Source organism: Podarcis raffonei, chromosome 3 (assembly GCF_027172205.1).
Source record: "Podarcis raffonei isolate rPodRaf1 chromosome 3, rPodRaf1.pri, whole genome shotgun sequence".
Classification (NCBI taxonomy): domain Eukaryota; kingdom Metazoa; phylum Chordata; class Lepidosauria; order Squamata; family Lacertidae; genus Podarcis; species Podarcis raffonei.
In genome coordinates this window covers 52,351,799-52,605,097 of record NC_070604.1, presented here as the reverse complement: position 1 = coordinate 52,605,097, position 253,299 = coordinate 52,351,799, and the positions used below count along the sequence as shown (strand labels likewise).

Below are 253,299 nucleotides of genomic sequence, written 5' to 3'. Positions count from 1 at the left end.
GTATAAAATAAGCACTTCTGTAGTTGTATCTTTAAGCTTGCGAGGGGCAGGGTGGGGGTGGGGCAGCCTTTGTACTGAGAAGCAATGAGGGAGCATTTCTTTATATTGTGTAAAAAGAAAACAGATTTGTATACTAAGAACATTTGTCTAAAAGTTGTTTTGAAATAAAAAGTAAAAATGCACTTAGCATGTCCTTCCTGCTATGATGGGAAAAATAGTCCTCCTCTCTATACCTTGGGCTGGCTTATCTCCCTGGATAAATGTCCCACTGCACTGTGTTTTATGCTGGCTGTACCTTCCACTTAAGTAAATGGTTCTTACTTACTTGACTTCATTCAGCTTGAAATACTAAAACTCCCATTGTAAGTTACAGTCCTATGTGTTATTGCTTCGGGGCAAGTCCTACATAAATCTTTGGGACTCCCCAGTTAACAGGGATAGGATTGTTGGTTTCCTCCATATGGTCGTGAAGTTACAGTTTATGGAGTACTGAATCGGAATTATAGTACTCCTTCCTCTTACTGTGGGTAACAATATTCAGGGTAAGCTAGAATCATCATTCTATAGCTCTGAAGTCTATGTGATTTTTCTGCATCTGAACGATTAATTGCATCCATTAGTATGTCGATGATTTCCTTGAAGTTAACATAGCTATCCCTTTGCAACACTCCCATGTCCTAGGATCTAACAGCATAAGGAACCAATCTGTAGGTTCTGTCAACATGGTGAACCAAATTTTAATAGCTCAGATGTGTGTGTTTTAACAGCTATCAAGTGTTCCATGGAGAAAGGCAACCCATGTAGGGTTGGAATCAGGAGTAACCCTTCACATTTTTTTTAAAAAAGCAGCAATACCTGGCCATTCCTTTAATTCTGATGAAAAAGCAACAGCAGAGCTTCACTCCAGAACATGTGCCATTCCAGATGAGGACCAACACTGGTTTACCGCTAAAACTTTCTCCATTCCTTGAGGGCATTTGCCCCCAAAGGTTCTGTTTGCTGTAGACAATAGGACAGCTCAAGAGGAGTATAAAGTCAATGCAGGGCCCCACAAGGGGTTTTTCTCTAAAGCTGACAGAATAAGTACACTTTTAAAAAAAGCATGACTTACCATGAATAGCTTTGCCTTCCAGGTTCATTAAACTATGTATATAATACTGTCTTGCATGCCAGTTTATTTCAGCAGTATGAGCTAAGATGGTTTTTCTAGATAGTTTTAAATCTTCTCTTGTACATACTCCTCTGCAGCTCTAGCTGAGACCCAACTAACTTTCATCACAGTTACATATTTACTATTTTCTATGTGAAATGCTCAAGTAATGCTTATTGGTGGGTAGCTATAGAAATTAGTGGAGCAGAAGAACTACTTCTGAAGGAACTATTCCAGTGGTGTTAGAATGATGCTGTAGGCATCTTTTTGAAATATACTTGAGAAACTTAGACAGTAGCTGCTTGTTCACCTTCTAAGGCGACATTTGTGTCCAGGCGCACTTAGCATGGAGGGGCAGCATTAAGCACCGAGGTGCTGCTGTGAGCCTCCTGTACTATCTACAACCTTGTGTGATAAGGTCCTAAATTGTACTGGGAGCCTACTCTTCTGTAGCAGGCTGCGCACAGTTGCCATGAGCATGTGGGATGGAGCTGTGTGACTGGGGAATAGGACTAAAGGCAGAGCTCCTTGGGACTTGTGTTGCCCCTTCGTGCAAGCAATTGCTCAGTAGGGCTACTGCAACTGCAGGTAGCCTTTGGCCCTCTATATGTTGCTGAACTGCAACTCCCATCATCCCTGACAGTTGCTAATGGGGACTGATGGGATCTGTGGTTCAGCAACATCAGAGAGCCAAAGTACTCCACACCTGTTCACTTTTAAATAAAACATAGCAGTATACTCACCCCATTATATTTTTTTACCTGTTTCTTGGAAATTGCACCATCAGTGGGGAGTAATGTTTAATCAAAAGCTGTACCATTTTAAACTTAATATATTTTTTATTCTTTGTAAATACAATGAGTACAACCTTAACTTCACAAATCAGTTAATCCATTTTTGTACAAGAGAAGTTTTACTCATTCTATGATACTTCAAGTGCTGGTTCTCCTTTCTCAGTGCTAGTTCCTAAAACAAATAAAAACTTGAAAAGTACAGCAGTTATCTTTTAATTCCCCCCTACATTTCCATAAGTGTATTCTCATCAAATTAAGCAGCTCATAATATGTGTGTTGTGTGAGGAGTGGTGAGAGAGAGAGAGGCTTTTATTAGAACCTGGACTTTTCTAAAAAGCCGCTAGAGTATTAGGTTTGTATTGATCAACCATCCTTTTCTTTCATTGTAAGATGGTTCAAAACTGTTTTTATTATAAGTCAGGTACCTTTTTTGCACATCTCATTGACAAAGAGTTTGACCACCGTTGCCTTTGGTTTCAGCACTATGCCAGTGGGACAGCTATTAGTTCGCTGTATCAATCCTCTCCTTTTTCTTTTATTTGGTTTTGCTGTTTAGTCTTCGCTTAACATGCATTTTTTTAAAAAGAAAAGAAAAACAACTTTTTATTTAAAGCTCTTTTGTCTGAGATGGTAATCTGAACTGATATGTTGGCCAGACTTAGGCGTGAAGTCCACCCCTTCGTGTGTTTTTTTTAACAAGAAGGCATAGCCTATTGAATTCAAAAGGTATTTGCTGGCGTACTTCTTAAAAATCCATGATGAAGGCCACTTTTATTATTACATTACAGATGAAGCAAATGTTTCTATAACCTGGTATTCAGTGTTGCCTCTCATATAAAAAGCATTCACTTAAACAAGCTACTTTTAAAAAAAACAAAACCATTTTTGAAGGCCACCTCATGACACATGACGACAACAATGTTTGGTTACCCCATTTTTCAAAGTATGAAGAAACAACAACCCTAAAGGACCTTCTTTACCTTGTCACATCTGCCAACTAAATGGCAGACTAGCACAGCCTTTGTTAACTATGAATGACAACTGAATTGGCTCCACCGGGAGAAGCAGCAGCCAAGTTCATTCTACAGCAGGTTTTTCCGCGGAGCACAGTATTTCCCCACCCACATCCCCAAGGACTCAAAGTTGCTCTGTTCAAGGCTGCAAAACCATATCTATTGGGTGTATTTTGTCACTAGGTTAAAACGTTTCCAGGCTCCAGCTTCTTGTAGAGTTTGTTAGCTGAGGCTTGCTCTCCATTGATCAAGAAGTTCTTCAGAAATGGTGACCCTGGTCATTCTCATTTGCTCCCCCCCAGGTCAGTCTAGATGTCACTGGATTTGTACATATCTGAAAGCAGTCTTGTGATTGGCACATTGCCAATGGTTTTTTTGAAAAATACTTCTTCTATTGTGGAGGGACTAATCGAACGTAAAGCTGGCAAAAGCAACAAGAGTTTCCCGAAGCGACAGGGCTGTGTGGGGTACCTGGAAGGCAAGCATGAGAGTTATTGCTATGGATATAAATAACACTCATAATATTTTTTATGCTGTTGATTGCCTTTGTGAAAGCCAACAATCAAAATGCCAACAAAATAGTATACTTTAAGAAATCTGAATGTGGTAAAGTGCAAAGGTGGACAGACTTCAGGCTTGTAGAATCTTTTTTTTTTTTATTACTAGAAATCAATCAAACTAATGTACACAATAGTAACTCATGGGATAGATACACATTAGAATTACAAGTTATGGGCACCTCTGAACACACGATCAGCTCAGAAATTTGCAGTACCAGAACTGCTCCCCAGTCTTTTCTGCCCACAATGCCATTCCAGTATTCTGTCCCCCTTCTTTGTTTCAGCAGCCTAATGAGAGGGAGGGCTTTTTGCTGTTGATATCAGGAAATCAGGAAATGGAAACCCGTGCCAACCTACTACAAATCCCAGAGAACTTCCTGTAGATTTCAATTTATCTGCTGCCCACTGCCAGTATAGTGGATGGAGTGAATGCTGGACTGGCTCAGATATCTGCGCAGCCATGAGGTCCTCCCATTTGAAATCAGTGGGATTGGTTACTTTCAGAACTGTAGCTTGATTCTACACTTTGATGATGTAACATGCTCCCCCCCCCACCACAAAAAACCAGTCAAAATTCTAAAAATATAAATTTTCACCCACGAAAGCATTCCAAAACTCAACAAGATTGAAATTCCAGGCTAAAGCCAGCTCTCATTTACACAACAGATTAAAAGCCACTTCACAGAAGCAAAGTGTCTTAAAAATGCTAATACAGTTGTACCTTGCAAGTCGAACGGAATCCGTTCTGGAAGTCTGTTCGACTTCGGAAACCAAAGCGTGGCTTTGGATTGGCTGCAGGAAGCTCTTGCAGCCAATCAGAAGCCGCGGAAGCCCCATTGGACATTCGGCTTCCAAAAATAGTTCGCAGACCGGAACAGTCACTTCTGGGTTTGTGGCATTTGGGAGCCAAAACGTTTGACTTGCAAGACGTTCGGGATCCAAGGTACGACTGTAATCTGATTGTGAAGAGAGAGAAGCTTTCTGTGCTGTTGTTGTTTTAAATTCGTTTTGTTGCTCATCAGGTATTAAACATTACGCCCTTTATTTCTCTTCCCCCTTTCATCTGAATTATTTGCCTGGGATGAATAAACTTACTGCAGGTACAGCAAAGTAAGAGCTTGGAAAAAAAATGTATTCAAATCTAGTGTCCTCACCTAGTATGAATGTAGCTGTTCAGGGTGAGCTGAGCTTCATCTTGAAGAGCTGCAATGGCCGCAGCATTTCTAAAACTTCTGAGTTCAGAACCGCTATGCGTAGGTACTGAAAAGCAGATTGACCACTCTTCACTTATTAATCAGAACAGTCAATATTAACTCGATGCCAACTAATGTTACACTTCACCACTTAACTCCATAGCACCACCTACAAGCATGAAGGCACATCTTGGTGATTCCATTTCACTGCTTATGACATTCTACAATTTCAGTTTGTCAACATGTCTCCCACCCTGAAAGCACCTCCAAATTTTAATAAGTGTAAAGCGGTGTCACATTTTCAATTAGCAGCATTAAACAGATGAGACCAACACTGTTATTTGTTTTCATTTCAACCTCCAATGGCCAACCAAATAAAAACCTTGCGGACTTCCTTTGACAAGATACACAGGCTTGGGCCTTGGTGAACATTAAAGGGCTGAGAATATACTGGAATCCATCTTCAAATGCTTATGCTCACCAAATATGGTGTGTGGAAGGCAGCATTTAGATGGCCAGTCTTAGTCAATCATAAAGTTCACAATAGGATGAAAAGGGGGACATGACTCTTAAGTATGAAGGACCCAAGCTATTGAAGGGTTTATAGGTCTGCCCCCAGTAGTCTCTGCAATACACAATTGCTCAGACTCATCAAAATACCAATATGCTAAATTCTTCAGCAACTGAGAACACAATTGCTTTCCTGAAAAAGCCCCCTGTATTCCAAGGAATTTTAAAAGATCCCATCTCAAGGAACAAGGATTGGTACTCATTTTATATTGGAATTTTCTGGGTGTCCCAACTGAGAAGTGGCTCTGCCCTTCAGCCCACAGCATTAATTTATGATGTTCGTTGTAATCTGCTATTGGAGGTAGGATACTTGGCCACTGCACAGCCTACTGATAGATGCCCAAAAGGCTATTTTTATATTCCCCTTACCAGCTTTAAAAGTGACGATGCATTTGAGACAGGCAAATTCTGTAGCATCTAACCGAAGCTGTCTAAATCTAGCCACAACCTCTTGTAAAGCCTGTATTTCTGAGATAATCTTATTCAGCTTTTGAGAATCTGTGTTGTCTCCATTCATTCCTGGAACACAAACATGTGAAATAAATACACTAATAGGTCATCTGAATGTATTTTATGGATTGATTTCTGCAAAAAATAAAAATAAAAATCACATGTATCAATAGCTATTCCATTGTTACATTGAGATCCGCTTCAACACAAAACTAACTATAATGTAGGAAAGTTAGTATGAAATCTTCTGTTGGATGATAACAAACACAGTAATTTGCATTTAAATGACAATGCAAGCAGTCGTGAATGCAACAAAACAACATTATTTGCATTTAAATATAGATTTATAAATGACAGGTATACTCTATTGTTCGGAAGGGATTTGTTATTCTTTACATGTTGTCCTTTTTTTCAGTAATGTATTTTTATGGTAATTTCTATAACAAAGTCATTAAATTGTGCAATTCTTACCAGATACAGCCAGTAGAGTGTTAGCATCAACTGGAATGGCCCATTGTGCTATTCCTAGAACAAACAGTTCCCTCCAAGCATCTTCCAAAAGCATCAGCTGTCATACAATAGAGGTACGATATAACATGGTGTATAATTTATAGATTGATAAACAATTTCACTATGTAAATTTCTGTTGTTTTAGAAATGGCTTTAAAATGCCTGCGCTGTTTTCTCCCATCCCCACTCCTGCCGGGGACATTTTAGTTCTCGCTTTCTCATCTTGATTAAGAGCATCCATGGATATTATAAAACGCCACCTATTTAATGCTGGGGTGCTGCTTGAAAGGTATGGCTTCAGCTGTAAGGTACTGCATAAAACCAAAAATACATGAAGCTCTTCTTGCACTCCACATGTGAAAGTTGCACAAAAGCGCTACTCTTTATATAAAATGAACATTGTCCATCCAGGCTATTTTCTTTCTTCCATCACTGAAAATATTGGGGGGTGGGGAGGAGACACACCTATTTTTCAGACTGAATTTGACTTCCACAATCAAGCATCCTCTTGGTTTTTGCAACCTTCTTATAGTCATTTGTCCCAATGTAATATAATAAATTGATCTGGTTAGGAAAGCAAATGACTACCATACAAGTTTTATTATAATTTGTATAGAGTTTGCAGATAATCATTTCTCCTTGGGTTTGTTTAGGTAGCCGCATGTGGTTCCAGGTACCTTCTTCTCTCTCCAGGACAGGCCTGGCCCCATTGGGCTAAAGCAGTTGCGTGGATTGCACAGGTAGTGCTGGTGTTACACAAGTCTTTTGTCAGGATAGATCCACACAAAGCTTGTCAAATACTGGACAAAAGGGACCAGAAGACATTGTAATTAATTGGGCCTCCTGCATCCCTTGGTGCTGTTCTCCCTACTATACAATAGGGCTGTCTGGAATTTCCTGGACATAAGCCCCCCTTAAGCAGCATCCAGTCAGGAAACCGCTGAAATTTCCAGGAAAATCCAGACGTATGGCAGCCCATGCCGGCACACAACAACTTTTGTGTAAGGTTACCAGATGTCCCCGTTTCCCAGGGACAGTCCCCGGATTTAGAAATCAGTCCCCTGACCAAATCCATCTACTTAGTAGGAAGTTGAAAAGTGTCCCCAGATTCATTAAAAATAATCTGGTAACTTTACTTTTGTGTCCACATTTTCACTTTCTGAAATATGGCAACCCTACTATGGTTTCACTGACAACCACTTCTATGGATAATGATGGTATTCAGCCACCAGGTGGTGGTAATGTTGGCTAACCTGCTACAAAGCTGCTTGGCTGTGTATGAAGCCCCACCCCATTCTCCACTGGTCAGGAGAAGGCCAAAACTCACAAGTTTCCCAGCCTTGGGGAGGCAAGATTATCTAATGATGACCTTCCTATCCGACTTGGAGATTCCTGATAGCCCCTTGGGACTCAACATTTGACAACCTTCTCATATTGACAAAGTTGATCTCCAGTGTTTTGAGGACCAGTCACTCTGCTGGCCCAAAATGTTTTGCCGTCTGGGGCAAAGGAGAAGACAGACACTGCATTCCTGTATGTAGATACAGAATCCAATTGGACAGGCAGCTGAATCTTACTTTGGCACTGAAGATGCCACAACATCTTCCCCCATAGCTGAGTGCAGCATCTACGATAATAGGAGGTGTGCAGTAGGCAAGTAGAGTCTTTGCTGTTCCCAAGTTAAGGTGCAAATGACTAAGTTATAAACAACAGAATAATTTAAGTATAAGGAACAGCTTCTTTGTTTTCTGTCTCCATTACTGACTGTGATTATTGGAACTATGACTTGCATTTGATGTAAGTGGGAGGACAGCAGAAGAAAAATGTCTAAACAAAAATCCACTGTTCCGAATTTTGGGTAAGCCGAAACTTTGCAACTCACAGTCTGGTCTATAAAGCCCAGAGAGGATAATGATGCAGTTAGTGAAATCCTTGGGCTTTAAAAAAGGGATTAATTTCATGTAACAATTCATGCAACTTGCCTTTAATTTTGAATGTTAGATATGCAGCCAGTTCATTTAAAATGACAGGATAATCTGATTCCTGACATGGATAATAGGCCTATTTTACAGAGATCTGTTCAGTGATCACTTTAATCTGCACTAAGCCATTCCTTGTATATTGATGGGACTCTCATTTCTGAGAAAGTTTCTTCCCCCTTTACTTTTCTAGGTCTCAGTTCCTCAATTAGTATGTTATTTGGAGAAAGTTCTGTGGTAAAGCAAACGAAGCCTTGCCTTAATTAGAAGTCACCCATGCTGGTGGCAGGGCATTTGCACTGGAAGGAAGAATGTGGAGGATGGGGCATTGCAACTAATTTAATTAGGGGAATATGTAATCTTTTCCATAAGGCAGGAAGAAACAGAGAGATGATTGCTTGCTTTAAGGTAAGCACCATTTTAATTCAACGGGAGTTAGGATTGCTAATGCTCTTATTGCTCACATTCAATTTAAGTTGACATAGTTTAAAACAAGTCAGGTTTTGGGGGGTTTAGGGAGGGGGAATATGGCTATCAAAAAAAAATAAATTAGCTAAGTACCGTGGACCCCCTGTTTTTCAAAAGCCAAGCCATGGACCCCCTACTTTTGAAATCTCTGGTAGTGTTTGTTATGTGAATGGTGCCATGGACCCCCCTGGGTGGGTTACATGGGCCCCCTTGGCTCCTTGGACCACCAACTGGGAACCACTGGCTTTGAGAAACATAGTCCACTCCTATACCAATCTGAATCAATGTAGCTGAAGCCCTGATGCAAGCCTAAGTTCTGTTGACATCAGTGGGATAAGGGAGGCACATGACTAACTAGAGTCTCACTGATTTCAACAGTGCATGAGTGTAACACCACCACAGTTCAGATGCTTAGGGGCTCCAACACATATAGTCTGCCTTGAGTGCACAGGGCACCACTGAACTCTTGCTCCAACAGATCACACGGAAAAGTCAGTTGTATTAAATGTTAGCTCCATGTGGAGGCATATATGTTGCTAACATGGTTTCTGCATTTCCAGGTGCTCTTTTTGGAGCCACCTTTAGTATGCAAATCTCAGCAGTCCTGCATACCCCCACCTGGAGGAATCATCTCAAAGAAATAAATAAAAAAATGACACCTTCATGCAATCCCCATTGAGTTGGCAGTCTGCTAGAGGCCCCACACCTTCCTGCAAGGGATCATGTGCAAGTTTCTGCCAGCCCAGTTGGTTTTGGGGTGGCGATGGAATGTGCTAACATCAATAAACTGCAAGCATTACCCAAACAATCAGTTTGATTAACTCTTATGGGCTTCTTGAAGATTTTAAAAAGCAACACGTCTGCCGTCTGCCTGAACACCCCTGAACTAAGACATGAAGCAAGACTAGGGTTGCCATATTTCAGTGAATATCTGGACAGAAAAGTTGTTGACCTTTTTTTTATAGTTTTGGCAAAACTGCAAAAAATAAAATGCCATTTTTGAGCTGCCAACATGGGCTGCTGAACGTCCAGATTTTCCTGGACATTTGACCGATTTTCGCCCAGACACTGCTGCTGATTCTGTATATGTCCGGGAAGTTCCAGACATCTGGCAACCCTAAGCGAGGCTTTCTCTTTGATGGTCCCCACCATTGTGGATCTCTTTCACCTTCCATGGAGGCTTGCCAAGACTTGCCCCCCACATAAAACTGTAGAGAATATGCAAGTGACATTGGCAGGGACTTATAACTGTGTTTGGTAACCTTTCGTGATAATGATTGCCTTTGTTTTCAGTTATGCTATGACTTTGACTATTCCCCCCTCCATTGTTCTGAATGTTGTACCCACCTAACCCTTTACAAATAAATCCAGTCTAATTCCCTACTAAAAGCCAGGAATATTAACCACAAACTCCAACCAAGCAACTCACTGCAGTACATGGTGTGCTACAAAGAAAGAGTTTTTGCAGAAGGGGTTTTGCTCTGCAATCAGCTGCAGGTGACTCAAGCAAGTCATGAAGGTGAAGCTACTAACCACAATGGTTTTGCTCGGCCTCCACTGTCAGAGGCATTATGCTTCTGAATACTGGTTGCTGTAGACAGCAGCAGCAGCGGGTGGTGCTATTCTGCTTAGGTTCTGCTTGCCGGTGTCTCACAGGCATCCGGTTGGCCACTGTGAGAACAGGATGGTGGACTAGATGGGCTGTAGGGCTGATCCAGCAGGCTCATCTTATGTAATTAAGTAAGCCAAGACCAGAAGGCAACTGAAAAGGGGCCTTTTAAATTATACTGGATATATACTGGATGAAGTATATGTTTTAATCCATCACTTGGCTAAAAACAGCACTGATAATCACATGGCCTAAATCAATACTGAGCAATCTGCTTAAGAGAAATGTTGTCATTTCCTCCCCCGCTCCCCAGTTCTATATAAATCTTACCTGATCTTGTAATGATAGAGTAGAAAAAGCAGGGACACTTTTAGCCCATTTGATGCTCATGAAGAGAAGCCTTGCCGCAGACTCACAAACAGATTCAGTAGCCACTTCGTAGAGATACATGGGAGTGCCACTGACTTCATGTGGGTACTAAAATTAAAAGGTTGCATGGAAAATATTTCAGAGGGTAATAGGCAGGAGCTTATGTTTGACAAAGAGCTGCTTATTTAATTAAGTACTTGATTATTGAATCTGGGTCTTACAAAGGAGGGTATCAGCAAAACAAAAGAAAGAAGAAAAATGGTAGGGGGAGATTTTAGGAACCACTGGCTTAACCAACTACCTTAAGATATGCCCCCCCAAGCTGATTTACATAGATACTCAGTTTTGGTAAGGTGAGTGGTAAATATTTGGCTTGGTTTGGACAAGTATCAAGGCAATACATAATTAAAAGTCAAACTGAAGAACTGAATATGTGCTTAAATGGCACCACATCCTGCCTTTCACACTTCATGCATAGTAAGTGGATCCTGTATTTAGGAAGGTTGATGCTCAGACTAAATCTACACGTGCAACAGAATGAAGTTTTAGTAGAATATACTTTACCATTCCAGACTATAGGTGAAGGGTGTTTTAAAATGCTTCCTGACATAACATTCTCCCTGTAAGTAAAAAACTAGCACAGTCAGAGGAAGGACCATGCTGGATTTTCTGTCCCTGATGTGCTCATTTTCCTCTTGCAAGGGGATTTATTTTTTCTTATGTGGTGAAGCATTCAAAAATGCACCCCTTCTCTTATTCTGCTGCATATGTAGTCCAGACCTCAGAGATGAATTTGGGCCAAAATGGGCAGTTATGGATTACAGGGGGAAAACATTACGGTGTTTGAGGGAAATGTCCGTAACCATCACTAAGCTTATACTTCAGCAATAAGTATTATGTGAGTACTTCCAATATTTGGATTCCACTGTCAATACTGCAACAGTTTAAAACTGGTCAGAATAAAACTGGGACATCCTGACGTATTTGTAAAACTCCGTTTCTCAAAGCAAGCTAATTCAGGTTTGCCGGGTGTCTTATAAGGCTTCCCATGAAGGCACACGGGGCCACCATCTTGGTGAAGCTGAGCAGATCTGGGTCTCATGGGTGCCTGGATTGGGGAGCACCTGACAACCGCTTGCATCCCATGACAAGAAGAGAGGTGGAATATAAATGCAAGAGAATAAATGTCTCCCTCAGAAATAAGGCACTCACTGACTGAAACATTTTTACAGCAAGGTAAAACGTTTTTGTTCATCACGGCCTTTGCTATCTGATGAATGTTAAGCATTCCACTAACAGCTTGATTGAACTTGATTCTAAATGTAATTGTATATGTTATGATATACAGCATCTTGAAATGTTTTCTGATATGTAGCACCTTGAAATGTTCACATGGCAGGCAGCAAATAATTTTTTTAAATCCCAGCCAATAGTGTTGGGGACTGATTCAGATTGGGACCACAGCAAGAGGCAAAAGATTTAAGCCCTTGGTCCCATTACAGATTGTCCCCCCTTTTATGTCCCCCCCAAAAAAAACACCTAATTGGCATCTCATCTATCCTGGTTCTCAGTCCTGACTCAGTTTGTGAGGGATGTTGATTTAACTTGGCAAGAAGGTGGAACTTTCCCCCTCTCCTCCTCCAGGTGCCCCAGGAAATTGGTTCCCGCAGGGTCAGGAAAACCCCCAGAATAGCACACAGGGGGGTAGTGGTGGGATTCTATTTTGCAAGCTGATATGCTTGCACAGATGGAACGTTTGTAATAGTGGTACCTTGAATTCCACGCCCTATGCTTGGGCTGGAGCCTCTAGCAACAAGTTTGCAGCAGTGCCATCATGTGAAACTATTCCTCCATACATTAATGGGTGGAAACTGAGCATGACAATCGTATGGTTCAACAATTTTAATTATGGGTTCATATTGCTTTTAAAGGTTTTTACATTGCTGTACACCACCCTGATCTTTTGTGAGAGGATGATGTATAAACACTTTAATTAAATACAGTCAATGAATAAGTAGTAAGAATGAAGATCATGCATCTGTGCTCCATCCTAAAGGTATTCTGGTGACTTTGGAACTATCTGGCAATTTGGAACACCTACCAGGATAACTGCTAGCATTGAAAAGGAACCAATATGCAGTATGGTTCATATGGCTTGACCAATTTACTCCCACATGGTACATCAGACATGTCAATCATTTAACTTTGCAATATGCATAATATTTAAAGACATATGGTAAATAATTTACTATTGATTTAGGCTGCCATCCTGAAGAGGCTTCCGAGGAAGTAAACACCACTGAGACTTCCTTCATTTTTACTCCAATGCATTGTGCAAAAGTCTTGCTTTCACAAATATAGCATCATTAATTTATCAGGAAGTAATTGCTGCACAAGCCAAATGAAGAGGAGTCAGATTGAGGAGGCCTCATTCCATACCAATATCACAAGGTCTGGTTTCTTTTTCTAAAGTCTCTCAGGATAATGATGCATTTCCCCTGAATCAAGAAGAAGGAGGAGCTGACCTTTGGAGTTGGTTGAGCTAGACCCACCAAGGTCTGCCTTTCAGATGTTGTAGAAACTGCAGCCAGTTCTAGATTGTGAGGTTCCAGCTGAGTAACAGCAGTGAAGAAAGCTGGGGCAGGTAGAGCTGCAGAGGGGAAATGTGGCGTGGCTCCATTATCCTCCTTGTGTCCTCTGAAATACAGAGCGACTTGTTTCCTTATTGTGGAAGTTCTTGGTCCCCTTTCATGTTGAACAGCTGGGAATAAAAACCTGCATTAGCATGCTACGTGGAATTTGAACAAAACAAAAAATTTCGAAGCCCACTGAAAACTTCTAATGGGATTAAGTTGCTGTGCGATACATCTCTAATCATATATAAAGACGCTAAACTCTGGTGGTTGTTTGCTATATTCAAGCACCACTTTACTAATTGTTGACTTGCTGTGATGTCATGACATGCTCATATATGTTCTAATTCTTGAGAGTGAAGAGCAATTGAATACATGGTATAACTTCTGTGAGGAAAGTGAAACATTAATTTGGCCAGGAAGGAAACTCATACAGCAATTCTATGTTGAGGGAAAATAATAATGTGTTAGGCAAGGGATCTTTAGAGAATTAAAGATGTGGAATGAGGGGGCAGCAGGAATAAAGAGTTTGTTTTAGGATAGGAGCTAAATTTCATTTAGTAATGTGAACTAACTGATCAAATATTCAGCGTCAAATCCCCAATGATATGGAACTGTTTTAAATTATGACTAAGGGAGGATTCAAATATTCAGTGATCACATGAAACATAAAAAGCATAAAGAGACAAACACTTGCTGCTTACAAAACTGAATAACTGACAAATTAAGCAGCCTCACTAGTATTCAAAGTAAATGAACATAATTCCAATATAGACAACCACAACAGGAATATCACCAAAAAATTGACAGCTTTTCTTTTCGCGTAGTCAGTATTCAAATATATATTTATTATTGTAACTTTGATGTGAGCAGCAGAGAATCTCTTATTTTTGTAGCTCTAATTCAAATTAATTGCCTGACACAGGGAAAAGTAAAGCATCCTAGCCTCATTTTAGAGCGTGGAGAAAAGAAGTGTTTGATTACCAGGACAACTTCATGGAAATGAAGATATGTACTTTCATCTACCAGCAGTGGGGAACATTTGGCCGTCCACAGCTTGCTGAACTGCAACTTGCATCAGCCCCAGGAAGCATGGCCAATGGCCAGGGATGATGGGAGCTGTAATTCAGCAACATCTAGAAGGCCAAAGGTAACCCAAACCTGATCAACACTAATGCAGCAATAATGTAATATCAGTTAGATGATGCTCCTCTAGATGCACAGGTGCATATTGTCCCTGCCAACCTACACCCACTCACTCTCATCAGGCATGGGAAACCCGGGACCTTCCAAATATCTTTGGGCTTCAGTTCCCAGTAGAATGGCCAGCTGTCAGGGCTGATAGGATTTCTAGTCCAATAACATCTGGAGATCCAAAGGCTCCCTATCACTGATTAAGATGTTGGCTCTCCTATGTGCAGTGGCATCTATAACCAATATGCGCATCAGAAAGGCAGATCTTTGGACTGCAGGTAGAAGCATCCAAGGCAAACCTGCACTTGCACATACACACCCTGTGAGCTGCAATCACTTGCTTGATGGGGTAGCTGGATTTGCTTTATCAGCCAGGATAAGTTGAAATTGTGCCCTGCTGGAAGGATGACTGATCAGAATTCTGGGACCCTGTCAGGGTAGACATTTAACAGCTTTTGTTTGAGGTTCTTGGGTCCATTTCCTGATATACAGTCCTACTGACATACGTGGGAGCTCTTCATTTTTTATTTGTATGCAGTCTTTCCATGTATGTCTGCTTGGAAATAAGTCTCACTGAGTTCAGTGATTCTCACTCCCAGGCAAGATTGCATAGGATTGCAGCCTTTAAAGTGTCATTTAAGATAGCAATCATTTTCCTCATCAGTAGTTGTATTTCAAAAGGGTCTGATTGTGGACAGTTACTTGCAAGCCAAAAATATAGGCAGATTAAGAGGTTTAGCTTTGTAAAGTGAAAAGATAATTACTTAGAAGGGGTCACAGGAAGAGAATTTTGGGAGACTGTCAATATTGATAGGAACCCTAAGGACAGATCCATTCTATGGACAATAGTTTTCACAAGCCTGTGATATGTTGCTATCCATTTCTCTCTGGGTTTTTTTTTTTTTTTGAGGGGGGAGGTGGTGGAGGAAGGATGCACAAGTACCGTCTTTGTTCATGTTGACTTCCAAGCATTTCTTCAGCCGACATGCCCTGCATTGATTCCTATGTGTCTTGTCCACTGGACAGCCTCCCTAAAAAACAGAGACATATTTCTGAAAAGGGGGACAAAACGTGAGTCTCAGTAAGGAAATTCTGAAACAGGAAGGTGTCTGGGGATCCTACTAAGATGTGTAGACCCTTTCTCCCTTCTGCCACTCTCACTTCTTTTAGAACCTGTGCTGGATGATTGCCAGAAAAAGAAGAATGATGCCCTCCCAGGGCTCTATGAAAATTCCCTGGGGAAGAGTAAGCATTAAAGGGGCGTTCTAAAATCTCTATATGGACTTCAGCACCTGGGACAGCTCCCTGGCACTTGTTGCCTTTGACTGATCACGATCCTCCAGCTACCCTATAAAGTATCTTCTTCCTCTCGCGTGTTCCTCGGTTTCTTGCCCCTTGCTTTTCCCGCAGAGTCATAAATAAATGGTCCCACTGATTTCCACCTAACCGCCAAAGGTAAAGAGCAGGACTTCTGTGTCAAACAACGTGGCTGCCAGTAAAACAAAATAAAAATCCCGGACCTCTTTCTTTCGAGAAATTTCCCTAGAGATTTGGTTTCAGTTGAGCCCTAGGCGTCCAGATCTCAACTGAACCTGACTACTAAATAGACTTTACAGACTGAGGGTGCAGTCCTATAGGATTGCGTGGACACTATGATTAGGATTTGGTGTGCAGAATACATCACCTGCTGAGCTGTGGGTGGGTGTTTGAAATCTGAGGGTTCAGGCTCGGAGGGAGCTGGTATGAACTTGGGGCAGGATCCAACCAAAGCTAAGTGCCGCTAAGTCTCCTTTCAGTAGGAGAGATGGAAGCTGCAATCATTATACCTACTTAGTTAGGAGAAAGACCAAGGGTACTCAGTGGGACTTACTTCTCAGTAGACATGCGCTTTACTCCCCCATTGAAATCAATGGCGCTTCACTTTCGCTAGATTGTGCCCTCTGATTTCTCAGTCCCCCATTGCCTTTCAAAATCGAGCAAAGGACCAGAAAGGCGAAGCTGCCCGCTGTATTATTTCACTGTAATATCAGATGTATTAGCCTGGGAACATTAATCCAAGCAATCAAAGCTGATCCCACTTTCGTGCATCCCTCAGCTTATTTGAGCAAGGCAGTTGGAGACGATGATGTTCTCGTTAACGATCACCAAAAGAAATTGTTTTCCTTTATTAAATGCCCTCCAAAGCATCACTCCCCCTACTGCACTCTGTTTCAGGGATGGGGAACCTGTGGCCATCCAGATGTTCCTGGACCATAATGCCCACCATCCCCGAGTAATGGCTATCCTGGCTGAGGCTGAACAACATCTGGAGCGCCCCAGCTGAGCTTCCCCACCCCTGCTATACTGGAATCCCTGCATTACTTGGCTCAAAACAAGGCTCACTCCTATTGCAACCCAAGAGAACAGCCATAGGAACAGAGGCAGTTGCATTAGACTGTGCCAGACCACAGGTTCGTCTAGCTTTGTCCAGAGTGCCTGGCAGCTGCTCTCCAGTTTCAGGCAGGACCTTCCTGAAGACACCAGGGATTGCGCCTGGGATTTTCTATGGGCGAGGCAGACGCTCTGCCGCTCCCTCCAATCCTCTGGCCAAGCAAGGTCCGGTGGATTTTGGCCGGAGTTCATCTATACATGCAACCGCTGCGCCACAATTCGAAGCGAGCTGCACCTATTTAAACCTCCATTTGCCACACCTCGGTTAAAGGCAGGGGAGAGCCGCCTGCCAGGGTGTGAACATTGAGCATTGCTTTAGCTTTGCACCGAGAGGGTGGTGGCTTGCAGCCCAATGTTAGGCACCTTTCTACTCGGAAGCAAATCTGACTCTGTTCTGAGGGCTTCTCCCCGCACCCCGTAGCCAAAGCATGCAGAGCAAAAGAGTTGTTTTGCAAAAGATCTGCGCCCGGATCCCATGCATGTCTACTCAGAAGCAAGTCCCCTTCTTTTCCAGCAGGGCTCCTTTTCTGGTACACATGCTGCTGTCCAACAGCAGTAATCGGTTACTTTGAAATCAATCACTGGTTCTGCTCCGTTTTCTCAGGGAATAATGGGCATGTGAGTATGGCTGTTAGAAGCTGAAATGATCACTGGCCTGTGAGTGGAGGCAATGAAGAAATGCTCAGTATTTAAAGTAGCTTGTTTTACAATGAGTTTTGGATTGTTCTCGAGCCCCCGAGCTCCCTTCTAATCCTTCCATTCATTTTGTAAGAATCCTTCTCCTTTGTTCGAGGGCTGTTTAACTTTTGTGGAGGGGGGAAAGGCGCGGGTGGAGAGAGAGAAAGAGAGATCAAAATATGGATGTTTTTGAGATTTTCTTTTTAAAAACACCCCACACACACCAAAAAACACCCCACCAAAGTTGCAACTATGCCATTTAAATGCTCAAAAAATCCTCTTTGGTTTCTTGCAAAGGGAGTTTTAATTAAATTTGGTTCCAACTGAGTTTGGCAGCCCCACCCTAAACTTGGTGGTTGGAAATCCCATGGTTTACTAGGAATCTTCCAAGCACACTCAGGAACAAGGGACTCGGCGGCAGCGATGGAAAACACCCAACGCAACGTTCCGGGAGAGCAAAGTCTCTCTCTCTGGCCTGGTCTGCAGTAGCAGCAGAACTAGATGGTGGAAACGGGGTCCTAAAGTTGGTCGAATATTCTGCAGGCTGGATGCCCTGCTTTGAAAAGCCCCTCTGAAAAAAAGCAAAATTTCCTGCAAGTAGGAAACGGGGAGAAATATTCCAGTCCAGCCTGCTATACTAGATTTCTATTTGCAGGGAGTTCTTTTCTTTTTCTATTGGGGAGCGTTCCGACCTGTGCCTGGATTCTGAAGTGGTCTAATATTTGCACGCCGCCTTTTCCCCTGACAGGAACTCCAGGCGGTTTACAGAGAAACTCCTTCTTTCCTCAGCCGACCTCCCGACCCCCTTCTGCTTAAGTCTCCTCCACGTGATGGTGCCTTCGCTGTAACTCTTCCAGCCACCCGAGACTCCTCGGCCTCAGTAGCCGGCTTCACTCCGCCCCCTCGACATCCCGCCCCACTGGACGGGGGGGGGGTGGAGATCGCGAGCTCCTCCCCTGGTTGCGCCCGCCCAGAAAAGCGAGGAACAGCTTTGGCCCCGAACGGAGGGCAAGTGGGCGGAAGGAGGCTGGGGCTGAATACCTGGTTCCCAGATTTGCAGACGTAAGTGCGGTTCCTTCGGATGCTTCGCTTGAAAAACCCGGAGCAGCCGTCGCAGGCATAGACGCCGTAGTGCTTGCCGGAGCTGCGGTCCCCACACACTTTGCACGGGATGTCTAAAATCCGGCCTGAGGGCGAAGGCGAGAGAAAGAGAAAGAAAAGAAGGTCAGCCCTCTGGCATGGTTAAGTCCGCGATGGGCATCACAGCCAGGATAACGGGGGCATCTTCAGTAGTAACCAGTGACGCAGCGCGACCTCAGGCCCAAGTCCAGGCAAGTCCTCTGATGATGGCAAGGGTGATGAGAAGGACATTCATACCCCACCTAACATCCAAAGAGCTCAAGGAGGCTTATGTGGTTCTCCCCCTCCCCGTTTCATCCTCACAACCGCCCTGCGAGGGAGGGTTAGACTCAGGGACAGTGGCTAACCTGAAGTCACCCAGATTAGCTTTGTAGCTGGGTGAAGATTTCATAGAACTGTTGAGTTGGAAGGGACCACGAGAGTCATCTAACGCAGCTGCCTGCAATGCAGGAATCTTTTGCCCAATGTGGGGCTCCAACCCATGATCCTGAGCTGTCTCCCTGGACCTTGGCTGACACTCTTACCAGGCTTCCTCAACCTCGGCCCTCCAGATGTTTTGGCCTACAACTCCCATGATCCCTAGCTAGCAGGACCAGGGGTCAGGGATGATGGGAATTGTAGTCTCAAAACATCTGGAGGGCAGAAGTTGAGGAAGCCTGCTCTAACCACTTCACCAAACTGGCTCTCTACTCAGGGATTGACAGATGAACAGGAACAGAGGACAGATGACAGATTGACAGATGAACAGGAACAGGACACATCAAACAGGACTGGCATCAGTATTCCTTCTTCTTTTTTAAACTTATAGTCAGGGAGTTGCAGGGTGCATGGGCATGGTTACTGATTCCAATTTCATTTAAAAATATACAGTACTGCCCTTTTCTGCAAGTGAATGAGCTTAGCATCAGGGCAGCAGACACATTTTATCCCAGTGGTTATGGTGGTGCTGTGATTTAAAGTGAGTTTAAATGCACACGCTTTTATTTTTTTATTTTCCATTTTTAAAATCGTAATGGACTGGATGAGAGCCAATAAACTGGATCCAGATAAGACTGAGGCACTGGTTGTGAATGGTTCCCCAGACTGGAAGGATGGGATGAGGTTACACTCCCTCTGAAGGAGCAGGCAGTAGCTTGGGGTTACTTTGGGTTCCATCATTGTCACTTGAGGCTCAAGTGGCTTCAGGGTCACAGAACGCCTTCCATCAGCTTTGGTTGATGGCCCAGCAAACTTCTGATTTCTGTTGACTACGCTCTGGTAACTTCTCAGTTAGTTTATTGCAATGCATATACATGGAGCTGCCTCTGAAGACAGTTTAGAAACCGCAGCTGGTGCAGAATTCAGCAGCCGGGTTGCTCACTGTGGCAAGATAGCCTGAGCGCATGATTTAATAATAATAATAATAATAATAATAATAATAATAATAATAATATTTCTTCCCCACCCATCTGGCTGGGTTTCCCCAGCCACTCTGGGCAGCTTCCAACAAAATATTAAAAATACATTAAAACATCAGTCATTAAAAACTTCCCTAAACAGGGCTGCCTTCAGATGTCTTCTAAAAGTCAGATAGTTGTTTATTTCCTTGCACCAATCCTGGCTCGACTGCACTGGTTACCAGTTAAGTTTCTGATCCCAATTCAAAGCACTGGTTCCAATGTATAAAGCTCAGGAGCCCCAAATCTCAAGGACCACCTCTCCCCACATGAACTGACCCAGACCCTGTGATCATCATGTGAGGCTCTTCTTTGTAGGTCTGGAGGGTGGCAACACAAGAGCAGGACTCTTCAGTGATGGCTCCCTGTATATAGATATCTCTTCCCAGGGAAGCATGCCTGGCTCCATCATTGCATGGCTTTTAGGCACCCGGGGGCTTTTCATTATCATGGCTTCCATGATTGAGTGGGATGTTTAAATCCACCTATTTAAAAATAGAATTGTCTTTTAGAATTTTTTTGTTTCATTTTAACCTGACTTTAATGTATTTGTTTGTTTTGTATTGTAAGTAACTTAGAGTTACTTTGGTAAAAAAGAAAGTGACCAGTAAATAAAATAAATAAATAAAGCCGTCCTACATATTAGGATTGTAGAAGCAATTGTAAAACATGGAATGGCCAGGAGGTGATGGTAGTGGTGAGAAAATCACTGTTAATTGTGGGCTTCACAACTAAAGTAACACACATGCTCCTTTTTAAAAAACAACAACATTAAGCCCAGAGTATAAAATCAACTTGTTGCACCACTGTCTGCACCCAGCTTTTCAGGGACTTCTTTCTGGCTGCATTTGCTTTGATCAGGAGGCCAGCATCTGCCAGTCCTCTCCTGCCATGTTACAGGAGTAGCAGCAGAAATTCTGGCTGGAGGAGGTGGGAATTAGACGGTGGTACACTCAGGCAGGACTTTGGGGCAGAAGTCCAGAGTCTCATTCAGCAGGAGAAGGACCCTCAAACGCAGCAGGGTTGGCATATCACATTGTGGAGGACGTGAAGTAAGAAGCCTTTGCCTGTCTAAAGACAGCCACCCTCTCCAAGACCATGAAGTCCTCACTTCCCCTCTGGAAACAGAAGCTTGTATTTCCTTAGTGTTGCTAGCCTAAGCGCTCCTGCACCCCCAGCCTCTGCACGTTCGCTGGGAATGGAGCAATAGTGTTTTCAGCAGGGCAAATGTGTACAGGATCCCCAAGTGACTAGGAAATAGTTCCACTGGCTTACTCCTTGTTCAAACAAGCATGGATTTGATTTATGTCTTACATTTCTCTGCTGCCTTAACTTCCAGGAGCTCAGTGTGCATAGTTTCTTTTTCCCACTCCATTTTTCTAACAACAACCCTGCGAGGTGGGTGAATCTGAAAGATAGCCATTAGCAGAAGGTCGCTCATGAGGTTTCATGGCTATGTGGAGATTTGAATTGGTGCCTCCCCAGCCCTTAATCCAACACGCCGCTGCTACACTAAACAAATTTATAGTTCAGTCTATCCATGTTTACTCAGAAGCAAGATTGAAGCCCAGGGGATTTTATTCCAAGTAAACTTGCTTGCTTGGGAGTGCAACCTTCTTCTTTTAGCTCTGGTTGGAAGTAATGATATATAATCCTGAGCTGGCGGGAACCCGAAAGAGCATCGAGTGTCCAATCCGCTCTTACTGAAACCTGGTAAAGGAGGAGAATCTACCACCTTCTCGGAGGCAGTCACTGTGGAACAGCTCTTAAAATCAACCAGGTTTTATTTCGATTAAGGGTACATTCCTAAAGGCATGAGGCTCAGACCTAAACCTGTCAGGTGTTAAGTCCTAAGGGAACGAATGGGGTTTGCTTACGAGAAAGCAGGCAGAGGCTTGTCCGATGACTAGGGCAAAGCCCAGTCCTACTCTGTGGGAAACTGCTAAGGAAACACCTTTAGGATTGCGCTGCGCCATCCTGTGGTGCGCAGCCGGTGCTTTACAAACCCAGACTAAAGAAACGGGAACTTTGCATTAGGTGGGTTATGCCTTAATGTTCTGTGTCGCAGAAGAACCGCTCACCTAATAATACAGCCCAGTTCTCTTCTCGCCCCACTTTCTCAGCCAGAAAGTCCTATTGATGCCAACGGTCCTTACTCTCAAGTAACCGCGTCCTCACCTGACTAAAAGGAACAGGCTCAAAGCTGATACCCGCAAGCACCAGCATCTACTGGTCGATCATCTCAGCCCACCATCGTTTCATCCCGGGCGTTTCTGAGGACCCCCAAGCCCTCCTTGCAAATGCCTTTGGGATAAAGTTTAGCTGTTAGCCTGCGATTGTGGGCAAAGCTACGTTACAGCCTCTGGAACTTCAAGGCGCTTAGGATCGGGCTATTCAAAAGTGAGAGCAGTATTTCAAAGGTCAACGGGTAGTTCTCGAGGAAAAGTTTGGGAACGTCCCAGCGGCAGTTTCATCTCTGAAGCTGCAGCCCCTTCCAGCCCCGCCACAACGGGAGGCTGCAATCCTACCTACTGCGGGCTAATACAACTCTGCAAACAGCAAAGGCATTCGAAGGATTGCGTTGCGCCTAAGAGGGTTGCATGGGCGTAGCCTGGACTTATTTTAGAGGGGGCAGGTTTTTTTGGGGGGGCAGAACCGAATTATTTACGACGCAATTGGTCCGTTAGTTAAGTATTTTTTATTTATTTACTTGATTTGGTGGGGGCAGCTGTCCCCCCTTCACTCCACGCTCTGGAGCAAATGTATTTGTTAGAATAAAATAATAACGGCATTGTAAAAAGTGAGGAGGACTTGGGATCGAATTCGTGCCGGGTCCCATACATTTGCAACCCAGAGGAAAGACCTGCTCTGTTCAAGGTGGCTTACTTCCCAGGTGTAGAGCAGAGGTGTGCGGCCTTCGTACTGCAGCAGAGGGCTTGCTGCCAAGTTAGGCTGCAATCCAATCCTCACTTACTTGGCAGTAAGTCCCACTGAACTCAGTGGGGCTCCCTTGTGAGTGGGCAGGCATATGTTTGCAGGGAGGGCAGCCTGAAAGCTGTAAACCTCTTAGGATGGGGCGCAATGAAGTCGAAGGGACTTGGAAGATTTAGGTGCAAGACACCATCTTTTTGCAGCTGAGCGGGCAGAGAGCAAGAGGAATATTCGGAAAAGGAGACGGGGCTTCCAGCCTCTACCTGTGTGTGTTTGTGTGTGTGTGTGTGTCTGGGATGGCTGGTTGCCCGAATGGCGTCGTCGGGGGGGGGGGGCACGGAATTCCGAGCAGATTCTTCCGCTTTCTGGAGCAGCGAGGCCGGCGAGAGCGCTGCTCCGAGACCTGGCTTCTGGGCTTGGGGCGGGGCCCTGAAACAATGCCTCCCCGGCAGACAATAGGGACATTAGATAACGTGTTAACTTAATGATTTCCCCCTATGGAGAACTCGTTTGACTGCCTCCAATCAGCGCAAGCTGCCAGCCGCGGCCCGCTTCTCCTCCAAATGAAACCCGACAGCTGCTATATGCGGGGCCGGCGGGAGGAAGGGGGATTAGGTGGTGGGGCGCGCTGGGAAGCGGAGAGAGGGGGGCGCGAGGGAGGGAGGGAGGAGGGATCCTTCCAAGGAGGAGGAGGAGGAGGGAAAGAGAGAGGGGGGGGGAATCAGTCACAACAGGTCCGGGGAAAGGACAACGCTCAGGAATCTTCAGCCCTCCCCCTTGAGATGAAAAGTGAAGTTTGGCTGCTGTGTGAATGTGGGTGGTGGTTTGCGGGGGGGGGGGGGAGCGGGAAGGTAAGCGATCTCCAGGAGAGCCGGGCGAGCCAAGCTTGGCTTCTGGAGCTGTGTAATTACACGCCCTCCTTGCCACCTGCCTATTGGGTCACCAGTGACCCGTCAAAAAGAGTAGCATGGGAATTCGCATTGCAGACAATGGCCACAGGGGAGAGCACTCGACTCCCCCCCCCCGCCTCCTCCCGCCCCTCCCCTGCCTCTCACACCGCTCTTGGCCGGCTCTCTCTCTCTGCCCCCCCCCCCCCCGCACGTCCTTCAGGCAGCCACTGCTGGACTTTCCACTCTCAAAGAGGGGAAAAGGCAAGGAAATCGGACATGCCACGGTACCATCCCCCGGCGTTGGATTTCACCACTCCTTAATCGGACAAAACGCGCGCAACTCCTTATGGAAATCCAAAACTCGCCTTCTGGGCTTCTGCCCCCGCTCCTCGCTTTTTTTTTTTTTTGCACTTGCACAGAGGACGCGCATCTCAGCCTCGCTCTTTCCCATCTCTCTCTGTCTCTGCCCCACAGACCGATTTCAAAGGCCCGAGCGATAGGACTTCACGTCGAAGTGCAGGCGGGAGGTGCCGCGCCACCGAGGAGGAGATCCCCCTGCAGTGTGGGGGGGGGGAGGATCCTTGAGCTCACTTCCAAATAAAAAACCTCAGAGGATCGAGTTTGAGGGCGCGACATTTCTCCAGAACGGGGGGCGTCCTTTTGGTGGCTCTGTCCCCCAAGGCGTCCGACCCAAAGCCGTCCCTGTAACTGCGAGCCGCTGGCTTGAAATAGTCTAACCTGGCTTCCAGTCGCGATGAAATCCATCGGATTTCCTTCTGAGCCAACAGAGGATCTAGTCGCAAATATATTCAGAGGGCGGTAAACATCATATTAAGTGTAAAGTAAATAACCAGTTTACTTCCTAGTATTTCTGGAGATATCATTCCCCAAATCGTAGCCCCTTGGTTCTAGGGGTTTGCTTAAAAAAATAAGAAAAAGAAAAAGGGAAATAAAATAGGGAAATAGTTACGACCCTGAGAGTCATAATTATTTTAGAAAATCTGAAATAGCTCTTTTAGGAGTACCTGAGGTATAACTATTAAAGCCCCTAGTTGTATATCTAGAATAAATAAAAAAACGTTTAAATTCCTAAATTTAAATATTTTAAAAATGTATAGCTCTTACTTCGGAGCAGCCCAATTTACTCCTCAGGGGCTGAATGCAGGATAAGTGCAATTACATACTTGTAGCCGGTTTCTAATAATATTTCCTCTGAGCAGAAAGTTATTCTAAGTTCAAAGGGATTTATTTCCACGTGTATTTTTACACACACGCGCGCGCACACAGGGTTAAGATGGTAAAACTTTGCTCGTTTACTTGGGAGTAAGCCGCTCTGCTATCCTAATCCAGAGTAAAAGTGCCTAGGAAAATTGAGGGCGGCAAAATATTCCAGCGGCGAATACAGAATAACGGAACACGCACAACTGTTTTAGCGTCCCCGAAAAGGCATGCAATTTTGACAAGCCAATTCAGCCACAGTTTAACTTTTAATTTCACTGGGACCCCCACGTATTCCACCACATTGTATATTCCTTATTTGCATTAAGTTTGTTTATATTAAACACACGCCCACGGAATTTCTTCCCGCGGCCTGCGGAAAAACTAATGGCCTTAATTAATGCCCGGGAGGATTCCTCTAAACACCTCCGGATCCGCTCGCCCTCTCCAGATTCTGGATCGATTCTGCTCTGTTCTTGTATTGTTTCTCCTCTCTGCGACGCCCAACGTAGCTAGCTATATCTGACCTCTTGTTTCTGCTCTATTTTAAGTGCTTATATTGTATTGGTGCCCGTGGGTGCCCACTTCAAACAGGAGATAGGATAAGCTGGATATTAGATTCGCTGTCTCTTTAATTCCCTTATTCTCCTTCCATTGCTAGCTTAAACCTTGCACACCGAAATAGGCATCAGAATAGCCTACTATAATTGCGGGGGGGGGGGCAATCCAGCCACAATCCAGCGCGTTTAAATCCTACGAATTCCAAAAGGAGAAGCTTAAAAACTCTCGCCATTGAAACCCTGCGGGTCTCAACTTCGGCAGCGCCTCTTTTCTCGCCTTCGCCACCGTCCTCTTCTGCTGCAAACTTTGGCTCCCTGCCCTCCGCTTACCCCCTCCACCATTTTAATGGCATTTGGAGAGGGTGGGTGTCAGTCTCTCAGCCCATTAATGTGTCCTCCCCCCACCTCCAGCAACCATGGCTCCTGTGCTGAGAATAAAATTCCGAAGGATGCCAGGCGAACGAGGGACCCCGTTAACTTGACACGAGGTCACCAGATAACTGATTAACCCCTGTTTAAAGGCCCCAGAAGTCTAACGGGAAAGACAAACGCGGCTCGGGCGGCGCTGGGAAACCGTTTGGAACATCCCTCGACGGGGCGTCCGGGGCGGGGGCACTTTTTTTGTGTGTGTGTGCGCGCCTCGTAATTGCTTAAAGATATATGGCAGCTTCGATTACTGTAATTACCATCAGAGGCTGTTGAAAGAAGTTAGGCTGCTTTGCGAGGACTCCTCGACGGGGTCTTGTTACCACCCAAGCAGAGAGATCACATCTGACATCACTCCAGCCTGGCGGAAGGGAAAGCGGAGCCAGCGCCAAAGGCCGGAGGAGACGCGGCCGCTTCTGCGCCACGGCTCGGGACTAGACGGGCTGCCCAAGGCCTGGCGAGGGGCGCCCTCCCTCCAAGGGGCGCAGGAGATCGCCCCAGTCCTCCTCAAGGCAGGGCCGAGGTCCTGCGGGGGAGTAAAGGCCAGAGGGATCAGTGGGGAGGGGTCCGCCAGGGGGGAAATGGCGTGAGAAGCCAGAGCTTCTATCCTGCAGAATAAATAACCAAGTTTGCGCATACCCCGAATTAGAAAATATTCCCCAACTCATAAAGAGGGGACGATCCAAACAGAGCCGAGCAGCTTAAAGTCTCTGGGTTGATTATTATTTTTTAATCCATTTGAATCCCCCCCCCCAAACCGCAGATTGAGACCAATCACCTAAAATCAAGGCTGTCGTGCCAGAGAGCAACCCAATGTTATTCAAACCAACGGCGCTTGGTTTTTGTTTATTGATCTCAGTTAGGATTGTGAGCAGAGTCCGGTTTTGCTTTTTTGTTTTTTTTGTTTGGAGGAAAGAACTCGCTGACCACGTAATAAAACTCTCCTAGCTGCAAAAACGTTGCGATTGGACCATTTCTGGAGCCTTAAGGCGGATCAATGGCAAGTTAAGATGCCAGCAAAGGGAAACTGGCCGGGACGGAGTTCCTCCCGAGCTAATCTTCCAGCGGCGTTTATTCCGTTATGCCAAGTTAATTTTGTTTTTAAGCTATCCCGGGCGGGCTGCAGCCGCGGGAGACGGGGCAGGAGAAGTCCCTCTCGCCTCCGTGAAATGAAGGAAACTTACTTCCAAGTAACATCCCGACCCCACTCTAGGGATCTCATTCCCAGGTCACAGAAATCGCAATTAGTTAAAAAGAAAAGAAAGAAAGAAAGAAAGAAAGAAAGAAAGAAAGAAAGAAAGAAAGAAAAAAAGTGTGTCCTAACACATTTCTCTCTCACACACATACCTTCCCGGTTTACACCACATTCTTTATTTCTCCTTAGGGATAAAGTTATCTGAAACAACCTGTGATGGCCCTCAGTGTAAGAGGCGACAGAGTCCCAAGGAGGGGAGGTAACGGGGACACTTAGGGAGCCCATCTACCCGAGGCAGTTTGGTTCAACCCCAGGGGCTAGCGGAACAACAAGGCCAAACTCAGGGGGCTGCGGCAAAAAGGTGCACCAACTTTGAACACACGCCCACTGGATCCTGGCGACCAAATTCTAAGATATAAAGAATCGAGCTGTAAGGCGGCAGTTCCATGCACGGTGACCTGGAGTAAACTCCACTGAAAGTAGAACTACTCTCGTGCAAATTATCCATAGCCACCATAATTTCACAAAGTTGGCCCGAGAATAATTTCCACCTCACTTTAGATAACAGTCTGCACGTCCCCTGGCAAGAGCAACGCGGATGTCCCGTCCCCTGACCCTTCCAAAGATTGCGGGAAAACAGACGGGAGAGGTTTGCTCTAGATGGATCCAAAGGGATTTTGCTACCAGATGCATCCCGCTAACCTCCCCGCTCCCAGCCCAAAACTATATTTTGGTGATCCTCAAATACAGAAAAAAACTTTACTTTCTCTTTTTGCCGTGATGTACCGTGATGGTGGTACACACACACACACACACACACACACACACACACAGAGAGAGAGAGAGAGGGGTCCTCTTTTATATACTTTGCTCTCTGGGGAAAAGTTTCAATATTGAGCGATGCCAGATAATTCGGAATAAAGTTGGTCTGCAGTTACAGCAAGCAACACACGCGCTAGAAGAGGAGGAAGAAGAGGGTGGAGAGGAAATAAAGGGAGACGATTCGTGAGCTCAAATGCGCCCTTTTGGGGGGGGCATTTCTACACGCACGTGCTTCTCTTTCTCCAAAGGCATTTTTGATGTTGCTAAAAAAAGTCACCGTGGCCCCACGCTCTCGCCCTAAAATGACCTGGTCCACCAGTCTCTTTACATCAAACTAGATCGCATACGTTACTGACCCTATTATGCATATTACGACCAAAAAGAGGGGGGGACACCCACCCCCAAAGTCCCTTCTTGGATTTCTGGAGTCTGAAGCCAACTCCTAGCCCGAGCGGTCAATCAGACTTAAAGAAAGAAATCCCTCCGTTATGAGGTGTACCCGGATTTAGGATTAAGGGAAATGTGACTTTTAAGTTGTTTCTGCTTCTCCCTTTCGCAGGATTATTCGGTAAGGCTGGAAATGGTGTGCAAAGTATTCCCGTCAAATCCTCTTTCCAGAGAACGGCTCCCTCCCTCCTCCTCCTTGGCATTCAACTCCGAAGTTTCGGGCTGCTCTCCCTTCTCTTTCTAAAACGGATTAAGAGCAGCAGAAGGAAGCTGCGCAGGTCGATCGGCATCGCGATCTCCGCCGTGGGAAAGCGACCCGCGTGCGCAACTGTTTGACTCGATCGCGACCTACCAGCGCCCCATCCTTGCCCCCCCTCCCCGCGATCAGAAAGGGGAACTCTGAAGTTCATTACAGGCCCGGAAAAAACAACAACCTCCAAAATCCCAAAGCCACGCAGCGCGATCCTCCGCAGACTCCCTTGCGAGGAAAGCCCCTCCGCGTGGGTTTGCTCCCGGGAAGCGCGCTTTGCGGAAGATCCAGACTCGGAGCGAGAGGACACCCCCCGCCCCAGAGGGACCCAGCCTGGCTGCGAAGCCACTCGCCCCCCCCCGCGGGCGCCCCCCGCCGCGCGTTACCCACTTGTGGATCCCGCCGGCTTGCTCATCGCGGAGTCCCTCGGGACGGCGGCGGCTCCGGCTGGGGCTTCTTTTCCGGAGGCGGCGAGCGGGCGCTTCGGCTTCTCCTCCGGCTCCCTCGGGGCAGCTGCCTCAGGGTTCCTCCCGCGGGCGAAAGCGACGCATCTCCTCCTCCTCCTCCTCCTCGCCCGCCTCCCGCCTCCCGCAATCACTTTCTCCGCTTCCTCAGAGGACGGTCCCGCCGGGCAGAGAGAGGGGAAACTTTTCTTTTTTTGGCGGGAGGAGCTGACGGGGCGCGGGGCTGGGGGGGGGGGTAGAGAGAGTTTGGCTTTGCTCGCTCGCTGCTTCTTTTCCAAGGGGAAGGAGACGCCGGTGGCTCCTCCCGAGGAGGAGAAGGAAGAGAAGTTGGTCGTCGTCCCTCCGGAGGGTTCGAGGAAGGGGGCGGCGGCGGCGGCGCGGTGGGGCTGGCGAGAAGAAGGGGGGCTCGGCACGAAGAGCCCCGCGGCGAGAGGAGGACGCCGGAGCTGTGCTGCGCGGCTCAGGGCGCCGAGGCAGAGATCAGAGGCGGGCAAATCATAAAAAGGAACCGGGGGTGGCGGTGATGGGGCGGGGGGGGGGCAACGTCAGAAGAGGCAGGGTCTGGTTCTCAGAAAGTGAATGGCACCGAGCGGAGAGAGGAAAAAAAGTGAAAGGTTTCCAGAAGTTCACCACACGGGCTGACTTTGTGCTTTGAGCCTCCAGCCTGAAGCGCCTATCATATCCCCCGGGAGCGCTGACAGGCAGCCCGCCGGGAGGGGGAGGGGGCTCCTCTCGCCTCCGTCCCTCCTCTTCCTCCGTCTCGCCCCCCCTCCCTCCAACCACCTTCGCAGCAAGCCAGTTCTGGGCGATGTGCGTGACGTCAGCTGGAGGGAGGGAGGGAGGGAGGGAGGGAGGGGGTGTTAAAATCTAATACTATTAATGAACCTCCCAGCGGCTTCTGCTCAGGAGTTTGGAAAAGGCGAGTCCGGAGCGTTTCTCTCTCTCTCTCTCTCTCTCTCTCTCTCTCTCTCTCTCTCTCTCTCTCTCTCGCTTCTTACCAGCCTTGGATGCAAAAACAAACAAACAAATAATAAATACATATTTTTTAAAAAGTTGTTTTTTTTAACAGGGATCTCTTCTCCTACAATCCGATTTCCCTCCTCAGCGGCGTGGCTGACTTGTTAATGGAGAGCCTGGTCCACCAGCCTCCCTCGGGACTTTCTCCAAGTAAAGCGTCCCTCCCGGCCAGGCGGGGGCGCGCTCCAGAGTCCAGGGGGCGAGAGATGGCCTGTACGCGAGCCTCTTCGCCCAGGTTGGGGGGGAGCAAGGGAAGCGGCGATGGGGGGGGGAATTGCTTCTAACTCCCCCTCCCATTCCATTTTGCTCCCGATCCCGAGAGTTCTTCCAGGCTTCCATTCTACGCGCACTCCCTTGAAGAAAGCCACTGTAGGAAACAGAAGTGGCTCTCTTTATTTTGCTGCTGCAGAAACGTGCATGGTGGATCGGGCCCCACCATCTTCTGAAGCCTGGATGATGATGCTCAGGTGGTGGTGGTCCTGCTGTTCCTCCTCGTCCTGAGTTTTGGGGCGGGAAAGTCCCCTCCCGGTGGGGCCTGCAATTGGCCCTGGGCCCCAGCGCCAAGGCAGCTCCTGCTCGGGCTTCAGCGTTTGCTGCGCAGCCACGTGGGTGCTGCTGGTGCTGTCGGCCTACAGGTTAAGGCTGTTGTAAGGACTGGCGAGTGATGGGAACACTCGAAAAATAATGGTCTCCCTTTAGTCAGGGCTGTGATTGGATCATCTGCCCGTCCTCGAAGTACTTCGCTAGGTTACGCAGGATTCCTAAGGAACATGGAAAACTGAACCAGACCATTTGCAGGGGACCTTTCCTGTGCCAAAAGGAAGTGCGCCCCCCCCCAGTCAATGGCTGTTCTTCAGAGGCAGGCGTTCAAAGCAGAAGTGCATGCAGGTGTGTCTGGGCATCTGTCTACAGTATATATTTATGTGTGCATAGCTGTTTCCCAAGACTGAAGCACGATTATGTGAGCACGACTGTCATCTGGTTTGCCCAGCACAGCATCCTCCTAGCTGGTGCTCTCCGGATGTTGCTCGACAACTCCCGTAAGATCTCTGACCATTGGCCGTGCTGGCTGGGGCTTATGGGAGTTGGAGTCCGGATCATCTGGGCTGAGGGGCAACAGGTTGAAGGAGGCTGGCTTAGAATGATAGCGATGCTGCATGTCCAAAGATCTTCCAGTCTACACATGTCCTCTTAGAGAAATTACGCACCGCAAGCAATGCTCTCCCCCCGCCCCCCCCCCCACTTTACGACTATCAGGTCACCGCAGTAGCCGAAGAAAGGATTCTCCCACCCGCTAGAAATGCTTCTTTCGTTCAAGCGACTTACCCAGTAAATGGTGAACTGAGCCATCAGGACACAGCAGCAGGCAAAATCTCCCCAAGTGACTAGTCCAGACATAGGCAAACTCCGGCCCTCCAGATGTTTGGGACTACAATTCCCATCATCCCTAGCTAACAGGACCAGTGGTCGGGATGATGGGAATTGTAGTCCGAAACATCTGGAGGGCCGAGGTTTGCCTACGCCTGGACTAGTCCGTATGATCTGATGAAAGTTCCCAATCTGGAACAAGCAGCCATTCCGAAACGCGGAGTCTTCGCTCGTCCCACCCCGAGCCCACATCTCCTGCTATGGTAGCCATCTCTGATATCCCAGGGGGAAGAGTTTATTCATCAAGACTGGACATCCCCACAGAACTGAACACTAACGGGCAACAGATCTGGTCCCATTTCCACAAACCACTGTACTTGAGATTTATTTCATTTGGATGAGAAAGTTTTTTTAATGTACTTTATGCAAACTTGGATATTTAGCCCCCGTCTTTTATCTTTTGAACCCCAAAGGCTTATTATAATGCAGCCAAAGCGAATGGTTAAAACAGTAGATTTAACAATCCATCGTAAGATACACAATGAATTCTTATTCCAGAACACAAACCTTTCCTAGCAGGTAACCCCAGCGCCACCACGATTTCAGAAACATTGAACTAACACCAGCCTCTTAAAGGAAGCTCCTTATTTGGGACCCCGGGATCAAGCAATTCTGCAGGATGCCCTCAGACAGTCAGTAAGTGGAAGCTGTGGTCTCAATTCTGCCTCTTGATTCCACAGGGGACCAAAGTAGACCCTTCTGCTCAGAGGATGGGGGGCTCTTACCCAGATCTACAGCAGTCCCTCTTTTACACACACACACACACACACACAGGCTCGTCCTAAGTTGCCCCCCCATCTTCTCAGCCCCCAAACGATAAAAAGGACCTAGTCAAAGAGAGCCATTATCCGAGCCCCTGATCTTTAAGAGATTACTAAACTCGAACTTTAAACCCAATCAGAGGCTCTGTCAGTAGAACAAGAGCTTATTAACCTCTCCCAGGGAAGGGGGCTGCTTTGGGGGGCTTTACATCGCTTCGATAGGGGGGTGTCCGCGCGGAAAGGAGGAGGGGAGTCTGGAGAGAGACCCTCCCGTTCAATCCCATCAGTCGATGGGGGGATGTAAAGGGTTGGCGGCATTGTTTCGCGTGCATGTCAAGGGGATGTTTTTACCCCAGGCGCCGCAGATCTTGCTGCGGATCAGCAGTCAGCACGTTTAATTAAATCGGCTACAGTTCTCTAACGACATAACGAGGAGGGGAGATCCTTTGGCTGTGAGCCTCTTTGCGGAATTGGTCATGGTGTATTTATTGCTTTCGGATTTGCAGTAAATAATCCCTTTGCTTAAAAGAGGAAATGATTTCTTTCTTTCTTTTAAAGAAGAGGGGGAAAGAAGAGATCAACTGCATAGGTGAGACGGCAGGTTATGTTTTGTTTCAGGCGCTTGCAGCAGCAAGCTTCTCCAGACTGCATGGCCTTGTTGTGGTCACCTCTGCTATGGGGCCACCAGAATCAACCCCCTAACAAAGCAAAAGGTTATTGGGAGGGATTCTGATTCAGGTGTATGAAGCCTTATGGAACCGCCCTGTGTCACCCGAGTCCACAAACCAACAGTCTGATGCGTAGGTAGAGGAACACCACTTCTTGGGCTGGACCTTGCAATATGCAGGTAGAAATATGCCCTCTGCCAGCTATCTGGCAAATCCCTGTCTGCAGAGTTGAGGCCACCCTGACATGCAACAACATTCATCTATCAAACATCCACGGGGTGGACTCCATGCACACTGAGTCATCATTGGACTGTTTTGACACCCCCTACCCCTTTCCACAATTATGGTTCTTTCCTACAGATTTTTTGGTACTTATGTGGAGTTTGGGTTTACTCTTTTGTGTGTGTGTGTGTGTGTGGTTCCATATTGGCTACATTTGCACAAGCAAATAAAGACTTGAACCAAAAACAGAGGGAATGAGAAACAAGCAATTCAGGATTATAATTGATGATTAAAGTTTTGGTTGATTAGAATCCATCAGAATGATTAGAATGGATCCGCAGACCTAAGCTTATGTGCTCTTTGAGCTGCATGGAATTAAGACCAAACCAAATATTACTCCCCAATCCATGGTGCTATTGAAAATGGTAACTGCAGGTCCATGTTCCCTTTCAGCAGCATATGTAGAATTTCCCTCGAGTTCACAATTCCTTGCTTGGATCAGCAGTAGCTGTGAGATATTTACAATGCAGTCAAATACCAACCATGCATGTTTGCTGGATAGGCACATGAGAGGAGCCGAAGCTCAGAGTGCTGTAAATTTCCTAGAGAGGACTCAGAGAGACACTCCCACAGTGCCTTGTTAGGGGGAGGGACTATACATACATACATAAAATCTCTTCACCTGGCTGGGCACTTCCTCTTTGCACTTCATCTCACCAATGTAAAACATCTGGATGTCTAAGCCCCATTACTCAGACACCACTTTAAACTAGACTAAAGTATGTCTTTGTAACCTGATGATCATTTTAAGCCTGCCTGAACGAGGCTGCAGTATCTGTTACTCTTCAACAAGTATTCTGAGTGAGTAAATGTTATATTTACTGTTTACAAGACTGTGTGATGATTGCGTTAAGGGGAGAAAAAGGGAAAGACCAGGAGAATCCAGTCTGCATTAAAGCATCCTGGATTACTTAAACTAAAAGACTAAAACTAGACTATCAAAACTTCCTTATTTTAAGCTGCAAATGGATGCACTTTGCTGAACTCACAAACGTGAGGAAGGATAATATTGAATAAACATATCCTCTCCAAGTTTCTATACACATCTCTACAGCAGCTGCATTAGAACAAGGACAGAGAAGTGAAAAATGTCCTGATGTCAAGAGACAGGGAAAGTTCTGTGAGATATTATGGAGGGGAAAGGACGGGCCATTTTTGTGGCAGGATAACTTCTACTTTGGCCTCAAATTTTCATTGTAAGTACAGAATCCTTTTGGAAATGAACCCTACACCCATCCATCCATCCATTCTGTCGGAGCAGACAGAAGCTTCTTGGGAAGTCGAGTCCAAAGAATCCAAAGTGTGCAGAAGTGACTCCCAGGTGAGCTCAGCTGCTTGACAGCAGAGCAAGCATGAGGACCGATTGCAAAGCACTCGCTCTCTGTGAATGCATCTTCAAGGAGAGGCAAGGGGAGGAGTAATACCAGAGTCCAGGCTGCCTGCGCTAACAAAAGCTATCAGTCACCAAGCATTCTCCTGCTCCCTCCATTCAGAGATGAAGCAGTGCAGGCAATTCAGCCACAGTTCACTTGCAGCAATGAAACGCCCCATTAATCACATATATGCCTTCAGAAAAGGGAATGCCAGCCCTGGACTGGCTTGTCTGCCTCCATTGGTATCTGACCTGCCAGAACATCGGGAGACAAATTCCCTTCTAACAGGGGTCTGGACTGACTGGTTAATTCACTTCTTTGAGGAGTATATTTATTGATTCAATGGGTGACTTCAGCCAAGGTTACTTCCAGAGAAAATGGACCTAGTGTGGGTAACAGCCTCACAGTGTTTGCTAAAAGAGGGGGAAGCCGTGCTTCACTTAGGCTGCTATCACCTTTTATTTCTTCTTTGTCCTGGCCCTGGCTCTCCGCCTTTGACAGCACAACAGGCTGACACACAGATATTATGCAGGTGAAGCGCTCCCTGCTCCCTGCTCCCTGCTCCCTGCACTGGCACAGGGACAAGGGCTGGGGGGGGGGGAGCAACTAAAATCCTGCATGTCAGGCTGGCAAAGGCATGGCAAAAGACTCTGGGGGTAATTTTAGCTTCACTCAGTGGCACCTGCAGGCTAAGCAATATTTCTTAAACCTTTAAAATTTGGGCAAATTAACATTTGGGAGCATCCTTCAGCAACCCAGCTTTCAGCCAATTAATTGGTTGCAATATTACAGCATCTCCCTACACATCAGGTTTCAAAGTTATTTAATAAATGCAATTTTAAATTGCTTCTGTTTGGCGCAATAACCCACATGGCTAATACTCACTTATCAGGTCTGTGCAACTTTATTTAAAATATTTTCCTCTGTTCTTTCCATTATCAGTGGTCAATAATGCTCGCAGTACTTACAATTGCCATCTGAAACAACAGCCAATAATCAATTAAAACTTAGCTAATAGACCTACAACAATCAAATCAGAAAAACACCTACAGCTTGTATGTATGGTCATATACCAAAGAGCCAATGAATCAGCAGCCTTTGTCCTCATGATATCACAGCTACTGTTAGATCAATGTTCCATCTTCATGGCACTGTTCTTTTACTGTGGTGTTGAAATTCATGACCAATAATATTTAAAACATTTTCTAATTCCTAAAAGTCATGTTATATGCTGACATTATGGGATCTACTAGAAGGGAACGAGGTCCACTAACAAATATTTGTCTGTGATTGTTATCACCTGAATTCTTATTAACTCCCTCCAGGAAGACTGTTACATAAACAACAGCTTCAGTATGTTTGTGATCACAGAGGAGATCCATATGTATCAAGTTCCAGAAGACGATGCATGATGTGAAAACACTCTAAGCATACTAGGCAGGTATGACCCAAAATTCTATAAGGCAGTGATGTGCTTATAGAGTGCTCTGTATTTGTGATGCGACAGAACTCTGCATGCACACCTGCTCAGCTTTCAGAAATGGAGAATATACTCTGTGGAAGATGAAAGATTCTACATCCTATCTGCTGCACAGCATCTTTCCAGGGAAAAGAAGTCCTTGTTGCATATAGAAAGTACCATTTATTTGTTGAAGCCCTCACATATTCATCAATGTCTGAAATTATGTAGAAATTCCTTTTAAATCCATATTCAGGATGAGGAATGACGTGTACAATATTTCTCACTACTTAAAAAACTGGTGTACGTATGTGAGAGAGAATGACAGAGGGAGACTACAAGAGTTCTGACCATGATCTATGGTGGCATGCATAATTTTACATTGTATGTTTAGCATACTCATTCAAAGAACCATAGAATTGTAGAGTTGGAAGGAACCCCAAGAGGCATCTAGTCCAACCCCTTGCAATGCAGGAATCCTGCCCACAGCCTTCCTTGGGTGGGCTTGAACCACCAACCTTCTGGTTAATGGCCAGAGGCACTGATTCATTGCAGCACAGGTATATGAGCAGAGGTTGTACTGGTATTACAACAGATCATAGCACAATTTGACACGGTAAACACATGGGTAAAGCACACATGAGATTCTAATTTATTTGCTTTAACAAGAATGCCAATGAACCAGAGTTATGGGAGGAGCATGGTGTGAAGTCATAATATCTATTAAGCAACTGCAAGGCGTCACAGCAAAGAGGTATGTGTTGTCATAAGCACTTTTCATTCTAGGTACAGTGGTACCTCGGGTTACATACGCTTCAGGTTACAGACTCTGCTAACCCAGAAATAGTGCTTCAGGTTAAGAACTTTGCTTCAGGATGAAATTGTGCTCTGGCGGCACGGCAGCAGCAGGAGCCCCATTAGCGAAAGTGGTGCTTCAGGTTAAGAACAGTTTCAGGTTAAGAACAGACCTCTGGAACAAATTAAGTACTTAACCCGAGGTACCACTGTATAATGGTTCATTTGTGAAGGATTATCATCATGCAGTGAAACAATATTTTGAAAGCAAAATATGATTGCAAATGCACCAAGAAGATTAGTGTGGAATCCCACTAGTACTTAACCATTTCCCCCTGTTTGTTTAAATACAGTATTGTTGCATTTAAGGCTGTTAACAGCAAGTGGTTTGAACTAGTGAATACTTGTTAAAGGCCACCTGGGGTTTTGCTCTGTATGAGAGTAAAGGAACAAATCACCTCATGGATAAACAACAGGTCCTTCCCTTTCTGTTTTGTCTTTTCTGCATACGTGAAAGAAATATGCTCAACAATATGTAACCAAGGTGCCTACTTCTTCACTAGAGGGAGGAAATGAGCTGAGCTAACACAGTCAGCAGCAAGGACCTCAACAGAGAAGGCACCACGAGCTCAAACACCACAGTGGATTTCATTTAGGAATAAAAAAATCCAAAACGAAAACTACCATCTAAAACACTCTTCTGGCTAGTGTAACAAACCAGGTAAAACAACTTAAGACAGATAAAGTGAGATGTCAAACAATTAAAGCCACAAAGCCCAGCATCATAACTAAAAGCAGATCAAAATTAAAAGATCTCTAAATCCAATTTAAAAACTAGTATAGGAGGAGACAGATGGATATCTCTCAGGAGAGAGTTTGCAAACACAAATTTACCCCCACTTGCTATTCACACATTGTACACAGTGTGCACATGTTGAAACTGAGTAACCCCTAACTTATTCACAGCCCACCTTTCCTGCACACTCAACTATCCTGACAGCCTGACTCTCTGAAACCAGGTTATAGGAGGCATCAGAATTTTGAAGCTTGACATCTTTCAATTTTTTATATGACAGATCAAAAGCTTTCCATTAAATTCCAGTAGCTACAAGTTTGTGAAAAGTTGTGATACTTGCTATGTAAGTGATTTACGTCTTGACCACATTTTGTGGTCTTAAAAGTTTGCTTCTCATAAAGATGACATAGACTTTATATGAACGCTAAGAGTCAGGAAATGCTCAACGTACAAACGGGACCAACCAGTAAAACATCTGCTTCATTTAGATGGGAAATCTGTGCACTGGGGTCTTGGAATAAGTCTTTCTGTTGGCCAGTGGTGGTGAGGACTCATGTAAAGGCATACTTTTATATTTGGGGTGGGTGGTGAGAAACAATTTTTGTAGTGGGGCACAAGATTCACTGTAATGCCCAAAAGCATTGCTAGACTAAATTGCAGTCAATCAATCAATGTTCTTAATGAATTTTAAGAACATTTGTTGTAGTCACTACTTATACTTCACAATAACCACAGATACACGTGAGAAGGAATCACATGTATCCATAATGCAGGAAGTATCAAGCAGTACAGCACTCTTTGAGATCTGCAGTTGGGAAATATTTTTATTAGGACCAACCAAGCAACCTTCAGAGAGCACCAGGAAGCCATTCAAGCCAATGCCACTTCTCCGCTGATCATCTGAAACCTTTCACGCCTTTATCTGGTTTTGGAGACTGTCTTAATCTGTTCCCTTCAAATGTGAGATCTCAGAGACTTGAGTCTTTGAGGCACAAAGTACAATCGCTCCCAGTTCCTCCTTTGTGGGTGGGGGAAGAGATTTGTAAAATATATTTTCGTTCTGAAAGGAAAGAACCAGAAGTCACCCTAAAACAATTGATCTCTCTCTGTGGCCTATTCTCACAATAATAAACCTGTGTATAATTTCAGGTTGCAGTTGGAATTTCACTGAACTGAATGTTCCTCTGTATAATTATAAAAACATTCTTGCACATAGAGAGCAACTAGGTCAGGGAGAAGGCTGGGAGAAGCACCTTCTCTCTGAAATTTAGCTTTTCTGTATGAAAATGATTTGTTTGTTTGTTTTTGTGTTGAAGAGCATTTGAGCACCTGAGTCCCTATTTGCCATTTCAAGTACTAGGTATCTACCATGCCCTTCTGTTGCATCTTACTTGAAGTGACTTATAGCTCACAGATCTCAATATCTTTCTGCTAGCCTATGTGAATGTGTTCAGGCACGTGCTGTTCTGTATGAGTTACAAAGCTTACCAAATGGATGCTCCCACTTTCACTCCACTGTTGTTGTTGTTTAGTCGTGTCCGACTCTTCGTGACCTCATGGACCAGAGCACGCCAGGCACTCCTGTCTTCCACTGCCTCCCGCAGTTTGGTAAAACTCATGCTGGTAGCTTTGAGAACACTGTTCAGCCATCTTATCCTCTGTTGTCCCCTTCTCCACTGTAGCGAGTTATATATTTTGCAAGTTTTGCTCCGTAATTCCTGCTGAGAACAAACAAGTTGCTGTATTCAGTGGCAATAGTAAAACAACAAGTCTCAAAAACATAGCAAAGGTCTATTTTCAGTTTTTCTTGTGCTGGGCACACTCTCCTTAGCTGCATCAAGTTATGCCAAAATGCCACCACCATGTCTGGTGTACAGTGTTGGAGGAACCTGTTTGGATCATTCTTATTGACCTCTTAGGGAAGCATTTGGAGGCTGCCAAATCTGCCTGGCCTAATGCAATGCTATGTAGTAATCATGACAATGACATGTAAAAGACTCTAAACCACCCCCCCCCCGGCTTTAAGAAGTCAAAGCAGCTGTACAAAGAAGCTTGCTTGCTACATCTGTCTTGAGATGAACAGAGCCGCCTCATCTATCCCACCAATCCCATTTTTAACACTACCTCAGACCATGGGCTTTTCTTAGCCTACTGCACCTGCCCAGACTAGGCCTACAAAGAGATAGAGAGAGAGATGCATCTTATAAAAATAATAATTATGTGGCATTTCTTTCCTTCTTCTTTCCTTTTAAAGGTTGCTTCTGACAAATCTATCTATTTGGGGCAAATTGTCAGTGAGAAACTTCCGCTCGAACTCTTTGGGACAAAACTGGCTCTTTGAAAGGATAAATCCCATTGCATGAAGGCCCGAACAATGGCCAAATGTGTTGCTGTTGCCTTTGCTGCCACTGCTACTGCTGGGGCTGGGCCTCTGACAAAGGGCGGATTAATTGGTGCCGTGGCTGACTGGTTCGAGATGGCTCCACTCAGAGTGCGCTGCGGGGAGCCCCATTGACTGGGCCCCGAGTCCCACTTTTCACAAACTCCAAACAAAAGTCAATTTCTTTCTTATAAGGCAGGGGAGAAAGAGAGAGAGGGAGAGGGAGAGAGAGAGAAAATCACTTGGTGTTTGAGCTGGGGAAGGTGACTTGTTGGATTAGAGGACGTCATGCTCTCCCTGGCTGTCTCTCTCATGCTTTAATGTTATGTCTCCAAGAACACAAAAGTTAAAAGAGTGAGAGAGAGAGAGAGAGAGAGCAAAAGCAACTCATCTATTTCGATGAATATGTGACTTTCTCTCTGTTGTGCAAGTTAAACCTGGCATCCCATCTGAAGACTACTAAAGTGAAAACAACAGCATGAAGCTGGTAGTGTGTGTGCAATCCTATACATGGATACTCAGAAGTAAGTCCTAATGAGGTTGGTGGGTTGCTCCCAAGTAAGTGTCATAGGACTGGAGCGCAAAACTTATACTAGCTATTTCTATGGTGTTTTGATGGGCACTGAATGCTTCATTTATTTTAATAAGATCTTGAGAGAGGGTCCTGCTGCTTGTGGGATTACTGGAAATGTCTGCTATTTTAAAGACTTTTCCATAAGAGTTGTATCTTATTGCTGAACATCACAGCTGCATAAAACAGAATAGAAGTGTTTTTCTCAGAATGTAGTAACTCTACATAACTCAATGATACAGGCACCACCATCCTGCTTACAATGCCCTGTACTTTGAAAAATTGGATCTTGTATATTTTTTATTTTGCGAGGTAAACTGGGAAGCAGAAGTCAGCCAGCATGGATGCAAGTTTTACACAAACACCCCTTTGTCTTGGCACATCAGTGTAACATCAGGCACAGGGAAGACTGTTGGAGATGAAATTTCATAACTGGCACATTTTATATGCAGAGGAGAAATTTATGACTTAAACAGGAGTCAAATGGGAAGAAAGACGAAATCAAATGTGCCCAGCTCCCTGCAGATTTTGGTTTCCTGCAGTTTTTCAAGAGGCAGAGTTTAGAATAGATTTTTTTGTGTACTACTTAATTACCTCAGTCATTATGATGATTGCATAATAGTTGATTCCTCATGTCATCATCATATTCAGATTTTTTCTTTTCTTTTAAAAAACACCCTGTGATTCCCTGCATAACACCACACAAGAGGAAAGGACAAAAACACAGCCCATGCCGGCAGGATTTCTCGTTTCATTAGTGTAGTATAGTAATAGCTGTGGTCAACCTCCTTAGCATATGACAGTATCAAACATTGCAGGAGTTACCTGGGATGCACTCTCTTGGTGGTATTTTAAAAAGGGGAAATACGATTTTTCCATCATCCTTACAGGAATTTTCATGGTTTTTTTCATCTGTTTTGGCTGAATTTGTGTGGTATCAAGGGTTGGGTGGAAGCAGTAATTCAGTTCTTCTTCACTTATGCTAAAAGTCCTTAAAATATTGCTTTAGTTGCAATTATTTTGGATCTGAACTATGTTGTTATTTAAAAGAAAGAAACAAAAACAGCTGGAAACTCAAACCGATTAAGCTAGAGGATTCCCTCTACCAGTGATCTCAGGTGGTGAGTACTGAGCCAATAACTTTGCAGCCCAAACATGTCCACTGAGAAACAAGAAGCTGGCATCAACATCTTATAGATAACCTTGTGGTTTGCAGAAGTATACAAAATATTTTTTTAAAGCCCTAAAGGGACAACACTATGAGAGCAGAACACATTCAGTGACCACAAAGGTTAAGTGTCTGCTGGAAAAGAAAACTTGAAGCTGAGGGGATGGGATGGAATATCTTGAAGGAGCACATGGCTGGTGAGCTGGTTACCTAAAACCCTCAACAGGAATTCTCCTCTAAGGAGGAGCAGATGCACTGCAACACTTTGCTGAAGGTCATACTTGTAAGAACATAAAAGAGAACCTGCTGGATCAGGCCAATGGCCTATCTAGTCTAGCATCCAGTTCTCACAGTGACCAAACAGAAGCCTGTGAGAAGCCTGCAAGCAGGATCTGAGCACAAGAGCACTCTTCCCACTTGTGAATCCCAGCAACCGGCACTCAGAGGCTTCCTTTCTCAGACAGTGGAGGTATAACACTGACATCATGGCTAGCAACCATCAATAGCCTTGTCCTCCATGAATTTGTCTAATCCTCTTTTAAAGCCATCCAAGTTGGTGGCCATCGCCGCCTCCTGTGGGAGCAAACTTACTATGCACCATGTTCTTTCTTTTGTCTGTTCTGAACCCTCCAACATTCAGCTTCGTTTGGTATCAATGACTTGTAGTGTTATGAGAAGGGAGAAAAACTTTCCCCTTTCTACTTTCTCTATGCCCTGCATAATTTTCATGCACTCTTATCATGATGCCTCTTCCTCACCTTTTCTCTATACTAAAGAGGCCCAAATGCTACAACCTTTCCTCGTAGGGGAGTTGCTCCAGCCCCATAATTATTTTGCCAGAACTGTATGCAGTATTCCAAATGCAGCTGCAAAATAGATTTGTTATAATGGCATTCCGATATCAATCCCTTTTTCTAATGATCCTTAGCATGGAATTTGCCCTTCTCACAGCTGCCACACACTGGGCTAAATCATCTACCATGACCCCAAGGTCTCGTACCTGGTCAGTGACCAGCAGTTCAGACCCATTGAGCATATATGTGAAATTAAGATTTTTGTTTGCCCTCCACACATCACTTTACACTTGCTTACATTGCATTGTATTTGGCATTTTACTATCCATTCTCTCAGGTGCTTTTGGAGCTCTTCACAATCACTTCTTAACCACCCTGAGCAATTCAGTATTGTAAAAAACTTGGTCACCTCACTCCTAACTATAGATTATTTATGAATGTTAAAAGTACAGGTCTCATTACTGACCCTTGAGGGACCTCCACTTTCTACATCCTTCCACTGGGAGAACTGCCTCATTTATTCCTACTCTCTGCATCTTGTTATATAACCAGTTCCTGATCCACAAGATGACCTTCCCTCTTATGACTGCTAACATTACGTTCGAGAACCAAGGTACCACTGTACTAAAAAACAGACTAGGGCTGAGTGATATCTGGTTTTCAACATCATGATATATCAGCAGTTAAACATCATGATATTCTGATATATCCTGATGTCTGAAATTGGAGACCAGGTGTGGGGATGAAGGAAGGAGCAGCCGTGGAGATCGGATGGGTGGGAGAAGGAGACAAAGTGAAGTCACCTCCACTGCATGGTTTGAGTGGGAGGGGATGGCGATAGGGGGACAGCGGACAGGCAGTGGTGGTAGCCAGTGAAAATGTACTGGACACTGGACACTGTGGCTGCTGCTGCTGTCCTGCTAACTGAGAAAAGCTGCTCTGCCTCAGTGCCAGGGGAAGGTAGTGCCATGGTGCCTTGAAGTGAGGGCAACCAGCTGCCTTGTTCTCCATCAGCATGAGGGGAAGGCAGCACCTCCCAATTGGCTACCTTGTTTTCCCTCAGAGTGAGGGAAGGCAGCTCAGATCAGCAGTGCTATCGGCTGGTATCATCATGCAATATCGGAGGATCCTTGAAATCCGCTGCCCTGCTCTCCCTTGCATGAGGAGTGATATGCTGCTGCGCATTGCCGGGTCAAAATCATTATCGCGGTGTGATTTTTACCAACATATTGAAGAGTCACACAGCGCTAAAACAGACAATAAAATTTGTGATATTACCATTCAAAAATGACAAAAAATTAGTTGGGGGGAGGCAAGGGATGGGGTCGTGGGCTCTCTGGGTGCATTGTGTGGACCCCCAGGGTCCCTGGACCCCTAACTGGGAACCACTGCTTTAGTAGGTTACTGAGACAGGACTTATCCTTACAGCAGCCATGCATGTTCAGCTTCAGCAAAGCTTGTTCTTCTATATGGTTGGTTATTTTATATTTAATGATTCTTTCCTCCAGTTTTCCCAGGACAGAAATTAAGCTAACCAGCCTACAATTGACACTTTCCAGTCCTAAGCTGTTTGAATACTCTACCTATTTTTTAATTTATAAAACTCTCTCTGTTTATAGAATATTAAATGTCAGGAAGGAGGGTCGTAGCCTTCCTGCTAGGCTAGTTTTCTATGTGTGGGTATCTTATTCATACCTGCACACCATGTGCTGTAAACAATTGGCTAGTTACGTTGTCATATTCTGGACTCAGGGTATAACTTCAGGGATGATTTTCATCGGTGTAGTCTAAGCTGTTAACTAATTAAATAACCTTAGTTGCCTTTTGACTAATCCTGTAACAGTGCAATCCTATACAAGTCTGTGCAAAGGCAGACCCCACTGAATTTAATGGAATTTACTCCCAGGTAAGTAAATATAGGATTGCAGCCTAAATATATTTTCAGCTTCCCTAAACTTCAACGTGAGGATCTTTAGGTATTGAAGGAAGGATATTCGCTGGAGCTGGGTGGTGGCATTCAAATAGAATCCTTGCCTGACATGCTTCTGGTCTCTTAACACTCACTGTGTGCTCACGTCTAGATATCCTGTCCATCCATTGGTTTCTGAGCTCTCACTCCTTCCCCACCTGCCTAAGCAATCAAGACTGAACTCCTGGTTGGGATTCCATTCTTCTTTCTACACTAGCCTTCCCCAAGCTGTTGTTCTTCATATGTTTTGGACTACAACTCCCATCAGCCCTGGGCAGTATGGCTGATAATCAGGAACAATGGGAATTGTAGTTCACAATATCTGGGAAGGCTGCGCCAGCCCAAAGAATTAAAACAGTGTTTAGAAAGAGAGAAAGGCGGAAATACCTGCAACAAAGGGATGTGACAGACACTGCCTTCCTCCTTGGGCTGTGGATTTCAGCAGCTCTCTTTCACTTGTCTCCATGATTGGGCCCTTAGAGGACAGATGACAGTACAATGATTAACACCATTGACTCTGTCCCAACATTAATACGATTACCATTATCATTCTTCAACTAGCATAATCTATGGCTGAAGAAGGGCATGATAGCTCTGAGAACAGGCCTTATCATTTGTATCAAAGGTGGAGGAAAGATCAAGGAGAAAGAGGATGGAGAAGGAGCTGTTTGACCTCCCTGAAAGAAGGTCATTAATGATTTCTGTGAGAGCAGCTCCACTGGAGTGAAGTGTCTGAAACCAAACTGGAGAGCATCAGAGAGGAATAGAAATGAGTTCAAGAGACTGGGAGGAAATTCATCATGGAAAGACAAGAATGGCAAATCGGATGAGAAGATGAATGCAATGGCATTGGGAGAGATGGGAAAGGTTGAGAGGGTAAAACACAACAGCAGTGGCAGAAGATGTATAATGTAGTGGAGGTGGGGATATTTACTGAAAAGTGATAGACACTGTGAAATGCTTTAAATGCTTAAGTGCCAATATCATATTTATGTCGGCTCCTCATGAGCATGTCAGAAAGCACCATTATCCAGAGACTCCCACATTACCTTTTAGGGGATCCAAAGAAGCTAGCATAACCAAAGAAGCCACAATCTGAGGGCTATATGTGCCGAATTCCTCCTACTTTCTAAAATGTCCTTTACCAAGTATGAATTTGATTAGTTAACAGAATGATTGTTTAGAGAATGAAACCACTGACAACGGTAAGATAATAAAAGAGGACCATTGAGGCCAAGATTTCTAAATAAAAATAAACTGCATTTAAAGCCCAGAGTAGTGCTCTAATAGAATAAGTCTCTCCTTAACTACCAAATGCAGAATACTGGGTCTATGTGTTGCTTAACGGTGCTGGTGGTGGGATATAATATCACGTACAAGGCACTGTTGATTTCAAGGTTCATAAGATCATGTTGGTATTGCTTTGCTTCTGTATACTACGTTTAAGCACAGCGATGACTGTGAAAGGTTAATTTGTGTGACCAATTGGTTCATTAACTGCCATTAAAAAGTCTTTTTGAAAACAAAACAAAACAAAATGGCTTCCGTGAAACAATGTATGGAGTGAATAAGGCATATCCTGTTGTCAGGATACATGTTTGAGGCGATTATCTAGATAACGGATTTTTTGAAATTTTTTTAGCTGAAAGCAGCAGCTATATCCATGAGATATAATGCGGTAACAGATGAGGAATTCAGAGGTCTGGGGAAGACAGAGAGGTTTTGTCTGCTCTGCTTTCCCGCTGACTTCTTCACCCACTAGATAATGGGGAGACCTACTACCAAAATGCTCTTGGGATGTGGCACTGGGCTTCCTCAGAGTTCCCTCACCTGGTTACTGTACGAACCTTTGTGGGAAAGGGGATCCAGCGGAGGTAGAGATGTTCCCTGGGACTTTCAAGGCTGAGCCATGGACTGCTCTTCACTGAGAAGCTATAGCAACATGGATCGTCTGATGGGGGTAATGTTAAGCATTGCAGTTCCTGACAGAGACACAGTGCTGGACCTCTTCAAAGTTTCTTCAACTCGCCCCTGTAAACTGAAGACTGGGGTGAGTTTGCTTCTTCTTTTCCTCATCCTGAAGGGCCATCATGAGTAATTATATCAAGCTCAGGTGATTGAAACAGCAAACAAGGTCCAAAGAGCACTAGCCCCACTATGGGATTGGGACTGGATGAGTGAGCACTTTATGTGGAGTGGGAATGAGCAAGCATATTATGAGTAATTTACTTGGCACCTTGAAGCAACCCATATTTCACAGCTCTGCTGACCACAAGCAGCAGAACAATCTTTTGGCCACTGGCAATCTGAGAGTTGTGTGGTAGCAGGGAGGCAATTGTAACTTGTCCAAAGTCTCTGCCTGGGATAGAAACTCACCAGCCCCACTGAAGCTGTTTTCCCCCCTTCAATTGTTTACATATTGGAAATGGGCTTACAAATAGATGGGTAAATAAAAATACAGCATGCAGCTCTTCTATACTATAAAGATGGTCTTTTCAGTGCGAGTTAGATGTGAGTAACTAGAGAGAGGGTGGCACTGTGGTCTAAACCACTGAGCCTCTTGGGCATGCCGATCAGAAGGTTGGCAGTTCGAATCCCTGCGACGGTGTGAACTCCCATTGCTCTGTCCCAGCTTCTGGCAACCTAGCAGTTTGAAAATATAACAGCGCAAGTAGATAAATAGGTACCGCTGTGGCAGGAAGGTAAAGGTCGTTTCCGTGTGCTCTGGCTTTCATGTTCCGTTGTGCCCGAAGCGGTTTAGTCATGCTGGCCACATGACCTGGAAAGCTGTCTGCAGACAAACACCAACTCCCTCAGCCTGAAAAGTGAGATGAGCGCAGCAAACCCATAGCCGCCTTTGATTGGACTTAACTGTTCGGGGTCCTTTACCTTTACCTTTTAACTATAAAGACTATTATATAACAGAGCAGAATTCATCTATAAGCTTCATATTCTACTTATTAAATCAGCCTTTCTCAACCCTGGGTTCCCAGAAGTTGCTAGACTACAACTTCCAACATCCCTGACCACTGGTCCAAGCTTGGGATGATGGGAGTTGTAGTCCAACAACATCTGGGGACTCAAGGTTGGGAAATGTTGTATTAGACACTTCCTCCTAGGAGCCTAGGATAGCATACAAGGTTCATCCCAAGGTTCTATGATGTAGGTTAGCCTGAGAGGGAATGACTAGCCAAGATCATCCAGCAAGCTCCATGGCTGAGTAGGGATTTGAGACTGAAATTCTCTGGTTCTGTTTCAATGCTCAAATCACCTATACCACATGGGCTCTATTAGTCCATTAATCAACCAGGCACAAGGTAAATGCAACACTACAAACTCCTGGGCCATATTTCAGCCTAATTGGTTCATTTCAAGTACGTTAAGTCCTGTAATGGTATGACAGACCTTATATTACCGGTATTTAATGATTTATAATATTATTGTGGATGATTCAAGGGGGGCAACTGAAATGCAGATGCCAGCAACGTACAGTTAATACATTTTACATACAGAAATTAGTCATGTAGGTCAATATCTTTATACTTTTGCATTTTGGTTGGATCATAATTTTTGAAGGAAAAATATTTGCCCTTTCTACTTTCACTTCAAAAAACCAGAATCAGTTGAGATTCCATCAAAGGCAATGGAACAAATTTAACTTCGTGGTATAATTCCACCATGATATTTCATAAACATTAAATTATATCCATAATTTGTAACTCGTGTGTGTGTGTGTGTGTGTGTGTGTGTGTGTGCTGTTAACTCAGACTCTGCTTAACATGCCACACCACAACTGTTATACAACTGATAGCTGTTGCAGTAGCAATTTGTTCACTAAGCTGAAACCCTTTCATTGACTAACTGGAGTTCACATTCCCTCAAAGTAATTGGAAAAATGCATCTGGAGTTAGATGGACTTTGCTAATTTGTTTTATTATGCATGGAAATATTGGTATAAAAAGGTGTTTCAATTATTTTCTATGGCAGGGACCTATGTATTCTCTGTACTCACAAAGACTTTAAATGGAGTTATTTTTCCCTGCCTGTAATCATCCCCCCCACTTTTAAGTACCCAGGCAGAAAAAAGTAAGTTTACTGCTCCTAGCACAATGGCCCTCTTCACTTTTAGGTTTGGGAGACCTGGGTGACCTACGAAAGTTAATTAGAAGGCTAACAAAGACTAAGACAGAGTAGAATACATCGCCTCTCCTCCAGCCAAAGATGTCATCCATTAATTAGGGAAATCGTTAAGGTGGCCTTTATTGAATCCATTGAAAATCGGCAGTTGGCGGTCGACAGTTTTGATCAGATTTTCTTCTCCCCAATAAAGCTGGCCTTAATGGTACGAAAAGTAGAAGGGATGAGTGTGGTGAACTAGCAAGGAGAAGGGAAGCAAGGGGGGGAGAACAGGGGAGGGGTGGGAAGTATGTGTTTCAGTGACATTACAGTTAAACAGCCACCAATTGTGATGGCTTTGATTCTCAGGCTACATGGCATAGTTTTTCCATGATGTAATCTTTATTGAACCTGGAATCTGAGGGGGAAGCTAGCTGTTGCCAGTCTCGCCTCTCTTGGACTTAGGGGACTCTGGATGTTGACAGCACAGCGATAAGAGGCGAAACTCACTTGCATTTTGCCATCTGAACATCATTTCTCTTAATACTGAACTTGTTGCTGGTTAGTTAAAACATCTCTCTACAGTTACAAATATATACACATATGTTATAAATATATACACATGCTTAGCTTGATCCGGTGACACTTGTTTTCAAGAATGGGTTGAAGCACACATTAATTTTGTTCCTTTTTTTCTGTTTGGGTTTCTCTCTCCTCCCTTTTCACTCTTTGAACTGCAACACTTCCAAACTGCATCTTCATGATACGAGAGTATCCATGTGACACACTATCGCCCCATGCAATCGTTTTCACATAATAATTTTAACTTGTTTTTATTTGATGGTTGAGATGAGGCTCTCAAATAGGAAAATTGCATGGGGCTTGGTTTATAATTTTATGTTCTTTGGGAAGGAGTTGCCCCCCTCCTTCTCTCACACACATACCACCCCTTTCCCTGTTAAACAAGCTGTATCTCTTACAGCAATTCACGCACTTGAGAATTTGATGTCTCTTCTTGAAATGCAGTAGTACTGCACCACTATCTGTCCATCTGTGCAAGCTTCTTGTATCTAAGCAACTTTTCATTTGGGGTGTATGCGGGGGGGGGGGAGAGGCAAAATGCAAGGGTGTCACTTTGCAGAGAGTGTAACACAGAAAACAGCTATTCCAGAGTGGCATGTTTACCTTCTCAGAATTGCAGCCCTAATCCTGTATTCATTGTACTGATCTAGTGAGAGCTTTAAGTACTTAAAGAATGACAGATCAGGCTCCCTTTGAGTGTTTGGATAAGTGCACATCTTTAGTCCGGAAAACTGTGTAAAAATGTTTTAGAAACTCCATTTTGTGTTGGGTTTTTTTTAGTAAGAAAAGTATGAGGATCAATGGTACTACGTATTTAAAATTATTTCCCCATATTAACAGTGAAATCCTAGGCATGTCTTCTCAGAAGTTCTACTGAATTCAGTGAAACTTAGTCCCAGGTACATGTGTGGAGGACTGCATACTTACCTGGGAGTAAGTCCTATTGACTTCAGTAGCACTGGAGTAGACATGCATATGACTGCACTGGACATTGTTGTCTTAAATAAAGCTCAGGTTCTGTAGGCAAACCAAATTGTACAAATTAGCAGATTGTATTGTTTTATGTAACAGAACTAGCAGATCATTTTTCTCTTTTTTTCCATAAGCATGTTTCATTGGTATGTTTTATGTTGAATCTAATGAATCACATTTTGTAGAATCTGAAAACTTTTGGGGCAGGACACACAAGCTAGATCATAAAGCCTTTTACAGATGCTTGTTAAAAGTATTTTCACAATCATTAGGGCTTCCTTAAAGTAAAAAAATAAAAAAATAAAATACATTTTCTAAAAATATTAATTGCTGGGGAAAGGATAAGTAACACTGCAGTCATATACATACTGAACTAGGAGTATGTCATGCTGAACACATGTTTGCATTGCACTGGAAGTCTACCTCTCCAGTCATTTTAGGGGGAAAGGCAATGGAGTCTGTCATTATATATTGATACAATATATATATATATTTATTTCCTTTGGAAATAAAACCATAAATTATCCTGATTTAATACTAGATAAGGCTGCTCTTTTTTGTTAAAACTAGCAGTTCAACACTTCAAATTTAAATCCTATACTCGCTTACCTGGGAGTAAACCTCACATAGCTCAATGGGTCTTCTTACTTCTGTGTGGACATGTATAGGATTACACTGTAAGTGGCTTACTTCAATCTTATATTGGTTCAGCCTTTCACTAACTTTGTCTCTTGCCATTCTAAGCATTTGTATGATCATCCTTACTCCCTGTCAACAAGTTGGGTAAGTCATTCATTTCTATTTAAAGAGAAGACTCCACTTTCCTGTGAGTTGTGCTTGAACTGCAGTTGCAAATAGAGATTCAGATGTCACCTGGAACTTTCTTCGGAGAAGAATATGCTATCACAGAATAAAATTCCTGGTTTGTGGCTCTGTGCCCTGCCCCCCAGTTAATATATGCTGAGGATCATGGAGGTTGCAGGTCTTCCCTATAACTTGTAGAGACAATGTTAATAACTTCACAGCTTAAACTGGTATGTACCCTGCTTCTAAGTGGGGAGAGAGCTTTTTAGACTGCTTTATGTTTGGAATGCCAAGTGACCAGATTTCCCAATAAACTTACTTTTATTAATAGTTTATTAACTTCAGCCTCTGTGCCTGGCCTATTCAAATAACCAATATATATTAAATTTATTTCTATCCTGCCCTTCCACTGCATTTGCAATACTATAGGCTGCATACAACATACAATAAAATCCAACAAAAATAAATAATCAGCAAAAACAATAATCAGCAGTAAAACAGAAATGGGCATGCAGGTGGCAAAACCAAAAACAGAGGGGCATCCATAGCAGAATTCTGAATGTAGCTGGTCAGATGCCTGCTATATATGCATATATTTAAGCAGCAAGAAGCAAGGAGGAAGAGGGCCAAACTGACCTTCTGTAATCCAGGCATAACCACAGGAGAAAGTCCTCTCCCACATCTCAACCTGCCATGCCTGTGTGTTGTACTGTACACTACTGCTGAACTGCTGTTTTTGTTTTATATGAGGAATTGAGACACTCACTTCACCCACCCAATGACAAGTGGTCCAAAGGCAAAGTAGGAAGGCTGATTTGTGGTAGTGACAAGCACTGACTACTGGTTTTGTGTGTGTGGCTATGACCCAAGAAAATGGTTGGGGGTGCAAGGTTAGGAGATTGGCGAAAATGTTTACTTGTCTTCCATTTTTCTACAGAGAGCTGCATACCTTGGACTATTCTTCTCTCTTCTTGCTGTGCAAACAGAAGGAAAAAGTGGAAAGTGGATAAAGTTCTTCAGTGCTATGAAGAAGATACAGGAAGTAGAATGTGGAAGTACATGTACCGTAATTTGTATGTGCATATGTGCTACCTATAGCACATTTTCCCTTGAGATTTTCCTAACAGTTTTGTGCAATGTTCCATGAGGATAAAAAGGAGAAATAGGGACAGTGGTAAGCCAGCAATGTGGTTTGTTTGTTTTTTATGAAAGCAGAAGACCATTAAGTCTAGAGAGAACATTTTAGTAAGAGTTAGCACAGCACTTCTTAAATATACAGTTACGTACATCAGTTGTAACTGTAATCCCATAATAGTTCAACAATGACTCAGATATGAAGGAGTCTGGAAAGGGCTGTCCCAGGTCTTGTGGCATTCCAAAGCCCAATGTTATCAGAGTTGGAGGGGGAACAATGCCTGTATACTTTCCTGGAGGGAACCAAACACCCAAGTTCCATTATTCCAATGACAAAGGTGGAAACCATGACTCCTACCTACCAGGAAATTTATCACTTACCTAAATTCTCCAATGAAACCCATTCTATGGTGGCAGGAATGGTTCTCCGGAATGGTTAAAACAGTCTTCACCAATCTGGTGCCCTCCAGATATTTTGGACTACAACAGTTCAACATTAACCGGCTGGGGTTGACGGAAGATGAAGTCTTAAGTATCAGTCAGGTTTTGGACTGACTCGGGTTTATGGGAGTTGTAGTCCAAAGCATCAGAAGTACAAGGGTGACAAAGGCTGGATTAGTGTTTGGGGCTTGGACTGGGGAGACCCAGATTGAAATCCCCACTCATTTATGAAGCTCTCTATCCTTGTAGTCAGTCACTATAGCTCTTACATAATCTACCTCACTTGATTGCTGTGAGAATTAAGATGGGGTGATGGAAACAAATCAAGAACAACAAAATCATAAATACAAATACAAATGACAGCAAGAATAAAAAGAACAGTTGCCAATTGCTCAGAAGTAGTACAATTTGACCTCTGGAGCAATGCATGAACTTCAGAATATGCTTTTGGCTACTTGCTGTCTGCTCCATCATTGCTTACTCAGCTAAACACTTAAAAACCCAGTAGTAGGGCATTGGTTCTGAACTGATGGGTTAGGAACCACTACCAGGTCATGGCCTAATCCAAGGTGGGTCACAACAGAGGAACTACTACGATGCAAATGTATGGTGAAAAATTGAGAAGTGGGTCCCCAAATGCATATTGTGTAAAAGATGGGTCCCAGGTCTGAAAAGGTTAAAGACTTCTGCAGTAGGGCATCTCCCAAGTACATAACTCCAGCTCTGAACATAACATATATAAAATTGGCACAACTATCTCAATGAAGTTTGGGCTGCTGTAATGTATAGATTGAGACTGAGAATCATTTTCTACTCCAGTATAGAAAATGGATGTGCACTGGTTCACTGTGAAAATTAGAATAAGGAAATGTACTCTAATGGTAAGTTCTGTTTGGGAGGCTCTAACTTTACTGACCGTTTACAAGTCCTAGCTGAATCTGGACTTCACCTCCACCCAAGTACTCCATTCATCTGGACTGCACATATAACTAATGGATGACAACTATATATTTATTATACTAAAAAAAAAACAAAAAACCATTACCCACACAGGTCACAAGTAACTAAATTGGAGGTATCCTTTTCTATGAAACTGGCATGTTTGGTATATAAAGTGTGGTTCTGTAGATATGCTGAAACATAACTGGGATAAAAATATTAATAAACTGACACAGTGTCATAGTATATGAAACATATTTAAATAAAATATAATACAAATTAAAACCAATGTATGTCTCTAATAAAGTCTGAAGCAGCAAAAGGGTTCCAAGTTAGAATCATATGGAATGACCAAGTGTCCACAAACTGCTTAGTATGGCTCATAACTGTCATAAATAAAAATGAACTGAACAAGTAAAGATATCCAGATGTGTTTCAACCAAGGTCTTCCTTAGTGGTCAGAACAAAGTGATTTACCAGGCATTTTTTTCAACTTAAATGAGAAGCCAGAACCTTTAATACTTCAAGATGCTAGGACTTTCCATTAAAGGGGCCTAAATGGCTTGGGCTTGAGATGTGGAAAGGAGCACATCTTCCATATCAACCTGCCAAGAGTGACTTGAGACCTTCAGTGGAAGCCTTTCTCCAAGTCCTTTCCTTATGGAGAAGTCTGTTATGTAGCTACAAAAGCCTTCTCAGGACATACCCTGACTTTGGTATGTGCCCCACCAATTATTAGCTCCAACATTACTGTCAGCTTGGAAACATTTATATTTGCAGAGGCATTTTTAACGGTCATGTTTAGTCTGCTTTATTGGCTTACTCAAGTTGTCATTGTGGCCTCTTATTTTGCTAATCTGTTGTGAGGTTTCTAATGTTTTATTACTCTAATATATGGGTATTTAATAGGAATAGTTCTTTTAACCGTGCCCTGTCGCACCACGCTGTCAAATATGACAGGATGAAGTGGGGTATAGCATTATTTAAAATAAACAAATAAATAATTCTCCCTCATTCCCTGCCATTTATTTTCCATCGATGTTCCTTCTCCTCTTAGGAGAGAGAGAGAGAGAGAGAGAGAGAGAGAGAGAGAGAGAGAGAGAGAATGTGGGGATGGGGGTGGGGAGACAGGGAGAAGGAAGGGAGAGAGAGAGAGACATTTTCTTTCACACGAGCCCTCAGAATTACAGTTCATGAACTATTCAGTAAACTGACCGGCCTGAACCTCCCCTTCAACGGCCTAATCTAAGGGGTGGATCTATGTGTTTTGTTGCTTGTCAAAAACAATCACTCCTCGGCCCATTACATTTACAGCACGTCGTCCTTTAATTGGTGTAACACACTGAGGGCTGAAAGGAAGAAAGTCCTACAAAAGAGCCCGAGTGAATGAACCCTGACTCACACAAAAATACTCTTCAGAAGTTCAGAGCCGGGCACTAACAAGGAGGTAGAGAGTTAGCTGGAAAAGAGGTTAAGTTCAGAAATGTGCCACCTTGAAGATCCTCCCTTCAAAGCCATGATAACATTGACAAGATGAAGGGCAAGGGGGGGGGGAGTTAATCATTCCTGGACTGGGGAGAGTTTAACAAAATAGGGGATCGAGAGGATCCTTTTGCCCCCTCCTTTCCTCTCCGCCTTTTCATTTTGAAGGATTTTTAAATTTTTTATTCTTTTTTTTTTAAGGCAGCGATATGTGCGCTTTTCTTTTCCTCGGCAATCTTCTTTCCATTAACATCTTCCCTCGATCTCTCGGCCTTCCTCTATTTAATCGAATCGACGAGAAGCATCTTTTTAAATCTGTGTTTTTATATTTTGAGAGGTGGGAAGAAAAGTGTCTGGAGCGGGCATAAGAAGGAGGCAAATCAAAGGAGGATTTAAAGATTGGGACTTTAAAATGATGGGTCAGGAGGAGGCGGAGGGAGAAAACAGCTAAACTTGACGGGAGAGGGGAAAGGAAGACTAAATAGCAGGGGGTGGGTGGGGTTGGGAGGCGGGGGGGGGGGAGAGGGGGGGAACCCGAGTCCTTTCTCTGACAACTTTGATTACTGTGATCTGCATGGAATAATTACAACATATCTTCTGTGTCACAAAGTTCCAGGGAGACTTTTCTTTCTCTGAACTCCCAGCCATTTCTTTGCTTAGTAGCTGTCAGGGAATTGGTGAAAAGGAGGAAGGGGGGGAGGGAGTGGGGAGGGGGGAGACGGGGCGGGGAAAGACTTGCTTTTGTTTTGTTTTTTTTAAGGCTTCAGTTCAACGGAGCCGAAAAAGTCAGATTCCTCCGTTCTCTTCATTTGTCGCTAATGTTCAAGGGTAGACGTTCCTGGAGTTCCCTATCAAACAACACAGGAATTGTTTTGTTTTGTTTTTTGATTTGGAAAGGGTTCTTTGTTTGTTTGTTTTTAGAGGATAGGGACGGATCCGAGGTTTGGGACGTGAGACTCTGTGATGAGGCGAAGAAAAAGTTCGAACTATTATTATTCTTGTCTCTTCTTCGCATTCTATCATCAAAAGCAACAACAAGATGAGTGAACTCCAGGTTGACCAAAGTTCAGTGATTGCAGGTCTCCTATCCACTCAAGTCAGGCCTGGAGAAGGACCTCAGTGTCATGCATATAAAAGACAGAAATATGATGGAAGAGGGAACTTTCTTTTAAGGGCGGATCCCTGTCTTCTGCCGAAACTGTGCTCTTGCTGGGGATAAAGTCAGCTTTCTCCACCTCCCCCCTCCTCCAAATTCCCAGCTTTAATGAACTTTGTCCAGCACTTCATTCCCTGCCCAGATCTCTCTCTCTCTCTCCTATTTCTTCTTCTTCTTCTTCCTATTTTAATGTAAATGCCATCTTTTGGGTGGGTGCCTGGAGTTGGGAGTTAATGATCCCCCCCACTCCTTGCACCCTGTTAATAAATTAATGCACCTTTCATTGCTCCTACACGCATCTGAACCTCGAGCTTTGTGTTTTGCTGACTGACCCTTCGTCCTTTTACTTTTGTGGGCGAGTTCCCCCATGCTAAAGCTGGGGGCTCTTCTCTTCTCCCCACCTCGCCCCCCTCCTTAAATCAGCTCCCTACAGTCCTACCCGAGTTTGTAATCCGTCAAAAAGCCGTTGATTGCTGCAAGCGTTACTTTTTCATGAGGGAAACTTCGAAGCAATTTGAGAGAGAGCCCGGCTCAATGAATACATTTGCCCCCAGATACTCCCCCCTCGCTCCCCTCCATTCTTCGCCTGCACTTGATGAGTTTCTCTGGCACAAATCAGCCCTTACAGGCACAGAATGGGCAATCCCTTGATCCCCATCAATTGTCATCCCGAGTTTGGGCCACTTTGACCGCCAATAGTGGGGAAGTCAGAGCTAATCCTCAGAAGGAATCACGGGAAAAGAAAGGCAACAATAACCAAGTCAAGCGTAAAAAATGAAAGAGAAATCTCTATTATCACCCACTACATTTCCCAGCGATGTAGTGAAAAAATCAGCTCGTTTGTCATTCGAGTCAGACACCCGGAGAAGAATATGGGGTCGTGGTGGGTTGGTAGACTCACACGACGTAAAGGAGCAATATTTGAGAGCAAAAGGCCTCTCCCTTTGCCAAATCCTCCTCACATCCGCCATAACCATTAAATACAGACTGACTTTATTCTGTATGGGAAGGGCGAGGAGGTGGGGGGGGGGAGGACAAAAAAGCCGAAAGAGCTCGGAGGAAGAAATGGAAGCGCCCGCAGCCTCAGCCTCCTCCTTCTCCTCCTCGCTTATAATGGCATAAACGGCTCTGCATGGGTGTCAAAGGCGCTCTCTCTCGCGCTCTCTCTCTCTCTCTCTCTCTCTCTCTCTCTCTCTCTCTCTCTCTCTCTCTCTCGTGTGTGTGTGTGTGTGTGTGTGTGTGTGTGTGTGTGTGTGTGTGTGTAATGAAGGAGAGAGAGGAGAGAGTTGTATGTCGGTGTGTCAGGACGTGTACGATTGATACTGTTCTCTAGTTCAGAGAGAAGCCGAGGGTCTCCTCAGAATGTCAGTGTTTGTGTGACAGGAAGAAAACTGTGATACCAAGCTCGGGAACTCGGTGTGTATGTGTGTTGTTTGTACCGGCGACCAATTGTGCTGGTATTGGCGACCAATGTTCTACTACTCCACTGTTGGGTTGAGTGCCACCTCAGAAACCACGTGCTTTTAGAATGGAAAGAAGGGAACCTGCAAGGAAAAGCGCGGGAAAGTCCTGCGCGCGCGAGCGAAAATTATATTCCTCTGCGAGAGGAGACGACTGTGAGAGAGAATGTTTCATTAGAATGAGTGTATGCTGAAAGAGTGTGATGCAAAAGCGAGAGAGTTCAGTGTGCGCGAGAGAGGAAAAGGGAGCATATATATATAGTACGCTTGTGTGGCTAGAATATATGGAACGAAACGAAATAAAATGAATGTGCGCGCGCGCGCGCATTATTCAGAGGAATTGCATTGGCATAATTGAACAGTTGAAAGGCGGAAGACCCTGTGCTGTTTGTGTGTGTGAGAGAGAGAAAGAGTGAAAAGAAAAGGCACCTTTACACAGAAAATGTTAGGGGTGATGGACCGAAGGGTAGCAAGAGAGGAAAAGTGAGATATGCTTAGAATGAGGGGAAGGGGGATCATAAGAATCCATATGAACGAGTGCATGCAAATGGTGTGAAAGTGTGTACCAATGAATTCAGAGAAAAGTGGGTAATCATAGTGTGAACGTCACAAGGAGGAAGATCACGCCTATGTGTGCGCCCCCCCCCTTATATGCTTCTGTATGTCTTGTTCTTCACCCATATTGAAGTATGGGAAATGGGGAGAATACGCTGGAATGAGGGGAAGTGTTTAGTTGAGATACCACTTCTGAGCGGGATGTTGCATGTCACCTCAAAAGTGCCTGGACAACAACAGCAGCAGCAGCAGCAGCAGCAGCAGAAGAAGAAGAAGAAGAAGAAGAAGAAGAAGAAGAAGAAGAAGAAGAAGAAGAAGAATTGGCAGTGTGTGAGAGGGACTGTGTTTCCCTCAGACATTTCCATGCACCGCCACACAACACGCGTGATTTTGCCTCAAGTGCAGCACACCCCTCAGCTGTCTCCTAGGTTGCCACCATCCCTGTGAGGGGTGTGCCTCTGTTATTATTTTTATTCATTAAATTTGTATACCGCCCTATACCCGCAGGTCTCACAACACAAAACCACGATATAAAAGACGCGCGTAAAGGAGCGCACGGGACTGCAAGAGGCGGTCGGTTACGCCTGCATCGTAAGTCAAGGGAAGCCCCGGGTGCAACTTGGTCAGTTATATCTGCGTGGCTTCTTCGGACACGGACAGCCGTGACAGAAAAGGAACGGCGAGGAAGTGCGTAGAGAAGGCGGCGAGAAGTCTGAACTGCGCGTGCGCGAGGTGCGCGGATGGCAAACGGAGGCCAGCCTCTGAGGCTGGAATAGAGAAGGAAGCCTCTGGGCTCATCCTGCCTGTCTCTGCGCTGGTGTGGAGTGGTCATTGGAGGCTGCGATCCTCGACGCCCCTAGGTGGGAATAAGCCCCCTGAATAGGCTTCGTGCAGGTTGTGTAAGCAGGTGCCTGCCCAGGGCTGCGAGCTTGGCTCCCAGGACCCCAACCAAGCTGCCATTTCGGGTGACCTCCAGAGCCCGGTGCTGCCGCGGGGGATGATGGTGGTGCAGGGATGGGGGGGGAGGTTGTGTGGGAGGAGGAGATGGAGGCAGAGCAGACAGAAAGAGGGTCGCCGGGAGGGAGCTATGGAGGGGAAGAAGCAGCTCGGAGACTTGGGAGAGGGAGAGAGACGGCAAACATTGCCACTTTCCACGCTGACACCTACAATTAACCAATCTAAGGGTGTGATTCCTTTACTCCGCGGCCAAGCAAGGGGCGAAGTGAGCACTAAAGAGCCGGCTGCCAAGCGCTGGGCTGAATGATGGAGGGCTTGGTGGAGACAAGTAAACAACTTCATAGGTCCGAGAGAGAGAGGGAGCTGCGGGCAGATGATCAGGTCCCCCCTCCTATTCTTTTGGAATTATCTCGGAGAGAAGGGTTTTCCTTGTGGTCCCCATAAAATCCAGGGGTTTCGCTCCTTTTGAGGCTGTCCAAGTGGACTGCGCTTTCAGAAAGCGAGGAGATCAAGGGCTTTGAGGAGCAATCCTTTGCATCTCTGCTCAGAAGTAAGCCGCGTTTAGTCCAATGGGCCTTACCCCCACCGAAGTGCGTATAGGATTGCAGGCTAGACGTGTTATTTACACGGGGGAAATGCCATTATGAAAAGACCATGGATCTTTTTCTTTTCTTAATAAGAAACTTTTGCTTGTTAAACGGTGCAGCACATTTGGTTTATCAGAAACGCCTATTTACATTAAATTCATTAAATTAAAAAAGGACAATGTTTTAATAGCGATTTAAAAAATAACTGAATTGAACCACCCACATAGATGATAACTTTGTATTAAAGGGGAATAACTTAACAATTAACATACTTGGGTGCCCTATGTTAGGCAAGCATCCCCAAGTGGCGTGCAATAATCACGTGCGTTAAAAGAGTAATGGAGACATCTCAAATGTTTTCTTTCTTAAACATGTTGATCGTTTTCTTGGGGGTGGAGTGAGTGAGTGAGTCTTGTTTACCATCTACTATCAGAAAAGAATTTAAACTTCCCATAGGAAATACATGTACTCAGAAGACAGCCCCACAAACTTCAGATAAAAGTGCTTACAGTCCTAGTAGAGGCCAAGACCTGTGAAGTTTGTCCCACGCCTACAATTCCCATACGTGTAGTTTGTGAGACAGCGATTTCTCCTACTGTCTGCACTTTACAGTACACAGAAAATACTACTGCTTCCTTTCCTAGCAGAAAGGATGGCTTTAACTTTTATCCCGTGGTTTGGACTTTGGCTGAGAGAGGGAGGCTAACTCGAATGACCCATATTTGATGGTCGTCTTTCTTATGCCGGAGAAGGTAGAGAGAATGGGATATGGATGAACAACTACTTTTATTGTTATCCCTATTGTTGCTATTCTTATTCTATCGAAGCGTTTTCGAGGTGTAGGGCTAAATGCTGTCTTGCATCGAAGTACCTTGCTGTTAGCGCAGGGCTGCATCTCACATTTTTATCTGAGGTAGAGTTCGATAACATCACTTTCCAATATACACGGAAATGTTTGGGCAGCTTCTAACGCCTGTTGGAGTTTGGGCTCCCGCGTGTGTGCGCTAGGTGTCCATCTTTACTGAAAGGATCCGTTGGCATGACATAGAGAGAGTTTATCGAATACATCTCTTTCAGATATAACTGGCTTGGTGGGATTGTTTGTTTGTTTGCAGTGGATCCAGTTCTCTTCTCTCCTTACCAGACAAAGATGAACAAAGTTCGCCTGGAGTGAGTCACCCAGACCTCTTTGCAGAAGCGGTCCAGCAGCAAATGTTTGGAGCGAGTAGGTGGATGCAAACGAGACTTCTGGAGGCTGCGGGATTCCACCGTGCTCCGAGCCTCGCTAAACTGAACGTCCTGGTGCTTCATCCGTAGAATAGACAGAAACTATTTTGTAATTCACACTTTTTTTAAGTGTGAAAGGATGGCTGAGGGCCAGATTTCAAAACAACGGAGACAATTGGGTAGCTCGGTAGACCTTTAAAAACCACACACCCCAAAAACAAAACAAAAAAGCCGCAAGGCGAGGAAGGTGGAGCTTTTAGGAAGGCAAAACCCCCCTCCACACGCGTGGTAGGTGTTCTCTCTTATCTTTGGGCTGCTGCTCGTCCTTGTTAGACTGAACCGCTGCTTATAGGCAACCTTTCGACTGCGGTGTCTTGGCCCGGATTTACATAAAAGTGCGATCTTTGCATCATCGCAGCTCTCCGAAGGGTGCTTGACGAGCGCGGGAGGCACTCTGCAATCCCTAATTAGTGATTTTTGTCCTCTTGTTACTGGGCTCAGCATCTCATGCAAATGAACTCTTCAGCGCAGGCACCATCCACCCTCTCCTGGCTCCAGAATTAACTGACTCTTATCTTTAATGATATGCTACTGAACTTCGCCGAGCCCGGCTAGCTTTTTATCTTGATTACTCTAATCAATAAGAAATGATAGAGTAGAATTATAAACTCTATTGGCTTTTTAAATGTTGCCGACAAGCCCTCTAGATAGAAGCGCTTCCCTTTCATTGTTATTTATTAACACGATCTTCAGTTAACTGGGGATGCAAATAGGAAAATGAACCGGGAAGGGTGGGGAGAGAGAGAGTTATTACACGCAAGAGGGCCTCGTTGCCTCTTCCCCCATTCGTTTCTCGTGCACACGTTAGAATATCCTGCTAGTTTGTTAGCGTCAGGCTGGGTGAGAACAATCCAAGAAAACTTTTGTTGGGTGGTGGTGCAGAGTAGAAACAGCAGCAACTAAGCAAGCCCCCAATCTTTCCTCTTTTCCACCCTGCGCCCAACGCCCACCGACATATGGTCCCTCCCTCTCTCTCTCTGGCTTGTAGATCAACGCAAAATCGCCTTTTATTAATCAGCAGCCTGACTCCTTCAAAACTCTCAAGTCATATAACGGGACCTCCCTTTTAAAGGTTCATAAGATCAATTAACAACAAAAACCAAGCGAGTGAATTTGGCAAGGCACGAACAAGAAAATGCGTTTCACAGAGGACAATGGGTATATAAATCGACCCATCAGTGTCAGACACTAATTAAATTTATTGGCTTCGTCGAAGCCTCACATCCTTGACTACTACTTCTTGACACAAGTTCTGGAATTTTGCCTCCTAAAGATGAGCATATACCCCTATTTTCTCGAATTCTGGCATTTGTGATTGTGTCAGAGAGTACCCATACCCCTGGTGTGTCCAACAGCAAAAATACCCCAACCGCACAATACGTGTATTAGTCATGAGGCAAAATCAATTTGTGGTCAAAGTTGGTGGGGGAAAGAACTCTTTCTAACTGGCACCTGTGCGGCCAATTAAAACCACTAATGGTTAAATAAACGAAACCAAACACACACATACACACACACAAAAAAAGCCCCTGCATATTTACGTCATAGCTGTCAACTTTCCCCCTTTTTTAAGGGAAATTTCCTTATTCCGAATAGGATTCCTCGCAAGAAAAGGGAAAAGTTGACAGCTGTGATTTAAGTAGATGCATATAGTCTTCTGACATTCCTCATGAAAAACATTGGACGACTGTGTACTGTACTTCCACCCTTCCATTTTAAGCACCTCTATTGTCTCTTACAGCTCTCTCTCTGAGAATGTGAAGGACCTAGCAGTACGATCATGGACATGTTTCAGCGGGACTTCCTTCCTAAGAAAGTAAGTAAGTAAGTAAGTTTAGGATTGCAGCCAAGAAATGAAAATGCTTCAAATGATCGGAACAGCAACAAGTTAAAGACATCCAGCCGAAGTCAAGCAATTGCACAATACGCACCATATTAATGGGCTGTGAAGTTCCTTTTTGCTAATCGACCCTTGGCATTTTGTGCAGACGAGATCTCACACAGAACGATTCGCATAATCATAGAATTGTAGCGTTGGAAGGGGTCACAAGGGTCATCTAGTCCAACCCCCTGAAACGCAAGAATATTTCACCCAATGTGGGGCTCAAACCCACAACCTTGAGATTAAGAGTCTTCATGCTCTAGAAGGTTAATGCTAGGCAGAGAGTCCAATCATCTAAGGACGAGGGTGGCAATCCTGTGCATGCTTACTCAGGTAAGCAAACTGAAGGCTGTTGGATTTACTTCTGAGTAAGCATGTATAAGATGGGGCTTGGCCAATTTTATGACGATCCAGGCTTCCTTTGGCCAGAACCTGCTTCATCGTATGCATCTCATAGGCTGCCACCCGCTATAGGGACTCTGCTGTTGTCGCTGCCACAATGCCCAGCAGGGCGACTCTTCCGTCATTTGACAGAAGCACAACTCAGCCTGCCTGGTTAACAATATGCAGAAAGTTGTGTACTTGAGCGTGGCACTCTTGGATGTAGGGGGAGGAGGGGCAGGGAAGGCTTAATGCAGCCAAATCATGTAGAAATCTCTCGTCCTAGCAACATCCTCGTTATTAGGAATGATGACTAAACTGCCAGGATTATTCTGGACTGTAAGTTATCAAGAGCCCACTAATTTCACATTAAAACCCATTGACTGCAACAGCGTGATTGAAGGGTTTTTAACAATTAACATAATCAGAAAATGAGCGGAGATAATTTTTATTCAACTCATTACTTTTTAATCATGTATTTCTTTTAATTAATATAGTCTCGGTGAAAATAACAGGGGGGGGGGGGGAATCTCCACTGCTGGCTGTGGCGGCGAAAGTGAAATTGACGAATAAACGTGACAGCCAAATCCCAAGTCAGGAGGCTGGAGAGAGAGAGAGAGAGAGAGAGAGAGAGAGAGAGAGAGAGAGAGAGAAGGATTTGGGGCAAAGCAGGGGCCCGGAAGCGGGCAGACTATGCCTTTAAAGGAATATTGGTAAATCTTAACAATCTTAGCGTGTTTCTCTCCCCCTCCCCCCCTCCCCTAAAGTCCATGAATGAAATCGAACTTTTCTAGTATAATGAGCTGGCTCTCAGGCAGAGAATGAGAGGACACTTAATGGAAGCTTCTTTGCCAAACAGGTGCTGAGATGATGATGAGGATGATATATGATTTGGACACTGAGGATGCAATCCAATGCCCACTTACCTTGGAGTAAGCCTCATTGAGAAGCAATATGGTGCACTATTAGAGAGGGGGAAATGTGAGGAGCTATTTAGGCGTCACGCGGACGGCATGACCTGATGGCTAAACAGATTTCAGGGTAGATTTTTTCATTTTATCTTGCTGCACTGTTGGCAAAATATCATTTTAAGCTAAAACTCTCTGAGGTTGCAAGAAACGAGCTCCGTTTTAGGCGGCCGTAAGGCTCACGATCCTAGCAGCAGAGTGAACAACCGAGGCGTCTGTTTGCTTTCTTCTGAAACCGATGTCGGAAGATTTTCGAAAGCCCAGGGGCCTGGGAGAGGATCATTCTATCCTAAAGGACAGTTTTGAATAACGAGAGTCCTTCAGTTTTAAACCAAGCGGCTATCGGATCAGATTTCTACCACCCACCCCCGCTGGCCTCTCCCACACAAGGCTTTTTCACGTATGAATTTTGCTTATGCATTTTGTAAAGAAAAAATGAAACATGAGTTTTGAAATACATGTACAGCTAATCAGATTCTTCTTTTTCTTCTTCACTTTCGATAAATATCAAGCCCTCCTTGGGCGCCAGAGGATCAGGAAGTTATATTGCAAGTCTGGTATACAAAAAAACAGGAGACCGAAAGCCAAGTTGCAACTTTACAACGGTTGGCTTCTAGTGACGAGGACTGAAGAAGTAATGGTTTCAGTAACTTAGATGTTTATTTTATTTTTCTTAGAATGTGGGAAGAGGAGGGTGCGTGGGATGAAGACGTAAAAATGAATAAATCCGCGAAGCTCATTGGGGAAAACAAGAACCAAAGTCGACCCCTCGTGGAAGAAATTGGAAACGCGCTCTCGTTATCTCGATCGGTGGTAACTGATTATGCATTCCGCTCATGGACTTTTCATATTCAGACGAGAAAACGCAAGGGGATAGAAAGTGGATCAAAGTTGAAAAGGGAAGGGGACGAAGTCCTTCTGGGAACTTAATTTTTTGTGTGTGATTAAATGTGAATTAGAATGGTCTCTTCTTTGGCCAGTATCGTGTTTGTTAACAATATTTTCCGCGTGCGCACTTGATTTTATGTATTTTCCTCTCTCGCATATCACTCAGATGAATCAGATATACAGTTTTCTAAGTTTAATATTCCCTCTTCCCAGGGAATCCTGTGAACTTTGGTTCCATGAAGAGGGTGTAAAAAGGAGATCTAAGAGTCCCAAGGCCACTTGCAATTCTCAAGATGGGTGGAGTGGAGCCACGAACTGCTCAAAGACTGATACACGTCTGAATTGTGGTTCATTAAGGATTTCTGTTTGTGGGGAAATAGCAGCTTCACTTAACCTTGACACGGAAAAAGGTGTGGCGGATGGAAAGCTCCCCTCACCCCTCAGTTCTGTGGGAGGTACAACATGGTCATTCTTTGTTAGTAAAGCAGCATATTCGGTAAATTCCAATACAAACCATCTCTATTTTCAGAGTGGGCAGTTAATGTGGAATAGTCACTTTGCTTACTCATTTCTTGGGAGGCACCTGCATGACAATGTGAGCAGGGGACTGATGCAGATGGTCTGCACCTGGACACTAGTGGAACCAGATAGGTTCCTGAATGCTCTGGGGGGGAGGGATTTTCTGGTGGCTTCGAGTGGTTCATCCTGTTGAGGTCCTGGTCTTGCTACAGGATAATGAGGGTCATCTCTTTGGTTTGTAGAGTCCTCACTGCTCTTTCATTTACTGAAGAGCTGTGGGGAATAGAGGCTGGGAGATGACTGAAAAGCTGACCAAACGTATTCATATTTTTCCTTTTTATGCTAATGTAGAAAGTTAGCAAACTCAAACAGGGAGTGAAAAATCATAAACCCATTATTGTGGGCAAAGTGCTGTATTCTCTTTCCAATCCTGGATTAAGAGAAGCTGTAGTGCACATGATCATGTTCATGGCCTGGAGGTAGGTTCCAAAGAGTAGGACTATAGTAAAATGAAACATCATGCACATCTTTAAAATGCAATGAGGTTTCCATTTATCAAATTTGTAGTTACCAAACTTCACCCAAAAGGGATCTTATAACTGGGCAGCTCTACATTATATGAATCAGAAGGGGATAATAATTTGCGATGAAACCTCTGTGGCATTCAATACTTCTGGAATATTAACTTTTGTTGGATGAGATTCAACCTCAGGTCAAGTAAGGACCTGTTGATAGAACAGTGGATCATTGCTTAGGCTGAATGAGCTACATGCTCCAGTTTTCTATTCCACTCTTCATGGAGCTAAGATGTGTCTAGTCTACAAACAGGCTGGCAGTCTGGTTTGAACCAGTAAGCCATCTAAGTCATCCAGGAGATATGGGGGCACAGATGCTGCACAAGCAGGTGATCCAAACCAAGTTCCCTTTGTAGATCATGAATTTACCTTCCCAATAGTCAGAGGTCATAATCTGGAAAGCTGGCCAGTCCTTCCACATGAAGGTTCTCTAGCCAGGGTTATGCCCCAAAGTTAAGTTGGCATGTGCGTATGGATCACTTCAAATTCTGACTATGAGGACCTTCCAGGCCAATCCGTTGGCTGTAATAGCAGGCAATTTAGAAAGAGGGAGACTGAGATAGGAGGACCCAAGTACTTACCATCCTTATAATGGGTTCAGTACAGGTGGGAGAGAGAGATAAAAGTGCTTGCCAATGGACTGAGGGGCTCCAAATGTATGCACTGTGAGAAAGTAATAGACTGTGGAAATTGACTAGCTTTAACTAGTAGTTGTAATTTGCTTAGGGAAAAACATGGCTTGGCCCTCACCCAGAGAAATTCCTTCCTTCTTTCTTGCCCTTTCCAACTGTTCCTAGGGCAGGAGTACAAGAGTATAAAATAACAAGTCAATAAATAAAATTAATATATCACAAATCATCTTTAAAAATGAAAGATCAAGTAGCAGCAAAATCCTCATACTGAGTTCTCAGATTTCACCCTACCCTGCAAAGCCTGGGCAAAGATGTGAATCTTCAACTAACTAAAAGTCTGCAAGGTTGTTAGTACAGTAGATGCATCTCTGAGGGAAGGTTATTCCTCAGGTGGCACACTGCTGTAGATGATGTCCTTTCATGTGCTATTAGTCCCCAAATTTCATTTAGCAGTGGGACTATGAGAGTAGGGCCTTCCCTGCAGATCTTAATGCCTGGGCAGGAATAGAATGGGTGATCAATAGGTATAAAATAAATTTTATGAATGTGGCAGCAGTGGTGGTGGAGGGCAACATGCAGATTAATGAGAGAACATTAATTTTATCACATTTATTTTACCACAGAGGCTGAATGGAAGTCCATCTGTTTAGATTTACCCTCATAATGAATAAATCCTGTTTATGCGAAAGTATGTTTTAATTGGTAGCGTGTAATGTATTCTGTCATTTGTATTGTAAGGTACATTGCAATGTATTTGATGGGGAAAGACTTCTGTCTGGTCAGGTGAAAGTTGGCTCAACTTTCTAATGGACTACTGCATTCTGATTTGAATGTGGAAGAAGTGGATTTAACAGCTAAATAATACTCAAATGTGGACAAAATTTCAGACACTGGCATGCATACTTGTCAAACGATCCTTGAGCAAGTAAGTTTCTTATTAATCACCTTGTTCCCATTTTGCCTGTTCCCTCTGTTTTGTTGTCCTTTGCTGGTGATTCTTCCTCTAGTTCCGCTATAATTTTGTATTTCAAAAATAAATTCTTCCTTTTCTTTACTAACTCATACTCCCATTGCTAAGAGTTCCCCTTTACTCCCTGCCCCCACTGATGGTTCTTTAGTTAATTCTTTCATTAATAGCTTGACTGGGCCATATCATTCTTGCTTGTTGGCTTGCCCTTATCTCATTTTACAGTTATTTTTGCCTTTTAATTCTTTGGCTTACCACATTTTTTCACCCTATAAATTTGAACATGCCAAATGAAGAGAAACGTCTTTCTCTTCCTTAGTTGCACAGTATCCCCTCCATATTTAAGATGTTGTTATTTGTTTTAAAGTTTTAATCCACTCTCTCCTTCTTTCTTCTTTGCTGTCATGATACAGTTGGTATACATATCATGGCACCGCTAAGGGTGTGTCTGCTGAGCAACAAACCTACAGTGGAAGAATGCTGACAGATATTTCTTCCAAGGTTCGAGCTCAGAGGAAACCTGTTTTCCTAGTTTAGAGCAGAGATCAGATTTGCACAACACTCATTTGCGAGTGTTGTATCAGTTTTGTGGTAACTTATCTCAAAACATAGAGGACTCAACATTTGATCCTGGTGCTGTAAATACTCTAGTTGAGGAACCAAGGTGAGTTGTGTTGAGGAGCAGACCTTATCCTGCTACTGAGGAATCTGAAACAATTCCTCTTTGAAGGGGCATATGAATGCAAATGAATTCTCATAGTTCCTTTATTCTTTGGGTTCTTTTATTCCTTCTAAATCATTTTTGGTTCTCTGTTTTGTTTGGCATGCTCTTCCTGTTGAGATACGACCCCCCTCATCCATTTTTCTTGTTCTTGTTGCATTATTCTTTTGATTGTAACTTTCAGGTAGGGCCATTTTCTATACAAAAAAACCATGTAGAGCACAACAATGGCAATAATAAAGTGTACAGAAAGCAAAATGTATCACATTGAAGACAAATTTCACATGATCATTACTTTTCCAAGCAGTCTTGTTTTGTAAGCAGCAAGTACTGTAATTCTTGTAAGTTGCACATACTGAAGAAAAAAAATCCCTTTCTGTCGTACTGTGCCTGTTCAAGTAATTACTGAAAGATAGTGGACAAGCCAGTACAAACTGCTTTTGAAAAAGAGTTCATAAGTGTATATGATTTTTGAGCATACATTATTGTCATTTAAAATTGTGCATCTTGAACTTATGCCAGTCAAAGAGTGGTATCCCGTACTATAATGTTTGCTTTGAATATGCTTTTATTCCTTTTTTCAATACTGTTTTGTTCTTTTCAGAAGGATCATCCTGTTCTCTTGTCATAAAAGATATCCAGTTTAACAGCTTTTCTTTCATTTTATAACGCATGGCACAATTATGGTTTAATTAAAAGCACATGAGTAAATGCAACTGGGAGCTTGTCAGAATCCTTAGAAATGACATACCACTAAATTGCTCAGACATAAAATCTTTTTCCTTCAAAATTGTGTAAACTTGTTACAAGAGGGTTCTTTTCAAAATAGTATGATTGCTTATTAAAACTGAACTCATTCCTTGTTATGCTTTCACCAACATACCCCCCCACCCTTGTTATTTTTTCAAGGGGGGAGCCAACAGGTGCATTAAAATAGCATTTTTATTGTGTTCAGCTTACAAAGAACATTATAAGTAAAATTTTCAAGGCAAAAAGCAGCTTCTACAGATGCCTTTTCCATTAGAATGTGCTAAAAAACCCAAAAAAAACCCAACCCAACCCCACCAAAACACACACACCAGCTACTGCTTCCTTCCCAAAATTAAAACTTGAGTCAAATATTACTATTCAATAATATCTGAATTCTGTTCCAAAAACTCATATCAAAAGTTAGCCACGTCATGTTCATTCTGGAACATATGTTTTCATTATTGTCAAACTTAAACCTGCATCACAAGGAATTAAATATTTTGCATTATTATCATCATATTTTTGATATTTTAAAGCATTCACTTTATAACATACAAGTGTCTCTGCACATTCTCATGAATTCAGTGATAATAGCTGAGACCTAGAGAGAAGCACATAGGTAGGAGAATGGTGGCACAATTATTTACAGAACTTTGCAGTGGCCAATGGCTAAAGAACAGAGCTTCACACTGGGCCAACTTAGTTATGTCTAAGACCATATATTTTGCATGCCACCTTTCCACAGTTCAAACCATGCTCAAGGCAGCTTACAACATGAAAACACACATAATTACAACATGAAAAAATACATAACTACAACATAACAAAAGCAGCCATAAACAATAATTAAAAGCATAAAAATACACAACAAAACTGAACAATGTCCACCTAAACCACAACAAGATCTAAAATAAAGATACAACCAACCAACATTAACAACTCCCCACCACCAACAAAACCCTCAAAATAACACCCAAGCCCAAGATAGATACTTGGGAGCAAACCACTGAACTAAGCAGGACTCGCTTATTTATTATAAACTTCATATTATGCTTAATGCTGCAATGCAAATACAAGCGGGCTACTTCTGAGTAAACAACACAATAGACCTGGTTTGCATGTAATGCTAAGCCAAACCATGGTTTAGCACAGATGCATGAGAGTGTGTAGGTTTCTAGGACTATCATGGCCACTTTGCTTTTTCTCTGGTCCTGCTGCTGTAAGCTAAGCCATGGTTTGGCTTGGTATGTCATCCAAACCTGAGCTTGTGGTTTGTCTTACTCCAGACAAACCATGAAGTACAACCAAGGCTTGTCCTTGGTTTACAATTCATGGTTTGTCTGAAAGAGGTAAACCATGAAACTAGATTAAAATTCATGCAAAGTCAAACCATGGCTTAGCTTACAGCAACTGGAGTAGAGGAAAAGTAGCCGTAATCTCTCTGGGAGCCTGCACACTCACATATTTGTGCTAAGCCATTATTTGACTTAGCGTTACATGCAAATTGAGCATTAAACTGGACTGGAAATTCCATTTTAAATAATGGATCAAGACGGTCATGCAACTCAAGTCCCATTTGCTCCATGAGACTTAGGTCACAATTCTGTGCAAACCTACATGGGAATATACTGGGACTTATTTCTGAGTCAATATGCATAAGTTTGTGGTGTTAGTTGTAACTAACTTTAGCAGGATCAGGGCCTAAAGTTCCACAAATTTATCACACTTTTAATACTTCAGAACTCAGGAAACATTGTGACCTAGCATACAATACTAACGGTTTATGCAGCTTTAAGACTACAACTTCTGTGAAGCTTTATGTCTGCAGAAAAACATCCACAAAAACACCTGGAGTGTTTAATTAAAGCGAGCAATTGACAATACTGAATGAATTAAGTGCAAACTGCAGATGGATATTGCGTGAAAATCTGCTTCTTGGCAATGGGGATAATGGATCTGGAATTCTTCCTGCAGATTTACAGGTTTTCGTTTTATTATCTGTTGACATTTTGAATCAAACTGAGAGGATGAATGAGGATCAAACACAGGTGACTCTGCATTATTTCGTCTCGCATCAAGGCAAGGCTGGCAGAAGGATGAAGCAACATTAAATACTGTGGTATCCCATAGTCCTTTTAAAATAAGCCTTTGTAGAGAGTTTTGCCATAAGTACAGAATGGGGCATGTCCTGATGTGGAACAGAGTTTGGCAGTGCAGTTTGTGATTTTATTTATTTCTACTATCATGGTAGGCTCACCAGAGGGAAGGGGCTCCATATTTTTGTGATGGTGGATACCTGCCCCCAAGAAAAAGATTTCCATGTGATCAAACCCATCACCGTCACACAGCCCAGGATCATTCTTTGAAAGGAAATGCAAAGATGCAAGGATAAACAAACAAACAACAATTAAAGTTTAAAAGCTTTATTTCCTAACTGAACTTTTTCACAGCTAGGGTGTCTTCTCCCTTATGGAGAGGAATCCTGGAAAAAGAAGAATATAAATAGGATGGACATATCCTGCCCAACCAGACTAGCCCTCAGTCACTCACATACCAAGGATGGGGTGATTCACAAAGAAAAGATCCTGGCCAGGGCTCCTTGTAGTAAGCAAAAATAAGAAGAGGAGAGGCATGAGACATGTTGCTTCTTTGGGTTTTAATGTGTAGACTTCTCCAAACTGGCACTGAGGGAGAACTGTTTTTATTGAGACATGGGATGAAGAGAAAAGTCCTAGCCCAGAGGACCCAGAATGTCATAAGGTTGCAAAAATGGCAAAATCCACTGCCAAAATACAAGTTTGTCTCAATATTGTCTTCCTCGCATACATGGGAACATCAATTACGCAGGCCTAGAGTTAAGTAGAAATGTCCAGGTTAATAGTCACATCTTGCATCTACAGCCTCTCCCCTGCTTTTTTGATCTCAGCCTCTGGAAGCAAATACCATTCCACATACACACCAACAAATGTATCCTTTCCGGTATGCAGTCACTAAGCAGCTGCTAACTACAGTACATTTTGGCTTGGTATCAACGTTACTGCTAGATGAACAACTGCAAAGCTTCATCTATTACGGTAAATTTTCAGCCTGTCTGGGTTACAGACACTTAACTTTAAAATGAAAGGATATGACAGATTTAAGAGATTTAATATATGTTTTAAAATATTAGATGTACCACAGAATGAATATATCATAAACACAAATGTTCTAAACAAGCATTGACTTACTATGTTGCCAAATGCACAAGTTGACCCCGTTGCCTCTGCTTTCTTGGGGGTTGCCAACTTTCTAGAACCATTTTTTAAACAATACAAGATGCATTTTAATTGTGATGCCAATTCTATTTATGTTTACTCAGAGGTAAGGGCTGTTACCAGTGGTAGCCCACAGTGCTAAGTAGACCCGTTGAAATTGATTGACATGACTAACTTAGGTCCATTAATTTCAGTAGGTCTAATTTAAGTAGTGATGTATGGAAGTGATAGCTGGACCATAAAGAAGGCTGATAGCCAAAGAAGTAATGCTTTTGAATTATGGTGCTGGAGGATACTCTTGAGAGTTCCATGGACTGCAAGAAGATCAAACCTATTCATTCTTAAGGAAATCAGCCCTGAATGCTCACTGGAAGGACAGATTGTGAAGCTGAGGCTCCAATACTTTGGCCACATCATGAGAAGAGAAGACTCCCTGGAAAAGACCCTGATGCTGGAAAAGATGGAGGGCACAAGGAGAAGGGGATGACAGAGGATGAGATGGTTGGACAGTGTTTTCGAAGCAACCAGCATGAGTTTGACCAAATAGTGGGAGGCAGTGGAAGACAGGAGTGCCTGGCGTGCTCTGGTCCATGGGGTCACGAAGAGTCGGACACGACTAAACGACTGAACAATAACAAATTTAAGTAGAACTTTGTTGGCTACAACTCAGTTTCCTGAGTTCCACAGGATTTACTGATGGATGTGTTCTTTTTTATTTTTAAATAATTTTCAAAAGAAGCACCAAACGAATCCATACACCACACAATATTAAAATACATAGCAATTTCCACCATTCATCGTCAGATCAATATATTACAAGAAAAAGCCATAACCACAACAACAAAATTCCCAAACACTAAACAGTCTATGATTCTAGGAAAGATAAACCAAGATGCCCCACAGGAAAAGCCCTAGCCCTTGCGACTGCCAGTTGTGTCTCACAGGGGCAGGGATAAGGGGCAGAGCCTCAGGAGGATGACTGGAGCAGGTGTGGAGGAATATACAGAAAGAGATCCATTTCAAGGTGGGGAAGATCCCATATATTATAGACACAGATAGCACAGGGACACCCCTTATACCAAAGAATGGCAAACCTGCCACAGCCAAGAGCACAGATTCCTCACTTCTACAGTTTCCCCCCTGGAGATCAGCGAGATGTTCCATTATCCCAAGAGGGCTTCAGAGGAAAACATGAAGGAACCTCGAGTTTCTGTTTTAACCATAAGATCCAACTCCTAGGGACTAAGGTCCCTGTGCCCACCCCATAAAATATTTGAGGGAGCTGCCCCACAAGTTAATGTGCATTGCCATTCAAATGGTGTGCGCGCGGCATGCATTGTGATCAATTATGCAGGGGGAGGCTTACTTCGGCCCCTCAATATTTTATTCAAGTTGGCACTCTGCTTGTAATTGAACGGAAAGAAAGTGCTCCAGAAAAACCCCATCACTTTTTCTCCAACGCGTATGCACTCCAACGCGTACGCAAGGGGGGGCACGGAGGGGCAGCTGCCCCCCATCAATAAAAATCAATATACTAAGGTTCGCCCCCCCGCCCACAAAAGGCCTGCCCCCCCCCAGCAAAAATCCTGGCTACGCCCATGATGCTATGCTATGATTTTAGTCCCAGGCAACTAAGGATGTTGTAGTTCATCTTTTCCATTCCACGCACGTTTACTAGCATTGAGGTGCCGACATACCGGTAGCTTTTGCTCCTATCGCCTTTCAGCGCAGCAAACCCCTCCGCAATCGAACAAGCCGCCAGCCCTCAAACCCCGCCTCCGGATCTGCCAGCGCATTCTCGCTGTACCCGCTGCGCCCTTCGGCCCCTCCCCTTCTCGCGGCCGACGCTCCTACCTTATGACGCGTCGAATGCCCGGCACCCAATGAGACGCCGCGCCGGGCCTCGTTCCCGAATGTTGACAGCGCTTCCTCTCCCCACCCCCCGCCAGCCCTGCGCGCGCTCACTTCCCTGTTGCACGTGACCTGGTTTCGCTTCTGCAAGCGGCGGCGGCGTTCGGCAGGCAGGAACCAAGGGCGGCTTTCCTTCTGCCTCCCGCTTCTCCCCGAGCGCGGCGCGGGTGGCGGCGATGGGCCCGGCCGCACTCTTGCTGCTGCTGCTGCTTCCCGGCGCTCTGCTGGGCCTGTGCTCCGCAGGGAGCGGCTGGGAGGAAAGTGCCTGGGGAGGCCGGCGCCGCCCTCTGTCCTGGGAGCTGCTGGAGGCGGCGGACCTGGCGTCGCTGGGCTCGGGGCTCGCGGGGGACCTGCTGGACGCGCAGCTGGAGCCGGAGTGCCGGGAGCTCTTGGCCGCCTTCGCCAACAGTAGCGCCACGCTGACGGGCTGCCTTGCGCGGAGCGCCCGGCCTGTAAGGCTCTGCCAGAACTGCTACCGCCAGTTCCGGGACGCCACGGAGCAGTACGAGAACATCGCCCGGGTCGTCGGGGTGCGTTTTCCTTCGCGTGCCTTTGGCTAGCGTCTGCTGCAGAAAGACGGGGCAGGGCTGGGGCAGGTGGGCGCGGGGACGTAGCTTCCAGGGTCTTCTAGTGTGTCTTGCGCTTCTGATAAACCGACTAACAATCCTCTGTGGCGTCTCAAAAAGAGCCCGTAGGAGCTTTTGCCATAAAAACGCTTTAGCTTTTTTGTTTTTGCTGTTACGACAAACGTGGTTTCCCCTCTGGGAAAGAGTGTTTCTGATGGGTTGCAACAAGGAGTTCCTGTTGCTTTCTGTGAAGCTGTAGGCGTATTGGAAACTTATTTGTCTTTGGCCAAACAACCAACAGCAACCCATACTGTAGTTCCCAGAATGAAAGTTCTCCCAAACGGTAACAGTGGGGAAGTATTCTGGCAGTGGGACCCTAAGCATGTCTTTCTGGAGTAAGTTTTAACTGAATTCGGTGGCACTTATTCCCATACAAGTTGATTTAAGATTGAAGGCTTAGCTGGGGCCTTCTCCCTGGTTGCTGTGGGATGAAACCAGAGGCCTGCTTTTTACCGGGAACTATGAAGAGAGGAGAATAGTACCAGCTTGTTCTTCTCCTACCTTGAAAGGTTAAAAGTTGAGGAGGGAAGGTCTCCGGGTTGCAAACTGATATGTTTACCTATATCCTTACACTCATTTTTGCTCCTGCTGATACACAGTGCCTGATGGAATTAAAAGGTATACCAGTTGCAGCCTAGTGGACTAGCTGGATTTGACAACTAGCTTGGCAAGGCAGACTGAATACAAACACAAAATTAAGGCACACATGAGCAAGCTGTGGGTTTCCAGCTTTCCTTTTTCACATAAAATCTGAGGCAGGCCTGCGCAACTTGTGTCCCACCTAAGCTAAGTACTGCTCCTCAGCCATATATTGTGGCCTGTTGAATGCGTCACATTCTCTGTTTTAGCAGCCCCAGGCAAGCACAAAAACAAGAGAGTGATTGAATCCTTGGTGGGGCATAATAGATGACCATTGAGCTATATTCAGTTTGGTGGGACACATGTTTTGCAGGATCTGAAATAAGAGTCAAGAACAATCTACTGAAAACTTGTCTGTATCTGGAAAATGTTTGTAGTTTCGTTAGCCTCTTCTATATATTGTCTATGAAGAGACCAGTCACTACTTTGGCTCAGCAGGCACTTGAAAGGAAACAAGAAGTGGCCTTTAACAGCTGGAAAAGAAGTATAGGTCTGACTAATTCTATCATTGAATTTCAGTCGGTCACATGCGGGAAAAATCACTTCACTGGGGAGAATAACACATGGAAAATATTGATTTGGGATTGAGTACTTGCGTGTGCATTCTGCAACTTCTGCTGTTGGATATCTGCCTTAGACGGTATGACCTCTTCCACAGTGGAAGGGCAGCTCTTCCTGGTCAAAGTAAATATAGGTTCTTCCTCTTGACTTGTGGATGAGGCAAGATTGGATCACAGCTGACTGTAAGGCCACATTTTACATATACCTTACAGTAGGAAAAAATGTAATTCTTGGAGGACTTTACCTCTGCAGGATGTTTGCTTTTGTTTTATTTACTAAATATATACCTCATTCATCAACTATAAGAATTCTTAGAGCAGCTAACAAGTTAACATCATAAGTATTTATGTACAGTGGTACCTTGCTACTCGAATGGCTTGGCTCCCAAACAAATCAGCTTCCGAACGCCGCAAACCTGGAAGGAAGTGTTCCGGTTTGCAAGTGTTTTTTGGAAGCCGAACGTCCCCCACTGCTTCAGATTGAGCGCAGAAAGCTTCTGCAGCCAATCGGAAGCCGCACTTGGTTTTTGAATGGTTTCGAGAGTCGAACGGACTCCCAGAATGGATTAAGTTTGAGGACCAAGGTACCACTGTATGTTGATCAACATACAGTGGTACCTTGGGTTACAAACACCTCGGGTTACAGACTCCGCTAACCCGGAAGTAGTACCTCGGGTTAAGAACTTCACCTCAGGATGAGAACAGAAATCGTGCGGCGGCAGCAGGAGGCCCCATTAGCTAAAGTGGTACCTCAGGTTAAGAACAGTTTCAGGTTAAGAACAGACCTCCGGAACGAATTAAGTTCGTAACCAGAGGTACCACTGTACTTTGGCTTTAAGTTTGTATGGTTTTAAAAGAGGATTAGACAAATTGATGGGGGATAAGACTATCAGTTACTATACCTCCAAATGCCAGTTGCTGGGAATCACCAGTGTGGAGAGTAGTGTGCTCAGGTCCTGCTTTGGGGCTTCCCATGAGCATCTGGTTGGCTGCTGTGAGAACAGGATGCTGGACCAGATGGGTCATTGGCCTGATCCGGCAAGCCCTTCTAATGTTTTTGTAAAAAGAAATTAAAATTTGCAAAAAGAACAATAAAAAAAATTAATAGCAAAAGTTCCCTCAGAATAGCCATAAAAGCTCATTTAGCTGCTTAACGAGAAATAACTTCCTCTTTATTAGCTATGATTATTTTATCATTATCAACAGTCATCTACAGTAAGATGTCCCACCAAGGATTCAGTCACTCATTTGTTTTTGGTGCTGCCTTGTACTGCCAGACCAGAATGTCAAGTACCTGGCAGGCCACAGTTTATGGTTGATGAACTGTATTCAGCTTGGGTGGACCACAAGTTGTGCAGGCCTGCCTCAGCCTGAAAAAATAAAAATGTTTTCATTTGCCATCTAAATTACAGTAGGTGCCTCATGAGTTTTCTTGGGGAGGACACTGAAGCAGTCATTGAAAAGGTGCTCTCTCTGGTTCCTAGGTGCTTATTATAACAGTGTCCAGGCAGACCATTGTGGGAGAATGTTGTCTAGCTAATGCAGATGGTAGTAGGGGGTTCACCCTTTTGATTATTGCCCTGATCAAGAAAACTCAGCCTATGGAAATTTCAGGTTTAGCCACCTGAAAGAATCTTTGCATCTTTTCCACTCTGAGCAATTTGAACCTGGAAAGTTGTAAATAAAATTAACTTATGCCCTGCCTTTTGGCAAGTTCCCTCAATGTCACTTACAAAGCAAATCCATATAAAACATAATAATTAACATATAAAATGAAAGTACCCGTACAAACAACAACAAAATGGCAAATGAATAGCATGATTAAGAATATTAAGCAGGAACAACCAAAGATGGGAAATGGAATTGCTTTGAGTGACAGATCACAAATATGAGCTGATACGGACAGACCCTTAAGCTGTGGTCCTCAAACTTTTTAAACTGCTGCCAAGTAGATGTAACGGACCAAAACTAACAAGATTAAATCAGTCTAAGCCTAGCACTCCAATTTTGCTGGTTTCTGGATTGTAATGTAAGCTACAGTCAGTGGTTTAAGTTTCCCTTTTTCCGCTTGTGCACTGTTTGTAGGGCCTTTGTGGAGGGCCTGTCTCTCAGTGGTGGAGCGTAGGTACTGGGTTTAGAAGATCCCAGGTTCAGTTTGTAGTTGAAAGAATCTCAAGCAACAGGTTTGGGGAAAATCTTTGCCTGAGACAGTGGGGAGGTGGTGCCAGCAAAGGCAACATGGGGCTAGACAGATCTGGGTTGGTATAAGGCAGATTCCAGAGTTCTCCTTAGAATATACTTAAGACTGATTTGGGCAGCTTATAGTCAAAACAGCATTCTAGCTCAGTCTCCCCCATCCCAGTACTCTACAGATGTTTTGGACTATAAATCCCATCAGTCCCAGCCCAGCGGTCAAGAATGGGGGGAATTGTGATCCAGAACATCTGGGGAGCACCAACTTGGGGTAAGCTGTTCTTGTTTCTTCCTTTCTTTTGCTGTCCTGTTTTTCTTGTCCCATAATTAAAGCATTATATGGAGTATTTCTCCTTGCCTGCAAGAGGCAGGTTGGCTTGCTTTTTTGAGTCATTTTCAATTATTTCCTCTGTGTACACTTTGGAGGAGTTGCTTGTTAAGATACCATGGTCTGAATGACACACACACACACACACACACACACACACGTGTGTGTGTGTGTGTGTGTATATATATATATATATGTATACGTATATATGAATGTATAACAATCTCTCTCTGTCCCTTCTTTCAGAATGCTACCAAGAGTAACCCTTGTGCCAAAAGTCTCTTGATGTCGGATAGACTGCAGATAGTTGTGGTCCTGGATAAGTTTTTTAATGACACATGGCAAAAAGCAAACTGTGCAAGTATGTACTCTGTCTACTTCATTGCTGAATATCTGTGTTGTGTATATTTACCTGATTTCTTACTTTCAAGCTACTTGTCCTGGGAGTAACCAAGTCCTTAATAATACGCAATGAAGGGAGAGTAACTCCCTATCCATATAATGGTCCCACTCCAAATTGCCCCCAGTCCAACATTTTGGGCTAGGGAAAGGGAGGACCACCTGCTTGGCAACGGTGTTAGAAATCTGCAAGCAGAGATGCTATTCGTCTTGTAACTTAAAGGAGAACAGTGATGATTGGGTGTTCCTAAATCATCTACATCTGAGAGCATCCTTAGACTACCTGTGAATTTGAGCATCGGTATGAAAATAAAATGTATGGATAAGAAAAGAAAAGAAAAGCATAAATGAGCAAGATCTTAAATGTGAATATCCCTTAGCCAAAAACAACCCTCTGGAAGCAGTTGCTGGGGTATATTGACATTTGTCTTCTTTCACAGGTTGTTTAAAGAACAACAGTGAAGGCTTATCGAATAGTACAGAGATGTTCCTGGCCTTATTCAATGAATCATTGGCATGCTTTGAACACAACCTCCAGGTATCAGTACCTGTTTATGTAAGGGTACAGTTGAGCCCTCTAATTGTGTAGTGAAAATGTTTTTGGTGGGCTTTTTTTTCCAGAGAAAAATGCGGCGAATGTAATTCTCAAACTCTTATGCAGTTTAGGCAGGTAGAACAATTATCTATAAAACGCAGGTGTTCACAACTGGGAGAACAAAATGCATTCTAATTAATGTTCACCTCCATTTCATATGCAATTATGGCGCTGTTTTGGTCTCACAATAGTTGGTAATTATATAGGAAGAGTCGTGTAATCTCTGCATATAGTAAATCACTTTCTTTCCTTATTCTGGGCCTTGTCACCTCTTGATTTAACTATATGGGTTTTCTGTTGTTTTGTTATAGTATGAGTTTAGCCATAGCTGAATACATTTAACTGAATGCATTTTTGAAAGTTGGGTTTTAACATGTCTGCAAATGAGTCGTGAAATATTTCTAATCTGGTATCATAGGGATGTTGCAATGGCTGCCTTCTAAAAAATGATCCACCTTAAGTTCAGTGCAATTGTGCAGCCAGGTTTAGGGTTTTATATTGGTTTTCCACCCTAAGCTTAATTTAGATCAGCACAAAATAAATAAATAGAGTAATTGATAGCAATGGAGCTGTTTACATGATAGTAAAATTAAAGCCACAAGACTAAAATGGTTTAATTGGCTTTCATTAGGTGTTGTTCAACACTAGTCATACTCAAGAACAGACCCATTGAAATTGGTTAACTTAAGTCCATTGATTTCAGTAGGTCTGTTTTGAGTATGGCTAACATTGGATAGCATTCTAGGCAATTAATGTGGAATTGCCATGGTTCCTCCACTCATGGGGCATCCACACAATGCCATTATCCTATCATTTCCCTGTATTTTCCATGTGGTCCTCTTATTTTTTTTTACCCTTTGAAGAGCTGACCTCCAAGTCATGCAACAGTGCTTTGCAAAGGCCGTTCCATTTCAAAAGTATTTTACCATGCACCTTGTGGAGGAGAGATGTTGGAGAATTGCTTACCCAAAATCTCTTTAGGTGTGCAGAGCATAGTACTTTAGACATTTGGCCTGAAAGAATGTATACCTGGAGTATGGCTGCTTTAGGATTGAGTGATTAGCAAAGCTCTAATTTAAAATTTCAGGTACGTGTCATTATTTCAACTGACAGCTACATCTTACTGCCACACTATTGTTTGAAATAAGTTCCCTTTGCTTTCTTTAGAAAGCACTGCCAGATAAGTGTGCTTAGTGCCCCATGCCTTCATAATGTTGGTTGCCTGCTCAAGATTGTGCGTGTTTATAAGATCCTGGTAGCTACTCTTTGTCTACAATCACATTCTCACTGATGGAAAATGTAGAGAGTTTCCAGTACATGCCTGTCTGTCTCTTCTCCTTTTTTTATCGATGATCCAAGTATCAAATGTTAAAATGTGCTGTTGTGATGGGTTCTGCGATACCAAAACAAGCCACCTATTGTTGATGTACAGTCATTAGCGTAACTGCTTTGCATTTATGTTGGAATAGTCAGTAGCTATTGAATAATGAGCGTTGTCAGCGGGTGGTAAATGAAAGTAATAGCACAAGTTGGACAAAAATGGATAAACTGACAGCTTGAAAACATACAAATGAAGTTCACCCAGAGCCCTGCAAATAAGCCTCTATTTAGTGCATTTTGAAGTACAACATGTCTCCTTCGTCTGCCTTTTCTGCCTAGCTGTGTCTTAACTTAGCTGCTTCCCTCATTTAAGCTGACTCATCATTTTCTCTTTGGACACCATCATATGACAAATGTTTTTGTTTTGTGAGCCGCCCAGACAGCTTATATACAGTAGCCACCACAAAACATACATTCACTTAATGAATAAAACAATATTGGAAGGATTTGGCTTTCACAGATCCTTGCCTTTGATATTAATGGGATCTGGTTGGCCTTGCTGGATCGCCAAATTAAAGAGTTAAACAAACCCACTCAGAGAGCTAAAGCTTTATTTTCATATCTCCCTTCTAGTTTTATGAATGGATATGGCAGAGAAAGATTGGTTTTGGTGCAGTCTGGGAAGCCTTTATCTGAAAACCTGAGCCAGTTTTCATTTATTTTTTTCTGATTTGTGTGATGCTTAAGAATCTGCTGGATTCCATATCCATCTTTTGTAACACTTAATTTCCTGGTTGAATCTATAGCGGCAGGAGGACAATGCACCACCAGGTAACTACACAGAAGTTTGCAAGAAGTGCAATGTCACATATGAAAAGTTAAATGCCATGTACAACACGATGCAGGAGAGTGAGAAGAAAGGTGAATCTGAAGAGCAGGCCCATTTGTGCATTGATGTGGAAGATGCAGTAAGTTTTCCTTCCCTTCATTTCATGTTGCGCGCCCCGTACTCCTTCATATTACCCACTGTCCTTTCTGTAATGTTTTAAAATGTAAAAAATTAAGGTTTTATTGCCTTTCAAACTCAATGTGGTTTGTTAATAACTGCAATAGAGCATTCCTAGCCTCCGATCAGCACTGCTGGAAGGGGATGGGATGAGGCAGAGCACATGCTGCCGCTCGTGGCTGCATCCACACAAATGCGGATGATTCTCCCTGAAGACTTAAGACCTGGAGTTTCCTTCTTTCTAGATGAATATTACGCGAAGGCTTTGGAGCATGACTTTCAACTGCTCCGTCCCCTGCAGCGATACAGTGCCAGTGATTGCAGTTTCGTCCTTCATTCTCTTTTTGCCAGTTGTTTTCTACCTCAGCAGCTTCCTTCACTCGAAGCAGAAAAAACGTATCCTGTTTCTGCGTAAGTAAAATCAGTTCATTAATTTATTTATTTTTAAAGGAATCGGTGGTGATGAAAAGATCGCCTGCAAGTTGCATTTTTGTAACAAGGCTGCACCCACAGCACATGCAGTGCAGCCATTCCAGCCAGATGTGAATAATTAGGACCTGAAGTTGTAGCCAACTAACTATTGTTTTGAGTAGACTCGTTGAAATTAACATTCACGACTAGCACAAGTCCATTAATTTCAATGGATCTACTCTTGAGTAATACTTAGTTGAAAACAAACCAGTGTCTCTGCCCTTCTGGCACCCTAGTGTGCCCCTGGGTGACTTAGAAAACCAACCAAGACACCAGTGAAGGAGTGTGGGTGGAAGTGGAGGTGCATTGAACCAAGCAAGCTCCTTAGGATCTGGCTGCCTTTCTTTCTTGCCAGAAGGCTGGTGTGAGAAGTGAGAGTTTGCATTGACCCCTCTGAGCCAAAGCACCGGGGTGGAACTCAGCATAACACTAAGTGTGTGCACAGAATGAGGTCCATGGTGCATTGAGATTGTTCAGCTTTCTTCTTCCCACATGCATACCCCCTAAATAATAATAATAATAATTTATTTTTTATACCCCACCCATCTGGCTGGGTCCCCCCAGCCACTCTGGGCGACTGCCAACAAAACACTAAAATACAATAAACCTATTCTGCATTTCTCCCGTTCTTCAGAGCAGATTTAGGGGGGCATGCATGGGTTTGCAGGGTGGGGGTTGGAGTCCTGTTGCACAAGCAGACATCCTTCCATGCAGGCAACAACTTAGTTGAATCCCACCCTTGGACTTCAGTGGCTGGCCAGATGGTAGTAACCAATGGCTGATAATGAAGCAAGCCCCTCTTGTTTTTTATAAGGCAGCGGATGGTATGGTTCAGGAGCTTAATGCCTGCAGGTCATGGTTGCACCAGGGGATATGCCGTCTGAGGCCATAGTAGGTGGCTTTGGCTAGGTTGACTACACACTAACAAAATTTGCTGCAGCCTTTTCATTGAGTCATTAGGCACAGTGACCTAATTTTCATAAATGTCAGCAGACTGGAATCTTGTCTAGTTGGGTTAACTTGTTTCCCAAAATCAGATCCAGTCAACTGATCAGCATGTAGAAGGTGTATTTTGTCTAGTTGGGTTAACTTGTTTCCCAAAATCAGATCCAGTCAACTGATCAGCATGTAGAAGGTGTATTTTGAAAACCCGTTGCATAAATGCACCCCAGTACTGTTCTACTTAACTCCATGACCTCAGAGTCAAAGCAGATCCCAATGTAGATCTTTATTCCTCTCATGTTCTAGATCTTCACCCATCCCGTCTTCCCTGTGGGGGAGTGGGGCGCCATTTTGTGGTTTGCCTCAGGTGCTGAAATGTCTTAGGCCAGCCCTGCTTAGAAGGATCTTGCTTGTGGGAACTGTTTGGTTGTGTCTTCTGGCTTGGATCTCGTATGTGAATATTTTATGTTGAGATGTGGGATTTTAAACACTCTCCTTCGTTTTCTAGCCAAGCGGATCCAGTCAAATGCCAATTTTGTGAACATACAAGACAAATGCAACTGAACCTGCAGAATGCAGACTTGGATGAATATTTATATACTGATCTGAAAGCGATTCATTCTGGTTTAGGCTTGTGCTGTGAGGTAACAAAGAAAACAACATGCAACACTCGGATGGGTCCATTAATTGAAAACGTTGGCGTAACACTGTATGATCTTCCTGCTAGAAACAGATGCATTTCCAGCTCCATCTGCACTTGTGCTTTTGAGTCATTTGCTTTCTGATGGCTAGCTTTGGAACACATTCCTGTCCTTCACATTGGATTGATAGCAATCCAGTTTTAATTTCCACATATGATGACTTTACAGGTTCACAACCTTTGCTATTATTTAGTAACATTCTTGCTTGTCACCAGTGTGTTTATTTTTTTTTAAAAGAAAGATGTTGTCAGAAAATGAAATTAGATCTACTGCCTTAACTGATTATGATACTTTGCAACTTTCAGTTCTCATATGTCTTAGGTATGACCCCCTCATACCAAATCGTTTTTTGAAATGCTGCTTAGCTCATTGACATAGTTTATACACTTTGAAATACTAAGCTGTTGGCAACATATATGTCAAAACTACTGATCATCTGAATTATGTAATCTTTGTGGAATTTCGCTACGGCAGAAACCTTATGTCTCAATTACTGCTATGGATGAGGTTCCAAGCCATTGAATGCTATACTTCAGAGAATTGTATTTACATGAATCGGGGTTGTTTGAGAGTAGTAATGGTAGAAATTGCACTAGCTGAGGCATTAATGCTAAACAGGGTTCATTGCTTTGCTCACCACCAAACCCAGTGTTTCTAAAAAAAGTGGCTGTATATTTAAAAGTACATAGTATAAATATATTTCTTGGTACTACAGAGGTATTTTTGCTATTTTTGTATATATTGCCATGGGGTAGTCAGAGTAAAGAAAAATGAATGGAGATAATGAGTGCTAGGCAACAAATTAGTTGCCCTAGTGCAGGGATTAGCCCTAGCACTGTGGGTTTTACCCTTTCCCCCCATGCAGTTCCTAAATCTGCTCCAGAGGGTTGGGGGAACTCCTGGAACCTATCTAAGGGATGTGCTAGAGGATGACGGGGACAACATTCTGCTGCACAGGGAGAAATCCTCGCAGGAGTAGAACAGTCACCTTACAACTGTGTTGCATACAACCGTCTGAATTGCTTGGCCTAGAACTTATACGGGCTTACAGCAGAGGTTTCCAAACTGTGTGTCGTGACAAGTTAGTGTGTCAGCGGCAGTGTGTAGTTGTGTCGCACAGACGCTCCCGCATTCCTCCCAGGGCTGGAAAGGGAGTGGGCAGCCCGCCGGTTTGCTAGTAAAAGTGAATTACAATGTTGCGAAACTGTGCAACTGTCTAAAAAGTATGTCACCAACATGAAAAGTTTGGAAAGCTCTGGCTTATAGCCTCAACAAGTTCATGTATATTTATGGGAAGTATTGGGTTTTTTACACAGATATTTTATGAAGATTTCTGAAGTTGATAGTATTTTGTAGCAAATGAGGCACCAATTTTTCTGTCATTTTAACAAGGTATAAGCAAACTAGGACCTCTGATTTTCAGGGTCTTATATTAAGGCAGAGCTTAGTGCACCTCGTTTCCCCCCCCTTGAAACCACTATCGGACTAAACATAAAAGTGTGGTGCTCAGCAGCTTCTCTTCTCTCATCCTCCACTCCCCACCCCATGGTTTTCTGTGGCTTCAAATACATTTAGAGCAGAAGTATGTTATGAGGTATTGCACTGTTTTTACAGATATATGTAATTCAGCCTTTTGGTGCAATTTGAAGACTGGTGTGGGGGTGGGAATTTCCCCTTTCCTCCCTACTCCCCATTAAAAATGCTGCTTGTGTTATTTACCTTTTCCATAGTGGGAGTCAAGGTGGTTTTCCTCAAGGGGGGGGGAAGGGTTGATGCTGTTCTCTACTCCAGAATTCCACTTCAGAGGGCATCCTGAGTGGCTGAATTGTGTGAAAAGAAAGGAAGAATAATGAAGCTGCACATGACATGTAGTTCTATCCTTGGATTCAAATGCTAATGACACGAGGGAGTAAGTGGGACTGGCTTCCCACTGCTTGTGTTTGGAGTTTATATGAATATCACTGAAATCTGGGCCATCCTGGATGTTATATGTGTGTGTGAACTGGAATAATTAGTGCTTATTGTTGGGACACAAGGTTGAAGACACTGATACTTGGCAATCAAAAAGTGCCACCCTGCAGCCAACATGGAATAAAGTAGTAGAAATCTGGACTCTGTCGCAGTTGTCTTTTTAAGAAAAATGTCACAAGTAAAGCAACCGTGAGGCTTCTTTCTAACCCCCTAACATATTTTTGGATTTCACTGTAGCTGTTACTAGATTGGAGATTTAGGAGCAGGTGAGATTAAAACGTTAAGTTCTGACAGGGGTCCAATGGTCCAGAAGGCAGTTTCTGCACATCCTGTGTGGAGGGACAGAGGGGCAGATGGGGCTTCTCAACCTGGTAAGGTAGCCCATCTAGGAGAAGGAAAACTGATCCTAAACCTTCACTGCCTTGTGGCTATACTCGCTCGTGAAAAAGGCTTTAGAAGTGACCCCCGAGGAAAAATCCCTTGTGGGACACCTTCAGGAAATGAAAAGTCTAAGGGGTAAACGGCTCACAAATCCGGAGTAGAGCTCCTAAGACAGTTGGATGGCACCTTGTATACCACCTCCTGACAACTCCTGCAGCCAAGCTGGTGCCACATGTATCGCTCGGCTTTCCTTTGGACCACATAAGCCAGGCTAGGGGGGGTGTTGTTGTCTGGGCAGTCCAGGACCTCAATACACACTGCCCAGGCTTGCGCCCCAGTGCAGCACCTTCAGTGCTGCTAATGCTGCAAAAGCAATTTGGGGGGCAGAGCAGTTATGAGTTTCCAGTCTTTGCAACCACAGCAGGCACTGATTCTCCAATGGTTTGACTTCACCCCCAGGCAGGCCCGTGCAGAAGGCGGTGGGCAGTTGGGCACACTTGCCCTGGGCCTTGGAGGGCTAAGCCAGCCAGCGGACCCCACCATGGACCGACTGCTTTTTTGTTTGAGTTTTAACTTTTTTCTAACAAGACTCCCACCCTGGGTGTCAGAAAAGCTCTACATGGGCCTGGCCCCAGAGACACACTCCATTGTCTCCCGAGACAGAGGGATGCCACCAACAACTTATTTGGGGGGCGTGGTGTGTGTGTGCATGAACTTGAGATTACTTCAGAAGCCCAGCCTCGCACCCGTGTGGACTGGCACACAAACAGGTGATAGGAAAACATTTTGCCTTGTTATAGTTTCAAGGTACACCTTACAATTGCAGTAATTGGAAATGTAATGACACTATTGTAGCTCTGAGCATTTGACAGCACTGCACTATTTTTTCCTGTGGAGTTAATTAGTCTCTTCTTTGATTAAAAAGACCCTATGAGACATTACCGGGGCTTGGAATTCTTAGGTTTATTTCTGCCCAGGGCTGTGTGCATGTAGCTGTTTGATGGATTTCCCCCTCCCCAGTGGCAATTCTCATGTGTACCTTACAACAGGGCTTAATTGGAGCTTAGACACACATTTGCACTTTGTCAGTTCTGTCAGCACAAGCATTTCAGTTTGCCTGAAAGAACGACCCCATTCAACCTCCTGCGTGCTGTTCTGGGGGTTGTCCAGTCCTGATTTGGGGTGGGGGTGCAGGGGAAGGGGGCAAAGTCTCACTGTGTTCTGGCACCTGCTAGCACACCTACGTAGTTTAACCCAGCCCAGGGTTTCCTATACATTGAAAACCCAACCTGATGATACGCTGGATTCATTTGCACCAAGCTTTTTCAAGCTGCAGGCTTTTGCTTCCAGTTGGACTTCAGTAGTAAAGTATTCTCTGCCACCCACACTGGCATGTTTGTTAATTATTACTGTTTCTCTCAGCCATAGGCCCAGAAAGAGAGCTGGGGCTGTCCTATTGTACAGCATAAGGGAGTATAGGCAATGCTCTTTCAGAATAGCAGCAGAAGGCCTGGATGGGAAGCATTTCAAGTGGGTTGTACTATAAATCATATGGAAGCACAATGTGCCTGCTAAGCGTATAAAGCTAAACTATCCCACTATGCATATACCTCTAATTGTCTTTTGTAAGCTGCCTTGGGAGGTCTCTGAACTGAAAGGCAGCATATTAGTACTTTAAATAAACAACCATGGTATTCTAAATAATTATATCTGCCTAACAGCACGGAAGTTAGTAACACCCTGTTCCTAAATACCTTTCAAGCAACCCAGGCAAATGAAAACTTCAATAAGCTACTCTGGGGAAACCCCACAATAATTTAACAACAAACTAATTTTGATGAAATAAAAAAAATCTACCCAAGTGGAAGTGCATCCAGTTGTGAAATGCCACCATACATGCATCCACCCTGAAACATTTTGATATGTTTGTCAATTCTAAGTCAAAACTGTCTTGGTACTTGGTGCAGAATTATAATAAAGGCATTGGTGCATACTTCCTCAATCAAGTAAATTGCCCTTTCTGATTTTGAGTTTCTCCAATCTCCTTAAGAGATCCACAAATCACTTAAGTTTACCTGCTGTTAAGATTAGTTTTGTGGGATCAGCAGCACTAAGCTACTTTAAAATAGAAGTATGCTGAATTTCAGCCAGAATAAAGTAGGATTTCATGTTGCAGAATATGCCCTTCATGTAGGCAGGATGGAATAATTGAGAATAATATTTTTTGGTTTCAAGTTATGTAATGTTACCTGTATGTTACTGAGCGAGAGAGGGCAAACCACTTCTTACTGTTTTTTAAGAGCTGACTACTTTTGTACCTATTGCATTCAGATTTCAAGATGCTTGGATTTAGCCAACTACTGCCCTTAATAGCATTACATTGATCTGAGGCATCATATGATGAGGAGCGGCTCAATGCAATCTTTCATTCATGCTGAGAGCCCGTGTGTGCGTATAAATCTTCGGAATGACAGCTTTGCTCTCATAAGCAGTGGCTTTTTGAGCGCATTCACACTAAGTAGGTCTCAAAGTCATTACTCTTGGGGATGGGGGTTAAGCACTTAAAAAGAAAAAGCTGCTTTATGATTTTCCTAGTTGCTAAGCCAAATGAAAGTCCTCATGTGATTTTTGTTGTTCTTGTTTCAACTTAAGAGAATGAAAGACAACTTGTTTCTAAACTTACAAGGTTATTCTTTTGTGGTATAATGTTGTTTCTCCCCACATGATTTAAAACTTTACATTGTGCATTCAAATATTTTTTTTATTAGACTTTACCCATTTTATTTTTGTACCTACTTTCCATGAAAAATTCAGCAAATAAGCAGCAAGAACTATGCAGAAATTTTTTTTTTTTGTAATGCTATCGGGTATAATAATTCTTTCTTTGAAATAGCTTTGTGTAATTGGGTTACAAGAATTGCCAGCTTTTGGGGGCCCATGGTCACATTTTGGAATCAATATTTTGCTGAAGGTGCTGTCACAAAATGGTAGCTGTTGTGGGCATGGCCAGTCACAAATGCACCCAAACTTTATCCCTCTCCCTCTCTCCCAAGACACACAAACCAGCCTCAGAGAGAAGAGGAACAAATCCCCAATCCCAGAGGGGACATGCTCCACTTCTTTCCTTGCATTGGGTCTGGCTGCCTCTGCTTCCCACAAATTTATGTTTTCCTCTCTGTCCTTTTGAAAACATTTTCTACAAGTCACTCTCCCTCCTTCCAGCTTGGGTGCAGAAGTTAGCCTAGGGGAAAACGCATAGAGAGAGGAAGTGGGAATTATGCAAATCCTACTCCTTTGCTCAGTTCTATGTGCTGTTTACGGAGTAGCTGCTCCCTTCTGCATCTGATGGAGGGGAGAAAAAAACGTTGGGGAAGCACAAGAAGCTTTGGAGTTGCTGGGGGAAGTCAGCATAGGTGCAATTACTCCCACTGGCATCAGGTTGGTGATTCCTGAGTTAACAGTTATCTACCTCATTGGTAAGAAAAGCAACTGATGAAGAATGTCACAGATGAGTATTGGTCTTGGAAAAAACATAGTCAAAATATTGGTGTCTTATCACACAAAGTTCCCTTGTGTTTAATCTTGTGATTAACGGTGATGAAAATATGGTTTTCCCACTGTGTGTACACAAAGTGGGTACATGCATTGATTGGGTACACTCCAGTCATTGCGTGGAACAGGGATGGGAACACTCTGGCAGATGGGTGTTGTAGTTCCATATCATTGGCCATGCTAGCTGGGGCTTTATTAGTCATTTATATCCTTCTTTTCAGGATACAGATCTTCCCAGCTGATGGGAGCTGAAGTCCAACATCTCCTGGTGTAAGAGAGAAGGGGTGGTACGATGCGGCTCTCAGCTGTACTAACTTCATTTACAGTTTATTTTATGTGCTTATTTGGGAGCCTGAATGGGTTTATACTTAGGTCCTGGTATCGTTAAAAGTTTTCCACATACATAAAGGTTTGATTTGCAGAGTGGCAAAACATGCTTATTGACGTATTTATGCAAAATATCAATGGAGAAGAATGATATGTTCTGTCGACAGTGTCAGAGACAGTGTCCCTCTGAATACCAGTCTAGGATTTGCAAGAGGGAAGAGCGCTATTTCACTTGGCTCTTGCTTGAGGATTTCCCATGGGCATCTTGTTGGCTACTGTGAGGACAGGATGTGGGCCTAGATAGGCCTTTGGTCTAATCCAGCAGGGCTCTTCTTTCGCTTCTAGTCCAAACTAGTCCAAGTTCTCTTGTGCACAGATGTCTGACATGTGCCCAGGCTACTGCCTTACTGGCGTAGATAAAAGGTTGAGTGTAGTTGTAAATTTGAAACTCACTGTGGGAAGTGACCGTAGCACAGAGCAGGGAATCCTGGTGATGGAGAGTCACCTGCACTTCATAATTTACAACTGCATTACTGTTTGGTGGGTATGGTAAGAGGACATGCATGTTCTGCCACAGCTGCCTCTGTTATATGCAGCAGATAATGCATACAGGAGTGCATACAGAAAACGGGTTCGCTGTGGCCTTGGCGCAGATGCACACAATCATGTCCTGTGCTTATTGGATGGGTATTGGATCTCAGAAAAAAAATGAAACCATACAAACAAATCGGAGAGGAATAGCCCAGAATTGTTAAGCCAAAACCACACCCCTCCCCTACAAAACATTATGCTGTAAACTAGATAGAAAATAGAAGAATTGATTTGTAAAACTCATATATTTGTTGGTTGCAACCAGACGAACCATTTCTCAGGGAGGCAGAAATACGTTGGACTTTTCCCTTATCATCTGGTTTAATAAGGCCCTGCATATTGCAATTTCATAAAAATTGACTCGTTTTACACGTGTTTCACGATACACTACTAAGCCAATGGAGTAAGCCAATGATGTCCAGTATAGTAAAAAACAAATTCATGGCTGGTGTGTTCCCACTAAATTTGATTTTAATTGGCGTTAGCCTTTTCTGCTTCCATGAAAATAATATTCCAATTTTCTTGCTTGGATGAAGACTTTCTATGTTATGGTGCATCACAGATCTGTAGTGGCCAGTCACCACTTGGTTCTTTGTTTTGTTATATTGTAGAATGTTTTGATTACGTAATAAAGTCTTTAAAGAAAAGAGACTTGTCTGTCATATGTTCTTTCTATGGTTACAGCAATCTCGTTTTAATTTTTATTGCTTTCTGAAGAAAAGGATGAGGGGAAAAAATGAACAGGCACAATTTGCTGCTAATTTTGCCTTTTAGTTGTGTTTCTTCCTTTCTTTTAAAGAATTGCTTCCTTTCATCAAGCTATTTTGTCTGAGAGGATATGGACCAGTAATGGAGCAAGTGTTGTTTAACAAGGTTTATAATTGGCATTCCTCCTTAGCATTAAGGGCCCTGCAACCTTGTGAACAATGGAGGATTTAAAAGAAACTGCTTACAGTAAAGGACACTCCTTAAAAATATATTATGCTTTAAAAAAATGTTACTGAATTGACACTTCTTGTATAGGGGAACTTATTTTGTTCTTCACATTTGATGACTAATTTATGACAGAATGGCTTTGGAACAGCGTGTTAATGGTATTATGTCTGGCTCTTATAGTCTGCTTAATCAAGTGCTCTGGTCTGTCTCTCCTCTTCCCCATCCCACTTCCTAAAGGAAAAAAGTGCCATTTTCATTTTGTAGCAATTATGTTCTTCACACTGAGTATTGTGTTTTTATGGAAATTTTAAGGAGATTATTGCAGATAAATGTGGAGATTTTAGTGTGTGTCTTTTTTTTTATAAAAAAAACTATCTGAAATAGCTGACTTACTTAACACTCGTGCTAGAAGTTTAGCTATAAATTGACTTCCGTAACCTTTGCTTCTTTCTGCCTCTAGTTTAGATTTCATATGGACCATGTTTTCAATCCTGATAATTCAGTCATCCATCATCTCAAGGCAGAGATAGATGATACGTTTTATCAGTGATACGACGTTCATGGTATGTTCACTCGTTTTCTGATCTTGTAAACAGGTTTGTCATGTTTTTGTTATGTTCAGAAATCTCTGCTTGATTCTAGCCTCATTCTGATCTTTGTAATGTTATCAGGTAATTTGTGACAACCATTTGGATGTTCACATAGGGCTGGTGCTTCTGACTGGCATACTTGTAATGTGTCAGTCAGCACCTGTCATTCTGAGGCAGCTGCAAGGCCTCAGTGCAGGGCCAACAGCACTGGCAACTGCTCTGAAGCCTCCAAGCTGGGTGCAGGAGCTGCCATTTTAATTTTCCACCATGCCCCTGATATAGCATCTAGGGCATTGTGGGAAATTTGCTACTCCTGCTCCTGCATTAAGCCTGAAAGGGCCAACAAGAGGCCACTCCTGAGGTAGTTTATGGAAGAACTACAGCTCAGTGGTACAATTCGTGGCATCGCCAGTAAAAACAATCAGCTAAGGTAGCAGGTGATTTATTTTATATTTATTTGCAAAACACACACACACATTTTACCCAGCTTCTGAACCATCACAAGAGCCTTCAAAGTGGCACACATAAAGAATCCCAAGTACAGTGGTACCTTGGGTTAAATACTTAATTTGTTCCGGAGGTCTCTTCTTAACTTGAAACTGTTCTTAACCTGAAGCACTTTAGCTAATGGGGCCTCCTGTTGCTGCCGCGCCGCCAGAGCACGATTTCTGTTCTCATCCTGAAGCAAAGTTCTTAACCCGAGGTACTATTTCTGGGTTAGCGGAGTCTGTAACCTGAAGCGTCTGTAACCTGAAGCGTATGTAACCCGAGGTACCACTGTAATAAAAACAAAAACTAAAATGTTAAAATCAAAAGGAGCAAAGTTAAAGAACAACTTTCCAGTCATATTTTAACAATGATTAAATATCACGTGGAATAAGAATTGTTTTCACTGCTCACCTAAATATCACCAGGGATGAGCCTAGTCTCACCTTCAAAATGTCCTCACTCATGTTGCCACCCATGGAACTTCTTTTGGTGATAGGATGCATAGCAGGGCCTCCTATTGTCAAAGACCTCTTCATGGATCCTTCGAGCCACTGCCTGTCAGAATAGGTAATACTGGGTCAGATAGTATTCAAACAGCTCTCCTCTTGCTGAATGAATCATTTGAGGTGGCATACAACTTTGGGACCAAGTTAGTATGTTGCAAAAACAAATCCATGGAAAGTTTGGAGGTGAGGAAGAGGTAGCTTGATCACTTTCCCATGTGTCTAGCTCACAGCTCAACCACTTTCTAGCATCATGTTGTATTAGGGGACAGTAAACATAGATCTATGTTCCTCTCCCAGCCTGGAGCTCACTGACAGAGGCATGCCTACAACTGGACAGATCAAGTGCTGAAGTTCCTCACTTAATTTGTGTTCATTTCCTCCTTGTGTGACACAGGTGCTTACAAGCCAAATCTGTATATTAGTGATATTTTATGGATTTCTACACGCTGTTGGCATACTATTTCATTTAATCTTAAACCCTGACATTCCTTCATCAGTAACGAAGCTCTAATCAGCCAATTCAGGATTTTCTCCAAACCTTCTCCAGTTTTCTTCTGTTAGCTGGGCATTCTTTTAGAGAGTGTCAAATCTGTTTACACTTTTTACTAATCTGTATATTTGGCTTCCTGCCCAGAATACTGAGTTTCTTTGGAGAGGTGGGGGAAGCAGCACGATCAGCAAAATCATGCTGTGCCTCATCTGAATCTCTGATTTATGTCACCAGTATAGTGCTGCTTGCCATTTTTGGGATATCTTGAAGATCAAGCTCATCTGCACAATAATATATATTATAATGTTATCTTCACAGATACCCCCTCCATTTTAAATACTTTATGAGAATTAGATATTAGAAGCAAATTTTCCTTTTCTGCAAAAAGTCCAGGACCATCACCCCACTTGAGGCTCTCAGGCTTTTCTCCACTGCTCTGGACCTAGCAATTCTATGCTCCTCGGCTCCTGTGCCGTTCCTTTCTCCAAGTTCTCAGTTCTTCAAATTTCCCTTGTTTCCTATTATTAGTTTCCTCTACTTCCTCTTGATGTTTCCCAGCACTCCTTTCTGACCACCCATGAGGCAAGGTGAGGCGACTGCATCGGGCGGCAGGATCCACAGAGGCAGCAGATCCAGAATGCATCACTCAGCAGTGGCAGTGACAACTGCAACATGCTCCTTGGAGACTGAATTTGTTGCCTCCTCAGCATCCTCCCCCCATGGCACCTCTTGCATAGTAGGAAACACTGCTGGTCTTCTCCTATCCTAGAGAGGAAATGATGGGAGCTGCTCTCTGGGGTCTGCACCCACTGTCTGATTCAGGGAGGCCTGACCCCCCCCCCCCGGTAGAGATAGCTTTTGCTTCCCACTTCAACCTTGGGGTAACGTTGAGTTTATTCCCACCCTTGTTCCCGGTGTAAATCACTCACTCCTTCCCTGGTGGCAGAGGGTGCCATACTGTGGTTTGTCTCAAGTGCCAAAATCTCTTGGGCAGGCCCTGCTCCCATCGTAGCAGATAGCCCTTCCAGACCTTCTGCTATCAAGGTTTTTTTTTAAGAGACCCCTCTCTTTAGCTCTCTTTTGCCCCACTTCCATGCCTCCTTTGCCTTTTTACATGCTTCCACCTACTCTTCTTTATATTGAATATATTTATATTGAAGCCATTGTCACCTCTGAACCCTTGCTCCTTGCCTATTCCTTAGATTTCCTGTATCTTGGGACCTACCATTCCCAGTTTTAAGCCTGCTTCTGGGCAAAGTTTCAATCTTGGCCAAACTGAACATTTTCCTTTCCCACACAGTGTTCCCTGAAGCCTTGAAAACTCAATCCTGCCATTACCAGGATACCAGCCATCAGTGCTGATGGCTTCGCTGCCACAAGAGAATACAAGATGGATAGCTAGCTTTCTAATATATATTTCTCTTGGGGTCTGCAGTTTTTCTAGAAAAGCAACTTATGATTCCCTTTGTCTACCTACATAAGATGAACCAGGACATCTTTCAGGAAATCATTTAAAATATTTAATTAAAGTGACTCTTGTTAATCACCCAATCATGCTTCAAGTTAAATACTGAAAATTCCACTAAGGGGCCAGCACCATAAGTATCACAGATTGCTGCAATTAAATCCAATATCTTAAGTTATTCTTAATACTCTTTCTGGGCAACTTTTCCACCCACTTAAGCTTCACTCCACAAACATTTATTAGACCTGGCTGTTGAAAAATGTCAGGACAGCCATTCAACAGAAATCAATACAATGCCCTAAACAGCTTTAATGTGTCTTTCTACTTCAATAATCCCATAGATCTCTGTTTTATTTGCCATAATGAACACGTCTTTCAACTGGAATAACATTACCTTTGTAAAATCAAGCATTAAACAGGGAGAAACTTTAATAGTGCTGTTGTTTGTTAGTTTGTTCAGTAGTTGAATTATATAGCAGTGGCTATTTTATTTTTCTGTAGAGATTGAAGCTTTCCAGCAGCTCTTAAATTACCGTATTTTTTGCTCTATAAGACGCACCAGACCACAAGACGCACCTAGTTTTTGGAGGAGGAAAACAAGAAAAAAAATATTCTGAATCTCAGAAGCCAGAACAGCAAGGGATCACTGCACAGTGAAAGCAGCAATCCCTCTTGCTGTTCTGGCTTCTGGGATAGCTGCGCAGCCTGCATTCGCTCCATAAGACACACACACATTTCCCCTTACTTTTTAGGAGGGAAAAAGTGAGTCTTATAGAGCAAAAAATACGGTATTCTGAATGTTAGATCCTGCTGTTATAGCTTTATGAGTATTTCATGTTCTCATCCAAAGTCAACTGGTACTAGCTGCAGAGTGTTCTTGAGACACCACTTGTATACACTGCAACAGTTTTCGAGTTTCCCTTACCCAATTTCTCCTACTCAGAAGGGGCTGAGATCCAGAGGAGGCTCTCGCTGGAGGAAAGGAGGCGGTTAATTGTCTCCAATTACCCCTTCCCTCCCCCATCACCTCCCATACCATTCTGGAGGGGCCTCTAGCCCTTAGGAGCAGCTTTCCAGGGGAGTCACAGGGGCCTGCAGGGAAGATGGAGAATCATAAAAAACGGTCCCTCTTTCCTGCAATGAGGGCATCCCATGAGTGGAGTTCCACTGCCTTGACCCAACCCATAAACAAGAATACACAGTTCAAAATAGAAGATATGACGCTAGCATGTCCAAGTATCCACTGTCATTTCACATGAATTGGCAATCACATAGGCAGAGGGAAATTTCTCTTTGGAAAAGGGATTATTGTTTTTTTGTTTTACAAGTAGGGATGTGGAAACTGCAAGCAGGTTACAGTCTAGCTTTGTCAGTTTTAAAAAAGCTCTCTGTGTGAAGGCACACACATGTATGAATCTTCAGTTCTGACAGATCTACTGAAGGTTGAGCAAAGGTATTTAATTGTTGATCTGTGGTGCGAGTTGCACTGTACATTTTTGGTGCCTATTTTGTGATGTTACAAGAATACCCCTTTCTACCATCTTAAGTATGGTGGAATTCCCCCCCCCCGAGGAAAACTCTTTTATTAGGGAAAGGAAATTTTGAATCTCCCCACACTGAAGATGCTATTCCAGTTCTAGGGTTGGGACTTTGTAGGTGAATCTGAGCCCTGGCATCTCTCCTCTTAGAAATTAAGCACTAGGTGAGACATTTGAGCAGAGCTGGCAGTAAATGAACGTGGGGAGAATGACTCTGGAATGAGCTGAGCATGAAAGAATATGTAGAAAAAAAAGTTGTGCCCTGCTTAAGCTATTTGCAGCCAACGCTTATACAATAGGTAACCCAAACTGACCCTGACCTCGCCAGCATTCACAGAGTTGTGTTTAAGCAAAGATTAAACATGTTTCTTTGCTGAACAGTTTAGCCATGCTTGTTAATGCTGGCAATACGCACATTCCCTCCCAGTATTTCTATTGCAGCATCACTTTCAAAGCAGTGCACAGGTTGACCTATGCAGATAAATTTTCTTTGCCTAGCATAATATCTGCCTAATTGCCTTCATTTCTAAGCATGCAGAAAACTTTGACATTTCCAGTCTTTCCATTGCCAGTTTATTAATGCACAGTTTTTTCCAGGAAGATTTGTTATCTTGTTTGAAGCAGAACAGGGTCCTGATAAACACACAGCCATATAGATGGTTAAGGTATTCCAGCTGAAACGGATCACCCTGTTACCCTTCTGTATTCAGTATTTGGCACCCCTGAAATCTCTCATTGCTTGGAAATTGGAGTGCACATAATCCTGCAATCACTTGTGGGAAGACTGTTGGAATAGATTATTGAGGAGAAAAAAAGATACTATAGTTGGCCTGACTGGCATTATCTTAGATGAGGCATTCCACCCTATAGGAGAGAAAGGGGCAGGGACTCCTCTTTCAAAATGATGCTTGCCGTTTGGAGTTTTTGTTGTTACTTTTAAAAACTATGCTGTCCATTTCATCAGTGGTATGTTTTAAATGGATTAAAACATATAAAATAGGTAAATCATGCCAATTAATTACGGTTAGGCTGAAATGATGCTGTAATATAGTGGTTCTTCTGGAGCAATTTTGGGAAAGCAAATGTCAGCTTTATACAAATTTAATTAAAAACTTCAGCTCTTTAATATTAATCCAGTCATTATTGGTTCCCCACCTCCTGAAATGAGTAAGAGTTTTGCCACCCTCTCTTGCCTCAAAGTTCATGTGAAAGTCAGGCCAAACTTTAGAATTTTGAACACTTGTCCCAGGACTGCACTGGGACTCAACCAGGCCTTGGAAGCTTACCAGAACCCCATTGAGCCTTCTTTCTGGTAGTCTTCTTTCTGTTTGTAAATAGCATGCTCTGACTTTAATTGTGACATTTCACGATGGGAATATAAACGGATGAAGCAAAAGGCTCATGTTGGAGCGGGGAGAAGCAAAGTATACACACAACAATTAGTTATTTTTCAGACTGCTATGCTTGAACACCTGCAGGGTTATTTTTAAAAGTGTTTATTCCATACAATGGAAAACATGGAAGGGATTAACTGTAAAGGGAACCTTTGGAGCTCATCCACTAAATAACCATATCAATGGCTCTTTTCAGTGCCTTCTCTGAAAGACATAAAAGTCATGAACTGTGAAGAACATGCATCACAGGACCAAATTGTCCCATTTATAATGAGCAGGTGCTGTTACATTTATGTCAAGGAAGTATAAGCTAGACCTGAATTTGCCTTTCAAATTCTAGGAGAGGCTTCTGCTAACATTGTAAATATGGGCACTAACATGAAAATAGATGGACATGCTGGAAAAAAACTCGGAAGGTAAACTACATTACAGCCTAGCTTAGTAACTCTCCCTTGCAAAGCATCTCTTGGAAGGATTTGCATCAGTGCTTAACCTTTCCTTTGTCTGTTGCTTCTTGCCCAGCTGCTTGTACTACCACAATGTTTCTATGTTTTTGAGGAAGACATAGATTTGGAATACTGGTGGTGCAGGAAGTTTCAAGAGGGAAGGAAATGGCAGGGGAAGGGTTAAGGGGAACCTCATTCCCTTCCGTCACTTAACCCAGTGCAAGTCAGCACTCTCAAAGGACTTCCTGGCATACAGCAGCAGTGCAATGTGTAGTTTGCTCCTACCTAACAAACAGAATTTGGAATGCATATAATGCAATATATGGACTGGAAAGGAGATTGTTGTGGGGCTACTGAAATGAGCTGCTAAACAGTGAGGCATGGATAATACTTACCCACGTATTTAATTACAAGGGCTCAGGAAAAAAATACACCCCAAATACACATTATTATTATTATTATTATTATTATTATTATTATTATTAAGCCTAAAGAAATAAATTGTGTAAGAGGTGCTGAAGCTGGGTGTGCAATTTTTAAAATGCATCTTGAAGATCTGTGCACTATATGAGGAGACCCACACTTTTCGCCAGAGGATGTATTTGCCAGTTCATAAAATGTGGAATAATTTCCACAGAAGATATGTAAACTTAGATTATATAGTTGTGCACATTGGTCCTCAGGTGCTAAAACACAGAAGGTGATCGTGGCAGCTGCTGTTTGTCGCTTTTTCTCTTGAGCAATTTGCTTTATGATAGAGCTCAGATGCAGCATAAGTTCACTCTGCTTCTCTCTCCCCCCCCTTCATTAACTTGTCTATGGGTTTCACACTGGCTCCAGCTTTTTAAGAATATGGCTCTACTACAAGTAGCACTTGAGGACTGTTGGGGAAGATGGTTCTCAATATCAAATGCATCAGCTGCACACTGAAAGGTTCTGACATGTGATCTGACTGGGATGATGATGCCACCAACAGCTGACCTATCACAAGACCTTAGAGGGAAAAGAGTCAAAGGGAGCCTTATTTGTTAGTTTCTAGTGCACAGCTTCCTGCTAGTTGATGCTTGGAAACAGATTGACTAACATAATAGAATGATTTTGTAATCTGCTGTAATACCATAAGCTACAGCCCCATAGACTTTGACCCCTCACAGGTATAATAATAAGCTCTTTTATTCAGTTGCACATGTTCCCTTGATGGGGAACTCTTTTTTTCTAATTATACATCCACAGCATATGTTTTGCCCAGAAACAAAGCATTATATTCATTAGGGAAATCCTATAAGCCGGTTTCTTTTTAGCAGCCAGTTAACTAATTGTCGGTTAAGAAGTTGTATTAATATCATGCTGTAACCACCTAATCTGACAGCTTTGTTAAAATCATAGCAGTGGCCCCTTGACGTTGCTCACATTAAGGGTATTGTCAACATTTCCATCAGATACCAGTATTTTGAACAGGGTCTTTAGAAATTGGCTGCAAGAATTCACTATTTAATATATGCCTGTCTTACGTCTTGGATCCTGTGTCAGTTATTTAATCTTTTGAGGAAAGAAAAGAGGGAGACTGCTTTTTGCCTCCTTAGCAAATCCGTCATCTTCAGTGATTACTTTGGAATTTGACGTGTAGTTAGTTACACCTCGATAAATCAAATCTGACAAAAAATCCAAGTATTATAAATCTGCTGGAATGATTTAAACTATTCAGGATAGCCACAAGCAATATATATATATATTGTGGAGACCTCGGTACACACCTCTGCTTTGTGCATGGTTTAAAACAACACAGCAGTCATTGAAGAATGGCTTAAAACAATAATATTGACTGTTTCTGTAAATTTGGATCCTTTTCAAATGCATTAAATAAACTAGTTTAAATAAACTAGTTATCAAGATTTAGAGATGGTGTGAGTGTGTCAATTTATTTTCTCTCAGCTTCTCACCCCCCCACGTTTCCCCAGTTTTCTTCAGTTTGACCCATTTTTACAATGGAAAGCGTAATGCTGGTGGTCAACAAAAGAGGTTTAAAGACTGTCTCAAGGCAAATCTTAAAAAATGTAGTATAAACACTGACAACTGGGAAACACTGGCCTGCGAGCGCTCCAGTTGGAGAATAGCCTTTACCAAAGGTGTCATGGGCTTTGAAGACACTGAAACTCAGGATGCAAGGGAGAATGTGCTAAGAGAAAGCATGCTTGGCAAATCCACACTGTGATCAACTCCTGCCTGGAAACCAATGCTCCCACTGTGGAAGGACATGTGGATCCAGAATTGGCCTCCACAGTCACTTACGGACTCATTGTTAAAACCGTGTTTATAGAAGACAATCTTACTCGGTTATGAGTGATTGCCAAAGAAGAAAATTTTTTCAAAAAACGTAATCATGAAAATATGCATTTAGTGCATATTTCTTCAAATATACACATTTTTGCAACCAATTTCCTCCAATAAAATGCATATTTGCATATTATTTTCTCAAAAATGTATATTTTGTGTTTGTGAGCACTTTTTCCTAACAGACATTTTGGAATGTAGTTTTTCTGGTTGGAGAACTGCATCACAGCTCCGCGTATATTTCAATAAACTATCTCCAGGGCTTTTTTCACCTGGAACTCGCTGAAACTCATGTTCCAGCACTTTTCAGGTGGGCACCATTGCCACTATAAGAGAACCAGGGAGGCTTTCAAGGTGAGTTCCTCTTTTTTAAAAAATTAAAGATTTTCTAGATTTACAAAAGTACGTGAATTGTATTTTTTTCAGGTTTTAGAGTATTTTCTAAAATAGCACTGATTTTCAATGTGCTAGAAAGTTTCTTTTTTAAAAAAAATCCCCATTTTTATGTGGTTCTGTTCATTCTGAGTTTCAGGTTTTTTCATACTCTATACAAGCGACACTGCCGTATCTTTATTTCTTACTGGCTCTTTTCCTCATTCCTTTATTTCTAATATTACTAGGCACCATACATAACATTTAAAAAACAAGCTGCCTTGCAGGTCCCACTATTTTTCATCATTTTGGAAGTATCAGCAACTGGTGTGAGGTCTCTGTATCTTACAAACTTCTACTTCACATGCTTCCTACTTCCATTTACCTTTTAGATTAAGGGTGGACCTCCAGAAGTTATTGGACTCAACCATCAGCCCCAGCCAGCATGCCCAATGATCAGGGATGGTGGGAGGTGCAAGCAGTTTATTGCAGTGGGTGGAGTGTTGGACAAGGGCCTGGAAGCCCAGGGTTCAGATCCCCTATCAGCCAAGAAACTCATTGGCTGTTCCTGGGCAAATCGCTGTCTCTCTCAGCCTAAGTGAATGAAGGAGTAAGTCCTGCGCTTAGATGTTTCCTGCCCCACTCCCAAACACTGGGAATGGTGCTGAGCTGTGCTTTCAAGTTGCTGTTTTTATTTCTTCAGATTCAGCACATTTTGCAAAAGCTGCCCCCCTTTAAAAATACAGAACAAGATATAACATCATCATTATGCAAGAGAGAAATTAATTTGTGAAGTGGCCCTTAGTATGGTGTCCCCTACTGCAAAGGTTGTGTTCTGAAGCTACCAATTTCCTTAAAAACAACTGTACGTAATGTGTCCTGCTGCCATCTGCTGGCTGGCTTCTCTTAATATTTAAGAGTTAATAGGCTTCAGGGCTGTTAAATGGAAGGCCCAGGAGACGTATCAGGCTTCTTGGAGTCCCCAATGCCATACCCTCCAAACATTTCTCCGATGAAAATAGGGACATCCTTTGCCATAATGATAATTTTACTATTTATACCCCACACATCTTACTAGGTTGCCCCAGTCACTCTGGGCAGCCATATATAAAACATTAAACATTAAAAAACTTCCCTTTACAGGATTGCCTTCAGATGGTTCAGGGGTCGGATATCTCCATACTCTCCAACATTTATCTAGTGAATATAAGGACATCCTAAGGAAAAGCAGGGCATTCCGGGATCAAATCAGAAACTGGGACGGCTTCTCTAAATCAGGGACGTCCCTGGAAAACAGGGTCACTTGGAGGGTCTGCGATGCAGCATGTGGATTTCCTGCTTCAACCCACAGAAGTATTTACACCATTTTCAGGACTAGGAAGTGAGGGCAGTTAGCCAAGCAAAAAGGGTTACAGAGCAATGGTTGGTGCCACATACCTCAGCCTCTCCCTATAAAGCAGCTGTGGAAATGCCATGGAGGAGTACAGAAAGTTTAGTAGGGCGGATTGAAGTCTGCTGGGGCGAAGCAGAGCAGAATTTGGACCTTCCACTGTGGCCGTGTTTTCAGGAAGGGGATGGGACGGTGGTAGTATGACCAGTAAAGAAGGAAATGTGGATGGCAGGGTATGATTAGTGTAGTTGGAAGGAGATGAATAGCCAAGTTGATTTGGGAAATGAGAGGATTTTGGATGCACGCAGGGTCAGGGCTTAGATACTGGGCAGTTGAGTCGGGAAGTGCTGAAGTCCAAGAAGGGCTGGCGGGTGGGGCAGGCTATCAGGGCAGCAGCACTGCTAATGTTGGGGTTTGGGGAAGCCGAACTCCACTCTGATTGGTAGGGTACCTTAGACATAAACCAGTAGTTCTATTGCAGACCTCGCAAAATAGTCACTTTTGTGGCATGAGACTGAATGGGGATGCCTGCACCTGACATGCCATGATCTTTTTGGTTTCCTCACCCCTGCCCACCACCCCATCATGCTGAGGGAAGGTGTGGTTCCACTTCGATCTTGCAGGATCTGTTTGGGGTGTTGTCATTACTACAAACCTGAGGTCCACCAACCAGAGCCAGGTGCAAATTACTGGTTCAGTGTTTGATAAAGCCAGCAAGTTGGTGGCTCAGGGAGTGGAACTGATGTATCCAGTGTTACTTTTCTAAAAAAATATTTAGGGGTACTCTCATTTTGACTCAAGAAAACCACCATTTTATAGTTCAAATCAGGAAAAATAAATACAGTAAATGGACAAAAGTACAAAAATTCACAAAATGTTTAGGGGTATGCGTCCCCCTGTGTCGCCCCAGAAAAAAAGCACCGGATGTATCTATCAGTGCTTTTCTTCTAGGAAAAAAGGTGCTGGTACTGCATACCCCTGAGTACCCCCAGAAAAAAAGCATGGACCATACTTCACGAACCATACACAGGCTTTGCAATACAAGTTTAAAGGAATCCATATCTGAATTAGTGTTCCCATTTTTGTGTGGGGTGTGTGTGGGATGAAGGCTTTTTCCTGCTGCTATTGGGACTTAGAAACCCTGGCTGAGCTACTGTAAATTACGCAGCGGTGTACCAAACAGACCCCATCTACTTTTTGCCCATCCCAGGTGCAGGACGAATAACATGGGATGACTCAGCCATCTTGAACAGCCAGTGGGGGAGGGTGGTGGCATGTTGTGTAGCAGAAGGATAGTTGTGATGTGAGAACAGAAGACCAGGTCTGTGAGAATCAGTTTGCTTGCTCTTTTCCTCCAGTATGAATTTTAATGTTTTTTTCTGCTTTGCAAAAAAGCACTTGCTCTTTCCCACACAAAGTTCACTCTTTTGCAGCAGGAGTTTTATTTTTAGTCGCCCCCCACCCTCCAATTACTGGTAATGGTTATATGCAGAGAAGAACGAAAAAAAGAGGTTGTGCGAGGCAGGAGTCACAATCCCTTCTACCACTTCATAGCTGCTGTTCCTGTAACCAGCCCTCAACCGCCACCCACCTACCAAAATTACTTCCCTAGCTAGCGAAAGCAATATTGGCATCTAGCCCAGAAGAATGAGCAGTAGTAAGATGTAGAAAAGGCTATTGATTCTTCGCACATATGGAAAATCCTACTGATCAATATAAATAGCAGTAAGAATAACAACAACATACACAAAGGTACTGGTAAATCATGTGACTTTATATCCCAACTCTGGATCCCTTATTAAAAATGGAATCGGTTGTCTTTTGTCTACCTTGATTCAAGACTGAATTATTAGCCACATTAAATGACAAATCTCACAGGGGAAAGTAAACTTTGATATTTATTTATTTATAAAACCTGAGAATCAAATATGCAAATGGTATGCCATTACAATATTTAAAATCACAATAGTGATTCCAAATGATCAGAATGAGAAAGAACCACCTTTTTTTTGGGAAAATGTTAAATCAAGAGGGAAAGGCAAGATTGAGCCAAGATAATTTATGCTGCTAGCTTAGAATCAGCTTGGGAAACATCTGACCAATTGGGATATGCTAGTGAACCATTCTCTTCTGTCTTCCCCAATGTAAAAGGTCAAATTTCAAAATCCACACTGTAAAAGGCTTCTGAATGCCCATTGTTTGACTTGCAGCATCACTCCATTTTGAAATATACTTCTTTACCCTCCCCTGGCCCCAAATAATAATAAAAGGCTAGGCCACGTTTAAGATGCTAGCTTAAAATTTCTAATTTAAATAAACAAGGGGAACTGAGAAAAAAAGGCTTTTCAGATAATCTACTTCTGCATCTTTGTTGTGCCTGTCCTCATAATTCCTAGGGCCCCAGTTGCTAGAATTAATCACAACCCTCGTTAATTTCCAAAGATGCAGCAGTGACCTCTCCAGCTTTCATTGTGCTTGTTTACAATATTGCTGCTCTGTTCTAATTCCTTTGAAACGCAGCAGTAAATCCCACACTTCTCAAAGTGCACAACCTTCCCCCTCCCTCTTCTTGAATAAGTCTCACAAAGGTAGAGAGAGACATCTCTTGGATGGTGGAACAATATGAGGCAGAAATGCATTGTAAGTTCCTGGAGGTATCTACAAAGCTCCAGGCTTGCTGAACCAATACCAGGGGAAGATTAGCTTACTTAAGAAAACCAATGTGTTGTTATCTGACAAAGCTCTTCCATTTGCGCAAGGGCTCTTGCTCTTCCTCTTCCTGCACTCTACCTCCTCCGAATCTGCTCCAGATGGTTGGAGTAACTTCAAGGACAGATTTGGGATGTGTGTGTGCAGGCAAAGAAGGAGTGGACATTCTGCTGTATAAGTGGCAATCCTTGCATAAATATGGGGCAACTACTTTGGATACAAACTGATATACCTTATCTTTGAGGAGTTGGAGATGGCATTTATAAGTGGTCCATGTTTCACAAGCATATAGTAAGGTTGGTAGTATAATAGCTTTGTAAATAAGCATTTTGGTTTCCCTGTGAATGTCCCAGTCCTCAAACACTCTGCACTTCAATCAGGAGAAAGTCGCACATTGTTAAAACCGTGTTTATGGAAGACAATCTTACTTGGCTACGTGTGATCGCCAAAGAAGAAGAAAGAAGAAGACCTTATCTTCCCATTTCACCGTGGAAGTTGCTGAAGCAAATGAAAGTGGCCAGGCCAACAAACTGACCAACTCAAAACAACTGATTCTTAGAAAGCTGTAGTTAAAGGTAAAGGTAAAGGGACCCCTGACCATTAGGTCCAGTCGTGACCGACTCTGGGGTTGCGGCACTCATCTCGCTTTATTGGCCGAGGGAGCCGGCGTACAGCTTCTGGGTCATGTGGCCAGCATGACTAAACCGCTTCTGGTGAACCAGAGAAGCGCACGGAAACGCCGTTTAGCTTCCCGCCGGAGCTAAACGGAGCTAAACGGAGCTATTTATCTACTTTCACTTTGACGTGCTTTCGAACTGCTAGGTTGGCAGGAGCAGGGACCGAGCAACGGGAGCTCACCCCGTCGCGGGCAATCGAACTGCCGACCTTCTGATCGGCAAGTCCTAGGCTCTGTGGTAGTTAAGTGGCCTCTAAAAACGATACCCTATTTGTGGGAAGACAAATTGGGGGGCAGGCAGAATTTCACTAACTTTCTCACAGGGGAAGATAAATTCTTCCATAGTTTCTTGAGGGTGGTGTGACTCACCATTAGCAGTTGAGAGTAGCATGTGGTATGTGCAGCCAAAGCAGCAGAATTTAACCCCTACTCGCCAGCTGAGTGCTGGTCAAATCCAGCTCACTTTGGCTATATGCCCCAGTTCCCCTGCTTGGGAACAGGCATGGAGGTTCAGGTGTGTGGAGCTGTTTGCAAAAGGGTTATCAAAGAGCCCTGTGCTGCGCTTTCCCACCCACTTGTCAAATTTGGTCTACTGGGGTGTGGGGGATAAGGGTTTGAGCCATCGGCCAGTGAATGTTCTCCACTCCTGCTCTCCATAGACATGTAGCATGTCAAGGGTTCATTCTTGTTTTCTCCAAGATAGGTCCGTTTTATATTTGCTAAAGCCCCCAATCTAGTAGCATTAAAATGCACCCACTAACACTCAGCAGCCTGAAGGGGTAAAGTCCCAGGAAAGCTTCCTTACTGCATAGATTGGCCCTCATATGAGATCATGTACATATGGCAAAGTTAAACAGATCTGCTTGTTACTGTATTTTGGAAATGGGATAAGGTAAGGTAAAGGTAAAGGTATGGATACTCCTAAACATTTTGTGAATCTTTGTACTTTTGTCCATTTACTGTATTTCCCCCGATTTGAACTATAAAATGGTGATTTTCTTGAGTCAAAATAAGAGTACCCCTAAACAATTTTTTTTAGAAAAAAGCACTGTTTAAGGGTATATGAATGAAAGCTGATTTTACAAATTGTTTTATCAGGGATGAAAAAACCACTGCTCACCTATGCCAAAAAGAGTGGTGTTTCCATTGACTCTGTTTCACCTAGTTACAGGTGTTTCTAGAGGGCTCACAAAGAGCTACTCTGTCTTTTCTTTCTATACTATTGTATTTTAAAATTTTGTTGGAAGCCGCCCAGAGTGGCTGGGTAAACCCAGCCAGATGGGTGGGGTATAAATAATATTTTTTTATTATTATTATAGTGAAGCGTGTGTCATCCAAACCTGTCTAGGTGGAACCGTTTGCTCTTTTCCTAAATCTATTGGAAACGATAATATTCTTCCCTGTACAACCTAGATGCACCATACTTGGGCAACATGCAATTTGACCTAGCTGACAAGAGCTACGACAAAGGAAGCTTTAGGTTTAGTGTAGTTAGAGTGCCACCTGCTGATCACATGCAACTCCGGAGAACTCTGCACAACTTCTAGCAGCTTTGGAGCTGTTGTTTAGTGAGGGCCCTGAAACCAAAGCAGCCGACTTAGGTAGAAGTTACACACAGATTTTCATTCACTTCAATGAGCGCTCAAATGTTCTTCCTCCACTTCAGGTAATTGCAGCTCATGAGTTCTTCTCGCTTTCACTGCTACAACCTCCCCTCTAGCTATGTGGGAGAAAGCATTCATGACTTACCCACCTCGGATACTGCCTCAGCGGCCATGGATGCAATTCCATCATGCTGTGGTTGGAGACAGCTTGAACAATGCCTCCCTCGCTTTTCTTCTGCACTGCATGCCCCACTGCCATTTCCGTCATCCCCTCCTGCTGGGAAGGTGACAAGGTCAAGGGAAAGTCTTGTCAATTTCATTGATGCCAATTTCCTCCTCTCTCTCACTCTCTCTGTACTTTGGAGAAATTGGGGGAAAAAAGGTCAGGCAAATCAATTGTCAATTTCAGTGGAGCAAATTAAATGATACGGAATGTCTTTTCATAGATAACCCACATTTTCTCCCTGGACTATTATTCATGCCACCTGTCTATCCTTTTCACACTCACTCTCTGGTTTTTATTAGAAGAAGACTAAGAGAAGAATCCCAAGTCGGTGAACATGCAGAATCTACGGCCACATCTCAAGCCCTGTTTGTTTGGCTGAGAAGGGCACAACATTGTGGTTGGTGTGATTTCTCTTGGATTTTTAGCAGAACACCCCATTTGGGGCCCTAAACGTTCTTGTGGGTGCAGCAGGGACCTCTGCAGAGGTATAGGTTTCCCTACCAACAGAGGTGATGGAGGAGCACCTCTTCCAAACCTTATTCCTTTCCAGCAAGCAACATCAGGGAGTCCCTTCCCCTATTTTGTTAGCAAGCCTCCTCAGCAGGCACAGGTGCAGATTCAAAGAGTTTTGTGAATTAGGCTCTTAAGGCTCCCTACCCACTTTGGTGTCTGAATTTTCACATGGCTGCTGTCAAGATAAAAGTGGGAAGAGGAGGACAATGCACACAGCCTTGAGCTCATGGGAGAAATATTAAGATACAAATATACAACAGCAAATAACATTTATGTACAATGTCACAACTCTCAGCAAAACATGCACACAATATGTTTTGCTAACCTTAATAAACAAAAAAAGCTATCTGTGTTCTAGTCTATAGGAATTCTAACTTGCTGCGGGTATAAGGCATTTCATGATTCATTTTGGATTTTATACTTTTGTTTATGGCAACTACACAGTATTAAAATAACAGCCCAGTGATGATGAACAGCTTAGTAGTGGTTGGGTGGGAGACATGGAAAACCTGAGTGTGCAGGTGTGCAATAGCATCGTTTTTTCTAAGCAGGGATGAAGTCTCATTTATTTCAAGGAATTACTTTTCAATAAAACATACTAAAGCCAGCCAACTGTGTTTCATTTTGTAACAAACTCACTCAGTATCCTCTTCCATCTAGCTTGTCCTCTTTCTGCTGTTCTGGGAGGGCCGCCTCCTGAGTGGTCAACATTTCTGATTGCTTAGAAACAGTGAATAAACATCCTTAGCAATGTTGCAGGCTGCCAAGTATTGAAGTCTTGGAGCTGCTTCCACATTTTGTGCTCTTTACTTTCTTCACAATTTTCTGATTGAACTTTTTATTCTATTTTAAAGAAAGCTAAGAGTTGACGGCCCTGGGAGGCAGCATGCTTTCTTCCTTTTTACCTCACCATATATTATTTTAGCAAGGTGACAGTGATGCATTCTGAAATCAGGACTACAATCACGTACCTTTTGTCCATGGAAGACCTCCTGCTCCAGATTTGGTTCTGAAAACCTATTCTGATTGTTCACAGAAGTTCCCTTTCAAGGACATTGTTTGGACAGAAGACTCACCTTTATCATTGCAAAAATGAGCCTACCCCCTTGTTGAGCTTGTGCACTCTCCTCTTCCTCCCCCAGTATGGCTGTAACGGAGGGACTTTTAAATTGACAGCAGTTTAGCAAGTCATCTGATCCCTAAATTGGAGTTAATATTCACTATGGTTAGTGAAAACCAACCAACTTCATAATCTATTGTTAGAAACTGGCTTGTTTCCACTAACAATGGTTAAATTAGCCAGTTTGACCAGCTCTGGATGACATGGCATTTTGCGGTTAATTGGAAATGGAAGTGAGTATTTATGGACTCCTCCTTGTGGCCACAGGAGATAAAGAGTGGGAGGTGGAGAAACACAGGAACCTGGAGGGTGTCTAGGCTCATTGTTGTGATGTTATGCTATGGTACAGCGCTATTCTTGAATAAATATTCCTGTTTACGCAACACCCTTAAAAGGAGGAATAAAATTATCTGTGTAAAACAATTGCTATGCAGTCTGGCTTGAGCTTTGCTTGTTTCAGTCTATGCTTCCTGTTCCTACCTGTTCTTCTAGCTCCAGATTTTGCTGTAAGCTAGACAGGTTTGACCTGGATTTGGTAGTCCTGACAATCTGGCCTCCCGTTTTCCATCTTTTCCTTTTGACTTCTGCACAATGGGAGGTTGGCAAATACAGATACTCATTTTATATGATCCTTTGTAAATGTCTTTGTGGTTAGATAATCCTTTTGTGCTACATTTGGTGGTGAATCTCATCTGTTTATCAAAACACTTTGCTTGCTCACCTTTCATTGTTCTGTTGGCAGCTTTGCTTTCCAATGGCTGTAAGCAAATGTCACCAGCTAGGCCTCTCAAATGTCCAACAAGATGCAATTTACTTTTCTGCAGATCCCTGGCCAAATTCACCGCATTGTTAAATTCCAGTTCAGAAATATTAAACAATGCTAGCTATAGAAACACCCCCAGTTGGTTTGATATTTAATTTTTTGAATACAGACCATGGCTGGGGAACCAGGGGTCCTCCATAAGTTGCTGCACTACAACTCCTGGCATTCCTGACCATGCCGGCTGGGGCTGCAGGATTTCATAGGAGTGATTGTACATAGTAGCTAAGAGACAAGAATAAGAAAAGTACCAGGTTTAAATTTCACCTTTCCCATGAACACAATAAGTAGCCATAAGACTGGAGTGAGCTTTATTTGATAGTCAAATGCACTCACTATTGTAACACTCAAATTGCCCCATGTGGTTCAGTAACATTCTTTATGCTTGCAGCACATTATAATGTTGAGGACTGTAGCTGACTTACTACAGGTGTTTCACACGTCTTAATCTGTAGTCTGTTCCGCTGAGATACCAGAAAAAGCTGCAATGCCTAACATACTTGGTCACTCCACACAGTAAAAATGCACGGGATTGCACTGCACAGTATGGAATTTGTCCTTAATGAAGGTTGTTATTGAAGTGTGTTGGGCAGTATACGGACAATAGATGAGTACTATTTGGAGTTCTGGTTTTGATATCAGCCTTCTGTTTTTTGTTGATTCTTTGTGCTAACCCTCTTTTGCTGTTAGGGCTTGTCCACACTTGCGCTTGCCCCATGCTTTCTAGGCACAAGTCCAAGTTTTTTGTTTGTCCCACCATTTCCCCTGGAAAAACCTACTGTTTACCGCTGAATTAGAACAAATGTCAATCTGCAGAAAAACTGTTTAATGTTGTTCCAATTAAGTGGTAAACAGCAGGTTTCCGGGGGAGGGGGAGCAGTGGATGATACTTTATATTCTTTTGTTAATTACCTGCACGTGGGTTACAGATCTCATTTTCCTCCCACACTTTTAACACTGTAAATGCTGTTGTAGCTATATTAAAGTATACAAGGACAAACAAATGCTTTAAAAAAATCCAGCTCTATATTCTGTTTCCATCTGTGGTCAAAGAGGTCAAACAGCCAATGAAGCTTGCTGCATTGCAACTTGAAAGCAGTGTGAACTCCCCAACAAACAGATGAAGAAACACTAGTATCACCTCAGTTCCTTTTAAGGATCAGTACTAAATCATCTCCCTCCCACTCTCAATGGAGCCATACTTAAAAATATATACAGTGGTACCTCAGGTTACATACGCTTCAGGTTACATACGCTTCAGGTTACAGACTCCGCTAACCCAGAAATTGTGCTTCAGGATAAGAACAGAAATCAGGCTCCGGCGGTGCGGCAGCAGCAGGAGGCCCCATTAGCTAAAGTGGTGCTTCAGGTTAAGAACGGTTTCAGGTTAAGAATGGACCTCCAGAACGAATTAAGTACTTAACCCGAGGTACCACTGTACAATCACAAAGCTAATATTACATATATGCTATTAGGGTCTAAATTGGTGGTTACTGATTAGAAATGAAACCTTGGGTTTGAAAGAACATAAGAAGAGTCTGCTGAACAGGCCAGTGTCCCATCTAGTCCAGCATCCTGTTCTCACAGTGGCCAGGATGGAACTTGCTCCCACAGCAGGCAGTGATGGCCCCCAGCTTGGATGGCTTCAAAAGAGGATTGGACAAATTCATGGAGTATATAAGGCTACCAATGGCTACTAGCCTCCATTGCTATGCTCTCCTTCCATGGAGAGCAGCAGTATGCCTCTGAATACTGGAAATCACAAATAGGGAAAACGCTTTTGTACCCAGGTCCTGCTTGCAGGTTTCCCACGGGCATCTGGTTGGCCATTGAGAGAAATTTGATGCATGTTATCTACTCCAGAAAGGCTAATATGCCTGCAAATTTCATCTAGACCTGTGAAAGTTACGGATGTTTTCAATTTCCCCCCATTATATTGAATTGTACTTTCCCTACTGAAATAAGATTTGGCTGCTGAGCAGAATTGGAAGCACACTGGACTGAGGTTTTCTTGTTTCAGAAGTGCTGCAGCGGGGTCCCAAGCAAATCTTGATGTACTGTAGGTGCACACTTTTTTTGCTTTTGTAAAGGTAAAGGTAAAGGGACCCCTGACCATTAGGTTCAGTCGTGACCGACTCTGGGGTTGCGGCGCTCATCTCGCTTTATTGGCCGAGGGAGCCAGCGTACAGCTTCCGGATTATGTGGCCAGCATGACTAAGCCGCTTCTAGCAAACCAGAACAGCACACGGAAACAACATTTACCTTCCCACCGGAGCGGTACCTATTTATCTACTTGCACTTTGACATGCTTTCAAACTGCTAGGTTGGCAGGAGCACGGACCGAGCAACGGGAGCTCACCGTCACGGGGATTCAAACCGCCGACCTTCTGATTGGCAAGTCCTAGGCTCTGTGGTTTAACCCACAGCATCACCCATGTCCCTTTTTTCCTTTTGTACAGGTACAAAAATACATGTGTGCTTGCTCAAAAATGTAATGGAAGGTGGGGAGTACTAATTAGGGGCAGATACCTTCTATCAAAGTTTGCCCACTGATGAAGGCTGCAAGCAGTAGAATAGAATAGCCATTACTGGGGGAAAAGGGGTGTTTAGAAGCCATTGTGACAAACCCACACTCATAGTAAAAGGGGCTAGATTGGGGGAAAACCAGGAGATACAGCTGTTATCATCTGGTCCACTAAAATAATTCAAAATACACTGTTGCATTTTTTATATGCTTTCTGAACGGATAAGTATGATCAGAAACGTCTTCTCCATTTTTTAAAAAGTTCCTAATAAGAGTTCTCTGGAGTCAAAGAGCGATAGAAGGAGGCAAAGTTCGCCAGCTGCCAGCGCAGACTTGAAAGAGACCCTCATTGCATTCCCACCCGCCCCATTTCATTTTTAATTTGTATGCCGCCTTCCTATATTGCCCCCAAGGCGGTTTACAAGCCGCAGGAACAACAAAACACACAAACCAAGATCACACATCCGTTGCAAATAAGTCGTAGCAAAGAGGGGAAAAAAGACTGAAAAACAAAAGAAAAACGTTCGCACACCCTCTCCCTCCTTCGAGCGCCACCCCCTCCACCCGAATGTTTCTGGTAGTTCAGGCTTCCTCTCTCCTCCTCCCCGCAACCCGCTGGGGGGGGGAAGGACTCCCCGCTCAGCCAATCCGGGGCGACCGGGGCCCAGGAACCGGAAGCGCGTGCCCGACGTCACAACGGTGGCGATGGCGCCTGCGCAGCGACACGTCTCCCTCCTCTGCTAGCGCTGGCGCTGCTGGGGGCCGAAGTGGGAGAGCGAGAGGAAGAGGTGGTGGGGGGCGGGGGGGCCAAGCGGGCGGACGCGCTCCAGAGGCCAGTGGGTGGGGCAGGCAGGCAGGCGGGCGCTGCTCCTGTTCTCGCGGGATCCCCGGAGCGGCCGCTTCTTCGCCTGGCGCTGGCTGGAGGCGAGCGGCGAGCGCCGGGAGAGGAGAGCCGAGGGGGGCGGGGCGTGTGAGCGGCCATGGCGGGGCAGCAGTTCCAGTACGATGACAGCGGCAACACCTTCTTCTACTTCCTCACCAGCTTCGTGGCCCTCATCGTCATCCCCGCCACCTACTACCTGTGGCCTCGGGACCAGCACTCGGGTGAGTAGTAGGCGAGGGCGAAGCCGCTCCAGCTCCTCCGGCCGCGGTGGGCCTGGCGCCACCGCGTGTGGGTGGCGAGCCCCGTCCCTCTTCTCTGGCGGGTCCCGGGAAGCCCGCCTCCCGCCCCGCAGCGTCCCCTCGAGGGGCTTCGCGCTCTCCCTCCCCGAGCTCCTTCAGCTGAGCTGCTGGGAAGACGCTGCCGGTCTCACGCCGCTGCCACACTCCTGAAAGGGCTGCCAGTCGAGGCTCTCTTTTCCTCCAGCTGTTTGGGACGAGCCTCTGGAAGTGGGCAGAGGAATCCTAGAAGAAGAGTGGGGTATTTATTTTAAAAAGGAACATATCAGTGTAGGTGTTTTTGGCTTGCAGGTTTTCATGTTGCAGGACCTGCAAATGCACATCAGGTGCGTTTGGGGTGTCACGTGTGAAAGGAAGCCAATATTAACGCGTGGAATGAAAGCCTAAGGCTTACGTAAACGTGGAGCAGGCAGCCCTCGTTGACTTCGCTGGATGCACTCACTGACTATATACTCCAGATCAGAGTCCTATATTCAGTGCTTGATCTATCTGGGGAAGATATCACGGACTGCTCTGTTTAAGTGGGTTAGGAGCTTTCATGTTGAAAGGGAAGACTTTTTTCTTCCTGATTGTGAGCATGAGAGATATAAGGGCCAAGCAATCTTCATTACATGGCTTCTTTGCCTGTGCACTGTGAAGCTGCCTTGGGAGGAAGTTGTAGTAGCTTGTAGCGTGATAAAGATGTGAAGTAACGATCCCTATCGTTTCAGTGAGTGCTTCAGAATAAATAGGTTTGTATCAAGCTCTGTTTCGGTGTAGCTTTTAGCCTAAAACGAATCTTCACTTGAGAACTTGGTAGTTAGTACACTGTACTCCACACCCCATTCGACTTTGTAGTTTTAATTTCCAGGCTCCTAGACAACTATTGGGGAATGTTTGCTGCTTCTCAGTATTTAGAACATATGTCATTATGGACAAGGATGCAAACATTGTTGGAAAGTTTGAGAGGCTGTGAGTTTTTCTGAAGCTAGATAGGAGGAGAAACCTGCTCCTGACCTTTGCAGCAAACCAGCCAGCAAATAATAGTATCTCATAGATACTGAGCATCCCTTGTTGCACCCCTTGTTACAGAGGTTGTGAAGTCATGGAGGTTTAAAAGACTAACCAGCCAAAAAACCAACTTTGTTACTTGGTTCTATTAATAAATAGGCAGAAATAAGTAGGGAATCATTTTGTAACATCTTACACTTCAGAAGCCTCTTTGCTCAGCTGAATTTTTTTGTTAAGGTGCTGCAACAAGTATTAGTTTATGTCAGTATCTAAAGTAGCTGTTTACAGATGTCAGCAATGGCTGATCCTAAAGCCAATAACACGTATTTTGATCTTCATGTCATTTGTGCACACATTTTGAAAGTTAATTAACCTGATATTCTAATAGAATATCTGTTAGGACACAGAACACCTAAAATAATAAGTGTTTCCTTCAGGATACAAGTTGATAAAAGAACTGATAGCAGAACTGGGCAGACAGTTTTCATTCGACCCAATGATTTATTGCAAAAGTCCCAAAATGAGGGAAACTGTATTTGCAACCATCCCTGTTTTATGTGGCATTCTTCCATACAATACACCATTGTACTATGTTAAGTAATACAATACACTCTAAGAAGGACACGTCCTAAGTTTTGAATCTGTCTTCCTGGATTTTATGGCTATTTTTTTCTTCATCCCTTAGCATCATCTGAAATCATTAGTCTAATGGGATCCTGAAGCTAGATTGAAGCTGTCTAGTTTCCTGATATGTGGCTGGTGATGCATATATCTAAAGCATCTTTGCCGGATTCCTAGCCAACCTTTTCTTGAAAAGAAAGAGATACTGCCAAGGAATTCTGAATAATTTTCTGTTTCTGACTGGCTCTGAATTAGAACCTGCTTTAACATCCTCTTTTCATTTAGTTTCATAGTCCTTTACTGGGGAAAAGTAACCATTGTTGTCCCACATGCAACAGTGAATTGTGGTTTGTTAGGGCTGTACTGGGCAATAGTTCTCTCTCTTTTAAAGTAGGTCTGGAGGTTGAGGCAGAGTTCATTTTTGAAAAACAGAATGTTGCCCTGAGTGTTCACGCCAACTTTTTAATTCTGATACCTGAGTCTTCAAGGTAAACGGTATGTTTGAAAGCTAGTGCAGGGCTTGAGTTGATGTTTGAGTTACCAGATTGTGCCATGAACTTTATTCTGAATTCCTAGTGGAGTACCGTACTTTTCGCCCCATAGGACGCAGCTAGTTTTTTGGGGGGGAAATAAAGAAAAAAATATTATTCCCCCCCAGGTGCGGGGCTGGGGTGGGGGAAGCCCAAGCTTCCCCCGACCCCAGCCCCCAGAACAGACTGCTATCCGCTAGCCGTGGGAGAGCCGCGCGACTTTGGGCGGCTCTCCCACGGCTAGCGGAGCACTGCGCGAAGCCCCAAGCTTGGGGCGTGCTGAGCTCAGCGCGCCCCAAGCTTCTGGGTGCAGACAAGCTCTCCGCTAGCCGTGGGAGAGCTGCGTCTCCCACGGCTAGCGGATAGCCTCCTGAAGCCTGGAGAGCGAGAGGGGTCGGTGCGCACCGACCCCCCTCGCTCTCCAGGCTTCAGTGAAAGGCTGCACTCGCCCCATAGGACGCACACACATTTCCCCTTCATTTTTGGAGGGGAAAAAGTGCGTCCTATAGGGCGAAAAATACGGTAATTATTGTGTTACAAACAAACTGACAGACTTTCAACTCATTGGCAAACAGGTAAGTTAAACCAAAAGCCTGCCTTCGGTCATCCATATATCACAATAAAACATTTGCTTTATAAGATAGGACTTAATCTATGGCAGGCATAGGCAAATTCGGCCCTCCAGATGTTTTGAGACTACAGTTCCCATCATCCCTGACCACTGGTCCTGTTAGCTAGGGATGATGGGAGCTGTAGTCCCAAAAACATCTGGAGGTCCTAGTTTGCCTATGCCTAGTCTATGGCCTTGGTCAGACATAACACCAAATTACATTACAGTCATACCTCTTCTTGCAAACGCTTCATGTTGCATTTTTTTGGGTTAAGAACGCGGCAGACACGAAGTGTTTACTTCTGGGTTTCACCACATGCGCAGAAGCATTCTGTGCAGTTTGCACATGCGCAGAAGTGCTCTCTTGCAGTTCACGCATGTGCAGAAGCACCACTCTGGTTGCGGACTTTTCAGGGTGTGAACGGCACCCCAGAACGGATGGTGTCTACAACCAGAGGTACCACAGTACTTGGACTTGTGAGTTTCTCACTCTCCCCTTTTCTTGCACATCTGCAAGGAGAAGATTGGAAGTTTTGGTTCCACTTTCAATGAACCACTATTTAATTTTGTGTGTGAACCCTAAACTTTGGCTTAATGCTAGTTTATTTGAAACAAGCCAGCTTCATAAACCATGGTTTGAAGTTGACATAAACCACGGTTAAGAATAATTACAGTGTGTCTGGTTCAGATGTAGCGCTATACTGTGGTTAAAAAGTAAAGTGAGTGATTTTGGTCTTTTCCTTTGGGCCAAGCTCGTGGACATGCAAGTAGTAGTGCATGAACCAGGGGCTTTTTCACATGACATATAAGCACAGCCTAGCGTTGCATCAAAATCAGACCTCTGTCTAAAATCTTATTTAGCTACTTAAAATTCTGTATGTGGAAGCAGCTGTTGAACAACGTTGCTGCTTGTAAATTAAAAGTGGCAATTGGAAGAAGAAATACACGTCGTTCTGCCAAACATGGTGTTCCAGAGTTAGGCACTTTCTGGGGACTTGGCATGCCATCTGGTATTGCTGCTTGTTTCCACCTCTGCCATGCCATGCTGGTGTCAGGGTTTTCTTCGCTTTGTCACACAATGCTTGTAAAGCCTGTGTGTGTTTGTGTGTTGTGGAAACACTTCACATTGCTCAGTGGTGTATACTGTTTAGCATAGCTGCAGCCAGCCTAATTTTCCAAATATTAGGAACAGGCTACATTGCACATTTGAAGGTTGAAAGGGTCATTAAATAAGCCAGCATGTATAATTTACGCCGTTTTGAATAGTATATGCAAATGGGCTTTAGGGACAAAATTTTCAAAAATGTGATGGGGAAAGAGGTTATACAACCGATGGGGTAAAACTTCCTGGCGCCCTCTGGTTTTAGGAAAATGTTACAATTTGTGCCGTTGCCGGAACTTGCTTTGCAGGTGGTGCACCTTGTGCTTCAGCCGTTGGCCACAAGCTGCGCAATCATGTGGCTGTCTAAAATGTTTCCTTTAGATTGTTTTCACCATTGCACAGAGGATGCACTTCTATCCATCATGTAATAAAGATAAAGAGCAGTGTTGCTGATGCTCTCTTTATTCTTGTTTTGTATATATGTGTGTTTATAGATCTGTTAACATTTCGTTTTTCTCAGATTGCAGTTCAGAATGATGAAATGTGACATAGGTTGGTGGTGTGAATTGCATGACTGGCCCTTGGAAGACTATGAACAGCAAGAATACTGGGCTCTTGCAGCAGCAGGGTTGAACAGACTTGGAGAGTGCAAGTTACAGGAGGGAGGAAAGAGTGAGAAGTTCCAGTTTTAGGAGAGGAAATCTTACTGCACACCACTGTCTTAAGTTGTTTATTTTGGTGCTTTACAGTGCAGTCTTGGCCGTCTTAACTCTGAAGTAAGTTCTATTGAATTCAATAGAGCTTACTCCCAGTTGGTGGGGTTAGGATCACAGCCTTCCTGCTTCTAATGTTGCAGATGCACAACATGGATGCATTTGATTAATGGTTGCAGACAGCTTCTAAATAGCTTCTCATCTGTGGTGGGTGAATTACCCCACCCCCGTGACAATCAAAGTTTAATTTTGGGGGACAGAGAGAAACACAAATTAAGGCAGATACATTGCTGGTAGGTAGGCAGGCAAACATTATGTATCAGTGTCTTTTGGTATACCTTTACTGCAATCCAATTTTGTAGAGTTATTTTAACTTCTAATGTGTATTAGACCTAGTCATATATCACAGGGTTTCAGTTTAATAGGGAACAATGTCTTAAGGTGTCCAAAAATGAGGTGCTGCATTTTTAACAATCTTTAAATGTTATAACTTTTGCACTATGATATGTGCACACAGAAGAATGTGAAATGGTACTCCTTGTTTCTTTTTTTTAATAGGTGTTGTCAAAATGGCTGTGGCGTTAAGCCTGTTGAATTCAGCACCCTTCAGGTGGTGGTTCACTTCAAATTCTTACATCGCTTCTAATGATGGAAAATTAACATGCAGTTCAACTTGCCATCCATCTATATCAGGAGCAGAATGTATAATTACTTATTTTGCTGTTTTGGTTTAAGTTCCATAGAATATTGCACTGCTTAGGGAATGATAATGGGGCCTTGTTGGGCTGAGTTTACAGTATTTCTAGAGAACCAAGCTATCTTGGCACTGAGCAGTAAATGTTCATTTGATAGCTCGGTGCCTGTCTGATTATTTAGATCTCAGAGTTTTAACATATTGTGTAGGACTATTCTAAAAATATTCATGTTATCATTTGAGTATAAATCATTACATCCACCGCAGTAAAAATCCTTACTGTGTAGAGTTGCTGGAAAACCATTTGATCATGAAAAATAGTAAATTCTGATTAACCTTGACGTAAGGTGGTTATGAACGTCAGTGTGTGTGTGTGTAAGAGGTGTATTGAGAAGCAGGTGTTCAGATGACAAAAGTACAAACAAGCTGACTTCTGGCTGCTCCTTAGTATGCAAACTTGCACATCTATATTCATGCTGGTGGGGGATGGCTGCAGACAATAAATCTTAATGTTTTATTTTATGTGTTTATATTGGGTGGTATCCAGTATTGTCTGTTTGGTGGAATGAATGAATAGTGGAATGTCCCCTAACTCATCAAAGCATATTTCGAGGAACTAGTGGTGAGGGGGAATTTTGGGTAAATATATAAAACATCATTATTACGCAAAGCAAAATTTTATCACATTCAAGTTTTATCCAAGGCCCTATCTCTCTGCCAATCACCTTACTTAAGACTCATTGAACATAGTGTGTCTCATTTCTGCATAAGCATGCATAGGATTATGTTGTAAGACAAGGTTGGTTGGTTTATGAGCAGTTATTTAGCTGATATGGTTTTGCGTTTTCTATGAAGCAAGACTGAATAGTTGCACCATAATATTTATGTAAATTACCATGGGTTAGTTTGTCTTCCTGCTTTTGCTAGGTGTATGTAGGTGCTTGTGGTATGACAGAACCTTAGTTTAGTACTCTTAAACCAGTGATGGCCAAACTTGGCCCTTCAGCTGTTTTGGGACTACAATTCCCATTATCCCTGACCACTGGTCCTGTTAGATAGGGATGATGGGAGTTGTAGTCCCAAAGCAGCTGGAGGGCCAAGTTTGGCCATCACTGTCTTAAACAATGGGGCTTTAGTATGGATCTGAATTACTTTTTTAAAACAGTAATACTGCATTTGTTTACTTGGAAGTAACTCTAATTTCAATGGGACTTGCTTCTCTGTATGCATATTTAAAATTGCATCCTTAAAAGTCCTGTAAACATGCAGCTTCATTTTTACACACTTCTTGAGAAATCATAAGCCCTGAGCTTTCTTGCCAGTTAATTTGACCTTGTATTTGAAATAAAAGTGTAAATTGTGTCAAGTTTTTATGTGTGTTAACTAAAATAAGAGAGCTCTTAAACATACTGGAACAGATCCACTGAGCATGTCACAAAAATATCTGTTCTTGGTTGGTATGGTGTGATTATGTTGGTGCTTTCTTCAAGAACATGTACTTGATAATTGCAAGAAGCAGCTGCTACAGTTAGCAACGAATTCTAAGAGTGTACACATTTGCCTTGTGAAAAATCTAGGATGATCTCAGTGGATCTGCTTTCTGTTTCTTTAAACTGTAGCGTCTTCTATACTTGAACCAAATCATAGGTTCAAGCTACAATTTTGGTTCAGCTCGATGAGTGTTCCAAGGAAGCTTACATACTTCCTATGAATTTGACTGATTTACTAGTTGTATATATGGATGGGGGAGAAACTGGATTCAGTTTGCATTTAAATCCACCTAATCCATACATTCCAAAAGAAGACACAAACCATAACCTAGCCATCCTTTGAAATTTGCACTTCTTTGAATTTTGCAATGCAGTTCTCCAGTCAAGGTAAAATATGCACAAAACTGCACTTATTGCTGAAAATAACATATATAAATTCATCATATTGGGGAACATTGCTTTTCAAAAATGTCTGTATTGGGCAGAATTGAATACAAATGTATATATCAGTAGAAGTGCACACGAAAAATGCTCATGAATTTCCATGAGGCTTAACAAAATTTAAAATGTGGAGAACTGAACTTGAGATTGGAAAAATGACGACCTGGGAGCAACCAAAATCGACAGTTTCATCTATCCCTAGTTGCATATCACATCCCACCTTTTGTCTCGAATCTGAAAGCTACTCACAGTGTTTGGAGAACATCAACTGTTCAATTAACATTTCAACCCATGCAACATAAAAATGTAGAGCTTTTTGTTGGATTCCAGTGTTTCCCAAAGCTTTGGTCCATGCTTGTATGAAGGCATTTATGTCTTTGCAGATTACTTAAATAAATTGTTTAGCACATTCCTTACAGAAAATAGACTTAAAATTCAAAGTTCTAATGTCAAGTATCATTAAGTGCTTTAAAAAAACTGCATATGCTTCTTGGTTTGTTTGTATTACTTACTACAATTTAGCCCACTGTGTAATGGAAGAGTGAAAACAAGCCATCATGTTTTTAACCAGTGACGCACAACGGTAATAAATGAGTTGGAAAGATAAACTTTTTTTTTAGTTTCAAGAACCTATTTGCATCTTGAAACAGTGGTAAAGAATAGTATGTTATCTCTTTCAAAATAATTAAAGAGGAATGTGCAATTTAAGTAGAGAGACTGCACTTGTTCCACTCCCAAGAGTTACCAAGAACACACATGTATGATTGTGACCAAATGATTGGGAATGGTACCTCTTAACCTCTCTTAAAAGCAAAGCTAATATTTTGATTAATTCTATTTCCATGGCCAGGAGAGTGCGGGAAGTGTAGAAACTGGGATCCCAAGAGACTGCGATCTACTCACAGAGTTAAAAACTGGCAGTGATTTGCCTCCTTTTTGGGGGTTCGGGTCAAAGTTGTTAAGTTTTTTCAGGGAGGAGGTAAAATGTTGAGCTTTTTTTAGGGGAGCCACAGTTGTTCAGCTTCTTTGGGGGGAGCCAGTGATCTATCGCAGATGTCCAGTGATCTACCGGTACATCACGATCTACCTGTCGGACCTGCCTGCCTTAGATAAAGAGAGAACTTGCTCCCTTACTCCTAAAGGAAAGGAGTGTGGCTGCAGGCAGAATGCCTATCAAATACATGTGTTAAATGTCAGGTTGCATAAAAGTCAAGACTAAAGCAGACTTAACTTTACCTAAGTACCATTTATAACTACCTGCTGGATCAAAGAGATAGTGGGAATTATCAACATAATGATAGCAGCGCCACTAGTTAGAGCTAAAAGGGACCAGGCTTGAAGACTGCCCTTTACATGTAATGCCAAACCAGAATAAAAGGGGGCGACTTAGGATGGAAAGAAACACGCCTTAGCTCAGTTCTTTTACCTGTAGTATTATCAAGATGGCATTACAACTATAAAGTTCTTTGGTTCTAAGGCTCTTTGAAATGTCTATTTAAATGCTTGGATGTTGCACATGCATGTAGAATTGCAGTGCCAGAATTAATGTTGAAAGTTGGATCTACAACACTTCTATTGCAGAGGGTTGGAAAATATTTAAGCATAGTCCTTAACATGCATAGTTAAAATTTCACTTTAATAAGGGTATTTATCTTGCATTCTGCATTTTACAAATATTTCTGCATTTTAAGATAAGAAACAAGTTACCTTGACTTTACAATGCTTTCTGTAAATTAATTCAGTTTGATATTTAAAAGCCTATTTAAATTTTGCTTATTCAAGCATTTCTATTGTGATAGCCAGGCAAAACCTCTTTAAAACATAACTGCAAGACAACTGAGTTGATTTACATAATGGAGGACATAGGTTTGCATAATATATAAGCATGAACAACCTTTTCACCTCTGAGGTTCATACTGTATCTATAAAATATCTGGTTCATTATATCAAATTGCATATTTTGCTTTAATTTATATGTTTAATATCACTCAAGGAGAAGACTTCAGGTTGTGCTTCTCCTTTTGATAAGTAAATGGATAATTTATTTAGACTGTTGCAGTATGCATATGCAATATGGACACATTGTAGTTGTCTATTGTATCTTCTTTTGTGTGAACCTGTAATTGAAGATGATACTATGGCCCAGTTTATATACAAGCAATAGCTATTGGTTTACTGTGAATGTAGAGATCACTCTCGCTTCACTCCTCCACCAGCAAAAATGGGTGTTTGTCTTAGTCTTATGTCCAAATGGGCAATTGCAGTCTGTTTTGCCCAACAGCAAACCCTTGTCTTCATGTAATGGCTTGTTTGAGGAAACCTTAACCCGCATTCTGGAAGTAATGCTAAGCTGAGGATCTTGGTTTGGTAATCCCCACTCATTCTAGAAGAAAGGTGAAGCAGGAGCTATTTGCACATTCATGGTAAACTCTTAATTAATATTTATATGGTGTGCAAATAAGTGCCTATGAAAGAGTTGAAATCTTAGTCTTTATAGTTAAATTATAATTTATTTATTTTTATTTTAAGGTTTGAGCAGATTCAAGAAATCCAAGTCACTACTTGTTTTGCTACTACCCAAATTTAAAACGATCTTTTTCCTTCACAGAGCAAATTCGCTTAAAGAATTTAAGAAAAGTGTATGGAAGATGCCTGTGGTATCGATTACGGTTGTTAAAACCCCAGCAGAATATAATTCCCACCATAAAGTAAGTATCGTTTATTATCTAGAATTTCTGTTCTGTTACTGTAGTTAATGCAATGTTACTTTTCAGCTGAAAATGTAATGTGGCTTCCTGTAGTATGATGCCGGACGATCATTCGTATTACACCTGTAGGTCTTGGTAGACTTGTGGGTGGACTGGCGGGATCATAACTATAAAGAAGCTATAAAGAAACTATAAAGAAGATCAAAGGTTGAACAACACATCATGGAAGGATTCCACTGGGAATCCAAAGTGAATGGTTTGGATCTGCAACTTTACTAAGGAATTATGCTCCTGATTTTAAACTGTGTTCTGGGGTTCTTAAGAAGTTTATTGGGGGTTCTTCAATGTGAACATAAGTAGCAGACAAACTTCACTGAAGGATGAGTTACCCATCACTATTGATATTATCTTTAGAAGTCTAGACACAGGGAGGTGTTGGGTGTATTTTAGGTGAAATTAATTATGTGAAATTATGGAGGCCTGATACTTTACATGGATTTGGAATGTGATGCAGAACAATACTACAGTCTTTTGTGTTTCATGGGGTTCCATGGACACCATAGATTTCTTGGCAGATGAGTGTGTGTGGAGAGGGTTTCCTTAAGAAGTATGAATTAACTGGTTTGAATGAATTTACTTCACTGTTCTATTAAGGCAGGTGTGCGGAGCCTTTGACCTCCAGATGTTGCTGAACTACAACTCTTATCCTTGACTATTGGCTCTGCTTGCTGGGGCTGGTGGGAGTTGTAGTTCAGCAACATCTGGAGTGCTAAAGGTTCCCCACACCTATATGAAGGCATGTATTGAGAAATCCACATTGGTTTCGCCTTCTTGGCAAGACAGCTTATATAGATGCTTCTACTTGGTCATCTGCTTCAGTGCACCACACACAAAACCCTTCCATGTTTGTGTTCCCTTTTTATAGAGTGCTACAGAGAGGAATCACATGCCCCATGATGGGCATTCCTCCACAATGAAAGGAATAGGAGTTAATAACTTAGAAATGAAGAGAGATGCATAAAATTCTGGGGAATGCTTATTCAGTTTGCATTGGTGATATTATTCTGTTCCCATGAGAGGGAATAGCTATGGGTTTTTGGCCATTGGGATTTTTGTCTGTGATACTGTCTTTTCCCAACATATTCATACAAACTGGTTGCATACATGTCTGAAATTCTTACTTTAATCTTTCAAATTCAACAGGAAAATAGTTCTGCTTGCTGGATGGGCACTGTTTTTGTTTCTTGCTTACAAAGTTTCCAAAACAGACAGAGAATATCAAGAATACAATCCATATGAAGTATTAAATTTAGACCCAGTAAGTAATATCCTTTACTATTTAATTTAGTTTTAATTCAGTTTGACATAAATGTACATGTACAGAATAGAATAATGGGAAGGTTAAAGTAGATCTGAACATGCTCAACTGCCTAAATGTAATAATACCCATATACACCGTAGTTATTTTTTCTGATTAAGCAGTTTATAAAATTTTATAAATAAAAAAATACGGGGCACAACTTTCACATTTAAACCCCCCTGTAATTACGCATATATGCTTTCAAACAAGATTCACTATTCAAAGTGCTCTGTAAGTTATACTTATCAATAAGCAATAAAATGAAGATGGTAATGGTAGCAATGGCAGAAATTTGATAAGGGCATATCATTCAGTCCTTTACAGTCTGGGTTGGCAGTTTTGGACTGACATGACTTTGGTGGGCAATCCGTGCTTGGGTCTGGACAGGGAGGTTGTATCCTCATTGATTCTTATGGGCTTCTCAGAATTCTTTGGTTCCACTGAACCTATTGGGACGAACTGAACATGATACTAAGGTGATCATATCATCAGGTCAAGTATTTGGGTTGGGGGAATCCCCTTTTCCTCCCCCACTGCATACTGATCTGGGGTGGTCAATTTGGTTCATAGAATCATAGAATCATAGAATCATAGAGTTGGAAGAGACCACAAGGGCCATCGAGTCCAACCCCCTGCCAAGCAGGAAACACCATCAGAGCACTCCTGACATATGGTTGTCAAGCCTCTGCTTAAAGACCTCCAAAGAAGGAGACTCCACCACACTCCTTGGCAGCAAATTCCACTGTCGAACAGCTCTTACTGTCAGGAAGTTCTTCCTAATGTTTAGGTGGAATCTTCGTTCTTGTAGTTTGGATCCATTGCTCCGTGTCCGCTTCTCTGGAGCAGCAGAAAACAACCTTTCTCCCTCCTCTATGTGACATCCTTTTATATATTTGAACATGGCTATCATATCACCCCTTAACCTCCTCTTCTCCAGGCTAAACATGCCCAGCTCCCTTAGCCGTTCCTCATAAGGCATCGTTTCCAGGCCTTTGACCATTTTGGTTGCCCTCCTCTGGACACGTTCCAGTTTGTCAATGTCCTTCTTGAACTGTGGTGCCCAGAACTGGACACAGTACTCCAGGTGAGGTCTGACCAGAGCAGAATACAGTGGCACTATTACTTCCCTTGATCTAGATGCTATACTCCTATTGATGCAGCCCAGAATTGCATTGGCTTTTTTAGCTGCCGCGTCACACTGTTGGCTCATGTCAAGTTTGTGGTCAACCAAGACTCCTAGATCCTTTTCACATGTAGTGCTCTCAAGCCAGGTGTCACCCATCTTGTATTTGTGCCTCTCATTTTTTTTGCCCAAGTGCAATACTTTACATTTCTCCCTGTTAAAATTCATCTTGTTTGTTTTGGCCCAGTTCTCTAATCTGTCAAGGTCGTTTTGAAGTGTGATCCTGTCCTCTGGGGTGTTAGCCACCCCTCCCAGTTTGGTGTCATCTGCAAATTTGATCAGGATCAAATTTATTATTCAGGTTCTAACTGAATAAGAGTCCTTTCAGCATATAGCTGTGGACATGAACCCTTTGTGATACATCTTTGCCTTCACTTTGATTGTCTATTGAGTGGAGCTGAGAAATTAGAGCAGGTGTCTTAAGCAGTAGAAGTTCTCATTAATAGGTTTTATATAACTAACTTGAAACTTTTTCCTTCATAGGGAGCAACTGTGTCAGAAATTAAAAAGCAGTACCGTTTGCTATCACTGAAATACCATCCAGATAAAGGAGGCGATGAAGTTATGTTTATGAGGATTGCAAAGGCTTATGCAGCGTAAGTTTCTTAATAAGTTCTGTGTATAGGATGGGAGGTTGATAATGCAGGTTAATACTTGTTGATGCTTAACATCATGATCTAAATTTGAGACACTTCATGTGACATCAGCAATTGCTGCAGTAACAGCCTAATATTACTTGTACTGATTCTTGTCTTGCCCTAACTAATTGGTATATCTCCTCCTAAATGAGTAAGTTGAAGTTGCAAAAAACCCAGCTTGCAAAGTAGATTAATATCTTCTAGCACTCAGGTCTATTGGTTTAGGAAATCTCATCTGATTGGTTTAGGAAATCTCATTTTGCCCCACCTTTACCCTCTAGCACTGCAGTCTCTGCTAAAATACTTTGTAAAACTCCAGAGACATGGTGCAAATTTGCATGATTTCCATAAAGTTGGTGGTAAATTTGGAACTCTGTGTAGCCCTTTGCTGATAAACTTCCCTTTTGTTTGTTTGGAATGAACATCTGGGTGGTCAAATAAGTTGTAGTCACTGAACAGCAGAGGTCACTGTTCCCTTAAGGAACAGTCAAGGAAGTATTGAGGGGTTTTCTAACATGCTTTCTGCCTTCATTTGCTAGTTTAACTGATGAAGAATCTCGAAAGAATTGGGAAGAATTTGGCAATCCTGATGGGCCACAAGGTAGACCTATAACAACTTCTCCTCCTCCTCCTCCTCCTCCTCCTGTCTCCCTTCTGATTGGGTTGCCCAAGCCACTCTATATATCTATATCTATATCTATATCTATATCTATATCTATATCTATATCTATATCTATATCTATATCTATATCTATATATCTGAGTTTATTTAGTACTCCAACTTTTGTCCTTTCTGGTGGTGGTTGGAGTTTTATTCATTTTGTTCACTGTTACACATCTTTGCACCAACTGCACTTTCCCATACACCCAAATCTAGCATTTTTTACTGAGCCCCCCCCCCAACTTAATTATCCAAATAACCAGCCTGGAAAATTTCTACATGTTTTGCTTTGTGAATTGATTTTGATGGGTAAGAACCTCAAATGCAGTGTTGTCCAGCACTTAATTATATTAAAATACATGTAAATGAGTAACACTGACATAAATGATTGCTTTTGTGCAGGCAGAGATTGCAGCCATAATATGCAATACTTTGTATGTGCAGTTCCCTTATTACTCTAGTACAGTCACACATGGGGTTCTCTGCCTGCAAAGAACCAACTCGCTGTGAAGCTGTAGCCAGGGAGCTGGCAGTTGTATGGTGAATTCCAATTGCCATGGCATCAGCAGCACTGGGAGCTTGCTCTGTAGGCATAGCTCTTCAGTAAGCTATTCAGCTGGTCTGAAACCAGATTGAAATGGTTCTGATAATGAGTATCATTCAGATGAGCTTGCATGGCAGCCACCTGATCACACTTTGGCCAAGAAGGCGATATTTGCAACTAGCCAATAGTTGTTACAATTTTCCACATCTAAGGAAAAGTTCTTTTAGGATCAATCTCACAACCTCCTGTTTCAAGGCAGCTGGGACTTGATTAGTTTCATAAAGGAGCATTCACCACTTCCTGGACCCAGCTGGGATTCTTTCCCTATACATAATTCTTTTTCAAGTGGTTTTCTGTGCTTTTTTTTTTTTTTTTACACAAATCTGCTCACCCTTCCTCCTCCAAGTGCCTTTTGTTTCTTGGTGGATGTGAGGGAGTTGAATGGAAAGGGCTAACCTAATCTCTCAGGCCATGCATCAGTAGCAAAGGATTCCCATGAGGGTTAAGAACCTGAGCATCAGCTCCCTGACTAGAGCTCTAGAATATCCCAATAGTTTGTTCTGCACAAATGTGAAACTCTATATGTGACTGCACAGACGGTCGTTTCAAGAACTTTAGTTCCTGTTTTCCCAACATACAGGAAGTACTGGGATATTTTTTTTAAAATCCACAATACATACAGCTTACACAAATGCATGAATTCATTTGAGTTTACTGTCTTACTATTTCATAACCTGTTTTCTTGTTCTTTGCAGCTACAAGCTTTGGGATTGCGTTGCCAGCTTGGATTGTGGATCAGAAGAATTCTATTTTGGTATGGTAACATTATGTTCTCTGCCAGTTTAACTGTTCAAGCTGAAAACCACAGTGCAGATTACTTATGCGTATTCACAGGTTCTGTAGTAGTTTTCAGAAAGGTGACGATCCATGCTTGCAGGATATTTATAAGCCTTGGCTTTTCTGTAACCAGCTGTGAGGAAGTGCTTATGCACTTGCCCATTCAGAGTTGTGGACTAGTTTTGTAAAGAGTTAAAATGCATCTAAAATGCTTCAGCCCTGGAATGGTGCACCCCTTGGAGTATTTAAAATGGTCTAGCAAGAAAAACTTAAGGTGGGCTTTCAGTACAAATCTTAACTTACAAGGATTGCTTGTAAGTTTCTGAAACTTTTACTTTAAGTGCTCAGTGGTTTAGTCCTTCAAACACCTTAACATATGGCTGTAATGGTGAAGACTGATTGCTCTATCTGTAATTACTTATGGCTTGGTCAGAATGTCTGATTTTCTCCCATTATATTCTTCTAGGTCCTGCTTGTTTATGGATTGGCATTTATGGTTATTCTTCCAGTGGTTGTGGTAAGTATTTAGGAAAGGGAAAAGGTGCATTTTGGTAAAAGCTGGGGCTGCAGGCTCACTGGGCTTACAACCATATTCCACCTGCTCATTTATTGGCCCTGCAAGCACACTTTTACAATGCAGAGTGTCAGAACTGGAGGCTATATTATTTTGACATATTTCAATGAAATTAATAGCTGTCACTTTTTCCTGTCTTGAATGTTTTAGGGTTCCTGGTGGTATCGATCAATACGCTACAGTGGAGACCAGATTCTCATCCGCACCACCCAGATTTATACCTATTTTGTTTATAAAACAAGAAACATGGATATGAAAAGTAAGTTTCAAAGCACCAGTTAAAAGGATGAATTGTTGAATTCTGCACTCATTTGACTGTTCTTCAGCGTTTAAAAATGTAACTCTCTTTGTGGATTGCCTAAGCATTCAATGGATCAATGTTTCAGTATGCTTAGGGGTTTCCTTTAGAATGCTGCTCAGTTCCTTCAGGGAGACATGGGAACTTAGGATGGTAAGTAAAGTGGTGCTGCCACTTTAGACTCAGGTGGAGATTTGCATGACTTAATGTTCTTCCTCCTATAACCCTCTCTCGCCACATATAAAGAATTAACACATCTGAGTGAAAGCTAGGCTAAAACAGGTTTCTGTGAAATACAGTTTTTAATGCAGATTTTTTTTTAGCAGTTATTTGAGCTTCTCCTTGCAGTGGTACAGTTCAGATATATGCCTGCCTACCTCAGTGAGAACTAGGCCCATTGTGGTGGCTGAGAAAACAGCTCCCGCCAGCTTTTATTGTATCCTGATTTCCTTGTCTGGAAGCAGACATGCGGGCAGTGGGAAGGCATGCTAACACTTTTTTTTGGAGCTGGGCAACTGTAGTAAAAGGGTATTTCCAAATGCTTGCTTTGTATTTATATTCTGGTTTTCTTTGCAGGGCTTATAATGGTTTTAGCAGGTGCTTCCGAATTTGACCCGCAGTATAATAAAGATGCAACAAGCAGACCTGTAGACAACATTCAAATACCACAGGTTTGCTATTGCTGAGAAACGTTAAACTACGTGTGTTGGTGCCAAAATATTATTTAGTTAACCCCCTTTCATTTGTCGTTTCAGCTAATCAGGGAAATTGGCAGCATTAATCTGAAGAAAAACGAACCTCCTCTTACCTGTCCTTACAGCCTGAAGGCCAGAGTGCTCTTACTGGCTCACCTTGCCAGAATGAAAATTCCTGAGACACTTGAACAAGGTACCTTGCTTGAGAAACCACAACATCATAAGGCTAGAACTAAGCCTTGAAGTGGAGCATGTCAAATCATAAGTTCTGGTCTTATCATTTTCTTGGTTTTTATGTGTGCACTTTTCTTTTTAAAAAAGGAAAACCACAAAGGGATCCATATTTCATGCTAAGAAAAGTGGAATTATGCAGCCTGATAAATACACTGAATAACTTACTTTCATTAGGCATCATTTGTAGCTTTTAGTCCTGGAAACTATATTGCACATTTGAAATCTTGCCTCTACCCCTGGGCGTATCAAAACCTCTCTGGCTTCTGAGGTCTGAGGCTGCACCAAGCAAAATTGGCTTCCCCACTCAGATGTCAAAGAGAGAAATAATTATATGACCTTCCGTAATATCTGAAGGCACCCCTGTATCGGGAAGCTTTTCATGTGCTGTTTTCATTCTGTTGTGTTTTTGTATATCCCAGAGTGGCTGGGGCAACCCAGTCAGAGGGGCAAAATCAGACACAAACCAATTTGGAAGTTTCAGGCTCTCCTGTGTATGAAAGTGTCACAAACTGTGAATCTTTCTTTTTACCTCTTCAATTGGACTTCTTTGGGTTTTAGGGTTTTTTTGGGGGGGTTATTATGGGGTTGAGAAGAGATAAGTGTTGCAAATATATCACCTCTCACAACCCTGCTCCCCCCCTTTTTTTTGTAGAAGGGAAAGGAAAAACACTTTCTCACCCACCTATGGAGTTCATGTTGATTAGGCCTCAGTGTCACTGCAGTATTATTTTGAAGTGCAGCATTTTACCTTTCTGCTTCTATCCATTTACTTAGGATCACTTAAAGGGGCACACTCAGACACTACTGGGTTGGGGAGCTAAAATATTCCTCTGCACTTGATAACTCCAGCCATTAAAAAAAAAAAATCAAAACCTGCTCCTATCTTGTCTAATTCATTTGGACGCAATGGTCACAGAGGAGGACGGCGCTCCAAGGAAGGGGCTTAGTTCAGTGTTAGCTCATCTGTTGGTTGCATGTTGAAGGTTTCAGGTTCAATCTCTGGTGCCTCCCTAGAGAGCTGCTGCCAGTTGGTGTAAGCAATACTAAACTAGATGGACCAATGGTCTGAATTGGTATGAGGTAGCTCCCTGTGTTGCTGTTGCTTGAAAGAGGCCATTTCAGCACTTGTTTGACAAGTTGCGCCTTCTACAATTCCCTCCCTTTTTATTACCCTACACAGCAAAGGTGACTGACTTGTGGCCCTCCAGATGTTTTTGGACTACAGTCCCAGCCACAAACACTGGTGATCAGGGATATTGTAGACCATCATCTTCTGGAGGGAGGAGAGAGATGTACATACAGTAAAGCAGTTGAAAGTGATCATGCTTTAGTTTTAGGTAAATTTTAAGTATAAGACTGTTCCAAAGGGTGACACAATTTCGAAAGAGTGGGATGGGCCACACATTATGACACTTCTCTCTGTATAAGCATAAGGAACATATGGCAAGGAGATATTAATAGCAGTATAACATAAGCAAAAAATGAGACAAAAGCTATAGTGTGTGGCAAGATTTACCTTATATACAGGACTGTTGAATGTCTTTATGTCTTGCAGATCAGCAGTTTATCTTGAAAAAGTGTCCTGCTTTGCTTCAAGAAATGGTTAATGTAATCTGCCAACTAATCATAATGGCACGTAGCCGTGAAGGTAAGAATAAGCTTTATTATATGCCAGCTTGTAAAATATACCTTCACATCCTCATGAATTCTACAAGATATCGATAATTTCCCCCTCAGAATAATTTGTTTCTAGGAGATACAGGCAATTTATTAGGGAAATAGTTATAGAAAGAAGTGGCCAATTTTCTGTAAAGAAAGAGAAATTTTCTTATGTGAAGTTGGCATTTCATGTATTGTTTTTTTAAAAAAGGCTTTTACTGACTTATGTCAAATCAATATCTAAGGGAGGTCTCCAACAAAGTAGTTACATTAGCCCAAAGATTTCCATTTGCACAACTGACCTTAACCCCCCTCTCCTCCCCTTGCCCTTCAGAACAGATTTATGGGGTACAGAGAGTGAGGAGGGGGAAAATTCTCTTCCACTATTAGAAGTCCTTGTGCTAATGGAGCTACTTCATACCACCCTAAATAAGATGCTGAAGTGGCTATTAAACTGTGTTGCAATAATACACAAAACTTTGAAACAAAACAGTATTTTTTTTAATTAAAAAACCAGTCTTTCTCCTTTTAATGTTCTCTCCAGTTTCACTGAATTATACAGTACAACCTTAGAGAATTGATGTATTTAGTAAAAACTTTTGTTGTATTAATTCCTGAGTTACTGAAATGTCTCACTAACAGTTTAGTATACATTATTTTTCTCCTTCTCTCCCATTCCTCCAGAAAGAGAGTTTCGTGCTCCATCATTGGGTTCTCTGGAAAACTGCATGAAGCTTTCACAGATGACTGTTCAAGGGCTTCAGCAGTTTAAATCTCCACTCCTCCAACTCCCACACATTGAAGAGGACAATCTCAGACGGGTTTCTAATCATAAAAAGGTAAGGTGCTGTAGGTCATCAGGAGCCATCTTCAAACTAACTTGCTCTATCTATGATGTGGAAAAAGTTAATTCCACAATCCCTTGACTCCGTTACTTAATTTTCCAGAGAGTGCCACTGTTCATACTTTCTGTTTCCACTGTGATAGATGTTAGCAATATCAATAAATTATGTGGTAGTGGGTTTTATTTTTGGAAAATAAAATTTTTGCTCTTTTATTTTACCCAGTACAAAATCAAAACCATCCAAGATTTGGTGAGTTTAAAAGCATCGGATCGCCACAATTTACTGCACTTCCTTGAAGATGAAAAATATGAAGATGTTATGGCTGTCCTTGGCAGTTTTCCACATATCACCATGGATATAAAACCCCAGGGTAGGTGGTGTTCTAAATGTCCGCTCTTCATTATTTGGTATGCATTCATGGTGCACTTAATGGTGTCTGTAGAATTTACATTGTTTAGCCTTAAGGAATTGCAGATTTCCTGCATTCTGTAGTCTTAGATTTAGAGTTTGAGAAAGGTCCAGCTTGCAAGCCAATCTTGGATTGTCAGTGGGTCCAATTTGGCCTACAAAGTCGTTTCTCCTTTGCCATGCCCACTTACCAATCAGCAGACATCACCAGGTAACATCAGTTGATGGGCAGAGAGTCCAATCCTGTGCCTCAGCAGCACATTTCCTGTGAGGAACACTCTGGTGAACCAAACACCTCTCCACACTCCTTGTGCCACATTCAGAAAGTCCCTTGAGTCTTAACTTTCAATTGGATGGGTGGTTAAAGATGCCATTGAGGGCTTTAAGTTGCATTTTCAAACTTCTTTTAAGATATTCTCAAGTAGGATTGCAGTCATAAATTTGACAGCTGAGTGAAGCTTATTTACAAGGAAGCTATTAAATTGGGGAAAAATCCAGTGCAAATTGATGTATCCTTTCACCCCTTCCTCTTCCCTCCCAAGTTTTGGATGACGAGGACAGCAACAACATCACAGTAGGATCGCTTGTTACAGTTTTGGTCACCCTAACAAGACAGACAATGGCAGTGAGTATTCTTATTTGCACACATTATTTTTGGGTTCAAACTTTCAAAAATGTATGTTGAGCAAAAAAAAACTTACTTCCATCTAACTGCACATCTGGTTCATAAATTGAACAGCAGTAGTCAATGATATGCCCTGAGTCATCATTGATGGCCAAGGACCATATTTCAGTGGTAGAGCCCCTGCTTTGCCTACAGAAGGTCCCACGTTCAATCCCTGGCCTCTCCAAGTAGGCCTGGGAAAGGCACCCTATCTGAAGACCTCAGGACTGTCTGAAACTCAACAGTACTGAGCTAGGTGGGATCAGTAGTCTATCTATACAAGGCAGGTTCCAATGTTCTCATGTATTAAGGGTCACTGAAGATAAAACACCAGAGATAAGAAAATTTCAGATCTCACGTCCACATACTTTTCTGTGCAGTCAGCCTCACATACTCACCTGTCAATCATTTGAAAAGCAAGTAATTTCATGTTGGTTAACCAGTTTTGTAGACTGGATGTAGGATAATAATAATAATAATAATAATAATAATAATAATAATAATAATAATAATATTTATTTATACCCTGCCGCTCTGGGCGGTTCCCAACAGAATATTAAAAACACAACAAAACATCAAACTTTAAAAACTTCCCTAAACAGGGCTGCCTTCAGATGTCTTCTAAAAGTCAGATAGTTGTTTATTTCCTTGACACCTGATGGGAGGGCGTTCTACAGGGTGGGTGCCACTACCGAGAAGCCTCTCTGTTAATAACTAGAATCTTCATATGTTTGAGGAGTGAGCTAGTGCCTTGCCCTAATATTCATTCGGAACACTGAGTCGATCATGAATTCATGTCGCTGGCATTGTGAGACTAATAGACTTTGCTTGCCTCCCTATTCAGGAAGTATTCGAAAAAGAGCAGTCAACCTGTTCAGCTGAAGAGCAGCCTGCGGAGGATGGCGTAAGTTCAGAACTAGTGGTTTTGGGTGACTATGTTGCATCTCAATGAGCTCCTTATGTTAGAAATAAATGGAAATACAGCTACATTAAAAGCATGCTCCTCTGCTGTTTGCATAAGTATCCCACTTAACCCTGTCTCACTTAACCATGGCTGTCAAGAGCAGTGTGATCGATGTTGGAAACTAGAGCAGATCTGCGCCTGCTAAATCTCGCGTGCAGCCACCATTTCTGATGATAGTTATTCAGTGTCTTGTCTCATCTTGGCTTGCCTTTCTCATTGCCTTGGCTTTTCCCTTCACCAGCTGACATGTAGCATGTGTTATCCATTGGCACTGGGGAGGCTGGCTATCAAACGGAACGCTCTGAGATCCAGAGGTGTTCTGGCAGATACTGTTGCCCGCAGGCTTGCTACTTTGCTACAAACTTAAAAGGCTCTGAGGTTATCGGTTGTAACCTTTAAAACACTTGAAAGCAGCTTGAGGTGGAAGCGTCCACTCTTGACGTTAAACCCTTGTTTACTTTGCAGCAAGGCGATGCGAACAAAACGAAGAGCAAAGGATGGCAGCAGAAGAACAAAGGGACAAAGAAGGCTTCAAAATCAAAGAAGAAGAAAGTAGTGAAAAAGAAGCCTGCACCAGCCCCTCTTCAGCAAACGAAGCAGCAGAAGCAAAAGCAAGCAAATGGAGTAGCAGGGAGTGTATGTATCAGCACAGATGGGAGTGGGGAGGAGCGGCTAAGCTATGGGACCTAACAGAGAGCACTGACTAAAATCCTAGGGAAAAGTGGAGCAGTGTTTAAGGCAGCCCTTTTAGAAGTCAAAATCAAGCCAACAAGCTGCATATTGTAGGCAGTGTAAAATCACCTTACTCAGGTTAGAAAAAACTCAGGTTAGAAAAAGCAATGCTGTTATTCAGGATTCGAAGGCAGGCCCCTATATCAGTTGACAGAAATTAATGTTGCTGTCCATCCTTATCTAGGACTCACCGAGCGGAGACAGGGGTGTGTATATATATTACATTACACACACACATATGTTTATCTATGAATAAAAACTGCAGTATACCAGACTTTGATTTTAGATAGAATTTGATAACATGGCTTCATTTGTTTCATTAGGAAATATTAGTTGTCAGCCTTTTCATAAGATTTTTCTAACCGTTCTTTGAAGAGATGGACATGGCTACAGCAGAGACCAGGAACCTTTCACCTGCGGGCCACTTTTGGTCTGTAAAGCCGTTTTCCCCAAACCATGACTGCCTGTCCCACACAAGACATCATCTGTGACATCATGTGTAGGGCAGGTAGAGACATGGCTGCCCGTGCAATTGGGAGTATTGAAGTGTGCTCCTGATTTTACATTGGCAAGAGAAAGCAGGTTTTGTCTTTACTGCCCATCAGCCGTTGGGTGATAGAGCTAAAGCCTACTGCATCGACTGCATGTGGCACTTTGAAGTCCCAAATCACTTGGCATAATTGTGACATCGGGTGATTGACAGGTGGCAATCCTGCCCGCCTATCAAATTTGTCCTGCAGTGCTGAAAAGCCATCCACGAAATGGAAGGATTCAGTGCAGTATTTGAACAAATCTTCTGTTCCATCTTATGCCATCAGTGTCAGAGCTCTTGAGTACTGTTATTAAAGTAATCACAGGATTGTCCTTTTTCTGTAGGAAGTTGTAAAGGAAGACGAAGATGAAGTTTCTGATAAAGGGAGTGAATCTGATGAAGATGACACTAATAGAGACTCTTTAAGTGACAAAGATGATGGAAGCGACAGAGACTCCGACAGAGAACAAGACGAGAAGCAAAGCAAGGATGATGAAGCTGTAAGGCTCACTTCTCATTGTGTGATGTCATTGCCATGTAACATCAATAATGGGATGGTGATTGGCTGATTAGAACCATGTGTACTGGGAAAACTTTTTTGTCGTTAAGAGGGCCCTCCATCAGAGTTCTTGCATCCGTGAAAAGGGGGAAATGCTGTTTCTCAGCTAAGAGCATCGTTGAAGGGAATAAATCAAAGACTGCTAGTCATGATGAGCACTCCAGTATCAGAAGCAGTCTGCTTCTGAATACCAGTTGCTAGGAATCACAAGTGGAAAGACTGCTGCTGTGCTTGGGTCCTGCTTGTGGGCTCCCAATAGATACCTGGCTGGCCACTGTTGAGTATAAAATGCTGGATTAGATGGGCCTTTGGTCTTCACCAGGACTGTTCTTATGCTGGAAAACACACACACACATTTGTATGCACGTCTCGATAATGGATGAGCTTCCGGTATAATTCCCCATATAAAATCTCCACTCTGCATTAGAAGCTATGATAGTACTGTATAGTAATTATTGCATTGCATAAGTTTGTGCACACTTGGTTCTAGAACTAGAATTCTGGAAGACTGTGTCTCAGCAACGTATAAGCTACTGCTTATAATATTTTAAGTGTAGGGAGGACTGATGGGTGAGGAAAATAATTGGGATATTGTTGACATGGGAGAAAATCCATGCCTTGGTTGCAGAATATAAAGCTCTGAAGCTGGTTATTTCTGTAATAAGGAAGTATGTTGGGGGATTTATTGAAAGATGGCAATGATAACTGGTAAGATCTGATTTCAAAAAACTTTGTCCTATCATCATTGTCAGTAACATTAAGATGTTTGTATTCCTGTTTTCATTCACCTACACTTCCTACCACGTTGTGAAATTACTTTCTAAAATATGCTGAATACCTCTTCTCTCTCCCTTAGGAGTGGCAGGAATTACAGCAGAGTATACAGCGCAAGGAACGGGCTCTCTTGGAAACCAAATCAAAAATAACCCATCCTGTGTACAGTCTCTACTTTCCTGAGGTCAGCAGATGGAGAGCTAAATAATGTTGCATTGAAATCATTCTCCTTTTGACAAGTTATAAAGCCAATTTAAGTATAAAACTTGATTCTGAAATTAATATTGTAAAGCTTTTTAAAAAAGCTTTCATGACACTTGTTCACAAAGTAAGGGAGTACCTGACTATCTTTCTGCACAGCCATACTCTTATACTTCCCCCATTTGTTCAGGAGCAGTTCCCAATGTGTTGTTCTTGTAAAATGGTATAGGAAACTGCAGTCTCTTGAGTTTTGCTGCGGATCTTGGCAATAACTTCTTTAGATATTCCATGCTGTACTCTCTGCAGAATGTTGAGCTGGGATTTGCTGAGGTTGTATCTTCCTTCTCATTATACTACTAAATAAGCTATTTCTTGATAAGTGGAGCTAAGAACTGCACAGGTTGCCGTGGAACCTTGCCCTCATATTCAGTTCCACAAACATACTGATTTCCTGGCATGCTTGTGTTTACCACCCATCTGCTTGAAAAGAGCATTGCCCACTCCACAGGTAGTGTGCCAGCTTAATCCAGACATGCACTCTATTCTAATGGTGATCTGCTTAAAAAGGAAACCTTTAGAACAGAAATCTAAATCTTGTCAAGCAGTGCCAAATATTGGGCAACATGCTTCGTTTTGTCTGACACTTAAGACTGCTCTGTTTCTTCAAAATTGTGCCAATCTCATTAATATTGGCTTGCCATATGAACAGTTTATTCTTTGTTCATCTGCCATGCTAGAGTGCAGAACTAGCCATTGTGATTAATATTTTAATAACACAACAGCCTTTATTTTTTTGAAAACAATTGCTCTCTTTTTAATCCCTATTTAGAGAGTGTTTTGTACCATTGGGAGTGCAAATTAAGACATGTCAGTTAGATCTGTTTTGTGGAAATTGGAAACACTGGAATTCTGTTTACACAAAATTAAGCACCACAAAACTGAAACAAGCAGACCCTTTTATGAAAGGTAGAAATATTGACCCCTAACAGAGTGCTCATGGTCAGGATGCCAGCTGCGTCCTCTTTGAGGTCACTATAACTTGTGGTGGGCTCAAGCAGGCCAGCTTAACTCCCTCCCCTCTCATTTCCAGTTTTTCAACCTACTAAAACTCCTGGAAGTCACAGAGCACCCCATCCCTATTTGGATATTGGGGGGGGGGGGCTTTGTGCGTGTAAAAATGGACACTTCATGATTCACGTGAGCATGTGATACCTGTCTGTTCCTGTTGTGACCCAATTTTGGCTCAGTCATGTTGGCACTCAAACACCTGAGTCCACTATTAAAGGAGCAAATAGATACCAAAGGCGGCCAGGACAGGCAGTACTGGCGTGGTCATGGAGACGACCCTGCTATGGACTCTGTAGATCTCTCTTCTTAACTAGTGTTTAATCTAGGCAATTTAGGCCAAGTTATCTCAAGCAGTTGGTAAGGCGATAAATCGGTGTGCCAAGTATATTATTTTGTCTACTTACGCAACACTTACTAGATCTAAAATATCGAAATGGTTTATAATAAGGAGTCTTGTCTCTGAAGAGTCAAGGGATCTATATCCCTTTGTAATGCAGGTGGCAGCTCTCATACGATTGGGCAGAAGATTCTGACGCAGAAGACAAGCATGTAAAGGAGAAAGCTAGGCATAGAACCCTCCTTCCCAACATCTAACTTTCTGTATTCATAAAGGGGCAATCCATATTGACAGCTTCTACCCTCAATCTAAACCAGGCTTCCTTAACCTCGACCCTCCAGATGTTTTGAAACTACAATTCCCATCATCCCTGACCACTGGTACTGCTAGCTGCGGATCATGGGAGTTGTAGGCCAAAAACATCTGGAGGGCCGAGGCTGAGGAAGCCTGATCTAAATGAAGTAGTATAGTTGAGACCCAAACTTAGCACTTTATCTGTGCTTTCCAAAAACCTCACTGCCTAAAATGGCAATATTTTGACTCCCTGGTCTATATTAAGGGCAGTGAGGTGCAGCGAGGAATAAGCTAAGAAAGCTTTCTTGGGATGAGCCAATTCAACCAAAGTGCTTGCAGCTTCTGCTGAATGTACAAAAATGCACAAGTTTTCAAATTGAAAATTCAGTTTCACTGATCTAGGGTAAGGCTTGCTTTCTTTTTTTTCTAACGTCCTCCCTATTTTTCTCCTGAACAGGAAAAGCAAGAATGGTGGTGGCTATATATAGCAGATAGGAAGGAACAAACACTAATATCTATGCCATATCATGTCTGTACACTAAAAGATCGGGAAGAGGTAAAGTATCATGTTACTTTCCAACATTTATTTGAACCACTGGTGTAGCAGTAAAATACTGATTTCCATTGACACTCTTATTCTTAAGAAAACACCCCCAAACCCATCAAGTATAAGTCTCTCCTCTCTTCCAAGGGAAAGGATCTACACCTCTCAAAAGTAGATACAAATCATTAATAAAAGAGAACTAATAATGGCTGCTGTTTAACTTGTTGAGGGATCATGGGGCACCCATTATGGCTGTTACTGTTGCTATTGGTTTTTATTGATTTATTAGTTTGTTTCTTGCTTGTACAGTATAGGATATTTTGTTTTTTAATATTTGATGCTTTGTTGTGTTTTATATATGTTGTAAGCCACCCAGAGTGGCTGGGGAAACCCAGCAAGATGGGCAGGATACGAATTTTAAAAATATTGCTATAATTTTATTATTATTCTGGGCTTTTCTGTTCATTTTATCAAAACTGTTTCACAGCTCTGCTTGTAAATGTCTGCTTATAACTTGATGTTGTTGTGGATTGATTTTGTCTCTAGGTAGAACTAAAGTTTCCTGCACCTGGCAAACCTGGAAACTACCAATATACGGTTTATTTAAGATCAGATTCCTACATGGGCTTGGACCAGATTAAACCATTGAAGGTATGCTCTCTTAACACTTGCGGGTTTGGGAGGGGAGTTTTTGCAAATTCACTGCAGAGATTGAAGGTGACTGTTGCTATATAGAATTTAATGTACACAGTCTTGTGCTATTCCACAATTGTGATTTCTTCATCAATGCTGGGTTTTTCATTTAACCAAAGGCTCGTTTCTCTTTGGAACAAAGTTCTGCTTAAGCACAAGCAGCAAGATCCAAAGATTGCGACTTCATTTACAACTGCAAGTTTAAAAAATCTCTAACTTGGCTTACCACCCAAATACATGCATATCAATGCAATCACACACAGATCAGTGATAGAGCCATTTACAATGCAAAACTAAGATAAAACTGCCTTTGAGATACCAAAAACAGATCTAGAAGTTTTGGTGTGTGCATTTCCCTGTGTAAATGCATTCCATACCCTTGGGACCAGCGATTCTGCATCTGCTCGCCAGTGATAGCACTTCTGTTAGAAGAAGGAGATGGAAGTAGTGCCTTCCCAGGAAGTGTGTGGTGTAGTTTCTTGCCTGGAAGAAGAGCTTTTCCCAGAGATTTTGTTCCACAAATGAGCTCTGCTTGATCAAAAGGCTTCCCCTCTTATCTCATTCTTGTGGCAGTGCACATCTGTGTGCATATCTACAAGAGCAGTTATTTCTGTTCCTCCTTGGCTGGGACCTAAAGGATCACAATCTGCATGCATTAAGATACTGGTAGGAAACATCTCTCAAGAGAGAGAGAGAGAGAGAGATATTCAGATATATCAGATGGAGTGGGGTCAGGGGTCCCTCACAAGGGGCTATTTAAGAGTGCTGGGGAACATAGCGGGGAAGACAGTGCCAGTAATTCCCTTTTGCAAGTGGCCCTTCCATTTATCCAGCGTTGGATACAATCCAGGATAGCAGGTCTACTTGCAGAGCCACTTCAGTGCGACATCCGGGGATGTAAAAATGAACTAGTTAGGAGTCTACTTTCCTTTTTAAAAAAATAATTGTAGTCTGTAAATGAGCCATTTATATGAGCTAAAGCTGATTGACTCCTGCTGACGGAGCCCCTTAATAATAATTTTATTATTTATACCCTGCCGATCTGGTTGGGTTTCCCCAGCCACTCTGGGTGGCTTACAGCATATCTAAAAACATAAAACACCAAGCCTTAAAAACCTCCTGATACAGGGCTGACTTCCAGACATCTTCTTAAAGTTGTGTGATTCTTTATCTCCTTGACATCTTTGTTGGGAGGGCGTTTTACAGGGAGGGCACCCCTGCCGAGAAGGCCCTCTGCCTGGTTCCCTGTAACTTCGCTTCTTGCGGTGAGGGAATCAGTAGAAGACCCTCGGAGGAGGACCTCAGTGTCCGGGCAGAACGATGGGGGTGGAGACGCTCCTTCAGGTATACTGGGCCGAGACCATTTAGGGCTTTAAAGGTCAGCACCAACACTTTGAAATGTGCTCGGAAATGTACTGGGAGCCAATATGGTCTTTCAGGACCGGTGTTATATGGTCTCAGCGGCCACTCCCAGTCACTAGTCTAGCTGCCGCATTCTGGATTAGTTGTAGTTTCTGGGTCACCTTCAAAGGTAGCCCCACATAGAGCACATTGCAGTAGTCCAAGCGGGAGATAACCAGAGCATGCACCACTCTGGCAAGACAGTCCGCGGGCAGACAGGGTCTCAGCCGGTGTACCAGATGGAGCTGGTAGACAGCTGCCCTGGAGACAGAATTATTGTGGTCATTGGGCTGTCACTGAGCTTCGTCTTTTGGCTTCTCTGCTTCTGCACTTTCCCTTGAAGTTTATTGTTTATCATTAGGCTTGCTGTGTGTGTACAAAGTACTTTATTGAAGTATTATTATTATTATTATTATTATTATTATTATTATTATTAGCCTTGTAACATAATTCATAATTCTGTAAGCCCCAACAACTTACATAAAATAATTCATCTCTGTGTTCTAACTCGCTTCCATCCTTTTCTGGACTATCTCTCAAACTCTATTTGCAGCTGGAAGTTCATGAAGCTAAACCAGTGCCAGAAAACCATCCACAATGGGATACAGCAATAGAGGGAGATGAGGACCAGGAAGACAGTGAAGGTTTTGAAGACAGTTTTGAGGAAGAGGAGGAAGAGGAAGAGGAGGATGACTAAAACAGTACCATGAACTAACTTGTGTTACACGGGATATCTCTACAAACTTTTGACCTGGGAAGGGATAAAACAAAAACAGTGCAGAAGTACTGAAGATGGATTTTTTTTTTTAAAGTTTCTCTTTACCAATTATGAGTGCTTTATGTAACTTCCCAGTGGAGGTCTTTTGATCAGTTGGTATAACCTGGAAGATGCATAGGGCTCTTTTACAGCCTTTAAGTACAGGACGGTGCATTTATTTCAACTGAAAATAAAAGCTTTTTTATTCTAAATGTCCAGATGTGTGGGCTATGTTGTCTGATCAACTTTTGGTCCAATATATTAAGAGGTACTATTATTAAATAGAAGCAATCTTTAAATCAACTTTTCACACTAGAAAGTTTATTTTATACGTTGAAGCCTCCTTTTGAAATTAACACCCCCTTGAGTTTCTGTTTTGGTGAAATCCAAAAGCAGTTTTGCAGTGATACATGAACATTACTGAAGCTGAGATTTATAGCTTTAAACTTTCTGTTTTGTTTTGGACTTCAGAATTTGCATCCTACCATTAGTTGGGGACATTCCATATTGTCATGAGGGCTGATTTTTTTAAAAAAGACGTAATCTACCTTAAGCAGAGGGGAACTTTTGCCCCATACTCTCATGCAGGTTATAAATGTTTCTGAATCTTTCAATGGCTTAAGCATATTTAAGAAACTAATATCAGCAAATCATACAGAATTTATTTATTTTGATAAAACTGTATGTATCAAATGACTGTGGGACCATATGTTACTCAATGTGGTGGCTTAATACATAACACCTTTTACAAAAGGCAACAATTATCAAAGCTGACATTCTTGGCTTTTAATCTACCTTAACCCTGTCAGAAGCCTTTTAGGACAGACACATAAGGCACGCTAAGATGGTATGTTTTTGTATTTATTGAGAACAATTCAAAATAAACTGGACTAAATTTGAGAAAACGGCATTACAACAGTGCATTTTCCCCCTCTACTGAGGGCTGAACAGGGATGCTAGCATGGAGAACCAGGCTTCATTCTCAACATAAATAATTGTTTTCAATTTTTAAGTGTATTTCTGGAGCGTTCTGTGAAGGATAAGCAAAAACTTACTACGAATTTCACTTTCTGCCCACATGTAAAGGTAATAACTATTGATGTGGTTAGAAGCTATAGAAATACATCTGAATGTCAATCATGTAGTAAGATTTTTATAGCTATATATTGAGGAACCGCAAGACTGAAATACTGTAAAACATTTGTGACAAATGAGTTTGTCATAACAGGAACATTTCCATATAATGGAAGCTGCCCAAAAGCCAAATGAGCTGCTCACTAATTTGTGACCTTGTTTATGAAATAGAGGATTGTCACTTTAAATGCAAACTTACATTGATAATATTTCTTTGTAATTGCAATAGTTGCAAATAAAATTTGAAAAATGTCCTAAATGCGAAAATGGTTTCATTAAAAAAAAAGCAAAAACCCTGTGCTAAGATGTTTTCCAATTTAAATTGTAGTGAATGGATGCAGTCCATAAGTATGTGTGTGCACAAGATAGAAACGTGTGTTCAAGATTTGGGCTCAGTTTTCTGTTCCAGCTGCACACCACACCTAAAGTGTCAGACCACTAAGTGTCAGAGCACAACAAAAAATGTGTGATACAAAATGGCTTGGGGCAGAAAAAACCATCATTGGCTTCAGAATTAAACAAGCCTTGACTTAAACTATAGGTTAGAACAGTATTCCCCAACGTGGTGCCTTTCATATGTTTTGGAAGATCTCTTTCATTTCCTTGCTTTTTCTTTCTGTTTATGCTTCCAGAACATTGGGAAATTAGTTTTCACAGGGGTCCCTTGTGTCATGCTGTGCCCAGGCCTTATTCTTACTGACAATGTGTTGTTATGGGATAGGATGCAGTAACCTAGCAGGCTTGTTCAACTCTTGTGTCTTAAGTATTTTTGCTCGACTTGCTTCTCTAAGGACAGAGTGTAGCCTTTACAGTGAGCTACGGCCAACCCTAGCTCTGTCATAAGTACACCTGCATGCTACCAGTGTGCTTAAAACACCTGTTTGTTATATTTACACTTAACCTTGCATAGGTGTGGACTCTTCAAGAGTGCCCTTAAAGGGTAGCCAACATGGTTCTCTTTAATATTGTGGGACTACAAGCCATGAGAATTGGCGATGCTGGCTGGCATCTGGCTGGCATCATGTTGGTGTTTCCTGCTGTCGGTGAAGCTTTACAACTTAAAGAAAACACATTTTAACCCATCCCAGAGCACATAGCTGCTATCCTACCCTGGTTTCTCATCTGCATTTTTCCTCTTTGCTGTTTCCTCTGCATCTCCAACTCTTACACATTTCACAACAGCATGCATTTGGGTACAGCTCAATGCCTACTCACTTTATTCATGCCCATCTTGGATTCAAAGTATTTTTTGAGTAACATGTTACTGTTCCAACTTCTGGCTGATAGCAGGTAAGGAAACTTCAAAACAAAACACGAGATTCTCTAAAAACCTCATTAGCCGCAACATCAGTCAAATACTCAAAAAACAGCGCAGCTCAAACATCTCCGCTGAAAGCTTTTATTGCAGCACCTCATTCCAGTAGGGGGAGACAAGCACATAATTTTATAATAAGGAAAACAAAAAGGTTGCTTGCTCGGAATAATGGTGAGATTTTTAAAAAGGCTCTCTGCTCTTAAAAGAACGAAATAGCCAGTCTTTGACTACTGTCAACACTGAGTACAATAAATCGAAAGTAATTTTGTCTGGATTTTGATCATTCTGTGTAGCCATAATCCTACTTAATAGCTGTTTCTGTCCCATCAGTCTCCACGGTACTTTACACAAGGGCAGGTCCATGCTCCAAAGAGGGTAAAATCTAAAATTCAGCATAGGAAATAGGAAGGGGAGGGAAATGGATGAAAGAATAAATGATAAGAGTGTTTCAATTACACCACATAAGACTTAGGAACAGAAGGTATTTGAACAAGAGAGTTGTGCCAAAGACTTCATGGGGAAAGGGGGGTTTAAAACTTGGATTCTACATAATCACTTGTGTTGGCTAAACTCGTGCAGTGAAGTTTCATGCAAGATCCTGGAAACATGCAATAGTTGTCACTATAAATCTAGAAAAAAGCATTAGGGAAGATTTAAGGAAGAAATCATGGGTTGGCTCTTGCCTTGCCTTTCAGCTTGTTTGAACTTTTTTGAAATTTTGTATTTCATTGTCTGACAACAACATGTAGGTGGTTCTAATGTAACTAGAAAGTCCCTTATCAAAAGACTTGGACCATTGAATATGACCCAACAATAAGCTCAACCCATATGTTTTTAACAAGCCTCTGGACTTTTTATCCTGTGCATGTCTGATTTCCTCCTACTTTCAGGTTTCTGTTGCTTGAAGTTGGCAAAAACCAAACAGCCCTACCCCCACCACATGATTTCTCTGTGAGTCTCCATGTGCTGTGTTTGACATCTCCTTGTATTTCCCTCTGCAGTTTGTTGTAAAACAACTGATGTTATATGACTGAGGTGCAGAAGGTTCAAAGGCTTCCAATGATAGCCTGCCATCGAAGCAGATGCAAGATGACATCATGACAACCGAAGAGGCAGAATGCAGTAAAATTGCAATGTTGCTCTTTTCTCATGTAGCATTTCAGACATGAAATGCTGTGGCTTTGGTTGTAAGACTGGTTTTGAATAGCATGCTGGAGTTACACCAGGAAGGAGATGTTGGCATTGTTTATTTAAAATACCTATATTTTGCCTTTTCCATAATAATCTGGCAGCTAATCTAGCAATTATAAGCATGCAATATAAAATAAAACCCACTATGAAAAAAATACATTGCAATCTAAAGAGGGGTGGGGAGAGAGAAAGGCAAAAATCTTTTGGCTTCCCAAAAGTTTGCATAAACAAACAAGTGTCTTTTTTATGGTGCCACAGGACTGTTTTTGCTGCAAAAGACTAGGGTGGTTGCTCCTCTAAAAATTGTTACTAAAATTATTGCCTAAAAGAGAGGAGTATGAGAATCTGTATGCAGCATCACGGAGCCTTGCTGGATAATTTAGTCCTGCAATCGTGTTTCCTACATTGGCCGACCAAATGCTGCTTGGGAAGCCCACTAACAGGATGCGAGTATCATGGTTCTTTCTCACTGTTGTTGCCCAATAATTAGTATTCAGAGGCATGCTGCTTCTAATCTAGGGGTTAGAACATAGTCTAAGGGTCATAACATACTATTAACAGACTCACTAGTAGCCACTGAAAGCCCTTTGCTCTGTGATTTTGTTTAACTCCTGTTTTAAGCCAGTGGTTATCACATTTGGTGGCAGGAAATTCCATAGATCAATGATCCAGTGTATGAAGTTTAGGGCTGAGTAATGTCTGGTTTTCAACATTGTGATATAACACCAGCTAAACATTGCAAAATTCCAATATATCACATATCACCGTATATTATAATATGTTGTTGTTGTTGTTGTTGTTGTTGTTGTTGTTGTTATTATTTCTGAAATAAGGATGGAATTATGTAAAGGGAAACTACTACTACTTGGCAACTGCTACCACTTAGGGAGTCTAAATCTGACACTTTTTTACTTAACTTTAACATACAGTGGTACCTTGGGTTGTAAACACCTTGGGTTACAAACACTTTGGGTTACAGATTCTGCTAACCCAGAAATAGTACCTCGGGTTAAGAACTTTGCCCCAGGATGAGAACAGAAATTTCGCGGTGGCGGTGCGGTGGCAGCGGGAAGCCCCATTAGCTAAAGTGGTACCTCAGGTTAAGAACGGTTTCAGATTAAGAACAGATCTCAGGAATGAATTAAGTTCATAACCAGAGGTACCACTGTATTGTTACCACTGTTATTTTAAAGTACAGAATAATAGGGGCAACAGGAATCATGAGAGAAGCGATGACTGGCTTCACAGTTTTTCCCACATTGTGATTTTTTACACACACACACACTGTGATTCATGGTATATTACGATGTCGGATATTATGAAACCACTATCATGATGTTGACTTCAAACTGATTTTGGACGATGTATCAAAACATCACCCTGCTCTAATGGAGTTGTTATCTTGCTTGCTTGAGCTGCAAACCTCTCTATCCATGTCTGCAAACAACTTATTGGTGTCCAGGGGATAAACCTTTCTGGAGCAAAACAAGACTTGAACTGAACTCAAATGCCTAGGGAAACAGTTTTCCTATGCAACTTTAGCTCTGTTCTGGGCTGTCCCATAAAACTCTCCCAGAAACTAGCACCTTTTCAAAATAAGCAGAAGCACGCCAAGCTTCACATTGTTTCATCAAGGTAGCACAGTGGCCTTGTAGAATACTCTGGGAAGAGCAGCAGAGATAAGAGCAGAGCTTCTTCCAAAAGGGTGCTTTTCTAGAGAAAGCAATGAAATAGTAATTAGGCTGTACCAGAGAGACGAGAGGAGGATAAGAAGCGAAGTTACACAGTGCTGAGGGACAGAGTCAAACCTTTTGTCTTACTCTCTCTTAAACACTGAGATGGTCTCACTTTTATGTCTGTAGCGCCTTTCCAGTTTTGTGGTAATTTTTTCTGGGAATCTTCTCATCAGATAGGAATGGAATTGCTACAGTTCAGTATTTCCAATTCCCAAACTGAACAGGCAATCTAGAAAGATACAACTGTGTGTTGTACTGAAAGGTCTAGATGGATAACTGAGCCTGAGTCACATTGGTAGGCACTGACAACTGTAAAACCCTAACCCTCACCCATGCTGTGCTGCTTAAAAAAAATAAAAATTCACCACCTCCAGCATAACCTGCTTTTAATGTGAACTAATCTGCTGCCATACTAACCTGGTTTCTGCAATTCAGTTAAATGCTTAAGCAACTGGATTTAATTTAATTACTCCTCCTTGGTGGTTTAGCTATTTGCAACAATGAGGTTTAATATGAAGTATAATTTTATGTAATTAGCATCAGTGGGCTCAAAGCTGGTATTAGGCATCTTCTCTTGTCAAACTGCATGCACTGGCTTTGGCTATAATTTATTCTTTCAAAAGTGTGTGGTAAATGCTTTCTTCTTCTTCCTCTTTTGCAGAAGGTAAAGGGTGCCAGTAACCAAATCTCAAAGTCTGAGTCATCCACTTGCATTATTCCCCTATTTTGAATAGAATCCCTATTTGCCTTTTTAAAGTGTACATGAAACCAAGCGTGTTCCATACAACATTTTGTAATTCAGGGGAAAAAATTGTTTGCTATGACTTTGAAAATAACAATGCTGTCTGTTCTTTGTAAAATCTGAAGATACTCCTTCGCATTTATGTTGATTTATTCCCAGTAAAGTTGAGGAATAATTTTGCAATAGATCACTGTATCTTTTTGATAAACCATTCCAACTTCTTGGCTAGTTGCTGTAGTGGGACAAGGAGAGGAAGCAAGTTATTCCCATTTTCCATTCCCATTTTAGCTGAGTATCTGCTGCCTTAACACTTCCAGAAGGAGTCATTGGCCTGAACTTTTATGATTGCCCTTGAATTTTACAAGTGATGGGGGAGACTGGCATAAAAAGACCAATCAATGAATTTAGTAGGAGATAAAGCAGCTGCCCACATTTACAGTATTTGCCTGCCTGAATTCCACCAGGGAGGCTCTACCTTTGCTTCCCCACATGCAAACCACCTCACTGAGGTATGGGGCACTCTCACGGTTCTAATAGACCAATGGTTTTCAGACTATATTCCATGTTGAGTTTTATAACACATGAACGGAATACAGTACAGAAGGAAAGAAACCATGTTCTCTGTGTTTATGGAAGGAGACATCCTGGCCCCTACAATGAGATCATTGCAACCAAATGATTACAAAAATTGTGGGAAGAAAATGACCATGTTCTGCCATATTTCAGTGAGGCGGCGCACTTGTATCACCATTGCTTTCCCGGTTTCGCATTCTGAGAGGAAGAGTGGAGGGATGAGGTGCAGGGAGCTTGGCCTGGTGCTGTGGCAGGAGCATTGGATTGGTTTCATCACCGCATGTTGGGAAGCTTGGGAAGCCATGGTGCCTCATCCTCACCACCTCACCAACTGCTGCTGCCTTATCTGTAGATGAAATGAAGTCAAACCATACTGCAGTGAAATTGTCACGTATGCTTTTCCCTCTGACAACACATAACTTCTGAGAAATCGTTTCTAGTAGAGCAGCTTGCCACACTTAGCCGTACTAATAATCTAGATTATTTCAACGTTTCCCCAAATTTAGCAGTTGTGGCACAGATGGATAATGAATTATTTATTTTAATACCTCTATCCTTGTCAATAGAAAGATTTAAAAGTGCAAGAGATGGAGAAGGTGAAACTGGTTGCTTAATTCTTAGGACAATTTCAGGAAATACTTTCCTCCCCTCCAAGTGCTGAATGTTTGGGCAGTCCCACCACATATGTTTATTTGTACTTAGTGACTGACATCCTCTCCAACACTGGGGGATAACCCAAGTGCATAAATGAAATTTGTTTTAGGGTGAGGTACCAACCAAGGACTATTTTGAAATATATTTCTCTAGTATGTGCTGACAGGGATTTGTATGCAGTCTTAGCCCAGAGCCAATTCCAGCTGTCATAACATCTGGAGTTTATTAGGTACCCTTGGATAAGAAGATTTAATAACGGACAAGCTTCTCTGAAAAAAAACTTGGACAGTGTGCCTTATGCTCCTCTGCAATATACAGCTGCAAGGGACTGTGGTTTTCCAGAGAACTTGCTGATTTCAGATAGTAAGGTTCAGCTGACTTGGTCAGTACCCTACTTCAATTGAGCGTAAACCCTAGTAAATTCATTAGAATTCTCTGCAACCCAAAGGGCTATTTGCAGGATCAATGCAGAAATAAGGCCCTGAAGGCAAAATGAGAGCTGGTGTTGTGTAGTGTTACAGTGTTGGAATAGGACCTCGGAGACCAGGGTTCAAATCTCCATTCAGCCATGTATCTCACTGGGTGACCTTGGGCCAATCACTGCCTCTCAGCCTAACCTGCTTCACAGGGTCATTGTGGTGATTAAATGATGAGGGGGAGCACCAGCATATCTCATGATCACCACTGGGTGTTGGTGCATTTAATTTAGCACTTTTATTTTTATTTGCTTCTATTTTCTACAGTCAACCTGTGCTACCGAAATATATGCTTTCATAATTTAATTAATCGCCATGATTTGTATTCATGTGGAATGACTGATTTATTAGCTTTCAAGGCTTCTGTAATTACTCTGTGTAAATCAAGTTTGGAGAGATTATGTTGTAATGGCTGCAAATGTACATTACTTGCGACACAGCAGGGATTGGTCATACAAGAGAGGTTGTTCAGATGAACGCATTAATGGCTTGAATTCTGTAAAAACATGTGGATGGCACAATATTGTTGGGTGGGTGGGGGGAATCTCAAGATGGACATCTGTGTTAGAATTCCTGCTCCATGATTGCAGTCATGGGTTTTTTGTCTTTCACATGATGGTATATGGTTTTTTTTTAAATTAATTTTTATTAAAGGGTTTTTTTATAACAACAAAAACAAAACAATACAATACAATACAATAAACACAACAAACAAACAAAAAAAACAAGTACAATTTCAAATCTTATTTTCTTGTACCTTACTTCTCCGACTTCCTCATGCCTCCCTTTTCTGTATTCCAATTTCTAACCATTTATTCAGCAAATCTTCCCTTATTTTAACTTAATTTGATCTTACTTATTCTCCTTATCTTATCCATTACCAATAGTAACCATTTATTTTCTAATCCAACATCATTTTAACTTTCATTAATTTTATAATATTTCTTTAAATAGTCCTTAAATTTTTTCCATTCTTCTTCCGCTGCTTCTCTTCCCTGGTTTCGAATTCTGCTCGTCATCTCTGCTAGACCCATGTAGTCAATCACCTTCATCTGCCATTCTTCCAAGGTGGGTAGATCTTGTGTCTTCCAGTACTTTGCAATGAGTATTCTTGCTGCTGTTGTAGCATACATAAAAAATGTTATATCCGTCTTTAACACCCCTTGGCCGACAATACCCAAGAGAAAGGCCTCTGGTTTCTTAGGAAAGGTATATTTAAATACCTTTTTCAGTTCATTATAGATCACTTCCCAGAATGCCTTAATCTTCGGGCACGTCCACCAGAGGTGAAAGAATGTGCCTTCCTTTTCTTTGCATTTCCAACATTTATTGTCAGGCAAATGGTAAATCTTTGCAAGCTTGACTGGGGTTATGTACCACCTATAGATCATCTTCATAATATTTTCTCTTAAGGCATTACATGCCGTAAATTTCATCCCGGTGGTCCATAACTTCTCCCAGTCAGCAAACATAATGTTATGACCAATGTCCTGAGCCCATTTAATCATACTTGATTTAACCGTTTCATCCTGAGTATTCCATTTCAGCAGCAAATTATACATTTTTGACAAATTTCTAGTGCTGGATTCTAACAGTTCAGTCTCCAATTTTGATTTTTCCACCTGGAAGCCAATTTTACTGTCCATTTTAAACACTTCATTTATTTGATGATAATGAAGCCAATCTCTCACTTTCCCTTTTAATTTCTCAAAACTCTGCAATCTCCATCTGTCCCCTTCCTTTTCCAAAATTTCCCAATATCTTGGCCATTTAGACTCCATATTTAACTTTTTAACTGCCTTAGCTTCCATTGGCGACAACCACCTTGGGGTTTTGTTTTCCAACAAATCTTTATATCTAGTCCAGACATTAAATAGTGCTTTTCTGACAATATGGTTTTTAAAACCTTTGTGTGCTTTAACCTTGTCATACCACAAATATGCATGCCACCCAAAGGTATTATTAAAACCTTCTAGATCCAAGATATCTGTATTCTCAAGAAGTAGCCAGTCTCTTAGCCAGCAGAATGCTGCCGCTTCATAGTAAAGTTTAAAGTCTGGCAGGGCAAATCCCCCCCTTTCCTTTGCATCCGTTAGTATCTTAAATTTTATTCTGGGCTTCTTGCCCTGCCAGACAAATTTAGATATATCTTTTTGCCACTTCTTGAAACAATCCGTCTTATCCATTATTTGCAATGCTTGGAACAAAAACAACATTCTTGGCAATACATTCATTTTTATAACCGCAATTCGACCTAACAAGGAAAGCTTCAAATTTGACCAAATCTCCAGATCTTTTTTCACTTCTGTCCAAGTTTTTTCATAATTATCTTTAAATAAGTTCACATTCTTAGCTGTCATGTTTACCCCCAAATATTTCACTTTTTTAACCACAGTTAACCCTGTCACATTCTGAAACCTTTCTTTTTCAAACAATGTTAGATTTTTCTCCAATACCTTAGTCTTTAACTTATTCAATTCGAATCCTGCCACTACACATGATGGTATATGTTTTGACTCCACAGAGTGGGAAGTGAAGAAGACAGGATGTTTGTGTTAATGTGTTCCGTGAAGTGGGACTATTGTCCTTTTTTCTTTTTCTCTTTGCTGTCTGATGCTAGAGAGAGAGGGAGACATGTTGCAGTGCTCCGTGTGTGTTTATATGTAAATAAAGTAGATTAGCCAAAATGCTGAGTTGCTAAGGTCTATCACGCATGATGCACAAACTCTGCGGATCCCTAAGTGTGCCGGTGTCGGTTGGCATTGGTCGCTGTGATGTTTGGGCTGAAGAAAGCTTTTGAAGCTCCCGAACAATCGACCAGGAGGGAGAGAACATGCCAGTTGGGCATGTGTCTCTACCAGGGTCCTACTCGAGTGTAGGCTGAACTCCTGACAATCTGAAGCTACTGGGGTACGTGGGAATGTTGTGAATTAAAAGTCTTACATTATGGCACATACATAACTTGTGCAGTTTGTTGTCTGAATGGCTTTGGGGCTCTTGAAGTAGAACCTCTGAAAGAGCAGAGGTTCTTCAACCTTGCTAGATCCTAACTTAACCTTCCATGAATTGAATGGCTCTTTCTATCCACACAACGCTTTTGCTCTACTGGTGGAAGTGGAAAGAAGGCAATTATTGCTGCTTCCCCTATCCCCTCCTGGATGTCCCAATCCTCTGGAGTAGATTTTCAGAAGTCACAAAGGGCTGCAGAGGAAGGGTTGGACACTATGGGATGCATGAGATGGGTCTTTGGCACAACCCAGTAGGGTTCTTCTTATGTTCTTAAAAGGAATTGGAAAAGGCCTTTCCGCAGGATCCAAGCCTATTGATACAACTCTAAACACATTTACTCAGAAACAGTGAGTCTTCCTTCTGTGTTCATATGCATGGGGCTAAGCTGCAGATTTCTGTATTGCTGTTGTACGTTGGTTTGCTGATATCTTCCACTTTAAAAAAAATGCATTGGTGCTTGAAATTTAAGCTATGTGTTGGGCTGCAGACAGACAATAGTTTTGTCTTAGAGATGACAGAGAATTGAAAATGATATGCGAGATATATCATTTTCCATGGTGTGTGTGTACTCCTTCCTTTTATTCTACTATTGTCTGGAGTCAACAGTTTTTGCAGGCTTTTAAAACACTACAAAACCCTGTTTTACCAGAAATGATTGTGGAACAAAAGAAATGAATGAGCACACCCTGGGCAATGATGGTGCTGTCATGCCACTTTCAACTCTTTCTCAAAAATAATAATTGTTTCCGCCCTTAAGTATTACCCTTGAAATGCACCTTTCTTATTTGACAGAAGTTTATTCCTGAATCTTCTGCCTTTAAACCATCACAACCTAAAAATGAAATGAAACCTTACCTCTGTGGTAATCAGCTACAGCCTACTGTGTAATAAAACAGTTGCGATAATAGAAAATAATTGGAAAGAGACAAATGTCTTAAACTAGGCCTAATTCATTTTTCCCAGGAGGGTATAAGCAACCCCTCTAGATACTGTGCCAACCCTAGCAGCGAGACAGAATTGCCTTTAAATACAAGAATAAAACATTCTGTGGAACAGGTATTTAATGGCTAATAAAATGCCAGGATGTGTGCCAGACCACGTGTGGTGAATTGCTCCAAGAAGTAGCAGAGGAAATGTACTCCCCTCTCCTCTGTTTATAAGTGTTTTGTGCACAGAGCGGGACCTTGCAATATGTTGATCTTATTTCTGGACCTTCCTTTATGAAGTATGATTCTGTGCATGAATAGTGCTATTAGATGTACAAATACAAAGCACATGCCAACATGTGTAAGTTCAGTCTTGTATTTAGTGTACTTCATCTGATATACCGGTATGTTACTGTCTACTGTCAGTAAGTTCCAATAATTTGGTCAATGTTGATATCTACTGGTAAGTCTTAAGAAACCCAGAGGGAAATTTTAGGGGAAAACTGATGTTTACCAGTGAATGTGAGCAATTTTGGATGATGTGGGCATCCTGATGGAGGTATTACACTCAAGGCTGCCCCATAGTTAAACAATTCCTTCTTTACAGAAGCTTGTAAAAGCAACAGTCACTTTGGGAAGTAGCATAATTTGATAGACCATTGTTGGCAAGTGTGAAGCTTTTAACTGGAATGCACCTTATTTTTCTTGGACATTGATACTGCCTGTTTGTGTCTAGCAAGACCCTCAGAAGACTTAGGTTCTAAGAGAGGAAGTGAGCTAGAAATCCAATTAATCAAAGCAAAATTCAGGACGTTCCTTCCAATGTAGTTCTTCACTGAAATGATGCTTGATCTTGAGTGGATGGAAGCATGGGCTGAGATATGAAGTCCCGTAGACTTATCCATACAACATGTGTAGACGGTTTATGCTGTTGCTTTGCTCTGCTGCAAGCATATATATAACCTGGTGATGGATCATGAGGGAGAACTGCCTTTAAAGACTGAGAGGATAGCGTACAATTTTATAATGCACATTGGCCTATGACTGCAAATCTGTAGCTAAAACAGGTTCTGGACTTTTAGCTTCACACCTGCTTATGTCAAAAGATAGTTCTGGTTCCCCACATTCCATAGCTCAGAACTACCACTCCATTTTAAAGAGCTGAACTTCATTGCATGTCTGGCTCACTTCCAGGCCACCAAATCGCAATTGCAGCCTTAAGGCAAACTGTGAGCTGTTCAGATCAATGGGAGTTTTGACACAGACCTGATGATATGTACTTCTTTAAAGATGTTTGACTTATGTAGGGCTTCACACTACACACTTTTGCTTTGGCCCCAGATCTCAGTCCTTCCTTAGACTGATTTCAGTTATACATTGAATTTTGACTGAACATGACAGCTTCATTTTTCTACTAAAAGCTTATGATAATTTGACTTAATTAGTTTAAATTTTTAAATTATTTAAATTATAGGGTACCGTTTGATGTAAAACGACATTCTGTGGGAGCATATTAATTTTACTTGTGTATCTGCTCTGAGGATTAGTTGATGGTGGTGAGGGAATGTCATCTGGGTAGAACTTGACATATTTGTCTGCGTATTGCATACCAGGCCCACTACAGCAAGAGGCTTTATTGAGCAGATGACAACTGTTTAACACATTCAGCTTGGTCCATAAACCCAATGGAGCAGTTCACATGCATATGTAATTTTCAATTTGCCCTAGTTTTTCTGAAAATACTATATTGCAAGTTTAAAAAAGTAAATCAAGTACATTGGATCCTGCTTGTTTAAGGCTCACGAAGACCCCGTAACACTTTAATTTAAAATATTCGTGGGATTCTTTGTTAGATCAGGTCAATGGGCTCCCCATGTGGAAGTGAACTAGGGGATTCTAGAGAAAACAACTGAAAAGCAGAAGCTCTCATCTTTTCCCCAGCATGGGCAGTTCCAGGCTACTGCTATTTTTTGGGTAGGATTCAGTCAGATACCAGCAAATTCAGGTTTCACAATTAAAGTTGATCTGGCACTTCAGCACAACAAACTTGCTTGCCCCTAAAAAAACATTGATTGTAATTTTAATTACATCTTAATTCTTTTGCAATTAAGAAAAATGTTGGGGAAATCTGAATCAAACTGAGTTAAATTTCTCCCCACTCCTTGCTCAACAGCCTTGCTTCACATCCTCCTTGAGTGTTTTTGCCTGACTGGAATCTGCCCTTGAACTTGGAGAAGGATTCTTGCTTGCCTGGAAGGAGGTTGGAGAAGGGTGTGTGAGTGGTATGGAAATCTGCCTAACAAACAAAGTTTTAAATTCATTGTTCTACCCACTTTTGACCTTTTGGCTCCTGCAAGGTTGCCCAGAAAGGAATGTGGCTCTGAGTCTTGAAAATGTCCCCCACTCCTCCAGTATAGCCATAATGACTATTAGCCACTGACATGCCTGGCCTTCGTTTGCTCCACACTCAGAAGTCGCAAGAAATCTTTTTATGGTGAACAATATTACTGAGCAGACCTGAAAAGAATGTAATTCAACTAAGCAGAACAGAATGAACATGCTGTTTGTTCATTATGTGTCTTTGTACAGCCACTTGTAAATATTTCGCAGAGCGTTATATGGCCACACTCGTTAATGTTTACGGCTTGCTGTTGAGCAGAGAAACAGAAGTAAGGAAAGGCAAAGGCTTTTTTAAAAGCTGAGAAAATTTACTGACTGCTCTGAAGCCGACTGAGAACTCCCAGGTAAGTTCCACCCACTATTGTGTGGGCACGTCGATCCCTCCCCTTACCTGGCCAACTCTCTCCTGGCAATGCCTCCCAGATGGGACTGGGTAACTGGCAGAGGTAGGCGGCCACCTCCAGGTGTCCAGCCTGGGGGGGGAGGGGTGCGAATCCCGGCTGTACTGCCAGGAGCCACATGGGATTGTGGGGGCTGCGCGCAACCACACAAAAGTCCCCCCCCCAATTTGATGTCATTGACGGTTAGCCATTGACTTTCTTGCAAAAGTGTGTGTGGTTAGGTGTTCTTGCCAGACGTTAAGTTTCTGAGGCAATGGATTTGAGAGAGCGGGTGATTATTATTTAGATGGATTAATGTGTTTTACCATTAATACTTTAACTGTGTGCACTACAACTTGGCATTATTCCCATGAAAGAGATGTGCAACTGAGACAGATACTGCATCCCCCAGTAACTCTGTGCCTTGCACGTGCACACCAGAACCTGACATTCTGGTACATGTATTCTGTAATCACTTCCTATGGTCTGTGTTGGTCTGACAGTGCAAGGCTAGAAATCACACTCGTTCCTGATGCCTGTTCATTCACTGATGGGTAACTGATATTCCAAGTTCTAGAACAAACATCACACTACCCTGCCCAGGTAGAGATGAAATTTGACCAAGAGGAGAATCAGCACGAAGGTTCATGCTACAATAAGTGCATTCGTCTTTAAGGTATCGTGGGACTCTGACATTTATCCAGATTTGCTAAGGTGCTTTGCATTTCACATGCAAATCATATTTGAAAGGACAAGTGTACTTTTGAAGATTGTGAAACTGCACAAAAGGCGTATAACCATAAATATGTCAGTGGAACATTAAAAATGAGAGGCTGGGTTTGAGATTCTTACGAAAGCTTGACCTATAAATGTCAATGCAAAGGATAATGTTATGCCCTATAACCAACCACAATGTGTTGTGATAAAATGAGTAGACAGGACTCTGTTGTTTAACTGACACAGCAGGCTTTCTCCCCAGCTAATAAATAAATGAATGGATGAATTAAAGGATGTAAATGAAGGCTGGTCTGCCTTTTGGAGGAAATTATATATGATTTCATAGACTTTTATTATCTTCCATTTGGCTGTTACTTCCTAATATTCACTTAAAACAAAACAAAACAAAAAAGTACAGGAAGCTGTGTTTGTCCATTAGTGAAATTCCAAATTCCACTGCAAGGCAATATCTTTCTAGGACAAACCAAAATGGCACAGTATATAGTGAAGCAGTTTTTTATTGCTCCAGAGCTCTTCACTTAGGTTGGATGCTAAGCAAAATGAATGTGGGGAAAAGTGGAAAAAAGCTGGCTTGATGTGGAAGCCACAGAGCCTGCATTTCACTCCCAGTCTTAGGATGGAGCATATGATTGCAGACTTACACTGATTAGACTCCACTAGGTACTATTGACGTTTCAGGTGTTTTGTTGCTAAAAGCTATGGATAGGCTAGATTTGTGGCAAAAGGAACTCTCTACACAGATTTGGGTTTGTGGCTTTGTTCCATAAATGATGGGCTACATTTTAAGCCTTGTCAGTGATGCGCACATAGGTTCTTGCAGAAAGCCTATGGGATTTTGGCTTCAGTGAAAATATACCAGATAAAAGGAGAAAGTGATTTGCAAGCCCGAAAGCAAGCCCCAATGAAAGCACAGCTTCTAAAAGGTATCGTGACAACAACTCAAACCTGTAGCAGCTTATACCACTATAATGGCTACAACTTGCCCAAAAGACTCTTGGGAATTGTAATTTGATGAGGTTGCTGAGATCTGCTCCCTGCCCAGAATCCCAGGAAGGATGGCTAAACAGGTTTGTCTGTGGTACAGGTCTATCCAGAAACTTCATTCAGTTTTGAATGTGACTGTAGTTCAGGCATTAGGAGCTGATCTCACCCTTGCTTTTCACATGCTGTTTGGGATTTTAGAAAGCACAGTTGGATCTTGTTGGATCTAGTTTGGCCCATAAGTGTGCTTTACAGGTGCACAAACAGGTGTTTGCTGCCACCAGCATCATAGCTCCTTTAGAGGCTGGAGTCTGTATAAACCTTATGCTCAGAAAGTGCCAAATAACAGCTGATTTGTTGGTGCTTTGGAAGCTATGAGCAGGGGAGGGGGGTTTGCAGGCACCACTGTGTGCCTGCAAAGCCCTTCTGATCTAAGCCCTACCTTTAGCTATGCCACAGCTGATGTCATATATGACATCAGGCGTGTGGCAGGTAGGAGGAGCTTGGCCAAAATGACACTGAGGGTCAAATGGGGAGGCCTGTGGGCTGGAGGTCATCTCCCCCATGCCTCCCCACATGATTTTTCTATGCTGTATATTTTTACTGTACTATAAGCACCCATGGCTTCCGTCACAAAATCCTAGGAAATGAGTTTGTAAAGGGTGCTGAAAGTTGCTAGGAGACTCTTATTCCCCTCGCAGAACTTCAGTTCCCAGAATTCCCTGGGAAGAGTGGTTTCCAATCCACTTTGAGAATTGTACTCTGCGAGATGAAGAGCACACTCAAACCACAGCTCCCAGGATTCTTTGGAGGAAGCCATCATGACTGTTTAAAGGGATGTGATACTGCTTTAAATGCATAGCGCAGATGTGGGTTAAGGCATACTTTGCACACCACATCCACAAATGGTTAAGAGTGAAATTAAAATCAAAGAGACTTAAAACTGTCCTTCTCAAAGCAGCCTGGACACCCAAAGAAATTATGGCAGTTCATTTATATTTAAGAATTGGATATTCAATTAAAACCAGGATAGTGAGCACTGCGGTGGCGGGGAGTAGGGAAGGGTAATTTCTTTCCTGCACCTTAATGAACACTAGGCAGAAGCCTGCTGTGTCAGCCAGCTCATGTTACATGACACTGGTAACGTAGTGTGAACGGGCTGAAGTAACTGGACATGACAAGCCACAACAATGACACATCTGCTGAGGAAATGCAAAAAGACAGGGGTGACTGGGAATCATGGTCAAAAACTTTTACAGAATCTGAAGGAAGAAAAAAGAATAACCTTTTCATAAGAATCTGTTGAGGAATGCATTTTTGTCTCACAGAAGAGGAGGGCAGGGGGATGTTGGAGTAAAGCTTGTGAGCAGATCCTGGTTTGTATGGCGTAATGCACATAGTGGTGTTAAATATGCACCAATTAATTAAGCAAAGTGAAGCCTTTGGAAATAATAATAATAATAATAATAATACCCCACCCATCTGCCCCAGCCACTCTGGCTTCCAACAAATCATAAAACCACAGCAAAGCATCAAACATTATACACTATTTAGGGAAGCACTTGCACATTTAGCGCTTTTTCATTTGTTACGAAGTCATGAGCATTCTTATCAATGTTATTCTACACAACAAAATATCTTTTACATTCACACCGTAATACCGTGAGCCATGGCTGTTGCAGAATGTTCAAGAACATTCTGGCTGCTCTGGGAAAAAAGCTCACAATTTCAGCTTGCAGCTTCTTGTGAGAATTGGCAGGGCAAACTTTCACACAGACTCAGGGAGGGAAGTTGCAACATGGAGGTCTGTGAAGCAATGGAACTCACAAGACAAGGGAAAGATAAGGAGCCATTATGTGCTGTGGCTGAAGGAAGCGGAGGAAGCAGGCAGTGTTCTCAAGGCCATCTGAGAACACTTTTTTTAAACCCTCCTTCTAAAACACATACACATTAGCAGCAAGAGAGAGTGTTTATTTGGATGAGATGGAGGAACCACATAAGGCATCTTCAAGAAGCCATCAAGAAAACTGACCCACATGAATGAGTTACTCCCCAGACAAAAGGCTTGATGGGTCAGGCAACCTGGTAATGTAATTTCCAGCATACAAGAAGGATTTTATCAGTTACCTTTATTCAAACCTATTTATTGTGTACCTACATGGCTGCTGGTTTTGTAGGTCATGCAGCTGCACAATAATCAATGAGAGCATCGGGGCAGGTGGCTGTGGTCCCTGGTAAGCTGAACACTGACTCAGTTCAAAATATTTGACAGTGTGAACTGCATACAGTTGTCTTGGAATATAGTTCAGCATTACCAATAGACAAATCTGTATTTCAGGAATGGAAAACATTTGTTGACCTTCCTTTTTTGAATCACCTGTAGCTGCCTTCAACGGCATCCCTGTGGCAACATTCATGTGTCCTCCAGACAAGTTATCTCAGGGAGCAGTAGATGGAAGAGCTAGAGATTGGAGCAGGGGCAGAGAAGATTAGGATTCAAAGAAGGGAGCAACGAATGAGAAAGGGGTCTGGCAAACTTGCACACAAAACTGTGTGCAATTGGAGCAATTGGCACTAATCTGCAGGCAAATTTTCACGGTAACTTCAAAAATAGAACTTGCAAACCGATGTGGAACTGAGTTGAACTTAAGATTGCACAAATGAGAAACAGAGATATAAAAAATAATAGTAGTAGTAGTTACAGGTAGGTAGCCGTGTTGGTCTGCCGTAGTTGAAACAAAATAAAAAAATTCCTTCCAGTAGCACCTTAGAGACCAACTAAGTTTGTTATTGTTATGAGCTTTTGTGTGCATGCAGTGTATCTGAAGAAGTGTGCATGCACACGAAAGCTCATACCAATAACAAACTTAGTTGGTCTCTAAGGTGCTTCTGGAAGGATTTTTAAAATTTTGTTTCAAAATAATAATAAACGGATTTGCCCATCCTTATTGGAGATTATTTAAAACTATTGCAATAGATATTTTTTTTAATAAACCACAAACTAGGGCACAAATCACCTCAGAAATAAATATGGCAGCATGGTTAACAATAAGCAGAATCAAGGGGTGCTTCAAGATGGGCAGCTGTTAGCAATATTAAATCACTGCTCCCCCACTGTTACTAGCAAAATTCCACTTGACTGTCCACTATAACTTACTGCACTTTTTCATCAGTCACAGTGGGTGGGATGTAGTGCTTTAGCAGGGAAGGGAAAAGTCCAATGGTCAGAATCGTCATATGAAAATTGGAAAAAAGATTCTAAACTGGTGGTGACCATGAAGTTTCTTTCCTTGTTTACATTTGAAGTATAGTGTTATACCACTAACATTCATTCATTCAAACAATATATTTCCAATATGTTAATATTTTAAAAAATATGTTAAAATTTTAAAAACCCAGATTGAAGCCAATGGAAGAATTAAGGAGCCAAGTTACGGATTGGTTACAGTATCACCAACTACACAGTATGTTTAAACTAGATTAAAAAAAAGGGTTTTGGACCAAAGCTCACAATCTGAAAGAGAGTTATTACAGAATAAGGAAAAACTACTGTCTAAAATGTATAAATTATTACTGGAATGGGAAACAAAGGACAAGCTGGTTAAAGCTTTAATGACCCACTGGGCAATGGACATAGGGCATAATATAGAATTAAAACTCTGGAAGAAACTTTGGAAGAACGATTTGGAATTTACTGTTTGCTACACACTGAAAGATAACTACATGAAAATGATTCATAGATGGTATTTAAACCTGAGCAGATAGGCTAAGATGTATAAGGTAGAATCAGATTTGTGTTGGAAATGTAATGAAATGGAAAGAACTTTTTCATATGTTGTGGGCATGTAAAAAAGTTACATGCCCACAACATGGGAATGTTGGAAATGTAATGAAATGGAAAGAACTTTTTCATATGTTGTGGGCATGTAAAAAAGTTAAAGAATATTGGGAAATGATATATAATGAAATGAAAAAAATGTTTAAAACAAACTTCCCAAAAAACCTGAAGGTATTTCTTTTAGGAATTGTTCAGACAGAGGTCCCCAGGTGTCAGAAAAACTTATTTATGTATGCAACAATGATGGCTCAGAGTTTGTTAGCCCAAAAATGGAAAGTGAGAGAGGTCCCAGGTAAGGAGGATTGGCAGCTTAAGATGATAGAATATGCAGAGTTAGCTGGTCTAACAAATAGAATAAGAGAGAAAAAAGAGCAGGTATTTAAAGAGGAGTGGAAATTTTTTGTCGAGTATACAGAAAACAATTGTGCACAGTTGAAAAATGCTGGCAGCATTAGGGTAAATAAATTGAAAACACATATAACATATAACATATATAATACTTAAAGCTGCAGCTATCAAATCTGCACTTCCTAAAGCAGTATGAGAACAAAAATGTAGGCATCCCTCGAAATTTGCACCTACCTGAATTTTGCAAGAGAGTTCTTCAACCGAACAATGCTTACAAAAATGCATATATTAGAGCAAAGTGTGCATATCAATGAAGATAACATAAAAATGAATTATATTAGGAGAACTTGCTTGCAAAATGTGTACATGAGTCCAAACCATATACAAAAATGTGTTTATTATGAGGAATGCACACTAACATGCTGAAGAATTTGCATGAGGATTTTTTAAAATAAAAAATCGCTGCAGAAATGTGGACAACTGAATTTAAGACTGGAAAAGTGAGAAGCCAAAAGAGCTGACATGTCCTTCTATCCCTTACCCCCTGCGTTTTCTTATCATTAGCTATAGCACAATGACACTCATTCATTTTAGCTGTATTTCCCATATATTTTAAATAATTATATCTGGAAATGCATTTTAGCACTGATTAAAAGGTGTTTTTTTTAAAAAAAGAAAAAGAAATGGAAGTTATGCATGCTGCCAAGGTGATAGTGAGTTTGTACTATGTAGTGAGAGGCTAACCTGCCTACTAGGTCACTGTTCACATCAAAACTGTGCGCCTTAAAAATGATGGAAGCATCACACTAAGTGTATCTACATCTGTGGAAATTGTGCTGCTCTTTCCCTCTTTAGAAAAACTTGATATTTTTGCGATAATAAAAAGGTTGGGTAAAAGAAAAGCATTACAATGGACAACTGAGTTGCATGGACTTCCTGTAAATATGAGTGAATGAGGCATGACAATTCCAAACTCAACTCCTAGTGTGGAAGAACCTAAGAGGAAGATTTTATACAACAGGCAAGAAAGGTTTCTTTGCAAAAGTGAAAGTGAAAAGGAAGGCATATGAAGAGCAAATTGCTAAAAATACACATCTTTAAATACTTCAGGAGCAGGCCCAACCAGAGGGCTGGTTCACATAACACCCCAAGCTGAACCTTGGCTTACCAAGAATGCTCAACTGCACAATTGTCAGGCTCCTGGAGATGAGCTTGCAGCCAATTTGCTCCTCCTTGGTTCTGTTCTCTCCTATTTGTGGTATGATGAATCTCATATAACCATTAAAGCATGAAGGGAATTAATACCACAGAGCAAGGTGTCCTGCCAGGTTTAGCTAGGTCACCCCTCCTTACTTTGGGAGGAAGGTAATCAAGTCTACTGCTCTCTTGCAGTCTACTTGAGAAGCTCAGCATGTAGAGGTCTGAGTAAGTTGCTCCAAGCTCAAACTGTATGGCTTACATGAGCAGTTCTTGCATTCATATACCAGTAATTTAGGAACTGTAACCACTCTAAGTAAGCTAAGTTTTACTGCCTGTGCAATATTTTCTGAATGCTGTATGGAAAAGCACACGAACCTGACCTTTGGAGAGTAAACCTTTGTAAGTAAACCATTTTTAACATACTAAATGCATGGTCTTTTTCTATGCAAGGGAAAAAGGAAAACTTCAGAAGGAACTCACAATGACCTATTTTAAACATCTAACATCCTATATTTCCACACTTTACTGCACATTTCGTGATTTTAAATGGGTTCTCTCACCAAAGAGTACTTGCCCCAAACTTTGATCTTGGCATTCAAGGAATTCACTCCCCCCCCCATTGCGAACCCACAGCAATGTCAAGCAAAGCTAAACTAAGGATTGGCTTTGCATGCCATATGAACTTAGACTTAAGGTTAAGCCCAACCCACACTTACCATGAGCTGTAACCAGTAGAGCTGCTACATGTCTTCCTAAAAAAAGCTTTTTGAAATATGGCAACCCTAGTAACCAGTATACAATGTGGAGAAAATGTATATAATTATTTTTCTCCCGTGTTCTTAGGTCTAGAACTCAGAGTTAACCAGCAAGGTTGTTCACAAGTGGGACTTGCAACTTGTACAGTCCAGCCAGCCATAACGTCTTCTAAGTTACTCCATTCCGTTCCTCTTTCTCTCCAGTTTTCTGTCAGTCCATCTGACAAATACCCAGCATATTGTGGCTACTGAGCCTGCTCAAACCTCTATAGGCTACTTTTGTGTGCTTTCTCAGAGATGAAGTTCATTAATAGCATATATAAGTGTATACTACTGCAGTAATAAATATACTGGTGGTGATAGGCAAAAGAAAGTACTCAATGCAAAATTAATTTCACAGAGGATAGGTCTTCCGAGGCCTGTTAACCTTGGTGGAGGAATATAACTTCCATGTTGTAGTTATACCTCTAATTATCAGATGCTGGGGACAGGGCTTCCCAAACTTGGATCTCCAGCTGTTTTTGAACTATAATTCCCATCATCCCTAACCACTGGTCCTACTAGCTAGAGATGATGGGACTTGCAGTCCAAATCAGCTGGAGACGCAAGTTTCGGAAACCCTGAAACATCATGTCCTGCTTGTAAGCTTTCCAGAAGCATCTGGTTGTAAACAAAATGCGAGATTATATGGACCTTGGTCTGAACCAACAACGCTGTGTTCATTTTTGTCTAACATTTTTCTCCAAAGAGGCCTATATTACCGGGGACTGCCTTTTGAATTTATAACAAATCTAATGCAGCAAATTATATATAAGCCTATGTAGTGAATGATAGATGTCACACTCTTTTCTTTTTTAAAGCCACAATAAAAACTAATCTAATCGCAGACATCACAGCGGTACATGGAAGGATGATTGTTGCTTAATTTTATTTGCAGGAAGTTTTCCTCAAATGCTACTGGCCTGTTCTATGCCTTGGAAGGTGAATGAAGATAAGATCTCCTCCTCACTGAGAGAGACTGTGATGAAGATGGAAAGGGGAGCAACTTCCCTGGGCTCCATCCTGCCCATCCTCGCCTGCTATTTTAACCAACTTTTGTAGATAGTGTTTTATGCCCATCACTGTTGCATTGTACGCACCTGATACGCCCTAGATCAGGAGCACAAGCGTTAGTACATAAAATGGCTAGCCTGCATAAACAGTGCCATTAACTGAGGAAAACATTTGTTGCGTCAAAAGCCACAGCCTCCTGTTGTCGTTATCGCCAGTTGAACGAATGACAGATCCTTCATGTCGCTGATGTCGTCTAAAGCGCAATACTGGGCCACGTTGCTGCATGACTGGGACAAAGAGATGATGATACAGTCTGGTTACTATGGCAACAAAGGAGGGATAGTTTTAAAAAAAGAGAGAGAGAGAGAAAGAGAGAGAGAGAAAGATTGAGAGAGAGAGGTTCCTAACACCCACTGTAATCATTGTCAAAGAATTCCTGTTACTGTAAGGGACATTATTTTAAAAGTACATATGCTTTTTACCTATTTATGCAGACTTTCTATAACGTGACACATCCCTCCCTCTTTAGTTTAGCTGCAGCGAGCGGAAGAAAACACAGCACAGCACAGCACAGCACCGCACCACACACACACACACACACACACACACACACACACACAGGCCTCATTTTCTGCTTGTAAAATGTGTGTGTGTGTGTTCTTTAAAAGGCAGTGGTTGGCTGGTTTTCCGGACATGATGTGGTTGAAGCTGTCATCGTAATGGAAATTCATTGCTGTAGCTATGGTAAATCGAGTTTTCTGCCTGTGCTGAATGCATTAGTCTAATGAGATGTTTGCAGCTGGAGAGCGGAGCTGCTGGGGATGTACGGTGTGCTAACGGACAGGGGGAAAATGGCTTGTGGAACGGTCTGCGTGCACGTGCTCCAAGTCCTCTACTCTCTGGGCCAAAATATCTGGTGTCTGTAAAGAAGCTGATCCATCATTAAAACATAAGCAATAGGTAAGGGGAGGGGGGTTGTTGTTGTGGTGGTTGTTTTCCCTGTGCTTTGTTGCTGCTGCTGCTGGGTCATCCCGTTATTAAAAAATCAGCTGTCATTATATCGGCATGGCATGCTATCGACTTCAATATTTCTACAGCCTTTTTAATGTGATTCATACATGTATGCATATGCACATATCCTGGTGTACAATTTCAGGGAACACTCAAGCCTTAAGTTTAACCACCTTAATGCCAATTATCAGTACTGTCTTTGGAACAGTTCCGTATGGAAAAGCATCCTATTAAAGCCTTCTGCATGTTTTGTTTTTTCAGTATCAAACAAAGTCTCTCTGTGTGTGTAGTTAATTCTGTGGTTTTGATGATAAATGAATGGCTTGAAGGTTTTTCATATGTTTGTCAAAGTGGACTTTCCCCATTTCTGACAAGTAAAGGGGTGTGTGTGTGTGTGTGTTTTGAAAACTGCTTATACCAGAATATAAACAGTGTGGTTATAGCCTAGATTTTGCTGTTACGGCTATGAATCCCTTTAAACATTCTGTCCAAAACTGATCTATTTATACCTGAATATTTATGCTGATGTACCCTTAATGAAATTCACAGGAAGCCCTGTATATATTTTAAGCATGATGATTTTAACTTGGAGAGTGTAAAACATAGAACTTACAGAGAATACCATTTTTTTAAGCTTTGGCTGTGTTTACCTGCACTATATTATTTTACATGTTTTAAAATGTATATGGAAATGTGTATTTGATGACTATTGAGTGGAACACCCAGAAACAAAAAGAGTCTTCGTCTGAGTCAGGGGAAATGCATCTGTTGCATGAAAAAGCCTCTCTGATGCCCCTAATGCAATTACCTTCCACCTTAGACCAAGGGGATTATCAGTGAGTAATTGAACAATGAGCATCTCTGAAAGTTGCTTCTCTCCCCCCACCCCACCCCCATTTGTAAATACGAGTCCATGAATGGGCTTTCAGTGAATAGGTTCATCTCATTAAGGAGGAATAATATGGAGTTTCCTGCTCATGTGTGACATGTTCCTGAAATTCAAATTTTATTTTTAAACAAAATGCCTGCGGATTTGTGGTCAAGCAGCCTCTTGATGGGTGGATGCTTTTAAAAATAAAATTAAAATATTATATGCTCTGGGCTTCTAAGGCTGGCTCCGCAGAAAAATAGAGGTTGGGGGGTGGGGGGAAGCAGACACAACAGGAGTGAATGAGTAGAAAATGCCGAGTGTTTGTTCTGTGCATATATAGAGCTGCAACCTGAAAATCAGAGGATTTAGCTGGACTGAATGGCTTGCAGCTTTCTCAGAGATTCAGTCATTACTATCTTGAGTTTAGGACAAGTCTTTAGGAACAAATCTGATGCTGATGTGAATTGGTGGCTCTGATCCAGAAGCCAACAGAGCTTGAGAAGTTGGATACAGGTTGCGTTTATGTCCAATAAATTCTGTGCTTCTGCACTGAAATTACCTATCTGTGGACCAGGCAGAAAATGTTTCAGTAGCATATTCCTCCAGCAGAGGATTTGCTGACCTTTAAAATACCTGCTTTTAGAGATCTTTTGGCAATATTAGGTTCAATATATTTCTTGCTTATTCACTCCCATGTGTATGTTTCAAAGAATTGTTTTACGGTGGTTGTTTTCTCTATACAATTTTGTCAAGAGTGGTTAGATTTCCACTCCTGGAGAAAAAGAATGAGACTATGTCCTGGGCTTGATCAAAAATTCCTGGGCTAGATCAAAAATTTGAGTCTAATCTCTTGTCGGAATCAATCCTGACACACAAGCTCGTACAAATGTGGCAGCTGGATAGATTTGATATCTTTGCGTCTTCAGAGACCTGTTTGAAGCATTTGTAACCAGAATGCTTTGTAATACACAGGTGAATGCCATGGGGAACGGAATTAATACTACAAGCTGATATGTGAGTTTGAACAGCCTTCAGCAACAGTTTATACTGTGAATGAACAAAAGGTGACCACACAACCAATAAGTGATATCCCACCCCCTCAGGCACTTACCAAGACAGCTTAACTGATACTTCTACCTGGGGATTGTCCCCAGTTAATTTTGACCCTTACTCCTTCTTTACTGTCCCCAAATAGAGAACAGTTATTTGAAAGTGAGGTGGCATAGCATCCTTTCTGCTTTCATACAAATTCCCCTCCCTTTGCAACCCTAGCAATGATACTATTTTGAGCTGGCATAAGGAAAATACAGACAGTGACACCCCACCCTTTTGCTTGCCTGCAGCCTGCATTGTTCAGTTACATTTTTCACTATCCACTCAAAGTTTTGGATCCAGTACAGTACTAGAAAGACGCTATGAGGATATAAAACCTGCATCTCTCTCTCCCCCCTGCATATTTTCAACTATGCAGCACTCATTTTGCTTGTCCATAAATTAATATCAGGTTGCATTGGTAAAACCATAAAATGGTACTAAAGTCCGCCCCCCCATCCAATGTAGATTTAAAGGGGGTTAGACCAACACATGGAGCATAGGTCTATTAACAGCAGTTAGCTATGATAGCTCAATGAAACCTCCATGTTTGGATGCAGTAGCTCTGATTATTAGTATTAGATTCCAGAGACAAGATAGGACTGTTGTCTTCACATCTTAGTACCTGCTTGGCCACTGCAGGGTGGAAGATGGTGAAACAGATAGATTTTTGGACTGATCTAGCAGGAGTTTTCTTATGTTTGCAATGTCCCTTCTTTTGTCTTATGAAATTCGGATTTTTGTTTTATTTTGTTGCTTAAAGCAATTGGAAAAGCAAGGTTACAACAGGAATAGACCCATGACAACATGCCATGGTGTTTAAATATTTCAGGATTTTTATGTTTGTTTGTTTGTTTGTTTTAAAAAAATATATAAAACAGAGAACAGACCCTGCAAGCTTGAGCCCACATTTAAAATGCTTGTATCTTTTAGGCTAATAGTAAGAACAATTGTCACATAGTGGCTAAGAGACATGGACTGTATACACAGTATACTCTTAAAGCACATTTGAAACACATTCTTTGCCTAAAAAAACCTCTGGGCACTGTAGTTTGTTAAAGGTTGCTGTGAACTTTAACTCTGTGAGGGCTAAACTACAGTGCCCAGAATTCTTTGAGGGAAGAAACATGGTTTGAATGTGCTTTAAAGGTATAGTATGTACACAGTGTAGTCAAATATCATGTTTGCTATCAATTTAGGACTCTTTGGCAAGCCACTCCTCAGTCTGCTCTGCCCTCCTCCCAAATATGTAGTTTGTGGGGATAATAATACTGCCATGACTCACAAAGAGGGTATAAGGATTGCTGAGAGAATGTGCCTGTTCTAATTTTTTTAAAGTTATTTTTCATTTTGTTATTTATAGCAGTTTTCCTCAAAGACAAGAAACATATACCTGACAGGAATCTGAATAAAATCCTCAGTATCTAAGTCACGCTAAGCATTCTCTCCATTATACTAGCCACGATGGCTGATATCCAACTTAGTCATATTCAGAGTACATTTGTTCAAATCAATGAACTTAAGTCATTTAACTCCATTGATTTCAGTGGATCTATCCTATGACTACTGTTGGATATCACCCAATATCTGATTTATATAGTCACACAGATGTGTACTGGAAAACTATAGTGTTGTGCAATTCAGTCCAATATCTCAAAGCTTTACTCTTCCTTCCTTAACATGTATATGGTGTATAGAATGTCTTCTGCATCACTTAGTTACAGCTTAAGAGATAGAAAGGACTGCTCTGTAGGCTGAGTGGTGAAATGCTAAATTTGGGTTGAGCTGCAATATACAGCAGTCTCAGCAGCTCACACCAGGCTTCAAGGAGCTTCTCAGTCTTCATTCTCAAGCAGTTAATTTTGCCAAGATGAAGTAGCCTTGAAACAGGGCTACTTGAAAGGTGCAGAGTAAATTTGCATAGCAGTAGGTTTCAGAGATCAGAAGCCCCTGGGCCAGGAGGAATACCTCACAAACCCAGAGAGGCACCAGGGACATTAGGCATTGGAAGCCAGCCCTTTGGAGAGGGGGGGTGATGGTCCATGTCTGCTACTCACTCCCTTCTCAGAGTGGCCGTCCAGAAAAAATCTAGTTGCTGACCTGATTTCTGCTGAGCTGATGTTTAGTATAATTTAGTGACCAGAAGGGATATGTAGCCAAACATTCATATGTGTCTCAGCAGAACAGAATAACTAGCGTGTATATTATTTATACATAAATGTATATTTTGCTCTTCAGACTAAAGACTTCTAGAATGTCTAACAACCATAATTAAAAACAATAATCAGGTAGAAATATAGGTGTATTCCTGTTAAACGGGTCTTTTAAAAATCCTGTTATTCATTTTGCAATATCTCCTCTTTATGCTCCAAAAGATGGAAATAAAGAGAAAATATCTATTTACTCTCTTGCCCAAATGGCACAAATGTTTGAAATAAGTTGCTGTTAATATATAGGTGTATTAATATGCTGATAAGTGAAACGGTGATTTGTTCACCTCCCCATTTAAAACACATTTTAAAACAGATTTTTCTGCGTATGTAGAAAATACTCTGAAGATACAAATATCTCGGTCATCCAGAATGAGATGGTTTGGTGTGTAATTTTGTGAGAATACAGAACCGTACAGGGGAAAGAAATAAGATAAATGTGCGTGCGGATCAATTAAACCCTTACAGATTTCAGTAAATTGAGACTTAAAACTTGAGGTAATTAAGGGTGTGTGAGTATGAACTTTTAGTTTTTCACCCCAGTTTTGCTGTTTGTGAAGCAACTGCCGATATAGGTAACTTGCCCCCCTGCTTTTCTGTAGGCAGGTGGATAAGATTGTATGTGGACAATGAGAATGAGTCAAAAGGTTGCTAAACAAAGGTGAGAGAATCACCCTTTGAAATACCAAATTTGAAGCGGAACTTAAGATTTAAAATGATAGCAAGGCACCTCCTACAGAACTTGAGAGATAATTCTTAGTATATAGAATATGGTATACATATGCATGGTATACCAGGATTGGATTTCTCTATTAAATCCCATAGGTTCTTATAAAATATATAAGACGTTGCCATTTCCCAGCACCATCTGTGGGAATTTCCCTGAGGAGAAATGCTATTTGAGAGAGAAATAGTCAAGTCTATAGCAGTGTGCTACAAGTGGACTTTGAGTATTGGAAAATGCTAATGTTGTGAGGAATCTTCTAATCACAGGTATCGCCTAGGTAACCAGAGATTGTGAAGGAACTTTAAAAAGATTAGCTATTGCTACATTCATTGTTTCGTGAAAGATGATTGACAGATCTTTATTACAGGAAAAGCATACAGGATATGCAGCAAGCTTCTGTGACTATACTGTACTAGTAACAGAATGCAAGTCATCACATTATCTCCAGGTCTGTAATTAATTTTCAGATTTTTTGAAAATAGTTTCTATGCACAATTTGCATCTGAAGCATCAGAAGATGGCTGCCTATTAGTGGCTTCTAGTTCACTTGTGGGGTGTGGAACTAGAATCTTCTGCTGTCTATTTGATGGAAATGCTCCGATCTATCTATGGCATATCCTGGAAGAAGGCTGGGGTGCCCAGCCAGATGGGCAGGGTATAAATATAATAATAGTAATAATAATAATAATAATAATAATAATAATAATAATAATAATAATAATGGCATGGTGTTTGAGCAGGACCCTGAGCAGAGGCATTCCACAGTACCATGTTTTGCTGCAGAGGCAACTTGAACTAAGGGCTTATCCACCATTCCTCTTGTCCCACTGTTTCCCCTCAGGAAAAACTGCTTTTTAGCACTCAATCGAAGCCAATGGAAATTTGGGGTTGCTCTAGATTGAGGTCTGCTCTGATTTAGCACAAAAGAGTGGGTTTTTCCTGGGAAATGAATGGGACAAGGGGAAAACCACTGAGCTCCACGTTTTCTAGGCATGGGACAAGCAGAAGTTTGGATGAGCCCTGAGATTCTAGAGCAGTGCTCTGAAACCTCAGGAGCTGGGCGGGGATGTTGTCCAGCCCAGTGAAGAGAGATTTGCAGTACAAGTGGCTCTATGATCTGAAAATGGCACAGCTTATAACTGCTTACACACAGAGAGAAAAATATGTTCATAAGAGACTATCATGAAAAAAAAATCTATTTATCCTTAATGTTGCTGCAGCTGTGCACTTTGCCTTTGCAACAGAGAAATATTTTGCATATATCTTATCTCCCGATTCCATTTGGTAGCCTCCATCTATTTTCCCTATCAATGACGATGAGAGATGTGCCTAGTAGCTCTCTCATGGCTCAGTAAATACTTGAATTTATTTGCATATTAAGTTAGCAGCATAGCTAAGTGTAGCATTACAAAATACTTCACAATGGGCCTAGTTCATCAGTAACGTGTCTAGGATTGATATTTTCAAGGCCCCTTAACACTAACAGAAAATAACTGCATGAATTCGGGAAGCTGGGCCATCATGGAGGCAAATATTTGTTTTATTGAGTCTCTGATTCAAGGGCTTCTGAAGTCAAATGCGATTCTTTCAGCCAGTCAATTAACTCTTGAAATTAAATAATACATTTTCTCCTTTCTTGCTTTCAACTGAAACCTTCTCCTGAAAATTGTGAAATCATTTCATTGTTTGGCACATTCATCCTTTAATGTAAGGAAAGAAAACTTGCCACAATCCTGACTCTCCCATCTGAATATGTAAGTCTGTGCACCAAAAATATAGCTGTGTGCAGAGAGGCAGAAGTGCGGGAAGCAGACTAGAACCATGTACAAGATAAACGAGGCCAAAACTTCATTGGGTACAGGATCATTGGGTTTGATCTTGCATAAAGGCAAGGATCCTCTCTCTTGCTTCTAGGCTAAGGTTACCAGATTTCCCTGTTTCCTGGGGACAATCCCGGATTTACAAATCAGTCCCCTGACAAAATCCATCTATTTAGTAGGAAGCTGAAAAGTGTCCCCGGATTCATTGGAAAAAATCTGGTAACCTTATTCTAGGCAGCCCACATCCTGCACTGGGATTCCACCCAGCCTGCCTGCTGGGCAACCAGTAGGAATTGCCATGGGGAGGTTCACACCAAGGTGCACGCTAACAAACAAATTAAAACACACACCAACATTCTACATGTTTCAGCAGGCTTTTTAAAAGGGGTTTTTAACAGGCTCTGAGAAGAGTACAGCAAAGGCACCTGCCTAATGTCAACAGGGAGTTCCAAAGTTTGGTGCTATCACACTGAAAGATCGATTTCTTACAAATGCAGAATGGGTAATATATAATACCTGTAGTGTAGCAGTGCCAGTTCTGCAGATCAAAGCGGCATAGTGGGCATATTTGGAGTAAGGTGATCTGTCTAACAGGTACTGGTCCCAAGTTGTTGAAGGCTTTATCTACTAGTAGCAGCACCTTGAACTTGGTCCAGTAGCAAATTGGCAACCAGGGCAGCTTCCAGATCAAGCACAAGGGAAGTCTCACACAGAACACATTGCAGTAATCCAGTCTTGGTACTTTATGTCATTATTTTACCCTATTAGGGTGATGTAAACACAATATAAAAAACAGATCACTGCATATCCTTTAGCTGTGGGATAAGTATGGTTCCTCATGGCTTTGCAGTGACAAACATTCATTATCATGCTTCAGATGAACTGTCTACCTTCTTAAAATGTTAAACCGCTGCTGAAATATTCATATTTTATCTGTTCATTCATTGCCTTATTAATTTTTTAAAAGGAAACTTTTTTTTAAAAAAAGAATAGAACAGTTTTTTGTTATGACACAGGAATGCAGCCAATTGGAATCCTACACAGTTTCTGATTCTCACTTGCAAAGCTGATACTCCCTGCAAAAGCTCAACCCTAGAGAAGAAAAGTACGTTTGGACTGATTATAGTGCTTTAAACTCAGTACCATTACCCTAAAAAAATGTTACACATGTATTCTCCTTCCTGTGCAAAATGCCAGTTTTACAATTTGTGGGATTGCAGTAATTTTATGATGTCTGCACAATATTGACTTTCCCCCTAGTTTGTGTTTACTTCATTTTAGGATAAAAATGAATGTGGTGCCTCTTAAATTCTGCTTAAATTCACTGTCTGCTGTCTGCTTTTCAAATAAGTGGGAAGGAAGTCACGGGAGTCCTGTGAGAGGACTACTTTGTAATGCAATTTTTAAAATGGTGCATTGTAATGCAAATTAAATTTGATTTCTCGCAACTTTCAGCGTGATCGCAAGAACCATTGTGTGGTCCCTTCTAGTCAGAAATGCTTCATGAATCAGCCAGTTGATGGATGTGCAAAAAGTTGGTTTGTCAATCCAAGCTTCCATGCTGCGTTCAGAGACCCTTCCCTTCCCCTCTCATAAAGGCAATTGCAAATGGTTGTTTCAGGAGAATTCTCATGCTTGATAGGGTTTGTCATGTGTTTGTAGCAAGTGGCTTTGGGGTTTACCTTATTTGTTTTCCCCTTTGGCAGTAAGTTTGATTGCATCTGAGTTAACCCAATGTCTTTTCAAAGTGACAGGAATGTATTAATTGCCACGCTACTCTTTTGAGGCAAAACCAAACCTCAGCACTATCCCCTGAAAGGCAGGGCTGTGTTGTGTAATAGGCAAGACCTTGGACAGGTAATGAAGCAATGGGTAAGGATGCTAACCTTAAGGCTGCTTCTGCGTTGCTCTGTGACCTTGAAAACGTCCTTGAGAATGCTGTGCGCCACTTTCTTGCACTGCTATGCCAAACAAGCTTAAATAGCCTTTGAACAGCTCGCTGTGTATAGTGAAAATTTTACCCTTCATTTTAACTCATTTACAAGTCCACTGAATTGAACACGGGCTCAATTGGTGCTCCTTCCTAAGGCTACAGTCCTATGCACAATTGGAAGAAAGAACCACTGACATCTGTAGGACTTACAGCTCAGTCCTATGCCTGTTTACTAACTGGGTGTCAGCTATACTGGAGAGAAAATGTTTTGCAGAGAGATTTTGCTCTGGTTATTGAATTCAGAGTTTGAGTGTGACCCTATAGGATGATATAAAGGAAAACTGGGTGTCCCTTAGTATTTTATTTTTTTTGGTGGGGGTCTCATTTGGAGTGCATGGCTGGCACAATGAAAGAACCACATTACCAAAATTCCAGCGGTCTCTGTATAATCAAAGCCGTGGAGTTTGTCACAGGTTTACATCTAGTCCAACATTTCCCCCATTGGGCTTGGTCTTTTTTAAAAATTCAATTTCCATAGGAAATGCTTCCTAGACATCAATGACAGGAGGATCAGAGATCTTCGAACATATCCCCTAGAGGACACTGCTATTAAAGCAAATTGTCTACATTTCAAACTCCCGCTGATTCCTGAGAGTTTGCTCTCCTTTTTATTGTCCACCTACATTAGCAAAAATAGTATTTCAAAAGGCATCATTTTCTTTAGCAGCGCAGCCAGTATTGGTGGATAATTGGTTTCCTCACATTGGTGTGTTTCAACATGGATCTCTTGTAGGCATAGAAGGTTTAAAAATAGATTACAGACAGGTAAGTTAATGCCTTATTGTGTTAAGGATAATGAAAGACATACTGCTTCTCTTCTGCTATGTTTTTATGAAATTTGGGGCTTGGCTTTCCCCTTATGGTGGTGAAGGGAACTATGCCATTTCAGGCTGCAGGTGGTGTGTGTCTCTCTGTGTGTGCATGTGAAACTTTTGAATGTTCCCAACTGTGGCACCCCCCCCCCAAAAAAAAAACTCCTTACAGGTAAATTTTAGGTCACCAGGAAGAATTGTTCCAGTATAACTACTGTACTCCCTTCTCTGCTCTCTTTCCATTTTCTTTCTTTTTGCCAAGGAAACATTTTTTTAATAAAAAATGTGATTGTTCACTTACAACCTGAGGTAAGACTGATCAACCTATCACTTCATACCCACCTAATTCTGCTGCATATGTAGACCAGGCCAGTCAAATAAGTCATTGCTACTTACCAGGAGGCAGAGAGGGATGGGCAAGGCAGAGACAAAGTTGGCTCTTGAACTGGAATTAAATGAGGAGAGTATTACCTCAAGTAAGCATACACTGGACTGCAGCCTTAAACATTGTTCCTCAAAGTCAATCTTCCTATTCCCTGCAGCTTCTTCTCAGGTAATTTATCTTCTAGGCACCTTGTCCATTGAATAGCTATACCAAACACGTGCAGTAAACTGGTCCTCAGCTGGGATCCAATTCATGCATGGCACAAGTAGGCTTAATTTAAATGAAGCTAGCCCAGTTTCCACCATCTGAGAAAGACCTGCTAGAGAGCAGTTCCTTTTCTGTCGTCGCCCCCCAGAAGGCTTAGGATGAAGTTGTGCTTGCAGTGAGCATGCAGCTGGACATGGAATTAGTGTCAACAGGGTTTTTAACAGGTGTTTTAGAATTAGCTTTTTATTATCATTGACACAAATAGTACAGACAGTAACATTTGTGCAAAGGCAGGTATTCAGAGTGCCTATATTAAATTTGCCTTCTGTGGGTGCCATACATGATTCCTCGTTAGTCAAAGCTGCTCAATTTGAAGACTATTGCAAAATGGGAGGGGGGGGATATAGAACTCTGTAGCTTTAGCCAGTAATTTATACATAGTTAGAAGAGTCATACAGAGCCAACAAGCTGTATGGAGCCAGCAAGAAGACTAAATTATTTGTCACTGCTAAAAAGCACGTCCGTTCAGCAGTGCTTCAATTAACATCAGTATGTCAGGCCTTTAATCCTTGTTTCATTTTTAAAAGACTCTACTTATTTGCCAGAGCATTCGGAAAAGATAATTCACATTTGTTATCCTCTTATATTTATTATTGCAAAGGGAGGAGATTTTCTCATTCTTAACTGGGCAAACATGTCTATTTTGATTTTTCTCTGTTTCTTATTTTTCCAGTCTTATGCTTGGTTCTTCATATTTCCACATCATTTCAGGATTTTAAAAAAAGTCCTCATGAAACTTCAGCATTTTAGTGCAAATCTCTCCTAATGGATGCATTTTTGCAAAAGCAATTTCCCCTAATATAATGTGTTTTTGTATGTCGTTTTCACCAATATATTCCTTTATATGCACAGTTTATCCTATTAAATGCATTTCTGTACACATTTGGCTGGAGAACTGCACTCCAAGATTTGGGAAAGTGCAAATTTCAAATTATGGCTATGCTTCATGGATAGTCTGGAAAGTGTGAATTAGATAAGATCACCTTTAAGTGTAAACTGACTTGGATTTCTCTCACATCCCTAATCTTAACTAGTAAAACAATTGCCAAAAAATCCATACGGTTCACTCACCCCAGCTTCTCTCATCTCTGCCCATCTTTTCCATGCAACATGGATTCTTATTTGACTATTAGCTTTGGTAACTTAATTCTGAAATCCAGTGCTATTCTCTTTATGCCTCTTTCATCATTCATCAGCCAGATTCCAAAGGGCATAGAAATGTTTCTCTTATATTAAGGAACAGACAAGCTGAAATAGAAATGCTGTTTATTATTCTACTTTATTTGGTATGAATAGCGCTAGGAGGTATATGAGACTAAAAGTTTTTTTATTAAAAAAATACACTGGTAATTAAAACAAAAACAAATCAAACCATTTTGCATAATTCATCATTTGTATAATATGTTAGAGAGAGAGAGAGAGAGAGAGAGAGAGAGAGAGTTTGCAAGATTTTGATGTTCTGAAGTGCAAGATTCCCAGGGAATCTATACTTCTTGCATCAAATGTGCATTGTGCTGTCCTCTTATTTGTTTCAACAGCAGCAGATTTGCTGGCCTGCTGAACAAAGCACTCCTGCCTGTTGGATACTGAAGGCGCTGTGCCCTTATGAAGGTAAGAACCCAGTTTGCCCTTACAGTCAACCAGTAAGCAGTGTAATAAATGTCGCATCACACAGATGTTTCATCAAGTGCTCAGTAGGTAACATCTACTGGAGATGTCCTCATCACATCTGGTTGTGAACAACTCAGTTGTGAACAACTCAGCAAATAATTGCCATTTCAGCAGCCATTGTTTTCATCAGCATTTTCCTGTGTAGCAAGAATGCCAGCACAGAACTTTTAGAATTTCAAAGTGAAAGTTAGCTTTGGTTCTTGAAAAGCATGAATGAATTCTAATAAGGCTTATCAACAACTACTCTGTGCCATCAGTAAATTATGAAACAGGCTGCACTACAAGGTTGGTCACAGTAGAAGTGGTCAAATACTAACAGCCGACCCACTGAAATACCATGGGCCTGACAGACATTTTTGCAAATGTAGAAATGACTATTGGTACACTGTCATCCAGACATAATAAAACAGTGTGTGTTTCTGACAGAGGTAATTGAGGCAGTCAAATAAATATCCTTTTTAAATATTTAATTTTGTAACCAGCTTGAATTGAAAACCAAAACCGCAAGCAGTGAAAATTCATGCTTCCCTGATTAAGCTATCTGTTTCTTTCTGAATGAACATTGAAACTAATCTAGCCCATCTTCCATCTTTTCCTTTTGAACTACACCCAAGTTTTCCTATTGAAACACCAGAGTCAATATGTTTAGGAAAGGACTGTGGCTCAGTGATAGGTAAGATGTTTTCCATGCAGAAGGAGCCATCTCCAAGTTGACAAGCCACACCTGGTGAACTTCACTCTCTATCATCATCATTGTCATCATCATGTGGCATTTTTATCCTGCTTTCAGCCAAAAAAGGGGGGTTCCCAGAGTAGCTTACAAATGCAGACAGGAGATAAGGGGTGCCAACTTGAATAAAATATTGGGAGGGGGGCAGGTAAGCTCCACCCTGCATAACTGATCACAAGACATGGTGCACACACACCATTTGAATGGCAATGCCCATCAACTTGGGGTGGGGGCAGCCCCCTCAAATATTTTAAGGGGCCCCTAGGAGATGGCTCCTATGCAGAAGATAGTCCCTGACATGTGGCTAAAAGACAAGACACAAAAAAGGAGGATGGGAGGGAGGAAGAGAAAAGCAAACTCAAGTACTACAGAGATCTTGTAGTGAAGAGAAGGAGAAGACAAATTTGGAGATGAGCCAAAAGTTACTGGTCTGGTGGAGGAGCCCTGTGTTCTTTTGGACCTGGCCTCCCTACCTCCAGGTCGGGCTAAGAAAGACCCCCGTCTGAAACCCTGAGAAATTACTGCCTGTCAGTTTAGATAGCATTGAGCTAGAGGGATCGAAGATATCAGGAGAACACAGTTTCTATGTTCTTCCTAAAATCATAATTGTTTTCATAAGATTCTTAGCCAGTAATTTGCCAAAGTGTAAGCATTTAATTCTATATGAGTTCATTTTTAGCTTGAGAACATCTCAGGCTTTTAAATATGGGCCTCTATTCTACATGGGATTGTAATAAATCTACCTTGAAAAAGGTAGGGTTCACCTGCTGGTTTATGCCAGCTGAGACAGACACAACTGTGCTTTTCAAGAATAATGCAGTTAAATGAGGACTCTGAGTGGTTCCTCCTGACCTCTCACTTCCTGTTGCACCCTTTCTCTTTTCGTAACAGTGGAGCATTGTAAGATCATGTTAGCTGAATTGTAGGGTGAAGGAAAGAAGGAGGGCAGGAGCCATTTCCCAAAGTTTGCATTCAGATTTTTCAGGTTTTAGATTAAGGCAAATCTTTGTTTCAGGTATGCTCTAAGGAGCCCTTCCTTCATCCTTGCCATCATTCAGTATTGCAGCTTGTAATACCCGCCTCCCCAGTATGTTCCTGAATGATGCTAAGATGTAGGGGTCAGGTGGCAAGTTACATACCGTGGGCAAGGGTTGTGCTTCAGCTGCAGAGGTCAGTTATGGACTAAGTAGTCACACAATGGGACACATCTTAATTCATCATGATGGCTGCCTTCTGACTAAAATGACCTATCCCAGTGATGTTAATGGAACCATTCACCTGAATAAAAGTATACTGAATATGACTGAAGGTTTCGAAGTGGGGTTTTTGTTTTTTTTAAATGCAGGACTCATTGAATTACATAATTCGCTGTGGAATGCCCACATATCCAATGAACATAAAGGTCTTCAAGTAATGCTTCTTGAGTCAGGGAAGGTGTGCAAGGGAGAGCAAAAACCCACAAGCTGAGGGAGAGTAATATACCTGCAAATAACCAAGGGTTAGGGTTTCCTCAGGTGTGCATCACACATTCATAACCTCTGCTGTCTGAAACCAAGGAGCAGGGTCACACACTCCTTGCTATTATGGACTCTGTTGGCTTATGTAAACAGGGGGGTACATATAGAATCTGGGAGAGAAGTGGAGCAGGGGGAATATAGGCTTTTGATGGGCTGGAAAGAAGTGGCTCTGATGTATAAGGCAAGGCCAGGTATAACTCATGAAGTTTCTAGGCTACATGTGAAAGGGTGGATGAAGAAGATTCTAACATGTTTGTGAAAGCAGTTGTAAAACCAAACGATTTCCCCCCTCAAAACTTGTGTTGCTTTAAAGGCAGAAAGCCCATCTTCATCTGCCCGTTATAAACAGTACATATAGGAAGCATATTTCTTACCCAGCAAACCAGGAGAAATAAAATCTAGGCTGGAATAGGACCTGAAACAGATGGCCGAAGGCACAGCATGTCTGAAAAAGGACCAAATTTGAGTAGAATTGTGCATCTTCCTTTCCATGGCAAACATTAATTCCCAGTGCAGTTATGCACCATTCCACAAGTCCATAAACATTTTCTCATTACATTATTCTGTAACTGCTAATGCACTTGTGGCTTCTCATCTGCCTCACTTTCATGATCTGTGCTTGTGCTAGGTCAGCCCATAACACATTGCCCTTGGCTTTACTGACACTAATTAAATGGTCTTTCTTCTTCCTTCTGTGATAGCTGCCTATATATATATATATATATATATATATATATATATATATATATATACAGTCTTAACCAGTGCTTTTTTCTAAAAAAATGTTTAGGGATACTCTCATTTTCCTACTAATATTGAAATACTGCCCCTCAATGAGGCCAAACTTAGATTCACAAAATGTTTAGGGGTATGCGTAACCCTGCGTCCCCCCCCAAAAAAGCACTGGTCTTAACCAAAGTGCCAGTTCACAGGGGCAGTGTCCAAAAAATTGAGGGAATGTTTTCTTGGCATATATAGAAAGGCATAAGGATAGGGAGGGAGTTTTTGGCACATAGAGAAAAGCATAAGGAAAGAGAAGTGGATTTTTTGCACTGATAGTTTGGGTGACTATTTTGCATTTTTCTTACTTAAAACTTCCAGCACCTCCCTCAGATGCTTTGATATATTTTATGAAAGTGCAAGTTATAAATAAAATACTAGACTCTGGATGCCTGTAGTTCACAACTGGAGGGGTGGGGTGGCAGCAGTGCAGCCTTTTGCCTCCTATGGCAAAATTTGTAGATAGAATTGCATAGTTGGAAGGGATGCCAAGGGCCATCTAGTCCAACCCCCTGCAATGCAGGAATCTCAGCAAAAGCATCTGTGCCAGATGGCCATCCAAATGTAGAAGTGTTACTTTAAAAGCAGATGCAGCACCGGACGTGCATCCAATAAGAAGTCACATGGGAAGAAGTCACATGAGCAACATCATGGGAGGAGTGTTTCTAGGACCAAGGTGGAACTGTGATGCTCCCTTGTTGTTTTTGTTATCAAATGCTGCATGTTGCTTAAGTGATCTTGTTATATTTGTAATATTGGAATGCAGTTTCTTGGTATGTTGTTATATTTGTTTGAAATGCATCTAGTTTCTGTCGTAAGCTGCTTTGAGCATGATTTTTTTTTTTAAATAAAAAAATGTGGCATCTAAATAAAATGAGAGGCTTTTAAGGTCTGCCTATCCATTTCCAGCAGATGGATGGTAAACTACCCTTCCTGCCAGATCATGGCAGTCTGGGTCCAGCTTGTTATTTCAGGACTAAGTAGGTATGGTTGCCATGTTGAGCTTTTTTTTGGCAAATTCGCAATAACTGCTGACATGGGTTGCCATGCGTCTGGATTTTCCCAGACTTTTTTTTTTGCAATTTCCAGCTGGATATTGCTTCCGGCTGCAGTATTCCAGATGTGTCCAGGAAATTCCCTAAAGTAGAAACCTTTTGGTCTGTGATCTGAATTAGCAGTTGGCAAGGGTGTTTCTAAACTTAACCTGGAAGAGCCTTCTAAAGAGAAAATTAAAAAATTACAACAGGGCAAAACTATGGTGAGGGAGTGGGGAATCAATGTTGTGAACTGCCCTGAGATTTACAGATGAAGGGCAGTGTGTGTGTGCTTATATATACACAGAAATAACAGTGATAGTGATACGTTTGGCTGGCTATGAGCAGTGTACAGCTCTCATCAAGGCTTGGAACCAGGGTTAAGTTATCCAAGCATTCTTCAGTAGGTACCACTTTTACAGATGAAGAGTTGGGTGGATAACCAAGGACTTTTTGTAGATCAGCAACTCAATTAAATTCTTATTTAAATACAGGCGTCTTGATTCCTGGGTCTGGGAGCAACGAAACATGTTGCATAGATTGAAAAGCAAAATGGAATGGTGGTTTCCCCCCGACCTCCATTTTATTTTTCTGTCAAGCAGATCAGTATGTGGTCAGGCTTCTAACTAATCAAGAGAGCTTATACTGGTCAGACAAAGAATGAAGAGGAAGCTGCCCTCTGGGTTACTATTTTATCAAAGGTTGATTTAAGCGTCTCCAGTTCCAGCAATGTTTCTTCAGAGCATTGTGTTTCCAGATTAGATTAAACACTTAATCTTGTTTTCAAGGTCAAGCAGGGTTTGATTAAGTTTTCTGGTTCAACTTTATGAGATTAAAAAAAAAAAACAACTACTGCTGCTCCTTCCCTTCTAGTTCAGAAAAGCATTGCCTATGCCTCTCCACCCCCCCCCCCCGCCAAGTCCAGTAACAGAACAGTTATTCTGATAGAGTGTTTTGATCCAAGTGAAAAGAAGAGCTATGGGCACTATCTGCTTTTTACAACAGGAGCTGTGGTGACTTTAATTTTGTCATAGAAAATGTACAAAATCTAAACTTTGTATGCATTTTAAATTAATTTTTCAAAGTCGTCTCTGGAGAAAACCATTTATGTAGACTAACACTGCAATCCTAGGTGTTACTCTGAATTAATTCCCATTGTTTTCAAAGGGGCTCACTCCCAGAAAAGTGTGCATAGGATTGCAGCCTAACTATGACTGGGACCCAAAGGACTGTGCAACTAGTTCCATGAACCTAATGAGCTTTGGTGCTTGAGTTTGCAAACAGCCACATTCAGATGTTGGATGGGGACCTGCTTTTCAACGAAGGAAACATTACATTTGGTCATGCCCAAATCCTTGGCATCTTTAACATTGATTTTGAGATCCTGGCCTTTAATTACTCTGATGCTGAATGCACAGTATGACAATACCTTTACTAGGGGACCAAGCAAAATAGCATGAAATAGTGTTTTCTGATTGTTCCTAATAAAAACATTGCTATACTGTAGATTTTTATAGACCAATATGACTATCTATACTTTGTTCTGATGTGGATGCAAATTTGCCTAAAAATCCAGGGATTCTACTCTCATTGGCTCAAGACAGTTTGTTGCCCAATCAGCTATGCCATGCGATCCAATAATTCTGTGCCAGGTTTCTTGCAATGTGGCAGCAAATTCCAGGGTACAGTCCTCCGACTGCACCTGGCTAGGTAGAATCTGAAAGTTGCACCAGTGATCTTCTGCCTCAGCGATGGCCACCTTCCACCCACCCTGGGTCACATGCTAGCTGAGGGTAAGGCACTCCTGGATATGCAGGGTGTGCCCTTCTGTTCAGCCCACCTTGCCTCTTCCAAGAACTTGATGCTACAAGGTAAAGGGGAAGATGAGCCTTATCAGGCTGTCCTTTATCATTCAACAACCACTTTCCTGGGGTCTGCCTGAAGTTCGCAAAGTAGAGGTGGTTATGGCTTCTAGGCATAAGGGTGTTTACAATAATAGAAAAAGTTTGCTAAAATGAGAAAGAGAGAGAGAGAGAATTTTAAGGAAAACATAATTGAGAAATCCAGCAAATTCCCCAACAGAGCAAAAAACCAAAAGTAGATTAAAATGCAGACCTTGAACTTAAACAGTCCCCTTCCCTACCAGACTTTCAGAAGAATCTTGCTCTTGAGTATCAGCTTTCTTGTTTGCCCCTCTTTCAGGCTTAAAATATTTCTTCCTTACCATGCTGAGAGCCACCTTGATCTACCTACCCTCTGGCTAGCAACCTTTGTTTCAAGCCTTTGTCTACCTGCCCGCTTTATATCACAGGCTCTTCACAGCAGGTTACGGCAACAGGAAGTCTTAGAGCCCAGATCACAGGCTCCAGGAAGTGATGGAGCCCTTAATTTTCCCACCTTCAGGCAAGGGATGTGCTATCTTTCACACACAGACACACATACTGGAGTTGTACTGCCTTCACATCTGGGTTTAATGTTTAATTGCTTGTTCAGCACTAGACTAGAATCTTCACAAGCCAACCAAATACCTCTAGGAAGTTTACAAGGAAATACTATATCATCATGGGAAGGGCAATCATCCCTTGTAGTTGATCTGCAGCATTTGATAATCCAAATTACTTATTTGTTTCAGATTCATTAGTAGCATTCAGCTATTCTGCTGGCACTGGACGGAAAGGCAGAGCGTGAAGTGAATGTGTGGCATTATAGAGTCAGGTAGCACATCGAGAAGCATGAAGTCAATAAAAATACTCTATAAGGGATTTAAAAAGTAAATAGGAATTCTATCATGCAAATAAAATGGATGGTATAAAATTCATCCAGATGACACATGAAGCCACTGATTCTGCAGGCTTCTGGCTTTCTTTCTTTTTGGAGAGGGTGTCCGAATGACGTATGAGAATTTGATTAAAATCTTTCCTCCAACCTTCTTGAGGGTGATAAAAGAGCTAAGAAATCTTTGCTGCATGGGGGAATGATAAACTGCACGAGGGAGGAGAAAGGGAGAAGAGAGGTTTAACGAACAATTTCGGGTTATAAATATGACTGCATATAAATATGATTCCGACAGTGAATCCTATAACCCATTTGGGGGGATCAGCATGATGTAAGCTGTGTTCTTGGAATTTGATCCACTCTTCACTTTTGTGGCAACCTGTCCTTTAACTTGAATGGTTCAGGACAGGTACATTGTAGGAACTGAAGGGAGCAGGGAGACAGCTTCTGCGGCAGGTGATGAAGACAAAATAAAATGAAGATACAGCTCAAGATGTGGTAGTGGGTCACTTTGTTGACAAATATGAGAGCTATTTCCTTGTAGTTAACCTCCTGCTAAACGAATCTTCATTTTATTTTGTCTTCTTCATCATTCTAAGAATGTATTTCACATCCCTGCTGTTCTTCAGATAGCCCTCTGTCAATCGCTGTCAAACCACCATGGAAGCAATTGCCAACTTGGTGCCCGCCAGATGTTTTGGACAAGAGCCCAGCCAGCTCGCTACTCTCCTTCCTATCCTGGCTCAGAACATCTGCTTTACACTTTACCATTCTATGCCCCGTATAAGCCCAGGACATAAATCAATTTTTATGTTGGAATCTGAAATGTTTCTGCTAAATATGTCAGACAGAACTAGGATTTCTATCCAAACCCAAGTTTCAACATGTAGATTTTGACCGTCAGATGTCATCATTGGCCATTGTTTCCTTGAATAGCCATCCTGCAGCATTGTGGCATTCATTCAAGAAGCACAGGTTTATGATTTGCTGATCTTAGATTGGAGTGCAGAAAAGCTCTTAGGGCATCTCTTGCTTAAAATGTTAACTTGCAAATCTGATTCCGTTTCAGCAGGAGAGTCTCTTCTTGAGCAAAATGAATGGCAGAATGGCGCTCATAACAGGGCAATTTGTAAAATTACACAGACATCTTCCTTTTTGATTAGTAATAAAGTCATTTGTCCTCGCGGCCACTTGATTGAGTACATGAAAAGGAGCTTAACAGCACAAACCCCTCGGATTTCAATAAGATTTCTCACGGCACAGGATCAATTAAGCTTAAAGTTTAAAAGAAGAGTTTCCGCTTTGGAATGTTCAGGGCAGCACATTTATTTCAATGTCATCTCATTAAAAGTAAGTATCTTGGGTACTCAGGTATCACAAGTAAATGGTTTCTGTTTTACTCCTCTCAGAAAAGGACAGGCTCTGTAGCCTGTGCTTAAAGTCAGCTCATCTGTTCATTGGATGGGATATTTATCCCAGCTGTCAGCCCTGAAGTAAGCAAGATGTAATCAGTCATTTCCTTGGTCAGGACCTCTCCTGTTTGTGCATCTTTATATAGAAGAGCTGCTCACCTACTATAGACATTTTTAATGTATTTTTTTTATTCCAGCAAGCATCTTGCTTAAATTTGATTTCATGATTTTAACTGACTCTTATTTTTATTGCACTGAGAGTTTTTGTTGTACATCAAGCAGTTATATAAATTGCAGAAATAAACTTAAATAATTATAAATATATAGCCATTTCTCCAGGGCAAGGTTTAACCCTGCTAATGCATTCTGCCTTTTTACTTAGAGTTCCTCTTTTCTTTTCTTTTCTTTTACATAAGGGGGCAGAAACATATTAACCATATGCTTCAGGCAGACCGTAAATTAAGAGAAGAGAAACACTGGCCACTGGTTTGAGCAGTGGTGTACACATATTAGCCATAATCCATATCTATCCTGTTGTCTCATATGAAATACTGCATTTTTTGTGTTTTTCTGCAAAACAGCTTCAATCTGAATTTCCTTTTTAAAAATAAAATAAATTTATGTACTGCCCTTCATCTGAAATCAAGGGCAGTTTATAGTATAAAAACACAAAATGCAAGACATAAGAGAAAAAAGAAAAGAAAAGAGAATTGAGAGACAGAATGTCCTGGCTGCATTTTAAGCTGGTAGTGTGTGCACAGCCAGTGAACAATAACTCAGAAATCTTTTGGCACTGCCCTCAACAGTCTTACAGGTGTCTGTCTGTTCTCTCTCTCTCTCTCTCTCTCTCTCTCTCTCTCTCTCTCTCTCTCTCTCTAGCTAGCTATCGCGATAGGGTATGTGTTCCCTAAACGGGATTTAGAGTGTCTGTTAAACAAGCTGTCTGATCCAAGTCTGGTTTAAAGATTATGAGCTATAAAAATGGAGCCCAGGAGAGACCATGAAGTTGTCAGTCTATGGTGAGCCTTTGGGTAGCAGACTGAGCAGGCATGCAGGTGACCTGCTCACATTGTATTTCTATTTAAATTATAGTAATTATTTATAAACTTGCATCTATACATATGAATTTTATGCAAATCTGTATCCTCCTTTGTCTTTTTTTTTTTGACGAAGCATTTTCTCATTTTGGGTGATGCGAAAATGTCCATTTAACAGTCCACTGAAAAAAAAAGGGGGGGGGAATCTCGCCAAACCGCTAAGGCTTAGAAAATCCTCTGGAAGATGTATTCAGAGTATTGAAGCATATTATCTCCATTAAATATTATTTAAATACTGAAATCTGCATTTGTTACTCTCCCTCAAAGTGCTTATTGAATACTTATTAGATATTTACCATTGAACTCTTAAAATAAGTCTAGTGATCATAAGCTAATACCGTATTTTTCGCTCTATAACACGCACCTGACCATAACACGCACATCGTTTTTAGAGGAGGAAAACAAGGGAAAAAAACATTCTGAATGAAACAGTGGATGTATCATTTTTGTGCTTCATGCTGTGACCACAGACATGTGATCTGATGGTGAATTTGGGGTGACCCAATGCAAAGATCCTGAGGATCCATGTAGATCCATGCTTTGTAACCACATTTTTGCACCATTGCAGCCCCAGGCAACAGTGGGTGCGTGATTTTTGCGGGGTGGCTGTAGCCATGGACATGCTATGTGATCTGATGGTGAATTTGGGGTGACCCAATGCAAAGATCCTGAGGATCCATGTGGATCCATGCTTTGTAACCACATTTTTGCACCATTGCAGCCCCAGGCAACAGTGGGTGCGTGATTTTTGGGGGGCAGGCTGTAGCCATGGACATGCTATGTGATCTGATGGTGAATTTGGGGTGACCCAATGAAAGATCCTGAGGATCCATGTGGATCCATGCTTTTTAACCACATTTTTGCACCATTGCAGCCCCAGGCAACAGTGGGTGCGTGATTTTTGGGGGGCAGGCTGTAGCCATGGACATGCTATGTGATCTGATGGTGAATTTGGGGTGACCCAATGCAAAGATCCTGAGGATCCATGTGGATCCATGCTTTGTAACCACATTTTTGCACCATTGCAGCCCCAGGCAACAGTGGGTGCGTGATTTTTGGGGGGCAGGCTGTAGCCATGGACATGCTATGTGATCTGATGGTGAATTTGGGGTGACCCAATGAAAGATCCTGAGGATCCATGTGGATCCATGCTTTTTAACCACATTTTTGCACCATTGCAGCCCCAGGCAACAGTGGGTGCGTGATTTTTGGGGGGCAGGCTGTAGCCATGGACATGCTATGTGATCTGATGGTGAATTTGGGGTGACCCAATGCAAAGATCCTGAGGATCCATGTGGATCCATGCTTTGTAACCACATTTTTGCACCATTGCAGCCCCAGGCAACAGTGGGTGCGTGATTTTTGGGGGGCAGGCTGTAGCCATGGACATGCTATGTGATCTGATGGTGAATTTGGGGTGACCCAATGAAAGATCCTGAGGATCCATGTGGATCCATGCTTTTTAACCACAGAAGGGACAAGGAGCAGGAGAGGGGTGTGCAGAGAAGCAGCTGGCTAAGAATGCAGGAGAGGGGTATAACGGGAGGGAGGAAAGGAAGGCAAAAGTTTTCCCTCACCTACCCACCCAAGCCAGCCAGCTCTCTCTCTCTCTCTCTCCCTCCTGCATGTTTTCAGCAGCACCGGAGCACAGAGACGACACTCTGCTTTCCCCTCTGCTTGCCTGGAGGGGAGGGGCTTTCCCTGCTCTTTGTTCCGTTTGAGCAAACACAGCAAGGAAACAGAGCTGGGGTGGGCAGTAAGACCCTGAGGCAGAATGCAGGAAAGCAGCCGCTTCCTCTTTTCAGGTTTCCCTTCTCCCAGACGCGCGATTTGATTTTTGCCTGATTTTTTTTGCTCCCCTCGCGCCATTTGGCTCCAGGGACCACATATTCGCTCAATAACACGCACAGACATTTCCCCTTCCTTTTTCGGAGAAAAAATCTGTGTGTTATAGAGGGAAAAATACGGTAATTCTGTATCCAGCAATTTGTTCAGGGAACTTGCAATCATCTTGCAATCAATGCATGTTCCTCCACCACAGACCTAAAATACTGTCAACATAGGCTAGAAATGGAAAGAAACACATTTTTAATATATGCATTCTTAATATATTTAATATGTGTATTAATTTAAATACATTAATATATTAATTTAATATATGCACTATTAAATATGTACTCTTGCAAGTTCAGCTCTTAGATAATGTGACAAATATCACAAGAGAGCCAAAATTGCATAGTAGTCAGTGGGTGGTATTCTGCTATCAGCATAAGGATTTCTGTTTGCGTAACAGGACTTTCCTCCTTTCCTCTGTACGTGGGTGGCCTGCGCCATCCCCAAAACCATTCCAGAGGGTTGGGGGAGCCCCTATAAAAGATTTAGGGACACTCAGGAGGAGGAGAGGGGAAGAATATTTTGTGACACAAGTGGAAATTCTTTCCCTGACAGAATGTTTATCTGATTGCTATGCTGGATTCCACCAAGAATATTTGCCTTTTACCTCAGTGAGTCTTGGGTTCAAAATCCCCCTTAGCCTTGAAACTCACTGGGTGACCAGCTATTTTTACTTGTTGGTTAATTTTTTTTAAAAAAAACCTCCCAGTTGTGAGGTGGTGGAAGAAAAAGACATGGAAGAGCAAATGCCAATATAATAAATACATCTGAGTGATGGGCAGGAAATATGAAAAGAAAACGTGGCTTAAAATGGCCTGGGATCTTCCAAGAACTGGTTCAGCTTGCATAGCCCCAGACACTTCACTGATTACTTAAGAAGTAAACAATAGTATGTGTGAAAAGCAGTGGAAGATTTCCCCTCAATTTTGTTAGTCCTCTAGTGGGCAGCAGCAACAATGATAACATAAAATTTATAATCTTAGTGAATAAAACTGGCCTTGAACTCAGTGCATGAGCTAAACTAATCAATCATATTCACAAAGGCAAAGAAAATTCCCAGCATTTTATGGCTCTATTTTCAGTGTTTTCTTTTTCCTCAACTTGGATAAAGGGACTTTAACTGAAGATATAGCTCAGATGGTTAGAGTGTGGTGCTGATAACACCAAGATTGCAGGTTTGCTCCCCATGTGGGACAGTTGCATATTCCTGCATTGCAGAGGGTTGGACTAGATGATCCTCAGGGTCCCTTCCAAGTCTACAATTCTATGACTTTGGAAATAACATTTAACAGCATATGTTTACATCCATCGAATGGAAATCAACGTGATTTTGTGGCTGGATTAGCTGTGGCTGGATAATACCAGCACTCTTTGTCCATACCAGATAACTGTACGGCCTTGTTCCTCACTGTTGAGAATGGGAAAGGGTTTCATAGCAATTTTTTCTTTAATTTCACTGAACATTATGACAGAGACCACTCACAGTTATGTGAGCATTACTAGTCATTGTGTTGCAAAGGCATAAGAATGAGATTTGCCTTTAAAATCACTAAAAAAAGAGGGGGAATCATATATTTCAATAAATACAATAAAGAAAATACTTCAGTCTATGTCTTGAAGGACTGGCTGTAGCAATCTGTGTGTGTGTGTGTGTGTTTTTAATTTCACAGTAATTCTAGTCTCTTCCTTCCTTCCTTCCTTCCTGCCTTCCTTCCTTCCTTCCTTTCTTTCGGCATATACCTGAGTGTCAACCGCCCCCCCTTAAAGTCTGAAAGCTGAATGTGGTAATTTCTTTTTCTGTTCTCTCTTTATGCACTCAAACTACCTAGCAAATCCTGATAATCACGTGACCTTGTCAGCTACATTTTTCATATATTTACTTCTTTTTCTACAAAACCCCTGTCTACATCATTCTTGTCTGTAGAGTTTTACATCGTCAATTCGTTGCCATAGGCTGCTAGTCTTCAACAAAAATGTCAGACCAAATGAAGAAAGGTAAGACTGTAGGAATGGAAGTTGGTCACTTCTACTCCTCTGGGTCCCATTCCTTCAAAGACTCTTTCAGGTTCTTCTGGCTCATTAACCAAACCTGAGTTAGAGGCGTATTCAGCTACTGCTCTTCCTTCTGTCACTGGAGTGTCATACTTCAAAGAAACATCTCCTAAAGGACTGCAAAGTGCCACTGCTGGTGAATTCAGCTTTTTTATTAAAAAAATGTACTATGAGATGACACCAAGGACCCATTCACTCTCATTCTCCTTCCTCCCCGAAGTGAGGAAAAGAACAAAGGCAGTCAGAGCACTAATTCTGAAGTCCTGGTGGATTTGGGGAAGAAATCCTCCTCAGTTAAGTACGACTCCATGGAGGTGCAATTGAGGACTGTAAGAAAACTTTAATTGTGGGTTCTGCTTCAATGCAAACGCAGGTGGGATAATTTATATCTTGTGAAATGGTGACCATGAAAAGCTAGTAAGCCCAGCCCAAACCAGGTGCATGCAGTGTGGATTCAATTTGTGAAGTAATCTTGTTGTTCTTTGTCACAGCCACCAAGTCAACTGTTCACAACATGAAGCCGCTCCTCTGTGCTCTGCAACAATATATAGAATTGAAATATTGTTCCTCTCTGCCTGTTGCCTGCTGTTGCTATCCTGCTGCTGCTTTTATTTAACCCCCCGGTTCCCTAAACAAACACACACACACACAAACACAAATGAAAATAGCTTGTCCCAGTAAGAGATATTTTTCTCTCTGCCTGAATTATTTATCCCTGTCCTGTCTATATGTGCTGCACTTTCCCAAGTCCACCCTCGCAGGGAGCTGTACACATGCAGGAATGTAAAAGACGTGAAGTTCTCTGTGTGGCTTCAACATGCATGTAACTTGTCATGCATGCAAGCATAATGTGTGCTAGGTTATTTAACACTGTCATAGTTTTTCAGATCTGCCCATTTCTCATTGTGCAAGTACCACGTCGCCTAGAAGAAGTAAAAACAATGATATGGAGAAGGTTGCTGGGGATGCGTTCTCCCCATCTGTAATTAATAATATCTTATTTTCGTTTCCCCCACTCCCATGTCTGGACTGTGAATTTTCTGTGGGTATATTCAGGTGAACAGCTGAAGTGGTGTGCGACGTGATAAAAATACCTGTGATAAAATTGTGGGCATGGAGACAAGTGATTTGAATGTCCTGACATATCAGAGATGTGTGGCAAGATCAAAATCACCACCTCCTGAGAAATTTATGAAATTTGGCTTGCGCCAGGAGGTGGAAAGTTGCAATCGCACTGTGCATTTGTCACATATCAAAACATGCAGTCAATTAGGTCATGTTGAAACAATGAGAAAATCACTGGTTTCAACATTTCTGCTGTCCCCTCCATCGACTGAATTCCTCAGTGGAAACTTCAGAATGCAGGGAGATGAATGCACATAGGATGCTATTAATGAAAGAACAGAAACAAATATAGTTTGTTCCATTCTGTGGTCATTCCCTGTGAGATTTTTGCGAGAAAACGTGGTGATTGCACTTACTTTTTAAAAGCAGTTTTGAGAAAAACTTGCAAAAAAGAAGAGGAAAACCTTAGGTACCACAGACACAAAATACCCCTGCTTATACATCAACTATGCATACCTTTCTTGTACCCAAAGATAGCCTTTCAACAAAATGGCAGCTTCTTTACTCATTGTTACAGTGTAGGAAGCAAAAGAGCTGCTGTGTGCCATTTTGTGGCTCCTTCTAGTCTTGTCTCCATTCAGTAAGTAAGCAGTTAAAATGAAGAAGGGTCTTATGCAGAGAGAGCAAATGTTTCCAATCCCAGTGCATATACAGATGTGGATAAAAAATTGCTCTGTCTGACATAGTGAGCCCTGTATGTAAGTGGCGACATCTGTCACGGTGGGAGAAGTTTGAAATGGCTTCTGTTTGGCAGCCATTTTGTGTGTACTGGTCAAGGACTGCAAGTCTGCATGTAGTTTACCTGTAGAGTAGCCCCATAGAGAGGTTTTTCTTTTCTTTTTTGCTAACAAGGATACCAACAACATGCAGCTGGGCGGGGGGACGGACAACGGGGCGTGCAAGCAAATTCTAGTAGCCCGTTCCTTGGCTCTGACTCCCCAATTCAGGAATCAGTGCCTTGGAATACAGCTGGAAGTTGAAAAATTAATACGAGATGCAGTGGAAGGTTAATATAACTCATTTATAACTCCGCAATCCTGACCTTTTGCAAATGATATCAAAAGTCCATAAAGGCATTAATGCTGCCTATTACTACAGGTTAATTTATATACTACTTCTCACATTCATGAGGCTCAGAAACATGAAAGGAACTCTGCTTCTTTCAAGTATTATCTCCTGAATATCAAATTTCCTGTCCTCCAAAGGAACCTTTAACTCTGCTAAGCTAACTATATAGGAAACTATTATTCTGTGAAACTGAACTTGAAATTTAACTGCTGTCTCCTTACTAGCTTGGGCTTGTGATTTTTTTGTTGCTCAGGTAGATGCTATATGGACATAGTACATACTATTTTTTAGCAAGAGGTGGAAGGCAGACAGGAACTTAGATGCTATTCTTTGGACATTACTGATTTCCAATCTGGTTGTGTCTTCCATTTACATGAGTGATTAATACTTCCAAAGAATTGGATAAATTGCCAATGCAGGAATGCCACTTCACAGGTCCAAGCCTTGAGTTAATAAGTATTTTTAAAAATTACACAATTTAACCAAATGTATGCATATGAGCAGTAGAATTATGGGCCATGCTCTTCTCTTCTGTTTCCCATTTATCCACATGACTTGGGAACATTCAGAGCATCCAGATTATGAGATGAACAGAAAAATGCTTGTACTTTACAAATATAAGTAAGGTGGCTTCAAACTGGGGGGGAAACAAGGCAGAGGGAATCTAAATAGTAATAATGAGATATCAGGAATTCTCTATGGCACAAGAGTCAAAATGAATGACATGAAAGAAAGGGGTGGGGAGGGAAATTTGGTTCAGTTTGCAATTAAGGGCAACCTTACCTAATTTTCACTTTCTGAAACAATATGCAAACTGATATACAACCATCCTTCAAAATTCGCACTTTCCTGAATTTTGCAATGCAGTTCTCCTCCCAATTAATGTTTACAAACATGTGTAGATTAGGTGAATGCGTGGCAATGGTTGGGGCTAGGGTAGTCTTCCTTTGCTTTCCTTTATCTATGTATATCATTTTAGTTCCATTAATTAATTCCCATTAATGTTTAATTGTTTTTTAATTACTGTTTTTCCTGTGTTGTTAGCAATTCTTATTTTTATCTGTACGCAGCCTTGAATCCTTTCAGGGGAAAAGGTGGGATACGAATAAACATATAATAAAGATGTTTTCCCGGAAATAAGAGCTCAACCTATTAAATTACTCAGGGCATTGGTTTTCCAGCTCTAAATATGATTAGCTATTTTGTGTGAAGTGTGATAAAGTTGCTTACCAGCCATCTTGGTGACACCTAAAGGTGGGCTGTGATCAGACTACCACCTCTTTCACTAGGCTTCCCATCAAGTTGAATACCAGCTTTGAATATATCCATCTTCCTTATTATTTTTTGGCATCAGGTAATTACTTTTTTTAATTTGCTGAGACTTTTTAGTTATTGCTATATATTTTGGTGCTTTAAAAAATCCTCCTGGCTTTGTTGCTTGGTTTTCAGAACTGCCACTGTTTTTAATGTCTCACTGCTTTATATTTTAATATTGATGGCTATTCTTTCAATTTATTGTTTTAAATATTACCTGCCCGGAGAACCATTTGGAATTGAACTGTGGACTATTTATCTATATAAGGATTGTTACTCTGTCTTTCTGAAGCCCCTGTGGGTCTGTTTATCATAATGAGGGTGCCAATAAATTATATTAGAACTTATTTTCCAAAGAAACCCAAAATGACTAACAATATAAACTGATCAACATAAGCAAATACAGTGGTACCTCGCAAGACGAAATTAATTCGTTCTGCGAGTTTTTTCGTCTTTCGAATTTTTCGTCTTGCGAAGCACGGATTCCCTGGGTATTAACGGTTTTAAGAAAAAGGAAACAAACTCGCAAGACGTTTTTGTCTTGCGAAGCAAGCCCATAGGGAAATTCGTCTTGCGAAGCAACTCAAAAAACGAAAAACTCTTTTGTCTTGCGAGTTTTTCGTCTTACGAGGCATTCGTCTTGCGAGGTACCACTGTAAACAATCAGTAAAAATAACAATCTGAACATAACATTAGATAACAGTATGAACAGAAGCAAGCAGAAACTATAATCTCTTTAGAAGTGACTCTAATAGCAAGGCATAAAATACAATTTTAAATGTCAATACAGCTACAACACTTTCTAGCACCACTCTCTGACATTTCAAAAAGCAGAGTAAGAAACTGTTGTTACATTAAAGCATGGCCATCCAGGGGCAGGGTCAAGGGGAAATTGCACTTCCAATATCCACAGATCCCAACCTTCCTACCTTTCTTCCTTGTATGTTTCTGGCATATTCTTCTCATTTTTTTCTGAGAAGCTAGCCTGCTCCCCACTTTCCATATTTTACCTTGCCCTCCTCTGCAAAAACTCCTGCAGACATCCCTGCACGTAAGACCTATCCACAAAGGCCCAGCTTCTCTTTACTTCTGCTCTCTGTCTAACCAGGAACCAATGTGTCTCAGAATCTTTGTTGTATGATCTACACCACCCAGCAGAGACTTATTCGGTATGTAGTTTCCATCTTGGAAATGAGTCTGAAAGCTGACTGCTGGCTATAGCACCCAACCCTAATTGCCGGAATTTTTCCCTTAGGATTTTTCCTTGTCCCGCTACTTCCTGCTTTGTGTAACATCTTGCCAAAGAGAGCTGGAGAAAAATTGTGCTTATTTTATGACATTTTTGTTAGTTCTGATAAAGGTATTGCCCAAATGTGGATTATGTTGTGCTGATCTTCTCTTATGAACCAACCTTTTGCTTTCTGTGTGCTTTTCCTATTGTGACTATGTCTGGATGTGAGGAGGGGAAAAGTCCTGCACAATTATCGGAAATCTCTACTTTGAAAGAGAAAAAATTATATCAATAGAATGTGTGTGTAAAAAGCTGGTGGGGTCTGTCTCTGCAGCCTTATCACATCATTTCTAGGCAATCTATTAATTTAGCCTCTTTGTATTTACCATCCTTCTTTACTCAGCATGTGGTTTTATATGATGTTAGACCTTTTACCATGTGTTTGAGAGTTTTGGACAGCTGGTGTTAATGGTGTTATAACCAATCTTCAAATCTTACAGCGTATAATGGATCTATCTGAGCAGAGTAAGTGCCTGTAACTCTGTTTAAAAGATCTATTATTGAGTAGCTTCAAAAACAAATGCATTTGCTTCAGTACAAAATTGAAGTTATCTCTGCTCCTTTTTCTAAGGATCATTTTGCGTAAATACATTCATAATTATGGAAGCCTTATCGGTGTCATCTACAATAATTTCATGTCAGATTTTCTGGCTTCTCCAATATATTAACCTCAATGTAATGGGGATTAATACTACATGCTACAAACAAGCCATTGGTCACTGTGTCTTGTGGGAGCCAGGAAGTCATGGCAAAGGCTTGTAGCGCCACCTGGTGCCTCGCTGACCTCGGTGACCAGCATGGTTGTGCCTTATCGTGTATTAGAATTGTATTGACCTTAAAAGGAGTTGTGTTTCCTCTGGGCAGTGATGACCCTATATGGTGTGGGTGGGCTTAAGCCTTGGCCAGATGAGGTAACATGAGACCCTGGCAAGCAGCCATGCGGCTGGTGAGAACAAAGGGTAATAAAAACGGACTGGAGAGGGAGAGGATGTGGAATTGAGCTGTCCTCAGTCCAAGGAAATATTGTTGCTTTTCTGCGTCTTTATTTTATACTTAATTAAGCCATTTGGAACAGCTGGACTGTTACAAGTGGTGCCCCGTGTGAGGCTGAATAAAAGAATACGGCTGAGGGTTTTAAAAGAGAAAAAAACAAGCAACTTGAAGCAAGCAGTCTCAGACAGACTGAGAGGATTTTAAAAGACACTGTGAGAGGATTTTCGATCCAAGCAGTGGATATCATCGGCTCATCGCGCCCGGCAAGGGTTTCACAGCGCTGAATTCATCTTTTAAAAAGATCCAGGTGAGACCGATCCCTTTTCTCTTTCTTTTTATATTGATTTTAGAAAAATGGGCAGCTCTTTGACTACTCCCCAACAAAAATTTTTTAAAGACTTAAAATTTCTCCTCTCCTCCAACAAATTGGAAGTCCCTGAGGGTGATTTGATACAGCTCATTCTGGCAATTGAGGAGCATTGTCCCTGGTTTCCTGCAGATGGGACATGGGAATTAAAACATTGGGACAAGATTGGAACACATTTTCATGGACATCCCAGCATTGATGTTAGGATTTTAAATGCATGGTGCAAGGTTCGATATGCTATGGGTTCTTTATCACCAAAAAATATCTCCATGGCTGCATTGCCAATACAACCTTCAGCTTCTTTAATTCAGCCTGCTGTCCTGCCAAGTGTTCCAGCCCTTGCTTTGCCTGCAGCCCCAGACCCCAAACCTCCGGACTACAGTTCCTCACTAGAGGACCCAATCCTGCAAAAATACCATGGTCTGGCTGGAAATGACCCTGCTCTTGCAGCAGCAGCAGCAGAACCAGCTACCCCTTTCCAACGTGCAGTCCTTGCTTGTTCCTTATCTCAGGATACTATGGCATTCCCTGTCATTGTGCCCCCTGCTGGTGCTGCAGCAGGAACACAAGCTCAGCACCAACCTTTTGACTTTAAAATCTTGAAAGAGCTCCAATTGTCAGTTAGGACAAATGGACTGCAAGCTCCTTTTACACAAGCTCTTTTGGAAGCCACATTAGCCCAGCTTTTGGTTCCAGATGACATCAAGCTTTTAGCACGTACAGTTTTACCCCCATCAGCTGGTGTATTATTTGCTCATGAATGGGAAACTGCCTGCCGTGGTTATGCTCCAGCCTTGTTACAACAAATCAGAGGGAATAATCCAAATCTTACCCTCGCAGATGTGATGGATGCTATGATGGGGCGTGGCCCTTTTGCTCAGGCTTCGGTACAAGCCACACTGCTGCAGATCTTATTGAGGGATACTGCTCTTGCTGCTCAACAAGCAATGAGAAAAATCCCGGAACCCACCAGTATTCAATCAAGGTGGGGTTCTATCAGACAGGAACCTAGAGAATCATATTCTTCCTTTATGGACAGGCTGATTACAGCAGTGAGTAGACAAATTGAAAATCCTGAAGCCAAACAAATAATTATCAAACAATTGGCCTTTGAAAATGCAAATGAGGATTGTAAGGTTGCGTTGCGCCCGATAATACACAATCCTGCCACAGACACAGCAGCCATGCTTCGCATTTGTCAGTCTGTTGGTACAGCCACCCACAAGGCCCATTTGCTGGCAGCAGCGCTAAATAAAAACCAGCCTGTAACCACTGATAAAACTTGTTTCCAGTGTGGCAAACCAGGACATTTTAAGGCACAATGTAGATCCACGCCACAGCCAAGGCGTCCTTCTACCAAATGTCCAATCTGCAAAAAAGGCTTTCATTGGGCCAATCAATGCAGATATCTTCCTCAAAACCAACAGCAGGGTCAGCACACTGCCCGAAATCAGCAAGGACAACAGCAGGGAAACTGGCAGCAGGGCCCACCCCGGGCCCAGACAAATCAATAGGGGACCCCCCAGAGTCCAGGGAAACAGCACCACAACTTCGCCTGACTCAGGACGTGGAATTCCATTTGCCTTTCTGCCCTTTAAAGACTCATGTTCTCACTGAAACAGGGTTAGACAATCATGCCACTTGTCTGGTATTGCCTTTATTATCTGCACAAGCAACAGGAATTCATGCGGTACCGATGCTAACACACGGACCATATGTGAATTTCCCTGAGATCACGCTATATGCGGATCGTCCATGCAAAATACAATCAAATACTTCAGTGGCGAAAATTATCATTTTCCCCCCATCCGAACAACTACCCCTCATTGCAGCAGCCATGAACATTACAGCCTCGCGCCCTTCTGTGTCTCTGACAGTGGGAGGTCGGCGCATTGTGGGAGTTCTGGACACGGGGGCGGATGTAACAGTCGTGGCAAAATCTGCTTGGCCATCCAGTTGGCCCACCTGTCCAGCCTCACAAGTTATTGGTGTGGGAGGTGAATCACAGGCACGGCGCAGTCTCCACCCAATACTCATCCAAAGCGATAGCGGGGTTCAGATCACCCTCTATCCATTAATAATGGACATTCCAGTCTCCTTATGGGGGCGCGATATTTTGGCTATTGCAGACACCAAATTGGAGTCAAATTTATTCTAAGGGCCGCCCCTGCACTTCCACGCACCGCACTGCCGTTACGATGGATCACCACTACCCCAGTATGGGTAGAACAATGGCCTTTACCAAAAGAAAAATTAGCAGCGGCGGCCCAGCTTATCTCTGAACAATTGACTCTTGGCCACATTGAACCGTCCTCATCTCCCTGGAACTCCCCAATTTTTGTTATTAAGAAAAAATCAGGCAGATGGCGTCTTTTACAGGATATGAGGAGAATTAATCAACAGATACAGCCAATGGGAACTTTACAACCTGGCATGCCAAATCCAAATATGCTCCCACGAGAATATCAGTTGGCTGTGCTTGATTTAAAGGACTGTTTTTTTTCTATCCCACTGGATCCAGCGGACAGGGAACGGTTTGCTTTTACATTGCCAGTATATAACAATTCGCAGCCCACCCAGCGATATCAGTGGGTTGTTCTGCCACAAGGCATGCGGAACTCCCCTACACTTTGCCAACATTTTGTGGATGAAGCATTGAAACCTTTCCGCAGGCGCCACCTAGAGGTCATATGTTATCATTTCATGGATGACATTTTAATCGCTGCTAAGGAACTCCCGCCTGGCATTTTTCAAGAACTTTCTGCCACGTTAGCAGAAGCGGGACTCTACGTAGCACCTGAAAAAATTCAATTGATGTTGCCTGCCACCTATCTGGGACATAAAGTCTCTGCGCAAGCAGCACTGCCTATTGTTCCCCAACTGACTATCCCTTCAAACATGAAGCTTGTGCAATTACAACAACTTCTTGGGCACTTGAATTGGGCTCGCTCTTTCCTTGCATTACCTACCAGCACATTATCACCATTGTTTTCAGCGCTCGCAGGACACAAGGATCCAGCAGATGTAATCCAGGTCACTTCGGCAATGATCACTGCATTACAAACTGTTAATCAGCAACTGCGATCTGTTCTCGTGGACAGGATCACAGAGGCCTCTGCACACGAGCTGCACCTGGCCGTATTTGCTACACCATTGTTGCCAACAGGAATTTTATATGCTCAGACGGACAAGAAGAAGACTATCTGCATTATAGAATGGTTACATTTACCTCATACCCCTCCGAAGAACATTTATTCCGTAATTGAATCCACATCAGACATTGTTATCAAAGGACGTTCACGTGCTATAGCTTTGAGCGGTTTTGATGTTGCATCAATTTATTTGCCTTTTTCACAGACTGAACAGCAGCATTTATTGATCACAAATGCTGCCATGCAAATTGCTTTGGCTGATTTTATAGGTGTCATCATTTTTAATCCTCCAAAGGATGACCGTTTGACATTTCTGACACAGGTCACCTATGTTTTGGCTACCCCCTTGTCTCTCACACCTCTCCCCTCGGCGCTAACCCTCTTCACGGATGGAACAAGAAGTAGGGGAGTAGTGACGTGGGAGGAGGGAGGAAAATGGAAATGTTTATTCACCCCTCCACAGTCTTCTGCCCAGCGAGCAGAGCTAGCGGCTGTGATTCTTGCCTTTCAATCCTTTCCTACTCAACCTTTCAATCTTATTGTGGATACTCAGTATGTATATCGCCTTTTTGCTATTTTACCAATATCTTATATAACTCCTTCCTTGGATTCTGACTTGTTTTCCTTGTTTCTCGCCCTGCAGGCCTTACTTCAGCACAGAGAGTTCCCTTATTATGTTGCACATCTTCGCTCCCACACATCACACCCAGGGTATTTAGCAGAGGGAAATTCAAGAGCAGATTCAGCTCTGAAGAACATTTCTGCCTTTTCTCTCTTTTCTGATCCTATACTATGTCATAACACCTTTCATCTCCCTGCGAAAGCATTGGCTAAGCAGTTTTCTATTCCTTTGGCCCAAGCTAGGGATATTGTGTCCCAATGTGCTTCTTGTTCTAAATCTCAGCTGGCCATCCCTTTTGATGCTGTCAATCCTAGGGGCACGTCTGCATTGGCGTGTTGGCAGATGGATGTCACACACACACCTGTGTTGGCTCCACTCTCCAAGGTTCACCTCACGGTGGACACCCACTCTGGATTCATATGGGCTACGCCCATGAGGGGGGAAACAGCTCGGCATGTCATTCAGCACACTATCCGCTGTTTCTCAGTCATGGGTAAACCTGCGCGCATCAAAACTGATAATGGTCCAGCATATATTTCTAAAACATTTTCAGAATTTTGTATGTTGTGGAATGTGAAATTAACTCATGGTATACCCTTTAACTCCACAGGGCAAGCGATAGTGGAAAGGGCGCACCTGACGTTCAAAACACTATTGCTTAAACAACTTGGCGGCCGAAGCATACCAACAGCAGACATCCCTTCGGCAGTTCACCAGGTTCTTTTTGTGCTTAACCATCTTTTATATCCACATAATAGGACCCATACTCCCGCGGAATTGCATTTTAGGAAGGAGGAGGCACTCCCCCGCCCCTTGGTGGTGTACCGACGCTTGCCTGATCCCGCTTGGCATGGACCTGTCCCGCTGATCACGTGGGGACGAGGGTACGCGGCAGTGGACGTCGAGGACAAGCCTTTGTGGGTTCCAGCTCGATGTGTGCGGCCATGGCGAGTCCCTTCAACTGTGGAAGTGCCTTCCTAACCATTTGCCTTGCCATCCTTTGCTGCACCGTTATACAAGGAAGAGAAGCAGACGACACGGTCCAGTTGAAACCACCATATTTCACCTTATCGGCTGGCAAGCAGCTGTCGCCTGAATCCTACTCTGGCTGGCAGTATCCACGGCTCAGCCACTCTCGAACTAGAAGAACAGTGTTGTTGAATAAGACTTTTAGGGGTGAAAATTATCATAAGATATGGAGGAATAATATTTTTGTACAAGATATGATTAAGTTTACTAGTTTATTGCATGCTTCTAAATGTTGGTTATGTATGCACATGCCGCCCTTTGCCAGTCATTCAGGCATAATGCTTCATGGTGTGCCTGTTAATGGATCTTTTCAATTTACTAATATCATATCCCCTAAGCAAACTTTTTGGCCTCCAGTACAATTGACCCTCCATGAGCCTGCCCCCATTTGTTTTCAAATTAAGGAGGGGAAAGAATCATGGGGCATATATCCAAACTGTCAATATACATTGAAATTCATGTTTAATAGCTCTTGTTCTCTTACAGGAACATACAGTGACCAATCTCAGTGCTATAGAAGCGATACCAGTGCATGGCTAAAAACTAGGAAAGAAACCTACCATGCAAATTGGAGTCTGAATTCTTCTATCCCTAGTTTAGCAAATGCCACAGATGAGCAATTTCATATCAGTTCCTTATTTACTGCAGCCTTTAGTTGGTCCCAACAGAGTAGTAATATCAGCTATTTACTCCAAAGAGAGTTATGGTTGCTTTGTGGCGAAAAAGCATACAAAGCCATTCCTCGAAACCTCACAGGCACATGTACATTGGGTCTCGTGGTTCCGTTGTTGTATAAGGTTGATAAGTTACCATCTTCTCTTAGACTACGGAATCGTCGGGAGGTTAATTCACCCATAAATCAATATATCGGTACCCAGGTCTCTCGGGCCTTGCTGCCCTCAGTGGGTGCAGCAATGAACTATAGGGACCTCCATCGGCTAGCTAATTGGACTGAAGGATTATTCAATGATACCATAAAAGCTTTGAGGAAACTCAACCAGGAGTTGTCTGCAATGAGAGAAGTGGTTTTACAGAATCGCTTTGCTTTGGATGTGATTTTAGCCTCAAAAGGAGGAGTTTGTGCACTTGTTCATTCTCATTGTTGTATGTTTATTCCTGATAATAATGTCAGCATATCTGCGACGATCGACCATATGGAAACCATGGTAGCCCACAATCCGTTTGCCCCCCCTCCTTCCGTTGATCCATGGGCATGGTTATATTCTTGGCTTCCAGATGGAAGTTGGCTTCGACATTTATTGATTATAGTGATTATTATAGTAGTTATTTGCATTATTTTGTGTTGCTGTATACAATGTATTCCTTCTTTAATTTCTGTATGTACTGCATGGTTCTCCAGTCCGCGGCCCGCTTCCGGTCTCACAAGAGTCGCCTATCGCTCTCGATATAACCGTATTGGTACTGATATATATGATTCTGATTAAAATATAAAGAAAGAGGGCATGTGGGAGCCAGGAAGTCATGGCAAAGGCTTGTAGCGCCACCTGGTGCCTCGCTGACCTCGGTGACCAGCATGGTTGTGCCTTATCGTGTATTAGAATTGTATTGACCTTAAAAGGAGTTGTGTTTCCTCTGGGCAGTGATGACCCTATATGGTGTGGGTGGGCTTAAGCCTTGGCCAGATGAGGTAACATGAGACCCTGGCAAGCAGCCATGCGGCTGGTGAGAACAAAGGGTAATAAAAACGGACTGGAGAGGGAGAGGATGTGGAATTGAGCTGTCCTCAGTCCAAGGAAATATTGTTGCTTTTCTGCGTCTTTATTTTATACTTAATTAAGCCATTTGGAACAGCTGGACTGTTACAGTGTCTGAGTCTCACCTTGTCTGAGGCCAAAAGCAGCTTTCAATGCCACCAATCAGTCTGGGAACTTTCATGTAACATGGAGATTTTTCTAGCCATTTGCAAAGTGCATTTCTCTCACCATTTGGATAACTTTAGCTAGCCTGTGTGCATCAGAGATGGAGAAGAAGAGCTGCTAGGTCTAAAATGATAATTTCCAGGTCGAGCCAAACAGTTGTATCTCTCATTTTAAGATTTAAGGATTGTTTACTCTTTGCTTTGTGGAGGGAAAAATGTGTTTTGTGTGCATGTGCTAAAGCACATTATTGCATCAATATTGTAATAGTTTTTAAAGAATGAGTAAAATAAGCAGAAATTGAAGTGCTGATTTAAGAAATACATGGCTGAAATGGTGCTGGCTGATAGTGGCAGCTGAAGGATGGATGCAAGAGAGAGGCTCAGCCTATAAACATCAAAATGACGCCTCTTTTAAATAGAAGGAAGGGTAGTGATAGAGACCTGTGGAGATTGTGCTAGGGTTCTGTTCTTTTTTTAAAAAGTTGGACAAATGGAGCACAGGAAAGTTGCAGTAGGACAATGATTTGAGATGAAATCATGTAGAAGTTCTTCAGAAATGGAGTCAATAAAGTATTCTATAGGCAACCCCTACTATGCAAGCATCCCCTAGAACTGAGCATTCACACCAAACTTAACCAAGATGTGGGAAGCTATTAGCCATGATGGTATTTCACAGTGCAAGCTGAAGACAGATGTGTCCTTATTCCATAGATTAAAGAAGGAATGGGGAACTTTTTTCAGTCCAAAGACAACTGTCCTGGGTCCACCTGTCAACAGCCAAATGCAAAAGTGGCCATGACTAAAGTAAAAAGTGAGTGGAGCAACAGATACGAGTTTTACGTCTATACAGAAGTCTCCATTCTAGCCATGCAGAAATCGTCCTTTCCATGGTTAGTGGCTTGGCTCCAGGTTTTGCTTCTAATAGCAGGAGCATCCTCTGGGCAGTGGAAGGGGAACAGGTGTCCTTCTATAGGAACACACTAGGAGCTGAGGTAATGGCTATTGAGTTTTATTCTTGATGAGGCCTGGGAGCCTGCACGAAGCAGAAACTAACACTCTAGCCAGGGCATACCTGTGAGTCTGCTGTCCAGCAGCTGGCCCCCTGGGTCATAGCCGTTTCTCTTAAAGGGGCCATATGTCAAATATTTAGTTGATAATGCATACATTACAGAGACTTTTGCTTATTTCTCTGCCCCACAGTCCTTCCAAAAATCTGACTAGAGGGATTGAGGTGAGCCCCCACGACAGGGTGGGGGCTGTAGAGAAGGGGGGGGGGAAATAAGAGGAAATTGATTCATCCCATTTTCCCGTGGGTTTCCTCCATTACATCTAAAGACTTTTGTGAACAGAAGGGGCCTTTCAGCTCAGAAATAGCAGTCTGAATTGAACCCACTGTGCTTAGAAGTGTGTTCTGTCATTGTGGATGGGCGCACTACTCTCTCCATGACATTGGTGATAACGTTAAAATGTAATGGAGGAAGATGGTCCTTCAGACACCCCTGCAGGTGGCAACTGGGAGAGGGAGGGACCACTATGGGAGATTGATGGTGACCATTCCTCTACCTTGCTTACAAAATTTGTTTGTGGTTCTCTCTTCCCCACCGACCTCCATTTTCAACAATATAACTCTTTTTTATTATTAAATTACAGCTCCTTTACTTATGAATCATTTGCCATCACTGCCTCCAAGACTGGATACTGTGGACATGCAGTCTCCCAGAATACCAGGTCGAAAAAGAGGAAGACCCCCGCTCCATTCGACGCCTATGAAAATGGCTGTTCATAACCTCTATTCTGCACCAGCTGGTTCTCTGCCTGTTGTGAAGATTCCAAAGAAGCGAGGGAGGAAACCTGGATACAAGGTATGCCATCCTACCAGCTCATTAAATAGCTATGATGTCTCTTTGTCTTGTAGCTAGTCTGTGGCCTTCTGGATATTGCTGGTCTACATCTTCCACCAGCCTACAGCCAGCTTGACCCACTGGCAGGAATGCTAGGAGCTGCAGTCCATCAAAATCCTGAAGGCCACATGTTAGTCTCTCCTTGATATTTGGAATATATCCATGTGGCATGAAGACATGTGCCAATGTGAGATGGCGGAAGGAGATTCATGCTCCTTCTTCTTGCTGCTGCTGTGTGGTTAAGAAGCAGGAAGGGCAGTAGCGCAGAATCCTTAGCAGCCTGTTCAGGCTAACACCCTCATTGGCTCAACGAGGCCAGTACAAACATTCAGAAGATTCTATGGACATGCAGTGTAGCAAACTAGTCTTCCACCACCACTGGTTCTTCCTTGGTTGCTTGCTGTTCAGTCACGGTACCAAGAATTTCAGGCAGTGTTTCCTTTTCCTTTTCGCTACAGCAATTCTGACTGCTGAAGAGCCAAACCACTGCTTTAAACCAAACAGGAGATCACATGTCCAGCAATGGGAAATGGCTATTGTGAAATTTTTTCAAAGAAAGCTCTGTTTGCCGAGATATGATTCTGGTTTAAGACAATAATTTCTTTTGAATCGTGGTCAAAGTGTTCGGGAGAGGGAATTATCAAAACACACAGAAGTTAAAACTATCCTCCATATTTAGGTAATTTATATACCACCGTACTTCTGTAAGGTAAAATAATTAATGATAAGCAGAATATTACCCTCTGTATGTGGCTTCACTATTCACATTGGTTGTTTTTTTTTAAAAAAAACAACTAAAAACAACTACTGGGCTCTATAATTAGCTAATGAATTCTCCTGCATTTGACAATTTATATAATACCCCACAGTTTCCCGAGCCATTCTTATTTCACAGACATCTCCTTACATATCCAACAAGCATAAACCACTCTAGCAACTGATAGACCATGAAATATTACTTCAGGGTTCTTTCTGGTGTACAAAATCTGCTGTGAACTTAAGAAGGCAAACAAGATATTGCTTGGAATAAATGAGTTCAGTGGTTGGTTTCAGATTCCTATTTTAACGCACTTTTATTGAAGCTGATTGGTTGTTTCAAAAATGTTGTGAGCCACTGTAAACACCCAACAGGATGGAAAAATGGAAGAGAAGCTCTAAATAAGCATTTGGGTTTTGGTTTTTTTAAATCTGCATTTGCTAAATTGATAAGTTTATGCAGGTCACAGAATCCAGCCTGATGCAGAAATTTGATTTTTAGTGTAGACTATAGACTGCTTTGAAAGCAGCTGACAAGCTAGGTTACATCCAAAGGTCACCTTTCTCAGCCAGAAGCAGCTTCCTCTGACAGAAGGGAGACCTTCATTCAGTGAAAGGAATCCATTTATCAAAGGAGGACTCCTTCTGAGAGAGAAAGGGAACTTTTGCATCCAACTCATGTGTCCTGTATAAGCTGCTGTCCATCGCATTATGGGGCACAAGAAATTCAAACTACTATTAAATGCTTTCCAAGTAAGGATAGAGAAGAAATTCAATTCAGTTCCATTTAAAGGCAAACCTTCCTTATTTGCACTTTCTGAAACAATACAATACAGTGGTACCTCGGGTTACATACACTTCAGGTTACATACGCTTCAGGTTACAGACTCCACTAACCCAGAAATATTACCTTGGGTTAAGAACTTTGCTTCAGGATGAGAACAGAAATCGTGCTCCGGCGGCGTGGCAGCAGCGGGAGGCCCATTAGCTAAAGTGGTGCTTCAGGTTAAGAACAGTTTCAGGTTAAGAACAGACCTCCGGAATGAATTAAGTACTTAACCTGAGGTACCACTGTAATGAAAACACAACTATCTTTCATAATTCACACTTTTCCATATTTTGAAATGCAGTTTTCCAACCAAGTACTGTACAGTCATACCTTATGTTGCATTCAGTTCACGTTGCGTCTATTCGGCCTGCGAACGCGGCGAACCTGGAAGTGTATAATTCCGGGTTTCACCGCATGCACGCGTAAGTGTTCTGCATGCTTTGCACATGTGCAGAAGTGCTCTATCGCGCTCCGCACTTGCGCAGAAGCGCTGCTCTAGTTGCGGACTTTTCGGGTTGCAAACGGCACACTGGAGCGGATCGTGTCCGCAACTAGAGGTACCACTGTAATGCATACAAATGTTCATCTACTAGGGTAAAATGTGCATCAAAATACACATATTATTGGCAAAAGCATACAAAATGCACCATAAAAGTGAAATGACTCTGGAAAAGTGTGATTATTGCATAATACAAAAATATGTGCATTAGGAAAAATTCACACCAAAATTCTGATGAGGTTTTTTAAAAAATTGCAAGCTGATGTGGAAATGTGATGAATTGAATGGAAAAATGGAAAAACGAGAAACCAAAATTTACAGCTTTGCCTATCGCCACTTCCAAATAGTACTTGGTTTTCTGTGCTCCTATAACAATAGGATTTGGGACAAATCTTTGCAAGGTCAAATTTCACTCCTCCAGCAAAAGGAAAGTTTGAGGTGTTTTACATAATTGTTTTAGTGAAACCTGACAAAGATGCATGCCCTTTTCTTCATGTGCGAAGCCTTTTATTTGCTACCAAATATAGAAGTGAGGCAAAAAAAACCAAAAAAAGGGGAGGCAGTAAATTGAAGATCATTCATTATTTATGGGGACTGGTTTAATGCAATCGTTTCTGTCATCTAACCTGTAAGAATAGCAAGTTCGGGGGTGATGCTGTTTCTTGATGAATAGAGACCAAAAGTAAGACATTCTCTAGTAAACAATGGCTCCAGGTTCTGAGGCTGACAACAGCAATCTGTAATGCTCAACACATCTGACTTTGTGCTTTTCATTAGCATTGGAAGATTTGTACACCGAAGCAACATTTCAGCAAGAAGCCTTTCTGTTGGATATGGTCCCCACTGCTAAAGCATACAGCTCTCAATCACAATGCACTTGCTGCTAGAGTCAGAGAATACATTTGTGTCGGGTAGATCTCTTGATTTAATTAGCTCCCAAATAGCATGGGTTCCTGCTTCCATGAGACTTTTATGTGCATTTTTAAAAGCTCTTGCATGCTCAAATGGCAGGCGACCAACTTCTTTATGGCAACTGGATGTTGGATTATTACAGAACAGATGGATCAATTTGTGTCTGTACGTTACAAAAAAATGAATTTACAATCTGGGTTAAATTTTATTTTGATGGAAGTTTGCAATAAATCCATAGATGCCAACAAAGGCATCTTTATTGTCCCCTGTATAGATCTGACTTTTCCAGTTACCATTAAACCTTCATGACTGGAATAATTAGCACGTTATAGATAGATAAAGACAGACATGAAGTTTTAGTTCCCCCTCCCCATTTTTTCTTATAGTGGTCTCTCACTGATGCCTGTGGGTTATTCTAGTTAGTTGTGTGCATCTAGACAACCTAGAGTGCAGCCTAAAAACCTATTGCTTGGTGGAAGATGAATAGGCAAGATGTTGCATTGAAACAATTGATCTACACAGACTTCAGAGCCTATAGAGGCTATTGATGTCCATTACTAACCCACTCATGGAATGGAGCCATGGCCCCAACTCAGCATTTCAGTTCCATTGTGGCACCCCTCTGTTACATGTGGTGCTAAATGCATCCATATAATTATATTTTTCTAGTTGGCCAGGTAAGTGATCTCCATGGAGACTGATCGATCAGGAAATTGATCTCCAAGAAAGCTCATTTAGATAAATCAGATACTGCTGGATCAATTTCCTTCGAAGGAGAAAATATTGTACATGGTGGTGTCTTTGTAACCATTTTGCAAATGTATAGACTGAGTATATATTACAGGGAAGAATAGCAAGCACAGCAGGCATGGCCAGCATTTATCCCCAAATCAACATCACTCCAACCCCTTCTACTAACCAAAATTTTATAGAGAGAAGAACGTACTTATTATTATTATTATTATTAGGCCCAAGCCCACAGAAAGTTGTCCTCAAAGAAATGTAGCCTTCAGGCTGAAAAAAGTAAGTTCTCTAGCCCTGCATTAAAACCATCAGAATAATTAAAACAGACATAGGTAAGAATCTGAAAGCACTAGCAGCCCTGCGCTCCTTTGGGATGGAGGTTGGGGTATAAGTTTAATAAACAAGTGAATAAATTTAAAACCTAGATCATAAAACAGTGTTCTTTAGTTGCTTAAAAGCAGCTGAAGAAGGGGAGAGGATGGAAGAAGCTGTCCTGGATCTCTGCTGGCAAAGCATCCCATAGTGCTGGCACTGCTGCTGGAAAGGACCTGTCTTTCCTACCCACCATTTTGATCTCACAGGTGTCTGGGACAGAGAGCAGGGCCTTTGCTGCTGCTTTTAAAGTCCAGGTGGGAGAAGGCCAGTTTCTCAGGTAATCTGGCCCCAAGCTTTTTATACCATTAATGTTTAACACCTCTACAGTAAATTGGGCTCGTAATCAAATAGGCAGCCCATGCAGATGGAATAGAAATGGAGCAATAGGAGTCTCAGCATACAAAAAAGAAAAAAGTTTAAAAAATAAATTTATTTCCCTCTGCAGTACAGAAAGCAGCGGCTGTTGCAATATCTTCCCTCTGATGTTATACCTGCTGCTTACTACTAGCTAAAATTTATTTATAAGCCACAGTATATTAGGCACCCACACTTACTCATTTTGGCACCAGCCTTGCTACAAGATTTTTATCAAGATTCCTTCAGCCGACAACTATAAACATTTGCCTCTGTTTAGCTTAATAGATAACCGCTGTAAATGTCTACCTTTGTTTAGCTTCATGGCTTTTCTCTCTCCCCTCCCCTCGTGCCTAAACCTTTCTCTTAGCTGAGGCTGAAGGAATGCATTGGCTTTGACGGCTTATGCTATGTGTCATTTTCTTGCCCTCGCCACATTGCCTCTTTCACTTGACTGGAGCAAGTGCCTTGGGTATTGTGCGTAGTCTTTTGTGCTGTCATTCTCTTCACCATATAAACATATAAAAAGTTAAATCCTATCAGCATTAAAGAAAACAAAAACAGGATAAGCCGTTTCAAATGGCAGGATAAGTGCGCCAGACAAATTGGAGGTCATTAACATGTGCTATGACCACCAGAAAGAAAGACCATAAAGAAAGTTGATGCTTTTGAATTATGGTGCTGGAGGAGACTCTTGAGAGTCCCATGGACTGCAAGAAGATCAAACCTATCCATTCTTAAGGAAGTCAGCCCTGAGTGCTCACTGGAAGGACAGATCGTGAAGCTGAGACTCCAATACTTTGGCCACCTCATGAGACGAGAAGACTCCCCGGAAAAGACCCTGATGTTGGGAAAGATTGAGGGCACAAGGAGAAGGGGATGACAGAGGACGAGATGGTTGGACAGTGTTCTTGAAGCTACCAGCATGAGTTTGACCAAACTGCGGGAGGCTGTGGAAGACAGGGGTGCCTGGCATGCTCTGGTCCATGGGGTCACGAAGAGTCGGACATGACTAAACGACTAAACAACAACAACGACCACCAGTTCTGTGTGATTCAGTTCACAGTGCTTATATATATTATACCTGTGATCCTTATCATAGGGCCACGATGCCTGTCTCAAGTCCCCCACTCATTCTAATGTTGTTGCACTTCAACTCCCATCAGCCACAGCCAGTGTGGCTTTTGGTCAAGGTGATGGTGGGAGTTGGAGTCCAACAACATCTGGAGAGCTACAGGTTGCCCATCCCTGGCATAAAATATCCATCATATTTATGAAGCCTTGTTTCTAGGAACATAGCAAATCATACTGAGTCTGACCATTGATCCATCAAGCTTGGTATTGTCTGCACCAATGGCAGCAGATCTAAAGGGTTTCAGGCTAGAGTCTCTCCCAGTCTTACCTGAAGATGTTAGGGATTGAACTTGGGACATTTTGATACTCCCACATAAGCTCCTATCGTTTTGCTTAGTAGCTATGTTTCATGGAATGATTCTTCGGGTTCTAGCATAATAACTTTCCATCTAGAGTTGCAGTAAAGTGCCTCTGTGCTTTGGGGCTGTATGGAGCCACCCCAAAATAAGTGTGGGTTCTACATGACTAAGGGATTCCTAAAGGATATCATGGGATATCCTTTTTTTTCAAATTTAAAAAGAAGTAAGGATAATACTACCCAAACATTGGCTGATAAGGACCAGGACCTTTGAGGTTGGGAGCATAAAGGTAAGAACATTTTGGAGCACCTCATCTCTCTGTCTGGAGAGGGAGCTTCCAAGCTGAACACCAAGAGAAACTCCTCTCTGTTTGACAGGAGCAGACACTTCTATCCAATCACAGCTGTGCTAGAATCTTGGATTTCTCTATTGCTTTTTATGGGTAGCTGTCACTTCCATTGTGGCAGTGACAAAGTAGCTTGGCAGACTCTGTGAGTGACTGAGAACAGCTGAGACATGAAGTGTTAGGATATTGGTTGGAACAAACCAGAGTAATAAAGACATGTAAGAGAGCAGCTGAGACAATGAAGTTTGGGTCCTGTGATAACTTAACAAACTTCATGGCAGTAAAGGTTCCCATTGTCTCCTCCCACCTGCAGCCACCTGCCTGCTGGTTGAATCTTGCTTAAAGGCCTTTCCACCTTGCTGCAACAGAAAGTTGGGACAGTGTTAAGAACTGTGTGGCTGCAGGTAAAGGTAAATGACCCCTGGAGGATTAAGTAGCTATTTATCTACTTGCTTTGATAAGCTTTTGAACCGCTAGGTTGGCAGAAACTGGGACAGAGCAATGGGAGCTCACCCCGTTGTTCGGATTCAAATTGCCAACCTTGTGATCGGCAAGCCCAAGGGGCTTGGTGGTTTAGACCACATCACCACCCGTGTCCCATGTAGCTGCAGAGACTATTGGTGCTAATGACTTGAGGGCTCCCAGATCTCAAGAACCATCTATTTTGTATGGGCATGGTGTGAGGTGGCAGGGTTCTGTCACTGGGCCAATCCCCAAAGGGGTGACTAAAGTCTTGCTTAAAATGACAATGAGCCTGAAATCCCATGTAACAAGTTGCAGCAGCATAAGTTCTCAAGTGGCCTACAGGTACATTTTCATGTCCAAAGGGATCCTTATAGGTTCTTCTTTATGTCCGTTGATGGAGGGAGAAAACATAGCAGAGTGAAAATAGTTGTTTAGTTATTCCTGCTTGATTTTTTTAAAAAAGTATTTGAGAGGTAGGAGGGAGCATGTAAAAGCACATTACTTATATCCGGTGATCTCCATTTTCTCAGACAAAGGGATCATTTCACTTACTGATTTATTGTGTTCCGTGAAGTCTTCGTCAGATCCAAATTAGGACTTGTAACATGCAATTTTCTCCTCCATTGCTTTTGATTGTCTTCTTGAAAAGTCTCTTTACACCGGATAGGTTTTTCCACAGCTTTGTATACTCATGTCTTTATTACAGAAATATATTTTTATTACGCAGAAAGCAGAGATGCACAGGTTTCTCAAATCATTCCTGAGCTCAAGAGATACAGAAGCCTTAGGCAGAAGGCAGAGCCCTTACACTGGATCTGTGTTGTGGAAGGGTGAGGTGGCAATTCCATTCAGATTGCATTTAAAGGCAAACCTCCCCTATTTGCACTTTCTGAAACAATAAATGAACCAAAACACAGCTATCCATCAGAATTTCACAAGGCGGTGCTCCAACAAAAAAATGTGTATTAACATGCATATCTTGTTTTTATTTTATTCACTTAAATATTTATACATCACACTTTCATATAAGGTATAAAAAATCTGGGTTCAACTCAAAAACACAACCTTACAGTAACACCAGTAAAAACAGTCAATAACATATAAATAAAAATTGGCTGGTAGAAGATTTCCACAGGCCAGTCTGAACAATGCAGTTTTGAAAAGACATTGAGAAGAAAGCAAGAATGACTCCCACTGAACTTCTGTTGGCAAGGAGTTCCACAGGGCAGGACCTGCCCCCCTGATGACTTAGTTTCTCATAAAAGCCAAACAAATCTCAGAGGTATGGAGGACCACCAAAAGTGCCCCATGAGAAAATCTCAGTGGCCAAGGTGGAGCACAAGGAATGAGAGAAAGTGTACATGAAAATACATAGTGAAAATAACACAAACTGCATTATATTTAGTCAAATTTACATACAAAAATGTGCATATTAAGAGAAATGTACACCAAAATGCTAATGAATTTATAAAACAATTTTTGTTGACTGAACAATCACCTCATTCTTTACAAAGCATTTGTCTGGGGATGAGATTACAGATAATAGTAACTTCAACATGGAGACTTTCTAGTTCTCCCTAGCCAAGAGAGTTGAAGTTACATAGTTTGAAGGAAGTACTACAATTTGTGGTAAGAACAAGTGTTCTATGTGGGGCTAACTTGGGGGTTCATTTGGCAGTGCGGAATGTGACGGATCAGTTGCTCAAGGTGGCAGACTCCCATCAGTATGCAACACCCTACTGTCAGGATTTGCCCTGGCTGCCATTCTGCTACCAGACCAAGTTCAAGGTGGTAGTATAACATATAAGGCCCTGTACCACTCAGGATCAGGTTACTTGAGAGACCACTTCATCCCTTATGCACCTAGTAGGTTGCTGCAGTTTGCAGGAGAGTTTCTCCTGCAAGTTGTTATTGTTATTAGCCTTTATTGGCATGAGTTTAAACAATAAAATCATACAAAGTCATCCAAATACATTAATACTCCAAACTCATGCAATATATAACAGTCTAGAGTTCCAAAGTTCCAAAGATTTCAGATGCCTACTCTGCAGACTTTTAGTGTTCCTGTTGATACATGACAGGTGCCCACTACCTGCACTTTCTGGAAGGAACTGGAGACATTTTGGTTCCGATGGGCTTTTCCAGCTAGATAAATGGCTCCTTGCCCCATGTGTGTCTATTTTGTGTAGTTGTAGTTTTAAATGTATCTGGGTTTTGCTTGTGGCATTTTAAACTGTATTTAAACTATTTCCTCCTTTTTAAAATTGTACATCACCCTAGAGAATTGTATAGAAAGCAATCAATAAATCAATAATAAATACAAAAACAAAACTCATTCCACTTTCTGCTGTATTGATTTAGTGACTCAAAAGGAATGCTATGTGCATGCACCATAGGAGGTTAGCGTAGGGTTGCCATATTTCAAAAAGTAAAAATCAGGACACACACAAAATGAAGTTTTTCAGCTATTTTGGGGGGAATTTGCCCAAAAAATCAACACTTCTGATACTGGCTGCCATACACCCGGGTTTTCCCCGACATTTTAACCGATTGCTAAAAATTCCGCCTGGATGCCAGTTTTGACGGATGAATCCTGGCTATGTCCTGGAAATTCCAGACATATGCCAGCCCCAAGTTATCGCCCTCCATTTCTACTTTTAACTGTTGCCATTCACTCTGCTTTCTAGTTAGCAGATGGTCCATTTTTTAGCCTAAACATCTGTCAAACACTAGACCAGTCTCTCCCAACCTTAGATGTTTTGGACTACAACCCCCAAGTGAGTCAAAGTGCCCTTTGCTAAACACATTTCATGTTCTCCTTATCTATTGATTACAAAACTATCTTGTAGCTCTTATGGTAAAGATGAGAGATATTTAAATACATATGCATCTCTCTCCCCCCCTCACCCCAGTATTGCTGTTGGCCCCTGTGAAGGTGTGGTGAAATATATATACAGGAACTTTCATTTCAGTATGATATGTCTATACCTGTACCCGCTTTAAGCACACAAGTTTCAGCTAAGTGGAATATTTCTATTCCAATAAATTCATTGCGGTCTTTACATGCTGTGCCAGGAATGGCATTTGAAAGGGCAGGAGAAATGCTTTTGAAAATGTAGATTTCAGTCAATTGACTTTTAAAATGTACCTTTTCATATTATCTGTTGTCATATTACTTTTTAATGGGTAATAAATAGGGGCATAAATTTTGTTGTCAGGCAGTGACAGGAAAGTGATGGGGGAAATAAGATGAAATACAGTATTTAGCTTTCTGCATAAGTGTTTGACAGTAGCCCTGGCTTTGTGCTTAGAAGTGCGCTCAAGGTGTCTAGTTTATAAGACCACTCTTAAAGGATGGATTGGTCCTTCTTAGATTAGAAATGACACAGTAGGAGACATACTATTAGGGCAAAGAAGCAGTGGACCTACACTGCCAGTCCCTGTCCAAACCAGATCACTGTTCTGTTTCTCTTCTCCTCTCCCTGGAGCTCCTCTCCACTGTTCTGTTTCTTAAAGAGAAAGAAAGGGAAGGGAATATCCCTTTGTGCCTGCTACAGATTCACTGTTTGAGCTAAGGCTGGAATTGTAGGGGAAATGTCATAGTCTGGGATAATTTTTATGTATGTAGATCACCCCATGGCTCATTGGTTCCCTAAAACCCTACAAGTTTGCCATATGAACCAATCCAGACTTGCAACCATCATCTGAGGCCCTTCTTTGTGAGAGGTCTAGAGGGCAAAAACACAAGAACGGGCCTTTTCTGTGGGGACTCCCCATTTGTGGAATACTCTTGCCTGGTGTCATCATTACATATATTTAGGCACCAGGCAAAACTTTCCGCTATAACCAAGTCTGTGGCCTTTTAGAAGTGGGCAGGATGTTTTCAATGTCCTGCACCCTTGGTTTTAATGTATTTATGGACGGTTTTGTTTTGTTTGCTGGAAGTCGCTTTGATTTGCCTTGGGCAAAATAAACTGACTAACAAATTTAATAAATGATAAAAAATATAATTGGATGCGGTAAGTAGGTAGCTGCTTCTACGGTTCTTTTGCAGCTCTCCTAACCTTTCTTTTTTGGGGTTTGATTCTGATCTGTAGCAGACCCAATGCTTTGTATTTGCATTCTTGAACACACACACACACACACACACACACACCCCCCCAAGTCCTTTCAGATATTCTGAGTTGATTTTATTATTTGTTGTTCTCTGCTTTCAGTACAATGTAGGGACTCCCCTTCTTTCCACACCCAGAGCGATGCATGAGATAGCTGCTGAATAGCAAACATTTCGTTTAAAAGCTAATGGATCTGAAATTTCCCAGCAAACCTACATTTGTGCGTGCATTTGTTCTACAGCATCTTTTATTTTGTCATTTGCAATAAATGGAGGGAAACCAATTACTAGCCGGAATGTAAGGTTCGTTCTCAGAAATGGTGCAGAATGCTCCATCAACATTGTGATGTAGGTACGAACCCACAGCATAGTTGGGAGATCAAACATCTCATGGGAACTAGGCAATAATGACATTTGATAACACAAGCATTCGCTTTTACTATCAATGCTGGCATGATCCTATTATAGTTACAGATACTCTGGCTCGTCTATGTCTCTAAACATAACAGGTAGGATTATACGTTGATTCCTAAGAATAAGGAGGGCTCATAAAACAGAATTTCCCATGTCTTCCTTTCTGTTGTACTTTCCTGTGGGGATCCCTGGGAATGCTGTTGGCTGTAGCATGCGGGTAAAGCTGGAGTGGGGAATTAGCAAAAATCAGGAGCTGTCTCCTGGCGCAAGAGAAAGTGTCCTCTGCTTAAGCAAGCAGCCATTGTAAATTAGACCTACTGTGGTCCCAAATTCTGGGACATCACCATTGCGGAGAAGCTTACACATCAAATCCATGTCATTAAGGGACAAGCCGAACAGGATGCCTTTCTTTTGCAGAATGGAATATTTATCTTTTTCATGTAAGACTGGCAGTACAAGGGCCAGTCCAAAATGCAACAATTTAGAAAAATAATTCATGATTTAAGTGTCTAGGGAAGGATAATCAGTTCACACTAACGAAGCCTTATGCCCTTCTGTCTGACAAATCTGATTTGTCAGATTTTTAAAACACACACATGCCAAAAACTGGATGGGGGTCTAAATCTCTGCTTGTTGTGCAATGGCTGCATTACCTAAGGGTTCCCTTCGGCATGGGGCTAATATGGTGCAAATATGGATACATTTTTATTAAAGCAAAATAAAAAATGGCTTTCACACTTGAGGTGTATATTTTTGTGATTAAATCAGTAAACGGTTTTAAATATTGTGTTTTAATGTTGTAACCCACTCAAGGTGGGTGGGTAACAAACAAAGGGTGGGTAACAAACAAACCAACAACTGCAAGAGAGTAACACGTGTGCAGCTAAGGGCCAAATTGTAAATGACAACTTTATGTCAAGGGTTCCCAAGCTCTGGTCCATAAACCACTTGTGGTCTACAAGTTTCATTCAGATGGTCCATGGCATGTCTGCATTAAATATTAACATTGATGTTTAACAGTATTTTTATTTCTTATATTGGATTTTATTGTAGCAAACTTCAAAATCTATAGAATGCAAATTGTAATACAATAAATACAATATAAGAAGTAAAAGAAGCCAAAAATAGAATTAAAAATAATACAGCATCTTTCACAGTGCAATACAATTGCTAATGCGGGCAGAAAAATAATTAAGTGGTCTGCTAAAACCACCAGCAATTTTCAAGTAGTCTGTGTGGTCTAACATTCCAGCATTGCACTTTATGTAAGAAATTTTTACATCTGCATTGAAATTTTTTTTACATCTGCATTGAAAAAGTTATTTTTTAAAAAAATAAGCAATACTTTGATAGTCCTTTCCTAAGATGTAAATAACTATGCCTTGAATTGCATAATATTTTGTTTTTTGCAACTTCACTTGCGTTATACATTAACATTTTAGTTCCATTCCCTGTATTCCTTGAAAGCATTAATGTGTCTAAGAATGAATGTGGTACTGTGGTAATTTGCTGTAGTGTGGGAGTTTAAAGAGCTCCAATATGTAGTATAATAAAACAGATTCTGCATGTGTTTTCATTACCCAAATTGGTTCTGTCTTCCAGCTGAAATCTCGTGTTCTAATGACTCCTTTAGCGATTTCCCCACCAAGAAGCACCCCAGAACCTGATATTAGCTCAATCCCTCAGGATGCAGCTACAATCCCCAACTCAGCAGCCCCACAAGCCCTCACAGGTATGTGAAACAGAACAGTCCATCAGAAAAGGAGTATTCATTTATGGATTTATTTAAAGGATTTCTAACCTGCTCTTCAACCAGATCCCAGGGATAGAGGGGGATTCAATTCACTTCACTTTCCAATATAATATGTGAACTAAAAGGTGGCTGTGTTCTCAATTTGCACCTCTGCAAATTCTGTGCTGCAGTGCTCCAACCAAAATAATGTACCATAATGTGTGCATTAGGGGAAAACGTGCATAAAAATATGCATTTTGGTGAAAATAACATACAAAGATGCATTCAATTGCGGAAAATTGATTCTAAAAATGTACATATTAGGATAAAGTGCATGCAAAATACTCAGCTTTAGGTAAGATAAGGATACAACCCCCCCTCCATCAAAACTATTTTACTGAACTTTAAAAACCCACTATGCTATACATGTTTTGAGCTGTACTGTTCATCAGTGATTCTTGTTTAAGTAAAGCAAATATTTGAACTCCAAAGACAAGTTATCAATGGTTTGCTGGAGATCTATCCAGATTTCTTCTTCATTCTCTTTATATTCTCAATTTTGTTTCCGGCTACCATGTCTGTACATGATAGAAAATCAACTGCACACACATAAACAAAGCACACCCCAGCTCTGCCTTAAGAAACACTGTGTCACTCATCGGTAGGAAGCAAAAATCTGTGCTGTTTTGTATTAATAAATCTGTCATCAGATCTCCGTAATGCAGTTCATGTCCTTCGTTCGTGCTTGTAATGGTTTCTCTTGTTTGTTTGTATGGCCTTTTGATGGCTTGAAGTGCTATGTAATGCTAACTATTATTGCCATTATAGTCCTATTTACCCAGAATAGATTGCTTTGAGTCTTTTTATTGTTCAGCCTGAGTGGCTGTTAACACTTCAAGCACTAGATTTTCATTATGGTGTGATACTAACTGTATATTATCCCCAACACTGCTCAGCCACCATCCACGTCCTTCGCTCTGTTATAATTTCTTTTGTCACCTATCTGATTTCTGTCACAGGGTAATGCTATATGTTCTGAAAGATGACAACTCTAGCACGCTTGCAGCCAGCAATAACAATGTGTCTTACTTTAGGCTGACTCACACAATCCTATAAAATGAGCACGCATGCCAGAAAGACTGGAACCTCTGCTATCCCTTAAAACAAGAAGGTTCCGGTATGTAAAATGTTAACAGGGATTCTTTTGCTACAGAGGCCTAATCGTCTTATAAACCATGTTATTAATCCATGCAACAATATGTAAAAGCTGGGTTGTCCTTTTAGCCTCAACATTGTCCTCTATTGAACATTTAAGTACAAGGAGAAGAGATAAAATATATGTTGATAGATTTCAGCATAAGTATCAAAGATTGGTTTTCTTTTTCCTGAGCAGTTCATTTTAGTGGCCTCTTAATTAACTAATTAACTAACTAAAAGGTTTTTGGGCTGCTTTATTCAACAATGTCCTCTCAAGGTGGCTTACAAACCTAATACAATAAATCACAAGCTACAATAAAATTATATAATTGCAACACACCACAAATTAAACCTTTTAAAAGTACAGACCCGTAGGGTGAGATGCAATATAGTTTGAGGTTTGCACTCATGCCGTTGGGCTTTCCGTTTTGCTGCCTGCATGCCCCAAAACATTGGTCCAGGGCATCCTCCAGAGAAGATATTGAGGTCACATGGGGAGGGGAGATGGGGTGAGGGAAACTGAAGGTTAACTGTGTGTAAGCTGGAGAACATCATTGAATATTGCCTATATCCTTAAAGCACTTTATGGGTGAAAGCTTTTGTGCTTTCTTACAAGAAGATTTCTCATCTACTAGGAATGAGGTGTACCACTACCAGAACATGAAATATGACTTTTCAAGTAACTTAAAAAAAACAAATAAGCTTCTTTTATTAGTGAACAGCCTTTCATCAATAAATTCAGTTTTGTATTGTGCAAATGACAGTATTCTCTAACCATATTCTTATCCGGAGACCACTGCATTAATTTCCCCCCATTTCAAGTGCTTGCCTTACAACACAGTCCTATGCCTACTTAGGAGCAGGTTCAGAGGGGCTTATTCCCAGGAAAGAGGGTTTCGCACTGCAGTCTGAATTATATGTCCAGTGAACAGCGGATATCATGATGAAATATAGTGCACACTGAACCTTCAGCCTGTTAATTAATTCCTTATGGTTTGCTATCTCTTCTCAGAACACAGCTTAGGTCAATTTCTGTTTCCTTCACTCTCAGATAAGAGGTTTTTAAAAAAGCGGATTTATGGATTTCAGAGAAATCTGCCATGCAGAACTGTGCAAACTCTTCTTTCTTGAGAATGTAAACTTTAAAATTAGCCTTGAAACAACTTCTGCACAGACATTGGGAACAAATATTAAATATACTGAAATTATCAGTGAAATTATCCAGGATAGGGTTACACAAATACTGGTAGGCTTAATTCTCAATAGTTGAGGGCGTCCCTGGAGTTCAGCAGAAATATGCTTAGCCCTCCCCTTCAATGGTTTCTTTGCCACTTTATTTTCTCCTGTAAATGAACACTTGGCATTCACTCCTGTGGATTAAAGTTCAGTGTTGCAGGAAGATTAAAACTCTTAAAAACATTTGTTTGTTTGTTTGTTTGTTTTCAAAAAAAGGTTGAAAAAATGTCACAATTACTTGTAATGCATTCTGTACTGATTGTTCCAAATGTGTACTTTTTAATACATGAAACTTCTGTCTAAAATACAAACCTGGGAGTGAAGCACCACAGGTGTACATAGGGTGCCTCATGGTCTTTATAGTCAGCAGCTAGCATCCTTGAGAAGCTGGAGGGGGGCTCCCATGCCCAAGAAGGACCAACCTCTAAACCAGCCTCTCCCCTCTCCTGTAAAGCTGGTTCTGTGACCCACCTGCTATTTTAATTCCGTACAGTGCCTCAGAACAACACTATGTCAATAGTACTGTGGGTAATTTAAAGTGCTGGGCAGCTAGCAATCACCTACCAGAGATATAAAATATTACTACCAGAAGGTAAGTGCAATGGGAGCCCCCACCAGAAGGGGGCGTCTCCAACCCGAGGTAGCCCTGGTTCCAAACCACTATCTTGTCCTATTATTAGAAGCAGATAAAATGGCAATTCAAAAGCTGTTTGCCTTTGCTCAAATCAATGCTTCCAGACCAAGAATATGTTTCATTTTCTTATGGGTTTTTTTCCTGGGACAACTAGTGGAAGCCACCCAGAGTGGCTAGGGCAACCCAGTCAGATGGACGGGGCACAAATAATAAAATTATTATTAGTTGGGTCCTCCATCATGGAGGGCACGTGTTGCGGTGAGATCACCAGAAACTGCCTCCCTGTTGTGGGGCGGGACCGTTTGGATGTCCACAATGCCCCATTGGTTGTCCCTCTGTTGCTGGGGCAGAAAATTGGTCAGTTGGGTTGGCTATTGGCTGCTGAGGGGCTACTTAAGCTGCTGCACATCACTGGAGAGTTTCACTTTCTTGCGACGTGCAGCGGATCACCCACCCTCCTCTCCCTATATTTAGGGTTGTTCTTATGGTCTTGCTATCCCTGTCTAGGGGTCATCTGTTTTGGAGCAGGGGCCCGGTAGGAATTTTGCCATTTGGCTGATTGGCTGGTGCCACTTGGTTTTTGCCTACCGTGTAGCAAATCATCACAACTTTGTAAGGTTGGCGATTAGGTTAGGCATTTGGTTCAATGTTTTGGGGAGGGGACGTGGTTGGCTGTGCCTGCCCCTCCATTGCTGCTGCTAGGGAATTCTGTTAAAGGAATCCAGGGGCTCGCCTTGTTTTTGTCTGAACCCTGTCAAGGGGCTAGGGCCATGCCAGAGCCCCGGGAGCATCTGGGGTGAGCTGTGAGATCGAAGGAGTTCTCACTCCCCCAGGATGCTTTCCCTTACTGACACAGTACTTTTACTGCCACCATGCAGGTTCAGGTTGTCTGAAACCAATACCTAAGCAACCGCTCACATGCTGTAATCAATAAAGTTGTGGCCAAAGTTTAATGCCAAAAACCTTAAACTAAAATCTGTGTCTATTGTGTCTTCATTTGGGGGTGGTTTTAGGGGTCTTCACACGTTGTTGTTGTTGTTGTTACAGTGACATCTTTCTCCTTTTGTTCAGTCTGCATTTATGTCAACAAGCAAGCAAATGTGGGGCCATACCTTGAACGAAAGAAAGTGCAGCAACTTCCAGACCACTTTGGACCTGAGCGGCCTTCGATGGTGCTACAGCAGGCAGTTCAGGCATGCATTGACTGTGCACACCAGCAAAAGACCGTCTTCTCACTTGTCAAGCAGGGCTACGGAGGTGAAATGGTGTCAGGTGAGAATGTATGTTGGGTTTAGGGTAGCCATATGTCTTCTTTTTCCAGCACACATCCTCTTTTTTCACTGGTATGTAAAATGAGAGTTGTCATAACAATCCATAGTTAAAAGTAGAATTTGGCAAATGTGTCCTCCTTTTTGTTCTTCAAAATATGGCAATTCTAGTTATGTTACACTTGTCTCTGTCCTTAGAAACAGTCTTTTGTCTAATTCCAGCTGATAAAAATTAGTGATTAAAGGTATTCACTTTAGATGATGGATTACAATCTGTTTTGCACTCTGCCACACAACCTTTTTTGAGCATGAGCTGGTCTTCAAACATGAAACATATAAGAGCTTTCTAAGCATGCACCAAGTGTTCTATGTTGCATTCTTCAAAGTGGACTGCGTGGCTCCCTTGGAATTCTGTTCCTTCCCTGTGTGTGTGAGGCGGGAAGCATTTGCCACACCCTCCACCCCTGCAAGAAGAGGAGAGATGGACCCTGCTGCAGGGGTAACGTGGGCAACCAAATGGGGTGATTTTTCCCTGTAGGGGAGAAGAGTGGAGATCCAGCAATTTAAGCCCGTTCCACCCTGCACTCTTCCCTCTTCTCATTGAGGAGACTGAGAAGGATTTTTTGGGGAGACACTAATTGGCCTGTATCACATCTTTTTCTCCTGCTTCACACTTTTGGGTGTTTTCTGAATATGGCTAATTGGCATTTGTTCCAGGTGGGTGAGTGGATTTTTGGGGGAAATCCAACTAATATCAGAGCCAGAGTGGTGTTTGGGCCTGTCAGGTGCACTGGGGTGAACACTGGCCAATGGGGCCTTGGTGCACATGTCAGGTTCCTATACCAAAGGAGCATGCAGCGAGGCCGGAGGAGTTTCCTTGCTGCTGGATCACAGCATGTAGCTGGCAGCTGGCTCAGGAGATGGGGGAGTTGAAATCCTCCCCTTAATCCACCTCAACATCCAGACTTCATTGGTTTTGGTTAATTTGATTGAATTATTCTGCTTGGCATTGCACTTCACATTTGGTGATGGTTGAAGGGGTGGCACTAGATTTAAACTTGAAATATTATAATTGTTTCCCAGTTGTATCAAATTTCATTCCAATATTTTAATGTTCAATTGAGCTGTTGCATTAAAAGCAAGAAGAGAATCAAATGGAACGCTGAGTGGTAAATTACAAACTAATGGTGTTACTTTGATCCACCGGTAAGGTTACTTGCACTTGACAGTTTATTGTTGTCTCGGTGCTGTTCATGCATGCAACATTTTCATAGTGACCATAAGAAGCCCTCTTCAAAATGCCACCTCATATTCCACCCACCCAATATAATATACCTTTACTGTTACTATGGGTTATTTAGTTAATGTATTGGATTTTCTGCATAAATGGTAATTCGAAATTAAATGAGAAAATAATACAGGGTGGAATTGTTATGAGGATGAGGTTGCGTGGATGCTGCACAAAGCTTGAGTGCATGAGCAGTACCAAGTCGGCAGTCAGCTGCCATATGGAAGTATCCTTAGGGTACAGTCACTTCCTCATATTGTGAGGCAGGACCTCCACAAGAAGTTACGGATGTGCTCAGGCTCCTTCCTGGCTCCTTTCCAAGCCATGTGTGTCTTGCTTTGACAAGTAGGTGAAGTGATTGCTTGAATGACTAAGTAGAGTAACTAAATGAGCATCAATTACTGCTGTTCTGAATCATTGTGCTTGCAAGGTAATTGTCGCACACTGTATGTTTTTGTATTTAACGTCCATCTGATGAGGATGTCACCGGGGATGGGGAAATTGCAGTCCTCCAGATCTTGCTGGGCTCCTACTTCCACCTACCCCAGCCAGTATGGCCATTGGTCAGGGAGGATGGGTGTTAGAGTTTGATAATAACTGGAGGGCCACAGGTGCCCCAGCCCTGCTCTATACCCTCTATATGTGCCAGCTGAGGATAGACTCAAGTCAATCAAAGTTTGTGCTGTAATAAACTTGCCAGTCCTCAATGTGCCAGAAGACTCTTTCTTTTCTTGGATCTCCTGGAGAATGCTGATAGTTTCTGTGAGGAGGATAGAGAGAGAAATAATGGAAATGTCGAAGCCTCTGTGTTAGTTGACTCAAAGGTTTACAAGATTTTTGCTTTGTTTTTGTTTTTAAGCTATGTAATAGTTACTTGGAAATTAGGCATTAACATTTTTAGCTGAATTTACTAGGGAAAAGGTGAAGAACAAATACACGTTAAGAACTATTTAGGTCCTTGAAAGAAGATATAGATAAAACATGTTTGGTAGTGATCACCACACCATTGCTGCCTCATACTTGGGACCCTCCTCCATGCTGTGCAACCCTGAGCTTTATCCTGCTGTGCAACATTTAATTATATTCCGTCTCCACTTTCATTTCCCCCCAAGGCACTCTGATCCCAGTTTGCATCCTTGTTGAAAGAAACAAAAAGCTACACATGTTTGAGAAATTATTTCAGCTTGTTCCTGAAAGCATGCCAATCAGTTGTGTCCAATAAAGTCCATTATTTCTTCTTGTATGGGTATGATTAAATTCCTATTAACATTAATGAGATGATAGCCTTATGGGCTCAGGCTGTAATTCATTTGACTTCGGTCCTCTGAATAAACTCAAACTGAAGCACTAAAGCTGAAAGATAAGTATATTTGTTGAGATCGTTGGCTGGTTCTCTGCTAGAAGTAAAAGGCAAAGCTCAAAAGCTACCAGTGCAAATCCTAGCCGAAGAGATGTTAGTAAACTTCCAGCACAACTTCCCAGGAGGTCAAAATGGATGTGATGGACTTCTATAGATCTACATCACTACGTGGCACATGCCAAAAGCAGCTTGCACAGTGGGGGGAAGCTGTGGCAGACTCTCTGTGGTGCCCTGTGTGATGCTAAAACTGGGTGCCCCCGCCTCTCACACTCCATTTTACACAATAGAATGTGCTCCCCTAAAACCACCTCTATGGGAAGCTGCAATGCATACCAGGAGAGTCAATGTGGTGGGGAAGTTGAGATGATGGGGATGCATGGGCAGGAGTGCCAGATTGGCTCTGCTAGTGTCACCCAAACTGCACCAACCTCTCCTCCCCCTCCCCCTGCTGCCGGCAAGCTAGTATTATGCATGTTTGCCACTGGACACGTTTCTTCTGGCAGTGGGAATGCTGGGGCAAAAGGCAGGGAGGCCAACAGCAGGTGGCGCCAGAGCCACTGACAGGTAGAGCCAACTAACGATAGATTGGTCCCCATAATCTTCCCTGCTGAGTGCTACAAGGGCAACACTAAAACCTAGGAGGATGAAGCCGGCAGGCAATGTCACACCCCTGGACTGCTTGTAAGTAAGCCAGGTGGGGTGAGGGGCTGGCTGAGGAGAGAGCTCCATTTGCCCATGTGGACCAGACTTCACTGGCTTCTGGCACAAGCATTATCTACGGTCACCATAGATTGGGGTTAGGGTGGGTAGAAATTTCACCAAAGTAGTGAATTGGTCCTGCGATCTAGGATTCAGAGTACAGCTTTCATCAGAGTCTGGTGATTTGATTTTTAGCTCAGCACAGAGAGATGAAGTAACAGAGAAGTTTGTATATGGATTTGAAAGTAATCCACGTTGTGACTCTGGAAGAGAGATTCAGACTCTTCCCTTTCTGTGAAATATTTAAAGCAACAAAAATCAATGATACTCTGTACTACTTTCATCCTTCTTGTATTTATTTAGTGAATGGCCTAAAGAGGTCACAGTATCAGCATTTGCTCAAAAGATGTGTGGCTTGTAAAAAAGAGAATGTGTGCTCTATTAAGAGAACCTCTGTCTGCTTTATGAAAGGAACTACTGCTTATATTGGAGAACCCTCTAATTCCTCCTCATTTCTCCCCCAGTTTCTGCTTCTTTTGATGGAAAACAGCACCTCTTGAGCCTGCCAGTAGTGAACAGCATTGGCTATGTTTTGCGGTTCCTCAAAAAGCTTTGCCGTAGCTTATTGTGTGACAATCTTTTCAGCAATCAACCTTTCCCACAATACAACACTGCCGAAAACCCTGAAGAATATGAAAATGGACGGATGGAATCAGGTCAGTTGGTTTTTTATGACTTTTGAATATGTATTTGAAGAAATCCATGTCTGTGTGTTGGACTACCATTTTCAAGGGAGAATCAGGGACAGCAGGTTCTTAACCCTTCTCACACGTTAACTCTTCCTCACAAATTCCTGCTTATTCTTTCTTCACAGCAAATACTGCTTTCCCTCCCAACCACACCTCTTCTGATCTTAGAGCCCAGCTGAGGGGAAACAGTTGTAAACAGAGAGATCTGCAGGAGAGAAACAGCAAGTGTGTGGAGGGTTCAAATCTCCTATCCACCTACTATCTCCAGCAAATTCTTGCCTCCTAATCCACATTAGTGTTATGAGGAAAACACAACACGCGGAGGCCAATTTTTCTCTTGTAGTGTTTAGTTTCCCTCTACCTTTGTGAGATCTTGGAGAGACACACAGATTTATTAGTCTGACAGGTATTATATTTGCATTAGAAGTGGATATTATACCACTTAACTGTACACACATGACACTTTGATGTATCCTGAATCTTGGTCCAGCCTCCTTTTGCAAAGACGAAAACATGCTTTTTGTCTCTTGCTGTATGAATTTGGAGGACTGTTCTTTCAAGTCACACTGTCACAGTTATGCCCAACTGATACAAGCTGGGAGGGTGGAGTGTTTTGAGAGCTAAGCTTTGTAATGTCATTTGCTATTTTGCTTATGCCATTTAATGTTTTTATTTTTAGCGTATCAAGGACTTTATTAAAAACCATATAATGTTTAGAAAAAATAGACATGTGAGTGTCCTGCCTGATTTCAAAGTGATCTTCTGAAGGGGAGGAGGGAGGCAACATGAGTTCAATATCTCAAAAGCAATAAATGTGTTGTGTTATTCTTACTCTTATTTAGTCCTGTGGCAGACTTGATTTTGCCTTCCCCTGTATAATAACTGCAGTACATGGCTTTGGAACATAGTCAAAATAAATGGCTTTTATGGTTATCAGTAGTCTCGGCTTTGGTTCAGCATTTAATTACCTGCACAAGCCATTTATTGCCTCATATATTCCTCTGCCATGAACATTATCCCTTAAACAATAAATAAAATATTAAGGTCAGATTTAAAGGGGGAATGGGAGATCTGTGCAATGCACTCAACCACAACAAAATTTAATAGAAAACTATTTGCCTGATCTAAAAAGGTTTGTGGAGAAGAGGTCATTATGTTATCTTCGGTGTTTGAAATGAGATGGAATGTGATGATTGTATACATGGATTTTTCATCCCTTTTGACAGCTGAGCTGCAGTCAAAAGTGGGGTTATGGCACTGCCACCTTTACACCCCCAATTCAGACACTGCTTGACAGTGATTCAGTGGAGGGGACATTAGATTAGCATAATATGCCATTTGTAAACATCTACTTTGCACAAAGTAGAAACTGACATTTATTTACTGTACTACGTTCTATTCATGACAGCTGTCTAGTGTCCCTGTGGAACAACACTGGGATGCTGCCTGGCAAATTTTCAACCAGGCTGGGCATTTTTTCTTGTTAATATCCGACCATGTGTTGGTTTGCTTGCAGCACAAACCATAATCCTTATGGCATAATGCTTATTTTTAGTATCGCAAGTAACTGATCCCCATAGCTCAGACACACTGGTGGGCTTTAACGTGTGTACATCTAGGGCAGTTCACACTGCTGATAGGGATGGTTTGCAGAAGAAATGTCAGTATCACACGGCTGGTAGAGACTGCTGAGTAGGCTGTCATAAACTGGGGCAGGGCATGAGGATGGTGGCTAGATCTGAGCATGAAAGGGGAAGTGGGGATCCTCCTTTTAATGTTGAGCAGGAGGGGCAGCATTACAAAGCAGCAACAGGCAAGCTCAAATTATGTGGGGTGGGGAGGTAGGAGGGCCCTTAAAGAAATTCAAAGCCCCAGTCCATGATCCCCTTTCCCAAATTTTATCATAATTCCCTGGAACATCCTGAAACAGTAGCCAAGGGAACTGTCACTCAGGTGAGGCCCCCATAATTCAACAACTGCTATGGTCTTCAGTTCACATGATGCTTCCAAATTTCTGTTCTGCAGTGTGCCTGTTTAGACAAGCATTCCCCTGATCTTTTGATTTGAATCGCCTGCTTTGAGTTTTGTTTAACTGTTGTACTGTTTTAATGGACTTTTTATGTTTTAATTGTGGACGTTTTAATGTAGTTGTTTTAATGTGCATTTTAATTAAAGGTAGCTATTGTTTTATAATTGGTTTTGTTTGCATTATTTTGCTGTTGGCTTTTATTTGTATGTGAACCACCTTGGTATTTCTTCTTGAAATGGAAGGCAGTATATAAATTATGTGATTATGATTAATAACAATAACATAGGAAACACACACACATACACACTGAATCGTTCATGATGAACAACAGAAAACAAATGTTTCAAGCAAACAAATGAATAATGTTCACAGGGGTCACACCTTGAAGTAATCCTCATTGCACTTGCCTGTGTCAGAGATGCTCATCATACCTGGGTCCCTGTGAGAGACGCCTTCATCTTGTCCTCTTCCAGGAAACCCATAAGTGTGGGGTGGGTACTTGGGAGGAGGAAGTCAATCAAACTTCCTCTCTTGCTGCTTCTGTGGAATGTACAAAATGGCTCAGGATCTATCTCCACGCATCTGGTGAAAGGTCAGAATAAAGATCTTCCTGTAAAACTATTGCTCCAATCCATTTTTTTAATGCACCAGTCTGATAATAACAAGGAGTTTGGGGTTAAAGTTTGTTGGTTTCAGGGAGTTGGAAAGCCATCAGTTTCAACACATTGCATCTCCTAATAAGAATTTGAAGGTGACTTCAGAACTGACACAGATGTTAAATCCGTCTCAACATTATGTAAAAAAAGAAATAAATAAAAGTAGATATTATTTATTGAGGCCATTTTTGGAATACAGCTTTAAGGCTGTTCTAATCTCTTCCAACAATGCCAAGGAAGGCGGTTAGATGAAGCTGACGATTAGATGAGCCAATGGCATAGCTCAAACGAAGGGCAGGGCTGTGTGACCATGAGATCATAGGGCTAGACGGGCCACATCTGGCCATCCCATTATAAGAAAAATATTATAGCACTTTAAAAGGTAGAGGGATGGGGTCGTGGGGTGATTTAAGGATGAAATATTATGAGCAATGGGAAGAGAAAGAGAGGCAAATGTGGACTTGAGGAATATTCATGAGAAATATAGCTGAGACAGCCTAAATCAGGAAATCCTGCAAAAAATAGTGCAAAATACTGTATTTAAAAATGAAAATATAAGTTGTGGGACATTTGCCCTGGTGTATGGTGGTGGAGAAATCCTACACTAAAGATCTGGACATCCAGTTTGTGAGGTGAGAGTCTAACATCTGTATTGCGTCTGCACATAGCTGATCAAATGTGTGTGGTGAAAACTGAGTCTTGGCAGGTTTTCCTCACCTGGCATCTCCTGCCTTGCATACTTGCCCCACTCCTGATGTCCACGTGGGTATTGAGTATTACAGTTACCTAGGAGGCTGCAGGCACAAAACAAATCGTGTGTATACTCAATGGGCATAATCTATGCACTAAAAATTGGAGTACGTGTAGATATTTTAGAGTGTAAAGATATTTATACTTGCGTCCTTCTCAACTCCCAGGTTCAGAAATGGCTAGTGGTTGTTATTTAAAAATGCCAGCTAGGGAACTGGTAAAAGAATGATGATAGGAAGTGAGGAGAAGGCAGAACAAGAACAAGGGCCCTTATTCTAGATGGCAGAGAACTCCATTAAATGCAATTAATGTCTCCCAATTTGCTCATCACTCCCTCTTATATTCTTTTGACATCCACAATGATGATCTATACATGAGAGAGTAGTGTCCCTTTCCACTTATTGGATTCATCATTTTAGGCGAAATATTGACTTCCTCACAATTTTCACAAAATATTTTTCATATTAAATCTCCTTCAGCCTCTAAGGCTTCCTTTTCCATCTCTAATATTTGTGTACTGCTATGTGTTGTTAACAAAACTAATTAAATCTTGTAATACTGTCACAAATACTGTGCTAGCATTTGATTGTGCTGCTAACTTGTTATGAGTCCTGTGGATTGCAACATTGACCTATGCCAATGTGGGTTTAAGGACCAGTTCAGACACTAACTATCTGAATTTAATAAACAATTATAAGTTAGGCTGAGAACAAACCTTGTGTTGTTGTGTTCCATTCTTGTTCTCCTCCTCTTCTTATGTGTCCACCTTCAGCCCAGCTTCTATCAGGGTTTATTAAACCACAATTCCCCATTATGTACAAGCATAGAAACTCTTTTTTACAAACCAGAATATGAAACTAGGATCAGATTGTGGAGAGTAAGCATTGATTAAACCATAGTTTTCCAGTTCAGATGTAATAGGAAACAAGGACTTAACAAAACCCGGAATCACTCTCTCATGGTATTCAACAGAAGGGAAATGATGTGAGGCAAGGAGCACATGGACACAAACTTGAATGGAAAATAGCCAATAGAGAACACCCAGAGAAACACCAGACTTGTTCTTAAAATCATGGTCTCGATTTAAAAAACAAATAAACCACATGCATTATATGTAACATTTTGAGAGGAAAGCAATCAGGTTTTGTTTTGTTTTTTAAAAAAATCAATTAGCTACATGTACTATTCTTCTTCTTTTTATTTACACCTTCATGTTGTAAGTACAAGTAAATAGTGGACTTGATGGCCGGTTAACTCCCTGTCTTCTCAAATTGTACTATTTGGCCTGGAGTGTTTTATTAAATATCTGGCCCTCCAGGTTTTGATGAACTACAACTCCCATCAGCCTTTTGCCTATGGATGATGGGAATAGTAGTTTGGAAACATCTGGAGGACTCCAGGTTAGCTTTCCCTGCATTAAGCAAATAAGCCTTGTGCTCAAGCCTCACCCCAACACCCTGAATCCTTTTGGCCTATATATAAGCATCTTTAAAATCATATACTTTCTGTAACTTCATAAAATCATTCTGAAGCAAACCAAGCACTGTAGTCAACCAAAGCCTCGAGTGAAGTTGACTTAAATATATTATTAATTTCAGAACTAGAAAGTCACAATCCCATAAATTAATTCAAATCCATTTCCTATTATAAATCCTCATTGATAAATTAAATCCCACATACTGCAGTTTCTTCTAATTCTGTTCACACTTTAGTTTGCTAATGGGTTTTAGCTGCCTGTCTGCTATTTAAGACTGAGTGAAAATAGAAAAAAATAATTTCACTTTGGTAGAAAATCAATGATGTTATTTCATTAACCCCTGATCCTTTCTTTTCGAACAGAAACAGTCATACCTGAAGACTACCTGGTTGATCCAGTGAACACAAAGCATTACAGCGTAGACCCCTCTGATTCTGCCTTTAATTGTATGGGATCCGTGTACTCTATGAGGCAGAGTTCTGGTGATGGGCGTCACGGTGGAGGGTCATCTTCCTCTTGCAGTCATCGCTCTGGCCAGATGGCCTCTGGAGGACCATCAGCTGCAGCTCTGAGGCATCAGACATCAAGCCCAACCAGAAATGGAACCTACATGGAAGGAAACAGAAGTGGTAACATCTTACATTCAATTTTTATCCAATGATGTGTTGAGTTCCTTTGCTACCTGTGAAGTTGAATACTGTGAAGTTTCTATTCTTCCTTAAAGACCAACTCTTGTCATGATGATATAATTTTATGAGCCAGGCCACTCACAACCAAGTGCAGCTCAGCAGCCTTGTATAGTCTGACCCTGAAATGGAAGTCTTTGTCCACAATACTGATGGGCTGTATTGTCACTGACGCATCACAAGTTGTGTGGGCCTGATATAAGCATATAAGTTACAATAAAAAGCAGTTTCTTTTTATTTCTTACTGTTTATGTTAAGAAGAAGAGAAACATTTGAAATATGTATTCCAAAAGGCTCAAACCTTGGGATTAAAATAGTTTACTAACCTGTTTATGAATAATTACATGAACATTTATTTTTGCAAGCCAGGAAAAGAAACTGAATCTTAATTCGTGCCAGACTCTAACAGAACCCAAGATTACTCCAGTTACAATATGTGTTTTTTTTAAAAAATGAAATTACATACCGTTTTTTCTAGGTTTTGAAAATCTTTCCATTTATTTAGAATTTTTCAAAAACAATTCCTTGGTTTTATTAAAGGTAAAGGTAAAGGTACCCCTGCCCGTACGGGCCAGTCTTGACAGAGTCTAGGGTTGTGCGCTCATCTCACCGGGAGCCAGCGCTGTCCGCAGACACTTCCGGGTCACGTGGCCAGCGTGACAAAGCTGCTCCGGCAAACCGGCATCAGAGCAGCACACGGAACGCCGTTTACCTTCCCGCTATAAAGCGGTACCTATTTATCTACTTGCACTTAGGGGTGCTTTCGAACTGCTAGGTGGGCAGGAGCTGGGACCGAACGACGGGAGCTCACCCCGCTGCGGGGATTCGAACCGCCGACCATGCGATCGGCAAGTCCTAGGCGCTGAGATTTTACCCACAGCGCCACCCACGTCCCTTTATTAAATGAGCCTGTGGTAATTCCCTTGCTGCACTTGGATACAATAATTCTGTTCATGGTCTGACCAGTAGCGATCTTTGTTGAAACAAAAAAAACAACAAAAACTTTATTCATTTCTAATTTGTCAAATGTCACATATATATTTTTACATTTTAAAGAAAGATTTGCCCAAGTAACCTGGTATCTTGACCATTTTAAAGTAATGAATTTCTTTCCCTATCTAATTTATTAGTGGGCCTAATAGAACCCTTAATATTTCTAATCTGTTTGAGGTACTGTTTGAGGTACTTTCCTCCTCAGCCTGTTGCTTGACTGTAGCTTATTGTGGCCTTTTGTTGTCTCACACCACATTTGGTTATTTTCTTTGCTTCAGAAATAATTCTCATTAAACTTCTATTTTATTGAGTCTTCATTTATTTCCTTTTCCCCCTGTTTGAGTTCAGTGTGGCTAGTGTGACCCAGAGAAATCTAAATTCAAGTCTGAGTTCATATTTGGAGCCACTGGGTGGCCTGAGTGACTGAGATTCAGGACGGAGCCATATTTCCCACTTGTCTCACCACTTTCTTCCAAGAAAATCAGCTGTTTACCAATGAATCAGAACAAATATCAATGTTCGTTTTTATGCAGATTGACATTTGTTCTGATTCAGCGATAAACAATGGGTTTTCCTGGGGAAACTGGTGAGACAAACGTAAAACCACTTAAGATAAACATGAGTGTGGTCAAGCCCTCTGTCTGTTTAGGTGACCAGTCCTGTTACATTGTGTTTTACCTAAATCTAAAGGCAGTTCCAGATACCACCAGACAGTTCCAGTGAACTGTTTTCTTTTATTGGGAAGATATATGTATATATAATCAAATGATTCTGTTTTATCTGCCGCATCTGTCACTGTTTTTATTACATTGTATTTTTGGAATGCTGTTGCATTTATTGTTTGTTTTAATTGTTGGCTGCTTCCCTGAGTGCTGCATAAACACTAGAAGGTGGGATATAAATCTTTCTAAAAATAAGTACAAATAAAATAAAATAGGTTGATTATCCCTCTGAGCTGCGTCACGAGTTTTTAAGTGCAGTTCATTTACATATTTTCTTGCCACCTGCCAAAGCCAGGAAATTGGATTTTACCTAAATTATGATCTTTAAGGATAATTATTGATACCGAAGACTCCTCTCTCTTTGTAATCTGAGCATTCTTTATCATCTTGATTAATTCTGATGACACAATGCCCTAGGATACCTTTGACATGAGAGAGATGAGATCGTTATTAATGTATTTAATCCCTGGTGTGAATAAATTTCAGATGCATTAACGCAGGATTTATATACAGGTAGGGCTCCTCCAACAAAGCATGCAAGACCTGAGGAGTCAAGCAATTTTGCAACAGCTTTGTTGACTACCAAATAGCTTCTGAGCCCAATTCAAAGTGCTGGCTTTAATTTATTAAGTCCCTTATGTAATGTGTGGGTCTAATGTATCTGACATAGTGTGTCTCCTCAGGATTGGCTGGGAAGGCCCTGCTTAAAGTCCCATTTTTGCATGAAGTACCATCCAGTACGGAATGTCGTAGGTACTTCTTTGCGTTGGCTCTGATACCTGAGGATCACTATCAAAGTACTGCTATAACAGCCCCCTACACAAATCACAGTGATTGCTCAATAAAGACAATAGAGTCTAACTTATGTGCAAGAAAAACCAAGAATGCTCAATAAACAGGCTGAAGACCAAGCGTGTTCAGATGCTTCCATGGTCCTCCTGAATTCAGGCTCCCCAGTCTCTTTGAGCCTCTTAGCTCCTCTTTTCCAAAACCAGGGATGGGCAGAAGTTTGATCTGGATCTATTGGTTGATCTCTGGGTAGTTTGTAGTAGATGAGCAAGGATCTCTGATTCCCCATAGTTTAACAACAGTGGCATTCAAATTACTCACACCTCAATTAGATTGCCAAAGTAAAGGAAGCTGGGGGTAATGGATTTGTGTGTGGGAGGACCATGAACTTGGCTCAGTTCTGATACTCAGAACAGATCCCTGTGTTTAAAAGCAGTTCAGAGGCATCGTGTTCTTTTAATTCTAGGTGGATGCCTTTTGCACTGATTCAACTCAGTGGATCCTGTGGTTCTAGTAAAACACAAAGGGAATCTCCCAAGCCTGAAATCTGCCCACCTCTGTCTTAAACCACTCTGCAATTTAAGTGTTCCATGCCACTGACATCCTCAATCTTGCTGTCCCAATTTATCCTAAAGATGTCTGTCAGACATCTACATATGAGGGAGCACTGATATTGGGTGCTTCACTGCATCTGATAAGCCACATACCACATATTCTGATCTCTTGTGCTCTTTATAGTCCATCTAGCAGACCAAAGAAAGTGCAGAGCTACTATAAGATGTTGACGCAGCAGAAGGCCTTGCAGTGGTGGCATCTTTCCCCTGCTCCATTCCTGTTACTACTTCCTGCATTTTCAAGTGCATGCCAAGACACCAAACTGGGAAGCTCCTCCTGTGCAAATGGCTTTTGCTGTTTTCAGCAGCTTCTTAATGACACTATAGCAAGGAGTGATAGAGCAACCAGTGTCAAATCAAGGCTAACTTCATTTCACATTGTGCCGCCTCTTCTAAGCTCATTTGCCTTTGCTTCTCCATGTGTGCACACTCACTTTAATACACACACCAGTGATATAGCTAAAAGCCAAACAGGCTCTGTTTGTTCAGCCATAATGCAGCACTGCCAAGGAGAGAGAGGAGCAAATAAAGGGGGCTAAGTTTGGGAAGGAAACGGCACAGAGATAGCGACTGAGATTTATAATTCTGCAGAGACTAAAGAATAAAAAACATAAATGCACTTTCATCCCAGTGTGCTTTATTGCCTTGATTTAATGTTGAAAGGAGCTGATGTGACCTTAAATCATCTCAGCCTTGATGCCATTAAGAAGTCACATGCGCAACGTTTATCTTTGTGCAATTTTAGTAGCTCTCCAAATAGGTGTTCTTTGGGGACACTGCTTCATAAAAGCTGGTGATTAGGAGGATACTGAGCAGGAAGATATTCTGATCCTGTGGAAAGTGTTAGGGCTGCCCCACATGCAATATGCGTTTTTGCTACACTGAGCAAATGCAAATTTACAGGTGGGCTCTTCGGTCAGTGGTAGAGCATCTGCTTTGCCTATAGATGTTCCCAGGTTCAATCCTGGACATTTCCAGGGAGAGCTGGGAGAACACCCCCCCAACACACACACACACACACACACACACACACCTGAAACCCAAGAAAGAGCCGCTGCCAGTCAATGAAAACAATCTTCTGCTAGATGGACCAATGGTCAGACTCGCTACAAGGCAGCTTCCTGTATTCTTAAAAGTAGGGCAAGTGTGCATGCAGGTATGGGACTGTAGGGGAAAGTGTCCACACATTGTGCATAGAGAACAGGGAAAGTGCCTCCTTTCCCCTGATGACATGGACCTAGACATTGCCAGGTGCTCCAGCTTCCAGGCCTACTTAATCAGTCCACCCCATGTCCTTTCATGTTTAGGCCTTGGTGGTGGTTCTGTACCCTCCTGTAAAGTAGGTCTTCTGTGAAGCAGCCCTCAGTCTAAGGCTTACAGAGGAGACATTTGCCAAAGCCCTGCTTTGTCCCTGCCTACCTTTTCTTTTGTTCCATTAGCAGCTTCACGTTTTTAATTCCAGATGGGAAGATGGTGCTTACTTGAGCCACTATCTCTGCTGCCTGTGGTTATGATAGCAGCGGTTGTTCCCTTCAGACTGTGGCAGCTGGCATATTTTCTCTCTCCCAGCAGGAAAGTGAGTCCTTTGCATTTTTATAACCCAGGGTTAACCATCATGCCTTCTGCCGAGCAATCAAATCCAAAATGTCCAAACTTCTCTCTGCTTTCTCACTTCTTAGGCCAGCCTTTCCCAAGCAGATGCCCTTCTCTCTGTGTGTGGCTGATGTTGTTTTTTACTATAACTCTCATCAGGCTGACTGACCTGATTGAAGTTGTAGTCCAAAATATCTAGATAGTACAGTGGTACCTCAGGTTACAAACACCTCGGGTTACAGATACTTCGGGTTACAGACTCCGCCAACCCGGAAGTAGTACCTCAGGTTAAGAACCTTACCTCAGGATGAGAACAGAAATCGTGAGCTGGTGGTGCGGCGGCAGCAGGAGGCCCCCATTAGCTAAAGTGGTACCTCAGGTTAAGAACGGTTTCAGGTTAAGAACGGACCTCCAGAACAAATTAAGTTCTTAACCAGAGGTACCACTGTATCAGGCTGGGAAGGCTGCCTTAGCTTGCTTCCATACAAGGCTCAGATACCAGGTGGCTGTCTTATGCACGTTGGGAGTAAGTCCCATTGGACTTAATAGGAAGACTTAATTCCAAGTTAACCTAAATAGGAATGGTCAATAGCATGGAAAAACCAGTAGTTTGACCTAATTTAAAGGTTACTGCACTTTGCTTGGATGCCAAAGAGATGCACTTTGTAATGATGGCTCTTTCCCCACACCCTACCAGGAGAAGCCCATTCAAAGATGTCATGTATGGATCTCCCTGAGCTCTTCCTGGGTCTGCTTCTTGCAGCATAAGAAATCCTCTCTGTGGATGCACTTTGACAGTCACATACTCCTTTCCTGGCATTCACTGCTCCCTTCATGTGAACAGTTCAAGGATTAGCAGACACGAACGGCACAAAGTACATTTATGAAACTTACTAGCCATGCAAATGCAGCCCAGGTTATTTGTATTACAAATACGCTGGTTTTGCAAGTAATGACTGCCATGCTACTGCTGAAGAAACAAGTTAATTGGTGTTTATTTGTAATCTGCCGGGTTCTTTCGTTTGCTTCTTTTCACCTCAAATAGCCTCAAGTCCTTCACCAGAAAGGCAAGATGCAGCTCGGCCCATAAGCAAGAATCCTTTGACCTGGACCGTTGATGATGTGGTTTGGTTTGTAAAGGATGCCGACCCTCACGCTTTGGGACCCCACGTGGAGCTCTTCAGAAAACACGTATGTAGGAACTTGTCTGTGATGGAATTACATTATCCAGGACTAATGTTCAAGTGAATAAACACGATTTGCACAAAGCCAATGAAGCCCACCAGAACATTGTGTGCTACTTACCTGGGACTGTGAAAACGGGATTGTGAATTGCTTGACTGACACGCTACCATATGTGGACAATGGCCAATTTGGCTTCCTGAGACACATCTTGCACAGGCTAGTAATAAACTAAAGAAACAGTTTGCACATCACAATTAATGGTTTGCTCCTCTTTTGCTTCCCGCCTTCTCCAGCATGACTGAGAGCAGTGCTGGATTTACGTATAAGCTAAACAAGTTATATCTTAGGGCCCCACTCTCTTGGGGGCCGCCCAAAAAATTAAAGAAAAAAAATCTGGATGTACATTTCCAAAATATAAGATAAAAAAACAAATAAAATAAAACCTACATACAGTGTATGCTTCTTCTTAATTGTATTTCAGTTCAACAATTACTTTGATAAAAGACAAATTTTGTTATGTGCAAATGGCTTTAGATACCTATTAGGTCCATAAATTACCATATAGCACAGGCTTCTTCAACCTCGGCCCTCCAGATGTTTTGAGACTACAATTCCCATCATCCCTGACCACTGGTCCTGCTAGCTAGGGATCATGGGGGTTGTAGGCCAAAACATCTGGAGGGCCGAGGTTGAGGAAGCCTGATATAGCATATATTCAACACAAAAAACAGCGACAATTTGTTGTTGACAAAGGACAGCTGGAGATATAAAGGGCCCCATTACCTTCAGCAGCTTAGGGCCTCATCAAACCTAAATCCAGCCCTAACAGAGAGCAACAATGATCTATCCAAACCAATGATCGTGGTTAGTTTCCCTCCCCCTAAAAATCCTATAATTGGTCAGCCAAGAACAAATCTTGCCTTGAGGTTTGTTTGGAATGAAAAGCATCCCAACCAGGAATCATGGTTTAGCCCTAAGCCAGGGATCATGCTTTGTTGCACTCACTAATGCTAGGAAAATTGTTACGTGATACATGAGATGTGTTGCCTGGTACTTAAATGACTTGGAGCACAGGTCCATGGCACACAACCTTAAAATTTCCATATGCTAATTTATGAGCAGAGATGCCTCTGGGTGGGCAGGGTCTCATTTGCACTGTGCATTGCAGTGTGTCCAGCTGCCTTGTAAGCAATGTTTTAAAAATGTTTTTTAAAGACACAAAATGTCAAGAAACCTGGGACTGAGGCCACCTAGGTCACTTCCTGACAGTGACCTTCCCAGGAAGATAGGTGTACAGACACTTCTTACTATTTATGTACTGATTAAAATATTTGTATACCACTGTACCATTAAAAACATAGCAAAGGGGTTTACAACAATAAAACCATGCCATAAAAACCACAGAAGGTTAAATACAGGCATCAACAAACCATTGTGAAAGGATGTATTCTTACCGTAATTACCTGCCCTAGTCTGAGTGGAATAGAAAAGCTTTCAGCAGACATGGAGATGGCTGCTGGCTTAGAAGCCTTTGAAAGGGGGTTGGGTGCATCCTTGATGATCGATTTAACAATGGCTATTAAGCCACGGTAGCTAAAGAGAACCTCAAGGTTCCATGGCCACTGAATTCCAGTTGCAACAAGAGTATCTAGGCTCCTTTTGTGGACTTCCTTAGGAATATATCATTGGCTACTTCGGGAAATACAGTGTCGGACATTTGGATCTGTGATCTGACCCAGGAAGCTTCTTATGTTCTCAGCTCAGTAGCCGACAACTTAGCATTCTGTGCAATGCTGCAGTCCTTGATAATGGTGATGTGGTTTAAACATAATATGGGCTCTAAATTTTCCATATCAAAGCACCCACTAACCTGCTGCTTATATCCAGTCAGCTTCACAGAGATATATACAAGAGGTCTGATGCTTGATTAAGGCCATCACCCAATCCTGCTCAATTATGCCTTTGAATAACCCATTTCCCTGAAATTGTTTAACCTTCATTTCTAAACTGGATTAGCATGAAGACCCCAGAGGTGAGAGACAAGTGATTACTCCTTTAACCTTAGCCATGTCTTCCTGTGAGTTAAATGATTCTAAGGAGCAGGTGCATAATTTAGTCGGAAGCCTTGAATGCTGCTGACATTCCCAACCAGCACCTGAAATCCTTGCTTTTGCAGCTGATGACAAGCGCAGGATTGCAGAATGAGGTGGTGATGACCTTTGCTAGTTTAACTTCCCGGTGCTTTTCATACTAAGACTGAAACAGCTTGCCTTGAGAGAGACCAACAACATGTTTAATGTCTGCAAGGAATCCTAGTTCATGTCAGTAGAAAAGCTTATGAGTAAATAGTGGCTCATTCCTCCAGGATGGCCAGATGTAAAAGAAGGCGACTGGAACTTGCCCAAATTGTAGTTGTGATTTCTTGGCTAGCCAGCTCCCCTCTTGGCATTTCTGAGGAGGGTGCAGAAGAATTTCAGGAGAGATTGGACCTAGAAAGGAGCGTGAATGAATGTGAAGGGAAGCAATGTGGGATACAGATTAAGAATAAGGAGAACTAGCCACCAGGAATGCCAGCCCAAGATGAGTGAGCAAAGTAATGCAATGGGCTGCTCTGATCTGTAACTGGAAAAATGAGTATTGAAGGGAGAGTAAAGCTTTTGAGTTGAGGCCAATTAAACTTGCTCTTTCGGAATTATATCCTGACTCTTCCAATGATGGATATTATCACTGAAAGCGCATATTGTTTCATAGACCTGATATGTCTTGGTATTGATTATTCAGCTTTCTTCCAATTAGCTTACCTCCCTTTACAGTATTTCTTGAATAGTGATTTTACTGCCAGGCAAAGTCCATCTTTTTTGCTTCTTTGAAAACAGTAGCAACAAAAAGAAAGGATTTTTCATTACCAAGCGCAGTGTTGTATGCCAAGGCATCACGCTGAAGCCAAGCCTCCAGATTTAGCATCCGTTTGCATTGGTCAGTGGGCTTATCATAGTGTTCAGCACTAAGCCTGAAATATTAAGCTTGACAGTCAGTGTTCACAGGATTAGATCTTAATAAAGCAGCATGAAATACTTCCAGATGCTGTATACTTTTGCAGCCTTCCAGCAGACTGCGAGAAGCTAGTCTAGGTCATAAGCCTTAGCAGCTATAAACCACAGCAGAAATTATTACTACAGATCAGATCTATAATTGAACCAGGCCTATGACAGAGGAGTCACAGCAGGTCGTTAAATGTCATGCTGTTTCTGTTTCACAAGGTGCTTCCTAACCCCAAAATTCTGGATTGGGAGCATTTTACACAGCCAGATTTAGAACTACAACTTCCTCTAGCTTTTGTAGGTTTAGATATATACCTAAATGCAAAACACATGTGTTCTCCCTTCAAGAGTAGGGTTACCAGATCTCCAGGACTGACCTGAAGTCTCCAGGTTTGCCTGCTCCCTCAAGGGGGCGGGTGGAGGGCTTGAATCTCCAGATGGATAAGCGTCTTTTTTAATAATAATAATAATAATAATAATAATAATAATAATAATAATAATTTTTAAAGAAGGCTAGGCTGTAGCTTGCAAACTTCAGCCCAGCAGGAGGAAAGGCACTATTGGTGGGGTTTGGTGGAGTCTGTCTTCTTCTGCTCCCCTCTTCCAATTAACCTCCATTTCCAGGGCCCAACCAGGGGATGGTCTTTGGCCTCAGATTCAGGCTGTGAAATTGCAGGGTCCAGGTGCTCCTGACGTGGCAACCTATTCATGAGAGAATTGTACATAAATGTATTTTGGGTCACACATTCCTTTAAAATATGTGGTTCTCTGTAAAATACAAGAACCCTCCCCTCCGCCCTGCTTGAGTCCCAGGATCTCTAGAAGTACATTTAAGTTGGGAAAAGGGAGTTTTTCTTTTCCGTGCCTGTGCCAAGCTCTGGAGCTCCTTCTTACAAGTGGCTTGGTTTTCCCTTTCTTTGTTGGCCTTCCATCGGGTGATTAGAAACACTATGAGTAGTTGCCTCATCACAAAATTGTGTCATCATTCTACTTCACAAGTACCGTATTTTTCGCTCCATAAGACACACTTTTTTCCTCCTAAAAAGTAAGGGGAAATGTGAGTGCGTCTTATGGAGCAAATGACACTGCGCAGAGAGGTAGAGCTGCGCAGCGCCTGTCCTGCGAAGCTGGAGGAGGAACAAAAAGGGAGCAAAAAGCAGCCAGGAATTCCATGCAGGTGACTGAGCAGGATCCCAAAGAAGGGATCTCTTGGTCCTGTCACACACAGACACAAACCCCGCTCTGCCTGTCCACTTGGTCAAAAGTGCTTTTCTTTCATTGTGTTTAACTAGGCTGCTATTATCCTGGATTTTTATGCTGGCTGTGGAGGAGAGGGCTTCCTTTCTTCTGCCATCAGCATGGAAATGCAGGCTACTAACCTTTTATTTAGTAAAACAAACAAAAAAAAACCAAAAAAACCCCCAAAGGCTAGTAACTTATGTGGGCTTCATTAGAAAGCTTTACTAGAACCTGTCTGTTAGGTTAAAATTGTTAATGGTTCCTGGCCTTTTTTAATAGGTTGTTCTTATCGCTTTACAGCTGTTCTCATGTTTTACTACTGCTATTAATGTTTTGCCTTTGTTTTATAATTGTTAAAATAGTTCTAATTCATTGTTGCTAGCCTCCTTAAGCTCAGCTGAGGAAAGCTGTGTAGAAGCATTTTGAATAAATGTGAGCAGCAATCAGGAAATTATTATAATATGTACTCAATGGTGCATCTCTCATACTTTTTCTATAGTTGGGTGTTAATTCCTGAGTTCAAAATAGCCTGTCATTAAGAAATACATGGATTTCTTACTTAATGCGGGCACATGGATGTTTTGAATCCTGATATGTGCACCCGTGTACTATTTGTTGTTGTCTTCATTTTTATAGCTTCATCAATATAATTGACACTATGCAGCATACAGAATAACAAAAGTACAAAAAGCTGCATTAACATCATTCCTAAGAATTACATAAGCATTTGATGGCTCATTGGTGAAGAGCCAACTGGTGATTTTTTTTAGAACAAACTCATATGGTGACTTATTTCCAGGTTCTCTCTCTCTCTCTCTCTGTGTGTGTGTGTGTGTGTGTGTGTGTGTGTGTGTGTGCTGACTGGGATGGTGGGAGTTGTAGTCCAAATCATCTGAAGGGTACCAGGTTGGGGAAGATGGCTGTAGTCAACCTGCATCAACAGTGATGTGCATGCAGTCATTGAAATGGCCCTAAGTGATATTAATTCATACAAACCAAAGACAGCCAGGTTGATCTACAAGGTGGGGGGGGGGGCTCCAAAATCCATAGTTGGGCTGTGCTTTTATTAGAACCACTCAAAATGTCACCAAATACTGACCAAGTCATGAATAAGAGTTCTGATATACTACTAGGCAAGGACACTTGTGTCGTTTTCTCATCCCAATGTTGTGGAAATTAACTTTAGACTTACAGTATTTAAAGAACAGATAAAGTTAGGAGAATACAAATTCCCCGTACTTCAGTTGGATAGATGCCAGGTGGAACGTTCAGGATTTTGAGGGCCGCAGTTCACCTGATTTCTCCAAATTTTCAAAGAAATCTTAAATTACCTAAATTTCAAGCAACTCAACACCATCCAAGCTGCTGCTGGCCATTCCTTTTGAGCTCATTGGGATAGTAGCTTTTCCCCCATTCAATACAGGTCAAAATCACATCACGTTTTTGATTCCTTCCTCATTTCTTTTTAAACTAGGAGATTGACGGCAATGCTTTGTTGCTACTGAAAAGCGACATGATCATGAAATATTTGGGCCTGAAGCTGGGACCGGCACTGAAACTCTGTTACCACATCGATAAACTGAAGCAAGCCAAGTTCTGACATTTCCTAAAAACACCAAACAATCCCAATGTAACTTGAGAAAGTAGGAGAAAGGTAATGTGTTGCCTTACAGAAATCTATCCATTTTGCCAGCTGTCTCCCCCTCTTTTTGTACTGAGAACTTTCTACAAGTGTACATCTTCACATTTTTTAAATCCAATGCAGAGGGTGGTGGGGAGCGGAATCTGTTTTGCTGGTTTGTGTTAATAATTTTCCAAAAAAGAATATAATGACAATTATTTTGTATTATTCATATGGTTATTATTGTTAATATTATTGTTGTTGTCCTGTTTTTATATCACATATGGAAAATCAGACACAAAAAGACCATTCAAGCTGGATGCAGAAGAAAGGTCACTGCCAAACAACTCAAGTCAACTGGTTGGTTGCAAGCTCCATGTTGCTTGACTCAGTGCCTCAATGTGGCATCACTGGAACAAAGGGGCTCACAGGTTTTGGCTTGGCTTAGTAGCTAGCCATTCTTTGCAGTTGTCTCCAATCTTTCCATTCCCACAAAACCCTCTGGGACATGCAGAAGACTTGGGAGAGGGAGCAGGAAGTCACAAGTTGTGCAAAGCTTTGGGATGCACATCAATGTATGCCTCTTCTGAAGCTCAGTGCGACAGAAGAGTCCTTCCCCATGTTCTCTGCAATATGTGGAGAACTCTGGGGAGTGGGAAGCTGCATCAGAGCCACCACTGGTGGCAGCTGTCCTTGGCAACTGCATTTGGGGAGATCTGAGTGTAGCCCATTGTTAATAGCATCCTTCCTTTAGCTCTATGTTACCTGGGTGGCCCTTGTTGCTATTTGGCTAAGCTTATTGCTATTTGGCTAAGTCCCCTGGAGGGACGCAGGTGGCGCTGTGGGTTAAACCACAGAGCCTAGGACTTGCCGATCAGAAGGTTGGCGGTTCGAATCCCCACGACAGGGTGAGCTCCCGTTCCTTGGTCCCTGCTCCTGCCAACCTAGCAGTTCGAAAGCACGTCAAAGTGCAAGTAGATAAATAGGTACCACTCCGGCGGGAAGGTAAACAGCGTTTCCGTGCGCTGCTCTGGTTCGCCAGAAGCAGCTTAGTCATGCTGGCCACATGACCCAGAAGCTGTATGCCGGCTCCCTCGGCAAGATGAGCGCCACAACCCCAGAGTCGGCCATGACTGGACCCAATGGTCAGGGGTCCCTTTACCTTTATACCTCCCCTACATATTTGGGCCACAGAAACAGGTGTATGGTGAGATCAGAGCCAAGAAGCCATTGCTATCTTCAGGGGAAACCGGTCCCATGCCTTACATGCAGTATCTGGAAAACTTGAATTCTTTCAACAGAAATAAGAAATTGGGATTTTTGCAAGCTCAAGTACCTTTTCTCCCCACTAGAGGGACTGGTGCCAATGAACTCCAGTCTTGAGCTGTGATGGTGGCATCGTTGCTTTCTCCAGTAGCAACTTCCCCTTGAGCTATATCTCGCTTTCAATCAATTACAGAATTGCAGCTCTGAATCTAATCAAACATTTCAGGTTTGATGCCACAACAAATAATGAGCCCCATTGCCAGGATTTGAGAGTAAAGAACAGAGATGTAAACAAGAATCATGACCACACCTACTATTTTCTTTATTCCCCCTTTCTTCTTAATTCAGTCCAGTTTGGAAGATCTTTTGTAATGCATTTGGGGGTGGGGGACATGGGAAGCAGAATGCTCTAGGAAGGATTTTTAAAAACAACAACAACAACATTAAATGCTGCATTGTAGATTCACAATGACATTAAATCTAGGCGATGCATAAGGTTTTGCTAGGTTTTTCTTGCAACTGAAGCTGCACTGGCAGAAAATCTGGAAAAAAAATTCCATCGGCATCTTATCCAATTAAAATGAAATGCACAACCTCTGCCAATCCATATAACAATAACAAAAAATTGATATCCTACATCTAACAAAGCCATGGTTGGAGGAAGACAGGCGGCAGATCTTTAAAAGATTTATTGGGGGTAGATGTATATTATCTTTGTTTTCTTTTCTTGTTTCAAATTTTGTATCTAAGTAACTTTCACAAGAAAGTGGTTTTTTGTCATAATCTGGAGAATGTAGTCCTGAACCTTTACATTGTACCGTTCCACTCTTTCTGTGTAGATTAATGTAATACCAGATGTCTTGGAGATTATACAAAGTATTGGTGTACAGTAGTAGAATGAGCTTCACATTCAAATTCATGCACGGTCTTACCCTGACTATAACTATGAAAAGCTTTACACCTTTATGCTGCAATCTATAGGTCCCCTTGGATCTACCTAACTTCCTCCTTGGTGCTAAACAGATTCTCTACAGGAGAAGGAAACAAGAGTGTTTGGAGTGTGCTACAGGCAGAACATTTGGGGGGCAGCATCCACAGACTGCTGCATGTAGATCTATCCTCTGTCAGCACGACTGCTGGATGCATTCCACTCATCCTATAAGTGGAAGGGAGAAATTGCCATGCAGAAACTATTGATCATGTTCTGATCACCTCCTCATTGGGTTAGGGCCATATGCCATTATACCCAGAGCTGAAGCTATTATTGTGAACCCATGTTTGCCAGGTTAAGGTCTCCTGTGTCTGGTCAATTGAACCAGAATACGTGTGTATATGAAGTTATCACAATACAAATGACTGGAAAATTACTAAGGTCAAATTGTAGCGCACGGTATCGAAGGAGGCACATTGGGGCAATTCATTTCAACTGAAAACGCACTAAGTTTCTCCACACAAGCAGGATGTTTGTACAGTTATCTGAAATTGTTGCTTTTAAAGAGCTGAATCGTTTGTTGTAAAACAAAGGTGTTCTGTATCTTGTCTTCTTAAAGCCTGGATGTATATAGAGTTTAATACAGCTGTAATATTGTACTTTGAAAATCCTATGACAATCTTGTCTTCAACATGTTCTTCAATGTAGACCATCTTGCTTGTGGGGGTTTTCTGTTTCTCCTGAAGAACAGCAGGCCGCCTGTGATCTCAAATGCCAGTGCACTTCTTGCCTTCAATGAAGCCCCATGGGTGAAGGACCTATGTGGTCTGCCCTGCCCTCTGCTGCTCTCTGTCGCCACATTTGCAGACACCTTACCCCACCCCAGCACCTGCACATTCAGCCAGTGTGTGGAGAAGCTCCAGGAGTCCACAATTTCATTGCTGCTGGGTGATGGTGGTGCTCCATGCATTCTTTCAAAGTGTTTGTGAGGGGCACAACTCAACCCCGCTTCAGTAATAACCCTAAGTCAATATTCTTACTGCCCACCAACCCTTGGATTTCGAAACGTCTTCCTGTTTTAATTAACTGTAGCTGAAAGGCAAGAGTATCAAGGAGGAATCTTTTACATGGATCAACTACATGCCAACCTGAGACCGTGTCTAGGAAATTCAGAATCCAGGAATTCGCACCCACACCAACAAAACTCAGGTTTGAATACTAGAGCATCTGCTTTGTTAACAACAGGACGGTGCAGCATAAAAAAACATAAATTCCCTTGTGCATCCCACCTAATACTCAATCACACTCACAACCTTAAGGAGAGAATCAATTCTCAGAAGAGCATGAAAGCTATACAGTACTACAAAAGTGAAGCAGGATAGGAGTGAAGCAGGGTAGGAGCATGTCAATTTGGCACGAAGCCCCAGAAGACAGGAAAAAGATTAAAGGTTTACCTACACTTCACCACAAGGATCTCTTGCAGTTATAGATTAGCAGTGATGTAATGTGTGTGTAGAAGTCAGAACCAGAAGCTTGGGCCAGGAATTCCATGCCTAAAGTTCCCATGTGATTTCCAGCTCATGGGGCTCACAAGCTCTGTTGGACAGCTGCTCTAAGCATGACCACAATGAGGGGAAAACCAGGCAATCAAATCCTTTACTTCAGAGCTTCTTGGTCGCATGTCCTGCAGCTGTAAGAAAGATGGAATATAATACATGTATGTAGGAAAAGGTCTGCAGAGTGTGTTTTGTAAGAATTTGTCCTCATAGCAGTATCTGGGAGGAGTAAGGTGAGGTCCTTCTAGAAAAGGGGTGGGCATTTTCTCCTGTAAGAGTAACAATTACTTTCTGAGAATTTGAGATTACAATCATGCCTCAGAAGGGCGTTTTTCTTTTGCTCCATGGGCTGCTGGGGGCTAAGACTCTTGGGGGGGCAGAATAATGTGTTTTGAATGTATGAAATGGGTCTGGCCATAGCATGCAGCTACGTCTCTCTCCCCCCCCCCCCCCCTCTCTCTTTAATTAATTACAACCACAAAAGAGATAAGAGTGATACCAGCATTTCAGCAATAAGCTGGGAGAAGGTTGACCCCTTTCCATCCCAGCCATGACACAAATAGAAAGTGAAACCCACCCCCCTGTGAAGCTGCAAGTTAAGTGGATGTCTAGGGACATCAGATGCTACCTTATACTGAGACAAGATGCATACCCACCATGCATTGAAGGCACATGGCTTGCCCCCCAAAATCCACAGGACTGTCATTTCTTAAGGGTGCTGGGAATTGTGGCTCTGTGGAAGGTCAATCACCACTCCCAGGATTCTTTAGGGCAGTGGTTTTCAACCAGTGTGCTGTGGCACCCCAGGGTGCCTTGAATGGTGGTCAGAGGTGGCCCAGGCAACGCTGGTCTCTGTTCTTTTCCTTCCCTCCTTCTTCTGATGTCCTCTCTGCCTCCAAAAGGCTTGTGCGGCTGTTGTAGCTGCCCTGCCTACAAGCTCCCCAGGCAAATGGTGCCCCTGGGGCTGGCCAGGGGGTGCTGACTGCCAGGAGCTGAGGTGGTCTCGGAGCAAGCAAGCAAGTGGGTGAGGGAGCCCAGTCAGCCAGTCCACCAGCCCTTGCTGTTGGGAATGGACAGACAAGTCCTATGCCCCTGTGGGACAGTGTGAGGAGGCACCTCTCTTTGGGGCAAGGGGGACAGCTCAGAGACCAGAGGCTGCAGCAGTGGATGCTTGGAGGACTCCCAAGGAGAGAGGAGAGGAAAGGAGGCTGAGGGAACACTCCCCAAGGGAGGGTGTTTGAAAAAGGGTGAGAGGCTACCAGCTCTGCAGGCAAGGTTGACATAACTGGGCTCCTGAGCCCCACAGGGATGCCACAGAAAGAGTGTAGTTGGTCAAGGAAGCCATGGACTCAAAAACCTCTGCTTTAGGGGAAGTCATGTGATTTAAATGCAGCCTAAGTCTCTCAGAACATTGGTCTATCTGTCATCATACTGTCCACAAGGACCAGCAGCTGCCCCCCAGGATTTCAGAGAGGACATTCCCAGTCATACCTGGAGATTCTGGGAATTGAAGCTGGGGCCTTGGCATGCAAAGCGCACACCCTACCACAATCTATCTGCTCTGTCTCACACTCTGAGCAGACTTTCAGGAGGGGTTGCAACTGCAGAGGGGAGGGATAAACCGCCTCTCCCTATATGCCGCAATCCCTGGAACAATTCTCCTCTGACTGCAATTAATTTAAGAAAAACAAGATGTAACTACATGTTAAATGTAATATGTAGCTTGACCCTGAGACTTCCATTCATCTGCTCTCTTGGGTGTTAACTAAAGAAACAATCATGAGGCCACGACCTTTTATTATGGATGAATAAATCCTGGATACCCAGCACTGCTGATTTGGTATGATCAGCAGCGCAGAATAAAACAATGCTCCACTCAAATGCACTGAAAGAGTATGGGAAACAAATCCTCCTAATTTGTATGCACAAAAGGGTAGTTGAAATGAGCTAAGAGGCGACTAGTCCATATTTAATTAACTTTGGTATACGGTCTTTCATACTCCTATAAACTATTTACTTTCTTTTTCTATCTGCTTTTCTTCACCCTAACTAACCTGCATGCCGGGTAATGGAAAATAACAACACAAGATATCTGAGTTACAAGGAACGAGCAAAGTTTATAACTGTGTACACAATTTTTTTACACACCTTAATTGCTTTTGTAAAGACATTTAATGGTGCTATTTTTTAATCTCCGGTGAAGGTCTGTGGAACTATAATAGCCAAGATGATATTTGTCCTGCAGAGGGAGGTGGTAAGAAAACAACAGGCCCTTTAATGGATTTTCCTGCAATCAGAATCCACCTTGTTGTATGTTTCGAACTGATAGACATTTAGGAACCAAAAATTCTAGTAGCAATGTAACAATTATCA

At 42.2% G+C, this 253,299-nt stretch overlaps 4 protein-coding genes and 1 long non-coding RNA gene across 9 annotated transcripts; 3 read left to right on the top strand and 2 right to left on the bottom strand.

The window, feature by feature from the left end:
* Positions 1-1,969: 1,969 nt before the first annotated feature.
* NR2E1 (nuclear receptor subfamily 2 group E member 1) lies at positions 1,970-29,473 on the bottom strand. Of its 2 annotated transcripts, XM_053381597.1 has the most exons (9): positions 29,306-29,473; positions 18,642-18,787; positions 15,436-15,523; positions 13,191-13,426; positions 10,627-10,773; positions 6,202-6,298; positions 5,650-5,799; positions 4,672-4,777; positions 1,970-3,428 (listed from the first exon to the last, which is right to left on the bottom strand). In XM_053381597.1, the coding sequence occupies exons 1-9, from the start codon at positions 29,328-29,330 to the stop codon at positions 3,266-3,268; spliced, it is 1,158 nt and encodes a 385-aa protein (XP_053237572.1). In that variant the 5' UTR covers positions 29,331-29,473; the 3' UTR covers positions 1,970-3,265. The 2 variants fall into 2 exon arrangements, with proteins under 2 accessions (XP_053237572.1, XP_053237573.1); XM_053381598.1 differs by lacking the exon at positions 4,672-4,777.
* Positions 29,474-39,622: 10,149 nt separating this feature from the next.
* On the bottom strand, positions 39,623-74,619 carry LOC128410409 (uncharacterized). Of its 2 annotated transcripts, none has more exons than XR_008329496.1 (3): positions 74,525-74,619; positions 45,228-45,315; positions 39,623-39,679 (listed from the first exon to the last, which is right to left on the bottom strand). It is a non-coding gene; the product is annotated as an uncharacterized LOC128410409 (long non-coding RNA). The 2 variants fall into 2 exon arrangements; XR_008329497.1 differs by having other exon boundaries at positions 39,623-39,676.
* A 187-nt stretch (positions 74,620-74,806) lies between these two features.
* On the top strand, positions 74,807-86,652 carry OSTM1 (osteoclastogenesis associated transmembrane protein 1). The gene is made up of 6 exons (XM_053381596.1): positions 74,807-75,290; positions 79,353-79,467; positions 79,946-80,043; positions 82,227-82,388; positions 82,672-82,837; positions 84,348-86,652. Exons 1-6 carry the CDS (start codon positions 74,937-74,939, stop codon positions 84,401-84,403), a joined length of 951 nt encoding a protein of 316 aa, XP_053237571.1. The 5' UTR covers positions 74,807-74,936; the 3' UTR covers positions 84,404-86,652.
* A 27,692-nt stretch (positions 86,653-114,344) lies between these two features.
* Positions 114,345-144,247, top strand: SEC63 (SEC63 homolog, protein translocation regulator). The gene is made up of 21 exons (XM_053381595.1): positions 114,345-114,605; positions 124,480-124,579; positions 125,783-125,897; positions 127,606-127,718; positions 128,300-128,361; positions 129,721-129,779; positions 130,269-130,319; positions 130,527-130,635; positions 131,251-131,345; positions 131,430-131,562; positions 133,159-133,251; positions 133,947-134,101; positions 134,330-134,477; positions 135,058-135,140; positions 136,024-136,083; positions 136,609-136,779; positions 137,752-137,907; positions 138,823-138,924; positions 141,098-141,196; positions 141,731-141,835; positions 143,832-144,247. The coding sequence occupies exons 1-21, from the start codon at positions 114,482-114,484 to the stop codon at positions 143,973-143,975; spliced, it is 2,277 nt and encodes a 758-aa protein (XP_053237570.1). The 5' UTR covers positions 114,345-114,481; the 3' UTR covers positions 143,976-144,247.
* A 23,602-nt stretch (positions 144,248-167,849) lies between these two features.
* SCML4 (Scm polycomb group protein like 4) lies at positions 167,850-247,967 on the top strand. 3 transcript variants are annotated; one of them, XM_053381593.1, is made up of 9 exons: positions 167,850-168,444; positions 180,211-180,283; positions 208,124-208,335; positions 221,218-221,347; positions 225,486-225,686; positions 229,554-229,745; positions 235,053-235,319; positions 241,133-241,278; positions 247,027-247,967. In XM_053381593.1, the coding sequence occupies exons 3-9, from the start codon at positions 208,135-208,137 to the stop codon at positions 247,150-247,152; spliced, it is 1,263 nt and encodes a 420-aa protein (XP_053237568.1). In that variant the 5' UTR covers positions 167,850-168,444; positions 180,211-180,283; positions 208,124-208,134; the 3' UTR covers positions 247,153-247,967. The 3 variants fall into 3 exon arrangements, with proteins under 3 accessions (XP_053237568.1, XP_053237566.1, XP_053237567.1); XM_053381591.1 differs by lacking the exon at positions 180,211-180,283 and having other exon boundaries at positions 167,850-168,228; XM_053381592.1 differs by lacking the exon at positions 180,211-180,283 and having other exon boundaries at positions 167,852-168,444.
* Positions 247,968-253,299: the final 5,332 nt, after the last annotated feature.

Bases quoted from the DNA above. Each gene is read 5' to 3' on its own strand.
- NR2E1 (XM_053381597.1), bottom strand. From the start codon at position 29,330: ATGAGCAAGCCGGCGGGATCCACAA. The intron at 10,774-13,190 runs GTCAGCTCCTCC...TTTTAATTTTAG, and splicing joins TAGCTCAACCAACTCCAAAG to TACCCACATGAAGTCAGTGG. The intron at 5,800-6,201 runs GTAAGAATTGCA...TTTGTGTTCCAG, and splicing joins CACTCTACTGGCTGTATCTG to GAATGAATGGAGACAACACA.
- OSTM1 (XM_053381596.1), top strand. From the start codon at position 74,937: ATGGGCCCGGCCGCACTCTTGCTGCTGCTGCTGCTTCCCGGCGCTCTG. The intron at 75,291-79,352 runs GTGCGTTTTCCT...CCCTTCTTTCAG, and splicing joins ACATCGCCCGGGTCGTCGGG to AATGCTACCAAGAGTAACCC. The intron at 82,389-82,671 runs GTAAGTTTTCCT...CCTTCTTTCTAG, and splicing joins GCATTGATGTGGAAGATGCA to ATGAATATTACGCGAAGGCT.
- SEC63 (XM_053381595.1), top strand. From the start codon at position 114,482: ATGGCGGGGCAGCAGTTCCAGTACGATGACAGCGGCAACACCTTCTTC. The intron at 130,320-130,526 runs GTAAGTATTTAG...TGAATGTTTTAG, and splicing joins TTATTCTTCCAGTGGTTGTG to GGTTCCTGGTGGTATCGATC. The intron at 134,102-134,329 runs GTAAGGTGCTGT...TATTTTACCCAG, and splicing joins GGGTTTCTAATCATAAAAAG to TACAAAATCAAAACCATCCA.
- SCML4 (XM_053381591.1), top strand. From the start codon at position 168,204: ATGGAAATTCATTGCTGTAGCTATG. The intron at 225,687-229,553 runs GTGAGAATGTAT...TTTCTCCCCCAG, and splicing joins CGGAGGTGAAATGGTGTCAG to TTTCTGCTTCTTTTGATGGA. The intron at 241,279-247,026 runs GTATGTAGGAAC...TTTTTAAACTAG, and splicing joins TGGAGCTCTTCAGAAAACAC to GAGATTGACGGCAATGCTTT.